This window comes from Saccopteryx leptura, chromosome 3, assembly GCF_036850995.1.
Source record: "Saccopteryx leptura isolate mSacLep1 chromosome 3, mSacLep1_pri_phased_curated, whole genome shotgun sequence".
Taxonomy (NCBI): Eukaryota; Metazoa; Chordata; class Mammalia; order Chiroptera; family Emballonuridae; genus Saccopteryx; species Saccopteryx leptura.
In genome coordinates this window covers 167,695,332-167,983,689 of record NC_089505.1, presented here as the reverse complement: position 1 = coordinate 167,983,689, position 288,358 = coordinate 167,695,332, and the positions used below count along the sequence as shown (strand labels likewise).

Genomic DNA, 288,358 nt, shown 5'->3' with positions numbered 1-288,358 from the left:
GCATATGCCTGGCGTGCAGGAATCCCGGGTTTGTTTCCCGGCCAGGGCACACAGGAGAAGCACCCATCTGCTTCTCCACCCCTCCCCCTCTCCTTCCTCTCTGTCTCTCTCTCCCCTCCCGCAGCCAAGGCTCCATTGGAGCAAAGTTGGCCCGGGCGCTGAGGATGGCTCTGTGGCCTCTGCCTCAGGTGCTAGAATGGCTCTGGTTGCAACAGAGCAACGTCCCAGATGGGCAGTGCATCGCCCCCTGGTGGGCGTGCCAGGTGGATCCCAGTTGGGCACATGTGGGAGTCTGTCTGACTGCCTCCCCGTTTCCAACTTCAGAAAAATACAAAAAATTGCTAACTCTTTGTTTACTTACAATATGATAGAAGCAAGCATAAACAAATCATAGAGAATACATTTTAGTGATCAAAATACAAAAGATTAAAAACATACTTTGCCTGCATTAATAAAACTTTCAAAGGCATCATAACCAATTCTGTGAAAGCCTCAGAAGTTCCTGTTTTGGCAGTTAAAAGAAAAGAACATGAAACATTTTGTGAATTTTTTTTTCTTTGTGGATAATTAAGCGCAAGCCACGGGAAGCACATGTACAGATGCACACCACATTTCTGTCACTCTGAGCACCAGAGCCAGGGCTCGGAGGCTTAATATTAAAAAGCCACACCATTTCAACTATATTTGAGACATGTCACTGACTATTGTTCTGAAGTAATGTTTTGTGCTAATTTTTTCAAGCTTAGCCCCTGTGTTTTCCTTTTTATTTAAAATGATTGTGTTGAATATCATCTTTTTTATTTCAGGGAGGCCAAACACATACTCAAATAACCAGCAGACACTATTAGGTGTGAGTGAGGGGACGGGGTTGGCTCTGTAAGGGGGGCATCACTTTCACTGGGATTTCTCTTCATTCATAAATGACAGCCTCCAAGAAATCTGTCCTGCAGGTTGCCATCACAAAATCAACATTATTTCTCCTGGGCCTGTGAGAATTGCTCTCCTCTCTTTGGAAATTGATGCTCATAAGTGGAAACTGATAAATAACATTATTCTCCTTACTGTGTTCCAGAAATGATCATTCTCCAGGAGGGAAGAATCAGACTTAATATTATTACTAATTGTGCCTGACCAGGTGATGGCGCAGTGGATAGAACATTGGACTGGGACGCGGAGGACCCAGGTTCAAAACCCTGAGGTCACTGGCTTGAGCGCAGGCTCATCCAGAGTGTCGCTAGCTTGAGCATGGGATCATAGACATGACCCCATGGTCGCTGGCTTGAGCCCAAAGGTCACTGGCTTGAGCCCAAAATCACTGGTTTGAGCAAGGGGTCAGTTGCTCTGCTGTAGCCCTGGGTCAAGGCACGTATGAGAAAGCAATCAATGAACAACTAAGGAGCAGCAACAAAGAGCCGCAATGAAGAATTGATGCTTTTCATCTCCCCTTCCTGTCTGTCTGTCCTTATCTGTTCCTCTCCCTGTCTTTCTCTGTCTTTGTCATTAAAAAAAAGCCATTATTGCTAATTACTTTTCAAAACCTAAGGAGCCACATAGAAGTGACCCAGCCTGAGAATTCTTAGAATTCATTTGGTAGCCCAAAAATTAGTGACAATATATGTCCATTGATTTTATCTACTCAGCCAATATATAATGAGACCCCATAACAGGCCAAGGCAACTGGATACAAGGGATGCCACCATGAACAAGAAACCTGCCCTTGTAAAAAGCGGATTGTGGTAGGAGAGACATTAATCAAATACATCCACTTAAATATATATGTATACATATGTAGAGATATATATGTATTTACAGCTATCATAAGGAATAGGCAGAAGAAGTATACAATGCCATAAAGCTGAAAATAGAAGGATTTGGTTATAAGGGGAGGGGGAGGAGTCAGGACAGTGTCCCTGATGAAACGTGTGAGTCTGTGCTGGGAGTGGGCAGATGCAGGAAGGGTTGAAGGAGTAGGGTGGGGGCAAGAAGAACACTCCAGAGCCAGGAAGCAGGAGCTGGAGAAACTGAATGAATGTCAGTCCACCTAGAGATCTCAGAGAGCAAAGCGAGTAAGGATGAAGGATGAGATGAAGCCGAAAATATAGGTAATAGTTAGATTAATAAAAGCTTTATAATTTTTTCATTTTTTTATTATATAAAAATTAAAATTCTTTTTCAATTACAGTTGACATTTAATATTATATAAGTTTTGGCATAGTGGTTAGACCTTTATATAACTTATGAAGTAATGCTCTCATCTCCAACACCATACCTACTATTGACTCTATTCTCCATGCTGTACTTCACATCCCCACAAACTTTATAGTTTTTTTTTTAATTCTTTTTTTTTAAATTTTTTTAAACTTTTATTAATTTTTTAGAGAGGAGAGAGAATGAGAGAGAGAGAGAGAGAGAGAGAGAGAGAAGGGGGAGGGAGGAGCAGGAAGCATCAACTCCCATATGTGCCTTGACCAGGCAAGCCCAGGGTTTTGAACCAGCAACCTCAGCATTCCAGGTCGACACTTTATCCACTGCGCCACCACAGGTCAGGCAACTTTATAGTTTTTTTATCCAAGGAGCAGCAGGAAGACACCAAAGGGCAAGAAGCGTGATTTTATTTTGAAATCCTCACTCTGACAGCAGAGTTCGCAGTATGGTCTGAGGGCAAGTGAAGGGGAGTTGGCAGCCTGGCTGGGAGTCACCATGGGCTGGTATCAGACCGGTGATGGCAGCAATGAGGACAAGAGGGTAACACCCACAAGCCAGCAAAAATAACCATCACCTTAGAAAAAGTAGAGATTTCAGAGAAGCTCTAAAACACGGCACAGTATAATAGATTTCCTCTTGACTATTGTGAAGCCATCTGTTGTATGTCCCTGGTGTTTCTTTCACTTTTCTTCTTGTTCTGAAGAAGGATATGTCAGCATAGAAACTATCAGTGATACACAGAGAATGAGAGGAGAAGTTTACTATTGAGCTCAGACAGTGGCAGGGAAGGAGGAATCTTTCTAGAGCAGGCTTTCCCCTCACACGCAAAGCTGCAGAGCAGATATGGTCAGGCTTCAGGTTCCCACATTTTCACAATTGTCTTTTGCTACTCAGCCTGCCCAACTAATGCCCAAACTTAACACTTGTGTTCTCCCACAATAATCTGTTCTAAAGTATCTGATATACCAACTCTCACTAAGAAGTAAAGGAAAAGATTATGAACAACTTCTCCCAAAGAATATGTAGGCTTCAATGCCTAAAGAAACGAATCTGTAATCGTGGAAGGCCGGCATTGGTCAACAGAAGGAGAAAGTACCTGGGAAGGCAGACTCACATTGTTTTGCCCTGAAATTATGCTACCTGACAAGTTAGCCATGCTCTTCTTATGATTTGCCTCTCTTTCACAATGTGGGCAGCAAAGGTGAGTAAAAGAAAAAAAACCCAGACCGACCAGTTCCCCACAAGTGGACAGAAAAGCATACCCACTATTTACAGATTCTTCACAATTCTACTCTGCACCTTCTTTCTAGGAGATTGCACCCATTTCTGTGGTTTAAGTGTAATCTGCATGCTGACAATTCCCACTTTATATCCCTTCTCCTGACCCGTCTCTGAGCTCTAGACTCCTCCATCCAGCTACTGACTGACCTTCTCTGCTTGGCCATCTCACAAGCATTCCAAACTGAACATGCGCAAACCCCAACTCTTGATCCCTGCCCCCCGCCCAAACCCAGATTTCCCCAATGTGTTGAAGGACAACACCAAACACCCAGAAACCTGGGGCCATCTTGGACTCCTCCCTCTCTGTGTGAGTTTTCTGCACTTGACATAACATATCACCACAAACTGTCTTAAAACAACAGACATTTATTTTCTCATCGTCCAGGAGGCCAGAAATCTGAAAACAAGGATCAGCAGGGCTGTGCTCCCTCTGGAGGCTGTAGGGGAAAGTTCTTCCTCGTTGCATCCAGCTTCTGGGGATGTGAGGAGCTCCTTGTGGCTGCCGGACTCCAGTCTCTGCAGCTGTCTTCACCTGGCCTTCACTTTGCTCGGTGTTTCTCCCCTGTGTCTCTCACAAGGACACTTGTTCTAAAAGTTAGGGTTATGTAGATTATCCAGCATGATCTCATTTGGAGATTCTTAATTACATCTACAAAGACCTTTTTTTTTTTCCAAATAAGGTCACACTCCCAGGCTCCAGAAAATAAAGCATAAACATATCTTTTGGGGGCCCTCATCCAATCCACTATATCCTCCATTACCCCTCACAGCCAGTTCCTCTGTAAGACCTGGAGAATACTTTAAATCATATCTCCTGGTCAGGTCATCCACGTTTATTGTTATGAGGCTGCTATGCATCATTGCTTCATCACTGATTCCAGTTACCTTTGTCTCTCTCGAGAATTTCTGCCACGCCCCTACCAGCAGTCTCCCTACTTGCAGGTTTGTTTCTTCCCTCCACAGTCCATCCCCTATAGTGCAGCCCAGAAGAGTGGCTTTTAAAATGCATGTATATAAGCCCTGGCCGGGTAGTCCGGTTGGTTAGAGCACCCTCCTGATAAACCAAGGTTGCACGTTTGATTCGTGGTCAGGACATATACAAGAGTTAAACAATGGACCTGACCTGAGGTGGTGCAGTGGATAAAGCATCAACCTGGAACGATGAGGTCGCTGGTTCGAAACCCCAGGCTTGCCTGGTCAAGGCACATATGGGAGTTGATGCTTTCTGCTCCTCCCCCACCTTCTCTCCCTCTCTCTCTCTCTCTTCTCTAAAATGAATTTTAAAAAAGGAGTCAAACAATGAATGCATAAATAAGTGGAACAAAAAAGTGATGTTCCTCTGTCTCCCTTCCTTTTTCTCTAAAAATCAATCAATACAAAAAATTAAAATATATATATATATCAGACCATATCACTTACCTGCTTTAAAACCTCCAATGTGTTAAAAGTTGCTCCGCTCTTAGAACACAGTCTGGTGTTATTTATCCCAGCTTCCTTCCCCAGCCTTTCTTCCAGTTCCTCATGCTAACAGTGTTCTAGCCACATGGACCCCTACTAATTCTACAAGAAGTCGTCTGTGGCTGACCTGTATAAGAATGAATTCTCTGCAACTTTCTAACATAGCACCCTGTCCATGACTGTCAAAGCATTTCTCAATATGTAAGTCATTTACCAGTTTATCACCCATCTCACCACACTGACTGAACCCGCCCAGAATAGGGGCAACCCTCTTTGGTTACCACTGCATATCCAGTGCCCACCAAGCACAGCACATAGGAGATGCCCAATGAACCTTTGCTGAACAAATGATTGAATTGATTAATCAATGGTTCCCATTGATTGTAGAATTAAGAAGAGACCTTGCCTGGTATTCCAGGTCCCTAGCCTCTTGTCCTCACTCACCACCTATCCTGCCTCATTGCCATTTCTCTTTGACACAAAGCTTTAACTCCTGTAAATTTGTCTTCTTATCTTCTTGCCCTCTTTGATTTATGCCATTTTCTCATTTTGGAATATCTATTCTCTCTTTTTTCTTACTACATCTTAGTTGCTTTTCTATGCTCAGTTCAAATCTCTTCTCCTCCAGGAAGCCCTCTGTCATCACTCCACCTACAGCATTCTTTCCCACCTCTCTGCTCTCTCCTAAGCTGCTGTGTACCACACTGTCACAGTCTTGGCTGATTCTCACTTACCCCTCCAACTGGACTAAAAGGTATAAGAGTAGCTCTCTGTTTCATACTTCTTTGAATTGATTATTCTAGGAATTGAGACAATTAAATATCCTAGAAACCAGCCACTGGCCATTTTCTAGTCTCAGTTCTGCCCACAATAGTTTGTGACTTCGAGCACTTTATCTCACCTCTGGAGTTTATTTTCTTTATATGCAAAATAAAGTGCTTAGATCATATTATTATTATTGGTATTTTTCTGAAGTTGGAAACGGAGAGGCAGTCAGACAGACTCCCGCATGCGCCCGACCAGGATCCACCCGGCATGCCCACCAGGGGGCGACACTGCCCATCTGGGGCATCGCTCTGTTGCAACCAGAGCCATTCTACCACCTGAGGCAGAGGCCACAGAGCCATCCTCAGTGCCCAGGTCAACTTTGCTCCAATGGAGCCTTGGCTGCGGGAGGGGAAGAGAGAGACAGAGAGGAAGCAGAGGGGGAGGGGTGGAGAAGCAGATGGGTGCCTCTCCTGTGTGCCCTGGCCAGGAATCAAACCTGGGACTCCCGCATGCCAGGCCGATGCTCTACCACTGAGTCAACCAGCCAGGGCCTAGTTCATATTATTTTTAAGGCTCTTATAGCTCTAAAATGCCAAGATTTTAATAATCAATCAATTTTAGCAAATCTACTTCAGACATGGGTATAGAGATTAAGTTAGTTGTTATATAAAGTTAGTTATTATATGAAGAACTAGATCTCTGGCACTTAGAAATACTCAAAAAATGAGTTGCATTTTTTTTTCCCCAGCAAGAAAGCTAAGATTTAGCAATTTGAATCAAGTAAGCCAAGGTCAACAACGAGAATTGACAAAGCCCAGGTCCTCCAAGCTTAAAAAAATCCATGATTTCCTCCTCCCTCTGCGATAATAACAATTGCCTTTCCTACAGGTATTTTAGTTTATAAACTGTTTTCATAATTAATCTCTCATTTCATCTTTATACCAGCTCTGTAAACAAGAAGTATTATACCAATTTTACATAAAAGGAAAGTGAGGTTCAGAGGGGTTAAATGATGTACAGAAGGTCACACAACCAATAAGTGGCTAAACTAAAACCACATCCCATAATTTAGCCTCAAAACCTAAGTTAGTTCAAATATGCCATAAGGCACTAACGCAAGGACAACTAATGAAGTAAACATTGTTAAATTACATTCTGCCAATAGACGCCTGTGCTAAAAATGCACCAATAAGTTGCTTATCATAAACTTAGAAAACCTAAGAGCAGTATTTAATGGATTTGAATGATATTCTTCCACTTCGGTGTTCTTCCATAACCATCCAGGCATCAGAGCAGTTACCAAAATGCTAATGGCAACCCCACACCCCAGTTCTTCACATAGAACACACCCAAAGCACTCAACCATGCAAGAGGCAGAAACTCTTGTTGTCATATGACTAGCCACACTTCTACCCACTGAGACTGTTTGCTGACATAGTAAGTTGCACAACTTAAATGATTTTCTCTCAAAACATATTTTGAAGTTCAAGAAGATCCAAAAGGAGGCACATTTCAGGATTCAACCCAAACCCAAAGGGGAAGTTGAAAAGCTTTTATGGCCTGGGTGTTTGTTTGTTTTTTAATGTAAAGGGAAAACAGATAAAAACACCTGTGTTCCCTACCATGAGATATTGTTTGTGAAACTATTCTGTCTACTAGAAAATACTCTTCAAATGTAAGGGATTAGTATTACTGTTATTGCCAGCTAAAGGTGAACTTGAGATAAATGCCCTCATTTGCGAAGTACATGTGCATATCCTGCCACCTAGTGGCCACACGAATAAGTCATTTTTAACTGTTTTTGGTATTAAAATCAATGAAATGAAACAATATTTTTAGAACTTTGAACCAATTTTCTTTATTGATCCAATTTTTATTATCATTTACTGACTCTATAAATATTATATTACTAATGCAGCAGAGTAGCAGCAGAAACATAATTAGTTAACTGTAATTTACTTGAACTAAAATGTATGACTTGTCTTACCACATTTTTTTCAAGTCAATTTCTTTTCCGGCATATAGTCATTTCTTTTTTTTTTTTTTTTTTTTTTTGCATTTTTCTGAAGCTGGAAACAGGGAGAGACAGTCAGACAGACTCCCGCATGCGCCCAACTGGGATCCACCCAGCACGCCCACCAGGGGCGATGCTCTGCCCACCAGGGGGCGATGCTCTGCCCATCCTGGGCGTCGCCATATTGCGACCAGAGCCACTCTAGCGCCTGAGGGGCGCTTCTCCTGTGTGCCCTGGCCGGGAATCAAACCCGGGTCCTCCGCACGCTAGGCTGACGTTCTACCGCTGAGCCAACCGGCCAGGGCCTTTTTTTTTTTTTTTAAAGAACAGAAATTTATTTTCTCACAGTTCCGGAAGCTGGGAAGTTCAAGATCAAGATGTCCACAGGTTTGGTTTCTTCTGAGGCCTCTATCCTAGGCTGCTTCCTCACTATGCCCTGAAATGGTTGTCCCTCTGTTGTATTAGTATCTTTTTTAAAATATATTTTTATTTAATTAATTGTGTTTACATAGATTCTAGGCATATAGTCTTTTTTTCTGTATTTTTCTGAAGTTGGAAACAGGGAGGCAGTCAGACAGACTCCCGCATGCGCCCGACCAGGATCCACCCGGCACGTCCACCAGGGGGCGATGCTCTGCCCATCTGGGGCATCGCTCTGTTGCGACCAGAGCCACTCTAGCGCCTGAGGCAGAGGCCATGGAGCCATCCCCAGCGCCCGGGCCATCTTTGCTCCAATGGAGCCTTGGCTGCGGGAGGGGAAGAGAGAGACAGAGAGGAAGGAGAGGGGGAGGGGTGGAGAAGCAGATGGGCGCTTCTCCTATGTGCCCTGGCCGGGAATCGAACCCAGGACTCCTGCACACCAATCCAATGCTCTACCACTGAGCCAACAGGCCAGGGTGATTCTAGGCATATAGTCTTTTAACACGAGAGTAATTATTTGGTGCTACTTTGTTTTGAAAATAGAGAACAAACCAAGTAAAGTTCCTATTTTCAGTGGCTCTCACATGGTAGTGGGGGATCAATGAACAGAAACAAAGCAGAGTAGGGTAACTGAGAGTGACTGGCAAAGAGGTGTGTGTTCCCTTCAGACAGGGTTGTCAGGAAAGGCTCCTCAATAAAAGACCTGAAGGAGGTGAAGGGACAGACCATGCTGATATTTGGGGGTCAGGAGTATGTCAGGCCAAGGGAACAAATGCAGGAATATGTTCGACATCCTTGAGGAACAGTAAGGAGGCCAGTGGAGCAGAGAGCAAGGGGTGGCACGGTCAGAGAGGTGATGGGACATCAGGTCAGTACAGGTCATGGCTAGACATTCTCAGTTGGCATTGGGCTCTCTGAGTGAGATGGGAAGGCACTGAAGGATTTTGAGTAGTGGAATGACCTAGCAATTCTGAGTAACTCTCTGTAACAAACAGCATAAAATACAAGTTTAATGGAATACTGGGAGGGAAATAGTCCCCATTAGAACACAACTTTTTAGGTCCTGGCCAGGTGACTCAGTGGATACAGCATCATTCCTGCATGCCAAGGTCATGCGTTTGACCCCTGGTCAGGGCACATACGAGAAACAACCAATGAGTACACAACTAAATGGAATAACTAAGTGGAACAAGTTGATGCTTCTCTCTCTCTCTCTCCCTTTCTTTTTCTGTCTTTCTCAAATCAGTGGAAAAAATTTTTAAAAAACCATACACTTTTCAAAAGGTTTATAAAACAACTCTGTGAAGGGAACTCACAGGGAGGATTGTAAAGGAAGAATGCATAGTATCTTTACTCTGAAACACATTAAGTCAAGCAAGCCAAAGCTATTTTGACTCAGCATTGTGGTTGTTGTTATTTTATTTATTTATTTTTTTAAATAGCTTTTGCCCTGGTCTGATGGCTTGGTTGGAGCATCATCCTGAAGCAGGAGGTTGCCGGTTTGATCCCCAGTCAGGACACATACAGGAATGGATTGATGTTCCTGTCTCTCTCTCTCTCTCTCTCTCTTTCCTCCTCCTCTCTCTAAAATCAATAAAATAAACATTTAAAAGAAATGGTTTCAGGCCTCCCAGTGCTTACCACAGGCTGTGTTCTTACACTGACTGTACAGAAAGAGGAGGCAGAGTAAACCCACTCATCTACACATCAGCCCTGGCTCTTTGCCTGGTCTGTATTGTGAATGGGGGGACATGGGGAAAGAAAGAAAAAAAAATGGTTTCATAAAACAATAATGCATAAATTCTCAAGACACTCTTCAATGAAGAACTTAACATTTGCTAAATGTCCAAGTTACCTGGAAAGGTCAGTATGGGTCACAAGACAGGGTTCTAACCTTAAAATACTTCTGAGGAGATACAACATATGCACATAAAAGATAATACAAATGCTGAAAGAAAGGCCACACAGCATTCAGGAGAAGGGGCTGTGCTCTGTGCTAATGTGTGAGCCGCAGAGGAACACACACACATCACGCAGGAACTGAGCAGGGAGAAAAGGCGCAGGGGCAGGAGAGATGGTGGGTCTAGGACAGTGATTCTCAACCTTTCTAATGCTGTGACCCCGCAATACAGTTCCTCATGTTGCGGTGACCCCAAACCAAAAAATAATTTTGGTGGCTACTTCATAACTGTAATTTTGCTACAGTTATGATTCGGAATGTAAATACCTGATATGCATTATGTATTTTCCGATGGCTTTAGGCGACCCCGCCGGGGTCGCGACCCACAGGTTGAGAACCGCTGGTCTAGGACAAAATCCCAGAGAGTCAAAAGGCTATGCCTGGGATTACATAGTCTCTCAGAATCTTAGAACAAAGGAACTCATCACACACACACACACACACACAAAATGTGCAACTATGTACGGTGATAGCTATTAACTAGACTTATTGAGTGATCATTTTGCAATATATACAAATATTGAATCATTATGTCATATACCTGGAACTAATATAATGTTATATATCAATTATACCTCAATTTTTAAAAAAATTAAAAGAAAAGAACTGAAAGTTAAATTGGAGATGGTTAAATTCAGCACTTTCATTTTATGAAAGAGGAGAATTAGATCAACAAACATTCTACTGGTTAGTGACAGAGTTGGACCTAGAACAAAGGCTCTTGGGTTTCAGCCCATTGTGCACATCACCACAAAAGTGACAGTGAGCCTATGGGATGCTTAGCATCATGAACCAGGTCTGAACGGAGTCTCATGGGTGGAAGAAGGATGTAGACCTCAGAGCTATAGTCGGCACGGTGGAAAGAAGTAGGTGTGAGATACTGGAGATCAGTCTCTGCCCCAGTTCCTAGAAAAAACTCCTGAAACCCTGTCATCTCCTAAGTGCTAAGAGCACCTTTTGTTCTAAAATTATTCTTTATGGCCCTAGCCGGTTGGCTCAGTGGTAGAACGTCGGCCTGGCGTGCAGAAGTCCCGGGTTCGATTCCCGGCCAGGGCACACAGGAGAAGCGCCCATCTGCTTCTCCACTGCTCCCCCTCTCCTTCCTCTCTGTCTCTCTCTTCCCCTCCCACAGCGAGGCTCCATTGGAGCAAAGATGGCCCCGGCGCTGGGGATGGCTCTATGGCCTCTGCCCAGGCACTAGAGTGGCTCTGGTTGCGACAGAGCATCGCCCCCTGGTGGGCAGAGCATCGCCCCCTGGTGGGTGTGCCAGGTGGATCCTGGTCGGGCGCATGCGGGAGTCTGTCTGACTGTCTCTCCCCGTTTCCAGCTTCAGAAAATAAAAAAATAAATAAAATAAAATAAAATAAAATTATTCTTTAACCCTGGTTCCTGATCTAGGGCTCCCAAAGCCCTTTCCTGGGTGACAGGGGTGTCTTTTGTTCCTATGAAGCTCCTGAATGAGGGCTGACCACCAGAAAAACCAAGCCATGCTTAGAAGCTTGGCATTTTCAGCCCCACCCATCATTCCTTTGAGAAGGAAAAAGGGTTAAAAATAGAGTTAATGATCAACAGGCTTATGGATGAAGACTCCATAAAAATCCTAAAAGTTCAGTTAACTCCCAGGCTGGTGAGCACGTGGAGGTGCTGGAAGTGTGGTGTTCCCAAGAGGGCATGGACGCTCCGGGTCTCTCCCCTATGCCTTGCCCTAGGCATCCCTTCCATCCGATGTTCATCTCTGGCCTTGATCATATCCTTTTATAATAAACCAGTAAATGTAAGTAATCCCCCCCCCCCCGAGTTCTGTGAACCACACTAGCAAATTAATTGAACCTAAAGAGGGATTTGGGAAGGTCTGAGGTATAGCCAGCTGGTTCGAAGCACAAGTAACAACCTGGGCTTGCGACTGGTGTCTGAAGTGGGGATTGGAGGACCGAGCCCTCCACCTGGGGAATTCGATGCTAGCTCTGGATAGACAGTGTCCAGAATTGAGTTAAGTTCTCAGACACCTTGCTGGTGTCCAAGAATTGCTTATTAATTGAGAAATGTGGATACAGAATCCTTTCACGAGCTCTCAAGAGAGTAACTCACCAGTAATTTGAGGCAACAATAAAGTGAGCCTAACACTGGACAAAGGTAAGAAATCCTGACCCTGCAAACCTAAGCAGGAGGCTCATAGAGCTGAGACTGAGAATCCCAGTTATCCCAGGAGGCAGGGAGGAGCACAGAAGAGACGGAAGGTAAGGAATCCTAGAGGAGAAGTGATGGCAAGGTCTCTGTGGGCAAAAGGAGTAGAAATTGATATGCTTTGGACTTCATTTTCTCTCTTTTAAGAGATACCCTTTGGGGGGAGGTCAAATACAATTCATACATGGATAGTGCTGGCAAATAAAAGATGCAACTAAACTATTGGGGGCTGTAAAGGCATGCCATCTTTACAGCTAATACCGTATTTCCCATGTATAAGATGCACTCTTTCTCAAAAAATTTGGGGTCTAAAAACTGGGTGCATCTTATAGAGTGGTTGTAGACTCTTTTTTACTTGTATTTCCCCCTTTCTCCTGCTTGTTTTTGCACTCATTGTTGAAGACAGTGATTTGAGGTAATATATGAAGACAGTGATTCGTCATTAGACACAGATGAGGACAAAGTAATGTATGGGAGTTTTGACAGTGATGAGGAGTTGTATGAGTTCCATAACTTTATATAATACATTTTTTTTTTCAAATTTTGGGCCCCAGAATTAAGGTGCGTCTTATACATGGGAGCGTCTTATACATGAGGAAATACAGTAAGTTATACCTGTTAACTTTTGTTCTATTGAATAGGAAGAAATTTTTAAAAATATTCTTCCAGCCTGACCTGTGGTGGCGCAATGGATAAAAGTGTCGACCTGGAACACTGAGGTCGCTGGTTCAAAACCCTGGGCTTGCTGGTCAAGGCATATATGGGAGTTGATGCTTCCTGCTCCTCCCCCATTCTCTCTCTCACTGTCTCTTTCTCTCCACTCTCTAAAATGAATAAATAAAATCTAAAAAATATATATGTAAAAAAATATTCTTGCCTGACCAGGCGGTGGTGCAGTGGATAGAGTGTCGGATTGGGATGCAGAGGACCCGAGTTCGAGACCTCGAGGTTGCCAGCTTGAGTGTGGGCTCATCTGGTTTGAGGAAAAGCCCAGCAGCTTGGACCCAAGGTCGCTGGCTTGAACAAGGGGTTACTCGGTCTGCTGAAGGCCCACGGTCAAGGCACATATGAGAAAGCAATCAATGAACAACTAAGGTGTCACAATGAAAAACTGATGATTGATGCTTCTCATCTCTCTCTGTTCCTGCCTGTCCCTCTCTATCCCTCTCTCTGACTCTCTGTCCCTGTAAAATAAAGTAAAATTAAAATTAAAAAAAAAAAAAGAAACCTAACGGATGTTGTCTTGACGGTAAGTGGAAGCTACCCACGGCACCCATACTCAATTTTTCTTTTTCTTTTTATTTAAGATTTTATTTATTGATTGTATAGAAAAAGGAAGGGGATGTGAAGCAAGAAATATCAACTCATAATTGCTTCACTTTAGTTGTTCATTGATGGTTTGTCGTTTGTGCCTTGACCCCGCAAGCCCAGGGATGCGAACTGGCGACCTCTGCATTCTAGGTCGGCGCTTGCCCACTGCACCACCACAAGCCAGGCCTCAATTTTTCATTTTAAGCACTTTGCAGTTTCAATTTATGCGGGGACTGAGTAAGAGCCATATAGAGCATTATGTGGTATAAAAAATATATAAATATTTGAACTTTCTAGCACAGAGCTTCTAAAACCCTTGGACTTTCCTGAGTGATGGGGGTGATAGGAGTGGTTTCGGCTAAACACAAGCATCCTGCAGCCACACCTGAGTTTAGGCTAACAGGGTAGATGAAGCTGAGGCCCCTTAGATGGCCTAAGAATGAGAGCTTGTCCCCGGAAAGACCAAACACTTGATGAGAGGGTTGGAACTTTCAGCCTCACCTCTACCTCCAGGGAGGGGAGGGGTCACTAGAGATAAATTCCATAAAAACTCATGAAGACAGAGTCCAAGAGCATCTGGGCTGGTGAACATGGAGGTGCTAAGATGGCATCTGCCAGGAGAGGGCGGCAGAGCTCCCCGCTGCCCAATCTCTCCCTGGGTAACTCTTCCACTCGGCTGTTTCTGAGTTGCATATTTTATGATAAACTTTGAAACACCGGTAGAGTGTTTTTCTCAGTTCTGTGAATTGTTATAGCAAATTAAGAACCCAAGGAGTGGGTCATGGGAAACCCAAAGTATGTCATCTGCAGGGCAGAAGTGTGGGTAGTTTGGGCACTCCGTTTGTAGCTGGCATCTAAAGTAGGGGCAGACTTGTGGCACCCCTACTCTGTGGGGCCTGTGTTAACTCCTGGCAGTTAGTGTCAGAACTTAATTAAATTATTGGAAATCCAGTTGGTGTTGGAGAGTTGGTTGTTCATGTCAGAAAAAACACACAGTGTGAAAAAAAATAAAATAAAAAATAAATAAATAAAAAAAAGAAAAAACACACAGTGTGTTATCTATATACTGTATCTAGTTAGACTTTAAAGTTTCCTGCAAAAAGACATTAAAAATAATAAAGCTAGAGTGGTAAACACACAATACAATATACAGACAGTGTATTTATTATAGAATTGCAAATAATAATAATAAGCCCAATAGAAGCTAATAAGGAAATGACAGCACTGACAAAAGCTTTCCATTAGCCAGGTAAAAACAGTGGCAATCTAATAATATATTACAAGCAGTCATCTAATTAATAAAAAAGTATCTGCTTTCTGCCTGACCAGGCAGTGGCTCACTGGATAGAGCATTGGACTGGGATGCGGAAGACCCAGGTTTGAGACCCCGAGGTCGCCAGCTTGAGCGCGGGCTCATCTGGTTTAAGCAAAAGCTCACCAGCTTGAGCCCAAGGTCGCTGGCTTGAGCAAGGGGTCACTCGGTCTGCTGAAGGCCTGCAGTCAAGGCACATGTGAGCACTGAAAAACTAATGATTGATGCTTCTCATCTCTCCATTCCTGTCTGTCTGTCCCTATCTATCCCTCTCTCTGTCCCTGTAAGAAAATAAAAAAAGAAACTCACAAAAGTAAAAATTAAAAATTAAAAAAATAACAAGAAACTCATGCTGTGAAAAGAACATTTTGAAAATTAATGTATGAAATCATTATTTGGGGGGTTTGGTAATTGTGTTCCCCAGAATAATGGAACTTGTTACTTATAAAGTCTCACCTGCATAGTAGAAAGACTTGGAGATATAATTTATCATTTAGAAGTATTAATGGGTTTTTTTGTTTTGTTTTGTTTTGTTTTCATTTTTCTGAAGCTGGAAACGGGGAGAGACAGTCAGACAGACTCCTGCATGCGCCCGACCAGGATCCACCCGGCACGCCCACCATGGGGCGACGCTCTGCCCACCAGGGGGCGATGCTTTGCCCATTCTGGGCGTCGCCATGTTGCGACCAGAGCCACTCTAGCGCCTGAGGCAGAGGCCACAGAGCCATCCCCAGCACCCCGGGCCATCTTTGCTCCAATGGAGCCTTGGCTGCGGGAGGGGAAGAGAGAGAGACAGAGAGGAAAGTGCGGCGGAGGGGTGGAGAAGCAAATGGCGCTTCTCCTGTGTGCCCTGGCCGGGAATCGAACCCGGGTCCTCTGCACGCTAGGCCGACGCTCTACCACTGGGCCAACCGGCCAGGGCTATTAATGGGTTTTGAAACTATTTTGTTAAAAACATTTAAAAACACATAATCTAGGTCGCAAAACATTAACTGACACATCAGGATAAAAAGAAATTTATTAGACAGGTTTTAACAAAAACTTTGGAAAATTGGTGGATTGAATTACCAAATGAGTATCAAGATCTAATCAGTATAACCCTGGCCAGATAGATCAGTTGGTTAGAGTATCATCCCAGAGCACAGAGGTTGCCAATTAGATCTCCATCTCCAATCAGGGCACATACAGGAGCACAGGTTTCTGTCTCCTGCTCTCTCACTTTCTCTCTCTAAAATCAATAAAATAAACATTAAATTTTTTTTTAATTTAGTAAGTATAGACAATGGTGTATTTCCATTTGAATCTGTGTATCTTGGTGAGATATCTTTATTAGCTTCATTAAAACCAAATGCCAAAATAAATAGAATTAGATCTTTAAATTGTCATACCACAAAGTATTAAACAAGATTCTTTTTTTTTTTTTTTTTTTTTTGCATTTTTCTGAAGCTGGAAACAGGGAGAGACAGTCAGACAGACTCCCGCATGCGCCCGACCGGGATCCACCCGGCACGCCCACCATGGGGCTGCGCTCTGCCCACCAGGGGGCGATGCTCTGCCCATCCTGGGCGTCGCTATGTTGCGACCAGAGCCACTCTAGTGCCTGAGGTAGAGGCCACAGAGCCATCCCCAGTGCCCGGGCCATCTTTGCTCCAATGGAGCCTTGGCTGCGGGAGGGGAAGAGAGAGACAGAGAGGAAGGCGCGGCGGAGGGGTGGAGAAGCAAATGGACGCTTCTCCTGTGTGCCCTGGCCGGGAATCGAACCCGGGTCCTCTGCATGCTAGGCCGACGCTCTACCGCTGAGCTAACCGGCCAGGGCCACAAGATTCTTTACTTCTTATTTAACTTATTTATTTTTTTAAATTTTTATTAATTCTTTTTAGAGAGGAGAGAAAGAGAGAGAGAAGAGAGGGAGGAGCAGGAAGCATCAACTCCCATATGTGCCTTGACCAGGTAAGCCCGGGTTTTGAACCAGTGACCTCAGCAATCCAAGGTGATGCCTTATCCACTGTGCCACCACAGGTCAGGCTATTTTACTTATTTATTTTCAAAACAAGATTTTTTTGCATAGTTGAGATTTTTAGGTTGTTTTTATTGCTTTTTAGTGAGAGAGAAAGGGAGATAGAGAGAGAAACATTGATTTGTTGATCCACTTATTTATGCATTCATTGGTTGACTCCTGTATGTGCCCTGACTGGGAATCAAACCTACAACCTTGGCTTAACAGGACGATGCTCCAATCAACTGAGCTATCTTTCCAGGGCCTTGTTTTTTAGTTTTTATTTACTTCGTTTCATTTTACTTTTGAGAGAGAGAGAGACAGGGAGCGAGAGAGTGAGAAGAATCAAATCATAGTTGCTTCACTTTTAGTTGTGCATTGATTTCTTCTTGTACGTGCCTTGACTCTAGATCAGACAGGTGACTTCAGGATCAAGCTGAGCCACTGACCCTTTGCTCAAGCTGCCAATTGTGTTAATGATCCTGTGCTCAAGCTGGTGACCTCAGGTTTCCAACTGGTGACCTCAGGCTATTATTCACTGTGCCACCACCAGTCAGGCTTAAACAAGGTATTGTTTTAAAATAGCAAGTATGTGTAAATGCATTGTTTTTACCATATTACTCATTACATAAATATTGTGGGTGTATGCTAACATTTTTTTACTAATGGGATGGTTGATCAAAATTTTGAATTAGTTTAAGCAACTTAGCCCAAACTGCAGTCTATGGATCTCTACATTAGAATTCTCCAGGGCACCTTTAAATGCTGTTGCCTGAGCCCTTCTGTTCAACATATACGAGTATCAAATTGAGATATTCTCCTGGGTTTAACAAGAGAAACTGAAAGAGAATCAAACACAGAATAATTGTATGACCATGTGATTTTCTGGGGTTTAATGCTGTTGTCTGTGAAATATCTCAAGTCACTGATGAAATAATTTCTGCAAACTGATTCTTTGATTGGAGCAATTTCAACCTAGATTTCATGCTGTGTTGAATTGAGTCTTAATGCCAAGCCTGACTCTATGCCATCAGTTACTTTTATTTAAGTGGTTTTATTTATTTAGTGAACTCAAGGAAGATATAGATACAGAGAAGACATGATGGAAAGAAATGAATTAATATGTCCAGGAGAATCCCGGAGATGAACCTTCTTGCAGGACTCTCTTGCTTCTCAGTTTCTCAATCACCTAAACTCCAGAGACTTTCACTTCCACTGCTTTCTATCCACCAACCTTGGACACCTAGTCCTTCCTCAGAACTGCATGACCTCCAGGATCTCCAAGGAAGCCTGCTTTCTCTGATCACATCCCTCTCCTCCCTCACTCCCTCTAGTTTGTTGAGCTGTTCTTCCCTCTTGTGACTCCTAGTCCCTTGTCTTTCTCAGTTTTAACTTTCAGCTGGGCAACTTCATTTCTACTTTCCCTTTCTCTGACCCTTAGTTTGGAAGGGATCTAATATTGAGAAAAGGTTATAGAGCCCCATTCCAGCTGCTTCGGAGCCCAGAGCCCTTCATTTTCCACAGGAGGCCTTGCAGGTCACTAATAATACTTTAAAAATTTATCTGTGTCAAGCCTGACCGGCAGTGGCACAGTGGATAGAACATCCCAGGTTTGAAACCCCGTGGTCACCATCTTGAGTGCGGGCTCAACTGGCTTGAGCACAGACACCAGCCTAAGCACAGGGTTGCCAGCTTGAATGTGGGCTCATTGACATGATCCCATGGTTGCTGGCCTGAGCCCAAAGGATGCTTGCTTGAAACCCAAGGTTGCTGGCTTGAGCAAGGGGTCATTGGTTTGACTGGAGTCCCCCGGTCAAGGCACATATGAGAAGTAATCAATGAACAAATAAAGTGCTAAAACTATGAGTTTATGTTTCTCACCTCTTTCCCTTCTTGTCTCTCTCTCACGCAGAAAATTAAAAACAAAAATTTATCTGTGTCAATAACTATCTCTCGAAATTGCAATAAAATGAGTTCAAAGGAACACATGCTAAAACAAGTAAGAATTATTTTTCCCTTTTTTGGGCTGTGCTTCAATTTGTCAAAATAAAATTCATCTATTGCTTATATGTATCTTAGGAATCTTTGTGTACACTGTAAAATTTACCTATGTATCAATAACAACTTAAGGGGTAGCTGAGTTACAATGTATAATTTTCTAATAGAAATGTATCTTTAGAATTTATTAGGTCTGACTTCAGAATTCACTGAAATTAATAGGCTCATAAAAAACAAAAGAAGCCCTGATCCAGTAGCTCAGTTGGCTAAGAGCATGTCCCCTGTACACCAAGGTTGCAGGTTTGATCCCCAGACAGGGCGCATACAAGAATCAACCAATGGCCTGACCTGTGGTGGCGCAGTGGATAAAGCGTCAACCTGGAAACGCTGAGGTTGCCGGTTCAAAACCCTGGGCTTACCTGACCAGGCAGTGGCGTGGTGGATAGAGCGTTGGACTGGGATGCAGAAAGACCCAGGTTTGAGACCCCGAGGTCACTAGCTTGAGCGCGGGCTCATCTGGTTTGAGCAAAAGCTCACCAGCGTGGACCCAAGATCGCTGGCTTGAGCAAGGGGTTACTCAGTCTGCTGAAGGTCCATGGTCAAGGCACATATGAGAAAGCAATCAATGAACAACTAAGGCGTTGCAACAAAAAACTGATGATTGATGCTTCTCATCTCCCTCCATTCCTGTCTGTCTGTCCCTATCTATCCCTCTCTCTGACTCTCTCTGTCTCTGTAAAAAAAAAAAAAAAAGAATCAACCAATGAATGCATAAATAAGTGGAACAAGTCAGTGTTTTTCTCTCTCTATGTATCTCTCTCCCCCTTTCTCTCTCTCTCTCTCTCTCAAAATCAATAAATATATTTCAAAAAATAAGAAAAAAACAAAGCAATAAAAGAATTTTATTTTGACAAATTGGTTTGGTTTTCTTTGAATTTGTTTTAAACACTGTAACTAAATTTTCTATCATGGCTCTTTTTTCTGATTCTGTCATAGGGGACTTTCCTTCTTCCCACTTGTTTTAGTTCTTATCAAAGAATTCAGTTATGGAAAAAAACCTACTGGATCTCAGAAGGTATCTTCTTCAGTCCCTGACATATATTAAAATTGTTGAAACTAGCCAAAAGGCCAGGTCCATTTTCCATGTGTGTTTTCCTTTAGTTAGTTTGCTTTCCCAATATATTAGAGAATATACTTGCCAACTTCCAGCCAATTATTAAGGGTTTAGAAACATAGAGTTTTGGTCATTTCAACAATATTTGGAAGCTGGTAGCCTGTTTAAATTGCTTTGCAGGGGAGTCTGAACTGAAGCTGATGGTAGTTCCCCAGGGAATTTACTAGATCTTCATGTTGTCTGCGTCTAGGCGCGTGAGCCATACAGTAAAGTCAATGTTTGGAAGCTTCTACTTTGTCATTGTTGGCTACAATAATAATCCAATTTTTGAAATGGAATTTTTGCCAGCTAGAAAAGCAGAATCCAAAGTCGATCATCATCATCTGAAGCAGTTCATAGCTCACCCTGTTCCCGACCTGGTAGATGAGAACATGTGGCTGTCAAACAGCATGTACCTAAAAACTGTGACCAAGTTCAATGAATGTTTCAGCATTGGTCACTGCAGATCACATGAGATTTATTAAGCTTCATGACATGACAGGAGGCAAAAAAATGGAATAAAGAACTTCCTTACTGGCCCTGGCCGGTTGGCTCAGCGGTAGAGCGTCGGCCTAGCGTGCGGAGGACCCGGGTTCGATTCCCGGCCAGGGCACACAGGAGAAGCGCCCATTTGCTTCTCCACCCCTCCGCCGCGCTTTCCTCTCTGTCTCTCTCTTCCCCTCCCGCAGCCAAGGCTCCATTGGAGCAAAGATGGCCCGGGCGCTGGGGATGGCTCTGTGGCCTCTGCCTCAGGCGCTAGAGTGGCTCTGGTCGCAACATGGCGACGCCCAGGATGGGCAGAGCATCGCCCCCTGGTGGGCAGAGCGTAGCCCCTGGTGGGCGTGCCGGGTGGATCCCGGTCGGGCGCATGCGGGAGTCTGTCTGACTGTCTCTCCCTGTTTCCAGCTTCAGAAAAAAAAAAAAAGAAGAACTTCCTTACTGATGTCAATGATTTATATATAAAGGTTGCAATAACTCCATTTTATGAACCCAATGCTCCTATTTGATCCAGTGCATTTGACAGAAAAGTTCAGTTTCTTGGGAATAAACACCTTTTAAGCTGAATGCAGAAAAATTCAGAAATAAATAATGTTGCTGCCATGGAGTATACTCAGGAATGTGTACATTGTGAATTATTTGATTAAACAGCCTGGAAAAGTTTTACTTGTAGTTTTGATTTATCTAAACATAATGAAATTCCTTTTATAGTTAAAAACAGTAATTTAGTTTGTTAAAATTATCAATGAATCAATATTTACTTATGAAGTTGTTTATAAAGAGTTCTTTATCGGCCCTGGCCGGTTGGCTCAGCGGTAGAGCGTTGGCCTGGCGTGCGGGGGACCCGGGTTTGATTCCCGGCCAGGGCACATAGGAGAAGCGCCCATTTGCTCTCCATCCCCCTCCTTCCTCTCTGTCCCTCTCTTCCTCTCCCGCAGCCAAGGCTCCATTGGAGCAAAGATGGCCCGGGCGCTGGGGATGGCTCCTTGGCCTCTGCCCCAGGCGCTAGAGTGGCTCTGGTCATGGCAGAGCAACGCCCTGGAGGGGCAGAGCATTGCCCCCTGGTGGGCAGAGCGTAGCCCCTGGTGGGCGTGCCGGGTGGATCCCGGTCGGGCGCATGCGGGAGTCTGTCTGACTGTCTCTCCCTGTTTCCAGCTTCAGAAAAATACAAAAAAAAAAAAGAGTTCTTTATCAATAATTTTTAAATACCCGCCTGACCTGTGGTGACACAGTGGATAAAACTCAACCTGGGACTCTGAGGTCACCAGTTCAAAACCCTGGGCTCACCTGGTCAAGACACATATGGGAGCTGATGCTTCCTACTCCTACCCCCTTCTCTCTAAAATGAATATCTTAAAATATTAAAAAAGTTTAAATACCTTTATTCTAGGCCCTGGCTGGTTGGCTCAGCGGTAGAGAGTCAGCACAGCGTGTGGAAGTCCCGGGTTTGATTCCCAGCCAGGGCACACAAGAGAAGCACCCATCTGCTTCTCCACCCTTCCCTTTCTTCTTCCTCTCTATCTCTCTCTTCCCCTCCCACAACCAAGGCTTCATTGGAGCAAAGTTGGCCTGGGCACTGAGGATGGCTCCATGGCCTCCGCCTCAGGCGCTAGAATGGCTCCAGCTGCAATGGAGTAATGTCCCAAATGGGCAGAGCATCGCCCCCTGGTAGGCTTGCCAGGTGGATCCTGGTTGGGTGCATGTGGAAGTCTGTCTGACTGCCTCCCCACTTCTAACTTCGGAATAATACCAAAGCAAACAAACAAACAAAAAACCTTTATTCTACAAATTAAGAATAAGCTTTTGAGTTTCCTCATTCAGATAGCTTGATTTTTATTTATTTATTTTTTAATTTTTTTGAGAGACTGAGACAGGGAGAGAGACATAGGAACATCGAGCTGTTTCTTTATGTGCCCTGACTGGGGAATCTAAGTGGCAACCTCTGCACTCAGGAACAACACTCCAACCAACTGAGCTATCTGGCCAAGGCTTCATTTTTATTGATTTTTTAGAGAGACAGAGAGAGGAAGGGAGAAAGAGGGGAGGAGGAAGGGAAGCATTTGTTGTTCCACTCAGCTGTGCATTTTTTGGTTGCTTCCTATGTGTGCCCTGATTGGGGATCGAATCCTCAACCTTAATGTTTGGGGACGACACTCTTAACCAACTGAACTAACTGGCCAGGGCCAGATAGCTTGATCTTGATGTAATATTCCAGAACCAAACATGGTTGTCAAGATGTAGTAGATTTAAAACTGAATTGTCTTCAGTGGGGTATGGAGTCGCTAGCATGTCCATGGGTTTATCCATACATCTGGAGATATTATAAATATGTATAGGCACTATACATAGCACTACCCAAGAACCTGAAGCAAACCACGTTTGCAGTACCCCATGCCATTTGCATGCCCCTGTCTGAGACTATGGACAGTCATCTTGCTGTCCTTCTAGAATCCAGGGTCCATGGAAGATTAGCTCCAAAATGACAGGCTATGTGTGTGTTTTTGTTTTGTTTTTAGTGAGAAAGAGAGATGAGAAGCATCACAACTGGTAATCAAGGCACTTTAGTTGTTCATGGGCTGCTTCTCATATGTGCCTTGACAGGATGGGGGCTGGGGGGTGCTCCAGCTGTGCCATGGCCCCTTGCTCAAGCCAGAGACCATGGATCATGTTGATGATCCCACACTCAGGTCAAGACCTTGAGCTCAAGCTGGTGAGCCTGCACTAAAGCCAGGTGATGACCTCTGGGTTTTGAACCTGAGATCAGGTCGACTCTCCATCCACTGTGCCACCACTGGTCAAGTCAGATTGGGTTCTTTTATTTTCTTACCCCTTAGACAGTATAATTATGATGAAATGAACCTGTTGATATCTGTTCTAGGAAAAAGTTGTAAGGCAATTTTAGAGCTGCAAACAAAGAAAGCTTGTTTTACATTGACATTTACACTTCTAGCCTTCTAGGCTGCTGTGCAGCAGGGGGGCAGGAGCAGTCTCTCCTGTACTGTAAGAAGAGTGGGATCTTACTGTGAACAAGTAGATGTCAGTTGAAAAGCAAGTAGTATAACTACATATTTTCTGTGCTAACTGTGAGCGCTTGAAGAATCTTGTTCCATTCTGAGTAACTTGAGCAAGTAATTCTAAGTTTGGTCTTATATCTTTGTGTGGAGTTGCTACCATAACTTTTTTCCCTGTCTATTTAATTCTTTTTTAATGGTGTTAAGTTAAAGGTTTTATTTTTAAAGGATGTGCTTAGGTTTATAATGATAATGATATATGTCTAGTGTCTGAAATATAAATAGTAAGGTTTTTAAGCTTTCTCTTGAAAATATGATATACAAAAGCACATAAAATTAACCCACCAGGGTTCCTCTCTGGATTTTATTTGATTTCTTAAATAAAGATGATTGTCCAAAAATAATAAAAATTAAAAATAAAATAAATTACTGGGCAATTCTAAAAAACAAAAACCCCCTCATCCATTTTATTTTAATTGATACAGTTGACCCCTGAACAATGTGGGGGTTAGGAGCACCACACTCTCTGAAAAATCTGAGTATAACTTTTGATTCTCCCAAAACTTAACTACAGTTGTCCCTTAGAATCCATGGGGGATTGTTTCCAGGACACCTTATGGATACTAAAATTCATGAATGTTCAAGACCCTTATATACAATTGTGGGGCCAGTAGGTACAGCCTCCATCAGAGCCGCCTGGCCTATGCAGGTTCACATTTGATTCAGACAGATGGTAATGAAACAATGGAGCCTAGAACTGGTGGGCCATTACCTTTAATCCTAGCTTGCACCTGGCAGGCAAGAAATACACACAGTGGGAAAACACTTCCCTTTCCATTCCGGGCTCCCAAAGCCACTGACTTATCCAAGTATCCTAGAATCAAAGGTTTCTACCTCACCAGCCTTATTTACCTCTGTTCCCCATCTCCTTCTCTCTGCACAAACTCTGCACAAACTGGCTCCTCCTTACGCACTCCATCATCTTGGCTGCCTTTCCTCTCCTCCATGTGGCCTTTCTCTTCTCTCCTTCTGCATGGGCTCCTCTGCCCATTTTAGAGTGTAGAAATCAAAACCTTTAACCCAATATACAAATAAGGAAGTCTCTGATACAAAGTCACTTATCTGAGGCATAAATGGGATTCCTCATAAAAGTGCACCATCCCCTATCATGCAATAGTCAAGGGTGTGGGGAAAAGCTAAGTCTTAAAACTAAGCCTTAGGCTATAATGACCCTGCCTGCTTACAGCCTGTCTCCCACACCCAATGCAAACTATAAGTGAGAAAACATATATATCATATTTACAAACTTATTTGGCCAACAACAATAAAATGCTATAGAAAAAAGAGATTAAAAGAGGGAGACCTGAAGATGGCAGTGAAGTAGGCAGGTGCACAGACTCTCAGCTCACACCACCAAACTGGATTACAAATTAATTTAGGAACAATCAGCATGAAAAACCAACTCTGGACTAGAAGAACAGCTCTCAAAAACCAAGGAGCAAAGAAGAAGCCACACCAAGCCTGGTAGGGAGTGCCGAGGAGCAGTGAGTCTCCCCTGCTTACAGGAACGGAGGGGAGGGGTGAGGCTGAGAGCCCAGAATGGCTCTCACTCCAAGGAAAAGAGCAGAAAATATCGCTCACAGCCATTGCCTGGGAACCTGGAAATGAGGTGTGTTGAAAGGGCCGGCTTGTCTTCCAAAAAGAAAGGGGGGAGAGAGACACAGACAGTGAGGGGCAGAGGAATGAATAGGACGACCTGAGAAGCTGACTTATCCAGTGCTGGAGGCAGCCATAGCTGGGGAAGGGTTGATCCTTCCACATAACACAAGACTAAAGTGCTTCCTGGTCTCACACATCTCCAGATATCTCTCCAACTCCAATCAGCGCAACAAGACACAGCTGAAAACAAGAAGTGGGGAGGAGGGGCAGTAACTCAGGTCTCCATGGAGATCTGAGATACACCTCTCCCTACTGAAGCTGAAAAAACACCTCTCCCCCAGAGAGAGTAACTGGCAGATCAGGCCTTCAGAGTCTCAGATTACACCCAATGCATTCCTGGATACAGTTTCAAATAAGCCCCCTGCTGAGATCAGTAAACAAGACTAGGATGACCTGTTAAGAAAACTGAGAAGAAAACAAACAAATCAAGACTACAAAGCAGCCTAATCCGAAAGTGGATTACAAATAACAGCGGATGCCAACCCAAGAAGACCTAGAAATAACACAGCTGAAAACTGGAGGTAGACAACACCAAGCCTAGACTCAACCAGCTCTACAAACAATACACCCAAACACACAGACATAATGAGAAGATAGAGAAGTGCAATCAAAATGAAACCACAAGAGAAACCTCCAGGAAATGAACTGAGTGATATAGAAATAACCAAACTTCTGGATGCAGTGTTTAAAATAATGATTGTAAGGATGCTTAGGGATCTTAGAACAACAATAGATGGTCATTATGAACACCTAAATAAAGAAATAACAAGTATAAAAAAGAACATTGAAATATTTAAAAAGAATCAGTCGGAGGTGACAAATACAGTATCAGAAATGAAGACCACAATGGGAGGAATTAAAAACAGAATGGATGAGCTGAGGATCAAATGAGCAAGTTGGAGGACAAGTTGAATGAAGGCATAGAAGCAGAGCAGAAAAAAGAAAAGAAACTCAAAAAGTCTGAGGAAACGCTTAGAGCAGGGGTCTCAAACTCAACTCAGCATGTGGGCCACAGAGCAAGATCACAGCCATTCGGCGGGCCGCACTAGGTCTACAAAAGGCAACTGTTACACAACGCTTTTCTCACTGCAGTTGAAAACAAAAAAAAAATCAGTACAACAAGCACAATCGTACATGCAGTTTACTCAGTGTCACAATACGACCAGAAACTGTAGTTCGCATCACAACTGCTGTTAACTAAGCTAATATCTAGCTAGGATGCTAGAGAAATGAAAAATAAAAGTAGGCCCCTAGGCTTACTTAATTTTATCCAAAATATTTTGAACTTCATGGATTAGTCTGCAGGCCGCACAAAATTGTTTGGTGGGCCACATGCGGCCTGTGGGCCGCGAGTTTGAGACCCCTGGCTTAGAGAGTTCTGTGACAACATGAAGAGAAATAACATCCACATCATAGGGATTTCTGAAGAAGAAGAGAAAGAACAATGGATAGAGATTTTGTTCAATCATGTCATAGCTCAAAACTTCCCTAAATTAATGCAGGAAAAACTCTCACAAGTTCAAGAAGCACAGAGAACTCCATTAAAGAGAAACCCAAAGAAATCTACACCAAGACACATCATAATTAAAATACCAAAGCTAAGTGATAAAGAGAAAATATTAAAAGCTGCTAGTGAAAAAAAACCTATCACCTACAAAGGAGCCCGCATAAGGATGACATCCAACTTCTCAACATTAACACTTGAGCCCAGAAGAGAATGGCAAGAAATATTCAAAGTAATGCAGAACAAGAACCTACAAACAAGAATACTTTATCCAGCAAGACTATCATTTAAAATTGAAAGAGAAATAAAAAGCTTCCCAGACAAAAAAATACTCAAGGCCCTGGCCAGTTGGCTCAGTGGTAGAGCGTCGGCCTGGTGTGCAGGAGTACCAGGTTTGATTCCCAGCCAGGGCACAGAGGGAAAGCGCCCATCTGCTTCTCCACCCCTCCCCCTCTTTTTCCTCTCTGTCTCTATTTTCCCCTCCCGCAGCCAAGGCTCCATTGGAGCAAAGTTGGCCCGGGCGCTGGGGATGGCTCCATGGACTCTGCCTCAGGCGCTAGAATGGCCCTGGTTGCAACAGAGCAACGACCTAGATAGGCAGAGCATTACCCCTTGGTGGGCATGCTGGGTAGATCCTGGTCAGGCACATGCGGGAGTCTGTCTGACTGCTTCCCCATTTCCAACTTCAGAAAAATACAAAAACAAAACAAAAAAACTCAAGGAATTCAATACAACCAAACCAATGCTGCAGGAAATGTTAAGGGGCCTGTTGTAAACAGATCAAAGTGGGAAAAATATATAGCAAAAGAGGAATACAGCTTTAAAGAATAAAATGGCAATAAACAACTACATATCAATAATAACCTTAAATGTAAATGTTTTAAATGATCCAATCAAAAGACATAGGGTAGCAGCATGGATAAGAAAACAGGACCCATACATATGCTGACTACAAGAGGCACACCTTAAAACAAAAGATGCACATAGACTGAAGGTAAAAGGATGGAAAAAAATATTTCATGCAAATGGAAATGAAAAAAAAAGCTGGGGTAGCAATACTGATATCAGACAAAATGAACTTTAAAACAAAGGCTATAATAAGAGATAAAGAAGGTCACTACATAATGATAAAGGGAGCAATCCAACACGAAGGTATAACTATTCTAAATATCTACGCACCTAATATAGAAGCACCTAAATATATAAAGCAGACTTTAATGGATATAAAGGGCGAGATCAACAGCAATACTATAATAGTAGGAAATTTTAATACCCCACTAACATCACTAGATAGATCCTCAAGAAAGAAAATTAACAAAGATACAGCAGACTTAAAGGACACACTAGATCAACTGGACTTAATAGATATCTTCAGAACTTTTCACCCTAAAGCAGCAGAATATACATTCTTTTCAAGTGCTCATGGTACATTCTTTAGGATAGACCACATGTTAAGGCACAGAAGTGGTCTCAACAAATTTAAGAAGATTGAAATCATATCAAGCACTTTCTCTGATCACAATGGCATTAAACTATAAATCAACCACAACAGAAAAACTCAAAAATTCTCAAACACATGGAAACTAAATAGCAGGTTGTTAAATAACAAATGGATTAACAATGAGATCAAAGAAGAAATTAAAAATTCCTAGAAAGAATGATAAAGAGCATACAACAACTCAAAATTTATAGGACACAGCAAAAGCATCACTGAGAGGGAAGTTCATAGCTCTATAGGCACACTATAAGAAGTTAGAAAAAGCTCAAATAAATAACTTAACCCTGCATCTAAAAGAACTAGAAAAATAACAGCAAGTAAAGCCCAAATGTAGTAGAAGGAAGGAAATAATAAATATCAGAGTGGAAATATGACATAGAGGCTAAAGAAACAATACAGAGGATGAATGAAACCAGGAACTGGTTCTTTGAAAAGGTAAACAAGATAGATGAACCTTTAATAAGACTCACCAAAAAAAAAAAAAAAAGAAAAAAAAAGAGAGGACTCAAATAAATAAAATTAGAAAGGAGAGTGGAGAAATAACAACTGACAGAACAGAAATACAAAATGTTGTAAGAAAATACTATGAAGAATTGTATGCCAAAAAACTAGACAACCTAGATGAAATGGACAAAGTCCTTGAAACATACGATCTTCCAAAAATCAATCTGGAAGAATCAGAAAATCTAAACAGACCAATTACAACAAATGAGATTAAAACAGTTATCAAAAAACTCTCAACAAAGAAAAGTGCTGGGCCTGATGGCTTCACAAGTGAATTCTACAAAATATTCAAAGAAGAACTAACTCCTATCCTTCTCAAGCTATTTCAAAAAATTCAAGAGGAAGGAAGACTTCCAAGCTCCTTTTATGAGGCGAGCATAATTAATTCTGATTCCAATACCAGGCAAAGACAACACAAAGAAAGAAAATTATAGGCCAATATCCCTGATGAATATAGATGCTAAAATCCTCAACAAAATATTAGCAAACTGGATCCAGCAATATATGAAAAAAATCATGTACCATGATCAAGTGGGATTTATTCTGGGGAGGCAAGGCTGGTACAATAATTGCAAATCAATCAATGTGATTTATCACATAAAAAAAGGAAAGAGAAAAACCACATGATAATTTCAATAGATGCAGAAAAAGCATTTGATAAAATCCAGCACCTATTCATGATCAAAACTCTCAGCAAAGTGGGAATACAAGAAACATACCTCAACATGATAAAGGTCATCTATGACAAACCCACAGCCAACATCATACTCAATGGGCAAAAATTAAAAGCAATCCCCTTAAGATCAGGAAAAAGGCAGGGGTGCCCCCTTTCACCACTCTTATTCAACATAGTACTGGAAGTCCTAGGCACAGCAATCAGACAACAAGAAGAAATAAAAGGCATCCAAATTGGAAAAGAAGAAGTAAAACTATCATTATTTGCAGATGATATAATATTGTATATAGAAAACCCTAAAGTCACAGTCAAAAAACTACTGGACCTGATAAATGAATTCAGTAAGGTGGCAGGATATAAAATTAATACTCAGAAATCAGAGGCATTTTTATACACCAACAATAAATAGTCAGAAAGAGAAATTAAGGAAACAATCCCCTTCACTATTGCAACAACAAAAAATAAAGTACCTAGGAGTATATTTAACCAAGGAGATTAAAGACTTGTACTTGAAAAATTATAAAACATTGATAAAAGAAATCAGGAAAGATACAAACAAGTGGAAGCATATACCGTGCTCATGGTTAGGAAGAATAAACATCATTAAAATGTCTATATTACCCAAAGCAATTTATAAATTCAATGCAATACCAATTAAAATACCAATGACATACTTTAAAGATATAGATCACATATTCCAAAAATTTATATGGAACCAAAAGAGAACACGAATAGCCTCAGCAATCTTGAAAAGGAAGAATAAAGTGGGAGGTATCACACTTCCCAATATCAAGTTATACTACAAGGCCATTGTACTCAAAACAGGCTGGTACTGGCATAAGAACAGGCATATAGATCAGTGGAACAGAATAGAGAACCCAGAAATAAACCCACTGCTCTATGGAAAACCGATATTTGACAAAGGAGGTAAGAGCATACAATGGAGTAAAGACAGCTTCTTTAATAAATGGTGTTGGGGAAGTTGGACATCTACCTGCAAAAGAATAAAACTAGACCACCAACTTATACCATTCACAAAAATAAACTCAAAATGGATAAAAGACTTGAATGTAAGGCGTGAAACCATAAGCATCTTAGAAGAAAACATAGGCAGTAAGCTCTCTGACATCTCTCGCAGCAATATATTTGCTGATTGGTCTCCACAGGCAAGTGAAATAAAAGACAGGATAAACAAATGGGACTATATCAAACTAAGAACCTTTTGCACAGCTGCCTGACCTGTGGTGGCGCAGTGGATAAAGCGTTGACCTGGGAACACTGAGGTTGCCAGTTCAGAGCCCTGCACTTGTCTGGTCAAGGCATATATGGGAGTTGATGCTTCCTGCTCCTCTTTCCTCTCTCTCTCTCTCTCTCTCTCTCTCTCTCTCTCTCCCTCTCTCCTCTCTAAAATGAAGAAAAAAACAAAACAAAAAAGAACCTTTTGCACAGCTAAAAACAATAAGAATAGAATAAAAAAACAAACTACACAATGGGAGAACATATTCAACAATACGTCTGATAAGGGGTTAATAAACAAAATTTATAAAGAACTTGTAAAACTCAACACCAGGAAGACAAACAATCCAATCAAAAAATGGGCAAAAGAAATGAATAGACACTTCTCCAAAGAGGACATATGGATGGCCAATAGGCATATGAGAAAATGCTCAACATCACTAATCATTAGAGAAATACAAATTAAAACCACAATGAGATATCACCTCACACCAGTCAGAATGGCACTCATCAACAAAACAACACAGAATAAGTGCTGGTGAGGATGTGGAGAAAAGGGAACCCTCCTGCACTGCTGGTGAGAATGAAGACTGGTGCAGCCACTGTGGAAAACAGTATGGAGATTCCGCAAAAAATTAAAAATTGAACTGCCTTTTGACCCAGCTATCCCACTTTTAGGAATATACCCTAAGAACACCATAGAACTGTTCCAAAAGGAGAAATACACCCCCATGTTTATGGCAGCATTGTTCACAATAGCAAAGATCTGGAAACAGCCCAAGTGTCTGTCAGTGGACAAGTGGATTAAAGCTTTGGTACATATATACTATAGAATACTACTCAGCCATAAGAAATGATGACATTGGATCATTTACAATAACAGGGATGGACCTTGATAACATTATACTGAGTGAAATAAGTAAATCAGAAAAAACTAAGAACTATAAATCCATTCATAGATGGGACATAAAAATGAGACTCAGAGACATGGACAAGAATGTGATGGTAACGTGGTGGGGAGAGGAGGGGAGAAGGAAAGAGAGAGGGTGGGTGGAGGGGAGGGGCACAAAGAAAACAAGATAGAAGGTGACGGAAGCCTGACCAGGCGGTGGCACAGTGGCTAGAGCGTCGGACTGGGATGTGGAGGGCCTAGGTTCGAGGCTCCAAGGTCACCAGCTTGAGCACAGGCTCATCTGGTTTGAGCAAATCTCACCAGCTTGAACCCAAAGTCGCTGGCTTGAGCAAGGAGTTACTCGGTCTGCTGAAGGCCTGCAATCAAGGCACATATGAGAAAGCAATCAATGAACAGCTAAGGTGTCACAACAAAAAACTGATGATTGATGCTTCTCATCTCTCTCTGTTCCTGTCTGTCTATCCCTCTCTCTGACTCTCTCTATCTCTGAAAAAAAAAAAAAGAAGGTGACAGAAGACAATTTGACTTTGGGTGAGGAGTATGCAACATAATCAAATGTCAAAATAATCTGGAGATTAACCCCTTTTCAGATGTATTGTCAAATATGTTCTCCCATTGTGTAATTTGTCTTTTTATTCTGTTCTTGTTGTCTTTAGCTGTGCAAAAGCTTTTTAGTTTGATATAGTCCCATTTGTTTATCCTGTCTTTTATTTCACTTCCCCGTGGAGATAAATCAGCAAATATATTGCTCTGAGAGATGTCCGAGAGCTTACTGCCTATGTTTTCTTCTAAAATGCTTATGGTTTCACGTCCTACATTTAAGTCTTCTATCCATTTTGAGTTTATTTTTGTGAGTGGTATAAGCTGGTGATCTAGTTTCATTTTTTTGCAGGTAGCTGTCCAATTTTCCCAACACCATTTGTTAAAGAGGCTGTCTTTACTCCATTGTATTTCCTTACCTCCTTTTTTCTCTGAACATATGTACCCTGATTTATCAATGTCACCCCATTAAAATTAATAAATTAAAATTTAAAAAAGGAGATTAAAATAAATAAATAAAACAAATAGCCTGACCAGGTGGTGGCACAATGGATAGAGCATTGGCCTTGGATGCTGAAGATCCAGGTTTTAACCCCAAGGTCTCTGGCTTGAGCATGGGCTCATCTGGCTTGAATGTGGCCTCACCAGCTTGAGTGCAGGGTGGCTGGCTTGAGTGTAGGATCAGAGACATGATCCCATGGTTGCTGGCTTGAGTTCACAGGTCACTTGCTTGAAGCTCAAGGTTGCTGGCTTGAGCTCAAGGTCACTGGCTTGAGCAAGGCATCACCACTGGCTTGGCTCGAGCCTTCTGGTCAAGGCACATATGAGAAAGCAATCAATGAACAACTAAGGTCCTGCAACTATGAGTTGATGCTTCTCATCTCGCTCCCTGTCTGTCTGCCCCTGTCCTTCCCTCTCCCTCTCTTGCAAAAATAAAAAACAAAAAACAAAAAAATGACATAGAACAATGTCCTTTACACCCACAGATTCCCAACAGCAGATCAAAAATATATATTTTTAATTTATTTACTTTTTAGAGAGAGGAGGGGAAAGAGAAAACACTGATTTGTTGTTTCACTCATGTATATACATTCAGTGGTTGATTCTTGTATGTGCCCTGACTGGGAATCAAACCTGCAACCTTGGTGTATTACATCGACACTCTAACCCAGTGGTCCTCAACTTTTTGGGGGCCACGGACCGGTTTAATGTCAGAAAATATTTTCAAGGACCGGCCTTTAGGGTGGGATGGATAAATGCACAAAATAAGATTATGCGACCAGTGTAAAAACTATGGTATTTTTGGCCCTGGCCGGTTGGCTCAGTGGTAGAGCGTCAGCCTGGCGTGCAGAAGTCCCGGGTTTGATTCCCGGCCAGTGCACACAGGAGAGGCGCCCATCTGCTTCTCCACCCCTCCCCCTCTCCTTCCTCTCTGTCTCTCTCTTCCCCTCCCGCAGCAGAGGCTCCATTGGAGCAAAGATGGCCCGGGTGCTGGGGATGGCTCCTTGGCCTCTGCCCCAGGCGCTAGAGTGGCTCTGGTCGTGGCAGAGCGACGCCCTGGAGGGGCAGAGCATCGCCTCCTGGTGGGCAGAACGTCACCCCCTGGTGGGCGTGCCGGGTGGATCCAGGTCGGGCACATGCGGGAGTCTGTCTGACTGTCTCTCCCTGTTTCTAGCTTCGGAAAAATACAAAAAAAAACCAAACAAACAAACAAACAAACAAAAAAAAACAAAAAAAAACTATGGTATTTTTTTTTTTTTGTATTTTTTGTATTTTTCTGAAGTTGGAAACAGGGAGGCAGTCAGACAGACTCCCGCATGCGCCCGACCCGGATCCACCCGGCACGCCCACCAGGGGGTGATGCTCTGCCCATCTGGGGCGTTGCTCTGTTGCAACCAGAGCCATTCTAGCGCCTGAGGCAGAGGCCACAGAGTCATCCTCAGCGCCTGGGCCAACTTTGCTCCAATGGAGCCTTGGCTGCAAGAGGGGAAGAGAGAGACAGAGAGGAAGGAGAGGGGGAGGGGTGGAGAAGCAGATGGGTGTTTCTCCTGTGTGCCCTGGCTGGGGATCGAACCCAGGACTCCTGCACGCCAGGCCGACACTCTACCACTGAGCCAACCGGCCAGGGCAAAACTATGGTATTTTTAAATATAATTGTCGAACTTACGAGACAAGCATCAAGAGTGAGCCTTAGACAGATGTAACAGAGGGAATCTGTTCATTTTTTAAAAATAAAACATCATTCAGACTTAAATATCAATAAAACGGAAATAATGTAAGTTATTTATTCTTTCTCTATGGACCGGTACCGGTCTGCAGCCTGTGGGTTGGGGACCACTGCTCTAACCAATTGAGCTACCTGGTCAGGGCTTATTTATTCATTTTAAAGAGAGAGGAAAGGAGAGAGAGAAAGAAACATTGATTTATTGTTCCATTCATTAGTTGACTCTTATATGTACCCCGACCAGGGATTAAACCTGCAACCTTGGCATATTTAACCAACTGAGCAACTCAGCCAGGGACTAAAATTACTGGTTTTGATTATTGGTTATGCAGTGCACACTGTACATTTATTTTTTTTAAATCCACATATAAGTGGACCCATGTAATTCAAATCCATGTTGTCCAAGGGTCAATCAAATTGAGATATACTTTAGGGCACTGTCTTCTAATTTTATTTTGGCAAGTGGATTTCTCTGTTCCTTTTACCTTTGTCCTCTCCATTCTCATCTTTGGTGGAGAGTAGATCTTTATGTATAAATCAGTTCTTTATTATTAGGCCATTATTAATTGAACACCTATGTGCCATTTACATAGTCCACTAGGTACTGAGGATAAGGGAGTGAATAAAACAAAAATCTATTCAAGAAAGAGAGACACAGTAAATAATTTATCTGTGCTACAAAGAAAAATAAAACAGGGAAATGGACAGGGAGTATGGGGGTGGCAGTGATGGTTGCTCTTTTAAATAGAATGGTGAGAGAAGGTCTCACTGGTGAGGTGAGTGGAAAAGTGATGAATTAAAATATATAGTATAAAAATATAGTATAATGCCTATTTGAGGTTTATAGTCATAAATTTAAGGAAAGACCGACATCACAGTTGAGCATTTTGTTTTAGTCATACCAAGCTACAAGGGCACAGAATAGGTGCAGATTTAAATAGGGTTTAATTTAAGGTTTAATAAGGATTTAATAAAGGTTGTGATCTTGTCAAGTATGAAATAAGGAGAAAACAGGAGGAAGCAGAGGAGTTTGAGGGTGATTGCAAGAAGGGATTATCATGGTTGGCCATAGCACAAAAGCTGGATCAGGGAACAGAGGACAGTAGACGATGAGGGGTAGTAAAACAGCAACAGGGTTAATGAACTACTGATCCCCGTGGAGGTGAGAATTGTTAGGGTCTGTCAGTTCCTGATTTTCTTCTGGAATGGAAATCAGAAGCCCTATTGGGGTTTGAGCTTCCACTTTTATTTTGGGAGTGAGGCTCATCAACAACCCTCTTCAGCCCTTTAGGAATCCAGACATGGGCAAACAGATTCTCCTCCATAGTGGTCCCTCTTCTCAGAGGGTGCCTGGAAATGTAATAAAGGCCAAACAATAGGTATCTTTTGACTCAGGAGGGCTGAGCACTTCTGAATACTTCCACATTAGATTATGGTCATTTCACAGAAACATCTTCTTTAACTTCCTACTGTACCTGATTTTTGTTTTTATTGCTGACAAATCCTTGCGTCATATAGTTTCAGTATTCTAGATGCCAGTTAACTTTCTTTTAGTGCTTTCCGGTGTTATTTTGCTATTTACAAAATCTTGATTTACAGGGTTAATGGGACAGAATTATTTTTTTTAAGTGAGAGGAGGGGAGATGGACAGATTCCCACATGCACCCTGATCGGGATCCACCCAGCAACCCCCATCTAGGGATGATGCTTGAACCAATCTGAAAGAGGAGGAAAGAGAGAAGTGGGAGAGAGGGGAGAAGAGAAGCAGATGGTTGTTTCATGTGTACCCTGACCAGGGATCGAACCTGGGATGTTCACATGCTGGGGCAACGCTCTATCCATTGAGCAACTGGCCAGGGCCCATATTTTCTATTTTGCAAACATTTTAAGTCTTTTTTTAAAAACTCTAATCTGGTTTTGTCACTTTCCCCCTCGCTACCCACCCTCTCCCCCTCCCTACCCACCCACGCCCTTAATTCAAATCTGATTTATCATAGTCCTTGACATCTGGCAGGATTAAAGGAAGGTATACTCAATGATAATATACTTTATAGTCTTTTGATACTTTGAACTCATTATGGAGAAAATAGATGTTAAATATAACCCTGGCTATATAATTACAACTGTAATAAGTGCTACTTAATTAGGCTGTAATGAGTGTGTAACAGAAAGATCTAATCCAGCAGAGGCCTCCTTGAGGGAATGATTTTAGGCTGACACCTGAGTGTGGGAAGGGAGAAAAGAGAGAAGAGCCCAATATAGAAGCCCTGAAAGAGCACGGGGCACTGGGAAGCACTGACTGGTCAGTGTGGCCCAAGATGGGGGTACGGCTGGAGAAGTGCTGGGAACTGAAGATAGATAAATTATGTAGGACCTTGCAGCTCATCTTAAGGGTTTTGATCTTTATCTTAAAGCAATGAAAAATAATTGAACAGCTTTAAGGGTGTTAACAATAATGAGATTTAGCTTTTTAAAGATCACTTGGGCTTCTCTGTGGAGCGTGCCCTTCTCCCTTCCATTGGTTCTTAGGAGAAGAGCCAAAAAGCTGAGCCATTGCTGGCTTTTAATATCTTTGACCTCCCTTAGACCTTTCATGGTGTGAGGGCCACACCTAGGTCTGTATCTAGGTCACACCTTATGGCCTTTTATCCTCTTCATAATAAGATTATAAACAACAAAAACAAGAATATAAATATTAAATTTACTTATTTTTATTCTTTTTTTAATTTTTTTTTTATTTTAAAGATTTTATTTATTCATTATAGAGAGGGGGGAGAGAGAGAGAGAGAGAGAGAGAGAGAGAGAGAGAGAAGGGGGGGAGGAGCTGGAAGCATCAACTCCCATATGTGCCTTGACCAGGCAAGCCCAGGGTTGTTTTTTTGTTTGTTTGTTTGTTTTTGTATTTTTCTGAAGCTGGAAACGGGGAGAGACAGTCAGACAGATAAATATTAAATTTAAACAAAGTAGGTGCTATGGCATTGAGTCTTCCAGAGGGTCTATTTGTTTAAATTTTATTTTTCTATTTTTTTTTAATTTGATATTTCCTGATAATTGAGTTACTTGGAAATGAAAGCCTTCTAATTCTTTGTTTTACTAAAGCAAGCCATTTTTCTTGTTTTGAAGAGCCTTGAGCCTTTCTAATGAAAAGTGCCTGCTGCTCCAGTTATTTATATAACACCTAGTAGAGAACAGTGGGTCCCAAGGACCTCTACTCTCACATAAAGGCGGCTGAATTAGGACATGCCATCGTCTGTATTGACCCCCAGATTTGCGCTTCAGGAAACGAGATTGATTGGCTTTGACAGTTTATCTGGCGGCTCCTCGACTGTTTTTGCCCTCCCGTCTTCATCCATCCTTCCATCCAGTCCTCTATCTAGGAATGACTGTTAAGAATTTAGAAACACTGTTTGCAGTTGGATCCAAAAGGCAAACACATCCGCAAATTATGAGGAGGTAGTCACCAGAACTCTCAAAATCCTAAATCACTCACCTCAGGCAGCTGCTGTGAAACAGCTCGTCAGGGCCCGTTAACACCTAGTGAGCTCCTGTTGGCTCCAATCTCAGCTGCTACCTAATATTAAGCTCTCATTACGTGAAAAAGACGGGAGCTTTGGCAAGAGCTGGAGAAAAGGATGGAAATGAAAATACCGCAAGCCAGAACTCACGAACCTCCAAAATAACATCTCAGGGCTGCCCCTTTAATGGTAAATGCCTCCAGGGCGGCGCTCCTACTCCTAAACCCCCAACTCCCTGCACTGTGCCTGGCACTCAGTAAGCGCTCAGCAAGGGTGAGCTCAAGCCCGGCGCTGCTCAGACCTCGCGCACCTCTCGGGCTTGGGCTCCGGCGAGGCCACGTGACATGCCAGGGCCAATGGGCTGGCCGCCCGCCAAGGGGCTCCTATAAAGGCGCCTGTCGCTGCCCCCTAAGAGCCGCCATTAGGACAAGAGCTGGCGGCAACGGTTGGTGGAGAAGCTGCCCTGTACCATTTCATCTTGTGCAAGCTCAAGGGGACTATCAAAGATCCTTTATTACAAGAGGTAACAGCTTTTGCGGGGGGCACTGTCCTGAGATCCAGGTGCCCGTGGGACCCTGAGTGGGAATAACCGTTTATTTCTCCCCTCCCCCACAACATCGTCTCACCATCGAGGCAGTTGGGGGGCCATGCCGGTGACTGCCAGGGCCTGGGTGAGCTGCTGGTTGCTCTCCTTTGGCCTTACCAAGTGCAAGCTCTTTGCCCAAGACACCCTTTTACCCCTGCCTCCCCTTTTGGCTTTTCTCTTAACCTTTTTGTTGTTGTTTTTGTTTTGCAAGGATGGGATGGGAAGGAGGCTTGGGCAAGGGGTCGGGGGTCCAGTTGTACAACTGCCTCCTCTCCATCTCGAAAAACACTCATGGTGGGTCGCTGTTTGCACTTTAGTCCCGGATGCATGAGAGTACGGAGCTTTGGCTGCAGTTGGCATTTTTGTGTTTATTATGGACATCAACCTTTGAGGCAGGGACATTCCCGTACTTGATTCGTTTATAAATTTGACTAACATTAAATCCTTGGAACATGCTTAACTCTCCGTTGGGTGTTGAAGAATCAGAGGTGGACCTGATCACAAGGTGAAAGCTTGTTACGAATTAAGATGTTTGTACCAAGGTACTTGGGACCTGTGGGAAGGGTTGGGATGGGAGGGAGGGAGGCTTCTGGGTAAAAGCGATAACATCTGTGTCTTGAGAGACAAATAGAAGTTAAATCCAAGAGTGATGAAGGGGGCTCTTGTCGGGATATAGTAGTCAAAGGCAGGGACATGTGGGAGCACAGAGTAGGGTGGAATAGTGGAGAACTGCAAGTATTTTTTTTCAGCGTGGCCAGCACAGTATTGGAGGTTAGGAGAGTAGTAAGGAATGAGTCTAATGAGATAGGGGACCATAAAAAGGTTTGTGTATTTGTATATCATGAGGGGCAGTGGGTTGAACAGAAATCAAACTATTGCATTAATTTAGGTGGGAAGTGACAAGTGACTGAATAAAAGGAATGGTTTTTTTTTGGGGGGGGGGAGAATAGGAACACAGAAAGCATTCAGAATATATAAATTTATATCTAGTCATTTTTGTAGAGGTATTTGATATCTTGCAGTGCCTGATATCTGCATTTGGGGAATTTGTGGATGAAGAAAAAACAAAGAGGGCAAAGGAAGAACAGGGGAAGACTAATGGATTAGCTGAAGATGAGATTAAGAGGGAGATAACATCTGGAATTCCACTCTGACCTTTCTCTGTTCTTATCTCTGGCATAGCAGTAATTACATGTATCATGTTGTAATTGCATATTTATAAGTCTCTAAAGAAAGTGTATCTCCAAATTCTAACTCAGTGCTTGGCATCATTGTAGGTAGTTTATAAATATTTAATAAATCAACAAATAGAATCTGGAGGGGCGGATGTATCCTGGAAACTAGTGAAGAGTTTTAAGAGCATCACAATAGTGATAGATGATGCTGAGAGCTCAAGTAAGATATGATTCAAAAAGAATCTGTTGGATTTAACAACTAAGTATGGTGGTATTAACCTTAGTGCAAGGGAGTTTTAGAGAAATAGTGGGGGGAAATCGAGTGAGGTGGAGAGTAGAGACAGTGTCATTTTATTTATTTATTTATTTATTTATTTATTTATTTATTTATTTATTTATTTACAGAGACAGAGAGAGTCAGAAGGATAGACAGGGACGGACAGACAGGAATGGAGAGATGAGAAGCATCAATCATTAGTTTTTCGTTGCGCATTGCGACTGCTTAGTTGTTCATTGATTGCTTTCTCATATGTGCCTTGACCGCGGGCCTTAAGCAGACTGAGTAACCCCTTGCTGGAGTTACTCAGGGCTCAAACTGGTGAGCTTTTGCTCAAACCAGATGAGCCCATGCTCAAGCTGGTGACCTTGGGGACTCGAACCTGGGTCTTTCCGCATCCCAGTCCAACGCTCTATCCACTGCACCACCGCCTGGTCAGGCAAGGCAGTGTCATTTTAAAGGATGTTTTGGGGTTGAGATACAGAAGAGAGAAGAGTGAGGCTACAAGAAATAGGATTAAGAGAAGAATTTTAGGGACCCCTGAGAAAGTTTATATGGGAGGGTAAGCTAGGATAGAAATGTTGAAGATGCAGTCAGGAGACAACAGGGACCTTCAGGAGAGGGTCATTATCTAGAACAGTGTTTTTCAACTGTTGGTCCCAAGACCAGTTCGCCAGAAACTTAGTGCTGGTCCACAAAAGAGTTAATCACCATGATATTGTATGAAGATTATAGACCCAGCGATCTTAGTCAAATTTACTTATGCTCATAGTGATTTCTGCTTTAGCAGTCTCCAAAATAATTATATTTTCACTGGTCCTCAAGTATAAAAGGTTGAAAACCACTGATCTGGAGTACCTAAGAAGAATTTTAGACAGGAAAGGTACCTCATTATTAGATTGTAGGAAGAATCAGATGAGAAGATGGAATCATTGTGAAGATTATACAGTTTTTAAATTACCTGATTTTATTTTGACTTCAGTTGACTTTAATTGAAACCTGATTTTATTTTGAAGAAACCATTTTCTCCCTTTAATTGGACACAGCTCATTTAATGATGCAGGATTGAAAGTGTTTGAGCTCATCCCAGGGCAGATTACTTTTGATCTTGCTGAGGCCAGGAGCCATCTGACATTCAAAATCTAAATTCTTTAGTTCAATGCTTTGCTGCTTTCTTGCATATACTGTGAAATCCAATCAGAAGTGCCACCACACAGCCGAATAACTTTTCTGCCATTAGTTGAAATGGGTGGAAAACATTTTAAAAAATGGAACTTCAGGCCCTGGCCGGTTGGCTCGGTGGTAGAGCATCGGCCTGGCGTGCGGAAGTCCCGGGTTCGATTCCCAGCCAGGGCACACAGGAGAGGCACCCATCTGCTTCTCCACCCCTCCCCCTCTCCTTCCTCTCTGTCTTTCTCTTCCTCTCCTGCAGCCGAGGCTCCATTGGAGCAAAGTTGGCCCGGGCGCTGGGGATGGCTCCTTGGCCTCTGCCCCAGGCGCTAGAGTGCCTCTGGTCGTGACAGAGCGACTCCCGGGATGGGCAGAGCATCGCTCCTGGTGGGCGTGCCGGGTGGATCCCGGTCGGGCGCATGCGGAAGTCTGTCTGACCGCTTTCCCATTTCCAGCTTCAGAAAAAAAAAAAATGGAACTTCATACATTTAAAAAAAAATTTTTTTTTTTTTTTGTATTTTTCTGAAGTTGGAAACAGGCAGGCATCCCTGACCGGGATCCACCCGGCACGCCCACCAGGGGGCGATGCTCTGCCCATCCGGGCCATCGCTCTGTTGCGACCAGAGCCATTCTAGCGCCTGAGGCAGAGGCCACAGAGCCATCCTCAGCGCCCAGCCAACTTTGCTCCAATAGAGCCTCCGCTGCGGGAGGGGAAGAGGGAGACAGAGAGTAAGGAGAGGGGGAGGGGTGGAGAAGCAGATGGGTGCTTCTCCTGTGTGCCCTAGCCGGAAATCGAACCCAGGACTCCTGCACACCAGGTCGATGCTCCTGCACACTGAGCCAACTGGCCAGGGCCTAAAAATTTTCTTGAATTGATTTTAGAAAAGAAAGAAGTGAGAAACATCCATTTGTCATTCCATTCATTTATGCATTCATTGGTTGATTCTTGTATGTGCCCTGCAACCTTGGCATATTGGGACAATGCTCGAACCAACTGAGTTATGAGGCCAGGACCAAATATTTTTTTATTATTTTTATTTATTATATAGCCCACATCCCCTCTCACTCTTTCCCCCTGGGGCCAAAATATTTTTTAAACAATCTTTATACAAAGCCTCAAAAAATACAACTGTACCTAAAATTGAGCTTCTGAGCTCAAGATATGTTACTTATTTTATTTTTATTTTTTTTGATAGGCTTACTTCGTTGAAATTGTAGTATGCATATAAGGCCACACAATTTAACACCTGCACCACTGAGTTAGTAATAACTGGGGAAGTAAACATTTTTTTCTTGGCAATCCCAAGAAATTGGAACCATTCCAGCATTTGAGGCAGAGGCCATGGAGCCACCCTCAGCGCCCAGGCCTACTTTGCTCCAATGGAACTTTGGCTGTGGGAGGGGAAAAGAGATAAATAGAAAGGAGAGGGGGAAGGGTGGAGAAGCAGATGGGCGCCTCTCCTGTGTGCCCTGGTTGGGAATTGAACCTGGCACTTCCACAGACTGGGCTGATGCTCTACCACTGAGCCAACTGGCCAGGCCCAAGACTATTTTTTTTTTTTGGAAGTTTGAAACTTTACTTTGGTACATTGTTGGTGGGAATAGAAGTTGGAATAACATCAGTAGAACAGTTAAAATATGTAACAAAATTTAAAAACATTGGCTCAGTAATTGCTAATAGAAATATATGCAGTAGGCCAGACCAAAAATAAATATCTAATGGATATATATGCATATATATATATGCATAGATACACTTATGAAGGTATTCTTTGCAACACTGTATATAATATTCATGTGTCCCCACCCATATGGCCATTAAAGGGAAGGTTGGCTTTCCTGGAACAGTTCGTTTTTTTCCTTTTTTTTGAGAGAGGCGCAGGAAGATGGGAACATCAAACTATTCCTGAATGTGCCCTGACCTGGGATTAAACCCACAGCATTGTTGTTTTGGGATGACGCTCTAACCAATTGAGCTAATCAGCCAGTTTTCTAAAATGCATTAATCTCTGATAATGATCAGAGTGCTTGTTCTATATTAAAAAAATCATTTTTAAAAACATAGATAAGAAATTGCTAATAATAAGGAGAGAGTCTGGTTGGTGGGGGACAAGAATGTGAAAGGAAACTTTGTTTACCATTTTCATCAAAACTTTCTATGTGGATGTATAATTCAAATAAACTTATTTTTAAGAAATTTATAAATGATGCATTGTCTTTAAGAATTTCTACAAAATTCTTAAGATTATTTTATAATGAGCTGTTGAATAGCAAAAGAGATCTGATTTTAGGCAACCTAATCATGGAACCATAGAATGGTTTAACAAGGTGATGCTACATTTTTATGTGATTTTCAAAATAAACCAGAACTTTTCCCAATCATTTATGGTACATTGTAACTTATGATTGTTAACATAACATTCAGTTCTTATTTACATTAGATTTACCTGCTCATGCTGTCTTTTCTTTCTATTTTTTTTTAATTTTTTATTTATTCATTTTAGAGAGGAGAGAGAGAGACAGAGAGAGAGAAGGGGGGGAGGAGCTGGAAGCATCAACTCCCATATGTGCCTTGACTAGGCAAGCCCAGGGTTTCGAACCGGCGACCTCAGCATTTCCAGGTCAACGCTTTATCCACTGCGCCACCACAGGTCAGGCATGCTGTCTTTTCTTTTTTTTTTTTTTTTTTTTGCTGCTGTCTTTTCTTTATAGAAATGTATCCATAGGTTTAAAAAACTTTGAAAAAGAAATATCAATAAAATGACAACTCATCATAAGCACTAAAAACAACATTGGGCTTTCATATATACAGGGTAGCCTACAGATTATACAGGGTGGCCAGTATATTTGTAACTCTATTCTTTAGCATGTTGGAGTATAATTGATTTTAGAGAAAATCATGAAATAACCCATCCATTTAACTAAATGACAAATTATTTCTGACACCTTACAACTGATTGTGACTCACCATTATGTCAGCATAAGGTGAAAATCTCTTTTGTTGCTAGGCCATTATGCTGGCATTTTCTGTTTTCTATTAATAATAATAAAGAAAGGCTTTAGAGCCTGCCTGGTGGTGGTGCAATGGATAGAGCATTGGCCTGGGACACTGAAGTCTTAGTTCAGAAGCCTAAGGATGCTGGCTTGAACAAGGGGTCACTGGCTTGGCTCAAGCGCCATGGTCAAGGTGTGTATGAGAAGCAACGAACAATTAAAGTGCAGCCATGGCTGGTTGGCACAGCGGTAGTGTTGGCCCTGTGTGTAAAAGTCCCAGGTTTGATTCCCTGTTAGGGAACGTAGGAGAAGCAACTATCTTCTCCATACCTCCTTCCCTCCCATAGCCATGACTCAAATGATACGAGCATGTTGGCCCTGGGTGCTGAGGATGGCTTTATGGCCTCGCCTGGTGCTGAAATAGTTTGGTTGCCAAGCCAATGGAGTAGCAGTCCCAGATGGGCAGTGCATCCCCCAGTAGGGGGCTTGCTGGGTGGATCCTGGTCAGGGAGCATGCGAGAGTCTGTCTCTGCCTCCCTGCCTCTCACTTCAAAAAAAAAAAAAAAAATGCAACTGCAAGTTGATGCTTCTCAGCTTTCTCCCTTTTGTGTTTCTGTCTCAAATGAAAGAGTTAAAAAAAAAAATGGGGGGGGCTTTAAAGAAAGTAAAAATATTAGTGAAATTTTCAGCTAATACAAAAATTGTGTGGTATCATTAAAAGCCTTATAAGCCCTTTAAAAAAAATTTTTTTTTGTGAATAAACAAAATTAAAATACTTTGAATAGTAAGACTGGGATAATTACATAGAATATTTTGTAAAGGGAATAATATATAGTCTTCTGTTGATAGAGAACTTTACCTTATACTAGAAACCAAGACCTGCAGCCAAGCAATGCAGCTCATTTACTTTAAAAAAAAAAAAAATATTGCCTGTCCAGGCGGTGGCACAGTGAATATAGCATCGGACTGGGATGCAGAGGACCCAGGTTCGAGACCCTGAGGTCGCCAGCTTGAGTGTGGGCTCATCTGGTTTGAGCAAAGCTCACTAGCTTGGACCCAAGGTCGCTGGCTTGAGCAAGGGGTTACTCGGTCTGCTGAAGGCCCTCAATCAAGGCACATATGAGAAAGCAATCAATGAACAACTAAGGCGTCGCAACGAAAAACTGATGATTGATGCTTATCATCTCCCTTCCTGTTTGTCTGTTCCTATCTGTCCCTCTCTCTGACTCTCTCTCTGTCCCTGTAAAAAAAAAAAAAAAAAATTAATAAATTTATTGATTTTAGAGAGAGATAGAAACACTGATCTATTTCTGTATGTGCCTTAACCAGGGAACAAGCCAGCAACCTCTGCATGTCTGGACAATGCTCTAACAACTGAGCTATCTGCCAGGGCCAGATCACTTACTTTTGAAAAGATTCTCAGATTACCAATGTTAGGTATTCTTTTGCCTAATGAAAATTATCAGAGCTGTTGTTCACGGTCAGTCCATCTGTAACCCTCAATCACAGTGCCCTTTAACATATAGAGAAACAAATAGTACAAAGTACAATACAGGGGTGGACAAAGGTAGATTTATAGTTAGGGAAAATAATACAATAATAAATTATAATACAAGAATAAACTTCATTTTGCATACTCACAACTGTAAATCTACTTTTGCCCCACCCGGTATAGATCTACTAATAACTGTCAACATTTTGCCAATGTTTGTTTGTCTATAGAGGTTTTTCCCCCCAAACCACTTAACATATATTTTACAGGTGTGACTATTAACACCAAATATTTTCAGTATACAGTACATTTAAACATTTTTTTAAAGACTTTATTTATTCATTTTAGAAAGGAGAGAGAGAGAGAGAAGGGAGGAGCAGGAAGCTTCAACTCCCATATGTGCCTTGACCAGGCAAGTCCAGGGTTTTGAACCGGTGACCTCAGCATTCCAGGTCAACGCTTTATCCACTGCGCCACCACAAGTCAGGCGAAAACATTTTTTCTACATAATCACCATGCTATTCTCACACCTATGAAAATGAATAATTCCCTAAGTTTCCTTAGTCCCAAAAATATATTTTGTAGCTTATTGGAAAGACTTGATATACAATGATAAGTTGAGTTTGGTTATGTCTTAATTTAGAGTAGTTTTTCCTTAGTTGAACATATATATAACCTGTGACTCAGCAGTTTTACTCCTGTGTTTATACCCAGTGTAATGTATATATACATACATAACATGCATGGTCATAATACACTGTCATAGTCAATTTGTTGGAAACAACACAAAGGTCCCAATGGGAATGGATGAGTTTAATTTTATAGTAGAATACCGTATAGCAATGAAAATGAATGAACAACATAGGCAAATAATGTGGCTAATCTCACAAACAATATTGATGAAAGGAAACCAGATACAATGTAATGAATAGTAAGACTATAAAGTTCAAAAACAGTCATTAAACAATCTATAATGAAAGAAATCATAGTTTGTGGAAGAGGAAGGTTTGTGATTGGGACACTCAAGAAGTAGTCTAGCTTCAAATAATTATAACTCCAGGATAAAACATTCTAAAATATCTGCTTTGTTCTCAATGACTTTTTAAGAGATCTAGTTCATATATGTATAACATAAGAAAAGTGAAGTCATGAGATGAAATAAATTATAAGAATGGTAATCACCTTTAAATTAATTTATTTTAATGTTAGAGGTTCTAAATACTGGCTGCACATTAACAATGCCAAGGAACTTTAAAAAACAAGCAAACAAAACTGATTCCCAAATCCAAACTCCAGAGATTGGGGCCTGGGCGTTGCTATGCTTTAAATCAGGGGTCCCCAAACTTTTTACACAGGGGGCCAGTTCACTGTCATTCAGACCATTGGAGGGCCGGACTATAAAAAAAACTATGAACAAATCCCTATGCACACTGCACATATCTTATTTTAAAGTAAAAAAACAAAACGGGAACAAATACAATATTTAAAATAAAGAACAAGTAAATTTAAATCAACAAACTGACCAGTATTTCAATGGGGACTATGCTCCTCTCACTGACCACCAATGAAAGAGGTGCCCCTTCCGGAAGTGTGGTGGGGGCCGGATAAATGGCCTCAGGGGGCCGCATACGGCCCGCGGGCCGTAGTTTGGGGACCCCTGCTTTAAATGATTAACAAAGTGTCACACTCATTAGGATGGTTACTCTTAAGAAAATCATAACCTGACCAGGCGGTGGTACAGTGGATAGAGCATCGGACTGGGATGCAGAAGACCCAGGTTCAAGACCCCGAAGTCGCCAGCTTGAGTGCAGGCTCATCTGGTTTGAGCAAAATCCCACCAGTTTGAACCCAAGGTCGCTGGGTCCAGCAAGGGGTTACTCAGACTGCTGAATGCCTGCGGTCAAGGCACATATGAGAAAGTAATCAATGAACAACTAAGGTGTTGCAACGCGCAATGAAAAACTAATGATTGATGCTTCTCATCTCTCTCCGTTCCTGTCTCTCTCTCTGACTCACTCTTTGTCTCTGTAAAAAATAAATAAATAAGAAAATCCCAAACGATATGCAGATGTGGAGGAACTCTGGAGCCCTATGGTGCTGCCACAAAGAAAAAGTTTGCAAGTCTCAAAAAAATTAAAAATAGAAGAATTACCATATGATCTAGCAATTCCACTTACACATTTCTGAAAGTAGGATCCTGAAGAAATATTTATATACTAGTACCCATGTTCACAACACTATTTGCAATAGGCAAGAGGTGGACCAAAGTGTCCATCAATGAATGGATAAACAAAATATGGTAAAGACATAGTGGGATATTGTTGAACTTTATAAAATGAAGGCATTCTGACATACACTACAAAATAGATGAACCCTGAGAGCATTATGCTAAAGTAAGATAGTTAACAAAAAGACAAATACTGTATGTTCATCTATGAGATACATGGAGTAGTCAAATTTATAGAATCAGCAAATAATATGTAGTTGCAAGAGTGGGGAGAGGTGAATGAAGAGTTGTTAATAGGTATAAAGCTTGTTTTGCAAATGAAAAAGTTCTGGAAATTACTAAAAAATATGACTAAGTAACACTACTGAAAACTATGCCCTTAAAATGGTTCAGATGGTAACAATTATATGTATTTTACCAGTTTTAAAAATTTTTTTTTATTTTACCAGTTTTTTAAAAAAGTTGAGAACTAGCACTGCTTTAATGCAAATAAAGATATTACATTAAGTATAATTTAATTTAACACTGATCTCTAAAAATGGACAATTTATTTGATAATCATACTTTTCATTTTGCTGGCATACTTGGTGCTGCTACCTTTGCTCTCTGATCCTTAAAAGTAACAATGCCGTCTAGTTATGTTAGATACTGTCTTTGAAATACTCATGAAGTTTTAAAGTATTTTATTTAAATGTAGTAATGTGCACTAAAGACTAGAACTTTACGCCTGACCAGGCGGTGGCACAGTGGATAGAGCGTCAGACTGGGATGCGGAAGACCCAGGTTCGAGACCCTGAGGTCGCCAGCTTGAGCTCGGGCTCATCTGGTTTGAGCAAGAGCTCACCAGCTTGGACCCAAGGTCGCTGGCTCAAGCAAAGGGTTACTTGGTCTGCTGAAGACCTGTGGTCAAGGCACATATGAGAAAGCAATCAATGAACTAAGGTGTCGCAATGCGAAATGGAAAACTAATGATTGATGCTTCTCATCTCTCTCCGTTCCTGTCTGTCTGTTCCTATCTATTCCTCTCTCTGACTCTCTCTCTCTCTGTCAAAAAAAAAAAAAAAAAAAAGACTAGAACTTTAACATTTTTTTCTAATAATTTTTAAAATAAATCACTTCAAATTAGCCAGAAAAATCCTTTAGTTTGCCTTTTTTTTTTTTTAATTATGTTCTTTTATTTTTTTAGCGAGAGAGACAGAGGGACAGATAGGGACAGACAGGCATAAAGGGAGAGAGAAGAGAAGCATCAAATCTTTGTTGTGGCTCTTTAGTTGTTCATTGATTGCTTTCTTATAAGTGCCTTAACCAGGGGGCTCCAGCAGAGCAAGTGACCCCTTGCTTAAGCCAGTGACCTTTGGGCTCAAGCCAGTAACCATGGGATCATGTCTATGATCCTGCGCTCAAGCTGGATGAGCCCACTCTCAAGTCAGTGATCTTGGGGCTTGAACCTGGGTCCTCTGCGTCTGTCTGAAGCTCTATCCACTGCGCCACTGCCTGGTCAGGCAAGCCTTCTTCATTAAACTAATAATTGTTCTTTAACATTTCCTGTTACTTTATTTTTCCAGGAACTTACAGACTTTTCCTGTTAAGACCTCAACTTGTGTTTCAGAAAAACAGAAATACTGTGAAAGATTGAAATAAACTAAATCATTCAAAACTAAGGCATATGTAATGAAGCAACTTTTAGTACTTATAGAGAAAAAGGTTTGTATTTGTTTAAAAATGGATTCATTTATCATTTGGTTATCTTAAGCATGATGTGCTCTGTTTTTTAAAATTATTGATTTGAGAGAGAGTGATCAATTGTTCCACTTATTAAGACATTCCTTGTTTGATTCCTGTGTGTGCCCTGACCGGGAATCAAACTGGTAACATTGACAGATTTGGACGATGGTCTGACCAACTGAGCTACCCAGCCTGGAACATTGTGCTTTAAAATATGATATGTGGCCCTGGCTGGTGACACAATGGTTACAACATTGTTCCAGAGTGTGCCGAGGTCACTGGTTCGAGTCTTGGTGAAGACATATATGAAAAGCAGTGAATGGAACAAGGAATTGATTTTCTCTCTCCCTCTTAAAAAAGAAGATATGGTATTTATTACTCTTGAATAATACTTTTCAGTTCATATAGGACTATTTTATTTTATTTTTTTAAATGTTTATTTTACTGGTTTTAGAGAAAGAGGAAGGGGGAGAGAGAGATACATGAACATCAATTTGTCCCTGTATGTGCCCTGACCAGGGATCGAACTGGCTACCTCTGTGCTCTGTGATGATGCTCTAAACCAGTGGTAGTCAACCTGGTCCCTACCGCCCACTAGTGGGCATTCCAGTTTTCATGGTGGGCAGTAGTGGAGCAACCAAAGTATAAATAAAAAGACAGATTTAACTATAGTAAGTTGTTTTATAAAGATTTATTCTGCCAAACTTAGCAAAAATCTGGCATAAAGTACTTGGTAACTAATTATTATTATATACTTTAACTTGCTGTAACTCTGCTTTATAAATTTTATAAAGTAAAGTTAACTTCCCTACTTTATAAATCACCATTACTGTGGAACTGGTGGGCAGTTAGAAAATTTTACTACTAACAGAGATACAAAAGTGGGTGGTAGGTATAAAACGGTTGACTACCCCTACTCTAAACAACCTAGCTATCTGTCCAGGGCTGTATAGCACCATTTTAAAAGTACTTTGAAGTTAACTCAGTTTTTGTTTTTGTTTTTAGGACATGTACTTGTAGGCATTAGAATATCAGGATTTGAAGCAGTTAAGAATGTCTCTGCCAAGTAGACAAACAGCTATTGTTAACCCTCCGCCACCAGAGTATATAAATATTAAAAAAAATGGGCGATTGACAAATCAACTGCAATATCTACAAAAAGTTGTCTTGAAGGCTTTATGGAAGCATAGTTTTTCCTGGCCTTTTCAGCAACCCGTGAATGCCGTGAAACTAAATTTGCCTGTAAGTGGATCTTATAATGATATTAATTTAAAAAAAAAAGAAAGCCCTGTAAATCTCTGAAAGAAATAAACTAGTCTTTAATATTATAAAATATATTTAATAAACACCTGATTTATTCAGCACCACTGGAAATTATCTCGAGTATTTTTTTCTAAATTAGTAAAACTCTTAGTATTGAAATTTTTATTTTAACTGTTTGTGTTATAATATAGTACATGCTTTCTTGTTGTAGCATATGACTTTTTAATGCAGAGTGTCACCTCCATGAAATCATTCTTGACAGTTCCTGGAAACTTGCATCACACTCAGAATTCAACTTTAGGTCTTATGCTGGAATTTTTAGCAATCTTAAAACAGAATGGCTAAGTAATGTGTAAAACAACTTGTAAGCCATGGAACTAGGATTAGACTCTGGATCTGTCAGATTCAATAAACACTAGTTTATTTTTCTTTGTGCCCTTTACTTTTTATTTCCCAGGATGGTTATACTTTTCCATTCTTTTGTTGGTTATCTTTTATTTATTGGCTTTTCTTTTCCCCTGAAAACTAATGCCATGGCAATGAGCTTTGTTTCTCAGCACTGTTTTGGTTTCCAGATTATGGCTTTTTAAAGGTAGTCAGTTCTCTGTAGTTACTGGTATACAGTTTCTTAAATTCCTTTATGTGCCAGTTGTAGTTCATTCATTCTGTATTTTCTTTTTTTAATTTAGTGATTTTTAGAGAGACAGGAATGGGGTAAGAGAGTGAGAGAAACTTCAATCTGTTTCTGTATGTGCCCTGACGGGATATAACTGGCAGCCTCCGCATATCAGGACAATGCTATAACCCAGGAGTCCCCAAACTTTTTACACAGGGGGCCAGTTAACTGTCCCTCAGACCGTTGGAGGGCCACCACATACAGTGCTCCTCTCACTGACCACCAATGAAAGAGGTGCCCCTTCTGGAAGTGCGGCGAGGGGGTGGTGGTGGGGGTGGGGTGGATAAATGGCCTCAGGGGGCCGTGCAACCCACCGGTCATAGTTAGAGTTTAACCAGTTGAGCTATCCAGCTAGAGCTGTTGATTCATTCTTAATACTAACATTTCTAATGTCTTCTTGAAAACCATAGGATTATTATACCATTATAAAAACCCCGATGGATTTAAGTACAATTAAGAAGCGTTTGGAACATAGATATTATGTGCAGGCTTCAGAATGTATAGAAGACTTCAATATGATGTTCTCGAATTGTTATTTATACAACAAGGTATGTAAACTTTGTTATATTTGCTAATCCTGTGGTGTTATATATAGGAGATGTGTGCCAACAAGCGCACTGATTTCAGATTTCAAGTCTTGATTTGGAGTATTTTACATACTTTTAAGGATGAATTTTTAAACCAGTTTTCATAATTTTTATCTATCAGTATTTATTCAATCTATTCACTATATTTTTGCTTGATTAAGTATAATGACTTATGCTTTAAAAAATGAAATGCAAATGATAACTAGTTTCTGTGAGTAAAGTATTATTTCAAAATATTCTCTACTGCCCTTCTGCCATTTTAGTTATAAGATAAACTTTTTAAAAAATTTTTATTAATTTTAATGGGATGACATCAATAAGTCAGGGTACATATGTTTAAAGAAAACATGTCCAGGTTATCTTGTCATTCAATTATGTTGCATACCCATCACACAAAATAAGATAAACTTTTTATATATTAATCTTGCTAAGATTTTCATGATATGATTCCTTGGCCATAATCTAAGAAGACAAACAAATTACATACTTCTAAGCTTCATGACAAGTTTAAGATCAGACACATTCTCTGTTGTATCCCAGTATTTGCATCCGTGTTAATGCATTAGCCTGTTTGATAATGTATTTGGACATTTTGAAGGTAATCTTCACATTTCCTTTCATCCATAAAATTGGATTTGTGTATTCAATTTTTCCTCCATATAGATTCCTGTTTCCAGGAACATTGTACCCTTTTCAAGCTTTCCTATGATATCTAAAAAATTTTTAAGCCTGTATCCCATTTATTCAGAATCACTATCGATACTGAAATGTAATAGAGATTTTGATTTGCTTCCCAAGGTAACTACCAGTGCCACTTTGTATGTATAAAAGACTTAAGATTGCCCTGGCCATAAGGCTCAGTGATAGAGCATTGGCCTGGCGTGCAGGAGTTCCAGGTTCAATTCCCAGCCAGGGCACACAGGAGAAGCGCCCATCTGCTTCTCCACCCCTCCCTCTCTCCTTCCTCTCTGTCTCTCTCTTCCCCTCCTGCAGCCAAGGCTCCACTGGAGCAAAGTTGGCCTGGGTGCTGGGGATGGCTCTGTGGCCTTTGCCTCAGGTGCTAGAATGGCTCTGGTTGCAACAGAGCGACGCCCCAGATGGGCAGAGCATCGCCCCCTGGTGGGCGTGCCAGGTGGATCCCGGTTGGGCGCATGCGGGAGTCTGTCTGACTGCCAACCCGTTTCCAACTTCAGAAAAAATACAAAAAAAAAAAAAAAAAGACTTAAAACTATTAGCTAAAGTGATTTTTAAAACAATCAGAACCAATAAAACTCTTAAGTACCATTGACAACTTAGTTATTATTTTGATTCTTTATTTTATTTTATTTTTTTATAGAGACAGAGAGAAAGTCAGAGGGATAGACAGGGACAGACGGACAGGAACGGAGAGATGAGAAGCATCAATCATTAGTTTTTTGTTGCGCGTTGCAACACCTTAGTTGTTCATTGATTGCTTTCTCATATGTGCCTTGACTACAGGCCTTCAGCAGACCAAATAACCCCTTGTTCGAGCCAGCGACCTTGGGTTCAAGCTGGTGAACTTTTGCTCAAACCAGATGAGCCCACGCTCAAGCTGGCAACCTCGGGATCTCGAACCTGGGTCCTCTGAATCCCAGTCCAACACTCTATCAACTGCGCCACTGCCTGGTCAGGCTATTTTGATTCTTAATTGAATTTATTGGAGTAACACTGGTTAACATAATGATGCAGTTTTCAGGGAAACTTCATTTTAATTTAACAATTTCAAAGGGACCTTTTACATTGTCTTTGAAAAATAAAGTTCAGCAATTCTCCTGAGCTAACTTAGAAATAAGTGGGGGTTTTTTGATTGTTTGTTTTGTATTTTTCTGAAGCTGGAAACGGGGAGGCAGTCAGACTCCCTCATGCGCCCTACCGGGACTTCCGCACACCAGGCCGACGCTCTACCACTGAGCCAACCAGCCAGGGCCGAAATAAGTGTTTTTTGCTTCAGGCTTTTGTTTTGTAATTTACTTAGTTTTTTTTCTCAATAGTGAAGAAAAGGAAGACTTCTAAGCAGGTAGTTAAGATTTAAAAATAGAGTTCTATAGTGTCATTTTATAATTTAGTCAATTAAAAACTGAATTGAAACATGTCAAATAATGAGGTACTTAGCATAGCCATGAATAAGTTTTGTTTTAACATATTTGAGAGATAAAATTTTTTATTTCTAATACCTTTTGTATTAGTGGTATTGGTTGGATTGTAAGTTTAATGCTCAGAAAGCAGCTTGTATCCTTTTTAGAGGTTAAAGAGGTAAGATGTTAGAATTTAAAATATGAGCTGCTATGCTTTTTTTCTCCCTAAACTTAATTTAGAAGTGGTCATTTCTATTTAATAAATACCATCTAAAAGTGCTGTGTTACTTGGACCCAAGGTTGCTGGCTTCAGCAAGGGGTTACTCGGTCTGCTGAAGGCCCGCAGTCAAGGCACATATGAGAAAGCAATCAATGAACAACTAAAGTGTGGCAATGTGCAACGAAAAAAACTAATGATAGATGCTTCTCATCTCTCCGTTCCTGTCTGTCTGTCCCTATCTATCCCTCTCTCTGTCTCTGTTAAAAAAAAAAAAAAAAGAAGCGCTTGGTAAAATGACCATACTGTGTAACCTTATGGTATATTTTATATATTTTCTAGCCTGGAGATGACATCGTTCTTATGGCACAAGCTCTAGAGAAGTTGTTTAAACAGAAATTATTGCAGATGCCCCAAGAACAGCAAGTTGTGGGTGGTAAAGAAAGAATAAAGAAAGGTAAGCCAGAGAGGTTTATGTTCTCTCTCACTTTCATATATAAGTGGGTGTGGGTATGCACACTCATGGTGTATAGATATAATGGCTAGAACTAAATAGTAAATCATGAGAAGTCCTTCTACATCCTGTTAGTGTACAATGTCCATTTAAACAGTCTGCTAAACCTTGAGCACAAGGATAGCTATCATAATATTAGGGAGGATTGCATTATGACCTTGGAGTCATGTTTTCTATAGCATAGTGCCATTCACATAATAGGTACCCAATAAATTATAACAACTCTAACCATTTTTAGTGGATTTTATAGCCACGCTCTACCAATAAGGGGGTTGAAATTGCCAATGCTTTCTGTACCAAAAGATTCCATAGCTAAGAATGAAATGTTACTGTTGAATCTAAATATTTCATTCATTTTTTTAAATTGATTTTAGAGAGAGGGAATGGGGGGAGAGAGAGAGACATTGATTTATTGTTCCACATATTTATGCATTCATTGGTTGATTCTTGTATGTGCCCTGACAGGATTGAACCCACAACTTGGCGTATCAAGAAGACACTCTAGCCCTGGCCAGTTGGCTCAGCGGTAGAGCGTCGGCCTAGCGTGTGGAGGACCCAGGTTCGATTCCCGGCCAGGGCACACAGGAGAAGTGCCCATTTGCTTCTCCACCCCCTCTGCCGCGCTTTCCTCTCTGTCTCTCTCTTCCCCTCCCGCAGCCAAGGCTCCATTGGAGCAAAGATGGCCCGGGTGCTGGGGATGGCTCTATGGCCTCTGCCTCAGGCGCTAGAGTGGCTCTGGTCGCAACATGGCGACGCCCAGGATGGGCAGAGCATCGCCCCCTGGTGGGCAGAGCGGTCGCCCCATGGTGGGTGTGCCGGATGGATCCTGGCCGGGCGCATGCGGGAGTCTGTCTGACTGTCTCTCCCTGTTTCCAGCTTCAGAAAAATGAAAAAAAAAAAAAAAAAAAAAAAAAAAGAAGAAGAAGACACTCTAACCAACCAGTCAGGGACTTGTTTCTTTTCATTAACTTGGAAAAAAAACTTTATAAGGGAACAGTTTATAGCTAATAATTATAATATTCAAATATGGGATTATAAAATCTTAGGTAGAGGTTAACCAAGATTGTCATAGATCAAATGTTGCTTTATATTTGGATCACTCAAGCTGTGCCACCTTAGTTAAGTTCATTAATCATTCCATGTTAATTTTCTCATCTATCACTGTCATGAAAATATTTAGTCATTGTTGTAAAGTACAGTTAAGTGGCTGGAGTATTGAAGATTTGTGGTGGGGTGACAGTAGAAGTTGTTTTTTTCTTTTTTTTTCTTTCTGAAGTTGGAAACGGAGGCAGTCAGACAGACTCGCACATGCGCCCTACCGGGATCCACCCGGCATGCCCACCATGGGGCGATGCTCTGCCTACCTGGGGCATCGCACTGTTGCAACCAGAGCCATTCTAGCACCTGAGGCAGAGGCCACAGAGCCATCCTCAGCGCTAGGGCCAACTCTGCTCCAATGGAGCCTTGGCTGCGGGAGGGGAAGAGAAAGACAGAGAGGAAGGAGAGGGGGAGGAGTGGAGAAGCAGATGGGCACTTCTCCTGTGTGCCCTGGCCGGGAATCGAACCCGAGACTCCTGCACGCCAGGCTGACTCTACCACTGAGCCAACCGGCCAGGGCTGATTCTTTCTTATATTATGTTCATTAATAAGTCATTTGGATTTAACTTCCAAATTGCTCTTGCAACTGTTCTAGTACAGGCTACCATCTCTTTACTCACAGTGATCCTAATTATTTTTTCTGGTTTGTTCTCTAGATGATAAATCCAGAGCCTGACCAGGTGGTGACACAGTGGATAGAGTGCCAGACTGGGACACAGAGGACCCAGGTTTGAAACTCCAAGGTCACCAGCTTGAGCACAAGGTTATCTGGCTTGAACGTAGGATCATAGACATGACTCTATGGTCACTGGTTTGAAGCCCAAGGTCGCTGGCTTGAGCGCAAGGTCACTGGCTTGAGCAAGGGATCTCTTGCTCTGCTGTAGCCCCCCGGTCAAGGCACATATGAGAAAGCAATCAATAAACAGCTAAGGAGCCACAATGAGAAATTGATGCTTCTCATCTCCTTCCCTCCCTCCCTGTCTGTCTGTCCCTCTCTCTCTGTCTCTCTGCCACAAAAATAAATAAACTAGAATATGCTGTTCACCTGTTTAAATGTCTTTGGCTTCCTGTGGAAAAATGAAGTCTAAATTCCTATCATAGCTCTTTGTGATCTGGTCCTTACCCAGTTCTCTATTCTTATCCTGAACTACTCTAAGTTTTCCCTGCTGATTGACTTGAAATGCCTTTTTACTGCCACCCCAATCCCTGGCTGTCTACTTCTTATCTTTATAGTAAAATCTTAGTTGGTACCTCTTCAGAGAGGCCTTTCTTGGCTATCTTCTCTATAGTAGGACCTAATTTTGTTAGTGCCCTGTTTTCTTCCTAACACCTACCATCACTTATATTCAACTTGACTATTTATTTTTTGTTTGTATTTTACACTAGACATATATGCTCTACAAGGACAGAGACTGTCTGTCTTGTTCATTTTTGTGCCCCAACAACTAGAACGGTGGCCTGACACAAAATAGGCAAGCAGTAAATATTTATTGAGCCCTCTTGTGTTCCAAGTACTGTATTAGGCAAGAGATAAGTTGAAGACCAAAATGAAGTTCCTATCACCTCACAGAGCTTTTTGTTCTAGTTGAGGAAATAGATAAAATTAAGTAAATGTAAATACTCCTCATTATACATATTTGTTTAGCTCCTGAGTTCAAAGATCAACAACTGGGAGGATATCAAAGGATATTAGGTTGTCTGAATCTTGTTGATTCCTAAGCTTCAGTTTAGGGAGTAGTGAGAACTCAGAGATTGAGGAATGGAATACCAACCCCATCTTAAAATATATTCAAATCTATTTGATTCCTGAATTTATCAAGAATTGGGAGAGTCCTAGACACCTATATGTTTTATGTCAGGCATAATAGGTGTGGTAAAAATAAGAATGAGAAAACTAGAGAGTGGTGGGATAGAGTGAGCCATGAGGATATATCCTCCCAGGCAGAGCAAATAGTCTGCTATGATTAACACATTTGAAGACAGCCAAGCCATTAGGTTGGATGAAATAAGTGAGGGGGAAGAGTGATAGGAAATGAGGTTTTAAAGAGGGCAGATGTAGTGGGGAGAAAGCAAATAGATATGCATGTGCTTACAAGTCATTGTAAGGACTTTGACTTGGACAGAAAATTAGAAGTCATTGGACGTTGAGCACAAGTGTCATATCTTTAAAAGTTCACCTTGATTGCTATTTTGAGAAGAGACTATAAGATGTAAACACAGAAGAAGGTTTTCCTTAGGATAGTATTAAAATAATCCAGTTGAGAATTGATGATTGCACCAGGGTGATTACCATTTGTACAGAGTATATAGTTGGAATTTGGATATAAAGATAGAACCAAAAGAGTTTGCTGATGGATTGGATACTGGATATGAGAGAGTGGAGAAAAGATGACTTGACTACAAGGTTTTTGGCCTAAGCACCTAGAAGAATGGAGTTGCCTTGATGGAAGTAATGGACTTATTTTAGCAAGGAGAGAGGGGGGCAGGTACAGATAAGGACAGACAGACAGGAAGGGAGAGAGATGAGAAGCATCAACTGGTAGTTGCGGCACTTTAGTTCACTGATTGTTTTCTCATATGTACCTTGACTGGGGAGCTACAGCAGAGTGAGTGACCCCTTGCTCAAGCCTGCGACCTTGGGCTCAAGTCAGCGACCTTTGGGCTCAAGCCAGTGACCATGGGATCATGTCTATGATCCCACGCTCAAGCCAGCAACCCTGCATGCAAGCTGGTAAACCTGTGCTCAAGCTGGTGACCTCAGGGTTTCGAACCTGGGTCCTCAGCATCCCGGGCCAACTTTCTATCCACTGTGTTACTGCCTGGTCTAGAAAGGATGGACTTTTGAAATAATAAATTTCAGAGTAATATGATCCAAATATCTTAAGTAATAGCATTCTCTGGGAACATACAAGGCAGAAGAACATGCACACTTGTTTCTTTGGCAGAGTCATCATGACAGTTATCAATATATTGATAAGAGGGTCATGTTCACATCTGTGTGATGGATTATCTGTAATGATTTTTAAGTCATTGGATTTTTATGCATAGCATTCTGAAGGTCTCACATAATATTATATAGTTCATCTCCAAGATGTCTAAAGCTTTTGCTTGTGTTTACAACCACCTGTCTGTTAGTCTGAGTTTATGTCAGACATTTTTTTGAGTAAAATTGATAAGCCTACCATAATAACAGGTTTTGAAGTCTTTGATATTATATCTAGATTGTTCTAACACTATCAGCAAATGTTTGTGGGAAGGGCTTCAAAGGGGAATGGAACTATACCCTGCTTATATTGCTAAAAAGCTGAACTAAATGGATTAAAACAGAATACTATGAGAAAAATGTGTTAGTTTTATATTTTACTCAAATACTGACTCTGGTTCACACTTTACTAGGCAGTCAACAGAATATAGCAGTTTCTTCTGTTAAAGAAAAACAGTCTCCTAAACCATCAGAAAAAGTATTTAAGCAGCAAGTGAATTCTTCTGTATTTCCTGAAACATCTATTTCTCCTTTAAATACGGCACAAGGTGCTCCACCCAGCTCTACCTCACAAGCAGTGGCCCAGGTAAGTTCACTGTAACTTTAAAATACACAGTGTAAGTTTGATTATTGTGATGTCTATATGAAAATTTAGTCTACAGCAGTCAATCTTAATATCTGTATACATTTTGTGAACAGAGACCTAGATGTGAGCCAAATTTTGGAGATTTCTTATAGAATTTGAATTGGTTTAGTATCTTTATATTTCCTTCCATTTGTGTGATGGAACTTTTATTGACTCACTATTTGTTGGGCAGATAACTTTCTCTTAAAATTTGTATACCCTAGCTGACTTCAGATATTCAGGAACATTTGGTATAACCATGATGTTTGTTTTCTCTCTTTCACTGATCTAAAAGGTTTACATAAAACAGTTCTTTGGCTGTGGAAAGAAAATATGTCCATTATTTATTTTGCCTGTAAAAGAGAAATTAACTTTTACTAATATTTAATTTGTGCAAGACTTGGTGCTGATAATCTTTTCCTTTGCTTTTTAAGAAAACTGTTGCTCTGAATGTCACCTTAGAGGGTTTCTTTGTTATTGTTGAATTGGTTTGTTTTAGGTTACAAAGGGTGTGAAGAGGAAAGCAGATACTACAACTCCTGCAACTTCAGTAGTCAAAGCAAGCGGGGAATCTTCCCTAGCACTTCCAGAAAGAAAAGCAGCAAAAATGCCACCTGTAAAAGAAACTGGGCAGAAGAACGTTTTGCCAGATTCTCAGCAACAATACAAAGTTGTAAATAGTGTTAGAGTAACCGAACAATTAAGACACTGTAGTGAGATACTTAAAGAAATGCTTGCAAAGAAGCACTTTTCATATGCATGGCCCTTTTATAATCCTGTTGATGTGAATGCTTTGGGACTCCATAACTACTATGATATTGTGAAAAATCCAATGGATCTTGGAACTATCAAGGTAAATTTCTTAATAGGAGGTAATTCTTTTTCTGATTATAAAAATTATTTTTGTCTTTGCCTGATCAGTGATGGTGCAGTGGATAGAATGTCAACCTGGGACACTGAGGTCCCAGGTTTGAAACCCTGAGGTTGCCGGCTTGAACTTGGGCTCATCCAGCTTCAGCATGTGGTCCCTGGCTTGAGCGTGGGATCATCGACATAATCCCATGGTCGCTGGCTTGAAGCCTCAAGTCTCTGGCTTGAGCCCAAGATCACTGGCTTGAGCAAGGGGTCACCGGCTCAGCATGTATGAGAAGCAATAATGAACAACGAAAGTCCCACAACTATGAGTTGATGCTTCTCATCTCTCTTCCTCCCTCTCTTCCTCTCCTTCTCTGTCTCTTTCTCTCAAAATAGTAATTTTTGTCCTTGTAGAGAAATTTAAAATTCAGAAAATGATAAAGTAGAAAATTAAAATCACCAGTAGTCAAACCACCTGGAGTGAATCATAGGAACATTTAAAACTGTATCTTTTTATTTTTCTTCTATCCAAATACATCTATGGTTCTCTACCATAATATTTGAATTAGAGTACATAATTATAGTCTGAATTTTCACTTAGTATATCATGAACATCATCTTATTATATTTTGAAGAATATTTTCAATAAATGCATGATTCTAATGTAAAAAAAGTTTTTGGTAAGCCATTTATATAGTTTCTAACCTGAATTTTTTGTATTCTCCTGGATTGGTACGTTTTCTTTTTTCTTTTTCTTTCTTTCTTTTTCTTTTTCTTTTTTTGGTAAGCTTTCTTTATTGCTGATTGGAAGCTTTAAATTATTAGCAAAATCTATGGATGCTAATTTTAAGGAAAAAACTAAAAGAATAAAACCGTAGCATTTTTTATTATCAGTCTTCCTCATGAATTACTACTTATACTCTATATTTATTGTCTAGAAGTTTGCTCTTTTAAACTTATGTTTTCTTTTTGTTATCAACATTAAGTTTATTAGCATGTTACTAATTTTTGTCCTCACCCTCATTTTTTTCATCTTACTCTTTCTCGGCTGTTTTTCTTTTGCTAAAGTGCAAACTTTGTGGTTCTTCCATGAGTGCTTAGGGTGTGTGTGTATATATATATATATATATATATATATATATTTTTTTTTTTTTTTTTTTTTTTTATTTTTCTGAAGCTAGAAACGGGGAGAGACAGTCAGACAGACTCCCGCATGCGCCTGACCGGGATCCACCCAGCATGCCCACCAGGGGGTGACGCTCTGCCCACCAGGGGGTGATGCTCTGCCCCTCTGGGGTGTCGCTCTGCCGCGACCAGAGCCACTCTAGCGCCTGGGGCAGAGGCCAAGGAGCCATCCCCAGCGCCCGGGCCATCTTTGCTCCAATGGAGCCTTGGCTGCGGGAGGGGAAGAGAGAGACAGAGAGGAAGGGGGGGGGGGTGGAGAAGCAAATGGGCACTTCTCCTATGTGCCCTGGCAGGGAATCGAACCTGGGTCCCCCGCATGCCAGGCCAACGCTCTACCGCTGAGCCAACCGGCCAGGGCCTATATTTTTTTAAAATAAATTTTTATACACAGTATTACAACATTGACTATATCCCTGTCCTGTACTTTATATCCCTATGACTATTCTGTAACTACCAATTTGTACTTCATGATCCTTCACGTTTTTCACCCAGCCCTATCCCACGCCTATCTGGCAACTGTCAAAATGTTCTATCTATGAGTCTGTTTCATATGACATTTGTCTGTCTCTGACTCATTTCACTCAGCATAACCTACTAGGTCCATCCATGTTGTTGCAGATCGTAAGATTTCATTCTTTTTTATGGCTGAGTCATATTTCATTGTATACATATACCACTTTATTCATCTATTGATGGACACTAGGTTGCTTCCAGATCTTGGCTACTATAAACAATGCTTCAGTGAACATATGGATGTGTACATCTTTTTGATTTAGTGTTTGTAGTTTGTTCAGTTAAATACTCAGAAATGTTATTGCTGGATCCTTCTTTGTCTCCTGTTATAGCTTTTGTTTTGTTAAAATTTAATTGATTATTTTTTTAACTCAGTGAGAGGAGGGAAGGCAGAGAGACAGACTCCTGCATGCACACTCACCAGAATCTACATGACAAGCCCACTAGGGGGTGATGCTCTGCCCTTCTGGGACCATTGGGGCCATTGCTCCGTTGCTCCCACCAGGTTTTTCTTAGTGCCTGAAGCAGAGGCCATGGAGCCATACTCAGCACCTGGAGCCAACTGCCTTCAGTTGAGCCATGGCTGCAAGAGGGGGGAGAGAGAAAAGCAAGAGGGGGAGTAGTGGAGAAGCAAGTGGGCACTTCTCCTGTGTGCCCTGACTGGGAATCGAACCCAGGACATCCACACATTGGGCCGATGCTCTACCACTGAGCCAACCAGCCAGGGCCAGCCTTTGTTTTAAAGGTTGTTTTGTCTGGTAGAAGTATTGCTAACCTAGCAGTTTTTTTGTTTTCCATTTTCATGAACTATCTTTTTCTATCCCTTTACTTTCAGTCATTGTTTATCTTTCAATTTGAAGTGAGTCTCTTGTAGACAGCATATGTAGGTGTCTTGTTATCCATTCAGACACCCTATGTCTTTTGATTGGAGCATTTAAACTATTTGCATTTAAAGTCATTATTGATAGAATGTATTTAATACCATTTTTCATATATTCTTCTCTTCCTGCTCCTCCTCTTCCTCCTTTCCCTTACCCTTCTTTTTCTTCTTCTTCTTGAAAACCCTTTAACATTTCTTGTAACACTGGTTTGGTGGTGATGAACTCCTTCTGTTTTTTCTTGTCTGGGAAGCTTCTTTATCTGCTCTTCATTTCTAAATGGTAGCCTTGCTGGGCAGAGTAATTTTGGTTGTAGATCCTTGCTTTTCATCACTTTAAGTACTTCATGGCAGTATCTACTGGCCTGTAAAGTTTCTGTTGAGAAATCAGCTGACAGTCTTATGGGCGCTCCCTTTTCACCAACTGCTTTTCTCTTGCTGTTTTTAAGATTCTCTTTCTTTGACCTTTGACATTTTAATTCTGATGTGAGTGCCTCTCATATGTGCCTTGACTGGGCAAGCCTGGGGTTTCAAACAGCACCCTCATTATCTTTGATTGACTCCCTATCCACTGTGTCACCACAGGTCAGGCACTGCCATTTTTTCAAATAGGTTTTCAATTTTTTATTCTTTCTCATTTCCTTTTGGTATTCTCCTGATGCAAATGATGGTACTCTTTTTTTATTTTTTCTTTTTCTTTTTTCTTTTACTTAAAGGCAGAGAGACAGACTCTTGCATGCACTTCAACCAGAATCCATCCAGCAAGCCCTCTACAGGGTGATACTCTGCCTATCTGGGACTGCTGCTCCATTGCTCAGCAAATGAGCTATTTCAGCACCTGAGGCAAGGCCATGGAGCCATCCTCAGCATCCAAGACCAACTTGCTTGAATCAAGCCATAGTTGTTGGAGGGGAAGAGAATGAAGGGGGAGGCATGTAGAAACAGATGGTCGCTTCTCTTGTGTACCTTGACTGGGAATTGAACCCAGGACTTCCACATGCCAGGTCAATGCTCTTAACCACTCACTGATCCAACTGGTTAGGGCTGAGTGATTTTTTTTTTCTTTTTGCTGTTCTGATTGGGTGTTTTCTGCTTTATTGTCTTTCAAATTGCTGATTTGATCCTTTCCTTCATCTGTTCTACTGTTGATTCCTTGTAATGTATTCTTCATTTTAGTTATTGTATTCTTCATTTCTGACTGTTCCTTGTTTATATTTTGTATCTTCATTTTTATGTTTCCTCTTTGTTAATATTCTAAGTTCATTTACTGGTCCTCTAAGTTCATTGAGCATCCTTATAACCAGTGTTTTGAACTCTGCATCTGGTAGATTGCTTGTCTACATTTTTTTTGTTCTTTTTCTGGAGTTTTGTTCTGTTCTTTCATTTGGGACATGTTTCTTTTTCTCCTCATTTTGGCCGCTCTGCCCTGCTTGCTTTTATATAGTAGGTAGAGCTGCTATGTCTCCTGGCCTTGGTAGAGTAACCGTATAGTAGGTGTCCTATAGTGCTCAGTGGCTTAGCCTGTAACTCATGTTGGGAACTCCAGGTTTATATACCCCCAGTGTGGTCTATGTGCACCCTCCTGTTGTGGTTAAATTTTGATTGCTGTTGGCATATTAGTGGAGGTGATGTATCCCCTGGCTGATCAGCTACAAAGACTGGTTGAGACCACAGTGGAGAATCTGATGTACAGAAGCCAAACTCATGGAGCAGGACTTGATTCAGCAGGGCTGTGGTGCCCACTGAGTCTACCTCCTTGAGTGTTTCACTCATGGAGGAGATTGGATGATGCTTTGGTGTAGTCTGAAGCTGTCTACCAAGTGTGGTGGCTCTGGAGCCTCCTATGAGATGCAGGCCGAGGTCAGCTGCCACCTTGCCCTGCCTAGGAGCCACCCAGAATGAGCTACAAAGTAGTCTGCTGATGGCTGCTCCTTTTACTGGGTTTGGAGGTTTCCTAGAGAGGCCAAGCTGCAAACTAAGCCTGGCTGCCACTAGTGCCAGGCATAGGGCCACTTAACAAGAGGTATGCAGGGGTCCCCAAACTTTTTACACAGGGGGCCAGTTCACTGTCCCTCAGACCATTGGAGGGCCGCCACATACAGTGCTCCTCTCGCTGACCACCAGTGAAAGAGGTGGCCCTTCCAGAAGTGCTGCCGGGGGCTGGATAGATGGCCTCAGGGGACCGCATGCGGCCCGCGGGCCATAGTTTGGGGACGCCTGGGTATAGGGCATGCCCAGGCTAGATGCTGCTTGTTTGAGAGACTTTTAGGAAAATCCAAAGAATGAGCCAAGACAGGCCATTTGTATGGAAAAGCCACTGTGGGCAGACCCCCAAAAGTTGGGTCTCAGGGAATCACCAGGGCAGGGCAAACAGTGTGAGCCAGGTTGATGAAGACTCAGATATGGCAACTACTTGCCCACTCTGTAGGGATGTTCTCAGCAAAGGAACAATGGCCTCTGCCAGCACTTTTGTCTGGAGAAAGGTGCTACTCCAACAGTCATCCTGATACCAGACAATTCAGTGCCTCCCTATATGTCCCTGGTACCTTGCAAGCTCCTGCCCCAGTGCTGGAGCTCAGAGTATGTGAGTCCAGTAAGTTTATGCATAGTCTCTTTCAGAAAAATGCCTGGGACTCTGTTCATTCATTCATTCATTCACAATCCATTTGTTTTCACAGCCAGAAGTTATGGGGACTTCTCTTCCTGGCACTGGAACACTGGGTTGGATGGCCTGTTTGGGGCTGGAACTCCTTGCTGGTCAGTAGGGTACCACTGCAGCCAAGATAAACATCTTGAATTTTAACCACCACACATGGAGGCAGGACCAGCCTGGTTCGTGTCTCTGCCCCTCCTACCAGTCTTGATGTGGCCGCTTCTTTATATCCTTAGTTATGGAACATTTGTTCAGCTAGATTTCATACAGTTCTGAAAGATGGTTGTTTTGTAGTTCAGTTATAATTTTCATGTGTTTGTGTGAGGATGCAAATACTGCATTTACCTACTCTACCATTTTGACCAGAAGTCCTATTTTGTCTTTATTTTTGAATGATTCTTTATGCATTTAATAGAATGACAGTTATTTTCCCTCAGCATTAGGAAGATATCTTCTGCATCTATTGTTGCTGATAAGAGAGAAGTCGGCTGTCAGTCTACTTGTTGTCCCTTTAGAGGTAATCTGTCTTTCCTCTCTCTAGTTGTGTATTTAATTTTATTCATCTTGATTGGAATTTAGCCCTTTTAATCTGAAGCTCATGTTTTATGTTCTGGAAAAATAAATTTAACCATTATTTCTTTAAAATATGCTTCTACTTTTCCATATATATATATAGAGAGAGAGAGAGAGAGAGTACTAACAGTCTGAGATGTCATGAATTGTTACCTGAACTAAGTAAAACTGAGCTGAGTCTTAAAGGATAAATAGGACTTAGTAAATTATAGGACATTCCAGGCACGGGGAGCAACTGGGAAAGCCTTGAGGTGAGGAAAGCTTATCCTGAATACTATATGCAGGCCAACATGGAACATGAAGAATATGAAGCAATGACTAGGGGGAAATGAGACTGGAAAGAAAGGGCTTGACCAGAAAAGACCCTCATTGTAAAGAGGCCCAGAGCTGCCACTAAACATTAGAATTATGCCCTCATATTTGATTCTTAGCATGATTGCTTAAGCGGCATTGTGGAGATTGGTTAGTAGGCTATTACAACATTCCAAAGGTAAGAAGATGGTGACTTTATTTTAGTTCTCTGAAATCATTCCAATCACCAGTGATCTGATTAGTAGAAAATTCTTTCATGTTTTTTAGTTTTGCATTTTTTAAATTACAAATGAGGTCTGGCATGTTGTATTTATTGGCCTTTTATATTTGTTTATGAATTGTTCATTAATACACACATGTATTGCTCACCAGTGTAAAGGACTTTCTTGTCTGTTTGGTTGTTTTTCTCTTTATAGTTCTTTTTAAAGATTTTATTGATTTTAGAGAGAGGAGAGAGAGAAAAAAGAACAGAGGGGTGTGTGTGTGTGTGGGGGGGGACGGACAAGAAGTATCATCTTGCTGCTTGTATGTGCCTTTACTGGGAAAGCCCAGGGTCTTGAACTGGCAACCTCACCATTTCAGGTCAACACTTTACCCACTGTGCCACCACAGATCAGGCTTGCTTTATGGTTTTATGGTGTCTGCTTAATTGGCTACTCCACATCCCTCTTCTATGTACTTTATATGTTGCTATCTAAATGTAACCTGTAGTAGTTCTTTTCCATCCATCTTTAATGTCTCCATTCTAGGACAATTTTAATATACTTCTTACATTCAGATGTTCAGGGTTGGTTTAAGGGTTTATCTTTTCACTGCTTTTTTTATGATCAAATCTGTCTATCCAAAATGATCTGAAAAAAATCCTGTTTCCCTGCTTTTGTTTCTGTTCTTTACTTGGAATGCCCACCTTCCTTATCTCTACTTGTCAAAATTCATTGAATTTTTTAAAGTCTAATGATATAAAGCAGATAAAGCAGAATTTTAACATTTGTCAAATCTAGATGATGGGTATCTGTTTTTGGCATTACCTGTATTATTCAGTATGTTTGAATTCAAAATATAAACACTTAATATAAGTGCTCAAATAATTATTGAACTATGTCACTTGTGAAACCTGTAATTTTTCCTTTATCTAGAAAAAAATGGACAACCAGGAATATAAAGATGCATATGAATTTGCTGCAGATGTTAGATTAGTGTTCATGAATTGCTACAGGTATAATCCTCCAGATCACGAAGTTGTAACAATGGCAAGAATGCTCCAGGTGAGTTGGGTTGTGTGCTCTGAAAGTGAATTTTCTCTGATCAGAGTATAGAGATTTTAGAACCATAACTCAAGAGATAAAGAATAACACTCATCCTGTAAGTAGTAAAGCACAATTTATAAATTATACTATTAATACTATTAAAATTGGCAGGATTGTTTATTTTTTGAGGTATAGCATTCTGTAGTAGTATATCTTTTAATAAAGCTGTCCTACATGTAGAGAATATTGGAGAAAATATTACTGAAGAGGGATCAGGAGATATTTGAGATAGAGTTGATTGGAGCCTATGTCCCACTGAAGGGAAGGCTTAAGGGCTTTTGAGGCTGAACCATTGGGAGGTAAGAAACTGATACACCAACCACAGGGCAGGATAGGTCTGTCTTACCTAGAAAAAGTGAGAAAAGTTGCTAGGGTTGGCAGGCAAGGAAGCATGAGTCTTATATTTATTCTTCTGGTAATTTTTTTCTAGTTTTATAGGAATATCATTGACATATAACATTATGTAAGTTTAAGGTGTACAACATAATGATTTGATAATGTATATTTTTTAAAATGATACCACAAGGAAAATCAGAATTGTCATCAAAATAAGACACTAAAATGTACCTTTTGTTAAAAGGTGATAGTGCTGCGTTAAAAATTGCAGAAAACCTTACCAATCTAATATTACGTTACAGGATGTTTTTGAAATGCATTTTGCAAAGATCCCAGATGAACCTGTTGAGAGTATGCCTGTATATAACAGCAAAACAGATACCACAAAAACCCTTGGTAGAGAAAGCAGTAGTGAAGCTTCCTCTGAAGATAACTCTTCCGGTGATTCTGAAGATGAAAGAGTTCAGTGTCTTGCAAAGCTTCAGGAGCAGGTAGCTAATTGTATTGATACAAGTTTTGTTTTGTTTTAGCACATGCACAAGAGAGAGAGAGAGAGAGAGAGAGAGACAAATAAAGAGAAATGAAAAGCATCAACTCATAGTTGTGTCACTCTAATTGTTCATTGCCTCGCATACGTGCCTTGACCAGAGGACTACATCCAAACTGGTAACCCCTTGCTCAAGCCATAGACCTTGGGCTCAAGCCAGTCACCATGGGATCATGTCTATGATTCTTCATCCAAGTCAGTGACCTCACGCTCAGGTTGGCGAGCCTGCGCTCAAGCCAGTGAACTTGGGGTTTCAAACCTGGGACTTCAGCATCCCAGGTTGATGCTCTACCTACCACCCCATCACCAGGCAGGCTGTTTTGATCCAAGGTTTTTTTTGTTTTGTTTTGTTTTGTTTTTTTGTTTTTTTTTACAGGGACAGAGAGAGAGTCAGAGAGAGAGATGAATAGGGACAGACAGACAGGAAGGGAGAGAGATGAGAAGCATCAATCATCAGATTTTCATTGCGACACCTTAGTTGTTCATTGATTGCTTTCTCATATGTGCCTTGACCGTGGGCCTTCAGCAGACTGAGTAGCTTTTTGCTCAGGCCAGATGAGCCTGCACTGAAGCTAGTGACCTCGGGGTCTCGAACCTGGGTCCTCGGCATCCCAGTCCAACGCTCTATCCACTGCGCCACCGCCTGGTCAGGCTGATCCAAGTTTTTATATTCTTTCTACTAGCTATCTGCTGAGATTTTATAAAATCCTTTCTGTAGATTAAGAGCTGTTATATTTAGATCACTTAGCAACTATAGCTTTATTTACTTATTGGCACATTTGTAATGTTTAATAGTCTTTCCTAATAAAATTCTATATCTTAAAATTCTTGTTTGGTCTGACAGGTGGTGGTGCAGTGGATAAAGTGTTGACTGATGTTGCTGGTTCAAAACCCTGAGGTCGCTGGCTCTGAGCGCAGGCTGTCAGCCTAGGGTCGCTGGCTTGAATGGGGGATTGTCTCCCCAGCTTGAGCCCAAAGATTACTGGCATGAAAAGCCAAGGTCTCTGGCTTGAGCAAGGGGACACTGGCAAGGCCCTGGTCAAGGCACAAACGAGAAGTTCAGTGTACAACTAAAGTGAAAGCAACTACAAGTTGATGCTCTCACCCTCTCTCTTCATTCCTGTCTTTATCTCACCCTCTCTCTCACTCTCTCCCCCCAAAATTCTCATTTGTATTAACCACAGTGAGTTGATTTGTATTACAATGATTTATATGACATAATCTGAGATATTTTATAGTTGACATGTTTATTTAACATTTGCTACCTTTTATGCTAAAATGTTAACCTGTTCTAAGCTGGAGCTTGAAAAATTCACCATTAAAAATAAGACTTCCTGGAAATGTTAATTATTCTTGGTCTGGTTTTAGATGAATATTTAAGTTTATGGGTTGAGCACATGATAGTGTTTGTAATTTAATGTATACCCTTCAAAATAATGAATTTGTGAAATGAAATAAGAACCTGAAGGAAATATAATATAAAATGATTTTAAAATATAATATGAAGGATACTATTGACTTTTGAGTGCATGATTTTTTTTTCTAACGCCTTTAATTATTTATAGCCCCGATGTTTAAAGAATTTTTTCTTTATCAGCTTAAAGCTGTTCATCAACAACTACAGGTTCTATCTCAAGTCCCTTTCCATAAGCTAAAGAAGAAGAATGTGAAGTCTAAAAGGGAAAAGAAAAAAGAAAAGGTTAACAACAGAGATGAAAATCCAAGAAAAAAGTTTAAGCAAGTGAAATTAAAGGAAAAGTCCAAGAGCAGGCAAGTATCTTTTAGGATGCCTTATTTAAACAATATTATCTAAAATAAATTTGACTAAATTTAATTTTTATTGCAGTCAGCCAAAGAAGAGGAAACAACCAGTGTTGGCTCTGAAATCTGAGGATGAATATAATGCTAAACCTATGAGCTATGATGAGAAAAGGCAGTTAAGTCTGGATATGAACAAACTCCCCGGAGATAAACTCGGGAAAATCGTTCATATAATAGAATCAAGAGAGCCTACACTGAGAAATTCCAACCCTGATGAGATAGAGATAGACTTTGAAACATTGAAGGCAACAACACTGAGAGAACTAGAAACATATGTTGCTGCATGTCTAAGAAAAAGACCACCAAAACCTCGTGGTATGTATTTCTGTTATTTTAGTAGATATTAGTCTGGTATTCATTAGTTTGAGTTATGCTTACTCATATTTGTTTTGTCCTAAATCACACAGGCAAGATAATAATGAAGTCCAAAGAGGAACTTCATTTTCAGAAAAAACAGAAGTTAGGAAAGCAATTACTGGATGTCAATAAAAAGTTAAATTCCAGAAAACAGCAAACAAAATGTAGGTGGCTGTTTCCAAATGTTCCTGTGACTATTTAAATCTACTGGCATTTTTAATGTGATTCCCTATTTTCTAGCTGAGAAAACACCATCCACAGCTGTTGTTGGAATTGGTTCCCGACTGAGTGAAAGCAGCAGCAGCAGCAGCTCATCTGAGTCTGAAAGTAGTAGCAGTGATTCCGAATCAGGTTAGCGGTCCCCTTAAGTGCACCTCTGGTGGTGGGGAAAGGTTTTCCTTGTAATATTGAGACATTTGAACAAGCGTTTGTTACTAACCCAGAATATATGGCTTAGATGCCACACTTATTTAATTGCATGTTGATGATCTCACTATTTTCCTTAAGAGATATTGTGTAAAACGAAACTTCATTTCATATTATATGTATATGACTTAATAGGCTTGTAATATTGAAAATAATTATGCTAAGAGTAGGATAGTCTCTTAGTATATAATACCAGGCCAGATCATAATACCTGAAAATAGCAAATAATAAAATGCTGATCTTCTTTTTATAAGATAAAAGATCATTTTAGGATATCTTCCACTCTACTCTTCATAATAGATCACTCTAATGTTGCAAAGTATGTCCTGTTGTGACAATATATTCTGAATCAAATAATCATTTTGAATTAAGAAACCAGTTACCCTAGAAACTGTGTATAACATTTTGCTTCTATATTTTTTTCACCATAGAATATTTCATTTATAGAAACTTATACTTCAAATTCAGACTCTCATTTATGCTTGAGTACTGTATTACCGTTTTAGTTTATTGTCAAGTTGATCAAAACATTCATGTTTTCTTTGTGCTCATTTACTGATGGTTACGTACCTGACGAGTAACCTCTGCTCCGAGGACCTGGCACTGGCATTCCATCATTGTTCACCAAAAGGCAAATTCAAAATATAGAACACATTTGTACCTAAAAGTTTGCTGTGTGTTTTAAATGAGGTATTTGATATGAAATTCAGTTCTCTTAAGAGCAAATTCCCGGCCCTGGCCGGTTGGCTCGGTGGTAGAGCGTCGGCCTGGTGTGCGGAAGTCCGGGGTTCGATTCCCAGCCAGGGCACACAGGAGAGGCGCCCATCTGCTTCTCCACCCCTCCCCCTCTCCTTCCTCTCTGTCTCTTTCTTCCCCTCCCGCAGCCAAGGCTCCATTGGAGCAAAAGATGGCCAGGGCGCTGGGGATGGCTCCTTGGCCTCTGCCCCAGGCGCTAGAGTGGCTCTGGTCGCGACAGAGCGACGCCCCAGAGGGGCAAAGCATTGCCCTCTGGTGGGCGTGCCGGGTGGATCCCGGTCGGGCGCATGCGGGAGTCTGTCTGACTGCCTCCCCGTTTCCAGCTTTGGAAAAATACGAAAAAAAAAAAAAAAAGAGCAAATTCCCACTCAGAATATTGTCACATCAGGTAACCCTGCCATTTGTAAGAATATCCATCCCTCTTATTTCAGTCTGGCAAGAAGGGTCTGCTGGCCTGCGCTCCCTTCTGTTTTCACTTTTGGTTCTGTTTATTTGCATTTTTTTTTAACTTTTATTTGTTTATTTTTTTACAGAGACAGACTGTGAGTCAGAGAGAGGGATAGACAGGGACAGACAGACAGGAACGGAGAGAGATGAGAAGCATCAATCATTAGTCTTCCGTTGCGCACTGCGACACCTTAGTTGTTCATTGATTGCTTTCTCATATGTGCCTTGACCGTGGGCCTTCAGCAGACAGAGTAACCCCTTGCTGGAGCCAGCGACCTTGGGTCCAAGCTGGTGGGCTTTTTGCTCCAACCAGATGAGCCTGCACACAAGCTGGTGACCTCGGGGTCTCGAACCTGGGTCTTCTGCATCCCAGTCCGACGCTCTATCCACTGTGTCACCGCCTGGTCAGGCTAGTTTGCATTTTTATGTTATTCTAATTGTTGCATTTTGTTTTTATTTGTAAGTACATAGTGGTAAATATTTTTGTTAGCGTAAACAGAACTTTAATTTGTTGGAATTTCTCATACCAGAAAATATTTTAATTTAGGGGTCTGATAATATATTATTTCCTTATATTTGACTTTTAAGCATAAAACAATGCTGGAAAAACTCTTAGTATTTTAAACTGTAATTAGCATTTGTAATTTCATCTAATAAAGCATTTGTGTCCTAATAAGTTAGAGCACTTTGTCTTTTATTTGTAGAATAACACTCATGTTAAAACTGTTAGTTTAAATTACCTAATGATGTATTGACTTCTGATGAGTCAATGCTTTAAGTATTAGAGGAGAAGTACTATATATACTGAGTGCTTTAATAAAATACCTTAATTTTAATTTTCAGTTTCTGATAGAATTTGTCAATATATTGCATGAAGAAAATGTTGCTCTAGTTATACATATATTTTTAGTTAAGTTTATTAGCGTGACATTGGTTAATTGTACATTTCATGTGTACAATTCTATGATGCAGCATCTGTATGTTGTGTTGTGTGCCCACCACCCAAAGTCAAGACTTCTTCCATCACCATATATTTCACTCCTGTTACCCTTTACCATCTTCCCACCCCCTTCCCTCTTGTATAATATTTATTATGTTTTTCTAACTTTCTAGCAGAATAACTCTGCCTAAGCCATGAGTTAGTTAAGTACTGAGAATAACTCAGTATTGTATTGAATTTTTATTTTATGACATTCTTGTTTAATGTTATCTTTTTCAAGTAACAGGGACTATTTTAAAAAAGAATCTTAAAAATCAAAGTAGCAAATTTTATATTTCATGCTACATTATGATAGTGTATAGGTTTATGACACAAAAGTCAGTGTGTTTTTTAACACGTTATTTATCTTTAAAATTTTCATTGTTTTATGAACATTGAAACTATGTACTTCATTGGAAAAACAATTATGTTTTTGCCTAATAAATTGATAAATGAAATCAATAGGACCTTCTGTCCTAAATATTAACTTCAGTTGTCCATTAAAATACTATAAGGCTCTTAATTTTTTTTAATTTTAATATTTTAATTTTTAATGTTAATTTTTTGATTTTTGAGAGAGGGGAGAGAGAATGAGAAGCATCATCAAGTAGTTGCTTCACTTTAGTTGTTCATTAATTGCTTCTCGTATGTGCCTTGACTGCATGATTGCAGGGCTCAGGCCAAGTCAGTGACCCCTTGCTCATGCCAGTGACCTTTGGGAATCATTTTGATGATCCTGTGCTCAAGCCAGCAACCCTGCACTCAAGTCAGTGACCTCAGGGTTTTGAACCAGGGTCCTTAGCATCCCAGATCGATGCTCTATCCAATGCACCACCACTAGTCAGGCAAGGCTCTTAATTTCTAGTGTTAAGAACATTTTTTTACTTACCCTGAGAACAAAAACTATAAATAAAGTTTTTTTAAATTAATTGTCAGACGGTATCAATAATAATGCCTATTGTAAAAATACGGTAAGTAAAGCCTCTACCATTCCTAATTACGTACATGACATTTTCAAGGAGTAGATGACAAATCCCAAGTCTGAGTTTAAAGATGGGGGGAAATGAGGCTATATGCATAAGTAAAAATTAACTGAATTACAAAAAGGGGGGGGGGGGGGAGAGACCCTAGCCAGTTGACTCAGTGGTAGAGCATCGGCCCCAGTGTGTGGAAGTCTTGGGTTTGATTTCCTGTCAGGGCACACAAAAGTGCCCATCTGCTTCTCTACCCTTCCCCCTCTCGTTTCTGTTTCTCTCTCTCTCTCTCTCTTTCTTTCTCTCTCTCTCTCTCCTCTTCTCCTTCCCCACAGCAGCCATGAATCAATTAGAACAAGTTGGCCCTGGGTGCTGGGGATGGCTCCATGGCCTCCACCTCAGGTCCTAAAAAAAAAAAAAGGACTCTGGTTGCAATGTAGCAAGGGCCCCAGATGGGCAGAGCATTGCCCCCTAGTGGGCTTGCCAGGTGGATCCTGGTCAGGGCACATGTAGGAGTCTGTCTCTGCCTCCCCTCCTCTCACTAAAAGTAAAAAAAAAAATTTAAAAAAAGAAATAAAAAGGCCCTGGCCCGTTGGCTCAGCGGTAGAGCGTCGGCCAGGCCTGCAGGGGACCTGGGTTTGATTCCCGGCCAGGGCACATAGGAGAAGCGCCCATTTGCTTCGCCACCCCCCCCCTCCTTCCTCTCTCTCTCTCTCTTTCCCTCCCGCAGCCGAGGCTCCATTGGAGCAAAGATGGCCCGGGCGCTGGGGATGGCTCCTTGGCCTCTGCCCCAGGCGCTAGAGTGGCTCTGGTCGCGGCAGAGCGACACCCCGGAGGGGCAGAGCATCGCCCCCTGGTGGGCAGAGCGTCGCCCCCTGGTGGGCGTGCCGGGTGATCCCGGTCGGGCGCATGCGGGAGTCTGTCTGACTGTCTCTCCCTGTTTCCAGCTTAAAAAGAAAAACAAAAGTAAAAAAATTAAAAAAAAAAAAAAGCAGTAAAAAAATTCAAAGTTATGTCATGAATTTACCTGGTTAAGACAGAGTAAATATTAGGTTGGGGAATAAGTTCGTAGCATTTTTACCGAAGACTTTTATTTAAACAAAAAACAATAATTATATCAATAAGTAAATCAATTATATATTCGCCGTTGCTGTTTACAACCTCTTCCCACCTCTCGACCAATTTGTTGATGCCGTTCCGCCAAAAATCGCCTGGTCTGGTGTCAAAGAAGTTGTTGAGCCAGTTTTTAAGGACCTCTTTGTTATCGAAGGTAACGCCCTTCATATGGTTTGACACGGAGCGGAAAAGATGATAATCGGTCGGTGCAAGGTCCGGAGAATACGGCGGATGCTGAAGGACCACCCATTTGAGCTCTTGGTGTGCGGCTTTGACGACTTGTGCAACATGGGGCCTGGCGTTGTGGTGAAGGAGTATGGTTTGACCATGTCGATCAGGTCTTTTCAGTCGAATAGCCTCATTTATGCAGTGTAGTTGGGCAATGTAGAGCTCCTTGTTGACCGTGGCATTCTTTTCGAGCATTTCCCAGTTCTTCATCGAATTCAGAAGGCCTTCCGCTGCGGCACGTGTCATCGACGTCAAAGTCGCCATTTTTGAACTTTGCAAACCATTTCCGTGCTGTAGACTCGCCTATGACACCTTCTCCATACACGTCGCAAATGTCCCGGGCTGCTTCGGCAGCTTTTTGACCTCGATGAAAAGCAAAGAAGAGCAGGTGTCGAAAATGTTGATTTTTGCCTCCTGGGTATTCCATTTCTAAGCCTCAAAACTAATAAAAAATTAAATAACTCAAAAGTACAATTAACACAGTTTTGTAGAGCAGAAAGGGTTTTATCGAATGAATACTTACCCTTTGCCAAACAGCAAACAAATCGTTGTAAAATAAAAGAAGATATTAAAACGCTACGAACTTATTCCCCAACCCATACGTCACTCGATCTGCTGGACTTTTCGCTTTCAGTGGTTTTGGTGTAATGTTCAGAAAACTAAATTTAAGTTCTTTAACAATTGTTTCTTTTGAAAATAACTTTTATAGTTATGGGTGAGAAAATAAAAGAATAAAATAAAATTTCACTTTAGTAATACAACCTAGGTCTTCTATAGAATTGGCAAGGATGTGATTTTTTTTCATATAAGGAGAAAATGGCAAACATTCAAATCTAGATTTTCTTTTACCTTTTGGGGGGGTAGGTTAGTAAATGTTAGAAGCACAAAATGACAGCTTTGGAGGAGTAATCTTTGCATTCAGGCTAGAAAGTTTAAGAGAAATTATTAGAATTCATTTAAATTTTGAATCTTGTATTAGGTTCTCATCGAAGTGTTTTCAAGTACCAAAAGGATAAATTCAAGGACTCAGGCTTGGTTAAAAGTTTGCATACATTGAGTCCCACACTTGAGCTTTTGAGTCTTCTAAATAACTGTAGTGATAAATTTTGTCTTGTGTATTTTAAATTTTTGTTCAAACTGGTCCGTGACTAAATAGGCTTTGTAGAATAGTGTTTCTTGTCCCTTGCAGCACATTCGAAACACCTGTAAAACTTGAAGTGTCCAAATCTGTGTTGAATGGAGGGCGGAGCTAGTTATAGCAGTGTTAAAAGTATCTTGACTCTAATGTTTGTAACTATCAGTCTAGGTTTGTTTGTTTTTTTTTGTTTCCACTATCTAATTCTAGTTAAAATGACTTTGGTAAAAGGAATGGGCAGCTTATAATCAGTTTGGTCTTTATATTAAAATAAGTACCAAAAAATTCAATGAAAATTGCCAAAACATTTTTTTAAAGGGAGCAAATGTTTTCAGTTCAAAAACAGATTGCTTGATTTTGGTCAGTGGAACACAGCTTAGGTGATAAGCATGGGTAAATCATTTAGCATCTCTGGACATGCCTTCTTTTCCTATAAAATAAAGTAGCACATCCAGGTGGTTACTTCTAATCACTTTTTATCCCTGTCATACATGATTAAAGTGTGAGTTGTTTTTCTAATTTAATAACCTTCAGTAATTCTTTTTCTGCTGTATATGGCATTCTGTTCCGGTTTTAAGTCCATACTGGCTGCTGATAATATTTGGTGATTCTGGAGCTTTTATCTCAGTGTTTGATAGGTGACGGGTATTAACAAACCCTTTAAACAGATATCTGATTCCAGCTCTCTTTCTTTTTTATGATTAAATTTTTTCCCTTAATTAAAATGAAAGCTTTCCAATCAGAATTTCATATTGAGATTTTGGGGAGGTGTGAAAACAGAACACATTACGTAATGTGTATGTAATGTAACGTGTTCTGTTTCATGGATCTGTTTAGTAGTTTACATATTTGATCTAATTTGATCCTCATAAAGGCAGGTATGCATGTTATCTCAGTTCCCTGTAGAAATTAGTTGACAATATACCTTCCCTGTTAGTCCTACAGGGCTGCTTCATTTATGGTCACAAAACCTGGTAGGGCTTCTTTGCTAATTGAAATGTGATCTTAAGCTGGAAAGCAAAAATGCGTATGCTTGTCTTTTAATTCCCAAGGCCAGGAACTCATAAATAAACAGAAATATGAAGTTTTACTGTGTTCCTGGAAAGTCAACAATGTGAGAGGAGAATGAGAAGCAAAATGCTGAGTTTTGGACTATCATTCATCAGTCTAGTCTATAAGAATTATAATACATACTATAATAGGTGGCTTTGATTTTTTTTTTTTCTTTTCATTTTTCTGAAGCTGGAAACAGGGAGAGACAGTCAGACAGACTCCCACATGTGCCCGACAGGGATCCACCCGGCACGCCCACCAGGGGGCGACGCTCTGCCCACCAGGGGGCGATGCTCTGCCCTTCCGGGCCGTTGCTCTGTTGCTACCAGAGCCACTCTAGCGCCTGGGGCAGAGGCCAAGGAGCCATCCCCAGTGCCCGGGCCATCTTTGCTCCAATGGAGCCTCACTGCGGGAGGGGAAGAAAGAAACGAGAGGAAGGAGAGGGGGAGGGTTGGAGAAGCAGATGGGCGCTTCTCCTGTGTGCCCTGGCCGGGAATCGAACCCGGGACTTCTACACGCCAGGCCGACGCTCTACCACAGAGCCAACCGGCCAGGGCTGATTTTTTTTTTTTAAGTAAAACTAAATTTACTGAAGCACAGGATAGTAAGGCAAAGGAAGGGCCCTTGGAGACAGGATCAGGGAGTAGGTCCAGGATAAGGTGCCACGGCCACCTTCTCCCCTTGTTGCAAGTCTTGTTGGAATGTCTTCTTAGGGCAGAGGAAGCAAAGGCACATGCCTGAGAAAGGGGCCCAGGTGTGCTCAGAGGAGAGGACGCCTGGCTTTGATTGTGTTTAATTGAAATTCTTTGATGTCTTTTGCTAGTGTCTTTGGATTTTGAGGTGCTAATATTTATAATAATTGAGAGTTTAGTTTTATATGTCAAAACACCATGATAATTCCCTTGAATTTTTAGCAGAACACTAATGTGGTATGTCTTATTATACTTCAGAGTTTATATCATAGAATAATGTAGTTTAACTAACTACGTGTTTGAGCAAATAAGACATAGATGTGCACATATTATGATTAGATTAACAAAGTCTGTTTTTGTTCAGAGATGAAAACATAATTTCTCCCCTAACTGTGAAAGGTACCTGGATCTATAGCCTCAATCTTTGCAGTCTGTCTTCCTTTCTCCTTCCACCTAATCCTCAACACTTAAATAACATTTAGTGGACTAAATCCACTAAGTGTTGAATTCTTTAAATAAAAGCATGTTTTTGCCAGCTCACAGGTTTCAAAGCTCTGGGACAGACCTCATGAACAGCTGGAGGCTCTAGCACAGGGGTCCCCAAACTTTTTACACAGTGGGCCAGTTCACTGTCCCTCAGACCATTGGAGGGGCAGACTATAAAAAAAGCTATGAACAAATCCCTATGCACACTGCACATATCTTATTTTAAAGTAAAAAAACAAAACAGGAACAAATATAACATTTAAAATAAAGAACAAGTAAATTTAAATCAACAAACTGACCAGTATTTCAATGGGAACTATGCTCCTCTCACTGACCACCAATGAAAGAGGTGCCCCTTCCAGAAGTGCGGTAGGGGCTGGATAAATGGCCTCAGGGGGCCGCATGTGGCCCGAGGGCCGTAGTTTGGGGACCCCTGCTCTAGCATGTAAGCTGGCAGCACCAGCTCAGCACAGGAAGTACTTCTGAGGTATGAACAGCAACTGCACACCAGGCCAGGTTCCAGAAGGCAGGCCCTGAGAGGGTGAAAAGCAGGCTGCAGGCCCCACATGTGTCACTCTCCTTCAGGCTTCTGGGGCTGGGACACATGGAGAAAGAGAACTTTCCCAATTGGACTACAAGTTGAGGAATTCTTATGTTTAGTGAAGAGAGAAAAAATCTTTCCTCTTGGAAAAAGAAACGCCTTGCTTGCTTATATATACACGCATACATACTCATTTAACAAACTTTCTATAGCAGTAAGTCACTTATAATCATTTTGATTTGCTTAAGAGCAGCAAAATTGGCTTTTGATAGCACATGTAAAAAATAAAGCCATTTCTTTTCCTTTGGGGTTTTTGCCCCCTTGTCTTAGAATCTTCTCAGTGCCCACACTTTAAGGGCGCACCATACTCTTTCAAAACACGCTCAGCTTTCAATGTTTTAACATCTGTTGCTGGCCACAGGCTTTCCATAATTACAGCCACTGATCTCAGGGATTCCAGATCAGTTTGTACGATTATGCTTTCGGAGAACAAAAGAGAATGTTCCCATCACTCAAAGAGAAGGCCATCAAGCTTTTCAGACATAAGTACACTGATTTTTTTCCTGAGAGCATTCCTTTTGTCCACTGAATTTTTAAAAATAGGCTATCAACCATTATAGGTGTTCATTTACAGAACAATTTTCTTTTTTCTTTTTTTCTAAAATTGATTATTGAAGAACTGAATGAAATGGGATTTATAATAAAGTTACTATCATAATTATTTTGCCTTTCATCTTTACCCTATATATACTGCTCACAAAAATTAGGGGATATTTTATACCTTCATATTTATTTTGAAAAATCCCCGAATTTTTATGAGCATACGTATGTGATGCTGACACTGGAACCAAAGGGTCTTCATATATTTAAATTAAATTGAGCTTTCAGTGATAATTTGTAATAGTCTTTCCTCCAGAGATTCTGACACATATGGCATAAAGAAATCATCGTTGACTTTTTACTTTTTCAGATTATTTTGTGTTAATAAAAAAATAATAAGCAGCCTGACCAGGCGGTGGCGCAGTGAATAGAGCATCTGACTGGGATTTGGAGGACCCAGGTTCGAGACCCCGAGGTTGCCAGCTTGAGTGCGGGCTCATCTGGTTTGAGCAAGGCTCACCAGCTTGGACCCAAGGTTGCTGGCTCATGAATTATTTTTGTTAGAGAAAAATGTAATTCTCATTATAGTGCTCTTTACTTGATATTAAATACTTTCCCCTACTCTGGTAATTTCCACATTTATATACACAAGCAAGTTGAAGACAATATACATTAGTTAAGTAACTATTGCGTTCAATATGCTGTGCTAGGTGCTACTGAGAATAACATGAAGATGATAAGACCAGATCACTAATGAATTTATACAAGATATAAACACAGCCTGACCAGGCGGTGGCGCAATGGATAGAGCGTCGGACTGGGATGCGGAGGACGCAGGTTCGAGACCCTGAGGTTGCCAGCTTGAGTGCGGGCTCATCTGGTTTGAGCAAAGCTCACCAGCTTGGACCCAAGGTTGCTGGCTCGAGCAAGGGGTTACTCGGTCTGCTGAAGGCCCATGGTCAAGGCACATATGAGAAAGCAATCAATGAACAACTAAGGTGCCACAAAAAACAAACAAACTGATGATTGATGCTTCTCATCTCTCCGTTCCTGTCTGTCTGTCCCTGTCTATCCTTCTCTCTGACTCTCTGTCTCTGTAAAAAAAAAAAAAAAAAAAAAGATATAAACACATTAGGAATTATAATAAAGGGCTAGTTTCAAATTTCTGATGTCACAGGAGCAGAGCTAACTGGTAATACGATGCATAGGAGTTATTTTTGGTTTTGGTTTTGTTTTAATTAATTTTAATGGGGTGATATTGATCAATTAGGGTACATAGGTTCAGAGGAAACATCTCTAGGTTATTTTGACATTTGATTATGTTGCATACCTATCACTCAAAGTCAAATTGTCTTCCATCACCTTCTATCTGGTTTTCTTTGTGCCCCTCCCCCCCCATAACCACCACACTCTTGTCCATGTTCCTGAGTCACATTTTTATGTCCCACCTATGTATGGAATCATATAATTCTTAGTGTTTTCTGATTTACTTATTTCACTCAGTATAATGTTTTCAAGGTCCGTCCATGTTGTTGTAAATGATCCGATGTCATCATTTCTTATGGCTGAGTAGTATTCCATAGTATATATGTACCACATCTTCTTTATCCAGTCATCTTTTGAAGGGCTTTTTGATTGTTTCCATGTCTTGGCCACTGTGAACAATGCTGCAATGAACATGGGGCTGCATGTGTCTTTATGTACCAGTGTGTTTGAGTTTTGGGGTAGTTTATACCCAGTAGAGGGATTGCTGGGTCATATGGTAGTTCTATTTTTAATTTTTTGAGGAACTACCATACTTCTTGCATAATGGTTGTACTACTTTACATTCCCACCAACAGTGAATGAGGGTTCCTTTTATTACCTGTCTTGTGGATAATAGCTAATCTAACAGGTGTGAGGTGGTATCTCATTGTAGTTTTGATTTGCATTTCTCTATTAACTAATGAAGATAAGCATCTTTTCATAGTATCTGTTGGCCATTTATATTTCTTCCTGAGAAAAGTGTCTGTTTGTATCCTCTTCCCATTTTTTTATTGGATTGTTTGCTTGTTTGTTGTTGAGTTTTATGAGTTCTTTGTATATTTTGGATATTAGGCCCTTATCTGAGCTGTTGTTTGAAAATATCATTTCCCATTTAGTTGGCTGTCTGTTTGTTTTGTTGTCAGTTTCTCTTGCTGAGCAAAAACTTCTTAGTCTGATGTAGTCCCATATTTATCTTTGCCTTCACTTCCCTTGCCTTTGGAGTCAAATTCATAAAGTGCTCTTTATAACCAAGGTCCATGAGTTTAGTACCCATGTTTTCTTCTATGTAATTTATTGTTTCAGGTCTTGTATTTAGGTCTTTGGTCCATTTTGAATTAATTTTAGTACAGAACATTTTCTAACATAAAATGTGAGTACATTTTATTCCTTTAAGAGAGTTTTTTAATATATAGGCAATTGCTTATTTTTAAGTTCATATATTTTTTTTACTTTTACTCTCTTTTGTACTTAATTGCACGTCACTCAATAAACTTTGTTTCAATAACTAAAAAAATAAATAGCACATTATTTAGTGGCACTTAACAATTTTAACAATGTTCAGCATCAAACATTTTAAGAAAGAAAAGAACATTAACATACCAATGGAAACTGATGGCATTTCAGGAGGCAGAAGGTAATTATTAAAATTAGAATGTTTTAATTTTGATTAAGATTTGGTGGTGACCAGCCTTGGTGACCTGGAGCCTGAAGCAAATAATGATTAGGTTGCTCATGAAAGCTGGCCTGTGGACATGGGTCAAGACACTAATGACCAGTTTGGTGCTTTATCACACTGACCTAGGTTGCAACTGGGGAGGATAACACCAGACTCAATTTCAGAATAAAAAAGGGAACTGTGAGCACCATGTCAGAAAGAGCTCTTTTTACCTACTCTACTGTCAAGAGTCGGCTGTAAAGGTATTTGCAAATGTAAATGAGTTAGTATAAAACCCATTTGTTGCCTCAGGCTGACAAATTGCTTAGATGTAACTAAAGTATTAATTAGATGGGATCTTGATTATAATGTTTAGCAAGCAGAGCAGAACTTACCATGAAATCAAATAGCTTCACTTTTATTTTTATTTTTTATTATTATTATTATTTTTTACAGAGATAGAGTCAGAGAGAGGGATAGACAGGGACAGACAGACAAAAACGGAGAGATGAGAAGCATCAATCATTAGTTTTTCATTGCAACACCTTAGTTGTTCATTGATTGCTTTCTCATATGTGCCTTGACCGCGGGCCTTCAGCAGACCAAGTAACCCCTTGCTTGAGCCAGCAACCCTGAGTCCAAGCTGGTGAGCTTTTGCTCAAACCAGATGAGCCCGCGCTCAAGCTGGCGTCCTCAGGGTCTCGAACCTGGGTCCTTCCGCATCCCATTCCAACGCTCTATCCACTGCGCCACTGCCTGGTCAGGCCAAATAGCTTCATTTTTAATAAAAGACTGTATCCTTGCAGAAAAATAACATACCCTTCTCTTACAGTAAATTCTTACTTGAATTAAACTTCTTATGGCTATATTTATGGCTACTTGGTATTATTGGTACTGCTTGTTTAATTAAAACATTTCTTTTGTTTCTTTTAAACTATCACTGATTCAAAAACTCTTACTATGAAGTAACACTGTTCTTTTTTTATTAAATAATACAATTTATGTTATTTCATAAAATAATGAAATTTATGAGTGGATATTTCTTTCATTATGTGAGAAAGAAAATATCCCTTTTATTTTATTTTTTTTATTTTTTCTTTTTCTTTTTTCTTTTTTCTTTCTGAAGCTGGAAACGGGGAGAGACAGTCAGACAGACTCGCGCATGCGCTCGACCGGGATCCACCCGGCACGCCCACCAGGGGCAACGCTCTGCCACTCTAGCGCCTGGGGCAGAGGCCAAGGAGCCATCCCCAGCGCCCGGGCCATCCTTGCTCCAATGGAGCCTTGGCTGCAGGAGGGGAAGAGAGAGACAGAGAGGAAGGAGGTGGGGGGGGGGGTGTAGAGAAGCAAATGGGCGCTTCTCCTATGTGCCCTAGCTGGGAATCGAACCCGGGTGCCCCACACGCCAGGCCGACGCTCTACCGCTGAGCCAACCGGCCAGGGCGAAAATATCCCTTTTAAAAGCAAGTATCCCTTAAGAAATTTTGACTGAGTCAAAGAGGGCAAAAACCTGGAAACTATAAGAGCCTCTTGATTTAAGAGGTTGGTGTTAAAGGCATTTTTTTTTTTTTTTTAGATCACCATTTTATTTCTAATATGAAAAAATTGTAATTTGGTTGTAATTTTAAGCTGTTAAATATTGAAATATTTATTTAAACTGATTTTCAGAAATGTTACCTAAATTTACTGAAGTGAAACAGAATGATTCTCCTCCTAAAGAGAAAGTAAAGGTAAGTTAATTCTTCATTTTTACCTTAGAATTTAAAAATTATGTGTGGCTCACTAATATTGTGGTAGCTTTCTTTAAAATTGTTTTTGATTTGATTTACATGAGGAGTATCACTCTCCTCAGCTTGTCAATTAAATGTTTCAAAGATTTATTTCTAAAGAATATTAAAGAAAGTATTTGGCTACATTCTTCTAATAGGATAGAAATAACTATTATATAAGTCAAACAGATAAGTAGAACAAATTATAGAATTTTCAGCTTAGTGTTGAGAGTTTGAATACAAAGGACAGCCTTGGTGTCCCCATGCATGCATAGCATGCACAGTAAAGTGGGATTTCTCCAAAAAAAAAAGAAAGAAAGAAAAGAAAGAGTAGGAAGGGAATGGTAGTTAGGTTTCTAAAGATGAAACTGACAATTACCAGCTATTTTAGCACATCTATATTTGCTTAGGTTATCATAAACTTTTCATCTTTAATACCCACCCCAAATACAGAATTACAAGTGTATGCCTTTATTAAATTATAAACTTGTGTAACAGCACCTAATTAGGTTAGGGGAATACAACATAAATCACACTGTCTTGAAGGATCTCTAAGTTGTGAGAAGAGATATAATCAGTTAAGAGGTTGTATGATTAGTGCTATAACCTATATTAATAATTTATTGAGAAAATGAAGGAATATATATAAATATATCTATAATATACATATACATTACCTGAAAAATGGAGTGCTTAAAATGGGTTTTAACTTACAAGGAAAGGGAAGAGATGGTTAGTATATTGACATATAGATCAGGAATTTATTTTGGGGGGAAATTTTTTTTTAAACAGAGCCTCAAAAGAAACAAAAGCACAGGTAGTATGTTCAGGAAAATTGGCAGCAGAGGGTGTTTGTAAGGGAGTATTTGCTTGGGAGATACAATAGGGTGTGGGCTTTGAACCTAGGTGAAGGATTAATATTTAGTTTGGTAGGCAAGAGTCAGCTCACAAAGGCTTTTGAGTAGGAAAAAGATGGGGGTGGCATATGTACTAGTGTAATAAAAAAAATTATGAACAAGCTTTGGAAGCCTTCTCAATTATTCCAGGAAGAGGAATAACAGAAAGGTAGAATGTTACCTTTATGATCTGTTTGTAGTCAAAAGTTTTTTCAATGTCACTGAGGAACACAATGCACATTTATAATAAAAGAGGGAACAACATATTTAGAACCATGAATAAATATATATAGTTGTGTGTTTCAGAAAAGGACTTTTTGCTGACTTAAACCTAAGTGTTGAACTTCAAGCTTTGGGCTTGGGTCTGTATTGTTGAGATAAACGTTCCTGTGGCATTAGTTTTATTTTTCAAGTTAGCATAGGTATTCAAACTCTTGTCTTATCTACCCACTACTTTAACCCCTTTATTAGAGGAGAAAGACTTCTTACTCATCTCTGTACTACTTACAACTCAAAGCTTAGCAGATAAGGTTCTGGGCTCTTTGGTATCATAACTTAGCATGCCACTGAATTAGATGTAATATTTTAGGTAAGTTGCTTTTATTATATCTACATCAAATTGTAAACTGTAAATGAAGAAAATAATTATATGAACTCATAGTACTATTGTGAGAATTAAAGAACTATTAAAGGGCTTAGCCTGGTGCCTTGCACATTGTAAGCATTAAATGAGTGATAACTATTATAATACAGCTTTTACTTAATATTTCAGTGAGTACTGAATCAAAATTTGGTGATAGTCTTATGGATCAACCATCATATGATTTTTTTTTTCTTTTTCTGAAGCTGGAAACGGGGAGAGACAGTCAGACAGACTCCCGCATGCGCCCGACCGGGATCCACCCGGCACGCCCACCAGGGGCGAGGCTCTGCCCACCAGGGGGCGATGCTCTGCCCCTCCGGGGCATTGCTCTGTTGTAACCAGAGCCACTCTAGCACCTGGGGCAGAGGCCAAGGAGCCATCCCCAGCGCCCGGGCCATCTTTGCTCCAATGGAGCCTTGGCTGCGGGAGGGGAAGAGAGAGACAGAGAGGAAGGAGGGGGGGTAGAGAAGCAAATGGGCGCTTCTCCTATGTGCCCTGGCCGGGAATCGAACCCGGGTCCCCCGCACGCCAGGCCGACGTTCTACTGCTGAGCCAACCGGCCAGGGCCCATCATATGATTTTAACTCATCTCTCCCTTTAGGTCTGTAATTCAGTAAAGGAAACGGGATAAAAGGATTTGTCTCTAGATTTAGTATAAAAGCCAAGTTGTTTTCAATAGATTAGTGTTAAATTATACTCTTTCCTCGTGTTTCTATATTCTTAGTTATATTTCTTGTGTGGTTAAAACTCTGAAAGTTAATTTTAACTTTGTCTTAACAGATACAATCTTCCATACAAAATATAATCTCTTGTTCTACAACCCTTGTTCATCAGACTACACATACAAGTGAAATACCACCAAATCACCACCAGTTAGCATTTAATCATCAAGAATTAGAACATAAACAGAGTGTGAAAAACATTTCACCTTTACAAATCCTGCTTTATTCAGGTAATAAATTAGCAAATAAGTGACTGCAAATGAGAAACTGACTTATAAATCTATATATGAAAATGCTATGGTCATATTAATTGTTATAGATCTGAGACACTGAAAATCTTAATTAGTAAATTCAGATTAGAAATAATCACTGAAACATGTTAGAAATTATTAGGGCCTGGTCTGGTTGGAGCAGTATTAGAGTATCGGCCCAGTGTGTGGAAGTCCTGGGTTTGATTCCCGGTCAGCACACAGGAGAAGTGACCATCTGCTTCTCCACTTCCCTTTTCCCTCCCATGGCCATGGCTTGAATGGTTCAAGCAAAGTTGGCCCTGGGCACTGAGGATGGCTCCATGGCCTCACCTCAAGTGCTAAAATAGCTTGGTTGCCAAGCAACAGAGCAGTGGTCCAGATGGGCAGAGATCATCTGTTTGGGGCATACTGGGTGGATCCTGCTTCACACCCAAAGGTACTCTTTATATTTGAATGAATATATACAGTGGTATGTATGCCATATTGAAAAACCTGTCTCTGTAAAGGTCTGCCTTTACAGAGTTCTCTCTACCAAGTTCTGAGCAGGCTTGGGAAATGTTGCTCTTAATATCCATTGACTACTATGCCTATATGGGTGGGAAAGGTAGGGTAGAATAAGGAAAAGATATTTAGAGATTTCATAGATAGAAACTGGGAGAGGTTGGCTTGAGTTTTTGACTCAGATATTTGAAAATGTTTGAAGGTTGGTCAGAAAGTATCAAGAGTAGGGATGTGTTTTCATTATAGTTCATAGAAGATGATAGGTATAGCTTTGAAGAGGAATAAAGAGGATGAAAAACAATGGAAAGAATGCAGTCAAGATGGGTTTTTTTTTTTTCTTTTTCAGAGACAGAGAGAAGGATAGATAGGGACAAACAGACAGGAACAGAGAGATAAGCGTCAATCATCAGTTTTTCGTTGTGACACCTTTGTTGTTCATTGATTGCTTTCTCATATGTGCCTTGACGCGGACCTTCAGCAGACCAAGTAACCCCTTGCTTGAGCCAGCAACCTTGGGTCCAAGCTGGTGAGCCTTGCTCAAACCAGATGAGCCCGCACTCAAGCTGGCGACCTCGGGGTCTCGAACCTGGGTCCTCTGCGTCCCAGTCCAACGCTCTATCCACTGCACCACCGCCTGGTCAGGCTCAAGGTGGTTTTAAAGAAAAGATACTATCTAGGAAAAAAGTTAGGCTTCAAATATCTAAGTCTTCAGTTGGAATCAGTTATTGTATTCAATTTGTTTATATATGATTGTAACCTAGTGAGTAAAGGGAAGGTTTGGATGATGTTGAAGTGGCTGGCTATTCTGTTGCACTTACCAGTCTTTCAGAACCAACTGTAAGTAGTATCATCATGCCCAAGAGAAACTGCAAATGCATATAAGTTATAAAATGTATATAGAATTTTACTTTTCTAGAGTTTAATCTTTTTTTTTGTTTGTTTTTGTGACAGAAACAGAGAGAGGGACAGACAGTCAGGAAGGGAGAGAGATGAGAAACATCAATTCTTTGTTGCAGCACCTTAGTTGTTCATCGATTGCTTTATCATATGTGCCTTGACTCGGGGGGCTACAGCAGACCGATTGACCCCTTCCTCAAGCCAGCGACCTTGGGCTCAAACTGGTGAGCCTTGCTCAAACCAGATGAGCCCGTGCTCAAGCTGGTGACCTCAGGGTTTCAAACCTGGGTCCTATGCATCCCAGCCCGATGTTCTATCCACTGCGCCTCCACCAGGTCAGGCTGGAGTTTGGATGGAAAGAAATTTTGGGTTAAACCTTTAACTTAAACAATGAAAGTAAAACAATTTTTTTACTGAAGTTTTCTTTTTTAAAAAATTTTATTTATTGATTTTAGATAGCAAGGAAGAGAGAGACAGAAGCATCAATCTGTTCCTGTATGTGCCCTAACCTGGGATAGAACCCGCAACCTTGCCATATTGGAATGATGCTCTAACCAACCAAGCTATCTGGCCAGGGCGTTTACTGAAGTTTCCTTACTGAAAAAAAAAACCTTGTCAAAATGTTAAAAGTAAAATATTTGACAAAATGAATTTTAAGTGTTATCAGTTTTTTTCCAAAACTTCTGCCATTATTTCTACATGAGCTAAAAGATGTCTAATATTTTTCCTTAAAATAAGTTGAGGTTTTTCATCAAAAGGGATTATTACTAATTTATCCTGATAATTTAACCTATCTCCAGCTTATAAAAATCTCTCTATTTTTATTAAGAATTTTTTATAAACCTGGTTATGCTGTCATATCAGTGTGGATTAGCATGGCCAATAAAATGATAAATCAAAGAGTTTGCCATCTAATAACAGAAATAAACAACTGGAATATAAACTAAAAACTAATGAGCCATAAGATAAGCAAAAATGAAATTTAAGGAGGTAGGAAGGCAGAATAACATGATCTCTTTGGCAGATGTGTATTTTACAGATTAACTATCATTTGAGCTAGATACTGGAGAAAAAAATAAGATACCTATTTATATCTAGGATTGGAAGGCATTTTGTGTGGTGGGAACAAAATGAATGAAGGTATTTAGGCAACCAATAATTTGATGTGATGAAAGCTTTGGTTGGATAAACAGAAGAAATACAGGAATAAGTTGGGAAATGTAAACTAGCTTCAGATCATAAAGAACCTTGATATCTAGAGACTATGGACATGATGGAAATGGTTATAGTCAGTGAATAGCCAATGAAGGGTTTTTTGAGCAAAAGAGTGTGCTCCAGGGTAATTAATCTGCCAATATTATATAGGTCAGTTGAGGAATGGGGCATAGAGACCAGAGAAGGAGACCAACTGGGCTGTTGCCATAGTAGGGGAAAGTGATGGAAGAAAACAAAATAGGAAAGTTGAAAGAACTTACAAGGGTAGAATGGACAGGTCAGCAAAAGATGAATATATGCTAAATTTTAATAACAGGAATATAGCTTTGGTGGCTCATAGGATACTGTTGTGGTGCAACCACAACAAACCGGAACCGGAGCCCCAAACTGATGCAATCAATTTGGGTTTTACTCATTGGCCAGTGGTCTGCCCACCGTGCCTCTCGCAATGGACAGCCACGAGCTGGAGGGAGGGAGAGAGTGGGAGGGGTATATATAGGCAAAGACCACAAGGTTACAGTTACTTCAGCACGTTTGTACAATATCTTTGCAAAAGCACACAAGCACACACTGTTCTAAGATAATAAACCCTTCCTGCAATATCTGCAGGGCTGATGCACAAGGAACGTATCCTGCCTTTGCTGGCAAGATTAGATTTGATGAGGCTTGAGAGAATTTTCTACTTTAGCTGTAGCTATAAGCTAAATTGGGTCAGGGGTCTTCCCTAGTATGGCTGGCACTCCATAACAGATACTAGCTGAATACTGGTCCAGGTTGATAAGCCTGAAATGCAGTTCAGTTGGGTGAGGAAAGATGAGTTTGTAGTGTCTTATTTTTTTTTATTAATTAATTAATTTATTTATTTTTTACAGAGTCAGAGAGAGGGATAGAAAGACAGGAACGGAGAGAGATGAGAAGCATCAGTCATCAGTTTGTTTTTTTTTTTTGTTTTTTTTTAATTTATTTTTTTAAATAATTTTTTATTAATGGTAATGGGATGACATTAATAAATCAGGGTACATATATTCAAAGAAAACATGTCTAGGTTACCTTGTCATTAAATTATGTTGCATACCCCTCGCCCAAAGTCAGATTGTCCTTCGCCACCCTCTATCTAGTTCTCTGTGCCCCTCCCCCTCCCCCTAACTCTCCCCCTGTCCTCCCTCCCCCCACCCCTGGTAACCACCACACACTTGTCCATGTCTCTTAGTCTCATTTTTATGTTCCACCAATGTATGGAATCATGTAGTTCTTGTTTTTTTCTGATTTACTTATTTCACTCCTTATAATGTTATCAAGATCCCACCATTTTGCTGTAAATGATCTGATGTCATCATTTCTTATGGCTGAGTAGTATTCCATAGTGTATATGTGCCACATCTTCTTTATCCAGTCTTCTATTGAAGGGCTTTTTGGTTGTTTCCATGTCTTGGCCACTGTGAACAGTGCTGCAATGAACATGGGGCTACATGTGTCTTCACGTATCAATGTTTCTGAGGTTTTGGGGTATAAACCCAGTAGAGGGATTGCTGGGTCATAAGGTAGTTCTATTTGCAGTTTTTTGAGGAACCACCATACTTTCCTCCATAATGGTTGTACTACTTTACAGTCCCACCAACAGTGAATGAGGGTTCCTTTTTCTCCACAGCCTCTCCAACATTTGCTATTACCCGTCTTGTTGATAATAGCTAATCTAACAGGGGTGAGGTGGTATCTCATTGTAGTTTTGATTTGCATTTCCCTAATAACTAATGAAGCTGAGCATCTTTTCATATATCTGTTGGCCATTTGTATCTCTTCCTGGGAGAAGTGTCTATTCATGTCCTCTTCCCATTTTTTTATTGGATTGTTTGTTTGTTTGTTGTTGAGTTTTATGAGTTCTTTGTAAATTTTGGAAATTAGGCCCTTATCTGAGCTGTTGTTTGAAAATATCATTTCCCATTTAGTTGGCTGTCTGTTTATTTTTATATCAGTTTCTCTTGCTGAGCAAAAACTTTTTATTCTGATGTAGTCCCATTCATTTATCTTTGCCTTCACTTCTCTTGCCATTGGAGTCAAGTTCATAAAATGTTCTTTAAAACCCAGGTCCATGAGTTTAGTACCTATGTCTTCTTCTATGTACTTTATTGTTTCAGGTCTTATATTTAGGTCTTTGATCCATTTTGAATTAATTTTAGTACACGGGGACAGGCTGTAGTCGAGTTTCATTCTTTTGCATGTGGCTTTCCAGTTTTCCCAACACCATTTGTTGAAGAGGCTTTCTTTTCTCCATTGTGTGTTGTTGGCCCCTTTATCAAAGATTATTTGACCATATATATGTGGTTTTATTTCTGGGCTTTCTATTCTGTTCCATTGGTCTGAGTGTCTATTTTTCTGCCAATACCATGCTGTTTTGATTATCGTGGCCCTATAATATAGTTTAAAGTCAGGTATTGTAATGCCCCCAGCTTCATTCTTTTTCCTTAGGATTGTTTTGGCTATTCGGGTTTTTTTATAGTTCCATATAAATCTGATGATTTTTTGTTCCATTTCTTTAAAAAATCTCATAGGGATTTTGATGGGAATTGCATTAAATTTGTATATTGCTTTGGGTAATATGGCCATTTTGATTATATTTATTCTTCCTATCCAAGAACAAGGAATATTTTTCCATCTCATTGTATCTTTTTCGATTTCCCTTAACAATGCTTTGTAATTTTCATTATATAGGTCCTTTACATTCTTTGTTCTGTTTATTCCTAGGTATTTTATTTTTTTTGTTGCAATCGTGAAGGGGATTATTTTTTTGAGTTCGTTTTCTAATATTTCATTGTTGGCATAGAGAAAGGCTATGGACTTCTGTATGTTAATTTTGTATCCTGCGACCTTACTGTATTGGTTTATTGTTTCTAATAATCTTTTTGTGGAGTCCTTCGGGTTTTCAATGTATAGGATCATATCATCAGCAAAAAGTGATACCTTTACTTCTTCTTTTCCAATATAGATGCCTTTTATTTCTTTGTCTTGTCTGATTGCTCTGGCCAGAACTTCTAGCACCACGTTAAATAAGAGTGGAGAGAGTGGACAACCCTGTCTTGTTCCTGATTTAAGGTAGAAAGTCCTCAGTTTTATGCCGTTTAAAATGATGTTGGCTGATGGTTTATCATATATGGCCTTTATCATGTTGAGATATTTTCCTTCTATACCCATTTTGTTGAGAGTCTTAAACATAAAATTGTGTTGTATTTTATCAAAAGCCTTTTCTGCATCTATTGATAAGATCATGTGGTTTTTGTTCTTTGTTTTGTTGATATGGTGTATTACGTTAACCGTTTTGCGTATGTTGAACCATCCTTGAGATTCTGGGATGAATCCCACTTGATCATGATGTATTATTTTTTTAATATGTTGTTGTATTCGGTTTGCCAGTATTTTGTTTAGAATTTTAGCATCTGTATTCATTAGAGATATTGGTCTGTAGTTTTCTTTCTTTGTGCCATCCTTGCCAGGTTTTGGTATGAGGGTTATGTTGGCCTCATAAAATGTGTTTGGAAGTATTGCTTCTTCTTCAATTTTTTGGAAGACTTTGAGTAGAATAGGAACCAAGTCTTCTTTGAATGTTTGATAGAATTCACTAGTATAACCGTCTGGGCCTGGACTTTTATTTTTGGGGAGGTTTTTAATAGTTTTTTCTATTTCCTCCCTGCTGATTGGTCTGTTTAGGCTTTCTGCTTCTTCATGACTCAGTCTAGGAAGGTTGTATTGTTCTAGGAATTTATCCATTTCTTCTAGATTGTTGTATTTGGTGGCATATAATTTTTCATAGTATTCTACAATAATTCTTTGTATATCTATGATGTCTGTGGTGATCTCTCCTCTTTCATTTTGGATTTTATTTATTTGAGTCCTGTGCCTTTTTTCCTTGGTGAGTCTTGCCAAGGGTTTGTCAATTTTGTTGATCTTTTCAAAGAACCAGCTCCTTGTTTTATTGATTTTTTCTATAGTTTTTCTGTTCTCTATTTCATTTATTTCTGCTCTGATTTTTATTATCTCCTTTCTTCGGCTGGTTTTGGGTTGTCTTTGTTCTTCTTTTTCTAGTTCCTTAAGGTGTGAAGTTAAGTGGTTTACTTCGGCTCTCTCTTGTTTGTTCATATAGGCCTGAAGTGATATGAACTTTCCTCTTATTACTGCTTTTGCTGCATCCCAGAGATTCTGATATGTCGTATTTTCATTTTCATTTGTCTGTATGTATCTTTTGATCTCTGCGCTTATTTCTTCTTTGACCCATTCATTTTTTAGAAGTATGTTGTTTAGTTTCCACATTTTTGTGGGGTTTTCCCCCTCTTTTTTGCAGTTGAATTCTAGTTTCAAGGCTTTATGATCAGAAAATATGCTTGGTACAATTTCAATTTTTCTAAATTTGCTGATATTGTCTTTGTGGCCCAACATATGGTCAATTCTTGAGAATGTTCCATGTACACTAGAGAAAAATGTATACTCTGTCGCTTTGGGATGAAGTGTCCTGTAGATGTCTATCATATCCAGGTGTTCTAGTATTTCGTTTAAGGCCACTATCTCTTTATTGATTCTCTGTTTGGATGACCGATCTAGAGCCGTCAGCGGAGTATTGAGGTCTCCAAGTATGATTGTATTTTTGTTAGTTTTTGTTTTAAGGTCAATAAGTAGCTGTCTTATATATTTTGGTGCTCCTTGGTTTGGTGCATATATATTAAGGATTGTTATGTCTTCTTGATTCAGTGTCCCCTTAATCATTATGAAGTGACCATTTTTGTCTCTGAGTACTTTTTCTGTCTTGTAGTCAGCATTATCAGATATGAGTATTGCTACACCTGCTCTTTTTTGGGTGTTGTTTGCTTGGAGTATTGTTTTCCAGCCTTTCACTTTGAATTTGTTTTTATCCTTGTTGCTTAGATGTGTTTCTTGTAGGCAGCATATAGTTGGATTTTCTTTTTTAATCCATTCTGCTACTCTGTGTCTTTTTATTGGTAAGTTTAATCCATTTACATTTAGTGTAATTATTGACACTTGTGAGTTCCCTACTGCCATTTTATAAATTGCTTTCTGTTAGTTTTGTATCTAGTTTGATTTTTCTCTTTTGTTTTTCTATCATTTGTTTCTGTTTGTTTGTGTTCCATACTTCTTTCCTCTGTTGCTACCTTTTTTAAGTCATGTGTTTTTGTGGTGGTTTTTTCTAGGGTGGTTACCATTAAGTAATGAAAAGGGTACCTACCATATTCATTGTAGTACCCTATCTTATAAGTATTTCTGCACTTCATCGTCCTTTGCTACTGTTAATCTCCATTCTCTCCCCCCTTTTTTTTTCCTTTGTTGTCACAGTTTAAGTTTGGTTTTATTGTGTTCTTGGTGGAGCTGTTACTTGTGGTGTTGTTTTCTTTTGTTCTTTGAATCTGGTTGGAAAACCCCCTTTAGTATTTCCTGGAGTGGGGGCTTTCTCGTGATAAATTCTCTCATCTTTTCTGTATTTGTGAATGTTTTTATATCTCCTTCATACTTGAAGGATAGCTTTGATGGGTATAGTATTCTTGGCTGAAAGTTCCTCTCTTTCAGGGCTTTAAATATTGGGGTCCACTCTCTTCTAGCTTGTAGAGTTTCTGCTGAGAAATCTGATGATAATCTAATAGGCCTTCCTTTATATGTTGTACTCTTCTTTTCCCTGGCTGCCTTGAGAATTTTTTCTTTGTCATTGGTTTGTGTCATCTTTATTATGATGTGCTTTGGAGTGGGTTTGTTGGGGTTAAGAAAACTCGGTGTTCTGTTTGCTTCTTGAATTTGAGGCTTTAGTTCTTTCCACAGGCTTGGGAAGTTCTCGTCTATTATTTGTTTGAGTATATTCTCCATTCCATTTTCTTTCTCTTCTCCCTCTGATATACCTATTATTCTTATGTTATTCTTTCTGATGGAGTCAGATAATTCCTGTAGGGCTTTCTCGTTTTTTATTATTTTTGAGTCTCTTTCTTCTTCTCTCTGTTGTGCCTCAAGTTGTTTGTCTTCTATTTCACTAACCCTATCTTCAATCTGGGTTGTTCTGCTAGCTAAGCTTGTTACCTCGTTTTTCAGCTCGTGAATTGAGTTTTTCATTTCTGTTTGATTTGTTTTTATAGTTTCAATTTCCTTGGTAATATATTCTTTGTGTTCATTGAGTTGTTTTCTGATCTCCCTATATTGCCTTTCTGTGTTTTCTTGTATATCTCTGAGTATTTTTAAGATTTCTATTTTAAATTCTCTGTCATTTAGCTCCAAGGCTTCCAATATGTTAAGTCTTTTCTCCATAGATTTTTCCACATCTATTTGTGTTACCTCTCTTTCTTTTGTATCCATAATATTCGATTTCCTCTTTCTTATTGGCATCTGAGGGTGGTCTTGTTGATAGCACTAATTAGAATTAATAAAGAGTAAAAAGTAAAAAAAAAAAAAAAACAAAAAAAAAAAACAAAGGGTAAAACACCCCACACAAAAAAGCAGTAATAATTTATTATTTCCCCCTTTTTTTTCTTTCTTCTCCTTCCCTCCTCTCCCCTCCTCAGGGAAATATCATGCATATAATGGAGGGCCTGGTTTGTGGTGAAGAGTTCAAGGGGCAAAAAAAAAAAAGGGGAGTAGGGACCTACTAAATGCAAAAAAAAAAAAAAAGGAAGAAAATCTTAGACAAGCATAAGTTGATCTGCCTGCGGGTGATGGTCAACTAAGAGATATAATGAGAGGGATAAGAGGGAACCAGAAAAAAGGACAAAAAAAGGAATAATGAAGAAAAAAATAAAAATAATAAGTAAAAATATGTTGTATTAAGTGGAGCAAAGACCAAATACAATGGAGACCTTGGGTTGGGAGGACCCAAAATGCCACAAAAATAAACTAACAAGAAAAAAACAAAAACAAAAGCGAAAAAGAAAAATAAAGCCAAAAAAAACCTTGAGTCCCAAATTAACTAATTTGTTCGTGATTGAGGATTAAATGGGAGGAAAGTAAAACGAGAAAAGAAAAAACGAATAGAAAGGAAAAAATAAGAAAAAGAGAAAAACGAAGGAAGAAATAAAAAAGGAAGAGAAAAAAAAACAAAATAAAGCAAAAAGCAAACAAACAAACAAACAAAAAAACAAAAGAGGAGAGAGTGAGAGTTAAGTGTCCTGGAGTATAACCCCAAAGGAGGGCGAGGATGAAGAAGAGAAATAAAATGTAACACTTATGGGTAGTGTAGTTCAAGAAAAGGGAAGCATAAGATGGGCAGAGAATAGAAGGACCGAGGTGGAGGAAATAAAGGCAATAAGATAGAAGAAACAAACAACAACAACAACAACAACAACAAAAAATTAGTGGAACAAGTTGTAAAGTCTGTGGATTTTTCTTGATTTTGAGATGTTAACTTCTTCCTTTTTCTTTTCTCTCCCTCTTCCTGGTCGGTGACTCTGTACCCCAGGCTCTGCCCCTGTGTCACATTTAGGTAGGGATTTGCAGTTGATGGGATTCTATGGCAATGTCATATAATTGGCTTTAGTCTTGCTGGTAGTCAAGGCTTGTTAGCGTTTGCAGGGTCCAACGATGAGAGAGTTTGCTTTCGTGGATTCTCTCTCCTAGTCCCCCCTTCCTGAATTAGCAGCCTGGTGATCCAGCTATAAGGCTGCCACTGCTTCTGCCTGGGGAGTAAGAGGCTCAAAGAGCTGGGAAATCCCCACTCTATCCCCAGTCAGTGCAAGGCTTTGGGAAGGGCTCTGACAGTCAGGGCCTCCAGTGTAATCAGGCGGGGGTAGGAGTCAATTGTTGTCAAGGTGACTGTTCAGCGCCTAGCATTCAGTTGGACCTCTCAACCCAGGCTTTCCACACTTTGTAGCCTGTTTTGGCTGGTAAGAAGAGGCACTAGTCTCTGCTTGCGACTAGTGTGGTATAGATCTTATTATCTGCCAAGTCCTTCTTGTTAGCGTTTATCCCTGAATATGGAGGCTCTATCAATCAGAAGTTGCCCCCGCCCCTTTAGCGAGAGGCACTAAAAAATATCACGCCTCTTGTCTTGGGTCGGTGAACTGAGAGAGATCTTATCAATTAGAACCGAGGGTGCGCAGATTTCACGGGTTAAGTTAATTTTAGTAATTGGGTCACAGCTGTGCTCCCGAAGGTATTTCAGGCTGCCTGCGTGCGCCCCTCCCCCAACGCTTGATTGTTAGCTTGAATGGCTGGGTGAGGTGCCCCGCCCGCGGAGAGAATCTCCCAAGTAGGGAATACCGCCCTGGGGCCTCTCCCGCTCCCGTGCGCGGGCTGCTGGGAACGTTAGCGGTGCTCGGTCTGCAATGCTCGGTCTGCAACCAGACCGGGTGCGCACCAGCGGCTGCTCGCCGCTCCGGAGTGTGGGCAGTGCTCGCTCTGCAACTGACCCGGGCGCTGCTCGCGGCAGCGGCTGGCGGCGGCGGCTGGCGGCGGTGGCTGGCAGCTGGCGGCGGCTGCTCGCGGCTCCCGAGTGCGGGATGACTTACCACAGGCGCACTTCCTCGCGGCTTGAATGAACGTCCCTGCGGTAGCTTCCTCCACACCCTCGTCTCTCAGATTCAAGTGATAACAGTCCTTTTGCTTTCAGTTTGTGTGGAACTCCGTAATGCTCCGAAGATAAATTTTCCTGTTTCTAGTTGATAAATTTGTTGTGATTTTGGGGAGATCTGTCGGATGCGCTGCTCATGGCGCCATTTCCGTGACGTCACTCCAGTCATCAGTTTTTCATTGTGACACCTTAGTTCATTGATTGCTTCTCATATGTGCCTTGACTGGGGAACTACAGCAGACCAAGTGACCCCTTGCTTGAGCCAGCAACCCTGGGTCCAAGCTGTGAGCCTTGCTCAAACCAGATGAGCCCGTGCTCAAGCTGGCGACCTCAGGGTCTCGAACCTGTGTTCTCCGCATCCCAGTCCGATGCTCTATCCACTGCGCCGCCACCTGGTCAGGAGAGTTTGTAGTGTTTTAAGGTAACAGAGGGTCATCCAGATAAGAATGTTTCAGAGAGTTGGACCCTTGACAGACTTCCTAGGCTTCTTTGACACTATTCCCTTGACCATCCCACTTCTTTTTAAAAAAAAATATTTAATTTATTGATTTTAGAGATACGAGAGAGAAAGAGCAGATGGGAGGAGACAGAAGCATCAACTAGTAGTAATTGCTTCTCATATGTGCCTTGACTGGGCAAGCCCAGGGTTTTGAACTGGTGGCCTCAGCATTCTAGGTCAATGCTTTATCCACTGTGCCACCACAGGTCAGGCAACCATCCCACTTCTGAGTACACCTTACAGATAACTCTATCTGCTACCTTTAAATGTTGATAATATTCCTTACGTCTCTTTTTATTTTACTGCAGGGCTTTTCAACTCTACCAAACATCTCTTATTAAACATAACATAAACATGTCAAACAGCATTTCAAAACTTAATTTCACATTTTTAATTCTCACATTTAAATCTTTCCTCTTTAATTATTGATAATGGTACTGTGCCACCACTTACTAACTTAGAGTTAACAAATTGAGAGTCATTTACAATTTATTTGACATGTATACTGTTTCTACTTCTTTTTTTTTTTTTTTGTATTTTTCTTTTTTTTTTTTTTTTTGTATTTTTCTGAAGCTGGAAACAGGGAGAGACAGTCAGACAGACTCCCGCATGCGCCCGACCGGGATCCACCCAGCACGCCCACCATGGGGCGACCGCTCTGCCCACCAGGGGGCGATGCTCTGCCCATCCTGGGCGTCGCCATGTTGCGACCAGAGCCACTCTAGCGCCTGAGGCAGTGGCCACAGAGCCATCCCCAGCGCCCGGACCATCCTTGCTCCAATGGAGCCTTGGATGCGGGAGGGGAAGAGAGAGACAGAGAGGAAGGCGCGGCGGAGGGGTGGAGAAGCAAATGGGCGCTTCTCCTGTGTACCCTGGCCGGGAATCGAACCCGGGTCCTCTGCACGCTAGGCCAACGCTCTACCGCTGAGCCAACCGGCCAGGGCCTCTACTTCTTAAATAGTATCTCGCTCCAAGCAGAGAAGGGATGTAGTACTATACTTATAGCTTTTCCTCCTATTTTTCCATTCCTTGTTTTACTGAGAAAACTTAGGTACACTGGGCCATATAGAGACGTATTTAAACTTTATTCCTTCATTCATACATACATCCTTAGTGTTTTGTCTCACCCTCCCACGCTCACCTCTGTCCCTTAATGTTCCTCAGCTCAAAGTGGCTTAAACAATAAAGAATTTTTTTAAACATACATAGCCAGTAGTCTAAATGAAGGTCAGTTGTTTGGGCATGGTTTAACCAAGGCTCAAGCTTTCTGTAGTTATTTTTACCCATAATAAATGAAATATTTTTATGAAAGTTTTTTTTTTTTTCATTTTTCTGAAGCTGGAAATGGGGAGGCAGTCAGACTCCGGCATGCGCATGACCGGGATCCACCCGGCATGTCCACCAGGGGGCGATGTTCTGCCCCTCTGGGGAGTCGCTCTGTTGCATCCAGAGCCATTCTAGCACCTGAGGCAGAGGCCACAGAGCCATCCCCAGTGCCCGGGCCATCTTTGCTCCAATGGAGCCTCGGCTGCGGGAGGGGAAGAGAGAGACAGAGAGGAAAGTGCGGCGGAGGGGTGGAGAAGCAGATGGGCGCCTCTCCTGTTGAAAGTTTAACAGTTAACAGGATTGCATAGTTTGTTCTCTTCAGAGTCAAGCCAATCTTGTGCATTTCTTACTTTCATCCCCTCACTAGCTATTACAGGTGTCGGGTGTCTTATTCCTTCCATTTTTTGTGGGGCTTTTTGTTCTCAGTTTGGCCACCAGGATGCATCTTTCCTTGGAAGCCCTACATTGGCTTAGGCCTTGTTTTTCCTAAATGATTCACTGGTATGGGGGTAGGATTACCAGGACTGGCTTGGCCTCATGGAGATCCAACTGTGGAGCTGAGGTCACTCTACACACTGGAGGGCTGCTGCACTGTTGACACAGATAAAATAGATTTTGGTGGATGAGCAACAATGTTAACTATACTTTATGTTGGACAAAAAAAAAAAAAAAAAAGAGAGAGAGAGAGAAAAAAAAAGAAACAGAAATAGAGGAGGTAAATTTCAAGTGAAAAATGTTTATTTTGCAGTATAATGATTCCCAGCTGGAATACTCCAAAGTAGAGAAGCATCGAAAAAATTAGTCATTTAGTTTTTTTTTTCATAGTTTCTGACTGGGGGGGGGGGGGGGGAGTGTCAAATTCTGGACAAGGAAGATGAAATATCTTGATTATACCATTCTAAAAATGTGCACCTAGGTGATTCTGAAAAACGCTTGAATGGCCTAACAGTGATGCATCAGTCTGATGACAACTCAATGGAGTTAGAATCTGAATGTCAAGTTCCTGTGCAGAAGGTAAGAATAATGTTATTTTTTTCTCACAAATATTGAAAGGATTTAAATTTTAATATGGAAGTAGCACAAGAACTATTTTAAGTCCTAACTAACTTGAGTGAGATTTTGGATCTCTAAACCTAATTTCTGCCCATTTATTTTTTAAAAATTGTTACCTTTGAGCAACAACACTCCTTCCCCACTCTGAGTTCTCGTGATTGTATTTAACTGAAAAATTTATAATGCTGCGGTTTGCCATATATCCTGCTTTTAAAGCATGCTATAAAACTATCTTAGAATCTGTTGTGGGGGATTTCCTGAGTCTTTTGTGCACTTATACTCAAACCACATACTGATCATTCTTTCAATAAATATTCTAGATGTTTGGGGCCCATTAGCTACATCAAGTACTATTCTAGGCATTTGAGTCTAAGTCTCCAAACTGCCTGAAGGGGATCTGTACACACCTCTCTCTTTCCTGCCCTCCTTCCCTTCCTTTTGTATTGCAGGCACTTCAGGGAACAGATCTTAATGTTTTGGGCACACTTAGGACTATCTAACATTTCCCTGGGAGGAACATGCTGCTTTAGAATTTGTGTTTTCTTAATATATTTTATTTTCTTACATAATGCTCTGCTAATAATTATCAAAGATTAACTGTTCAATTTGGGTATATTGTTATTGATAAGAAGCATTTTTAAAGTGCCTTTTCTAATATCTGGCATTAATTTAATTAATTATTTTTTAATAACAGAAGTGTCATCCATCCTCTTTAAGATGGAAAGAATAGTGTCACCAAGTTGAAATTAAATATTTAATTAATATTTAATATACTATAATCTTTGTTTCTAATTTAACAAAACTTTATAATTTTGACTGATCCAAAGTAAAGTTGAAAACAATAAGAAATTTCCAAAAGGTCAAAGATATTATAGCAAAAACAGGCAGCAAAATAAATATATGTCATACCATAAAAGTTTGTGCTATACAGAAAAGTAGACATAAGTCTACTCTCTTTTTACTTCCAATGCCTGGCACATAGTAGGAACTCAAATGTTGAAGCGAAAGTTTAAGGAGAAATGGGATTGTGAAAATTGTTTTCTTCAAAACAAACTGTTTTCATCTTAACATTATCCCTCACCCTCGCTCCCTCACTATCAGCAGTACAGTTACTTTTTTAAAAGAGGGGCTCCAGAATTTTGGTGTTAGAAGGGATCTTTGAGAATTAGCCTTTATGAATAAACCAGTCCAGATGGTTCAAGCATCTTGCCCAAATAAGGGCTGGAATTAAAACAAAACATTTCAACAAACTTTCAACGTCTTATCTTTTTACTCAGAAGTCCTAGCTTTGCCATTCTTTGATTTACTTCTCTTATTTACATCTGCTTTAAGAAAAGGTATCTTTTTTTCCCCAAGGCTAACTTATCTATTTAACAGATCTATTGTGGAGCTCTCCTGCCCTCTCAGTGTTGTGTCTAGCTATTATTTCTTTTTGTCTTGTTTTCTCACTACTTGTTTGCATATTAAATCAGGGTTTCTCAAAGATAGCACTATTGACCTTTAGGGCTGGAAAAGTCTTTGTTGGGGGTAGGCCTATGCGTTGCAAGATGGTTAACAGGAACCCTCGACCCCCCTTTCCCCACCCCTATATGACAACCAAAAATAGTTACTGACATTGCCAGATGTCTTCCCTGGGTAGAGGGCAATCACACTCAGTTGAGAACCAATGCCTTAATTTGACCTAGCATCTAGCCACTCTCCTGTCCTTATAATTTGCTCTGTTAGTGAACAGTGACCTCTAGCAGTTAGTAGAACTGCTGCCTCCCTCTTAAAGCTTTGACAGGATGAGAAACTGGGGTCTCCCACTCCTCTCTCTGCTTGAACATCCACTATGGGGATTTTAGTTATAGTCTCAAATTTATAGCTCCAGACCTTGCCTCCTGTAAGTTTTCCTATTTTTTATGATTCTCAGTCTCCTTCAGCCAAGGAGTGGCTAAATTCTTGGGTTTTACTTCCAAGAAGTCTCCTTTTCCATCTGCACCTCATAAGCCAAGCCTTACTGCCTTTAGTCTGAGCTCTTTAACATTCATAACTTTTTATCTAACTTGAAACCTTCCTTGTTCTAAATCTAATCCGTTTCACTTTAACATTCTTACATTGTTCTTCATGGCTGGCTCTGGTCCTATCACTCTTCATTTTAGTTGTTCACTGATTGCTTGTCATTATGTGCCTTGACTGGGCAAGCCCAGGGCTTTGAACCAGTGATCTCAGCATTCCAGGTCACCACTCTGTCCACTGCACCACCACAGGCCAGGCATATTACTCCTCTATATAAAACCCTTAGTGGTTTCCAACTTTGACTCCAGAGTGAAGTTAAACACCATTACATTGAAACCTCAGTCTAGCTTTTCAGTCTTAACTATATTTCTTGTAATTAATTGAAAATAAACTACTCATTTCTTCCCAGCCCCACCTAATAATGCATTTACAGTAATTATGCTCTTTCCTCAGTAAGGAATGTTCTCCATCCTCATCCTTGCTTATCAACAGTCTTCTTATTCTTCTCTGTGATACCTGAAAAACTTCCCTGTACTACAAATCCACATGTGAACTTCTCTGTTTTAGGATTTGCCAACATTTCATTGCAATTAAACACATTTCTGGTGCAAAGTCTGAGGCCAAGGTTTCATCCTCCCTTTATTTTCTGTTAAATATACTACCAAGTATTAACTGTTCTATTTCAAATCTCTACCTGAAGGTGAGAGTCTTTAACTGACTTGAATAGTCAGATGAACTCTGGGACAAGTATTTAGCCCATTCCATGAGTAGGAACAAAAACAGATTTTATTGACAACATATAGAAGTCTTTATGAGCAAAACTGGGTGACTACTGGTAAAGGTCCTTGTGTGTGTGGCAGAGGTGAGGGAGGGATGCTTTGACTCCTTTTATTACTATAGGACAAAAATTAAAGCCCTGTGGCTATATCTAGTCATAAATTTTCTTTTGCCTTTCCTGGGACCCTTGACCAGCTTCTTCCTAATATTTCATGGACATACAGGGTGAGGCAAAAGTAGGTTTACAGTTATGAGTATGCAAAACAAGAGTCTATTCTTGTATTATTATTTAGTGTGTTAATTTTCATATGAACAACTGTATGCCTACTTTTGCCCCACCCTGTACATGAAAAGAGCAATCAATCATAATTATTAAGGAAATAATCATCAAAAAGAAATTTCAACAGAAGATGATAAGGTACCATATAATCCTCAGGACAGGTAAGACAGTTTTACTTTTTTTTTGAGATATAATTGACACATTACATTAGTTTCAGGTATACAACATACTGATTCGATATTTGTGTATATTGTGAAATGATTACCATAATAGTTAACATCCATCTCCACACATCTACAATTTTTTTTCTTGTGATGAGAACTTTTAAGCTCTACTCTCTTATCAACTTTCAAATCTATAATTCAGTACTATTCATTCCCCAGGGCTTATTTATTTTATAACTTAAAGTTTGTACCTCTTGATGTCCTTCATCCATTTCTCCCACTTCCGGAGCCCTTTTGGAAAACACCAATCTATTCTACTTGTGAGTTTGGTTTTAGGATTTTTGGGGGGGATTTTGTTTGTGTTTTTTAGATTCAGCATATAAGTGAAATCATTTGTCTTTTTCTTTCTGACTCATTTCACTTAGCATAATGCCCCCCCAGATCCATCCATGCTGTCAAAATGGCAAAATTTCCTTTTTTATGGTTGAATAATATTCCATTGTGTATATATGCTACATTTTCTTTATCCATTCATCTATCAATAGATACTTGGGTTGTTTCCAATTTTTGGTTGTTGTGAATTATGCTATAACAAACAGGAGTGCAGATTTCTCTTCAAGATCCTGGTTTTATTTCCTTTGGCCATATACCCAGAAGTGGGATTGCTAGATCTTATAGTAGTCCTATTTTTAATTTTTTGAAGAGTCTTTACACTGTTTTATACTAATTTGCATTGCCCTGATGATTAGTGCGTTGAGCACCTTTTCATGTACCTGTTGCCATCTATGTCTTCTTTGGAAAAAATGTCTATTCAGATCCTCTGCCTATTTTTTTTCAGATTTTTAATTATTTATTTTGCTATTGAGTTATATGAGTTCTTTATATATTTTGGACATTAAGCCCTTACCAGACATTATTTTCTCCCAGTCAGTAGGTTACTTTTCATTTTGTTAATGGTTTCCTTTGCTGTGCAGAAGCTTTTTAGTTTGATGTAGTCCCACTTACTTTTGTTTTTGTTATCTTTGCTTTTGGTATCAAATCCAGAAAATCCATCACCAAGACTGATGTCAGGAGCTTACCATCTATGATTTCTTCTAGGGGTTTTATGGGTTCAGATCTTACTTGCAAGTCTTTAATTCTTTTTGAGTTAATTTTTTGTATGGTGTAAGATAGTCCAGATTCATTGACATGTAGCTATCCAGTTATCCCAACACCATTAATTGAAGAGACTGTTCTTTCCTCTTTGTATATTTGTCACTCCTTGTAAATTAATTAGGCATATTAACATTGAAATTTTACTTTAAAAAAACTTTTTAACATGGTACTGGAAGATTTTAAACATTTCTATTGGGCAGCACTGATGCATGATATATCTCATTTAAGAACGGTGGCCACAATCAGTTAATTATTCTTTGTATTTTTCTGAAGTGAGCAGCAGGGAGGCAGAGAGACAGGCTCCCGCGTGTGCCTGACCTGGAATTACCCAGCATGCCCACTGGGGGCCCATGCTTTGCCCATTTGGGGTGTTGCTCTGTTGCAACCAGAGCCATTCTAGTGTCTGAGGTGGGGCCATGGAGCCATACTTAGTACCAGGGCCAACTTTGCTCCAATGGAGCCTTGGCTGAGGGGGAGGGGAAGAGAGAGACAGAGAGGAAGGAGAGGGGGAGGGGTGGAGACGCAGATGGGTGCTTCTCCTGTGTGCCCTGGCCAAGAATCAAACCCGGGATTTCCACATGCCGGGCCGACGCTTTACAGCTGAGTCAACCAGCCAGTGCCCAGTTAACTATTCTTTATACCAAAAGGAGGAAAAATAGATAAGCCAGAGGGTTTCAAACAAATGTGCCATTCTCTGGAATTGTCTTTGTCTCTTATTAATCATTTGTATATTAGCTTTATTGTCCCTATATAATCATAAATATTATCATTATATTAAATAGTTTATTTCTTGCAGATTATCATACCCTTAATACATATGTTTTATATTAAATTGAATTAGTTGTCACTTGACCAGGCGGTGGCGCAGTTGATAAGAGTGTCAGACTGGGACGTGGAAGACCCAGGTTCGAAACCCTGAGGTTGCTGGCTTGAGCGAGGGGTCACTCACTCTGCTGTAGCCCCCTGGTCAAAGCACATATGAGAAAGCAATCACTGAACAACTAAGATACCTCAACAAAAAATTGATGTTTCTCATCTCTCTCCCTTTCTGTCTGTCTGTTCCTCTCTGACTCTCTCTGCCAAAAAAAAAAAAAAAAAAAAAAAAAGAAATAGTTGTCAAGCACATTATTTTAGATGAATAGTTGCATTTAGCTTATCTGTTTTTGTATTTTTTTCTGACTGTACCCACTTTTTACTTTATAAGTTTATTAAAATTATGTTTATTAAAATTACATGAAGCCTTTTGAATTTTATTTTGTTCTATTTCTGTATAAAAAATATTGTTTTCCTTTCAAAATGTGGTTAAAATCTATAGACACAGACTGAATAAAATATTTGTTTTAGGATATAAAAATCAAGAATGCAGAGTCTTGGAAAAGTTTAGGCAAACCAGTCAAAACTTCAGGAGTACGAAAATCCTCAGATGAGCTCTTCAACCAATTTAGAAAAGCAGCAATAGAAAAGGAAGTCAAAGCTGGAACACATGAACTAGTACAAAAACATCTGGGACAGAACAGAAAGGAACCAAAAGTGTTTCAAGGAAATCAGAGGTCTGTAATTCACTGGACTAAAGGAGGCCTTGGAGATCTAGACATGTATTTAAAATATATTCAACTTCTTTTTTTATCAAGTGACTATGATTCAGCTGTTTAGAACAAGAGAAAATTATAATTCCAAGAGTAAATTGTATTGATTTTTTTATTGATAAGTAGTAGTCTGTGTTGAACAGAATAGAAATAAGTTATTCATTAAGCTATTAAAGATACTAATATTTCTAAATGAAAATATATCACAATTGTCTAGAAATGCCTTAATATTGTTTCCATTCTCTGTGTAAGAAGATAATAGTATACTATGGTCACAGTTTTCCAAAAATTTTCTTAGACATCAAAAATAATGTTATGCTATGTGAAAGGAGGTAACAAGAACATTGCTTTATACTTGTCCACTTAATAACATATATTTGTAATAACTTTTAACTTGAACTTGAAACCTACTTTGAGCTCTGTTGTTTCTTTCAGGGACCCTGATTTCACTCCAGAATCTTCTTCAAATAAGATGCAAAACAAGTGCCTTGGAAAAGAGCAAAAAGAACATCAGCAGTCACTGGAAGCTCAAGAGAAAAGTAAACTCTGCCTTCTCAAAGACCGTACTTTAGCAAGGGAGAAAGAGCAAGAGAGGAGGAGAAGAGAAGCAGTAAGTGAATTTGCTTTACTAAAACCAACTAGTAAAGGAAAGATTTAACAGAGTGTCGGGAGCCGATCCACTAATGCTGGCTAACTAGGTCACAGCAGAAGAAGATCCACAACTGCTGGTTGACAAAGTCACAGCAAAAGAAGATAGAGTCACCGCAGTAAAGACCAACAGCTGCGGGTTGACAAAGTCACCGCAAGGAAAGGCACGATACTTCCCCCTTTAATCTTTTGAATTAATCTGGCCTTATATCCCCCCTTTTTCTGGGTATGTGCTATTATTTGTGGCACAGGGATAATAGTACCGTACTTTCCCTGTAGATTTGTAGTAATTTCTTTGGAAATGAGACAGAAGGTGTAAGTTCCACAGAAAAGCCTGTAAGCCCCTTGAACTGGGCTCATAGACATAAGAGGCTGGCTATGATATCCCTCATAAAGGGTTAAGTTTGTAGGAGAATTCCTTCTTAATCATGTTAGAAAGAATAGATTGTGACTTGTGAATGGGTAGGAGGCAGTGGCTGTGCACAGAGCACCTCTCGGCCTTCACTTAAATCAACATTTTTCCTCCCTAGACTTTTCATGTGATAGAGTAAAGAAACATTCCTTTCTTCTTGCTTATTTGATCTGCAGATAGTGGTACACTCTGAGAGGAATAGAGTTAGAACTTAACTAGTGTTTAAATATAATAAATAAGTAATATTTGACTAGACAATAGTATCTTAGGTAAGGTATAATAAAATGGCCCATTGTGTGGCCTAGGATGAGAGTGCAGTCGGCAAGAAAAGAATGTTTTACTAAGAGAATTGTCTTTTGACTAAAGGCAATTGCTAGGCTTTCTCAATGAGATATTCTCATAAGATTTACATACTTTCCAAAATTCTTTAATGAGAGAAATGTAGGGAAATCCATAGAAGTAATAACAATTAATGTCTTATGTTGCTACTAGGCTATCTTGCAAGTGCACTCTGTATATCTTTGGGTGAAAGCTATTCTTAATGTTATGTCAATTTCTTTATAGGCAAGCCTTTTAGAATCTTGTGAGAAAAAGTAGGACACTGCTTAAACTCAAAGCCATTTACCTGAGCAAATGGTGGTCCATTGTTAGTCCTTAATAATCTCGTCTGCTAATCTCTCTCTGCCCCTTAACTCACAACAGCAGTAAAGTTAGTTAACTTTTAGTACTAATACCTTAAAAGCTTTTACCGATGTTGTTATCACTATTCAAGTTATTTTGTACTTTGAATGATTTGCTACCTGGTTTGTAATTTATAGATATAAATTAACTGTTATCCAGAAACATGTAAACATAGTGAAACAGAAGCAATGATTAACACCATGTAATTGTGACTCAGTGTGTGTGTATAAAAAGGGAGCTATACTAGCATTGAGGAGAGATGCCTAGCAGTAAATGCTAACCGGAGAATAAAGAGAAAGAAAAGAATTCGGCTCTCTCACTCGATTTCGCCGACGCCGTCTCTTCCTGTGGGACCCCTGGATCCCCCCCGGGGCTGGACCCCGGCATTTGGCGCCCGATACAGGGACCTACAGGTAATCCCCCCTCGTTGTCTCGGGACGGCTAGGACTCCACTCAGGGTGCTGCAGACCCCCCTGTAAGAAAGACAGGGTGAGGATAGGTGGAGAATTTCAGAACTTAAGATTTTGAGAAGTCATGGGCCATACTGAGTCTAAAGAAAGAAGACTCTTTATAAAAGTTATTAAGTATACACTTTCCCAAAAAGGAGTTAAGGTCTCCTCTAAACAAGTAGCTCGTTTTATGAAATTCGTACAAAAATGTTCTCCATGGTTTCCAGATGAGGGAACGCTTGATTTTGAGAAATGGGTTAAAGTTGGAGAAGATTTAAAACTTTATTATGAGCTACATGGACCAGAAAAGGTTCCAGTTGATACATTTGCTTTATGGAGCTTGATTAAAGATGCCTTAAATCCAGAACATGAGATGCATAAACTTTCTAAGGCAACTGCTCCTCCAAAAGAAGAGACTCCGTTAATTAGAAGTAAAAGGCAGTCTCAAGATACTACAAATCATGCTATGGCCTCTTTAAAATTAAGTAAACATCAGGATGATAGTGAAAATCTTTTATCTCCAAAAGATGAGGCTGAATTAGAAGATGAGGCAGCTAAAAATAATAGGGATAATGAGGATTGGAAGTCAAAAACAGTCTTGCCCATATTATATCCCTCCAAGACTGACAAAAAGGATGAAAATAAGGCTGTTAAAATGTCTTTGCCTCTACCAGTACAATCACCAGATGTTAATGAAAAGAAAAAATCATTTAGGTTAACAGGGTTGCAGAAGGCAATTCAAGCTTCTTGCGACCAAGGGGAAACTGATTTGGCATTATGTTTCCCTGTGGCTGTGGCTGGTGAATTTGATGAGGAGGATCCTACATGGGAGCCGCTTTCTTATAAATTATTGAAAGAGTTGAAAATGGCTTGCAGTCAATATGGACCCACCTCTCCTTATACTATGTCTTTGGTGGAAACAGTTTCTCATAATTGGATGACTCCTTATGATTGGGAACAAGTGGCTAAAGCTTGTTTATCTGGAGGAAATTATCTCCTTTGGAGAGCTGAATATGAGGAGCAAGCTAAACAACAGGCAGTTAGGAACAGGAGGACACATAATCCTGTGATTAGAGAAATGATTACGGGAGAAGGAGAATTTGCTGATGTTAGTGAACAGTTAAAACTTTCTAAACCAGCTTTGATACAAGTGAATAATTATGCTATATCAGCTTGGAGAAAGTTACCAGCTTTGTCTGGTGGAGATGTTACTGTGGTAGGAGTAAAACAGAAAGGTGATGAACCTTATGAGGAGTTTGTTGCTCGGTTGATTCAAGCAGTAAGAAGAGTTATTTCAAATGAGGCGGCAGGAGATATTATAATTAAACAGTTGGCTTATGAAAATGCTAATTCCACTTGCCAGGCTATGTTGCGGTCAGTGAGGAGAGAAGGAACGATAGGAGATTTCATCAAAGCCTGTCAGGATGTAAATCCTGCTTTTGTTCAGGGAGTAACTATTGCTGCAGCTTTAAAAGGAGAAACATATCCTCAATTTATTAAGACCATGTATCAAGGAAAAATGCCTTCTGTCAATGAAGCTTCCTCTAAGGGAAGTCTTACTTGCTTTACTTGTAATCAAACGGGTCACTTTAGCCGACAATGCCCTAACAAGAGTGGGCAAGCAGGCCCAGGAGTGCAAGGGACAGCTCCCGTAATTAATAATGCTAATAATAATGTCCCATTGCCTAAGACTTTGTGTCCACGCTGTCAAAAAGGATATCATTGGGCAAAGCAGTGCCGTTCTAAATTTCACAAAAACGGACAGCCATTAGAACCAAAGTTAGGGATAGAATGGCAGCCCCCACAAAATCAAAATCTAGCAAGCAATCCAAGTAGTAATCAGGGAAACTGGCAAGGGGGCCAGCCTCAGGCCCCGATAACAATTGGGGCCAGCCTGAATCCATTTGTCAACTCCGGTCTGTCTCAGACTTCACTCGGGCCTCCCGCGTGGCAGGCGGGAGTTCTACCACTGAACCACCCATGCCTCCATGCAAAATATGAGAAGCAAGCCTCTTGTGGGGGTTGAAATGGAATAATGTCCGGAAGCAGGTTGCAGCAGCTATTAGAAGTAAAGAATGATTAGAAGACTGAGATAAATTTTAAAGTTGTGTTATTATCTGATTGTCTTTAGTAAAATAGAAGGACTTAAGAGTTTGGAAAAATTACAGTTTTTTTTGTTCTCCTCTTTCTCTCAACTCATTTTATTTCTTTCCTGTTCTATGCCTGAAAAGAGGGCAAAGGGAACACCTGTTTGGATATGGCTAAACAGAATCTCATAAACGGCCGTTCTTGAAACTTTTCAAGAGAGAGTTCTGTTTAGTTTCTATTCAATATGTTCCAATCAAAACTGCCCTGTGTAAAAATCAAGCAGGCCATATTCTAATCTCTAAAATCCCGGGTTTCTCTCTAATTTGTCTGATTTGTCTACTTTGTCTGATTCTTGTTTGTGTTTGGTTTTTGTTTAATGTTGTCTAAATGTGATTTTTTAAGTTCTTGCATGCAAAAATTGAATATGCCGGCTCTAATATTATAAAAATATCATCCCTACAAATTTATAATTTTAATTGAAACAAGTAAAGCGCGCTCATTTAAATTTAAATAGTATAAAATATAAATCCTAAAAACTTGTTAATTTTGACTAAACTGCTTCAAGCTTCAGGTTCTTGCTGCCACTGCAGAGCATGAAGCAGAGTAGATTTGCCTAACAAAGGTGTAGACTTTTTAATATAGAAAAATAATGAAAGCCACACTAGAATTTTCCAGCTTTAACGTATTCTTTAAATTGCCTGTTAATTAATGAAGTAGAAATGTTTTTATGAATATAGAAAACTCGTATACTGAAACTCCTGCAAATCTTCTTTATCATGCTTTTTACTTTAAAAAATTTCTTTTAAATGCTGATATACAGGATTATTCAACACCTGAGACACTGGAATCTGGATCTGGATAAGCCTAAACCAATGGCAAAGTGGAAAGATTTATTGACAGGTCAATGGAAAGGTCCAGATGTAATTCTAACTCAGGGGAGAGGGTATGCTTGTATATTTCCACAGGACGCTGACTCACCTCTCTGGATCCCAGACCGGCTGATTCGCCATGTGTCACCAGAGGCCTCCACTGCCACTGCTGCCCCCTCCCAGCCAGAAGGAGACTTCTGTGCCACCCGCATCACCAGTGACTTTCCAGCAAAGGCCATCAAGGAGCTCTCTGTATAATCCTGTTACTCGAGTGATGCAGCGATTGTCACTACAGGAAGCTAGACGACCTCCCTATCAACGGATGGCTCGCTCTACTCGAACTGTCAACCCACCAACCTGGGGCCAGTTGAAGGCATTGACTGTGAGGGCTGATTTAATTTGTCATCGACAAAACATACATCGTAACCCTGTTAATATGTTTATTGTTATACTAGCTGTACTTTCAATTCAGGTACTTAATGTTGAGGCTACTGAACAAAACAAATCTTATTGGGCTTATATTCCAAATCCACCATTAGTTAAGCCTGTTACTTGGGGAGGAGATGATATACCTGTGTTTAATAATCATACTAAGTTTTTGGGAGGATCATGTAGTTCTTTTATTATGCATAAAACTAATTCAAATTTCTCATTTCATGGGAAAACGGATAAGGTACCTATATGTTTTATGTTTAATAATACTCACAAGATTTCTGGGTGTTTTCCTACTACACTTAAGACTATTTTGACTGACTCTCCTAAAAGTAATAAACCTGGACACCCAACAAGAGACTTATGGTCTCTCACAATTTTAATGCCTGGAGGCCCTGACACCCATGAGTATAATCCTGTTACATTGCCTCCTAAGGGATTTCACCCATGTGAACTTTATCCACCAAAAAAGGCAACTCAAGAACCTTACTGGTGGTCTGTAGAGAATAGATTTGGTTTTCCCCCATGGCAAGAATGTGCATATTACAATTATATGAATTATACTACATATGCTGTTAATTTCACTATACAAGATTGGTCTAGTCCTTATTCTGAATATGATTATAGAAAATTAGTGCAGAAAATGAAAGACGATTACAGTTGGTCAGATAAATATAATCCTTTAAATAAAATCGTCACACGTTGGCAGTCTGCTGGATGGATACCTGCACAGCTGACTTATCAGGATGAATTAACCACCAGGTATCAAACAAAGCTTTGGCAGCTAATTGCAGCTGCTGCACCAGCATATTTGGTTAGGCCTTACCCTTATCCTGCTCAGAATATTTTTGTTCAGGCTTGTGTACAGGCTCCTTATGTACTCTTGATTGCTACAATAGACAGTAATCTTTCTGTTAGTACTTATAATTCTATATTTAGCATTTCCTGCTCTCGCTGTGTTTTAACAAACTGTCTATCTTATGACACCAAAGCTCAAGTTATGTTTATTTTGCGGCAGCCACCTTATGTGATGTTACCTGTTAGTCTGTCTCAGCCTTGGTATGATGACCCAGGGTTGCATGCACTACAGGCTGCTTCTGAAGCGCTTGCTCACCATCGAGGAAAGCGATTTGTTGCCGAATTGATTTTGGGAATTACTGCTCTTATTGCTATTATAGGATCTGTAGCTGCTTCCACCACTGCTTTAGCTCAATCAGTTCACACTGCAAATCATGTGGATAGTTTATCTCGTAATATATCTCTTGCATTAGCAGTACAGGAGACTATAGATAGAAAGTTAGAATTGAAAGTGAATGCTTTAGAGGAGGCTTTTATTCACATATGTAATGAGTTGTTAGCTATGAAAGCTAGAATGACTCTTAGATGCCATGCAGGATTCAGGTGGATATGTGTGACTCCTTTAGAATACAATCAGTCTATCATAGCATGGAATAATGTACAGAATCATTTGTTAGGTGTATGGAATAATAGTGATATTAGTTTAGATTTGAGGGAATTACATCAGCAGATACAAAACTTAGGACATTCAGGCTCTTTAGTCTCTGCCTCAGAAGTAGCTGATCAATTTGTTGAAAACATTAAAAGTATATTTTCTATGCATAGCCTGACCTCTCTGGCTACTGATATAGGCATAATAATAGCTGTGGCAATTATCACTCTTCTTGTCCTTCCAGTCATGTTCCGACTCTTAAACAGCAATCTCAGAGAAACAACGGTGAAAATACAAAAGCTTTATTTAAATAATAAAAAAGGGGGAGATGTCGGGAGCCGATCCACTAATGCTGGCTAACTAGGTCACAGCAGAAGAAGATCCACAACTGCTGGTTGACAAAGTCACAGCAAAAGAAGATAGAGTCACCGCAGTAAAGACCAACAGCTGCGGGTTGACAAAGTCACCGCAAGGAAAGGCACGATACTTCCCCCTTTAATCTTTTGAATTAATCTGGCCTTATATCCCCCCTTTTTCTGGGTATGTGCTATTATTTGTGGCACAGGGATAATAGTACCGTACTTTCCCTGTAGATTTGTAGTAATTTCTTTGGAAATGAGACAGAAGGTGTAAGTTCCACAGAAAAGCCTGTAAGCCCCTTGAACTGGGCTCATAGACATAAGAGGCTGGCTATGATATCCCTCATAAAGGGTTAAGTTTGTAGGAGAATTCCTTCTTAATCATGTTAGAAAGAATAGATTGTGACTTGTGAATGGGTAGGAGGCAGTGGCTGTGCACAGAGCACCTCTCGGCCTTCACTTAAATCAACATTTTTCCTCCCTAGACTTTTCATGTGATAGAGTAAAGAAACATTCCTTTCTTCTTGCTTATTTGATCTGCAGATAGTGGTACACTCTGAGAGGAATAGAGTTAGAACTTAACTAGTGTTTAAATATAATAAATAAGTAATATTTGACTAGACAATAGTATCTTAGGTAAGGTATAATAAAATGGCCCATTGTGTGGCCTAGGATGAGAGTGCAGTCGGCAAGAAAAGAATGTTTTACTAAGAGAATTGTCTTTTGACTAAAGGCAATTGCTAGGCTTTCTCAATGAGATATTCTCATAAGATTTACATACTTTCCAAAATTCTTTAATGAGAGAAATGTAGGGAAATCCATAGAAGTAATAACAATTAATGTCTTATGTTGCTACTAGGCTATCTTGCAAGTGCACTCTGTATATCTTTGGGTGAAAGCTATTCTTAATGTTATGTCAATTTCTTTATAGGCAAGCCTTTTAGAATCTTGTGAGAAAAAGTAGGACACTGCTTAAACTCAAAGCCATTTACCTGAGCAAATGGTGGTCCATTGTTAGTCCTTAATAATCTCGTCTGCTAATCTCTCTCTGCCCCTTAACTCACAACAGCAGTAAAGTTAGTTAACTTTTAGTACTAATACCTTAAAAGCTTTTACCGATGTTGTTATCACTATTCAAGTTATTTTGTACTTTGAATGATTTGCTACCTGGTTTGTAATTTATAGATATAAATTAACTGTTATCCAGAAACATGTAAACATAGTGAAACAGAAGCAATGATTAACACCATGTAATTGTGACTCAGTGTGTGTGTATAAAAAGGGAGCTATACTAGCATTGAGGAGAGATGCCTAGCAGTAAATGCTAACCGGAGAATAAAGAGAAAGAAAAGAATTCGGCTCTCTCACTCGATTTCGCCGACGCCGTCTCTTCCTGTGGGACCCCTGGATCCCCCCCGGGGCTGGACCCCGGCAACAGAGCAATATTTTCACATGTTCAAAGATGTATTTAAGGTATTTATTCAAAGACAGTGGAGTTACTTCTTTAGTGAGGATCTAAAATCAGGGCCTACAGTAAAATTTTCATGGTCAAAAGGCCTCCTGGAGCTACTATACTACACTGTGGGTTCAAATCCCATTTCTGCCATTTACTAGACTTTTGGGTCTGGGATAGCTATTTAATCTCTCTGTACCTCAATTTCTATAAAGTGATAATAATCTATTGTGGAGATGAAATTAATTTACAGGTATTGAGCACGTAGGAAAATACCTGGCACATAGGTGAAGTGATTTATCACTTACTGTTACTACTCTTGAAAAATTTATAAGCTACCTATGAATTGTGGCTGAAAGATATGCCATCTGTCCCAGGTTCAGTATTTCTTTAGCTGAACAGTAAATGATAAGGTGACTTACATTATGTCGATTATATTTTAATAGGACTAGAAAAAAAGAAAAAATAAGTTGACTTGTGTTTAGGAGTCCAAATATACAGAAAATTAAGTTTTAAAAACTAGAATTTATTCCTTCTTCTGTCTATGGATTACTTAAAACTGTGTTATTTAAATTAAATAGTTCTCAAAAATTTGGGAATTTTTTTGCTAGTGATTTCTATCACTAGTGTTGGCATTATGCTGAATGTTATACTTGCAATCTGGTTTGATCTTTATAAATATTTACATATAAAATAAACTTGGTTAAATTTCCTTAGGTTACATAGTTATTAAATGGCAGAACCAAGGGAAGCCTATACATATTATATAGTTCTCTCTCATAGGTAAGATATTGCATCGTCAGAAAATAATTGGATTTGCCCAGCACTATGTTGGTTACAGAGATACATGAAATCATGTAATCTCATTTTATGTTCTTATTAATACCCACTCTTGTCAACACTGAGAGTTTTCTCTCACTGGGAAAGATTAAATTTAATGTTCTTGTAAGTTTTAATTTTCACATAATATTTTAACAAAAATTAGATAGTATATAAACAGAAATAAAAAATTATATGCAATCTCATGTTAAATAAGTTGCATTCATATTGTATGATCTGTTTTAAATGTTGTACTATCATGTTTACATAGATATAATAAAGTCATACATTTTTGAAATCACATTTAAATTTTTTCTTCTTTTTTATAGATGGCTGGTACCATTGATATGACTCTTCAAAGAGACATTATGACAATGTTTGAAAACAACTTTGATTAAAATTCAGTTTTTAAATTAACCATCAACTGAAAATGAATTATATGAAAGATTAAAATGCATATGGTAAAATGATTGCTTTCAGACACCAGTCTTATGTTGTATTTTGACTGCTCTAAAATGATTAAACAATTTTCACTTACATTTCTTTTTAGGTATATGCTCATTTTTTAATGACATAATTATAGGAAATTTTATAATACTGGCTCTCTAAAAATTGAATAAATTCCCAGATGTTATTCACTTTATAAATAATTGTCTGCTATGTATTATAGGCTTGATCTTAGCAATGAAAATCCAAAAGAGGTAGTCCCTGCTTGTTTAAAAATGAAGAATATATAAAGGTGTATCTAAACATAGTTTTGGTTGAGTTTTTTAACTTTTAAAACAAATACTTGTTTTAAAAAATCTTTAGGATACTTGGTTTCTTTGAGTGTCAGGTTACATAAGACTATTTTGTTTTGCTTATTATATATTCAAAATTATTATTGAAATTCAGTTTAAAGACAATATTACCTATGGTTTAAAAGATGTTTAATTTGAAGCAAATTAACAGTAAATATGAATTATGTATATAAGTCCCTATAGGAACTTATACAGCATTTTTTTTTTTTTTTTTTTTTGTGGCAGAGACAGTCAGAGAAAGGGACAGATAGGGACAGACAGGAAGGGAGAGAGATGAGAAGCATCAATTCTTCATTGCGGTTCCTTAGTTGTTCATTGATTGCTTTCTCATATGTGCCTTGACCGGGGGCTACAGCAGACTGAGTGACCCCTTGCTTGAGCCAGCGACCTTGGGGTCTCAAGCCTGGGTCCTCCACATCCCAGTCTGACGCTCTATCTACTGCGCCACTGCCTGGTCAGGCTACAGCATTTCTTAACATGTATATGTCATAGCAATGAATGTTTAAATCTTTTTTTTTTTTTTTTTTTTGTATTTTTCTGAAGCTGGAAACGGGGAGAGACAGTCAGACAGACTCCCCCATGCGCCCGACCGGGATCCACCCGGCACACCCACCAGGGGCGATGCTCTGCCCACCAGGGGGCGATGCTCTGCCACGACCAGAGCCTCTCTAGCGCCTGGGGCAGAGGCCAAGGAGCCATCCCCAGCGCCCGGGCCATCTTTGCTCCAATGGAGCCTTGGCTGCGGGAGGGGAAGAGAGAGACAGAGAGGAAGGAGGGGGCGGGGTGGAGAAGCAAATGGGCGCTTCCCCTATGTGCCCTGGCCGGGAATCGAACCCGGGTCCCCCGCACGCCAGGCCGACGCTCTACCGGAATGTTTAAATCTTTACTTAATTATAGTAAGGTTTTTAAAAATATTTTTCATAATTCTCAAGTTGTTATTATGTATAAATCATGTGTATCAGCTCCATGTGTTTTAAAATTTTGGATTCTTGAAGTGTAACAATTCAGGTACTATTCTGATAACAGCTAAAGTAAAAATTAAAAATGTATATAAATTATAAAGAGAGAAAATGTATTCATTTTTTTATAATCAATATTTTTTTGTAAACATCTTTAAAACTATCATCCATTTAAAAAACGATTAACTAGTGGCTAAAATGATGGTGATTCTGTCATGAAGCATAGCCAACATGAAAGTAATAGTCATACCTATTCAACTATACCTATTACCCAAGAAATTAGTATGTATATAGTAATAGTATGCATTATATTATTTTCCTAAAAGATCATATAGGGAAAGATGACCTGTATATGTGTGTATGTATTAGAAAGATACATCAGAAATACATGGTGTTTACTTCCAGGTGATAGAATTATAGGTATTTTTTACATTTTTCTTTACATTTCTCAGTATTTCATGGTTCTTATGTAAAACTTTTAAGGTCTGGGAAACTTCCCATTTTGAAGGGAAAAAGTGAGAATAATAAGAATTTATTTCTATTAAATCTTTCCATTGTCCTTAATTAATAAAACTGATCAATCAATGATTTTTTTCCTGTAGGAAAAAGAAAGTTTAGCTTTAGTAACATATACTAGTATGTTAAAAAAATGATGGCTTTCTTGAGGTTTTCACATAAACACTTGTAGCAGCCCTTAGAGAGCTCTGATACGGTTATCAGTGTTTAGTTTAACCAACTTAAACTTTAATCTTTGCTCTATAAGGAGGCTGGCACATTGTAGATGCTCAACAAACTTGTGGTTGGTAGTTGAAGTCAGTTTAGCAAGAAAAATATCAGTTTTAACTTATGCATTATTCAGTTAAATATTGTTTGGCCTCTCTTAACTTCTTACATGGAGTTTACTTTTGTTAATTTCATGCATGAAATACTGTATGTAACTTATTAGCCTTCAACTAAAACCTGATTTTATTTGAGGAGCCCTTTCTGTCCTTAGCTCTCCTCTCCAACTTCTAAGACTTTTTCATTGTCTTTTTTGGATTAGTGATCAGCCATCAGTGACCTTCCCTATATAATAAACCTTTTTGCTTGTTTCTTTCCTTTTTGTTCTTTAGTTCTGGAAGTCTGGACCATCTGTCTCAGCATCATGTGGGAATGTTTTTAAAATGCAAATTCTGAGACTTCCGACTTACTAAATCAGAAACTCTGGGTATGGGGTCCAGCAATCTATATAGTTGAACAAAACCCTTTCAAATTTGAGAGCCACTGCTCCAACTGAATCCTGTTTCTCTCCTGCAGACTCTCAGTGAGTGTCTTGTGTTTTTTTTTTTCAGTAATGCTTTTCTTACCTCTGGAGTGCCACTTGCAGATCATTCTCTCTCCTCCCTAAATACCCCAGTTTTATGTTTTTAATGATAATAAGACTATACCAACCACAGTCACTGCAATCCCTGATTCATTCTTTGTTCCCCAAAGATTTCACTGTCACTTTCCAAACACTTCTGAAACGCAACCTCTTAATGATCTTAATATCTAATTAACCGTAGCTACTCTTTTGTCATTACCAGTAACTAAAACCCTTCCATTGTCTCAATTTCAAGCACCCTCATCTCTCACTAGTGCCTCCTATCTTTTTCTAGCTTACTCCCTTGACACTAGCAATCATTAGACCTCACAAGGACCTACATACAATCCGTTAATCCTAGTGCCTTCTCACAGTAGCTCTCCCCTTCATGCCCTCATTTCTCTTCTTGAGAGAGACAGAAAAAAATGAGGAATAGATTAGTGGTTGCCAGGAGTTCAGGACAAGGTATAGGTGTGGTTATAAAAGGGTAACATGGATCGTTTTGGTTATAGAAATGTTATATATTCTTGAATTTTTTCATGACTACACAAAGTTACATATATGATAAAATTACAGAGAAAATATAAAGTATACTGTGTAAAGTGTATACAAGTTCTCTATTCTCTTATGATTTCATACACATTTGCAATTATTCGTTAAAATTTTCAATTAAAAAGGTACTAGTTGGCCCGACCTGTGGTGGTGCAGTAAATAAAGTGTCAACCTGGTTAACATTGAGGTCGCTGGAAAGAAACCCTGAGCTTGCCTGGTCAAGGCACACACGGGAGTTGAGAGAAAGAGGGACAATGAGAAACATCAACTCTTAATTGCAGCACCTAGGTGCTCATTGATTGCTTTCTCATATGTGCCTTGGCCAGGCAGCTTCAACCAAGCCAGTGAACCCTTGTTCAAGCCAGCAACCTTTGGGCTCAAGCCAGAGACCATAGGGTCATGTCTATGATCCCATGCTCAAGCCACCGACCCCGCGCTCAAGCTGATGAACCCGTGCTCAAGCCAGCAACCTTGGGATTTTGAACCTGGGTCCTTAGGGTCCCAGATCAACACTCTATCCGCTGTGCCACCACCTGGTCAGGCGAAAAGCTAGAATTCAAAGTTACTTTTCTTAAAATAATCTGAGGGCTGAGATTGCTGGGTAACCAAATAACATGAAATCTAAGAAAAGACAAAGACAAACATATCAAAGTAGAAGCAGGACATAAGCACTGACTTACCTGAGGCAGATACTACCAAATGCTATATATATAATAATTTGGTAACAACTACAAAAAACCATCTAAAAGATGTATCAATTGCTAAAGGCTGGGTATGAGCTAGCCTGAGAATATAGAGCCCCTATATTCTATATATGGCACAAGAGAAATTTGCAACCACTTGTAGGCCCTTCTCCACAGATCTCAACAGTACTTTACAAGAAAGATCTGTGTTGCAAGATGAGGATTCTGAGGTCATGATGCAAGCTTGAAAGAGAACAGCAGCAGATATATAAAAAAAGCAAAAAGTCTTCTTCCCTAAATAATAAATACTTCAAGCTTCTGGGGCAAGATTGGCACACCTTATCACCTTTAGGGCACTGTTGAAGCCCCCAGCAGTGGGGGAACGAAATAGATGTGAGCCTTCTAATCCTGGGAAAGTGGCAGGAAACACATTGGGGGTGCAGCCCATCAGAGATACCTTGTCACTAGTGGCAGAGAAGGATCATTGAGAAGGTCCCACCTTGATATCCAAAGATGTACTATCTGCCTGTGAGGCTGAGTTAGGACCGCAGAGAATGACCCTATGCTCTCTGCACTTCCTACCACTAGTAACAGAAGCAGTCAAGAATATATTTGAGTTGCACACAAGTACATAAAGATGTTTAACTTTAGTCACCAGGGAAATGCAAATTATATATAATTTCGATGATACCACTACACATTTCTTAGAACAGCAAAAATTAAAGAGATTTTTTTTGACAATTCTAAGTGCTTACAAGAATATGACCTAACCATAATTCTTACATATTGCCAATGTAAAAATTGTACAGCCACTTTGGAAACCGGTTTGACAGTTTCTCCCTCTCTCTCTCTCTCTCCCTCTCATGCGCGTGCGCGCACACGCACACACACACACACACACACACAACTTTTACATGAATATTTATAGTTGGCTTCATTCATAACCATCAAAACTGGAAGAAACTCAGCTCTCCTTTAACTGGGAAACAGATAAACAATATGGCACATCTATTCAAATGAAACACGAATGAGCAATAAAAGGAAACAATACATGTAACAGCACAGTTGAATTTCAGATGAGTTAAGAAGCCAGAAACAAAAGGTTACATATTCTGATTCCATTTATACAATATTCTTGTTACAGACGGAGAACAAAGGGTTTCCAGACTTGACTCTCTCTCTTTTTTTTTTTTTTGTATTTTTCTGAAGCTGGAAAGGGGGAGAGACAGTCAGACAGACTCCCGCATGCGCCCGACCGGGATCCACCCGGCATGCCCACCAGGGGGCGACGCTCTGCCCCTCCGGGGCATCGCTCTGCGGCGACCAGAGCCACTCTAGTGCCTGGGGCAGAGGCCAAGGAACCATCCCCAGCGCCCCGGCCATCTTTGCTCCAATGGAGCCTTGGCTGCGGGAGGGGAAGAGAAAGACAGAGAGGAAGGGGGGGGGGTGGAGAAGCAAATGGGCGCTTCTCCTATGTGCCCTGGCCGGGAATTGAACCCGGGTCCCCCGCACGCCAGGCCGACGCTCTACCGCTGAGCCAACCGGCCAGGGCCAGACTTGACTCTCTTAATATGACTCTGAACTAGTTGGAGAATATCAACACCTTCAGAAAAGTGTTAGGAACGAATAAAGTCGTAATGACTGCTGGGTAGTATGAAAACCCTTTACTGCCCCCCCCCCCATAGTTCCATGATCCAGAAAAACGCCTAATGAAATTCTAACAATCATCTGAGGAACGAGAGGATTTGAACACCTGTCAAAACAAGAGTGGCGCTCTCCCTACGCGGTACCTGGGATGGTATGGTACTCTCACCTTCATTTCCCCACAGTTTAGCAATTTGGAAATGGGATTTAACCTTCATTTCCCCAGTTGAACAATTTTGAAATGTGATTTCACCTTGCGGATGGAAACCGGGTCTTCACACCGCAGCGCTGGAGGGCTCTGCGACCCTGGGCGCAGCGGTCCCCGAGCGCGCACGGTGAGTGTGGGAGCCCGAGGCTGTGACAAGGACGCCGGCTAGGCGCGGCTGCCTCGGGGCCCGCGGGGAGGTGCGCGCGGAGCCGGCGACCGCGGAGGGACGGGCGGGCCAGACGCGCCGCGGCGCTCGCTGCCTCGCTCCGGGGCCGGATGCTAGCCGCTGCTGCGGGGCCTCTCAAGGGCGGTGGGCCCTGACGCCTCCGCCGCCGCCCGATGGCTAGGCTACGGGATTGCCTGCCCCGCCTGACAGTCATGATCCGGTCCCTGTTCTTCTGGTCCTTCGTCTACTGCTGCTGCGGGCTCTGCGCCTCCATCTACCTGCTCAAACTTTTGTGCAGCATCGGCAAGGGACCCGCGCGTACCTTCCGGCGGGTGGCCCGGGAACACCCTCCCGCATGCTTGAACGACCCCTCCTTGGGTACCCACTGCTACGTGCGGATCAAGGTGAAGGCCTGCGCCGGCTCCGCGGGGGCGGAGGGGAGCGTGACGCCGGTTGAGAGCAGAGGGCGCGGGGCTGCTGCTTCCATGACGCCCGGCCCAGCGTCCCCTAGTGTCTCGGGTCTCGCAGGGCGGGCGGCGGGGACGACCAAGATGCCAAGGGGCGGCGAGGTGTGGCCGGATAGGGGTCTGGACTATTTGTGTGTTTAAAGTTCCTTGTTTCTTGAAGGGGGGGGGGGGGGACGGAAGAAGAGAGAGAGAATAAGTAATGTGGAGTTTCTGTAATCAGGGCCCTATTATATTAGTGTCCTTTCCTCCACCACGTCCCAGAATAATTCGCTCACTGTCCTAATGCAATGAATGGGAAGCTGTATCCTGTCACCTTTTTGCCCTTTAGAGCTCAGATCGGCTGTAGGGGATTGTTCCTGGTGGCGCCCTACTGTTTCAGGAGTCTGTCCTTGCCCAAATTTTAGAGATTGAAAGAGTAAATAGATAAGTCGTTGGAAATCAGGAGTCTATTTAGATCAGTAGAATGAAGCATTCACAGATGACCTAAACAGCACGAAATCAGAAACAAATATGTATGTTTGTGGAGAAGGAAGCCGACTTCGGAAGTTAGAGACCAAAGGAATGGAATAAAAAGTACTCGTCAACCATGCATGCAGTCTCTATTGCCCATGTTTGTCCCAAGCATCCTCATAGCCCTCAGGTATTCTATTTCCTGAGGCTCCAGGTGTTGCCCTTTGTGATGCACCCTACAGTTTGACTCACTGGCCTTTCCAAGCTAGCCTCACATGAGGGGACTTTTATGTCACCAAGTGGAGAATTCCTATGGGAGCTAGATTTTCCAATAGCTGGAGTTCAGAAAATCCACGGGTATGCCTTCCTTACCTTCATTCAACCTAGGATTAATATGAGAATTAAAAGAGTGCATATTGGGGAGGGAGACCAGTGTCTGGCACACAGTAAGTGCAATAAAGTGATTTGTTCATTAAAACCAATCAAGTGTCCACAGGATTTTATCTTGCAAGACTCAACACTAATAAAAGAAGGTATTGAACTAGGAAGGCATTTTGCAGTTGAGGGCAGAGTTGGATTTATTATCTTTATCCAACATGAAAAGAAAAAGCATTTGGAATTTCTTGTAATGCCTTTCTTCTCACTGGTCACCTAAGGAGTTTCCCCAAAGACACAGAACCAAGGAGTGGAAAGGACACTGTCCTGGGAGAAAGGACATAATGGGGGTTCTAGTCATAGCCTGACTCCCAACCAACCTCATCATTGTATTAATATCTTTGGATCTCAATTTCTAAATCTGTAAAAATTATGAAGCTGGATTAGATGACCTTTAAGATTTTTTCACATCTGAAAATCCAGTTGCTTGGGTAACCTGATGTAAAACCCAGTGTCCTTGCTCAGTTTTTGTTCTTGATGTCTTTCCTCCCCTCTTTCTGAGTTTTTGTTTCCCTTTCTTGCTTTTTTCTCCATTTCTGTCTTTTCAGTTTGCTTTGTATGTGCTGTATCCCTGTTCATTCCTATGCTTTTTATTTCCCTTGGGCAGCTTTGTCTCCCACATGCAGTGAAGTCTTGAACTATGAGAGCATTCTGCTGTTACAAATACACTGACATGACATAAAGAGCAGGCAGCAAAGGGAACTGTACATGCAACTCTCACCTTAAAATAATAATGTGGGAAGGAAAAAACTAAAAATAAGGAATGGAGGTGTGAATTATATAACTGATGGCACAGCTCTTGACAGGCAAGCTGAGAAAAGTACATGACTAAGAGGTAAACATGACAAGAATATGAGTTCAGATCAGAATTATTTACAGGTCCTGTACAATTTGAATGAGATGAAATGTGACAGAGTAGGAAGGTGAAAGTCACAAATTGTAACATTGTTTTAGAAGCTCCTAATTCATAAATTGACATTGTAAGTAGAAAAAGGAAAGGTACTATAAAGAGAATGTTGAAAAAAAAGGAAATCTGTCAATTTACCCTGTTGGTAAATCATGAAGTTTTTTTTTTACTTTGAAATGAATAATATTCATTTTAGATATTAAAAATAATGCAAGTGAGTTATCTTTTAATGAAATGCTTTGACAGTCAACACAAATCATCACTAAAATTTCATGCTCTCTTTTATTTACTGCAGGATTCGGGGTTAAGATTTCATTATGTTGCTGCTGGAGAAAGAGGCAAACCACTTATGCTGCTGCTTCATGGATTTCCAGAATTCTGGTAAATGTACCAATTAACTTTTCCTTTTGCATTAAAGAGTCTGCTTATCAGAGTGTCATAGGTACAGGGACTTTATTACTAAATGCATTAAGGACGCTAGTGCAGTAGGCATTGAAGAAAAGAGTGGAGGATGGCAAAAACCCATCTCTCCGTCATTTTTCCAGAGCAATAAATCTATGGATGCCTCTTCCTGAAATTTTCCCTACATAAGATTTTTCTCCACTCTGGATTTACCAGCATAAACAAACATAAGTCATTTTCATATTAAACTTTTATTTTCTTTCTCCTGGAGACAACTTACATAGGTGATAAACAGCCCATGCAAATCAATGTGTGTATGTAGACTCATTGAGTGGAGTGCTTGACATGATTGGCTCACAAAAAATTTAAGTCTGAAGCATTAGACAAATCTACATAAAGTAGCACGGGCAGTGAATTCTGGCCCAGGCATCTTACTTGCTGCAGGACCTGCACAATCATCTGCCCTATTGTTGCAGAGTTGTGAGGATAAAGTGAAAGGCTTTTCACATGGCCCCAGTGAACACTCAAGGAAGAACACTTCATCTTCTTCCTTCATTCCCATTCACTCAGTGTGGAGATTCACATGCTAGTTCTAACATCCTCAGTGCATTTATAATAAAGCCCCTTTTATTCATATAATATTAACTAACATGTATTAAGGTAATACTTCTTTCAGAGCTAAGTGCAGTTTAAATCAGGACTTTGGATGACAGAAAACCTTTAAACCTCTGAAGGAGGTGAATATGTAATTGTGAGAGTTTAGGTGTTAAGATAAATAGCAAGGGAGAAGTTTGGGGACAGGGAATTGCCAGAGACCTTTAAAAAATAATTTCTTATTCTGTCCAGATAGCACGGTTGGCTAGAGCATCATCCCGATATGCAAAGGTTGACGATTTGATCCTGGTCAAGGCACATACAGAAACAGATTGATGTTTCTGTCTCTCTCTCTCTCTTTCTCTCTTCCTTTCTCCCTGAAATCCATAAATAAAATAACATTTAAAAAAATTATAAATTCCTGATTCTGGCTAAAGATGATGATGATAACTAACATTTACCAAGCATTTATTATATGCCAGCTGCTTTTCTAAATGTTTTATTATTATTAATATTATTACTATTATTGATTGATTTGGGGGAGGAGCAGAGAGAAAGAGAGACACTGATTTGTTGTTCCACTTATTTATGCATTCATTGGTTGATTTTTGTACGTGCCCTGACTGGGGATCAAACCCACAGCCTTGACATATTAGAACAACCTGCCAATCAACTGAGCAACCCAGTAAGGGCTAAATGCTCATCTCATTAAACGTTAGAGCTAACCTTCTGAAATTGCCAGGCCTAGAATGTAAGGCACACCTTGTTCTTGAACTTTAGAGCTGCCCTCGGCTGCTTGATCTCAGTATGTAGGAATGATAATGATCTGGTAATATATATGAATTTTTTAAGAGGGCGTGGGCAGGAGAGAGATGAGAAGCATCAACTCATAGTTGTGACACTTTAGTTGTTCATTGATGCTTCTCATATGTGCCTTGGGGGGGGAATAAGAGGGGGCTTCAGCAGAGCCGGTGACCCCTCGCTCAAGCTAGTGGCCTTGGGGTTTCGAACCTGGGACCTCAGCGTCCCAGGTCAATGCTTTGTAGGGCACCACCAGTCAGGCCATACATGGATTTTTACCCTTCAAATTTTACACCTCATAGAGACATTCAAAATGGTATTGAAAGTTGTTCAGCCTGACCAGGCAGTGGTGCAGTGGATAGAGCATCAGACTGGAATGTGGAGGACCCAGGTTCGAGACCCCGAGGTCACTAGCTTGAGTGCGAGCTCATCAGGCTTGAGCAAAAAGCTCACCAGCTTGAACGCAAGGTCGCTGGCTCGAACAAGAGGTTACTTGGTCTGCTGAAGGTCCGCGGTCAAGGCACATATGAGAAAGCAATCAATGAACAACTAAGGTGTCGCAACAAAAAACTGATTGATGCTTCTCATCTCTCTCCATTCCTGTCTGTCTGTCCCTATCTATCCCTCTCTCTGACTCTCTCTCTGTCTCTGTAAAAAAATAAATAAAAAAAGTTATTCAACATGGCTCTGATTGCAGCAGAGCGACTTCCCAGATGGGTAGAGCATTGCCCCCTGGTGGGCGTGCGGGTGGATCCTGGTTGGGCGCATGCGGGAGTCTGTCTGACTGCCTCCCTGTTTCAAACTTCAGAAAAATACAAAAAAAAAAAAAAAAAAAAAAGTTACTCAACAATATAATAATACCTTACTTGAACATTTTATATCATCATTCTAAACAGAATTCATGATCTGAATGGGCAGGTTGATATTTAACTTTCTAGAAAGAAAAGACTTAAAGTTTATTCTCTCTACCTCATACCAACCCTAATTATTTGCCCATCATCTTTTGCTTCTGGGACTTTACTTCTTTACACATGAAACAGTCTACATGAAGATAAAAATAAACCTACAACCACTTGATAATTGTTTCAAGGAGTTCCAGAAAATAGCAGTGATACCCAGTTAATATAAGAACAGTAGACACTGTCACATTTTAAGAAATTATATTTTTACACATTTTTCACAGCGTTGTTCCTTTATGAGAGCACTTTTGCAAAATAGAAATTTCTGATGTTTCTTTTACTTGTCCTCAAATCTTCAGTGAATGGAGCAGTCTAGAAGGGGCCCAGCACTGGGTCTTGGAAATCAATCAGTCCTATTTGCTCCAGCAAAGTCAGATCTTGGATGTTTCCCAAAGGAGTCTAGTTGTTGTGAGAAGTTGTTTAGTTTTTTTTTTGTTTTTTTGTTTTTTGTATTTTTCTGAAGCTGGAAACGGGGAGAGACAGTCAGACAGACTCCCGCATGCGCCCGACCAGGATCCACCCGGCACGCCCACCAGGGGCGAGGCTCTGCCCACCAGGGGGCGATGCTCTGCCACGACCAGAGCCTCTCTAGCGCCTGGGGCAGAGGCCAAGGAGCCATCCCCAGCGCCTGGGCCATCCTTGCTCCAATGGAGCCTTGGCTGCGGGAGGGGAAGAGAGAGACAGAGAGGAAGGAGGGGGGTGGAGAAGCAAATGGGCGCTTCTCCTATGTGCCCTGGTCGGGAATCGAACCTGGGTCCCCTGCACACCAGGCTGACGCTCTACTGCTGAGCCAACCAGCCAGGGCCAGAAGTTGTTTAGTTTTGAGTAAACTCCTAGAGATGTTTTAACTCTGAAGAACATAGATAAAGAAATATAAGCAGATCATAGGAATGACTCCCTTCTAGTCACCAAATTCACCATTTGTTACTCCAGCTAGAAGCTTACTATAATTTAAAACAACCATAACAAATCCCTAATAACTCAGTTACTCAGAGATCATATTGAATTCATTGAACTTTGCTGGCCATTATCTGAAAACTGTCTAATTTTCAGGGAGATTCCAAAAGCAACTATATAGAGATTGCTTGTAATCAAAACCCTCTGACTATGTCATACCCAAACTAAGACTTCTTATTTATTTATTCATTCGTTTTAGAGAGGAAAGAGAGAGAGAGAAGGGGGAAGGAGCAGGAAGCATCAACTTCCACATGTGCCTTGACCAGGCAAGCCCAGGGTTTCAAACCAACGACCTCAGTGTTCCAGGTCAATGTTTTATCCACTGCACGACCACAGGTCAGGCTAAACTAAAACTTCTATGTTGAGGCTTACTCTGTCTTTCTTTCCAATCAAATTCCTACTATGGAGGCTAGTCAATTCCATTCAGGTGCCCCATTCAGGAAAAAGTCAATTCAAAGCAGAGTTTAGAACAAACCTATTTTGGTTTTTGTTGTTTTTTTTTATTTGTTTCTTTATTTTAAGATTTTTGGAGACAGGAGAGATGACAGGAGGGGGAGCAGGAAGCATCAACTGGTATTAGTTGCCTCTCATTGTACCTTGACTGGGCAAGCCCGGGTTTCAAACTGGCAATCTCAGTATCCAGTTTTCAAGCATTCCAGGTCAATGCCTTACCCACTGCATTACTACAGGTCAGGCTGTTTTTTGTTGTTTTTTCTTATTTCAATTTTTTATTGAATTTATTGGGGTGACACTGGTTGTAAAATTATATAGGTTTCAGGTGTACCATTCTAGAATACATTATCTGTATATTATATTGTGTGTTCACCATTCAAAATCAAATCTCCGTCTCCATTTATCCACACTATAGCTTCTTCTACCTCCCCCTACTCCCCTTTCCCTCTGGTAATCACCATACTGCTATCTGTGTCTATGAGGGCTTTTTTCTTAGTGCCTTTACTTTTTTCACCCAGCCCCCTAATCCCCCTTCCCCTTAATAGCTGTCAGTCTGTTTTCTGTATTTATGAGTCTATTTCTATTTTGTTTGTTAACTTTTTTTTTGTATTTAGAAATTAAATATAATGGGGTGACATTGGTCAATAAGAATACATAGGTTGGCCCTGGCCGGTTGGCTCAGCGGTAGAGCGTCGGCCTGGCGTGCGGGGGATCTGGGTTCGATTCCCGGCCAGGGCACATGGGAGAAGCGCCCACTTGCTTCTCCACCTCCCCCCTCCTTCCTCTCTGTCTCTCTCTTCCCCTCCCGCAGCCAAGGCTCCATTGGAGCAAAGATGGCCCGGGCGCTGGGGATGGCTCCTTGGCCTCTGCCCCAGGCGCTAGAGTAGCTCTGGTCGCGGCAGAGCGACGCCCCGGAGGGGCAGAGCATCGCCCCCTGGTGGGCAGAGCATCGCCCCTGGTGGGCGTGCCGGGTGGATCCCGGTTGGGCGCATGCGGGAGTCTGTCTGGCTGTCTCGCCCCCGTTTCCAACTTCAGAAAAAAAAAAAAGAATACATAGGTTTCAGGTAAACATAGCATTTGAACTGTTGACTCTGTTGTGTGCCTATCACCCAAAGTCAGATCATTTTCCATCATGATATATTTGTCCTTCTTTACTCCCCTGGTTAGTTTATTTTGTTTATTAAATTCCACATATACATCCTGGCCGGTGGCTCAGTGGATAGAGCGTGATCCCAGCATATGGATGTTCCATGATTGATTCCTGGTGGGGCACACAGGAGAAACAACCATCTGCTTCTCTCCCCCTCACTCTCTGCCTTCTCTCTCTCTTCCCCTACTGCAGCCAGTGGCTCAACTGGTTTGAGCATGGCCCAGGTGATGAGGATAGCTCGGTTGATTTGTTCATCAGCCTCAGATGCGGTTGCTAGGTAGATCCTGGTTGGGATACATGCAGGAGTCTGTCTCATTATCTTCCCTCCTCCCACTTAAAAAAAAGGTTTCATATATAAGTGAAATCATATGGTATTTGTCTTCCTCTGACTGGCTTATTTCACTTAGCATAGTACTCTCCATGTCCATCCATACTGTTGCAAAAGGTATGATATTCTCCTTTTTTAAAGCCAAGTAGTATTCCATTGTATACCACAGATTTTTTTTTTTTTTTTTTGTATTTTTCTGAAGTTGGAAAGGGGGAGGCAATCAGACAGACTCCCACATGCGCCTGACCGGGATCTACCCGGCATGCCCACCAGGGGGTGATGCTCTGCCCATCTTGGGCATTGCTCTGTTGCAACCAGAGCCATTCTAGCACCTGAGGCAGAGGCCACGGAGCCATCCTCAGTGCCCGGGCCAACTTTGCTCCAATGGAGCCTTGGCTGCGGGAGGGGAAGAGAGAGACAGAGAGGAAGGAGAGGGGGATGGGTGGAGAAGCAGATGAGCGCTTCTCCTGTGTGCCCTGGCCGGGAAAGAACCCGGGACTCCTACATGCCAGGCCGACGCTCTACCACTGAGCCAACTGGCCAGGGCGTGTACCACAGATTTTTTATCCACTCATCTACTCATGGGCACTTGGGCTGCTTTTTTTTTTTTTTTTTTTTTTTGTATTTTTCTGAAGCTAGAAACGGGGAGAGACAGTCAGACAGACTCCCGCATGCGCCCAACCGGGATCCACCGGGCACGCCCACCAGGGGGCGATGCTCTGCCCCTCTGGCCATCGCTCTGTCGCGACCAGAGCCACTCTAGCGCCTGGGGCAGAGGCCAAGGAGCCATCTCCAGCGCCCGGGCAAACCTTGCTCCAATGGAGCCTTGCTGCGGGAGGGGAAGAGAGAGACAGAGAGGAAGGAGAGGGGGAGAGGTGGAGAAGCAGATGGCGCTTCCCCTGTGTGCCCTGGCCGGGAATCGAACCCGGGACCCCTGCATGCCAGGCCGACGCTCTACCACTGAGCCAACCGGCCAGGGCCTACTTGGGCTGCTTTTAAATCTTGGCTACCATAAATAATGCTGCAGTGAACATAGAGGTTTATATATTCCTTCAAACCAGGGTTTTGGGTTTCCTCAGATATATACCTGGAAGTAGAGAAGAAGAATTAACATCATTAAAATGACCATATAACCCAAAGCAATCTATAGATTCAATGCAATTTCTAGCAAGATACCAATGGCATATTTCACAGAACCAGAACAAATATTCCAAAAATTTATATGGAACCAAAAAACACACCGAATACCCACAGTAGCCTTTTTTTTTTTTAATTTTATTTTATTTACAGAGACAGAGAGAGAGTCAGAGAGAGGGATAGATAGACAGGAACAGAGAGAGATGAGAAGCATCAATCATCAGTTTTTCGTTGCAACACCTTAGTTGTTCATTGATTGCTTTCTCACATGTGCCTTGACTGCGGGCCTTCAGCAGACCGAGCAAACCCTTGCTTGAGCCAGCGACCTCAGGTCCAAGCTGCTGAGCTTTGTTCAAACCAGATGAGCTGGTACTCAAGCTGGCGACCTTGGGGTTTTGAACCTGGGTCCTACGCATCCCAGTCCGACGCTCTATCCACTGTGCCACCGCCTGGTCAGGCCACAGTAGTCTTGAGAAAGAACAAGGTTGGAGGAATCATGCTACCTCATATCAAAATACACTACAAGGCCACAGTAATCAAAACAGCATGGTAGATCAGACATATAGATCAATGCAACAGAATAGAATGGCCAGAAATAAACCTATGCCTCTATGGTCAATTAATTTTTCACAAAGGAGGCAAAAACATACAATGGGGTAAAGATAGTCTATTCAATAAATGGTGTTGGGGAAATTAGACAGATATATGCAAAAAAAATGAAATTAGACCACATTCTTATACCATACACAAGAATAAACACAAAATGTCTAAAAAACTAAAATGCAAGACTTAAACCATAAAAATCCTAGAAGAAAACAGGCAGTAAGATCTTAGAAAAAATTAACAAATGAGACTGTATCAAACTAAAAAGTTTTTGCACAACAAGGGAAACCATCAACAAAATGGAAAAACAACCCTCTGAATGGGAGAACATATTCACCAATGATACATCTGATTAGGAGTTAGTATTCAAAATTTATAAAGAACTAATTCAACTAAACACTCCCCAAAAACACAATCCAATTAAAAAATGGGTAAAGGATTTGAATACACACTTCTCCAAAGAAGACATACAGATGGCCAATAGACATGAAGAAATGTTTAATGTTAATAATCATCACAGAAATGCAAATTAAAACCACAATGAGATATCACCTCACACATGTCAACATGGCTATCTTCAATAAATCAGCAAACAAGTATTGGCAAGGGGATGGAGAAAGGGGAAGGAAGCTTTGTGCACAGCAGACTGGTACAGCTGCTGTGAAAAACTGTATGGCGTTTCCTCAAAAATTAAAAATGGAACTGCCTTATGACCCAGCAATTCCACTTTCGAGAACAAAGCTATTTTGATTAAGGAACTTCAAGTCTCTCCCTTGGGCTTTCATTCCTCTTTTTCTAAAAGGCCCTTCTCTTGCATTTCTCTTTACTTTGAAAACCAGAAAAAACTTTGCCTGGCATTTCAAATCAAATTAATTTACATTTTAAATGTGAATATTATTCTGCTATTATCAAGTTTGGCCTAAATATACAAGACATCATGTCATTCAGGGGCAGTCAACCTTTTTATACCTACCGCCCACTTTTGTATCTCTGTTAGTAGTAAAATTTTCTAACCGCCTACTGGTTCCACAGTAATGGTGATTTATAAAGTAGGGAAGTAACTTTACTTTATAAAATTTATAAAGCAGAGTTACAGCAAGTTAAAGCATATAATAATAATTACTTACCAAGTACTTTATGTCGAATTTTCGCTGTTTGGCAGAATAAATATTTATAAAACAAGTTACTATAGTTAAATCTATCTTTTTATTTATACTTTGGTTGCTCCACTACCGCCCACCATGAAAGCTGGAACACCCACTAGTGGGCAGTAGGGACCAGGTTGACTACTTGTAGATCAAGTAGGTCAGACTATTTGACACAATGAAAACAAAGGAATCATAAATTTGTAATGTGTGTAAAAGTGCTTTTTAAACAGAAAAGCATTACCTATATTTACTATCATTACCTAAGAATAGCATTGAGAATTGGTGTCATTTAATATATACTATTAAATGTTACACAGAAACAGTAAAATCCTGCATCTTCTTTTTTTTAAATCTAAAGGAAACTTCAAACAAGATATACATCTTTGAGACCTTTAGCTAAATTAACCCAAAATAGAGCTGTTTGTCAAATGATGATTTTACTCCTCTCTCTCCCCTTCAATTTGCATTGCTTTTAAAAATATTCTGAGCTGATGCAGGCAGTTTCTTTGAGTCGTCTTCATCATCAGCTGTATGGAATGCATTTGTCATTATTCAAGTGCTAAGGCAAATGAGGACTCTTCACACACACATGCAGCTGAGCACAGAGGCTGACGAGGCTTTTACTCTGCTGCGAAGGGGAAAAGGATATTCTCCATCTGAAAATGGCTAGTCTGGAAAACTAGAAGCCTTCCTTACATTAAGAGTAGTAACTAGGAAAGAGGTTTCTTTTTAAAAAGAGTTCTCTGCTATTACCAAAATCTACCAGAAATCAACTGTGAATGAAATTAGCTCATTTTTAAAATTTTAATATTTCCAGGAGTTACTGATTTTGCAATATAGCTCATTCTTGTATCAAAGGGGTTGTTTATGTTTTAATTATATGAATGACATGCCCATTGGTCTACTACTGGTGTGATTTCATTTTCAGTTTAATGTGTAAATCAAATATTCTTTATTTATGAACTCCAGGAAGATTACATTTAAAAATTACTCTTTGGCCTGACCAGGTGGTGCCGCAGGGGATAGAGTGTCGGACTGGGACACAGAGGACCCAGGTTCAATACCCCGAGGTCACTAACTTGAGCATGGGATCATAGACATGACCCCGTGGTCATTGGCTTGAGCCCAAGGTCGCTGGCTTGAGCAAGAGGTCACTCACTCTGTAGTCCCCTGGTCAAGGCACATATGAGAAAGCAATCAATGAACAACTAAAGTGCCCCAATGAAGAACTGATGCTTCTCATCTCTCTCCCTTCCAGTCTGTCTGTCCCTATCTGTCCCTTTGTCTCTCTCTGGCTCATTATTAAGATAACAGTTTCTTTATTTCTTAGAAATGTTTAAGACAGGGGTCCCCAAACTATGGCCGCAGGCTGCATGTGGCCCCCTGAGGCCATTTATCCGGCCCCTGCCACACTTCCGGAAGGGGCACCTCTTTCATTGGTGGTCAGTGAGAGTACTCCTGGAGTACTGTATGTGGCGGCGTGGCTCACTACAGTACTACTTCCGGTAATGCAGGATGCACACATCAGGGCTTCGGAAGCACAGCGCATCATATGACGCACATCCGGTTTGCAGCTGTGGTGCCCCACATCACCGGAAGCAGTGTGAAATAACAGCAGAAGTAGGAAGAAAGGCAAAGCACTATAACCATTACTACACAGTACAATGGCCCCCATACTCCCCCAAATATACAACAACATAATGACCCCTATAACCTCCCTTTGCCCAAAAGTCTCCCCCCACATTACTACACACCATGTTTCCCCTATTATAAGACCCTGTCTTATATTAATTTTACCCCCAAAAGACGGGGGCTGTCTTATTTTTAGGAGGTGTCTTATAATAGGGGAAACATGCAGCAGTGGGCTTCCCACAGAAGAGACCCACCACTGCTGCTGCTGCAGGTGTCCAGGACGCTGTATACACAGTGTTACACCATCCTTGAATACAGCACTGGAGGCGGTGCTGGGCAAGGTGGCATGCTTTCAAATTGCCAAGCTAATAGCATGCACTGGCAGACCATTTGTGGAGGGAGAATTTGTTAAAGAGAAATTGAAGGATTTCATTTCTTCAACAAAGGATTGAAGAAATGGGAGACAATTTGTATCAGCATTTGCAAAACTCCGCAAGAAAACTTTCCTATTTTTCCTTGGCACTCGATGAGAGCAATGATGTTCGTGATTCTGCACAACTTCTAATTTTTATTCGTGGGACGAATGACAATTTTGAAGTCACAGAAGAGCTTGCTGCACTGCAAAGCATCAAAGGAACAACTACAGGAGAGGATATCTATGAAAAGGTTTCCCAAACTGTGAAGGATTTGGAGCTGGACTGGGCTAAACTAGCCAGTGTGACAACTGATGGTGCTCCTAGCATGCTGGGGTCTAAGAAAGGAGCAATTGCTTGCATTAACCAAGAGATGGACAAACGTAACCATTCTCATCCAATAGCCATACACTGCCTCATCCACCAACAAGCGCTATGTAGTAAACCACTGAAGTGGGACTCTGTTATGAAAATGGTGGTATCTTGTGTTAACTTCATTAGAGCTAATGCACTAAACCACAGACAATTTCAGGAATTTCTGTCTGAGCTAAATGTTGCCCATGGAGATGTTCTGTACCACACAGAAGTCCATTGGCTGAGTCGAGGGAGAGTTTTGAGACATTTCTATGACTTACTTCCACAGATTACAGCTTTTATGCTTTCAAAAAACAAAGAAGTACCAGAGCTCAATGATGCAGAATGGAAATGGCACCTCGTCTTTCTGACAGATGTAACAGAGCTACTCAACAGTTTCAATGTGCAATTCAAGGAAAAGGGAAGCTCATCTGTGATATGCAATCACATGTGAGAGCATTTGAAGTAAAATTAGGCCTCCTTATCAAACTAGTGAAGGAGGAAAATTTCTGCCATCTCCCCTTAACTCAAAATCTGTTAGCGGAAAAACCCTTGATTGCATTCCCAAAAGAAACGTGTGGATTCACTGGGAAAGATGCAAAAGGCGTTCCAATTCAGATTTAAAAAGCTTCATCTCCATGAACAGGACATACAGCTTTTCCGTAACCCATTTTCTATTGACATTGAAAATGTGGATACAATTTACCAAATGGAACTGGCTGAACTGCAGAATTGTGACTCTCAGAAAGACACATTCAAGTCAAGCAGTTTGCCTAATTTCTATGCATCTCTCCCCTCTGAGACATATCCTAATCTCAGGAACCATGCACTCAAAATGGCAACCATCTTTGGCAGCACTTATGTCTGTGAACAGACTTTTTCCAGAATGAAACATCTGAAATCTCCAACCAGATCTAGACTAACTGATGCACAGTTTCATCATTTGTTACGGCTAGCAGTGACAAATATGGAACCGGACATTGACCATCTCATTAGCCAAAAGCAGGCCCATAGTTCCCATTGAAATACTGGTCAGTTTGTTGATTCAAATTTACTTGTTCTTTATTTTAAATATTGTATTTGTTCCCGTTTTGTTTTTTTACTTTAAAATAAGATATGTGCAGTGTGCATAGGGATTTGTTCATAGTTTTTTTTTTATAGTCCGGCCCTCCAACGGTCTGAGGGACAGTGAACCGGCCCCTGTGTAAAAAGTTTGGGGACCCCTGGTTTAAGATATTGATTCCATTCATTGATAATGGCAATAGTTAAGTTTATTTATAAGGCAATTGAAATTATTAATAAGATAATGAAATATGCAGGTATTTTGTTTTCATAATATCTAATACAATTTTAAATGTAAAATATTTTGGGGTTGTACACATTATTTTGAATCAAATTTCTATCTTGCAATCTCTAATTGAATTCTGAATGAAGACATTATCAAAACAGTGCACATTTTATTGGGGGGCATGGCTGAAAAAGGTAAAGGGATAACAGAGTACAAACTGATAGGTACAAAATAGATGGGGGTATAAAGTGAAGCATAGGGAATATAGTCAATACTATTGTAATAATTATGTATGGTGCCAGAGGGGCACTGGAAATATTGGAGGGAACACTTTGTAAAGTATTTGATTGTCTAACCACGATACTGTACACTTGAAACCAATACAAAATAATATTGAAAGTAAACTGTAATTGAAAAAGAAAACAATGCACATTTTAATAAAAATTGAATATAAATTCCCCAACAGGAATTTGGGAACTTCAGTTGTCATTGTCACAAGCACTACTATGATTCGGTGCTTTCATTTGTTTGTTGTGTTACTTTTTCAACAAATTTCTGTTGAACACCTATATGGTCTAGATATTCTACCAGGCAACTCAGGGAGCTTACAATTAAATGGAAGCAACAGACACCATCACATCATTATAAAGCACATGTCCAGTATACTGAAGAGTATACATACACGTAGAGAATACAGAAGGGACTCAACCAGCCTGCCTGTGGAGGAGGGAGCCTGGTGAGTCTCCTGGAGGAAAAGACGCCCACTGAGAGGAGTTCAATCAGGGGGGAAGTCGGGAAATGAGGGGAGCAATAATGTTTCAGACAAAGGATATCATATGATCAAAGTCATAAAAGCAAAATAACAATACTGTGTTTATTCCCTACAAATGACTTAGCACCCCAGAGGCAGCAGGATCTGAATCCTGCTCTCTGCTGTCTGCTAATTCTGTGACCTCTGGCACACCAGTTAACCTCTGTGCCTCTGTTTCTTCTGCTCTAAAGTGGGGATGATGTTGCCTGACCTGTGGTGGCGCAGTGGATAAAGCGTCGACCTGGAAATGCTGAGGTCGCCGGTTCGAACCCTGGGCTTGCCTGGTCAAGGCACATATGGGAGTTGATGCTTCCAGCTCCTCCCCCTTTCTCTCTCTCTGTCTCTCCTTCTCCTCTCTAAAATGAATAAATAAATAAAAAACTTTAAATAAATAAATAAATAAATAAAGTGGGGATGATAATAGTACCTACACCATAGTACTGTTTTGAAGATCAACATTACTTTATCTGAAGCACTTAGTATTGTGTCAGGCACATGGTGAGCATGATGTAGGTGCTGGCTCTTTTTATTAAACAGCAAGTAACAGAGTGTAAAGTGATCAAGCTAGAAAATTGGGTAATAGTCAACTCTTGGAGGTTTTGTCTGCCAGATGTAGCTTGGGCTTCACATGATGAGTTAATAGGGTGTCAAGAAAATATTTTAAGACAGGAAATTACATGAAAGAGTTTGTGGGTTGACTACATACATCACTTTGATTTGGTAGAAGATAGAACCAAAAGGAATGAAGTGGACACAGACCAGTCAATAGGCTGCTGCATTACTGGAGGCCTTAATTAAGATAATGATAGTAGGGGTGGCTAGGAAAAGTGATTAAATAAGTATTTAAGAGGTTAAATCTGCAAATTGTTGATCGGGTATGATGGATTAATATAGAGGAAAGAGTTGGACTTCAGTTACAAAGACATAAAAAAATCAATTCAAAAATTTAAGTAAGGCTAATGAGAAAATAATATAATATGTGTAGACAGATGAGTATCTAAGGAAACAAACTGCTTCATTTGTTGCAACAGTATTGCTATGGCCTACCTAACAAAAACGCTTTTGTTAACATTTTCAAATTCATCTTAATTGGTAATGATTTTGCAGATTTTCATGAATCATAGATACAATTCCAAATATGTGTCTGACACCCTTCCTGATAATGTCTGTTGATGAAAAATGGCTGATTTGTTTTATTGATCTTATTGCTTTGTGTCATTTTGCATTGCAGTCCCCTCTCACTATTGGTTTATAATCTCAGATCACTGTGTTCACTTGTTTATGGAACTCCAAAACTCTTTTCAGACAATAATCTCCCATTTGGCTGGTGTCAGACAATTTTACATTGTGTTTCCCTAAACAGATGTGCATGCAAAATTTTTAATGCATATTTTGAGTTTCATAACATAACGAATCACTTTGAAAAAATCCGCGTCTTTTTTTCCTGTTCGTTATTATTCAAAATGATTTTGCTTAATTGAAGAAGAAAATCTCATGGATCTCTGTATTTGAATTAATTCTGCCATTCCAAGATCAAGCACAAAGGGAATACCTGGCCCAGCAGAGGCCTCCAGGAGTTGGCTTGTAGCAATGTGGCCTTTTTTTTTTTTTTGTATTTCTCTGAAGTTGAAAACGGGGAGGCAGTCAGACAGACTCCCGCGTGTGCCCGACAGGGACCCACCCGGCACGCCCACCAGGGGGCGATGTCTGCCCATCTGGGGCGTCGTTCTGTTGCAACCTGAGCCATTTTAGCACCTGAGGCAGAGGCCATGTAGCCATCCTCAGAGCCCGGGCCAACTTTGCTCCAATGGAGCCTTGGCTGCGGGAGGGGAAGAGCGAGACAGAGAGGAAGGAGAGGGGGAGGGGTGGAGAAGCAGATGGGCGCTTCTCCTTTGTGCCCTGGCCGGGAATCGAACCCAGGTCTCCTGCATGCCAGGCCGATGCTCTACCACTGAGCCAACTGCCCAGGGCCTTGGCCTTTTTATTTTATTTTATTTTTTTAATTGATTTTTTTAGAGACAGAGAGAGGAAGGGGTAGAAAGAGAGAGAAAGTAAACATCGACTTGTTGTTCCACTTATTTATGCATTCATTGCTTGATTCTTGTATGTGCCCTGACCAGAGATCCAACCCACAACCTTGGCACATCAGACAATGCTCTAACCAACTGATCTACTTGGCCAAGGTCTAGTAATATGGCCATTTTTAAAAAAATTTTATTTATTTATTTATTTTTTACAGAGACAGAGAGTGAGTCAGAAAGAAGGATAGACAGGGACAGACAGACAGGAACGGAGAGAGATGAGAAGCATCAATCATTAGTTTTTCATTGTGCGTTGTAACACCTTAGTTGTTCATTGATTGCTTTCTCACATGTGCCTTGACCACGGGCCTTCAGCAGACCAAGTAACCCCTTGCTGGAGCCAGCGACCTTGGTCCAAGCTGGTGAGCCTTGCTCAAACCAGATGAGCCTGCACTCAAGCTGGCAACCTTGGGGTCTCGAACCTGGGTCCTTCCGCATCCCAGTCCGATGCTCTATCCACTGCGCCACCGCCTGGTCAGGCAATATGGCCATTTTAATATGTCAACAGCAGTTCCATTTTGATTCTTTAATATTTTTCATAGCACACTTGCTTGTACTGTACTCATGGTGTAGGATTTTTGCCACAGAAGAATTTTGTTTTATTAAGAAGAGGTTTATCTGAACCAGTTGTTTCATTAGATTCTTGTAGTCATAATCTTTCTGTAATCTTCAGACTTTTTCATTCATAAGTAAACTATTAATACTAAAAAATACTAAACCCTATTTGACAGTGGAATAAAGTAAGTAAACTCTAATTTTTAGGGAAATAAATTTTCATCTCATAAATTTGTTCAGAGAATCAAATGGTTCTGCATTACAGAAGCATTTGTAGATATAGATTCCCTGATAGCTGCATACATAAGAAAAGCTTAGAATTTTTTTAAAAGCTTAGAAAATTATTAAATACATATATAAGTATATTGCTTTTAGTATCTGATATTTTGTAGTTTATGTAAATACTATCCCTTTGTTACATCTCACTGGGGCTGGTAAAAAAAATTTTTTTTTAATAAAGAAGGCCAGTGCTTCCTTCTTAGACAGGTCTCTTCCTTCCTGCTCATACCCAGTGCTGCAGCCTTTCTCAAGATAAGGAGTTTCTTACAGTTTTCTGCTTAGGAAACCTGTAATGTTTGTATTCATTTACTATTTGTATTAATTACTGTGGTATTTTTAATGTTTCTTATATCTTGCAGGTATTCCTGGCGTCACCAGCTAAGGGAATTTAAAAGTGAATACCGTGTTGTAGCACTGGATTTGAGAGGCTATGGAGAAACGGATGCTCCCATTCAGCGAGAGAATTATAAATTGGACTGTCTAATTACAGATATAAAGGATATTTTAGACTCTTTAGGTAGGTTACTTTAAAAAAAACTATAATTATTTTAATTAATTAATTTATTTCAAGAAATTATGAATTGATAACCTCATTTCCTGAGAGGATGCATTTTTCACCTACGTGAGTTATTCTCTGGGTCCTGTCACCATGGTTTTGGGTATACAGACCAAAATATTTATACAAGGAATTTAAAATAATACATCCAGAATAATTATTCAGTCCACCAGCCAAGAATGACTTTCAGAATTTGTTTTTAAAAATAGACTTAATGTTACTATTTATTATTTTTAGAATTATTGGAAATTTGAATCTTATACTAAGAAAAATTGTCTTCAAAACTCACACTTAAATATTAATTTTAAAATGTGACAAGATGCAGAAGCACTTGCATTGCCTTTCTTGTATTGATCAGTTAGTTCCACAGGGATACTGTGGAACAAACACCCAAACTCAGTGGCTTACAAACACACACATTTATTCCTGTGCTTGTGAATCTGCAGGTCAGCTGTAGGCTGGACACCTCCAGCGTAGGTCCAGCTGGAACTGGCGTTTCACTGTGATTTGGTCTGGAGCCCAGGCTAAAGGGGAGGAGCTACTGGGGGGAATATTTTCCCAGCAGTGGCAGAAATGGCACAAGAATATTTCAGGTCTCTACTATCAGCCCATTGGCCAAAACATGTCAAATGGCTTGGCGAGCCCAGAGTTAAATCACAGACCCATCTCAAGAGCAATGCAATTCTCACAGTCCAGTCTACCATCAAAGGGGCAGCAAAGTATACTCTTTCTATGGCAGTGGGAAGAGGGAAAGAGTAAATTTTTTTCAACAACAATGTAATTCACTACATCCCTTTTGATTAAAACCCGGCTGTTACTATCAATATGTTAATGGAACCAATTATAGTGAGAAATCCATAAAATCAAATTAAAGGCCTTTTCTACAATAATCTAATGATAGCATAGATCAGGCCAATATTCTTAGAGAAGAAAAAAATGGATGAGTCTGGGAGTGTTGATGCATTGCTGTCATTTAGTTCAATTGCAGTAAAATTGACTCAGAGACACTGATTTCCAACAGCCATATTAATTCATATTTTGTGGTAATTCAGCCAGATCTGGCCTAAATTTGACATCATGCAATTTTATCAAGATGTTTGTGTGTGTGTGTGTGTGTGTGTGTGTGTGTGTGTGTAGTGTGTTAGTATAGTGGTGGGGTGATGGTGAAAAATGCTTACTTGAAAAAAGTAATTTTAAGCACTTTAGGAATAAATAAAAAATTAATTTTCATATGTTTATACAAAGGAAATCTTGTAGGAATTACTACTAATCAATATTTTGACCCAATTTAAATGATCATAATGGTTATGTGAAATGAAATTTGTATATAATTGGTACTATAATTAAGACTTTCCACTAATTCAGTTAGACTTCACAGTTCCAGATTAGTGATATTTTACTGTGTTGAGTTGTGACACTGAATTTGTGAAGTTTGGGAGAAAATACGTGCTTCTTTGAAATAAAGGTTTACCAGTTGGACATAGATGGGACATCTATGATTTTACTGTAACTAGAAATTTTCCAACATTCAAAAATAACTCAAATGATCTTCCTTGTGAACTAATTATGAGCAGTCTTAATCATGATTTCCAAACTATTTCAGATTGAATATATATTATTATAAGTTATAGATATTATATATATATGGTCTACCGGAAAGTTCTGTCTATTAATATCACAACAAGTTCCGACACGTAAGCACATGTTTATTTGGTGCACATGTGCCTCTCTATTTTTATCACTTAATGTATACATACTGACGTAGCAAATTAACTAAAACAAAGTTGATTCACGTTAGTCTTATGTGTGAAGCGATAGTGTACCCATGGCTACTGATAAAGTTCATTTATGCCACTGTATTGTATACAAATTTCAACAAGGAAGAAATGCTACAGAAGCATGTAGAAATTTATTGAAAGTGTTTGGTGAAGGTATAGTTTCTGATAGGACATGCAGAAGATGGTTTGAAAAATTCGAAACAGGTGATTTCGACTTTTCTGATAAGCCACGTTCTGGGCGACCATCTTTGATTGATGACAATGTTGTTAAAACCATGTTGGAGCAAGATCCTTTTCTGACAACATCGGAGATTGCAGAAAGGGTTAATTCAGCTCAACAAACCATTTCAGACCATATTCGGAAGATAGGATTGGTGTGGAAATATATTATTTAATAAAGTTTATTGGCGGTAAGAAAAATTTGTATTTTGTTTTATTCCAAAAACGGACAGAACTTTCCGGTAGATCATATATATATATTCCTGAAAGAGATTCTGAATTTTAGGTCTAGTGTGGAGCCTGGGCATCTGTATTTTCAAAAAAAGCTAGGTGATTTGGACATAAAGGTTTCAGAAATACCAAACTCAGTATCAGCACAAAGTGTGTAATTAGGGTAGAAGAATAATGTTTCAGAATAGATTAGTTCTGAACTAATGGTTTCTGAAGTGTACCTGTTTTATTTTGATGGTGTTAACATTTATTTCTTGATTACAGGGTATAGCAAATGTGTTCTTATTGGCCATGACTGGGGGGGCATGATTGCTTGGCTAATTGCCATCTGTTATCCCGAAATGGTGATGAAGCTTATTGTTATTAACTTCCCTCATCCAAATGTGTTTACAGGTGAGTTTAAATTTTCATTAAAGTATCTTTGCCAATACAACAATTTATTGTTTTCATTGACACTTAAGATTAAAAACAGCAAAATTTGATCAACTTAATATTTGTAAAATTAAATAAGTAAATATGATATTAGCACATGACACTATGCTTTAAATATTAACTATTTAAAGAGTCTTAGAAGCTATACTTTATATTTGCTTGCATAATTTCATTTCTTTTTAGAAAACATTTTACTTCTAACTTGGGAAGGGATAAAGGGGGAAATGCAGTAACATTACTTTGTTGGTATTGGATCTTGGCAGCCTAGAAATAAAGTCTCCTCTTGCCTGACAGCCTTGGCTACCAGGAATGGCAACATTTTTTAGAGCCACAGTTCTCAAATTTTGGGTCTCAGGATTCCTTTATATCTTAAAAATTATTTAATACCCAGTGAGCTTTTGTTTAATGTGGATTACTTCCATAAATATTCATTGTATTTAAAATTTTAAATGAGATATTTAAAAAAATCTGTCTGGATTTGTTTAAAGAATAACCCTAGTATATGTTAACATAAGTAATATTTTAATGAAAACTTGTTACATCTCTCAAAATAAAATTTTAGTGAGAATAGTGTCATTGTTTCACATATCTACAAACCTCTTTATTTGGCAGCTGGATTCTCAGATCTGCTTCTGCATTCAATCTGTTGCAATGTTTTGTTTGAATTGAAGTCTGTGAAAAAATCTGGTCTCATAAAGATTTGTAATTGTGGCCCTGGCCAGTTGGCTCAGTGGTAGAGCGTCGGCCTGGTGTGCAGGAGTCCCAGGTTCGATTCCTGGCTGGGGCACACAGGAGAGGTGCCCATCTGCTTCTCCACCCCTCCCCCTCTCCTTCCTCTCTGTCTTGCTCTTCCCCTCCCGCAGCCAGGGCTCCATTGGAGCCGGGTTGGCCTGGGCGCTGAGGATGGCTCCATGGCCTCTGCCTCAGGTGCTGGAATGGCCCTGGTTGCAGCAGAGCAGTGCCCCAGATGGGCAGAGCATCGCCCCCTGGTGGGCATGCTGGGTGGATCCCTGTCGGGCACATGCGGGAGTCTGTCTGGCTGCCTCCCCATTTTCAACTTCAGAGAAATACAAAAAAAAGATTTGTAATTGAAAAAGGGAGGAGTATTTTAATAGCCTTTTTAGATAACTGGGTTTTTTTTCGTTAATACTATATCAAACTCAAAACTGTTGGCTTCTTAAAGATTAGAAACAATGTAAAATGTGATGTCATACTAATAAACATTTTGTACTCTGTTCTGTTAAAATCCACTAGTCTCTCAAGCATTTTGAATGGATTTTTTTTCTGCCTGTGTATGATTTTGCAGCATTATGCATTGGAAGATATTATTTGAATTATGCAGATTTTTTATAATTTGAAACATTTCATTATAAAATATCAAAGAATCACATTCATGAATATCACCCCTATTTCATTGTTAGAAATGTCATCAAGGGGTCCAAAGCCATTAAACTCATAGTAGCAGGTACAAGTTTCCAAAATTCTAATTTTTAGTTCAAAGCTTGAATTTTATCATTGGCAATAAATACCGTTGACTATTGTCTCTCAAGTGAAAGGGTCGCTTTGTTCATTTTCAAATGTCCACCTGCCAGATATGCAGGTCTGACTGATGATAGTTTGTTAGTCATCCTGTCAAGTAAAATGGTGTTTCATAAAGAAATGCAGCTAATTCAACTTAACTCAAACAATTGCAGAAGTGCTTTTCTTCAAGACAGCCGTTTGTGTGTACTTTCTCTTTCATCACAATGTTTAAAAAATAAGTACTCAAAGATTGATATATAATAAAATGAATAATTTTTGCGATTCCCTCAAGAACATTCTTAAGTGAAACTGGCACTTAGTTTTATGTGTTTGTTTGTTTATTGCAGGTGTGTGGTAGTGAACAATGTGATGACTACTACTATTTAGTATCACTGCTTTAGTGCTCTGGCAGCAAGGGTTCTGTCTACCATTGCTTTTGTACCATCCATGCAAATGTAAGCCAAGGGAGAAAAGCTTATAATGTCTTTGTTTTATTATAAAATAGTTTTGACATCTGGATTCCTTAAAAGGGCATTCGGGACCCCCAGGGATGTACATGGACTATACTTTGAGAACCGCTACTATAAAGGGAATTCATAAAATCTTAAAAGTGGTTAAAGTCTGTAAATAATGGGTAGGAACATTTTATTTGGTTTTGGCAGAAATTATAATTTTGTCCTCTTTAGCCTTGTCTGAGGTTCAGGTATTGCTGCAATCCACAAAAGCCTCTAGGGAATAATAAATTCAGAACAACACGTTTCTGTTTTTTCCTCAAAATTTGAGCAGTGAGGGAGAAAAGGACCATGACTACCTAAATATTGTGTATTACAAGTGTAAGAGTTGAATTTTAGATACATATCCAATTGACCTGTCTCTGCTGAGGCAATAAGATGGATGCTTAGGATTCAGATATCAAACTGAGATACATCATGTTTTTCTCAGTTCCATTAGTCAGTAGGAGTCATGCTACATGCTTGTTAAATTGATCAGGACCCCAGAGTAAATGCTGTTTTGGACAAACTGTATTGGTTGTTTCAGCAAAAATATACTTGGAATATTTCTGAAACTATATATTTTATCAATAATGGGTTCAACCCTAGTCAGGTCAATGTGAGATCTTTAAATAATATGCCTATATTTTACCTTTAATTGTATTGCTATCTCTCAATGCAACGCTGAAAAAAATCTTGTTCAATAATGACAATGCCCCCACTTACCTGAGAATATGCACATTTAATACATATGATTTTATTACTTTCCAGTTTAAAACTTCAGTATCTTCCCAAAGTATTTTAAATCCTTATCATTTTGGCTGTGCCTGGCCAGGCCTCTGCTTTTCTTTCTGACTCATTTCATGCCACCCACCCTCCTCATTTACTATGCAGCAGCCACATCCACTTTCTTTTTTTTTTTTTGTATTTTTCTGAAGCTGGAAACGGGGAGAGACAGTCAGACAGACTCCCGCATGCACCCGACCGGGATCCACCCGGCACGCCCACCAGGGGCGACGCTCTGCCCACCAGGGGGCGATGCTCTGCCCCTCCGGGGTGTCGCTGTGTTGCGACCAGAGCCACTCTAGCGCCTGGGGCAGAGGCCAAGGAGCCATCCCCAGCGCCCGGGCCATCTTTGCTCCAATAGAGCCCTGGCTGCGGGAGGGGAAGAGAGAGACAGAGAGGAAGGAGGGGGTGGGGGGTGGAGAAGCAAATGGGCGCTTCTCCTATGTGCCCTGGCCGGGAATCGAACCCGGGTCCCCCGCACGCCAGGCCAACGCTCTACCGCTGAGCCAACCGGCCAGGGCCCAAATCCACTTTCTTTCTGCTTCTTGATTGTGCCAGGCCCAGGGTCCACTTTCTGTTCCTAGATGCTCTTCTAGATCTTTGCATAGCTGATTGTTTCTTACCATTCAGGACTCAGCTGAGAGAGGCCTATTCTGACAACCTCGACTAAATAATAGTCCCTCCACCACCCCCCCAACTATCACTCTTTTTTTTTTTAAACAAGAAACAGAGAGAAGGATAGACAGGGACAGACAGACAGGAAGGGACAGAGATGAGAAGCATCAACTTATAGTTGTGTCACTTTAGTTGTTCATTCGTTGCTTTCTCATATGTGCCTTGGCCAGGGTGCTCCAGCTGAGCTAGTGACCCCTTGCTCAAGCCAGTAATCTTGGGCTCAAGCCAATGACCTGATGTCATGTCCATGATCCAGTGCTCAAGCCAGCAAACCCATGCTCAAGCTTATGAGCCCGCACTCAAGCCAGATGAGCCTGTGCTCAAGCCAACAACCTCAGGTTTCAAACTTGGGTCCTCAGCATCCCAGGTCAACAATCTACCACCTGGTCAGGCCCAACTATCACTCTTAATCAGATCACCTCATTTTGTTTTCTTTATGATATTATTGCTATCAAAATATTTTAAGTATTCATTACTTATTTATTGTATAAGTTAATGAGAACATCTTTTGTCTTGTTCACTGCTAAATTCTGTCAAACAGTAGATATTCAAATATTCATTGAATGATGAACTTTCTGGATATATGAGTGAATTTATAGGAAACACTTTCTTTTCCTATGAACACGTTCTTTTTTCATTTTTTGAGGCCAAATGGATAGGGTATTAAAATCAACCAATAAGGAAAATCTTTTAAACAATAAAAAATTATCTCCCTATGTGTCCGTAGGAGAAGTGCTAGGTCACTGATAACGACCTTAAAAGAATGGCAGTGTTGTTTGGGTTTCCTGATCCTTTCTGAGTAAAGAATTCATAAAATGGAACTTCCTTTTTATTTAAAGAGCTATAAATTTTCTAAATATCAGAAATATTCATAATAAAATATAAGAACATAAAAATTGTTCTAAAGAGAAATACACAGAAATCTTTATTTGTGGATTCTTTTATGGGATCATCTCAAAGGTGAAACTGCCTTAAAAAGAAGTTCTTTCAATAGTAAGTATGTAATTTATATGCCTTGAATAAGGTCTAACATGACATTTTAATTTCAGAATATATTTTACGACACCCTGCACAGCTGTTCAAGTCCAGCTATTATTACTTCTTCCAAATACCATGGTTCCCAGAATTTATGTTCTCAATAAATGATTTCAAGGTAAGTTGAACATAGTGATGGATGTGAACCAGTACTTATTGTGGTGATTATTTTGTAATGTATACAATATCAAATCATAATGCTGAACACCTGAAACTAATACAAATGTTATGTCAGTTATGCCCCAATTTAAAAAAAAGGACTGGTGCCTCAAATGGATGACAAAATTAGGAAGTTAAAAATAAAGATAGACTAAAGCACTAAAACCAGAAGAAAAAAAAACAAGAGAAAGTCCTGCTTGTGTCGTTTTGCTTAGTTTTAAATAATTATTTATTGTATATCCGTTATATGCTGTGCACACTGGTAGGCATTTCCTGAATCTATCCTTATGAAAGAAAAATAAACAAATACTAAAAGTTAGTAAGTGCTTCTAAGACCTCACCTATATGCTTAATTACTTTAAAAATCTATGTTTGCATGCTTGGCTGCCTGGCTTTTCAGTGTTTTTGAGAGCCTGTGCCACTACGACCATACCTCTTTTTAGAGAACATCCAATAAGAGAGGAGGGAATATTAAGGCCAGGTGAGAGAGTTAAACAGCATCAGCAGTGGAAGCCCTTGGAAACAAAACCTTAAAATAAAGTAAGCATGGTTATTGGTGTATGATAGACACTGTCACCAGGAGTCATAGTTATTACCTATTTCTTGGAAGCTCATTGAATGCTTTTATGTCCAATATGGTGTTAGATATTCAGGGAAGTTAAAAAAAAAAAAAGGACAATGTTATTTTACCAGAAAATACTTCTGCACATATCTCTGACAGATAAAAACTTTTTTTTTCACATAACACTAATGCTATTATCAAACCTACCAAAATGAACAATTCTGCAATATCATTTAATAACCATTTAAATCTCATTACTATCTCAACTGTCTTTATACACTTCATTTGTTTGAATTAGGAACTAAACAAGGTCCCTACATTGTGTTTATTTGTTCTGGCTATTTATTTATTTATTTTTTTATTAACTGAGAAGCAAGGAGGCAGATTGGCAGACAGACAGACTGCCACATGCACCCCAAGCAAGCCCCCTACGAAGTGTGCTCTGCCCATCTGGGGCCACTACTCCATTGTTCAGGCAACTGAGCTATTTTAGTGTCTGAGGCAGGCCATGGAGCCATCCTCAGTGACAGGGGCCAACAAGCTTGAACAACTTGAGCCATGGTTGCAGGAGGGGAAGAGAGAGAGAGAAGGGAAAGGGGTAGGGTTTGAGAAGCACATGGTCACTTCTTCTACGTGCCCTGACCAGAAATCAAACCCGGGACTTTCACACAACTGGCCAATGCTCTACCACTGAGCCAACAAGCCAGAGCCTGTTATGGCTTTTTAAATTATATCAGTTCATTTTCTCTTTTTTTAATTTTGAAAACAAAAAACAACAACAAAACCCCCAGAGGATTAGACTATTTAAGATCTTACTTAAATTTTAAATTTAGATGTACTTGATGTTTCCTCAATGGTTTGTCTCCTCAGTCTTTACCTGTAGGACTCTAAGAAGCCATAGGAGCATACAAGCACAGACTCAAGGGACAGGCTTATTTCCAATGACATGGAACAGGATTAGGCATTATGGGGCAGAGCCTTATGCTCCCCTATGCTTGGAAGAGTAAATTCCCTGAGGCCACCGAGGTTTGTATACCTGAGCAAGTGATCACAGCCCCTCCGTGAAGGAGAGGCAGAAACCACAGCCACAGCCCCAGTGGGCTGGCACCAGCAACCCCCATACCTCAAAGCCATAGGCAGCAGCAGCAGAGGGGGTGGCGAGTCTGCAGACAGACCACACCTAGGGAACACAAAGGCCACACCCAGTGGACTCCAGTAGCCAAAACCTTCTTTTACACAGACAAAATGAGAAAGCAGAGAAATGCAACACAAATGAATCAAGAAATCAAGAGAAATCCCCAGAAAAGGACCTGAATGAGTCAGATATAACCAAATTACCAGATGCAGAGTTTAAAATAATGATTGTTTGGATGCTCAAAGATCTTAGAACAACAATAGATGGTCATTACGAACACCTAAATAAAGAGATAGCAAATATAAATAAGGACATTGAAATAATAAAAAAAGAATCAGTCAGAAATGACAAATACAATATCAGAAATAAAGAACACAATGGGAGGAATGAAAAGCAGGATGGATGAAGCTGAGAACTGAATCAGCGAGTTAGAGGACAAGATAAATGAAGGCACAGAAGCAGAGCAGAAAAAAGAAAAGAGACTCAAAAAGTCTAAGGAAACTCTAAGAGAGCTCTGTGACAATATGAAGAGAAATAACATCCACATCATAGGGGTTCCTAAAGAAGAAGAGAAAAAACAAGGGATAGAGACTTTGTTCAAACATATTATAGCTGAAAACTTCCTTAAATTAAGGCAGGAAAACATCTCACAAGTTCAAGAAGCACCGAGAACTCCATTAAAGAGAAACCCAAGGAAATCTACACCAAGACACGTTATAATTAAAATACCAAAGCTAAGTGATAAAGAGAAAATATTAAAAGCTGCTAGAGAAAAAAAGGCTATCACCTACAAAGGAGCCCCCATAAGGATGACATCAGACTGCTCAACAGAAACACTTGTGGCCAGAAGGGAATGGCAAGAAATATTCAAAGTAATGCAGAACAAGAGCCTACAACCAAGACTACTTTATCCAGCAAGGCTATCATTTAAAATTGAAGGAGAAATAAAAAGCTTTCCAGACAAAAAAAAAAATCAAGGAATTCACTACAACCAAACCAATGCTGCAAGAAATGTTAAGGGGCCTGTTGTAAACAGATCAAAACGGAAAAAGAATATAGCAAAAGAGGAATACAGTTTTAAAGGATAAAATGGCAATAAACAACTACATATCAATAATAACCTTAAATGTAAATGGATTAAATGATCCAATCAAAAGACATAGGGTAGCTGCATGGATAAGAAAACAGGACCCATACATATACTGTCTACAAAAGACACACCTTAAAAAAAAAAGATGCACATGGACTGAAGATAAAAGGATCGAAAAAAATATTTCATGCAAATGGAAATGAAAAAAAAGCTGGGGTAGCAATACTTATATCAGACAAAATGGACTTTAAAACAAAGGCTATAGTAAGAGATAAAGAAGGTCACTACATAATGATAAAGGGAGCAATCCAACAGGAAGATATAACCGTTATAAATATCTATGCACCTAATATAGGAGCACTTAAATATATAAAACAGACTTTGATGGATTTAAAGAGTGAGATCAACAGCAATACTATAATAGTAGGGGATTTTAGTACCCCACTAACATCACTAGATAGAGCCTCAAGAAAGAAAATTAACAAAGAAACAGCAGACTTAAAGGACACTCTAGATCAACTCGATTTAATAAATATCTTCAGAACCTTTAACCCCAAAGCAGCAGAATATACATTCTTTTCAAGTGCTCATGGTACATTCTCTAGGATAGACCACATGTGAGGGCACAAAAGTGATCTCAACAAATTTAAGAAAATGAAATCATATCAAGCACTTTCTCTGATCACAATAGCATGAAACTAGAAATCAACCACAACAGCAAAACTGAAAAATACTCAAACACTTGGAAACTAAATAGCATGTTATTAAATAACAAATGGGTTAACAATGAGATCAAAGAAGAAATGAAAACATTCCTAGAAATGAACGATAACGAGCATACATCAACTCGAAATTTATGGGACACAGCAAAAGCAATCCTGAAAGGGAAGTTCATAGCATTACAGGCATACTTTAAGAAGCTAGAAAAAGTTCAAATAAACAACTTGATCCTGCATCTAAAAGAACTAGAAAAAGAACAGCAAGTAAAGCCCAGAGGTAGTAGAAGGAAGGAAATAATAAAGATCAGAGCAGAAATAAATGACATAGAGGCTAAAGAAACAATACAGAGGATCAATGAAACCAGGAGCTGGTTCTTTGACAAGGTAAACAAGATTGATGAACCTTTAACTAGACTCACCAAGAAAAAAAGAGAGAGTACTCAAATAAATAAAATTAGAAACGAGAATGGAGAAATAACAACTGACACAACAGAAATACAAAATATTGTAAGAAAATATTATGAAGAACGGTATGCCAAAAAAATTAGACAACCTAGATGAAATGGACAAATTCCTTGAAACATATAATCTTCCAAAAATTAATCTGAAAGAATCAGAAAATCTAAACAGACCAATTACAACAAATAAGATCGAAACAGTTATCAAAAAACTGTCAACAAAGAAAAGTGTTGGGCCTGATGGCTTCACAAGTGAATTCTACCAAATATTCAAAGAAGAACTAACTCCTATCCTGCTCAAGCTATTTCAAAAAATTCAAGAGGAAGGAAGACTTCCAAGCTCCTTTTATGAGGTGAGCATAATTCTGATTCCAAAACCAGGTAAAGACAACACAAAGAAAATTATAGGCCAATATCCCTGATAAATTTAGATACTAAAAATCCTCAACAAAATATTAGCGAACTGGATCAAGCAATATATGAAAAAAAATCATACACCATGATCAAGTGGGATTTATTCTTGGGAGGCAAGGCTGGTACAATATTCACAAATCAATCAATGTGATTCATCACATAAACAAAAGGAAAGAGAAAAACCACATGATAATTTCAATAGATGCAGAAAAAGCATTTGATAAAATCTAGCACCCATTCATGTTGAAAACTCTCAGCAAAGTGGGAATACAAGGAACATACCTCAACATGATAAAGACCATCTATGAATAACCCACAGCCAAAATCATACTCAATGGGCAAAAATTAAAGGAATCCCCTTAAGATCAGGAGGAAGGCTGGGGTGCCCCCTTTTACCACTCTTATTCTACAAAGTTCTGGAAGTTCTACCCACATCAATCAGACAAGAAACGAAATAAAAGGCATCCAAATTGGAAAAGAAGAAGTAAAACTATCATTACTTGCAGATGATATAATATTGTATATAGAAAACCCTAAAGTCTCAGTCAAAAAACTACTGGACCTGATAAATGAATTCAGCAAGGTGGCAGGATATAAAATTAATACCCAGAAATCAGAGGCATTTTTATACACTAACAATGAACTGGCAGAAAGAGAAATTAAGGAAGCAATCCCCTTCACCATTGCAACCAAAAAAGTTAAGTACCTAGGAATAAATTTTACTAGGGAGATTAAAGACTTGTACTCGGAAAATTATAAAACATTGATAAAAAAAAATCAGGGAAGATATAAACAAGTGGAAGCTTATACCGTGTTCATAGTTAGGAAGAATAAACATCATTAAAATGTCTATATTACCCATAGCAATCTATAAATTCAATGCAATTCCTATTAAAATACCAATGACATACTTCAAAGATATAGAACACATATTCCAAAAATTTATATGGAACCAAAAGAGAACACGAATAGCCTCAGCAATCTTGAAAAGGAAGAATAAAGTGGGAGGTATCACACTTCCAGATATCAAGTTATACTATAAGGCCATTGGACTCAAAACAGCCTGGTACTGGCATAAGAACAGGCATATAGATCAGTGGAACAGAATAGAGAACCTAGAAATAAACCCACAGCTCTATGGACAACTGATATTTGACAAAGAAGGTAAGAGCATACAGTGGCGTAAAGACAGCCTCTTCAACAAATGGTGTTGGGAAAATTGGACAGCTACCTGCAAATAAATGAAACTAGACCACCAACTTACACCATTCACAAAAATAAACTCAAAATGGGTAAAAGACTTAAATGTAAGCCGCAAAACCATAAACATCTTAGAAGAAAACATAGGCAGTAAGCTCTCTGACATCTCTTGCAGCAATATATTTGCCAATTTATCTCCACGGGCAAGTGAAATAAAAGACAGGATAAACAAATGGGACTATGTCAAACTAAAAAGCTTTTGCACAGCTAAAGACAATAAGAACAGAATAAAAAGACAAACTACACAATGGGAGAACATATTTGACAATACATCTGATAAGGGGTTAATAACCAAAATTTATAAAGAACTTGTAAAACTCAACACCAGGAAGCCAAACAATCCAATCAAAAAATGGGCGAAAGAAATGAATAGACACTTCTCCAAAGAGGACATATGGATGGCCAATAGGCATGTGAAACAATGCTCAACATCACTAATAATTAAAGAAATGCAAATTAAAACCACAATGAAGGCCCTGGCCGGTTGGCTCAGCGGTAGAGCGTCGGCCTAGCGTGCGGAGGACCCGGGTTCGATTCCCGGCCAGGGCACACAGGGGAAGCGCCCATTTGCTTCTCCACCCCTCCGCCGCACTTTCCTCTCTGTCTCTCTCTTCCCCTCCCGCAGCCAAGGCTCCATTGGAGCAAAGATGGCCCGGGCGCTGGGGATGGCTCTATGGCCTCTGCCCCAGGCGCTAGAGTGGCTCTGGTCGCAATATGGCGACGCCCAGGATGGGCAGAGCATCGCCCCCTGGTGGGCAGAGCGTCGCCCCATGGTGGGCGTGCCGGGTGGATCCCGGTCGGGCGCATGCGGGAGTCTGTCTGACTGTCTCTCCCCGTTTCCAGCTTCAGAAAAATGAAAAAAAAAAAAAAAACAAAACAAAAAAAACAAAACAAAAAAAAACAACAATGAGATATCACCTCAAACCAGTCAGAATGGTGCTCATGAACTCAACAACACAGAATAAGTGCTGGCGAGGATGTGGAGAAAAGGGAACCCTCCTGCACTGCTGGTGGGAATGCAGACTGGTGCAGCCACTGTGGAAAACAGTATGGAGATTCCTCAAAAAATTATAAATCGAACTGCCTTTTGACCCAGCTATCCCACTTTTAGGAATATACACCAAGAACACCATAGCAATGTTTCAAAAGGAGAAATGCACCCTCATGTTTATGGCACCATTGTTCACAATAGCGAAGATCTGAAAACAATCCAAGTGTCTGTCAGTGGATGAGTAGATTAAAAAGCTTTGGTACATATATACTATGAAATACTACTCAGCCATAAGAAATGATGACATCGGATCATTTACAACATGGTTGGACCTTGATAACATTATACTGAGCGAAATAAATAAATCAGAAAAAACTAATAACTATATGATTCCATACATAGGTGGGACATAAAAATGAGACTCAGAGACATGGACAAGAGTGTGGCGGTTGGGGAGGGTTGGGGGAGGGGAGGGGCACAAGAAAACCAGTTAGAAGGTGATGGAAGACAATTGGACTTTGGGTGATGGGTATGCAGCATAATCAAATGTCAGAATAACCTAGAGATGTTTTCTCTGAACATATGTACCCTGATTTATCAATGTCACCCCATTAAAATTAATAATAAATAAATAAATGAATAAATAAATAAAATAAAGGCAAATCTGGGCACAGGGGAAGAGAGTTAGCTCTTTCCTATAAAGTCCAGATTGATGAATAAAAAAAAAGAGACAAAGTTAGATAATCAGAGAAAATCTCCTTTGTGAGTTGATGTGGGTTTTCCAGAGAAAGCTAATTTTCACATGTGACAGATATGTAGAATTTTTTGTCACTTATAGAAAAATCAAACTTACAAATCAGGATGGAAACCCCTCTGATATCTTTTTCCCTATTCAGGAAATGGAAAGTTAACTACTTTGCTCACTTATCCTGTGATAATTAGAAGAGAGAGTATATGATTCAAAGCCGAGTGAAATGAGGACTTGTGTCCTCAGAAAAAGTAAGGGTACATGTTGGATGAAAGTGGATGAAGAGAAGAAAACTTTGAATGAGAGGGTGGAGTTTTGAGTAGTGCTTTTTAATTGCTATAGGTTGTCTTTCTTTTTGGGGTAGTTGTATTGGGTAGCACCTTAAGCACAGGACTGCATTTAATCAGTGATTAAAAGCATCCTGTTGCTGATTTAATGGGATTGGATAAGAAAAAAAGAGTAACTTCCTGGGAGTATCTACATTGAATTTCTGTTGTTCATCACAACTTAAAAAAATATTTTAATTGAAGTTATCAGGGTAACATTGATTAATAAAATTATACAGGTTGCATTTGTACAAAACATCATCTGTATATTGATTGCACTGTGTGTTCACCACCCAAGTCAAGTCTCCTTCATCAACATCTATCCCCCTTTATCCTCCTCCACCTCCCCCCATTCACCTTTCCCACCTGCAATCCCCACACTATTGTCTGTCTTTAAGTTTTCTTTGCTTAATCCTTTCTCCTTTTTCACCCAGCCCCCAATCCCTACCCTCTCTGATAGTTGTCAGTCTGTTCTCCACATCTATGAATCTGTTTCTGTTTTGTTTTTTGAAGAAATTTAGTCATTTGTTTTGAGGAGTGATCTACATTTTGAATTTGGCTGACATCTTTATTGTGGTGTTATTTAACTTGTTCTGTTAACCCTTGTTTTACCTATTTCATAGGTGTTACTGATCTAGAGGCTTGATTAGACTGTTTTAATTTGACAAGAATACTTTGTAAGTAGTACTGTATATTTCCTCATGTACCACATCAGGGGAGTATACAGTGTCTAGTTGTCTCCATTTTAATAATGCTAACACTGACCAGTGAGCTCACAAGTTGTCAGCCTATCCAAGTTTCCTAACAACCTTTCATCAAGTAATTTTAGCATAACTTGATTGTCATTGCTTAGGTCTACTATTTCATTAAGGTGTGCAAAATGATGATTTTCTAATTCCATCATTCTTTCTGCTTTTATTGACTGGAATTCTTCTATAAAGAAGAATTATTCACATGTACTATTTGGTTATTCTGAAATACAATTCACACAAGAATGGCAGGATAAATATTTCTTCTTTCCTTTTATTAAACAACTTCCCAGATTAATGAGTTGATGCCTTAGAGACCTCCAGTGGTGACCAATGAGCAGGGGTTTTTTTCCCCATATCATTATGAGCTCTTGAAGTTTTTTTTTTTGTTTTTTTTTAACATTTGATAGGTATCCATCAATTATAGTCATTATTTTTTCTGGTGCCCAGATTATCTCGTGTTAGGGAAATGGAAACTCTTTCAGTTTACTGCTGTGTCCTTTGGTCAGTGATAGTTTGCTTCCTTAATGACCTAGCTTTGTCTTTTGTTTTCTGCCCCTGATCTGGAATGAGTCATTTATCAAAGGAATTCTCATTAGTAGGGAATGGTATTAGAGACCACAATCTGAGTGTCCTAGTGATTACTATTTTACTAGGCTTTTATTGCTTCTAGATCTTTGCGTTGGACCAATTGTGAGTCTTACTCATATTTCCCAAGCAAATTTAAGAAAACAGTATTTTTACTTAACTTCTATGATTTATATAAAACATTTTTTTTTTTTTTGTATTTTTCTGAAGCTGGAAACGGGGAGAGACAGTCAGACAGACTCCTGCATGCGCCCGACTGGGATCCACCCGGCACGCCCACCAGGGGCGACGCTCTGCCCACCAGGGGGCGATGCTCTGCCCCTCCGGGGCATCGCTCTGCCGCAAAGAGCCACTCTAGCGCCGGGGGCAGAGGCCAAGGAGCCATCCCCAGCGCCCGGGACATCCTTGCTCCAATGGATCCTCGGCTGCGGGAGGGGAAGAGAGAGACAGAGAGGAAGGAGGGGGTGGGGGTGGAGAAGCAAATGGGCGCTTCTCCTATGTGCCCTGGCCGGGAATCAAACCCGGGTCCCCCGCACGCCAGGTCGACGCTCTACCGCTGAGCCAACCGGCCAGGGCCTAAAACATTTATTCATATCAAAATTCTAAAACAAGGTACATTCAAAGAAGTCTCATTTATATCTGTTTCCTCTCTTTCTGTTTCCTCCCTCTCTCATAGAAAACCATTTTAATTTGTTTTTATTTAATCTTTTTATTCTTTCTTTTTTAAAAAATATGAACAAATATATATATATATATGTATATTTGTCTCCCCCTCCTTACACAACAGGTAATGTACTATAAACACTATTTTCCAACCTTGCTTTTTTTCTCTTAATATATCCTGGGGATCACTTCATTTCAGCATATAGACTGTCTTTAACTTCTCTTTTAGTATTAAGAACAAATAACACATCATTTTGTGGCTAAACTATAGTTTATTCAACTCATCTCCCACTGATGGACATTTGATTTGTTTCCAGTCTTTTTTTTTTTTATTATTACAAATCAATGGTGAAGTTACTCACCTCATGTGTATGTCATTTCATAGATTTACAAGTGTGTTTTCGGGTTAAGGGATATGCATTTTTTTTTTTTTTTTTTTTTTTTTTTTTTAGAACAAAGCAAGTTTGTCTGACCAGGCGGTGGTGCAGTGGATAAAGCATAGAACTGTGACGCAGAGGACCCAGGTTCGAGACCCTGAGGTTGCCAGCTTGAGTGAGGACTCATCTGGTTTGAGCAAAGCTCAGTAGCTTGAGCCCAAGGTTGCTGGCTTGAGCAAGGGGTCACTCGGTCTGCTGTAGCCCCACAGTCAAGGCACATATGAGAGGGCAGTCAATGAACAACTAAGGAACCACAACGAAGAATTGATGCTTCTCATCTCTCTCCCTTTCTGTCTGTCTGTCCCTATCTGTCCCTCTCTCTGACTGTCTCTGTCTCTGTCACAAAAAAAAGAACTAAGCAAGTTTTATTCAGGTAGAGAAAATGAAAGAGGCCAAGGAGCAGGTGCTGCTGTGAAAGAAGTGAAAAGTACATGTCCCAGAGGACAAGAGCTGACTCATGAGTGAGTTATGCCAAGGGATTAGCATTTTAAACAAGAATCCCAATAATTCTGATGCAGGTAGTGTAGGTCCAGACTTTGAGAAATGCTGGTAGAGAGCAGTGTTTGTCAAGTTGTGGGTGAGGATCCATTAGTAAGTCATGAAATCAATTTAGTGGCCTACAGTTTGAAATTTTTATTTTTTTCTCATCTTTTTATTTATTTCTTTCTTTTGAATTATTTTTTATTTATTTATTCATTTTAGAGAAGAGAGACAGACAGAGAGAGAGAGACGGGGGAGGAGCAGGAAGCATCAACTCCCATATGTGCCTTGACTGGGTTTTGAACTGGCGACCTCAGTGTTCCAGGTCAACACTTTATCCGCTGTGCCACCTCAGGTCAGGCCGTACAGTTTGAAATTTTTAAAAGAAATAGTTTAGTGCACATGATAAGAGTAAGAAATAGTTCTTTAAACTTTTGCTTCAGAAACACATATATGTAAAAATATGAACTGGAACATGATGTAACGTGTTTGTTGCTCTGGATTGTGGTTAAAGAAAGTTCAAACAACTTTGGCAGGAGCGGGGGGGATTTGTTGTCAGTAAACAGATGAACTATTGTTAGCAAGAATATTGGGGAAGACTTTAGGGTTGGGATAGTAGGTGAGTTTGGTCCTGTAGAGTGTGAATCGGCACCAAGATAGGAGGCTTTTCATTAAGATGAGGTGTGCCTGGGGGATTAGAAAGGAATATCAGAAGTAAATCAGAAATGTATAAAATGTGTTTGTAAACAATGAGCTTTCCGATCTCCATAGAGCAGAAATGAGGAGTAATCAACGCACATTGATCATCATTTATCTTTCAAAAGCCAAGGATTTAGTTTATTATTAGGTAGCAGAAAAATTTTAATTATTCTCTTTTCATTTAAATTAGGCTTTGAAACATCTGTTTACTAGTCATAACACAGGCATTGGAAGAAAAGGATGTCGATTAACAATGGAAGATCTTGAAGCTTATGTTTATGTGTTTTCCCAGCCCGGAGCATTAAGTGGTCCAATGAACCATTACCGAAATATCTTCAGGTTAGTATAATTGCTTTTTAGTTAAATAAAACTAAAATTATTTAGTTAAATAATTCCTTAAAGAGACAATACTCTATTTTTACTTTTTTAATTTTATTTTTTTTCTTTCCTTTAGCGAGAGACAGACAGGGACAGACAGACAGTAAGGGAGAAAGACGAGAAGCATCAATTCTTCCTTGTGGCACCCTAGTTGCTTGTTGACTGCTTTCTCATATGTGCCTTGACTGGGGGACTCAAGCTAAGCAAGTGACCCCATGATCAAACCAGCAACCTCGGGATTTCGAACCTGGGTCCTCAGTATCCCAGGCTAATACCCTATCCACTGTGCCACCGCCTGGTCAGGCCCAATACTCTATTTTTAATATTAAGTTCACCACTGTTGAACTCAAATAGTGTTTTGATTTAGTAAATTGAATAATCTTTTTTAAGAAAAATTTCAAACATATGGAAAAGTACAGAGAATAGTATAATGGATCCCAATATAGTTATCACTAGTATTATCTATAACACTATTCACTTAATCTCTCCCTTTAGATTATTTGAAGAGATGTATATTTTTAGTTATATATATATATATATATATATATGTATTTTTTTTTTTTTGTATTTTTGTATTTTTCTGAAGCTGGAAACAGGGAGAGACAGTCAGACAGACTCCCGCATGCGCCCGACCGGGATCCACCCGGCACGCCCACCAGGGGGCGACGCTCTGCCCACCAGGGGGCGATGCTCTGCGCCTCTGGGGCCGTGGCTTCGTTGCGACCAGAGCCACTCTAGTGCCTGGGGCAGAGGCCAAGGAGCCATCCCCAGCGCCCGGCCATCTTTGCTCCAATGGAGCCTCGGCTGCGGGAGGGGAAGAGAGAGACAGAGAGGAAGGAGAGGAGGAGAGGTGGAGAAGCAAATGGGTGCCCCTCCTGTGTGCCCTGGCTGGGAATCGAACCCAGGACTTCTGCACGCCAGGCCAACGCTCTACCACTGAGCCAACTGGCCAGGGCTAGTTATATTATTAACGATCATTCATTCATTCATTCAAGAAATGTTTATTAAGTACGCTTTGTGTTATGGCTCTGCCAGAACTCAGGGTACAGTAATGAACAGAACTAGATAAGATCCTTGATCTCACAAAACTTATAACTGAGTGGGGAAAATAGACACCTAGCAAATATTCACAGTAATGAATATATAGTTATAAACTAATATACAGATTTTGAAAGAAAGAGATGAGAACTGAAGGAGCAATGTTTGAACAAAGAAATAAAAGATGAGTTAAATACTGACTAGAGCAAGTTTGGGGTAGGGGAATTAGAGTTTCTAAAAAACAGATAGCTTGTACCAAAGAAGTGTGGGAGATGGAGGATTGTGGTTTTAAGTCACACAATGCGGGCCAAGGTGGCTGCAGTATAGAGAGTGAGAGTGGGAAGAAGAGAATGGAACGAGACTGGTTCTGAGAGGTGGGCAATGTTGGTCACACAAAGCCAAGTAGAACATATTAAGGATTTAAGATCCATGAATGTGAAGCCGGTAAATGAGAGTTTCAAGCAGAAAAGAGAAACGATCCAATTTGTATTTGGATAAATTCACTCATTGTGGAGAATTTATTGGAGGAATGAATGTGGGGAACCATCAGGCTAAAAATGATGGTAGCCTAAACTAGTCCAAAAGCAGTGGAGATGGGGGAGAGTGGGTAGACGTAAGTGGTATCTAAGAGGTAAGATTGATAGGGGCTTGTGATAGGTTGAGGTGGGGGGTGAGAAAAGAAATGTCAAGAATGGCACCTGAACTTGTGGAATGAAACACTGTAAGAATAGTCATGCCATTCACTAACATAGAAGACAGTAGAAGGGAACTACTTTTGAGGGTAAGGTCATGAACTTTATTGATCTTAAACTAGGAATTTGAGGTGGTACCTTAGATATTCAAATAGGTAATTGAATATGGGGTCTGGAACTCAGGAGAGAATCTGAAATGAAGATATATAAAATCTTGGAGTCCTGAGAGAAACAACTGAAGCTTTCATATCAGAAGATACTATCACAGGAGAAGGTATACAGTGAAAAGTAAGACATGAAGGCTTGTCTGTTCGGGTTTGGACTCTAGATAAAAGAAAAAAAAAATTCCCTTAAGAATTAGAGATTACAGCTAGCCTTGAAAGGTTTAGGGGCTTGAATTTATGTTATCTCCATAATATTTGAATTCTTGGGGAAAAATATATTGTACTGTGTTTGTAGGCTAGTAACATTCCCTTGGAAGCCTGGTGGAAGGAAACAAAAAGTCTCGAGGGAGGGTACATCTCAACTCAGACTCATGCTGTTCCCACAGATAGTCGCCTGAAGATCAGTTCACAATCAAATTACTCAAAGTGCCAATCCACTATTAATGAGTCGGAATCTAATTGTAGCAGAATTCCTACAAATTTCAAATAGTGGAACAGAGACTATAAAGCACATTTAAATCACTAAATACATGAAAGAATAAAAAATACAAGAAAAGAACAATAAAATATCAAGACAGACCAGAAAGAGTTAAACAAAAACCAAAAGAACTTCTAGAACTGAAAAATACAGTTATTGAAATCTAAAATTCCATAAGTGAGTTAAATAGCAGATCAGAGAATTATGAGTTGGAAGATAGATCTTCTAAAAAATTATCTAAAATATAGCTTAAAGAAATAAAGAAGTGAAGATATAAAAGACTGCTTATATTTGATGTGGAGGATAGAATTATAGAAAGAAAGAAAAGAAAAAAGAAAAGGAAAGGAAAGAAAGAGAAAGGAAGAAAGAGAGAGAGGAAATTAAAAATCATTCATATAATATATATGCTAAGAATTTTTTTTTTTAGTAAAATAATAGAAATAAAATATGTTACTTTCAAACTAGTAAGGGGGACAAGAAAACTATCAATTTTAAAAAAAGGAAGAAAGGAGAGAAAAGAAGCAAAGTAGGATAAATAGAAAGCACAGATTAGATTATAACAATTTCAATATCTCAGTATGCTCAATAAATAGTGATGTATTAAACTTGCCAGTTATAAACAGAAAATATCAACTGGATTTAGTCACAATTAAAGCACAAGGACAAAGGTTGAAAGAAAGTGTAGGGAAAAAAGCAGGGTTATTTTAAATAACACATAATCTCTTTAACTTTTTGAATATGGAGCCCAAGGTGAGTCATGAGATTATATGAATGAGGGGAGAAAAGATAAGTCCAAACCTTTTTTATTTTTTTACTAACAACAAGACCTGTACAGCTATATCTATATGTAGATATAGACAGATATATCTTTGGCAAAATAGAGATGTTAATTTCAAAGGTATTTGTAGATAATAATTTATCAACCAAGGCAATGATTAGGAAAGCAGACAAACATTGCAGAAGCTACAGATTACATTTTATAGGATATAGCAACATTGAAGTCCACGGTTCTGTTTTTTTATTTTACAAATAACATTTGTAAAGACAATTATAAGAGAAAATAGAATGACACATTTTCATACAAGACTAAATTTTGGACAGGAGACAGGAATGATACTTTTAAAATGGTCTAGATTTATCCCTTTACCAGAGCGAGCTTTGTGAGGAGAACAGTATGTTTTAAGTAGCTGTGAAGAAGGAGGGAAATTATTTTCAGCATGCTGAGGTTCTTTTATTAACACTGTTAATTAGGAGGTACTGCATTCCCAAGAATAAGCTCTAGAATCCTGTTAATTAGCTTGGGGAAGTGGAGGGGAACCCAGGCCTGTGAAGGTCAAAATTCACAATTTTGTATAAAAGCAAAGACAGTTTTTGCCTAGATTGTTGTAAGTTAAATTTAGCTGGGTGAAGGTCACATCAGATTTTCTAAGAGCTCAAATGTCTCCTTCTGACCATTCTTTATAAAGGGTAGTCAAGAAAAAGTAGGGTTCTATGATATATAATGCCTACATAGTTCATTATACTCAGGCATGAAAATCCCCCTCATTTATCACATTAAGGCTCCACAGGACTATAGCTTCTTCAAAGGACTTTTTGAAATTTGAAGCCAAGGAACCAAAATGAACTGGAAGTTGGACTTGCAATAGGACCTAGCCTCAAAAAAGATAAATAAGGGTAAATGTATAACAAAGCATCAAATAATAAAGCAAAAACTGACAGACTTACAAGGAAAAATGAAAATCCACAATCACTATCAGAGATTTGACTCTATCTCTCTCAGAAGCTGGTTGATGAAACAGGGAAAAGGTAATAAGGGTACAGAAAATTTGAACAACCCAATCAGATCTTTGATCTGATGAACAACTCTAGAGTCCTGCACCCAACAATTAGAAAATACACAGTATATTCAGGCCCTGGCCAGTTGGTTCAGTGGGTAGAGCATTGGCCCAGTGTGTGGAAGTCCTGGGTTTGATTTTCAGTCAGGGCACACATGAGAAGCGACCATCTGCTTCTCTTCCCCTCCCTCTCCCCCTTCTCTCTCTTTTCCCTTCCCTCAGCCAGTGGCTTGATTGGTTTGAGGGTCGGCCCTGGGTGTCAAGGATAGTTCATTTTATTCAAGCATCGGCCCCAGACAGGGGTTGCCAGGTGGATCTTGGTCGGGATGCATGTGGGAGTCTGTTTCACCATCTCTCCTCCTCTCATTGGAAAAAAAGAAGAGAGAGAGAAAAGAAAGAAAGAAAACCTGAATAGACATAGCCATTAAAGAAATTGGTTTATTTTTTTTAAAGCAGTTTAACCACAAAACCACATACACACACAAATATACAGCCACACAGATAGGAATGGTTTTACAGGTAAGTTCTACCAGAGAAAATTCCACTCCTAGAAGAACTTTTTCAGACATTGGAAAAAGAAAGTATATGCTTCAGTTCATTTTATGAGACTGGTATAACTTTGATACCAAAACAAGACAAGGATTATATGGTGGAAGAAAAGAAGTTTGGGAGAACAGTCTCTACCATATCAGGTAAACAGTATTTCACACTCATTTGGTTGGATAAAAGTAAACTTTTGAGAACAAGTGTTGGCAATGCTATGGAACAAAGTGAATTCTTAGATACTGTTTGTGGAGCGTACAATCAGTTTGGAAAACAACTTGACAATATTGAGTAAGGTTGAAGATGTGCATACTCTCTGAGGAAGCAATTCTGTTTCTGGGATATGCTGTAAGTAAACCCTTCCACATGTACACAAGTGGACATGTACAAGAATGAGTTCAATATTATTTAAGTTATCAAAAATAATTGGGAAAATTTAGATGTCCATTAACAGGAGAATAAATCTATTGATATAGTTATATGATAGAATTTTACATGAGTGGAAACGAAGAATGATATGTATCATTAATGTATAAATAATAACATTAAAAAATAATGTTAAGGTACAAAAGAAAGTTATAGAAGGATATGTGGAATATATTATCTAAAATGTTTTGAAAATGCAAAACACATCTACATATTGTTCACAGAAATATATGTACTGTATTTGGGGGGATCTGACAAATGGCACCCCCTTTTCCTGCCTAATTTCTGACCTAGTTGAGAAATCAAACAAGAATCAGTAGATGAAAACCAAAATGTCACCTTTATTACTGACAAAGGATAATTGAAGCCTAATGGCTTAATATGAAAACTGAAATGGTCTTGCTAGCTCCCTACTGCCAGTGTAGACTTGAGAGCAGTTTGCCTGTAGGAAAGTTTGCAGAGCAAACTCAACCTTCCCTGCCCACCGATCAGGTAGAGAGGGGAAGAGAAAGAAGTTAAATCTCTTATCCTCAGGTTTGTGACCCACCTAGCCCATAACCCTGAACCAACAACTGTCATTCACAAGTCAAAGATCCAAGAGGGTTTAAAGAAGATCACTCCCTAAGGAACTGGAGGAATGGGGTAGAGGTATACTAACACATCAAAGTTTTAAAATATTCATGGCGATTGTAAAAACCAAATTCAACCTAGTCGTTACTCCTAAAGCAGTAGTTCCTCCCTCTAGCTTGTCTTAGAATCACCTGGAGGGCTTGTTAAAACATGGATGGCTCAACCCCACCCTTAGAGTTTCCAATGTGGTCAGTTTAAGATAAGGCCCCAAAAATTGGCATTTCTGAGAAGTTCACAGTTGATGTTGATGGTGTTAGTCTGGTGACCACACTTTGAGAACCACTGCCATAGGGTGAGGGGAAGAAAAGAAATAGTATCAAGGAAAGGTAAGCAGAAAGATGTAATTATGTCTTCAGTGTTTTGTTTCTTGAGCTGAGTGGTGGGAGTTATTATTTTCTACATTATCTTTTTAATTAAAGTAATGAAATGTTTCTACATACAAATATAATTATGGAGTATATAACACTCTGGAAAATGCTGCCTTAATACTTACCAATCAGCTGATTACTCAGACTTTGAAGGAGTAACATGTTAAATTCAGACTAATTAGAAATAAGTACGTTAAAAACATTTTTATAGGTTAAGTGACTAACAATATAGAGTAATAATTGTTACTACTTGTTATAGTTTTGTAGGTCTCTCAAATTGTTTCTATATTTACTAAGATTAATCATTTTAATCTAATTATTTTAACAAGTGTTTCCCAATAAGTTCTTTACTTTAACATATTAAACATAATCTATTAAGATATTTTATGTTTTACTCTGTTTTATTTTATTACTTATTTTTATTGACTAACATAACATTATAGATATCTAACATATAACATTATATTAGTTTATGGTATACAATAATATAATTCAATATTTCTATATTTTGCAAAATGATTACCACAATAAGTGGTTAACATTTATCATTATATATAATTATAAAATTTCATTTTCTTATGATGAGAACTTTTAAGATCTACTCTCTTAGCAACTTTCAAATATGCAATACAATATTATTAACTGTAGTAACCAACCTAAACATACTTTGTTTTACATGTAACTTATATTTTAAGTGAAATTTAGCAATTTAAATTCTCAGAACCAGAGAATATGCATTTCTTTTAGTTTTCTGAAGACTCCTCCCTTTTAATTCCAATTTGATTTGGTGAAAAAATTATGTTTCTCTTTGTTTTTTGTTGTTGTTGTCTTACTAATAGCCTTTTAAACTCTCTTTATTTTACTGATTCAATTATAACATACTTAGATACAGTGGTACCTTGAGATATGAGTTTAATTCATTCTGTAACTGAGCTTGTAAGTCAGTCAACTCGTATATCAAACAAATTTCTCCCATTTAAAATAACTGAAATATATTTAATCCGTTCCAGCCCTGTGAAACATCCCCAAACCATCCTAAATTATGAAAAAAGACATGTTTTTAATTAAGAAACACACATGTATACTTTACCAATGCAGAACAAAATATATGAAATAAAAGAAAAAAGTGTTATTTAATACTGTATTCTTACCGTGGAGACAGACGAGTGCAGCTAACGGAGGTGAATGGCGGAGGAGGAGGGAGGGAGGAAGGGATGCAGGCACTGTAGACACGTAAACTAAAATTGCACGTTCTTAACACTAAATGTAAACTAAAACTGCATTTTCTTTACTTTAAACAAAACTAAAACTGCACTTTCTTTACTTAAAATGAAACCACAAAAACTTAATTGTAAAAAAAAAAGCACTTTCTTAACTTTAAACTTAACTGAAGCTTAACATTACATATTTTTCATTTAATCATCACCTGTTTTTGCCTTTTTGGCTGCACTTTTGGCATTTTCACTTGCAGGACTTTTGAATAAAAATCTATCGAAAGAGGTTTGCTTTTGCCTGCCTTTTAAAATGTTATGGAAATGTGACAAACAAGTGTCATTAAAAAGTTCTGAAGCATGCCAGTTGAAACTCTTTCTGGGTGTTTCTTTTCAATGAAACTTGAAAGCTTCTCCCACATTGCCAGCATGTCTTTAATTTCACTTGTAGAAATCAATTCCTCCAACTCTACTTCCTCCTCACTACTAATCTCTTGCAGAAGCTCCATATGTTGCATCATCTGTAGCTCCTTCAACTCCTCAGTTGAGAGTTCCTCCTCATGTTCCTCGACAAGCTCATTTACATCACCCTCATCTACCTCCAGACCCATCGACTTTCCGAGGGACACAATCTCCTCCAACACTTCTACATCGGTCTCAGTCTCTGGTTTAAATCCTTCAAAGTCCCTGTCTGCAACAACATCTGACCATACTTTTTCCATGCCAAGTTCAAGGTTCTTCTTGAAACCTCTTGCCATGCCAAGTCAATAATGTGTAAATATATCACGATGTTGTAGTGATCTTTCCAAAACTCTTGAAGGGTTAGATTTATATTCTCAGTCACCTCAAAGCAGCGGCGGAACAAGTGCTTTGTGTAAAGCTTTTTAAAGTTGGAAATGACCTGCTGATTCACAGGTCGCAAGATTGAAGTTGTGTTGGGCGGGAGATAGAGGACTTTCACGAATTTGAGCTCATCGAGAATGTCATCTTCAAGACCAAGTGGGTGGGCTGGAGCATTTTCAAGGATTAGTAATACTTTCATTGGGAGTTTATTTTCTTGAAAATATTTCTTCACTGCAGGACCAAAGATGAGATTTACCCATTCAATAAAAAAACTGCCACATAACCCATGTCCTAGCATTGGCATGCCGCATAACCTGCAGTTTTTCTTTAAGAATCTTTGAGTCTTAAAGGCTCGAGGATTTTTGGAATGATACACTAGCAGTGGCTTTACTTTACAGTCACCATTAACATTTGCTGCCTCTTTTGAGGTTGGTGGTTCTTTCTTCTTCAAGTCGCCATAAATAATACGTGCCTTTTCGCATATTACAGTCTCTGTCACTGTGTCTCCTGACAGCTCTTTCTCTTTCACCCACAGCAGCAGAAGCTTCTCCATTTCTTCATGGATATTTGTCCTTAATTGGGACAGAATTGTAGTTCCTTTCACTGGATTTGCACTTTTGATGGCATCCTTTTGTTTAAGGATGGTACAAAGTATAGATGTATTGCGGTCATACAGCCTTGCCAGTTCAATCACTCGTACACCACGCTCATGTTTTTCTGTTATTTCTTGCTTCTATCGACATCATCCTCTTCTTCTTCCCATCACTGTCCTTTACACTCACTTTCTTTGGCTTCATGATAGCACACAAAAGAAGTTAGTAAAAAATGCAAAAATGATGCAAGAATAAGTACAGTGCACGAGATTCAACTTGATTCTGCGGGTAACACGTGAGAAAGAATGAGATGTTAGTGTGCTGCCGATACTGGACCCATGCACCAACGTGCCAACTAGTGGCAGCTTCCTGAATCACGACTCGTATCTCAAAATTTTGCTCAGATCTCAAACAAAAATACAGACCGAGTCACAGCTTGTATCTTAAGAAATTGGTCTGCTAATATTTCAAGGTACCACTGTATTGTTAAATATGCACATACCTGTTTAAAATGTTTTACCTTCACCTGACTGGTAGTGGCACAATGGATAGAACATTGACCTGGAACCCTATGGTCCCTGGTTCAAAACCCTAAAGTTGCCAGGTTGAGCACAGGTTTGTCAGCTTGAGCGCAGGGTTGCTGGCTTGAGCGTGAGATCATTGAAATGATCCCAGCATTGCTGTCTTGAAGCCCAAGGTCACTCACGTGAGCCCAAGGTCACTGGCTTAAGCAAGAGATCACTGGCTTGGCTTGAGCCACCCCGACCCCCATCAAGGCACGTATGAGAAGCAGTCAATGAACAACTAAAGTGATGCAACTTTGAGTTGATGCTCCTCGGCTCTCTCCTTTCCTGTTTCTTTCTCTTTCTCTCTCTCCAAAACAAAAAAAATAAATGTTTTACTTTTGAACATTTTATAAGCTCTAGTATTTAAGTAGCTTGCAAGTTTATAAAGCAATTAATATATTAATAATTAAGAATAGAATATATGTTTCTGTCAGTTTAGTCATTCACAAAGAATTTTTAGGAGCATCACAACCAAATGATGGCCACTTGCATGAGAGTCAGAAGGTGAGTCCTGGGAGACTTATGTGATATCCTGCACATTCTAGCAGCATCTATCAGCCCCAAGCAGCCACGCGTCAAACTTCTTGATAAGCATTGAAAATATAAGTCAGTGCTAGAGAGTATCTAGTTAGATATTTATTTTCTTTCTTATCAAGAGGAATGTAATTGACTGACCTGTGGTGGAGCAGTGGATAAAGCATTGACCTGGAATGCTGAGGTCACTGGTTTGAAACCCTGGGCTTGCCTGGTCAAGGCACATATGGGAGTTGATGCTTCCTGCTTTCCCCCCTTCTCTCTCTCTCTCTCTCCCCCCCTCTCTAAAATCAATAAATAAAATATTTTAAAAAAACAAAAGAGGAATGTAATTAATACCATCCCACCTTTCTGTAGCAGAAGGTGTCAAAAGCTTTAAAAATATTTATACTCTTTACCTCAGGAATTCATCTTTCAGGACTACCTAAAGAAATGACCTGGAAGGCCAACAAATACTTGTGCACAAAATGCTAATTATATTATTACTTAAAACAAGTGGTGTTTTAAGTGATGCTATGATCTAAGTGTTCAAGTCATTTATGGGCTATTATGCCATAAAAGAGTATCTTTTATGGTTATTTTTGAAAAACTTTATGAAACCAGAATGTTCTTGTTATAATTTAATATGAAATTTGCATATATGTACTGTGTACATTATTGCATTGTATTTATAGTATGCTTTAAAATATATGCATAGGAAGTGACCAAAAGGTTATCTTTTAATAACAGAATTATGCATGATTTTATTCTTTATACTTTTTGTATTTAAAAAAATATACAATAAAACTTTGTTTTAAAAAGATTTTTGTGCAAGATAAATATAGTATCATGTTGTATTAAGCTCAGTCCATATATATTTTCTGATTTTCCAGTTTCAATTTTCACATAAAATGCATTGCTATCTAACAAACAATTTAAAATATATTTAAACAATAACAGTGTAAAGCTCTGTTTCATCACATTGTTCAGAAATTCTTGTATCCTTTTAAAGTAAATTATTCCTCATAGTGATGAATTCCATAGTTAATTTATAGGCCTCATTATAAATTTTGCTAGCCTCATCCAATTAAAATTTTTATTGGGCTCTTTCTTAAATAGACTTAAATATTTTATTGTCTGGATCGATTGCCTAAAGCAGTGTTTCTCAACCATTTTTTCATCATTACCTCCCTAAGGAACCTTTGTAGACATTTTCCCCTAATTGTCTCCTCCCCATGAAACTTTAATATCTGCTTAGGTACTATATGTATATTCATAGTTTATATATAGAGAGAGAAAGATGTTTTTTCACTCTTCCAAGAACCAATTTTCACCCCTTTGGTGGCAATATTTCAACCCCTTTGAGAATGTGTGGCCTGAAGAAACATTATGAAGAAATGTTATTTTACATTTTAAAATGAGTCTCAAGCCCACGTTTTGTTTTTATAGCTGCCTGCCTCTCAAACATCACATGGTGGCCACTCCAACACTACTACTGTGGGGAGAGAAAGACGCATTTATGGAAGTTGAGATGGCTAAAGTCACAAAGATTTATGTGAAAAACTATTTCAGGCTAACTATTTTGTCAGAAGCCAGTCATTGGCTTCAGCAAGAACAACCTGACATAGTGAACACATTGATATGGACATTTCTAAAAGAAGAAACAAAGAAAAAAGATTGACTTTTCTATATCTTCTATGAGAGGTCTGTAATAAAATCTCAAAATTCTTTTTTTAAAATTGTTCAACTTCTTTAAGCATCACTAGGAAAAAAATTGTTTTAATGTGCTTTATCATAGATAAATATCCTGACAAATGTTACTGAAAAAAATCTGAGAATGTGTGTGAACTTGTAACATAATTATGTTGATTTTCTTCTGTTGTATTTTACACAGAAATTCACCTGCCTTAAAATGTATACACTTTATGAAAGGAAGTTAGGGAAAGTGGCTTAGTTTTGGTTTCTCTCATTCTTTATGCTGTTAATATATGGTGCCTTTTTCATACATACATTAAAGATTATCCATATTAAAAGGCAAACCTTCAATGGTGTAAAATTTCATTTTATTGTTCAAAAGTTCTTTTAATTATTTTTAACCATTTTAAAATTCTATTATCAAATCTCTTGGGTTCATAGTATTTTATTAGTTTGAAGGTAAGTATGACTAAATGAATATTCACTCTTAAATATTTATTAAATGCTACATATAGTGAGATTAACAAGAGGTGATGTGAAGATTCTCACATATACATACATATTTATTAAACATTGCAAAGTAGGGAAGCATATTCATTAAATTACTTGCCTTAATTCTTCAGCTAAGTTGGTGATTTAGAAAAAGGGTCAAAATATCCTTTTCCCCACTCAGTGGAACAAGAATTTAATACTGTATTTCCTATTGCAGAGGCTTTTATTGTTTTACTATCTGACTTATATCCAGCATGCAGAAAAAGGGACTAGCTCATTGTAGGAATTCAAATAATTTCTTACCAAATAATTGCTATATCTGACACACTGCTAGGTTCTGTGGGAGAAATATAAAGGAGAGATGACAGGGTAATAACAGGTAATATAGAACTTTCCTTTAAGAAGCATACACATAATGCAGGTAAATGAAACAAAATTTTAAGAATAGTAATGAAGACACAAATAAGAGTGGGAAGAGTTACAGAATAGAGAACAATACCAGCTCAAGGAACTATTCATTCTCTTGGGTTGCTTTCCTTGGCAAGGAGACAACCAGTAACATTGCCTAACCATGGTTCCTTAGAGGCTACAACTGTGTTCCCTTGGTGAAAGGAATGTTTTCCTCAAGAATAGTTCTGATAGTGACAGAAGAAAGAGGAATATCCCTAAGAATTCTCATTATTGTATGCTAGCAACTTGTATTTATAAATAAAAGTCCAGTTTTCTATATACATTATACTTGTGCCTCATAACAACATTGCAAAATAGAAAGTATTACCATTTTACAGATGTAAAAATGGGATTGGCCAATGTCCACAGTATAAGTGTTGGAACCAGAATCTGACTTAGATCCATCTGGTTGTAAACCCCGTAATCTTTACACTAAATAACATTCCGTTTAAGAGATTCTGGTGTCTACACTGCTCTTCCTGTTTATTGATAACCTGGTATGCTCCAAGAAATAGAAACATCTCTCTCAGTAACCTTCAATTTGATTTTTAATTCTGATAAGAGGAATTTAAATTAGCAATTAGCAAACACAGGAATACTCTATATAGCACTGTCAGAGTTGCAAATGCTACAAAGTACAGAGGATAGCCTAGTTCATACCAACTTTGCTTCCTTTTCTATCATTTCCAAAGGACAAGAGTAAAGGGAAGGGACAGAAGTTTGTTGACTGTGTTTTGATGTAATAGAGTAATCCTGACTTATTTTCATGAAAATGTAAATGATTTTTTTTTTGTTGTTAATTTAAGAGAGGGGCCTGGAGAGAGAGGATGAGGGAGTTAAGCATCAATTCATTGTTCTACTTAATTGTTTCATTTAGTTGTACACTGTTAGTTATTTCTTATATGTACCCTAACCAGAGATTGAACCCACAACCCCTGTGCGCAGGGATCATGCTCTATCCACTGAGCTACAAAGGTGATCTTAAAGTTTGTTGTTGTTATGTCAGTTTGGAATGGTGACTGGTTCATGTGGACTAGTGTTAAGAATGTGGACTAATGTTAAGAATGTGAAGCACCCTGGCTTCATAGCTCAAAGGTCACTGGTCGGACCCCTGGTCAGGGCACCTACAAATATACAACTAAGTGAAACAATGAGTTAATGCTTCTCTCTCTCTCTCTCTCTCTCCCAAATCAGTGGGGAAAAAATTTTTTAAAAAATATGAATCAAACATGCCATGACTAATTCTCTCTATGATAACAGATATATTCTAATTCTCAATGGGTATGGAAAAGTGTTTATAACAGGTATCAATGCTCAAGGGTGCCATCAGTTAAATCTCTTAGCATAAAGAGATATTAATATCACTGTAGAAATCAATCTTTAGGGAGAGAAAATGAATTTGACTTACCAACTGCCAAAGCATTTCACAGCAAGTACACTGTATTAGTAGTAGAATTTAAATTGTTATTAATATTCATATATTTAAATTAATATATCCCTAGTAGCTATATACTATGTACTTAATATAAACATCAGAATTGTTATATGAAAATAATTTATTAAGCATATATATCAAAAGGGAGGCATTTACAAAAAGCCAAAAAGATTGCACTGTTATGATTTTAATTCTGCTGCGTTATTTACCATTTTTAATTTCGGATTTTAAAAGTGATACATCATTTCCTATTAACACACAATTGCCTCTAAGAGTTCTAATTATGTGCGAACAGAAAGCGCACGATGGGGAAGGAGTACGCTCTGGGGGCTGACCCCAGCTTGCAGCTCCCAGTGTCCTGAGACTTCGGAAGAGTCGGCCTCATGGCTCAGGACACCTCCGACTGGGAGTTGGAGGTGTGGGAGTCCGCCCTCCATCTAGAGAAGAGCAAGTCCTTGTACCCACCAGCAGTGGCCAACCCCTTCGTGCAACAGACGCACATCACCGCGTGGCGCTGGGCCTACATCATCCTGGTGGGGGTTGTGCTGGTGCCCGTGCGGGTGTCCTGCATTGCGGTCCTCTTCATCTTCCTCTGGCCGATGGCTGTGCTATCTACCATAGGCTGTTCCGCTCACCCAGCCAAGCCTGCCAGGAGTTGGAGAAGAAAACTGCTGCAACCGGCCCTCAAATTCTTGTTCCAGGTGACTTTCTTTGTAGCAGGGTTCCTGGTTAAAGTGAAAGGGAAAAAGGCAACCCGAGACGAGGCCCCCATCCTGGTTACAGCACCGCACTCTACTTTCTTTGACGCAATCGCCTGTGTCGAGGCAGGGTTACCTTCGGTGGTCTCTGCGAGTCAAAACGCACTGATCCCAGTGGCTGGGAAATTCCTACTGTCAACACAGCCGGTGCTTGTGACTCGAGAGGACCCCAATTCCAGGAAGACTACCCGGAATGAAATACTGAAGCGAGTGACATCCAAAAGAAAGTGGCCACAGATCCTGATTTTCCCAGAAGGAGTGTGTACCAATCGCACGTGTCTGGTTACTTTTAAACTAGGAGCCTTCTCTCCAGGTGTTCCTGTGCAGCCAGTGTTGCTCAGGTACCCAAACACCCTAGACACGGTGACTTGGACCTGGCAGGGGTTTACAGGCTTCCAGGCATGTATGTTGACCCTGAGTCAACTCTTCACCCGGGTAGAAGTAGAGTTTATGCCCGTTTACATCCCAAATGACCAAGAAAAAAAAGACCCCATCCTTTTTGCCAATACAGTGAGGATCAACATGGCAAATGCTCTGGGGGTGCCCGTGACAGACCATACGTACGAAGACTGCAGGTTGATGATTACTGCAGGTAAACTCCAACTACCCATGGAAGCTGGTTTGGTAGAATTTACAAAAATTAGCCAAAAATTGAAGTTAGATTGGGATAGTATTCATCAGCATTTAGATGAATATGCCACAATTGCAGTTGCCTCAAACGGAGGGAAAATAGGACTTGAAGAATTTGCCAATTACTTAAAACTCCCCATTTCAGAACCCTTGCAACAACTTTTTGCCCTTTTTGACAGGAATAATGATGGCAGTATAGACTTCAGAGAGTATGTGATAGGCCTGACTGTCCTATGCAATCCTACCAACACTGAAAAGATTCTGCAAATGTCATTTAAGCTCTTTGATCTCGATGAGGATGGTTTCATAACAGAAGAGGAGTTGGCTGCTGTACTTCGGGCAGCTTTTGGAGTGCCAGATCTTGATGTTTCCAGACTCTTTCAGGAAATAGCTAGACAGAACTCAGAGTACATTTCATATAACAACTTTAAGAAATTTGCCTTGAAGCATCCAGAATATGCCAAATTATTTAAGTCATACTTAGACCTCCAGGCAGCCTATATATACACACTACCACAAGTACAGTTTTAACCTCTGTATTTAAATGTTAAAGTCAGCCCTGAAAATGGTGCAAGTACCTTCCAGGTAGAAACTATGAAATAAAAATATTTCTTTGAGGAAAAATACAATAGTTTTTACTCTCAGTGGTCTGGGGACATAATTATGCTATATAAAATATACTTGAGGAATATATATTTCTTTTTATTTACTTACTGATTATTATTTTTTAGAGAGGAAGAGAGAGGAGTGGGGAGGAGAGGGATGAGAAGCATCAACTCATAGTTGCTTCATTTTAGTTGTTTATTAATTGCTTCTCATACTTGCCTTGACTAGGAAGGCTCAAGTTGAGCCAGTCATCCCTTGCTCAAGCCAGTGACCTTAGGCTCAAGCCAGTGACCTTGGGCTTCAAGCCAGAGACCTTGGGCTCAAGCCAGTGACCTTGGGATTATGTTGATCATCCCACCCTCAAACCAGCAACCCTGTACTCAAGCTGGCAACCTTAGGATTTCAAACCAGGGTCCTCTGTGTCCCAGGTTGATGCTTTATCCCAGGGGACCCCAAACTATGGCCCGTGGGCCGCATGCGGCCCCCTGAGGCCATTTATCCAGCCCTTGCTGCACTTCCGGAAGGAGCACCTCTTTCATTCCTGGAGTGATGTATGTGGCGGCGCCACAAAGCGTGATGTCGCTCACGTACAGTACTACTTCTAGTGACACGGGACGCATGCGTCACGGCTCCGGAAGCGCATCATATCACTTGTTATGGCTAGCAGTGACAAATATGGAACCGGACATTGACCATCTCATTAGCCAAAAGCAGGCCCATAGTTCCCATTGAAATACTGGTCAGTTTGTTGATTTAAATTTACTTGTTCTTTATTTTAAATATTGTATTTGTTCCCATTTTGTTTTTTTACTTTAAAATAAGATATGTGCAGTGTGCATAGGGATTTGTCCAGTTTTTTTTTATAGTCTGGCCCTCCAACAGTCTGAGGGACAGTGAACTGGCCCCCTGTGTAAAAAGTTTGGGGACCCCTGCTTTATCCACTGTGCCACCACCGGTCAGGCAGGAATATATATTTCAATTAGATTTTATAGTACCAGTTTTTTTCTTTTGAGGAATAAAACTTAGTTATGATATTAATGCACTATTAGCAAATATCTCATTTTTTTTTCATTTATAATACTAAGATTAGGGAAAAAAGAAAAATATCCTTAAATGTGTACATCTATTATAAAACAACTGTTGATACATGTCTTTAAAGATATAATTATTTTAGATATGTAAAATGTGAGAAAATGTGTACTTTAGAATCTAAGAAATTCAGAGAAGTGTCATATGTGGCGATGAGAAACAGTAGCTGTTGTGTCTGAGGAGAAAGCTGGTGACCAAAGAGGCAGAACAGCACCTCACACACAGACATAAAGCAGGTTCAGGAGTCATCTGGACACCCTCAACACCCACTGCCGTATTCACAACCCACCCAGCCTTCAACTTGCTTCCCACCTTATATGTTCAGAATGGCTAATAATGCTCATTGATTCTAGATAACAGGGTTCTTCTTTTCTCATGAAAGATATTTTTAATTAGGTGGTTTTGATTCTCCACCATTATGGGTTGTTGACAGTAACTGACAGTCTAACAGATGTACAGGGTGGAAACATATTCTTAGTTATAATGACAGAATAGCCAATAGAATGTTACATATGTGAACTGCTAACCTTTGTTTACTCTGAGCAAATGAGCAGTATGTGGACATTTGAAATGCATGTCTGTTTAAAATTCTGGCATGTGAAGTTAGTTGTTCAATTCTATAGTTCATTTCGTCTTTTTTTTTTTCATATGAAAAGTACCTTACAATGGCATCACCAGATGTTCATCAATCTCCTTTCCATTTTGTAAAGTCCACGTGTGTCTACCCTCTGGCAGTCTGTAAGTTTATTATGACACATTTACATGGAAGGAATGGATTGTTACCCTCTGTGCTTCCTTTTGCATGGGGTTGACATCTCCTTTTGGCACATGGACTCTAATTTGTATCATCTGAATACTTCCTTTCTTGGATCATAGCCTCTAGTTTCTGTTTAATTTGGTTCCTCTCTGGGGCCTTCAGATTTTTATTTATTTTTTTACATATTTATTCAGCTTTTTAAATTATTATCAGTTTGAGTGTTAGTTCAATGGAAGTTACTTTATTGTGCTCCAGCACAACTCTGGGCATCCTGGTCTCAGTGGAGGGCAGAGCAGATCAGAGTCCTGTGAAGAGAGACTGGTGTCTGTGGCTCTGGGAAGAGAGCCATGGTGAAAGCTGCCCAGACCCCTGTGCTGAGTCACTCTCCCACACCTCAGACACCACCTTTCCCAAGTCAATATGCTTGTAACCTAATGGTAGAAAAATAAGAGATCTAGTCATAAACCTTGTTTACCCAGCATGGTTCTAGTTAGTGCCTTTATTTTACTCAAGGCCAGAGGAGCATTATAGCCCATCACCTCTCCCTATTTTTTGCAGAGAAAACATATCATTAAGAACTCCACTGGTGCCCTGCCTGGGTGGCTCAGTGGATGAAGCCTTGACCTGGTGGACCAGAGGTTGTTGGTTCAACCCCCTGGTGAGAACTCAGTGAAACAACGCAACGAGCTGATGCTTCTCTCTCTCTTTGTCTTTTTCTCTCTGTCTCTCTCAATGGAAAAAAAAATTTTTTTAAGAAGAACTCTACTGGCAATAAATAAATACATTAAATTATCGTTCTTATTCTCTTTAAAAAATATTTTCAGGATAAATGCCTTTATACTGTTTCTCAAAGTAGCCCAAGTGTTCTTATTTTACAAGACAAAATAAAGATAAGGAAGAGTAAAATATAGTATTGGGAATACCATTGAAACAGTTATATATGGCATGGCTGCCCTTTATTATTATTTGTAAGTATGAAGGTGATTATTTAGAATGAGAAAAGAAATCACAACAAACCACAATTTCTGGAAAGCTTATATCACAAACACAAGTTATAAATACAGGAATTCTGACAAATTCTATTTTGTATAATTCTCAAAGATAGGGAAAAATTGCATGTTCTGCATTACTGAGAATATTCCTTTTGTTCTGACTAGGCACCACTGAGAACTGAAGCCTCTGCTTACTGTGTATACTTCTCTCACTACCCGTTTATTTCCAGCACCCTTTGCTATAAGACATCTTCACATAATGATGTGACCTTGGGCTCTATTACTTCATGTCACCATGTGAGATGAATCAGCTAAGTATCCCTAGAAGCCATTTCTACACCAGGACAGGGAGCAACTTACTTAGATGTGAAAGTGATTGTGAACCAATAAATATGTCTTGCTAATTCAAACTACCGTATCTCCAACTTAGTTTCATTGTGGCTAAATCCTAAATATGCCTATAGCCACTCAGTGTCACCAGATATGGTGGGACATTTGACTAACAGGAAAAATAGTCTGGATATTTGTGGTCAAAATCTCTCATTTTTGCAAACTTTACAAAAAACATACCCAAGTAGACACATTTCTAGCAACCCTACTAGAGACTTGTGCAAGTGGGACCCCTAAAGCTTAAACTGCAATAGTTAGCTTCCTGGTATTTTGAGTAGAAAGGAAGAGGAGATGAATGGGAGAAAGGTGAGCAGATGGGGAAAGCTTAAAAAAAGGGAAAGAAACATCAAATACTGTTTTCATATTATTTTCATGTAGTTCTCACCTGAGAAAAGGAGATGAATAAGTGATATTTCATAATCCTCATTGTCTCAGTCCATTAGGACTGCCTAAAATACCATAGACTAGATGGTTTAAACATTTATTGTTCACAGTTCTGTAGGCTAGGAAGTTCAATATCAATGCACTGGCAGATTTGGTGTCTGGTGAAAGCGTGTTTCCTGGTCCATAGATGCCTCTCTTCTTGCTGTGTCCTCACCTACTGAAAGGGGCAAGAGAGCTCTCTGCAGTGTCTTTTATAAGGGCACTAATCTTATTCATGAGGCCTACACATTAATGACCTGATCACCTCCCAAAGGCCCCACTTCCAGATATCAATGGGGAATTAGGGTTTCATATATGAACATTTAAAAAACTTTTGATTTTAGAGAGAGAGAGGAAGGAAGACAGAGAAAGAGAGAGATAGGAACATCGATCTGTTCCTGTATATGCCCTGACACCTCTGCACTTCAGGACAATGCTCTAATCAACTAAGCTATTGGCCAGAGCTATAAAAATTTGGGGAGGACACAAATATTCAGTCTATAGCACCCACCCAGCTTGATATTCCCATGATACTAATACATATACATGTCATTCAAATACAATTTTTAAGATACACTGGAAAATAGTCATGTAAATAAGAGATTTTCACTTAAAAGTAGTGGCCAAGGTATATCTTTATTTGAACAATGGTATTTATTATTCAAACATATGTTTAACTTTAAAATTGTTTCTAATTAGAAAATGAAGTACACAAAAAACTCAGGGTCATTTATTCTTATCTTTTATTTTTCATTTTTCCATAAGTCTTTAGTATTAGTTAAGCCGTGATTCAGGATCCCAGGGTGGGATGTACCCAGGTCTCCCTTCACATCCCTGGGATGGAGAGAAGAGGAGACCTGGAGTGCAGCCAGTTCAGATCTTCCCAGGAAAGGTGCATTCTGCCTGGCGGTCATTCCAGGCTGACATTCAAGATATGGTGCAGAGGGACTTGTACACCACTACTATTTCCACAAAGAGACATCACCCATTCTAGTGATCATTGCCTTCTCACGGTAGTGGAAGTCCAGATAGTTCTGCCAACAGTTCCTGTTCTGGTTCTGGTTGGGAAAGTGGCTGTCAAGAGGGGTAGCCTGGTAGTTCTTGATTTCATTCTTGATGTCTTCTGCCATGTTGCTGACTCCTAAAGATGCCACTGAAGACCCTAGCAGCTCTGTATGACCCACCAGCAAAGTCACCGCCATCTGACCATAAGTGGAATTTCAGGTCATTTACTATATTCTACTTTTAAACCTCAAAATGTTTAACATAACTTTATTTAACCCTTTAATACATAACATTAAAAAAAGTTTTTTAAGTGAAAGGAGGGGAGATAGACTCCCACATGTGCTCCAACCAGTATCCACCTGTCAATCCCTGTCTGGGGCTGATGCTTTAATCAACCAAACTATCCTGAGTGCTGGGGCCAAGACTCAAACCAGTCAAGCCACTGGCTGTGAGAGGGGGAAGAGAGAGAGAAGGGGGAAAGGGAAGGTAAGAAAAGCAGATGGTCACTTCCTCTGTGAGCCTGACCAGGGATTGAATCTGAGACAGCCACATGCCCAGCAGATGCTCTAGCCACAGAGCAAACTAGCCAGGGCTTTAAAAAACTTTTTATTGTAAAAAAAATACAGATAAAACCACATCATACAAATCTAATAATTATTATTATAAGTATAGAATATATAGTAAATATTTTTAAGATGAACACTCTTGAAACTAACACTGGAATCATGATGTAAAACTTCCAGCCCTCTCTAAGCCCCCAATCATAATATAACCTCCTTCCTCCCAAAATTAGACCACTTTCCTGACTTTTATATTTTCACTTCCTGTGTTTCTTTACCTTTTCATCATTTAAATGTACATAGTTTCTTATCTGTAAATTGGGCTCATAGCACTACCTACCTAAATGGTGGTTGTGGGGATTTTAATATCAGTGACCAAGGCCAGGCATTGGATTCGGGCAGACAGTAAAGGAACCGTGGAGCCGTGAAGCATTGGGCAATTCCCATTTAATAGATTCTCACAACAGTGGATGTGCAAACAGGCAAAGAAAAACTGCCTCTCAAGGCAGCAGGTGAACAAACAGCAAAACAGCCAGTGGCAGGCAAGCGATCCGCAAGCACCCATAGCCTTACACAGGCGATACACACGTAACTCTACCATGTGCTCACACACAAATCAAAGTGCAAGCGAGCAAGCCTAACAATTGTTTTCCCTACAGGGATTAATTGAATTAATACATATAAAGCAGATAGAGCAGTTTTCTTACTAATAAGCACTCAATAAATAACTCTTATATTATCTCTAACCTCTTTTAAACAGGAATAATTAACAATCAATTATCCAGTGAGGTTTTTTTTTTTTTTTTAATTTATTCATTTTAGAAAGGGGGGTGGAGAGAGAGAGGAGAGAGAGAAGGGGGGGAGGAGCAGGAAGCATCAACTCCCATATGTGCCTTGACCAGGCAAGCCCAGGGTTTCGAACCGGTGACCTCAGCATTTCCAGGTCAATGCTTTATCCACTGCGCCACCACAGGTCAGGCTCCAGTGAGGTTTTAATTAAGGTATTTGAATAACTAAAAAGAGCATAATTTGGAGAAATGGTTACTTCTTGGTCAACCTTAGGGAAAACAGCTGTGTAGGCTTGCTCGCTTATACTTTGCGTGACTAGTGAGGGAGCACATGGCAGCACCACATGTGTATAGTCTACATAATGTTAAGAGTGCCTGACCTCAGGGTGGATGGTGGATTGCCTACCAGCCATTATGAGGGGCCATTTTTGCTGTTTGTTTGCCAGCTACCGTTGAGAAGAGGCTTTTCTCTACTGGTTTGCTCATCCACTATTGCAAGACTTTATTAAACAGGATGGCCCACAACTTTCTGGCTCTGCAGTTCCTCTACCATCTGCCCAAATCTGATGTGAATCTGCCTGGCATTGGCCACCAGCATTACACCAACCTTATTATATAAGGTCCACATATTTTCCAAGCAATTAATATTTCATTTATTACTTCCTACAGGGCTTCTGAATGCAGCAGAATGAATGAACTTTCTTCTTTTGGAGAAAGTATTAAAATAAAATTAAAAACCCAAAAGAATTTTTAAATGATTCCATTCCAACTACCTTCTTCAGGCAAAATATTCAAAGTTCTATACTCATCCATCTTCCCACTTTCCTGCTCAAAGGCTCTGCTCCTACCTACAACCTTCTTCACCGTCATAAATTTTGTGGCTTTATAAACAAAGCTCTGAAACATAACCTTACACTTATCAGCTGAAGTTCAAGAGCAGTTATATGCGTCACTCCAGACATTGCATAAACCCTTTGCAGTGGACTCAGGAGTGTTCTCACCCTTGCTGCTTTCATTTCATTAAAAAAAAATATATCACTGATTGATTTTTAGGGAGGGAAAGACAGAAACATGGATCTATTCTGTATGCCCTGACCCGGAATGGAACCCACAATCTTTGGATCAGGATGAAGCTCTAACCAACTAAAGTATCCAGCCAGGGCCTGGTGATTTTATGTTATCCTCTACATCCTTGCACCCCCAATTTTTCTTGCCCAAAGCCATTAAGTGAAGGAGTGCCACTCGCGGCTGGAAAAGTCTTGTGAACCTGTCTTCTGGGGGTTGGGTGGGAGGGGAGCACTGACATTCCACATAGTGTAGAAAGGCTGAACAGGTCGATTTGAACTGAGTTCTCAATAAAACACCCTTTTTTTTTTTTTTTTTTTTTCATTTTTCCGAAGCTAGAAATGGGTAGGCAGTCAGGCAGACTCCCGCATGCGCCCTACCGAGATCCACCCGGTAGGGATCCACCAGTAGAGAAAAGCCTCTTCTCAACGGTAGCTGGCAAACAAACAGAAAAATGGCCCCTCATAATGGCTGGTAGGCAATCCACCATCCACCCTGAGGTTATGCCCACCAGGGGGTGACGTTCTGCCCCAGGGGGGTCACTCTGTTGCATCCAGAGCCATTCTAGCGCCTGAGGCAGAGGCCACAGAGCCATCCCCAGCGCCCGGGCCATTGGAGCCTCGGCTGCGGGAGGGGAAGAGAGAGACAGAGAGGAAGGAGAGGGGGAGGGATGGAGAAGCAGATGGGCGCTTCTCCTGTGTGCCCTGGCCGGGAATCGAACCCTGGACTTCCGCACTCCAGGCTGACGCTCTACCACTGAGCCAAACGGCCAGGGCAGGTGCTCTTCATTTTAAAAGGTGTTTTGGGGCACGCCCACCAGGGGCGACGCTCTGCCCTTCCGGGTGGATCCTGGTCGGGCGCATGCGGGAGTCTGTCTGGCTGTCTCTCCCCATTTCCAGCTTCAGAAAAATACAAAAAAAAAAAAAAAAAAAATGAAGAGCACCAACTCAAAAATAAAGAGGAACTGGGATAAGGAACACGAGGGATGGGCAAACCCGGGTAGGGTATCCCGCCCCCAGCGCAATGCGGTAGGGTACTTGCCGGCAGAGGTAAACAGAGCTACCACGCCTGCGCACAGCCTGCCCGGGTCAAGTGCCGGCGCGGCCCGGGCCTCCTGGGTTTTCCCAAACTGCAGTTCGTCTAGCTGCTGTAAGGGACCGTCTACAAATTGACCAGACGCATTAGCCTTTTCCCGTAGTGGGCGGTTCCGGGAGGAGCTGACCGTTGTGTCGGAAACGCGGCTTTCCTCTGGAGGCGGGGAGTGAGACTGTGGACTGAGCCTGAAGGGCGCCGCCTACCTCGGTGGGCCGTGGCCCGCTGTGGGCAGGGCGGCCCGAGCCGCGGGTGTGAGCGGTGCCGGCTGAAGGGGTCGGTGTCGGAGCAGTTCAGCCACGAACTGCTCAGGCAGGAGGATGCGGGACTCTGGCCGCTCAGTCGTCCACGCGCCCACCTCCGCCGCTGAAGCTGTGGCTCCGTCTCAGCCCTCTGTCCTCCTCACCTGCTCTCCTCGCCTCAGGCCATGGCGAGGTGTGCCCCAGTCTCCTCCCTAAAAGCGAGTTCGCTCTCCCTGAATAACCAATCCGAGCACCTCGGAGATCGTATACCAGATTCAAAAAGAAAACTAGTATCACTGTCACGGTTCCGTGCAGCGCCGGAGGAGAGAAGGGGGGGAGGAGCAGGAAGCATCAACTCCCAAATGTGCCCTGACCAGGCAAGCCCAGGGATTCGAACTGGCAACCTCAGTGTCCAGGTCTTCTGAGTCCTCTTTAAACAATTTACCAGAAATGCTTATATAGAAATACTTCTCAATTGCAATCCGGCTTCTCCTCTCCACCTAGAACGCATCAGCTCCCAGCACTCCCAGCTCCCATGAAGACCTGAGCAGATGGAGGGTTGTTGTGAAGCTTAGCCCAGGCAATGGTGAATCCAGCTGAAGTAACTCAGTTATTTTTTTAAAAAAAGCTTAGACATATTCTCTGGTTATTTTCCATTTACACCATAACATTGACTCTTGAACTTTTAGTGTGATCAAAATCACCTGGAGGACTTGTTAAAATTTTAGATTTATTGGGTCCCAGACCATGGGTCTGATTCAGTTGGTCTGGGATGGGGCCTGAAGTTTTTGTTTCTAACAAGGTCCCAGGTGATGCTGATATTGCTGGCCTGAGTCACACTTTGAGAACTAGAGTAAACATAGTTACTACTAATAACTAACAGTGATGCAGCTTTCTACATTTAAAAAGCGCTTTCTGTGCTCACACTTAAAAGGCTCCAGCAACTATGTAAAGCCAGTGGCCAGGGCCACCATCATAGCAGCTGCCTGGCCCATGCAGGTTCGCATTGGATTCGGACAGTCAGTAAAGAAACAACGGAGCCACCTGGGTTCGATTCCCAGTCAGGGCACACAGGAGAAGCGCCCATTTGCTTCTCCACCCCTCCGCCGTGCTTTCCTCTCTGTCTCTCTCTTCCCCTCCCGCAGCCAAGGCTCCATTGGAGCAAAGATGGCCCGGGCGCTGAGGATGGCTCTGTGGCCTCTGCCTCAGGTGCTAGAATGACTCTAGTTGCGGCAGAGTGACGCCCAGGATGGGCAGAGCATCGCCCCCTGGTGGGCAGAGCGTCGCCCCATGGTGGGCATGCTGGGTGGATCCTGGTCGGCGCATGCGGGAGTCTGTCTGACTGTCTCTCCCTGTTTCCAGCTTAAGAAAAATGAAAAAAAAAAAAGAAAGAAAGAAACAACGGAGCCAAAAACTGGTGGGCTATTACCTTTAATCCTAGCTTGCACCCAGCGGACAAGTAAAAACACACACTGGGCTCCAAAAGCCACTCACATTCAGTGCTCACAAAGCTACTGACTTATCCGAATTTCCTAGAATCAAAGGTTTCTAGCTCACCAGACTTATTCACCTCTGTTCCCCATCTCCTTCCTTCTCCCTGCACAAACTCTGCACAAACTGGCTTCTCACTCAACACTCCGCCATCTTGGCTGCTTCTCCTGGCTGACTCCATATGGCCTCTTTCTGCTTTCCTCTCTGCTCTCTGTTCTAATGCTAATCTCAGGAACTAAGAGAGAGCAAGCTTCCAGCCTGCCCCACTTTATAGTGCAGAGATCAAAACTTGTAAATCCAATATACAAAATAGGGAAGTCTCTAATACAAAGTCACTTATCTGGGGCATGATGGCATTGCACCACCCCACATCAAAAAGGGTGGGAAAGGCATCCCAGTCTGACGCTCTATCCACTGCGCCACCACCTGGTCAGGCCAGATAAAATATATTATGCTCACTTTGTTAAAGATGGCGCTGCCCACGTGGAGGCCCGTCAGCCAGGTGATATTAATGTGTGTTGGGGGTGGGCTGTGGGCAGGCAGGATCCTTGTAGCCTGGGGCTTGGTTTTAGAACTAAGCCTTTCCCACCCTTTTTGATGTGGGGTGGTGCAATCCCATCATGCCCCAGATAAGTGACTTTGTATTAGAGACTTCCCTATTTTGTATATTGGATTAAAGGTTTTGATTTCTGCACTATAAAATGGAGGTAGACCGGGAGCTTGCTCTCTTGGTTCCTGAGATTAACATTAGAGAGAAGAGCAGAGAAAGGCCACATGGAGGAGACCAGGAGAAGCAGCCAAGATGGCAGAGTGCTGAAGGAAAAGCCAGTTTGTGCAGAGTTTGTGCAGAGAGAAGGAGATGGGGAACAGAGGTGAATAAGGCTGGTGAGCTAGAAACCTTTGATTCTAGGAAACTCGGATAAGTCAGTAGCTTTGTGAGCACTGAATGAGTGGGTTTTAGAGCCCACTGTGTGTTTTTACTTGCCTGCTGGGTGCAAGCTAGGATTAAAGATGATGGCCCACCAGTTTTTGGCTCCGTTGTTTCTTTACCGACTGTCCGAATCCAATGTGAACCTGCATGGGCCGGGCGGCTGTGATGGTGGCCTTGGATGCGGGCTTTACAAAGCAGAATTTTATAAAGTAAAAATATTTCCTTTTAATTTGGGCCTATCTACCAGAAATGCTCCTTTCTCTCCACCAGTCGTGGATTGATGTATGAGATGGAAAAAAATAAGACTGAAGTTGTTCTGTTTTTAGGGTAAAACTCTAAGAATGAGATGCTCCTCTTCAGTGGCTTTATTCTTTTTTTTTTTTTATCTTATTTTTATTAATTTTAATGCAGTGACATTGATAAATCAGGGTACATATATTCCGAGAAAACATCTCCAGATTATTTTGACCTTTGATTATGCTGCATACCCCTCACTCAAAGTCAAATCGTCCTCCATCACCTTCTATCCGGTTTTCTTTGTGCCCCTACCCTCCCCAAACTCCCTCCCTCTCCTTCCTCGCCTTCTTCCCACCCCTCCACCCCACTCCTGTTGCCATCACATTCTTGTCCATGTCTCTGAGTCTCATTTTTATGTCCCATCTCTGCATGGGTTCATATAGTTCTTAGTTTTTTTCTGATTTACTTATTTCACTCTGTATAATGTTATCAAGGTCCATCCATGTTATTGTAAATGATCCGATGTCATCATTTCTTATGGCTGAGTAGTATCCCATAGTATATATGTACCAAAGCTTTTTAATCCACTTGTCCTCTGACGGACACTTGGGCTGTTTCCAGATCTTCGCTATTGTGAACAATGCAGCTATAAACATGGGGGTGCATTTCTCCTCCTGGAACCGTTCTATGGTATCCTTGGGGTATATTCCTAAAAGTGGGATGGCTGGGTCAAAAGGCAGTTCGATTTTCAGTTTTTTGAGGCATCTCCATACTGTTTTCCACAGAGGCTGCACCAGTCTGCATTCCCACCAGCAGTATACGAGGGTTCCCTTTTCTCCACATCCTCGCCAGCACTTATTCTGTGTTGTTTTGTTGATGAGCGCCATTCTGACTGGTGTGAGGTGATATCTCATTGTGGTTTTAATTTGCATTTCTCTAATGATTAGTGATGTTGAGCATTTTTTCATATGCCTATTGGCCATTTGTATATCCTCTTTGGAGAAGTGTCTATTCATTTCTTTAGCCCATTTTTTGATTGGATTGTTTGTCTTCCTGGTATTGAGTTTTACAAGTACTTTATAAATTTTGGTTATTAACCCCTTATCAGACGTACTGTCAAGTATGTTCTCCCATTGTGTAGTTTGTCTTTTATTCTGTTCTTATTGTCTTTGGCTGTGCAAAAGCTTTTTAGTTTGATATAGTCCCATTTGTTTATCCTGTCTTTTATTTCACTTGCCCATGGAGATAAATCAGCAAATATATCACTGCGAGAGATGTCGGAGAGCTTACTGCCTATGTTTTCTTCTAAGATGCTTATGGTTTCACGCCTTACATTTAAGTCTTTAATCCATTTTGAGTTTATTTTTGTGAATGGTGTAAGTTGGTGGTCTAGTTTCATTTTTTTGCAGGTTGCTGTCCAATTTTCCCAACACCATTTGTTGAAGAGGCTGTCTTTACTCCATTGTATTTCCTTACTTCCTTTGTCAAATGTCAGTTGTCCATAGAGCTGTGGGTTTATTTCTGGGTTCTCCGTTCTGTTCCATTGATCTATGTGCCTGTTCTTATGCCAGTACCATGCTGTTTTGAGTACAATGGCCTTGTAGTATAGCTTGATATCAGGAAGTGTGATACCTCCCACTTTTTTCTTCTTTTTCAAGATTGCTGAGGCTATTCGTGTTCTCTTTTGGTTCCATATAAATTTTTGGAATATGTGATCTATATCTTTACAGTATGTCATTGGTATTTTAATTGGTATTGCATTAAATTTATAAATTACTTTGGGTAATATAGACATTTTAATGATGTTTATTCTTCCTAACCATGAGCATGGTATATGCTTCCACTTGTTTGTATCTTCCTTGATTTCTTTTATTAATGTTTTATAATTTTCCGAGTACAAGTCTTTAGTCTCCTTGGTTAAATGTACTCCTAGGTACTTTATTTTTTAGGTTGTAATAGTGAAGGGGATTGTTTCCTTAATTTCTCCTTCTGACTGTTCATTGTTTTTGTATAAAAATGCCTCTAATTTCTGAGTATTAATTTTATATCCTGCCACCTTGCTAAATTCATTTATCAGGTCCAGTAGTTTTTTGACTGAGACTTTAGGGTTTTCTATATATACTATCATATCATCTGCAAATAATGATAGTTTTACTTCTTCTTTTCCAACTTGAATGCCTTTTATTTCTTCTTCTTGTCTGATTGCTGTAGCTAGGACTTCCAGGACTATGTTGAATAAGAGTGGTGAAAGGGGGCACCCCTGCCTTGTTCCTGATCTTAAGGGGATTGCTTTTAATTTTTGCTCATTGAGTATGATGTTGGCTGTGGGTTTGTCATAGATGGCTTTTAGCATGTTGAGGTATGTTCCCTGTATTCCCACTTTGCTGAGAGTTTTGATCATGATTGGATGCTGGATTTTATCAAATGCTTTTTCTGCATCTATTGAAATTATCATGTGGTTTTTCTCTTTCCTTTTGTTTATGTGATGAATAACATTGATAGATTTGCAATAGCCTTGCCTCCCCAGAATAAATCCCACTTGATCATGGTGTATGATTTTTTCCATATATTGTTGGATCTGGTTTGCTAATATTTTGTTGAGGATTTTAGTATCTATATTCATCAGGGATATTGGCCTATAATTTTCTTTCTTTGTGTTGTCTTTACCTGGTTTTGGAATCAGAATTAATTATGCTCGCCTCATAAAAGGAGCTTGGAAGTCTTCCTTCCTCTTGAATTTTTTGAAATAGCTTGAGAAGGATAGGAGTTAGTTCTTCTTTGAATATTTGGTAGAATTCATTTGTGAAGCCATCAGGCCCAACACTTTTCTTTGTTGGGAGTTTTTTGATAACTGTTTCGATCTCATTTGGTGTAATCAGTCTGTTTAGGTTTTCTGATTCTTCCAGATTGATTTTTGGAAGATTGTATGTTTCAAGGAATTTGTCCATTTTATCTAGGTTGTCTAGTTTTTTGGCATACAGTTCTTCATAGTATTTTCTTACAATCCTTTGTATTTCTGTTGTGTCAGTTGTTATTTCTCCCCTCTCATTTCTAATTTTATTTATTTGAGTCCTCTCTCTCTTTTTCTTGGTGAGTCTAGTTAAAGGTTCATCAGTCTTGTTTACCTTTTCAAAAAACCAGCTCCTAGTTTCATTGATCCTCTGTATTGTTTCTTTAGTCTCTATGTTATTTATTTCTGCTCTGATCTTTATTATTTCCTTCCTTCTACTACATTTAGGTTTTACTTGCTGTTCTTTTTCTAGTTCTTTTAGATGCAGGGTTAAGTTGTTTATTTGAGCTTTTTCTAGCTTCTTAAAGTGTGCCTGTAGTGCTATGAACTTCCCTCTCAGGACTGCTTTTGCTGTGTCCCATAAATTTTGAGTTGTTGTATGCTCATTATCATTCGTTTCTAGGAATTTTTTTTATTTCTTCTTTGATCTCATTCTTAATCCATTCGTTATTTAACAACCTGCTATTTAGTTTCCAGGTGTTTGAGAATTTTTGAGGTTTTCTGTTGTGGTTGATTTCTAGTTTCATGCCATTGTGATCAGAGAAAGTGCTTGATATAATTTCAATCCTCTTAAATTTGTTGAGACCACTTTTGTGCCCTAACATGTGGTCTATCCTAGAGAATGTACCATGAGCAGCAGAATATACATTCTGCTGCTTTAGGGTGAAAGGTTCTGTAGATATCTATTAAATCGAGTTGATCCAGTGTGTCCTTTAAGTCTGCTGTTTCTTTGTTAATTTTCTTTCTTGAGGATCTATCTAGTGATGTTAGTGAGGTATTAAAATCCCCTACTATTATAGTATTGCTGTTGATCTCACCCTTTAAATCCATCAAAGTCTGCTTTATGTATTTAGGTGCTCCTATATTAGGTGCGTAGATATTTATAATAGTTATATCTTTCTGTTGGATTGTTCCCTTTATTATTATGTAGTGGCCTTCTTTATCTCTTACTATATTCTTTGTTTTAAAGTCCAATTTGTCTGATATAAGTATTGCTACCCCAGCTTTTTTTTCATTTCCATTTGCATGAAATGTTTTTTTCCATCCTTTTACCTTCAACCTATGTGCATCTTTTGTTTTAAGGTGTGTCTCTTGTAGACAGCATATATACGGGACCTGTTTTCTTATCCATGCAGCTACCCTATGTCTTTTGACTGGATCATTTAATCCATTTACATTTAAGGTTATTATTGACATGTAGTTGTTTATTGCCATTTTATTCTTTAAAGCTGTATTTCTCTTTTGCTATATTCTTTTCCCACTTTGATCTGTTTACACCATGCCCCTTAACATTTCCTGCAGCATTTGGTTTGGTTGTAATGAATTCCTTGAGTTTTTTTTTGTCTGGGAAACTTTTTATTTCTCCTTCAATTTTAAATGATAGCCTTGCTAGATAAAGTAGTCTTGGTTGTAGGTTCTTGTTCTGCATTACTTTGAATATTTCTTGCCATTCCCTTCTGGCTTCAAGTGTTTCTGTTGAGCAGTCTGATGTCATCCTTATGGGGGCTCCTTTGTAGGTGATAGCCTTTTTTTCTCTCGCAGCTTTTAATATTTTCTCTTTATCACTTAGCTTTGGTATTTTAATTATGATGTGTCTTGGTGTAGGTTTCTTTGGGTTTCTTTTTAGTGGAGTTCTCTGTGCTTCTTGAATTTGTGAGAGTTTCTCCTGCATTAATTTAGGGAAGTTTTCAGCTATGATATGATTGAATAAAGCCTCTATCCCTTATTCTTTCTCTTCGTCTTCAGGAACCCCTATGATGTGGATGTTATTTCTCTTTATGTTGTCACAGAGCTCTCTAAGAGTTTCCTCAGACTTTTTGAGTCTCTTTTCTTTTTTCTTCTCTGCTTTCATGCCTTCATTCCAGTTGTCCTCCAACTCGCTGATTCGATCCTCAGCTCCATCCATCCTGTTTTTAATTCCTTCCATTGTGGTCTTCATTTCTGATATTGTATTTGTCATCTCCGACTGATTCTTTTTTAATATTTCAATATCCTTTTTTATACTTGCTATTTCTTTATTTAGGTGTTTGTGATGACCATCCATTGTTGTTCTAAGATCCCTAAGCATCCTTACAATCATTATTTTAAACTCTGAATCCGGAAGTTTGATTATTTCCATATCACTCAGTTCATCTCTTCAAGGTCTTTCTTGTGGTTTCATTTGGATTGCACTCCTTTGTCTTCTCATTGTGTCTGGGTGTCTGGGTGTTTTCTTTGTAGAGCTGGTTGAGTCTAGACTTCGTGTTGTCTGCCTCCAGTTTTTACTTGTATTGTTTCTAGGTCTTCTTGGGTTGGCATCAGCTATTATTTGTAATCCACTTTAGGATTTGGGCCACTTTGAAGTCTTGATTTATTTGTTTTCTTAACAGGTGATTGTCTTGTTTGCTGATCTCAGCAGGGGGCTTATTTGAAACTGTATCCAGGAATGCGATGGTGTGACCTGAGGCTCTGAAGTCCTCTTCTGCCAGTTAATCTCCCTGGGGGCAGGTTGCTTTCTCAGCTTCAGTAGGGGGAGGTGTATCTCAGATCTCCATGGAGACCTGAGTTACTGCCCCTCCTCCCCATTTCTTGTTTTCAGCTGTGTCTTGTTGTGCTGATTGGAGCTGGAGAGATGTCTGTATCTCTGTGACCTGGAAGTACTTTTGTATTTTGCTTTGTGGAAGGATCAGCCCCTCCCCCAGTTATGGCCGCCTCCAGCACTGAGTGAGTCGGCTTTTTATGTCATTACCTATATTCCTCTCCTTTTCACCGTCTGTCTCTCTCTCTCTCCTTTCTTTTTGGAAGACAAGCGGGCCCTTTCAACTCAGCTCATTCCCTGGTCGCCAGGCAAGTGGCTGTGAGCAGTATTTAATGCTCTTTTCCTTGGAGTGAGAGCCCAGCCTCCCCTCCCCTCTGTTCCTGTAAACAGGGGAGATTCAGGCACTCCCTACCAGGTTTGTTGTGGCTTCTTCTTTGCTCCTTGGTTTTTGAAAGCTGTTCTTGTAGTACAGATTTGGTTTTTCACGCTGATTGTTCACAAATTAGTTTATAATCCAGTTCGGTGGTGTGAGCTGGGAGTCTGTGCGTCTGCCTACTCCGCTGCCATCTTCTGGTCTCCTTTATTCTTGTTAGATTCAGGGAGTGCTGATGTGCTGGGGCTGCCAAGAGTGTAACTATTGAAGGAACAGGGACTGCTGATAGGGCCCCTGTGAGGCTGAGAACAAAGAAGGTCAGAGACCCTTATCAGAAGTTTATGTTTGAAATTCGCCACTAAGCTAAAACTTGCCCCTGTTGCTATGCCGGCCCCTGTTGCTATGCTGCGTGCGACCTCCCTAGCCAATAGCTAAACTGCCACATCTGCTTCTGTATAATGCTTGCTCACTTAGGATATATAAGGACCTGGCTGTAAGCGCCAGGCCCGGCTTCTGTTTGCAGCTCCTTGTGAGCACGGTGTCTCCAGACATCTTGGGAGTTCGCCCCTGCGCAGGTTAAACTGGCCAATAAAGTAACATCTAAACTCCTGAAAGTCTCTGACATTTGTTCTCGTACCCGGTGGATGCAACAATTCTCTGGCTGTATTGTGAACATAAAGTGTCATGAATTTAAGGAAGATAATATATCTAATTTATGTAAAGAAAATGAGGCTAAAAGTATAGCAGATGAACAATTTATCCTTATTCTAGTAGCAGTTAAGGATAGAATCCTGAACTCCTGTAAAGCCAGCAGCCACAGCCACCTGGCCTATGCAAGTTTGCATTAGATTCAGACAGACGGTAATGAAACAACAGAGCCAAGAACTGGTGGGCCACCATCTTTAATCCTAGCTTGCACCCGTGGGCAAGAAATACACACACTGGGCTCCAAAACCCACTCATTCAGTGCTCACAAAGCTACTGACTTATCCGAGTTTCCTAGAATCAAAGGTTTCTAGCTCACCAGCCTTATTCACCTTTGTTCCCCATCTCCTTCTCTCTGCACAAATGGGCTTCTTCAGCACTCCTCCATCTTGGCTGCCTCTCCTCTCCTCCATGTGGCCTTACTCTGCTCTCCTTTCTGCTCTCTCCTCTAATGCTAATCTCAGGATCCAAGAGAGAGCAAGCTCCCGGTCTGCCCCACTTTATAGTGTAGAAACCAAAACCTTTAATCCAATATATAAACAAGGAAGTCTCTGATACAAAGTCACTTATCTGAGGCATAATGGGATTCCTCATAAGAGTGCACCACCCCACATCAAAAATGGTGGAAAAGGCTTAGTCCCAAAACCAAACCCCAGGCTACAAGGATCCTGCCTGCCCACAGCCCACCCCAACACACATTAATATAATCACACCCATCCCAAGCAGGAAGGACAACTAATATCATCACCTTTGCGATGGGCTTCCATGGGGGCAGCGCCATCTTTATCAAAGTGAGCATAATATATTTTATCTGGCCTGACCAGGTGGTGGCGCAGTGGATAGAGCATCAGACTGGGATGCGGAAGGACCCAGGTTCGAGACCCTGAGGTCGCCAGCTTGAGCGTGGGCTCATCTGGCTTGAGAAAAAGCTCATCAGCTTGGACCCAAGGTCGCTGGCTCAAGCAAGGGGTTACTTGGTCTGCTGAAGGCCCACAGTCAAGGCACATATGTGAAAGCAATCAATGATCAACTAAGGTATAGCAAAGCACAATGAAAAACTAATGATTGATGCTTCTCATCTCTCCATTCCTGTCTGTCTGTCCCTGTCTATCCCTCTCTCTAACTCTCTCTGTGTTTCTGTTAAGAACAATTTAAAAAAATAATATATTTTATCTGCCCAACAACTCCCAAGTTCTTATTACAAATAAAGAAAAATAGGTGTAGCTTTTCTTTTTTAACTACAAAAAAATTCATATGCCCACCCAGTCACCTTAAATGCTGATATTCTTCAAGCACAGCAACATCATTGCTTTATTCTACAAATATTAATGAAACAGCTAGCATCTACAATGCACCTAGCTCCATACAAGATCCTGAAGAATCAAAGATGAATAAGACATGCTTTGGTGTTTGTACTTAGACTCTAGTGAGAGAGATCATAGCCAAACAAAAGCGATGTTGGGACCCAGGTGAGTTGTGAAAGGCTTTGTAAAGTGACATGAATTATCTCATGGGGGCTAATTAAAATTGATTAGGTAGAGATTAGGAAGGGAGAAGTCAGAGGCTATCTAAACAAGGGTAATGGCTTTTACAAAGGCACAGAGATTTGAAAGAGCTTAGATAGTTTGGGAAAGTAAGTTGTATTGAATTCTTCCAAATAGCAAGGAACAGAGACACCTGTGGGTTACCTGAAGTAATAGGATATATGAAGAAAAGGAAAAACGGGAAACAGTTTCAAAGTCAAAAAGCCAGATCCAGTGTAGACTTGGAAAGTTGCTGGGGATATGACCAGCAACTGTACAGTAAGACCTCATTAACAATGGACAATTGTAGTAAAAATACATAATACTTACTGCTATTCTACCATTAGCTAGACCCTAGGTCCTAGGCTGACATGTAATGGCCTTACTCCCCTGTGAGGTTAAGTCTTGTTATTACTCCCATTTAACATAGATATAAGGAAACTGAGCATTAGAGAAGTAGTGGTGGGATCAGAATAAGAATGTTAGCATTCTGGCTGCAGAGACATTAAAGTAATTTGCCTCAGCTCACATAAACACAACTTGAACCCAACCTGCCTTCTCTATAGTAAGTTATGTAAACCGATCTTCAGTAACTTTGTTTCTTCACCTTTGCTTCTCTCCTTACACATTTCTTTTCCTTAATTCTACCTTCGGTTAGCTTTGCAACTCTCTTAGAGTGCAATCAGTTGGTCTCTGTTTACTATAAACCGTTTCTGCTGGAGTTTACTTTTTAAACTACCACATTGGCCGATGGCTAACCTTGGCTTAGTCCATTGCCTATTTCGATGTGGTTAGGAGCATCAGGGTCATGTGGTACAAAGCAGGGCCATATATAAATAATAGTGAATTTGGTAGCTTTATTTGGTAGGGGATTGTGGGTATGGCAGGCAATGAAAAGGACAGCAGATGAGGGTAAATGGGTAAACTAACACTAAGTCATGGAGGCCTTTTTTCAGTGAAGAGTTAGGAAAGGCATTTGTGTGTGTGTGTGTTTTTAAAATATATTAGTTTTAGGTGTACCCATTATTTTTGTTTTGTTTGAGGATCAATATGAGGATCAACATATTTAGATCTTGAACTGAGGAAAGAGAAACTGTAAACAAGGAAACCAGCCAGAGACAGATGATGGTGGTGGAAATGGAAAAGGTGAAAGGGATTCATGTGTGCAGTTGATGAGCTTGGTGACCAATTACATGTGGAGGAACAGGGAAGACAAAACATAGAAGGTGATGCCAAGACTTAGAGTCATATAAACAAAATCAGAAATGAAAGAGGAGAAATTACCACAGACATCACAGATATACAAAGGTTCATACTAGAATACTATGAAAGACTATATGCCACCAAATTCAATAACCTAGAAGAAATGGGTAACTTCCTAGAATTATATAACCTTCCTATACTGAATCACAAAGAATTGGAAAATCTAAATAGATCAATCAACAGTGAGATAGAAATAACCATCAAAAACCTCCCCCAAAATCAAAATCCAACACTAGATGGCTTCACAAGTGAATTCATCAAGATTTGATACCTGTTCTCCTCAAACTCTTCCCAAAAATTGAAGAAAAGGCAATAAATCTTAGGACATTTGAAAGGGAGAAGCATGGTGAACATTCAGGAAAGCAACATCAAAGAGACAATTGGAAATATGTCTTGAGTTTAGGAGGAAAATTGAAAGAGCAGAGATAAAGTTTGGTGGCATCACCATTAACCAGTTGTCTAACCAAATATTGCAAAGATCCTAGGTTGTTACCTTCCCATCACCTACATCCAGTTACCAACTACTGCCAGTTTTATTACCTAAATATATTTTAATAGTTTTTTTAATTTTTTTTTTATATAGAGACAAAGAGTCAGAGAGAGGGATAGACAGGGACAGACAGACAGGACTGAAGAGATGAGAAGCATCAATCATTAGTTTTTCATTGCGACACCTTAGTTGTTCATTGATTGCTTTCTCCTATGTGCCTTGACCCTGGGCCTTCAGCAGACCAAGTAACCCCTTGCTCGAGCCAGCGACCTTGGGCTTAAGCCAGTGAGCTTTTGCTCCAACCAGATGAGCCTGCGCTCAAGTTGGAGACCTTGGGGTCTCGAACCTGGGTCTTCCGCATCCCAGTCCGATGCTCTATCCACTGCGCCACCGCCTGGTCAGGCACCTAAATATATTTTAATTCCATCCCTATTCTCTGTCACATTCACCTTCTCCTGGTTCAGGCCCCTTACATCATTCATCTGTACTGTATAGCAGCAGTTTTCTCATTCTCATTTCCCCCTAACTCTTCTTCTACACAACTAACAGGTTATATTTTGAAAAAAGAACTTGTTTGTGTTTCAAACCATTTGATGATTCCTGCAAGGTAGAGTTAGCAAGGTAGAGTTCGCTCTTTGCCTCGAATTTTTCTTTATCTTTACAGCTTCATCTTCCACTCCTTATCTCCTCAGTACTCTCTGCTGACCAATTTGTAGCTCCACACTCACACCTTCATAACAAACATGGAGCCAGGGACTCCTTTCTACCTTGCTTTGCTTCCCTAGCCAACTCTTTTATTTTTTTATTTTTTTATTTTTTTTTAGAGAGAGAGAGGAAGGGAGAGAGAAACATCAATTTGATGTTCCACTTATTTATGCATTCACTGGTTGATTCTTGCTTTTTTTTTTTTTTTTTTCATTTTTCTGAAGCTGGAAACAGGGAGAGACAGTCAGACAGACTCCCGCATGCGCCTGACCGGGATCCACCCAGCACGCCCACCGGGGGCGATGCTCTGCCCACCAGGGGGCAATGCTCTGCCCCTCCGGGGCATCGCTATGTTGCGACCAGAGCCACTCTAGCGCCTGGGGCAGAAGCCACAGAGCCATCCCCAGCACCCGGGCCATCTTTGCTCCAATGGAGCCTTGGCTGCGGGAGGGGAAGAGAGAGACAGAGAGGAAAGCGCGGCGGAGGGGTGGAGAAGCAAATGGGCGCTTCTCCTATGTGCCCTGGCCGGGAATCGAACCCGGGTCCTCCGCACGCTAGGCCGACACTCTACCGCTGAGCCAACCGGCCAGGGCTACTGGTTGATTCTTGTATGTGTCCTGACTGGGGATCGAATCCCAACCTTGGCTTATCGAGACAGTGCTCTAACCAACTTAGTTTCCTGGCTAGAGCTAAATGACCAATTCTTATTCAATCCTTAAAATCCCATTTGGTTTTCATGTCCTCTATAAAGTCTTCTCTTATGTCTGTCTCTGAAAAAAATTTATTTGTGCTGTTGAGTATATCATGTTTTTTGATTTTCAGGCCTGGCCTCCCTACTACTATTATTTTATACATTCCTTGAGGGTAGGTACTATGTTTCAGTCATCTTTGTGTCCCCAGTGGTTAGTACATAGTACTTGCTCAATAAATTTTTAGTGATAACTAGGTTTAATCAGCAGTCAAAAGTGCTTTAGCTAGGTTAATACAGCACTTTTGGACAGAGAGATGATATGGAGAAAAGCTGGCCGTAGACATCATTAAGTCTTTGCTCTAACCTGCCCTACCTCTAGATCTCACTATTAGATGAGCCAATAAACCTACCTCAGTGTTTAAGAGGTCTGAGTCATTTGTACTTGTAACTGATACAAATTGTTTTATAAAATAAAAACCACTATATTTTTACATATTAACAATTTTTAGACACTAACTTTTTTATTTCACAAATGCTCCTGAGCATTTATTATGAGCAAGACATTCCCTAGTGAAGGTTGCATGGCTACAGCTATCGCTTCCTTACTCACTTGGGAAGAAGTGGCAGATGGGAAGAATGTGGGTGGGAGGGAAGAACAAATTATTTGTACAATTTGAGCTTTTATTAATGTTTGAGACATCAATACATTTTTGCATAACTTTAAAAATCACTTTTGAAAATAACTTATTGATGAAAATATCGACTAAAATATACCTGTTTGCTTATTGTTTCCAAGGTTCTAAAAGCTTTGCTCGGAAACATTTGTTTTCTTTAGGGTAAAAAATCCACAAAATTTAATAAGCAGGTGTTGAGCTCTTGCTATATACTGAGGATTCACAGTTTTTGCCTTTGGGGAGTTCATTGTCTAATAGGCAGAAGGGCATAAAATGATGATGCAATGACAGAAGTACTGTAATGGAGGTATGTACTGAGTGTGATGGGATCACAGGAAGGAGCCATTAACTTGGTCCTAGGGGAGTGTGTCAGTGGCAACATTCTAAGCCTTTGCTGTAATGGATATCTTTACCCATTATTTGTGCTTCCTGTAGTGAATTGGTGTAATTGCCAATTATATCCTGCAATATACAAGTCCTCTGAGAATACATATCTTGCTGATAATGTTATAGTAATATGAGGTGTTTAATATAGAGAGTAAAAATACATAGTTACCACAGGGATAAAAATTATGACAATTTCTTTAATGTTGATTTCTGTTCTTCCATCACTTTACTATACATGTAAGCAGTGGGCTTATGTCCTGTGTCTGTACATTAGTAAAGGAATTTGAATGGGTTTCAAATCATTTTAATAATAGATTAGAGCATGGCTCGTTGTGTGTGGGGAGAAATTGAAAAGTTTAAATGTCACATTCTTAACAACCAAGCCTGCGTTTCAGACTTGGTATTTAACAATAAACAGAAGAAAGTGTACCAGTTTCTAATCTGTATTGTCTATTGTTATATCTGGTTTGCTGATGATGTTGACTGTTTCCTTTCTTTTACTTCAATTTTAATAAGACTTTAAAAATTGATTCTGTACAGTAGTCAACTATATTACTATATTGTATTCTTTTTTCAAAATAAATCTAAAATAAAAAATCAACATAAATAGCAGAAGATAAATTTTATTATTAGAAGAATAAAACGATATATATATCTTTAAAGTCTTATTCTTGTAGTGAACTTACTTTTTTGTTTGTTTGTTTTCATGTATGACTTTTAGAAAATTAGATTCTGACAGGCCCTGGCCAGTTGGTTCAGCGGTAGACCGTTGGCTTGGCATGTGGATGTACCAGGTTTGATTCCAAGTCAGGGCACACAGGAGAAGCAACCATCTGCTTCTGCACCCCTCCCCTTCTCCCTTCTCTGTATCTCTCTTCCACTCCCACAGCCATGGCTCAGTTGGAACAAGTTGGCCCTCGGGGCGCAGGGTTCAGATGGCTCGATGGCCTCACCTCAGGCACTAAAGTAGCTAAGTTGTGGAGCAATGGAGCCACAGCCCCAGATGGGCAGAGCATTGCCCCATAGTGGGCTTGCTAGGTGGATTGTGGTTGGGGAGCATGTGAGAGTCTGTCTCTCGGTCTCCCCACTTCTCACTTAAGGAAAAAAGAAAGATTCTGGCCTTGACCAGTTGGCTCAGTAGATAAGAGCATTGGTCTAGTGTGTGGACATCCTAGGTTTGATCACTGGTCAGGGCACACATGAGAAGCAACCATCTGTTTCTCACCCCCTCCCTCTCCCCTTCCCTCTCCCCCTCCCTCTCCCCTTCCTTCTCCTTCTCCTTCTCCTTCTCCTTCTCCTTCTCCTTCTCCTTCTCCTTCTCCTTCTTCTTCTCCTTCTTCTTCTCCTTCTCTTTCTCCCTCTCCCTCACCCTTTCCCTCTCTTCCTCTTTTCCTCCTTTTCTCTCTTCTTCCCTCCCTTCCTCCCTTCCTCCCTCTCTCCTCTCTCTCTCTCTTCCCTTCTTACAACCAGTGATTGGTTCAGTTGGTTCCAGCATGGGCTTCAGGCGCTGAGGATAGCTTGGTCAATTCTAGCATTGGCCCTAGATGGGGGTTGTTGCGTGGATCACAGTGGGGGTGGATGTGGGAGTCTGTCTCCCTATCTCCCTTCCTCTCACTTAAAAATCAGATTTTAAGTCAATATTAGTGTTCTTTGGAATGAACTGAGGACAAACTCATCTTATTTTAAATGTTGGAAACATAGTCTTAATGTGGCTTCTTTTGTATATTTTTGGTTATAAGATTATTCTTGAGAAGACAAGATGGCAATGGAGTAGGCGGATGTACCAACTTCCACCTCCCAGAACCAAAGTGGATTACAAACTAATTTTAAGAACCATCATTTGGAAAAATCAATTTTGGACTAAACTAAGAGGACTCTTCAACCAAGGAACACTGAAAAGGCACACTGAGACTGGTAGGAAAAGCAGAAACATGGAGAGGGCTGCCCAGCTCCCCAGAGTGAAAGGCAGCCAGAGAGATTCGCGTGGCAGGAAGTGAGTTTAGCAGAGAGGGGAGGGTCCTGAGTCCCAGGAACAAAGCCCCAGCCTGCAGCCCCAGAGCCTAGAATAGGCGTATGGACAATATTTAGCTGGAAACAAGACAGGATACTGTTTGTAAGAAAGAGACTGATTTCTCAGACCCAGGATTCTTCTTAAAGGGACCCACAGAAAACCTCTCTCACAACCACTCACCCGGGGCTCCGGGGGACCTGGAGAGAGGACCGGAGTAGCAGGAAGAAAGTATAATCTAGGAGGCACAGGGAGAAACATTTTGAGAGACAGCCACCCTAACCTCTGGGATGAGTCCCTCCCCAAATCTGAAGCGAATATTTCCCCTGGAAACAGCAATACCAGCAAAGGGAAACAGGACACCAGCCAAACAAGCTCTCCTGTGGCACTCAGAGCAGAGTCCCTTAGAAGGAGGGAGCTTTCGGAACTAGTGAGTGAGTGTTAGAGTCTGAGCTGCAGCGCCCCCATCCACACGGCTGAGGGCTCACCCGAGGGCGGGCGGCAGCAGGACACGGAAGCGCAGTTCTGTCAGCAAGGGCAGAAGCTGGCTGGCTACCACTGAGGCCAAGGTGTGAGCTCAGTCTTGCCCAGCTGGGGAAGAGGGGACATGCAAACGTGGTCAAGCCCAGCTGAGGACTGCCTGAAATCCAGCCTGCAGGGGAAGAGCAGGAGCCTTGGAAGGGTACAGGAGCACAACCTTGCCCCACTCGCTGAATTGTGGCTTTTGGCCTGACTTGGGAGCTGGCTCTGCCTGCGGAGGTAGAGCCAAAAGCCCAGAACAGGTGGAGTCCCACTACTGATTGTGGGCACGCAGTCCCACCCAGCCTGTGGAGCCAAGGCTTACAGCCATTCCACGAGTGGGCTCCTCCTGCAAGGGCGGGGTGAAAGCCCGGAATCAGGCGGAGGCCTGCAGCTGAGCAAAGGTGCTCACCCCTGCCCTCAGGGCCAAGCATAACACCACCCATGGGGACAGGGCAAAGGGCAAGACCACCAAGGCTTGTACACCCGAGCACATGATCACAGTCACTCTCGTGAAGGAGAGGTGGAAACCACAGCAACAGCCCCAGTGGGCAGGCACCAGCAATGCCCATACCCCAACACCCTAGGCAGCAATAGCAGAGGGGGTGGTGGACCTGCAGACAGACCACACCTAGGGAACACAGAGGCCACACACAGTGGACTCCAGTGGCCAAAACCTTCTTTTACACAGATAAAATGAGAAGGCAGAAAAATGCAACACAAATGAATCAAAAGAAATCCCCAGAAAAGGATCTGAGTCAGATATAACCAAATTTCCAGATGCTGAGTTTAAAATAATGATTGTTAGGATGCTAAAAGTCATTAGAACAACAATAGATAGTCATTATAAACACCTAAATAAAGAGATAGCAAATATAAAAAAGGACATTGATATAATAAAAAAGAATCAGTCAGAAATGACAAATACAATATCAGAAATGAAGAACACAATAGAAAGAATTAAAAGCAGGATGGATGAAGCTGAGAACCAAATTAGTGAGTTAGAGGACAAGATAAATAAAGGCACAGAAGCAGAGCAGAAAAAAAAAAGAGACTCCAAAGGTCTGAGGAAACACTAAGAGAACTCTGTGACAACATAAAGAGAAATAACATCCACATCATAGGGGTTCCTGAAGAAGAAGAAAAAGAACAAGGGATAGAGACTTTGTTCAAATATCATAGCTGAAAACTTCCCTCAATTAAGGCAGGAAAACATCTCACAAGTTCAAGAAGCACAGAGAACTTCATTAAAGAGAAACCCAAAGAAATCTACACCGAGACACATCATAATTAAAATACCAAAGCTAAGTGATAAAGAGAAAATATTAAAAGCTGCTAGAGAATAAAATACTATCACCTACAGAGGAGCCCCCATGAGGATGACTTCCAACTTCTCAACAGAAACACTTGTGGCCAGAAGGGAATGGCAAAAAATATTCAAAGTAATGCAGAACAAGAGCCTACAACCAAGAATACTTTATTCAGCCAGGCTATCATTTAAAATTGAAGCAGAAATAAAAAGTTTTCCAGACAAAAAGAACCTCAAGGAATTCACTAAAACCAAACCAAGGCTGCAAGAAAAGCTAAGGGGCCTGTTGTAAACAGATCAAAACGGAAAAAGAATATAGCAAAAGAGGAATACAGTTTTAAAAAATAAAATGGCAATAAACAACTACATATCAATAATAACCTTAAATGTAAATGGATTAAATGACCTGATCAAAAGACATAAGGTAGCTGTGTGGATAAGAAAACAGGACCCGTACATATGCTGTCTACAAGAGACACACCTTAAAACAAAAGATGCACATGGACTGAAGGTAAAAGGATGGAAAAAAAATATTTCATGCAAATGGAAATGAAAAATAAACTGGGGTAGCAATACTTATATCAGACAAAATGGACTTTAAAACAAAGGCTATAGTAAGAGATAAAGAAGGTCACTACATAATGATAAAGGGGGCAATCCAACAGGAAGATATAACCGTTAAAATATCTATGCACCTAATATAGGAGCACCTAAATATATAAAGCAGACTTTGATGGATTTAAAGGGTGAGATCAACAGCAATACTATAATAGTAGGGGATTTCAATACCCCACTAACATCACTAGATAGATCCTCAAGAAAGAAAATTAACAAAGAAACTGCAGACTTAAAGGACATACTATATTAATTCAATTTAATAGATATCTACAGAACCCTTCACCCTAAAGCAGCAGAATATATAGCCTTTTCAAATGCTCATAGTACATTCTCTAGGATAGACCACATGTTAGGGCACAAAAGTGGTCTCAACAAATTTAAGAAGATGAAATCATATCAAGCACTTTCTCTGATCACAATAGCATGAAACTAGAAATCAACCACAACAGCAAAACTGAAAAATACTAAAACACTTGAAAACTAAATAGCATGTTATTAAATAACAAATGGGTTAACAATGAGATCAAAGAAGAAATGAAATAATTCCTAGAAACAAACAATAACGAGCATACATCAACTCAAAATTTATGGGACACAGCAAAAGCAGTCCTGAGAGGGAAGTTCATAGCAATACAGGCATACTTTAAGAAGCTAGAAAAAGCTCAAATAAACAACTTGATCCTGCATCTAAAAGAACTAGAAAAAGAACAGCAAGTAAAGCCCAGAGGTAGTAGAAGGAAGGAAATAATAAAGATCAGAGCAGAAATAAATGACATAGAGGCTAAAGAAACAATACAAAGGATCAATGAAACCAGGAGCTGGTTCTTTGAAAAAGTAAACAAGATCGATGAACCTTTAACCAGACTCACCAAGAAAAAAAGAGAGAGGACTCAAATAAATAAAATTAGAAATGAGAGGGGAGAAATAACAACTGACACAACAGAAATACAAAATAATGTAAGAAAATACTATGAAGAACTGTGTGCCAAAAAACTAGACAATCTAGATGAAATGGGCAAATTTCTTGAAACATATAATCTTCCAAAAATTAATCTGGAAGAATTAGAAAACCTGAACAGATCGTTTACAACAAATGAGATCGAAAACAGTTATCAAAAAACTCCCAACAAAGAAAAGTGTTGGGCCTGATGGCTTCACAAGTGATTTCTACCAAATATTCAAAGAAGAACTAACTCCTATCCTGCTCAAGCTATTTCAAAAAATTCAAGAGGAAGGAAGACTTCCAAGCTCCTTTTATGAGGCGAGCATAATTAATTCTGATTCCAAAACCAGGTAAAGACAACACAAAGAAAATTATAGGCCAATATCCCTGATAAATTTCGATGCTAAAATCCTCAACAAAATATTAGCAAACCAGATTCAGCAATATATGAAAAAAATCATATACCACGATCAAGTGGGATTTATTCTGGGGAGGCAAGGCTGGTACAATATCTGCAAAGCAATCAATGTGATTCATCACATAAACAAAAGGAAAGAGAAAAACCACATGGTAATTTCAATAGATGCAGGAAAAGCATTTGATAAAATCCAGCACCCATTCATGATCAAAACTCTCAGCAAAGTGGGAATACAGGGAACATACCTCAACCTGATAAAGACCATCTATGACTAACCCACAGCCAACATCATACTCAATGGGCAAAAATTAAAAGCAATCCCCTTAAGATCAGGAACAAGGCAGGGGTGCCCCCTTTCACCACTCGTATTCAACATAGTTCTGGAAGTCCTAGCCACAGCAATCAGACAAGAAGAAGAAATAAAAGGCATCCAAATTGGAAAAGAAGAAGTAAAACTATCATTATTTGCAGATGATATAATATTGTATATAGAAAACCCTAAAGTCTCAGTCAAAAAACTACTGGACTTGATAAATGAATTCAGCAAGGTGACAGGATATAAAATTAATAGTCAGAAAATCAGAGGCATTTTTATACACTGACAATGAACTGTCTGAAAGAGAAATTAAGGAAGCAATCCCCTTCACCATTGCAACCAAAAAAATAAAGTACCTAGGAATAAATTTTACCAGGGAGATTAAAGACTTGTACTCGGAAAATTATAAAACATTGATAAAAGAAATAAGGGAAGATACAAACAAGTGGAAGCTTATACCGTGTTCATGGTTAGGAAGAATAAATATCATTAAAATATCTATATTACCCAAAGCAATTTATAAATTCATTGCAATACCAATTAAAATACCAATGACTTACTTCAAAGATATAGAACACATATTCCAAAAATTTATATGGAACCAAAAGAGAACACGAATAGCCTCAGCAATCTTGAAAAGGAAGAATAAAGTTGGAGGTATCACACTTCCAGATATCAAGTTATATTATAAGGCCATTGTACTCAAAACAGCCTGGTACTGGCATAAGAACAGGCATATAGATCAATGGAACAGAACTGAGAACTCAGAAATAAACCCACACTTTTATGGACAACTGATATTTGACAAAGGAGGTAAGAGCATACATTGGAGTAAAGACAGCCTCTTCAACAAATGGTGTTGGGAAAATTGGACAGCTATCTGCAAAAAAATGAAACTAGACCACCAACTTACACCATTCACAAAAATAAACTCAAAATGGATAAAAGACTTAAGTGTAAGCCGTGAAACCATAAGTATCTTAGAAGAAAACATAGGCAGTAAGCTCTCTGACATCTCTCACAGCAATATATTTGCCAATTTATCTCCACGGGCAAGTGAAATAAAAGACAGGATAAACAAATGGGACTATATCAAACTAAAAAGCTTTTGCACAGCTAAAGACAATAAGAACAGAATAAAAAGACAAACTACGCAATGGGAGAATATATTTGACAATATGTCTGATAAGGGGTTAATAACCAAAATTTATAAAGTACTTGTAAAACTCAATACCAGGAAGACAAACAATCCAATCAAAAAATGGGCAAAAGAAATGAATAGACACTTCTCCAAAGAGGACATATGGATGGCCAATAGGCATGTGAAACAATGCTCAACATCACTAATCATTAGAGAAATGTAAATTAAAACCACAGTGAGATATCACCTCACACCAGTCAGAATGGCGCTCATCAACACAACAACACAGAATAAGTGCTGGCGAAGATGTGGAGAAATGGGAACCCTCCTGCACTGCTGCTGGGAATGCAGACTGATGCAGCCACTGTGGAAAACAGTATGGAGATTCCTCAAGAAATTAAAAATCGAACTGCCTTTTGACCCAGCCATCCCACTTTTAGGAATATACCCCAAGAACACCATAGCATTGTTTGAAAAGAAGAAATGCACCCCCATGTTTATGGCAGCATTGTTCACAATAGCGAAGATCTGAAAACAGCCCAAGTGTCAGTCAGTGGACGAGTGGATTAAAAAGCATTGGTACATATCTACTATGGAATACTACTCAGCCATAAGAAATGATGACATCGGATCATTTACAACAACATGGGTGGACCTTGATAACCTTATACTGAGCGAAATAAGTAAATCAGAAAAAACTAAGAACTATATAATTCCATACATAGGTGGGACATAAAAATGAGACTCAGAGACATGGACAAAAGTGTGAAGGTTACAGGGTGCAGGGGAGGAGAGGAAGGGAGTTGGGGGAGGGTAGGGGCACAAAGAAAACCAGTTAGAAGGTGACGGAAGACAATTGGACTTTGGGTGATGGGAATGCAGTATAATAAAATGTCAAAATTACCTAGAGATGTTTTATCTGAACATATGTACCCTGATTTATCAATGTCACCCCATTAAAATTAATTTTAAAAAAAGAAAAACATTAAAAAAAGAGACTTCTCTTCAGCTAGTCTTCAGTTGGTTATTCAGGTTAATTGCTTTATTTATTTATTTTTGTGACAGAGACAGAGAGAGGGACAGATCGGGACAGGCAGACAGGAAGGGGGAGAAATAAGAAGCATCAATTCTTTGTTGCAGCATCTTAGTTGTTCATTGATTGCGTTCTCATATGTGCCTTGACAGGGGGTTACAGCAGACCAAGTGACCCCTTGCTCAAGCCAATCACCTTGGACTTCAGCTGGTGAGCCTTGCTCAAACCAGATGAGCCTGCACTCAAGCTAGCCACCTCGGGGTTTCAAACCTGGGTCTTCCGTGTCCCAGTCCGATGCTCTATCCACTTTGCCACCACCTGTTCAGGCTGATTGCTTTATATTTTAGTTATAATTCTAGTTTGGTCCTGGGAGGAAGTGAGTATACCCTCCACCTACTCTGCCACCATCTTGGATTGCCCAAACAAACTCATTTTTATATTAACATTTATTTCATGTTACCTCTGCATTTTTTTAGTTTGTGTTATTTTTAAAACTTATTTTATAAAAATGGGTATATTATATATTTATATATTTGTTTATAGCTAATTAAACCATGTTTTCTATTTATTCCTGACAGGCTTCTAAAGGAAGAAATCCATACTGCTGTTACTTTCTCTGTAGGTTGTACTTTGTTTAAAGCACACAGAGCCATCCTTTTAGCAAGGGTTCCTGACTTCTATTTTCATAGTATTGGACAGACATTAAATTATTTAACAAATCAAGAGCCTATTGCTGTGGAGAACTTGGAAACTTCAGAATTCAGAAGCTTTTTACAGTAAGTGCTTTCTTTATTTTTCTCTCTTATATTTAAGTCTAATATGTAATTATTTTAAAATGTATGTGTATGTTTTTATTTCATATATTTATATATCTATTTTATAAACTTCTAAGAAAAAGACATTCATTTAAATTTCAGATTATCTTAAATTATATTAGTAGAGTCTAAGTTATTAGTATTAGAGTATTAGAGACTAGTATTGAAAGAGGCTAGGTACTGACTTGAGATTGATTCTGAGAGAGAAGAAATGAATATTTATTTTCATTCTCACTTCGTGGCCTTGCTTTCTATTTCATTGAGAAAATCAAGGCAATTGGAAGAGAACATGCACATTTCTCCCACATCTACTCACTTGCATCTGCACCATAAGCTTTGTCTTTCCTCTTTTTACTATTGATGAACAGTTTGTCTGAGCTTTAAAAATCAGTTCCTCCACTTGTCCACTAGATCTCATCCTATTCCTTTTCACCTACTCAGAGGCATTGCTCCAGCAATTTTCACTTTACAAAAAGCAGGTTTCTCTTCTTTAGATCTTATCATTAGCATATAAACATGGTATTCCCTTTAATCTAAAACAAACAAAAATCCAGCAAAACTTCTTACCCCACTACCCCCCCAGCTAATACTCTTCCAGCTAATACTCTCTCATCTGCTCCCTTTCACATCAAATCGCAAGGGTTACCTACCATATGCCCCAATTCCATTCCTTTTAAAAATTGAGATATAATCCACATATTATAAAATTTTCTCTTTTAAAGTATATAATTCAGTGGTTTTAGAATACAGTTGACCCTTTAACAACACAGGTTTGAACCACATGGGTCCATGCTGATTTAAATCTGGCAATTCAAAGGTCTATTCACAATGTTATACAACCATTGCCACTATCTAATTCCAGAATATTTTTATTATCCTAAAAAGAAACCCCACACTCCTTAGCAGTCACTTCCCACTCTTTCCTTCCCTTGAGTTCCTGGCAACCAATAATCTACTTTCTGTCTTTATGGTTTTGCCTATTCTTGGCATTTCATATAAATGGCATCATATAGTATATGACCTTTTATGTCTGACTTTTAAAACTTTGTATGATATGTTCAAGGTTCATCCATGTTGTGGTGTTCATCAGTACTTCATTCCTTTTTATGGCTGAATATTTCATTGTATAATGGATCAAGGGTCAACAAGACCATCCTCAGGTTTGATGGTTTTGTGAGGAGGACTCAGGACTTGGCAGGTAGTCATACTCTAGTTTATGACTTATTACAACAGAAATAGAGAAAATGCACAGGAGGTGAATTTCACAGGAAACCAGGCACAAGCTTCCAAGGCTCTTTTCCCAGTGGAGTCTTACAGGACATGCGTAATTCCCCTAGCAGAGTTGTGACATTTCTGAAATGCTGCTAACCATGGAGGCTCATTAAAGGTTCAACACCCAGGATTTTTATTGGGGGTTGGTTACATATGCATTCTTTGCCTAACATATACCCATATTCCCTACTCCTAGAAGGAAAGGATGTGTTTAGCATAAATCAGTTGTGCAGGCATAATGAGCCACCTTTGTCATTTAGAAAATGCTAGGAACAATTCTCCCAACTGAGCTACCTGGGTAGAGCTATCTTTTTTATTATAGCTACCCTAATGGGTATGAAGTGGTATATCATGATTTTGATTTGCATTCCTCTGATGGCTGATTATTTTGAATATCTTTTTGGGTGCATATTGAGTGAATGTATAGCTTGTTTGGAGAATTGTCTATCTTTGCCCATTTTAAATTTGGGTTATTTGTCTTTATTGAGTTGTAGAAATTCTTTGTATAGTCTATAAACAATTCTCTTGTGAGATATATGATTTGCAAAAGTTTTCTCTCATTCTGTGGGTTGTCTTTTAACTTTTTTGGTGGTATCCTTAAAAGCATAAAAAAAATTAAATTTCTATGATCTCTATTTTATCTATCTTTTCTTTTGTTACTTGTGCTTTTGATATGATATTTAAGAAACCATTACCTAGTCCAAGGTCTTGAAGATTTATACCTGAGTATATTTACAAAATTTTATACTTTTAGTTCTTACATTTCATAAAGGCCTTACCTCCTAATACTCTCACACTGAGCATTAACTTTTAACATTTTAATTTTGGGGAAGAGGGACACAGACATTTGTTATAAAGTACCTAATCCACAATTCTGCAGGTTTTCATAGAGGCACCAAGTCCAAATAAGTTTTTGAAGAGTTTTATTAAAGGAGGAAATTTATTAAATATGCTGGCCGCATATATCTTACACGGGACAGCAGTCCCAAATTGTGTGTCTCATTAATATTCTAGGGGCTAGTTATATACTCTGAATTATACATGGGGGGGGGGAGCCTTACATCATGGCATAAGCTTATAACCTTTGTTTTCACCTATACAGGTTTGGAAGAAGGATGAAGGGGGGATGAGACACAATTCATTAGCAAGTTTATAACATTTGTCTATAGGATTCATAAAAAATGTTTCTACACATTAAAACTTACAAGGTAATACAAGAGTAAAAATGATATTTTACTACATATTAAAAGATATTCCTATATTTTCCAGTATTCACCTGCCATTCCTTTGTTCAGAGATATATACATTAACTACACGCTTTCAGGAGGGGAGGGGTAGTTTCCATGGGGACAAATGCCTGTAAATGGCCCATTAAGATAAGAAAAGGTTTAATTTACTCTTTCTCTCCCTGCACCTGGCTAGCTATTCACTAGCTTCCTTCAGGTGTGGGGGAAGGTCAGAGAATCCAAATCTCCTTCCCTCTGCATTTACAATACAATGCTAGCTGCCATCTTAGTTTTGACACTAATTACACAGCATAGAAATCACACTTACAAAATCTTTCTACATGCCTTGCTCAAATTAATAAAATGTTCTTTAAGCTTCCTAAAATATTAATGTTAATTCTGTAATCTTTGATACCTTACAACACATTCAGACCACAAAATATGGTGAATAACATTGGTTTGATTTTCATATGTTCAACTACCCTTGATTTTGTAAGAAAAAGCCCAGTTAGTCAAGGTGTATAATTCTTTTCCTATGCTGCTGAGTTCATTTTGCTATTATTTAGTTAAGAATGTTTTCATCTTTATTAATAAGGAATATTGGTCTGTGGGTTTCTTTTCTTGTTGTAAGGTGGTGGGAATGGGGAAAGGTCATGTGAGAAACCAGACCTGGGAACTTTGGCTAGAACCTCCCACACCCATGTGCGCCAAAAAGAAACTTCCCAGAAGCCCTTTGGAAAAGAGCGACTGTCTACCAGCCAGTGAGATTTCACCATGTCATATTAGCTCGACCACCCTACAGACCCTTTAAATATCCCACGTGGATCACCCCATGTGACTTCCCTGGCCTCTGTCACCGGGACCAGGGAACATCATCTGGGATGTGCTATACTAAATAAAGCTTTTATTATTCCACACTTTGTGGCTACACTCTTTCTTCTTCCTCGGTGGGGAAAAATACCTTACATTTGGTGCCAAAACCTGACAGGAGTTGAAGCCTGCTGGGGCCACTCCTTTCCCTTTCCCTTCTGAGAAAGAACCAGGACCTCTGACTTTCCACAGTCTTTGGCACTCAGTGCAGTAAGACCCCTGCCTCCAGCCTCCCCTCAGTTCTTTCAGCTGAGACTCCCTGTCTGAAACTGCAGCTGTGTCAGGGACCTCTTTTCCAATCCGAGTGCATCTGTGCCCATGGAGATGTCCTGGTCACTCCCACTTTATCTAACCGTCTGGTGGCCAGAGATTGAGTTGTGGGATGCCAATTCTCATCTTTGACCACTCCAAGAACTGAGGGTGACCATAGAGGCACAGGAATCTAAACCTAATCCAAAAACACTCCTGGAGTTGCCTTATCCAAAATCTCTCCCTCCCTAAAGAAGAAGAAACTGTTCTTCTCCACTGTGGCCAGACCACAGAACCCACCGGATAACCAGACCAGGCGATGTCATGAAGGGACTTTCGATTTTAACATCCTCACCAATTTAACTATCACCAAAAAAACTGGGAACTGGTGGGAGATCTCTCACATTCAGGACTTCTAGTATTTGTGCTCCTGTCCTAATCTCTGTGCCACCTGCTACAAGGCACAGGCTCTTTTTGGCCAGAGAAACCTCAACTAAACCCTTTACTCCTGATCTTTCCTCCTTTGCCCAACTCGCAACTCTCTCCCCCTTCTGCCTGATCCCCGGGGGCGCCCCTCTCTTGAGAACCCTCTCTGGTCCCTCTGCGGACCTCTTTCACTCGGGTCTCTACCCTCCAGGAGCCTCCTGCCCTCCCTTCACAGGATCCTGTTTCTCATTCACCTGCAAATACCAGTCCTCCTTTCTCCTCCCCTGCTGGCCAGGGGCCCCTCCCTTCTCTGCTGTGTTCTTAAACCCCTCCTTCATCAGGCCATTCTTCATGGGCCATTGGCCCTTACACCAGTTTGGCCTCTGGCTCCAGTGTTTTCAGCCAGATCTGGGTGCCGAGCTCCCCACAAGACTCCCCCCCTTATTCTCAGCCCCTAAACCCCTATCCAAGACCTGTGAACATGGCATTTAAAGTTTTTAATGGTCACGGCTAGTAGGAAAAGGCCAAGGCTGTTTTCCAGGCTCACATGCAGCAGAAGGTAACTCTCCAAACCCAGACTCTTATGGCAGCCCTGAGGCTGGCAGAGCAACAGGGGCAAGGCACAGGAGGTACCCGACCCAAGTCCAGGCTGCAAAGAGGAATCCCACCAGGAGTTTGCTTTAAATGTGGCAAGCAGGGTCACTGGTCCCGGCAGGGTCCATGGCTGCCCACTGAGCCCTGTCCTGACTGCAAGCACCCCAGTTACTGGAAGAGTGATTGCCCCTTTGGGCAACAGGCTCTTCCTCGACACTTCTACGTGGAGGACAAGCCACCCAAATGGGAGGCCAAGCCAGCCAGGCGGGCCCACCACTCAAACTCCTAGACCTCATGGATGACTGACACAGCCTGTACTCGGAGACCCACATCACCCTCACCAAACCATAGGTAATGCTACAGATAATAGGTAAGTGCATCTCATTTTTCTTGTGGACACGGGAACTACCTTCTCTGTTTTGCCATCACACTCTGGACCTGTAGTTCCCTCACAGGTCTCGGTTATGGGAGTGAATGGGACCCCTTCCTTTTCCCTTCACACGCCACTCCTGACATGCAGTTTTGCCTCAGGCTTGCCGCCATGCAGGACCACTGGCAGTTGGAACCACTGGACCCTACCCATCTCTGGCTCACCAAAAGGCTGGACCCTGCCAATCCTCCTATTGCTCCTCTTTTTTTTTTTAATCTTTACAGAACTGTATCCGTGAAGTTTCTCAAGTCATGGTCAAACAGATGTTCCTCACAACTCCCCTCAAAACCACCACATTCCGATCTTGCCTTCCCCATGATGCCCGTAACCAGCAGGAAGTAGCCAGACGAATAACAACACCCCTATTTAACACAAAAGGTCGGAATGTAAGGTGGTGGGCAATGGGGAGAGGTCACGTGAGAAACCAGACCCGGAAACTTTGGCTGGAGCCGCCCACACCCATGTGCGCCAAAAGAAACTTCCCAGAAGCCCTTTGGAAAAGAGCGACTGTCTACCAGCCAGTGAGATTTCACCACGTCATATTAGCTCGACCACCCTACAGACCCTTTAAACATCCCCCATGTGGATCACCCTATGCGACTTCTCTGGCCTCTGTCCCTGGGACCAGGGAACATCATCCCGGATGTGCTGTACTAAATAAAGCTTTTATTATTCCATACTTCGTGGCTATGCCCTTCCTACTTCCTCCGCGGGGAATAATACCTTACACTTAGAATGTCTGCATCTGCTTTTGTATTAGAATAAGAGTGACTTCACAGAATAAGTTGGGAAATGCTTTTTTCTCTTTGGAAAAGTTTGTGTAGGTCTGGTGTTAATTCTTCTTTAAATTTTGGTGGAATTCACCGGTTAAGGTACCTTGTCCTGAGTTTTCTTTTCCTTTTTTGTGGCAGAGACAAGAGAGAGTCAGAGAGAGGGACTGATAGGGACAGACAGACAGGAAGGTAGAAAGATCTTTGTTGCAGCTCCTTAGTTGTTCATTGATTGATTTCTTATATGTGCCTTGACGGGGGGTGGGGGCTACAGCAGATCAAGTGACCCCTTTCTTGAGCCAGCAACCTTGGGCTCAAGCTGGTGAGTCTTGCTCAAACCAGATGAGCCTGTGCTCAAGATGGCGACCTCAGGGTCTTGAACCTGGGTCCTCCACATCCCAGTCCGATGCTCTATCCACTGCGCCACCACCTGGTCAAGCTGTCCTGAGTTTTCTTTATGGGGCATTTTTTATTACTAATTCAATTTCTTTAACTATCATAGGTCTACTCAGATATTCTGTTTCTTCTTAAATCAGATTTGATAGTGTGTGTCTTTCTGGGAATTGTCTACTTCATCTAGATTGTCTAATTTGTTGGCATTATATATTTATTTATTTATTTTTGTATTTTTCTGAAGCTGGAAACGGGGAGAGACAGTCAGACTCCCGCATGCGCCTGACCGGGATCTACCTGGCACGCCCACCAGGGGGCGACGCTCTGCCCACCAGGGGGTGATGCTCTGCCCCTCCAGGGTGTCTTGCGACCAGAGCCACTCTAGCGCCTGGGGCAGAGGCCAAGGAGCCATCCCCAGTGCCCGGGCCATCTTTGCTTATCTGTCAGACCTCACCCTTATTGGACTATCACCCCTGAGACAGAGGAATTCCAAGAAGCTTGGCAAGCCCCCCAAGGAGGAGCATTCCAGACATACCAGAACTTTTGCCTTAGGCTCTACCCGATAGATATGTAAATTCCGAACTGCCCTTTTGATGTTCTGCTTATCTGTCAGACCTCACCCTTACTGGACTATCGCCCCTGAGACAAAGGAATTCCAAAAAGCTGAGAAGCCGCCCCAAGGAGGGGCTCTGGACACACCAGGATTTTTGATTCAACACCCACATGCTCCAAGCAGCCAAGGAGGAGCATTCCGGACATACCAGGACTTTTGCCTCAGTATCCCCTCAGGCTCTCCCAAACACTATATAACTCGCCCCTAGTCTGTAACCGGCGCTCTTCTCCCCCGGCAGGGTTCCTTTCTTCCTTTCAATAAAGCCTGTTACTCTGGTCTCTTGGACTCCCATGGATTCCAACACTACCAAACACTATATCAGGGGTCCCTAAACTTTTTACACAGGGGGCCAGTTCACTGTCCCTCAGACCGTTGGAGGGCCGGACTATAAAAAAACTAAGAACAAATTCCTATGCACACTGCACATATCTTATTTTAAAGTAAAAAAACAAAACGGGAACAAATACAATATTTAAAATAAAGAACAAGTAAATTTAAATCAACAAACTGACCAATATTTCAATGGGAACTATGCTCCTCTCACTGACCACCAATGAAAGAGGTACCCTTCCAGAAGTGCGGCGGGGGCCAGATAAATGGCCTCAGGGGGCCACATGTGGCCCGTGGGCTGTAGTTTGGGGACCCCTGCACTATATAATTTGCCCTAGTCTGTAACCGGTGCTCTTCTCCCCCAAAGAAATGCTGGCAGGGTTCCTTTCTTCCTTTCAATAAAGCCTGTTACTCTGTTCTTTCAGACTCCCATGGATTCCAACAAATACATGCATTTTTAAAGACCATGTGTAGGGCCAGGGGCCACCACCATTGTGGTCATTTACATGCAGGTTCACATTGGATTCAGGCAGACAGTAAAGAAATAGTGGAGTCAAAAAATGGTGGGCCATTAATTTATTAAAGTCTCGCACCAGCCGACTAGCAAACACACGGGGAAAACACTTCCCTTTCACTCAGGGCTCCCAAAGCCCTGATACATTCTCTGGTTTCTCCTAGAATCAAAGGCCTCACCAGTCTCAGTGGAGCTCACAAAGCCCCTCAGCTCTGGTTCCCCATCTGCACACCTTCTCTTTCCCTGCCAACTTAACTTCTTTCTTAGCATTTTTGCATTCTCTCTGTTCTCACTCTGCAAACATGGCTTCTTTTTGCCTCTTCTCCAAAACTCTCTGGTGCGAAAACCTCTCCTCCAGCAAACATTAGCAAAACAAGCAGGAAGGTAATTTGCAATTTCACAGACAACATTTACCTGGTGCTGCCCAGTCCCCAATGCAAACTATAAGAGAACAAACATAAAAGTCATATTTTACAAACTTATTTGCCCAACACCATGCAATTCAAAATCACTGGTACTTTTTGTCATGACATAAAACATTACTGAAAATTTTGTTGTGACACATTTTAAAAAGATCAGAACATAGTAAAAATTGTAGCTGAGTTTTAAACATGTAAAAAGGTGAATAAATTCATAAATACTACAATAAATATGACATTTGACTGAAAAAGACCTTTACTCTTTTTATAGAAGTAGGTTTTAGAAGGGTTGCAGCTTGTGAATTATTGAGAGGTGGTGGAAGGAGGATGTTAAGAATATAGGTATAGACATCTAGATATATAGATATAGTAAATTCTCTAACAGGAAACCTGAGATCTCTGGATCAGAGAACAAACTGTTTATTACTCACAGAACATCTTAATGCTGGTTCCCAACCTCCAGGCTCCACAAGACTGTGTGGTGCGGGCCAGATGCCCTTCACATGCAATGAGATTGCACCATAGAGAGGAGCACCAAAATTAGGAGACACTTATATATCTTTTTAGGCTAAACAAAAACGTTTTAGCTACTGAGTAGTGGACCTAAATTATAGGAAGGTAAGGGGAGAAAATGTATGGTAAATAGGGTTATTTTGTTACTAGTTGAGTCAAGTGATAAGAGTATCTTCTTCCAAGTAAGAAGATACCTTTACAAATGGAAATGTCTTTTAAAAATGTAAATTTTCTTTACAAAAGAGAAAATTTATACTTTATTTTTAGGCAGTTAAATGGGGAGGTAAAAAGCTTTTCCTGCTTTGCTGGTTCTCAGTTGACTTTACCTCAAAATACTCCTTATGCCAAAGTAGCATATTTTGGAGTGACATATTTACTGCCTACAGTTGTGCCCAGCAACTACAAATTCAGTATTTATTTAAAAAGATACAACTCAGGAAGAAACAGATGGCAAAGATGCGTAGGGTGAGGCATGGGGGAGAAGGGGCATTGTGCAGAACAAATGTCATGCCCTCTCAGGGTGCTCCACCCAGCGAGTCAGTGTGTTGACCAACCTGGCAGCTCTCAGCATCTCATCGTTCAAGAGTTTCTATAATTTAATCTCCAGTCTCCTTTCACTCCTAGGTTGTAGGGGGTGGAGGGGCACTGGAATTGTAAATTTCCCTTTCTAATCAGATGTTTGGTCTTTCTGGTGAAAAGCCCCCTTCATGATATCATCTAAGGTTCATCTAGAAGTCACCTCATTAGCATAAACTGAAAATTGGTTAAAAGGTGCTTATGAATACCAAAACCTCTCCTATCATTTAGGAAATGCAAAGAGTTTTAGGAGCTCTGTGCTAGAAACCAGAGGACAAAGACCAAATACATATTTTTATTAAAGTTCTGTAGGCTATTTGAATACATAATGGGACTTGAGATAGATAACAATCAATCAATTTAACTTGATTTTTCCCTTTGTGTCAAAGACGATCTTTGAACCATCAAAATGAAGGCTATTTCTCCTAGGTATCTCCTATTAATTTATGTGCTTTAATTCTTCTATAGGAATATCTAGAAAGAGTAGGATCTCCCCTGTTTCCTTGCCTAATTCTGGTTTTAGTTTTATGGTTTTCCTTCAAAAATCTTGATTATGTAGTATTTGGTACATTAATTTATTCAACAAATATATACTGACAATCTACTATGTGTTGAGTACTGTTCTAGGTCTGAGGGATACTTCAGTGACTGAAATGGACTTCCAGTCCTTTTGGAACTTACATTCTAATCACAGAAGGTAAGGTGAGGTGGACGTAGACAACAAACATAGTAAACAAGTTAGAAAGTGACATGCTATAATAAATACAACAGAGAAAGTAGGGTTGGGAATTGAGGGATTCAGAGCAGACATCTCCAAGACGTGCCACTTTGGCATGTGGATTATTTTGAGCCGATGGTAATTGAGACCGTGTGGACTCAAGGGAAACTTTTACCTCTCCCTTGAACAATTTAAATTGCAGGTCTTGCTCATAGTAAGAGTTATGTCAGAAGTAACTTTTTATGACCTATCTATATTGCAGGGCAAACATGTAAGTCCTAAACATATGCTGTTTTTTGAGAGAGAGAGAGAGAGAGAGAGAGAGAGGAAGGGAGAAAGCTGAGAAGCATCAACTTGGTTGCTCAAGCTGGTGACCCCACACTCAAGCTGGCAAGCCCATGCTCAAAGCAGATGAGCCCATGCTTAGGCCGATGACATTGGGATTTTGAACCTGGGACCTCAGCATAACAGGTTAATTCTCTATCCACTGTGCCACTACCTGTCAAGTGAATATCTGCTCATCTTATCCTGCAAATTATCACTGGAGAGAGATGAGAAGCATCAATTTGTACCTGTGCTCCTTTAGTTATTTATTGATTGCTTTACATATGTGCTTTGACCCAGGAGTTCAAGCCAAGCCAGTGACCCCTTGCTTAAGCTGGCAGCTGTGGGATCATATTGATGATCCTCTTCTCTAGCCTGTGACCCTGTGCTCAGCTGGTGAGCCTGTGCTCAAGCCAGATGAACCTGCGCTCCAGGCGACAACCTAGGGGTTTTGAACCTGGGTCCTCAGCATCCCAGGTCGACTCTCTATCCACTTTACCACCACTGGTCAGGCAAGAATATCATTTTATACTCATTTTACCTTCCTCTCTCTGACACTCATGTATGTGGGATTTCTGACTCATGTATGTGGTATTCCCATACATATATATGTAATTAAATTTGGTTATTTTTTCTTGTTAGTCTGTCCCATGTTGATGTAATTATTAGTTCAACTGGAAGACCTGGAAGGATAGAGGAAAGTGTTTTCTTTCCAACAGAGTGCTAGTAATGGGAGTTGCAATTATAGATGGTTGGTCAGGGTCAGTCTCATTGAAAAGGTGATATTTAGGCAAAGATTTAAAAACAGGAGATGCTTAATTGGTGGTGGCGCTGTAGATAGGGTGTCAACTGGGAAGCTGCAGTCCCTGGTTCGAAACCCTGATGTTTCTGACGAGTGCAGTTTGTTGGCTTGAGTGCAGGTTTGCCAGCTTGAGTGCAGGGTTGCTGGTTTGAGCACAGGATCATCAAAGTGATCCCCAGGTCGCTGGCTTGAGCAAGGGGTCAAGACACATATGAGAAGCAATCAATGAGCAATTAAAGTGAAGCAACTATGAGTTGATGCTTCTCATCTCTCTCCTGTCTCTCTTCCTTCCTCTCTGTCTCTCTCTCTCTCTAAAAAAATTAAAATAAAAAATAAAAACACACCTGACCAGGCAGTGGTGCAGTGGATAGAGCATTGGAATGGGATGAGAAGGATCCAGGTTTGAAACCCCAAGGTTGCCGGCTTGAGCTTGGGCTCACCAGCTTGAGCACGGGTTGCTGGCTTGAATATGGAATCATAAACATGACCCCATGGTCACTGGCTTGAGCCCAAAGGTCACTAGTTTGAAGCCTAAAGTCACTGGCTTGAGCCCAAGGTCTCTGGATTGAGCAAGGGGTCACTCGCTTTGCTGTAGCCCCCCACCCCCTTCAAGGCACATATGAGAATACAATCAATGAACAACAAAAGGTGCTGTGACGAAGAATTGATGCATCTCATCTTTCTCCCTTCCTGTCTTTCTCCATCTGTCTGTCTCTCTCTGTCTCTGTCACCAAAATAATAAATAAATAAATAAAGTAAGAAACTTAGTCAAATGGTTAGTCAAATGGAGAAGAGTGTTCAGGGCAGAAGAAATGGCAGTGAAAATATCCTAACATGAGAATATAACCAGCTATTTGGAGGAATGAGAAAGAGTTCAGTGTGGAAATAAGTAAAAGAGTAGGCAATAAGGTCAGAGAGGGAATGAGGAGCCAGGTATTGTGGGGCCTGGTAAGTCACTATAGGACTTTGGCTTTTATTTTAAAAGAAATGGAGAGAGCCAGATGGTTTTGAACTGGGATGGGCCATGATCTAAATTACGTTTAAAAACATGCCTCTTGGCCCTGAGCAGGTAGCTCAGTTGGGGAGCATCATCCCTTTATGCCAAGGTTGCAGGTTCAAGCCCAGATCAGGGCATATATACAAGAAGCAACTAATGAATGTATATATTCATTAGTTGTGGTAGCAACAAATCAGTGTTTATTTCTCTGTCTGAAATCAATAATTAAAAATTTTAAACAATAATAATAAAACATGCTTCTGAATGCTTTGTTAAAAATAGACTGTGAGGGTCAAGAGTAGAAATACTATTAGGAAGTTATACAGAAATCTAGGTGAGAGGCAGTGGTGGCTTGAATTAGGGTGGTAGCAGAGGAGATATTGAGCAGAGATCAGATTCTGGATCTCTTTTGATAGTAGAGCCAATATTGACATTCAGGTTTATAAATATTTAATTTGCAAATTTGGTTAGTAGGAATCTGTCCTCCATGACTGACCCTCACCAGATGTACTGATGAAAGTTTTTGATGCCCTGGCCAGTTTGCTCAGTGGATAAAGCATCAGCCTGGCATGTGGACATCTCGGGTTCAATTTCTAGATAGGGCACACATGAGAAGCAACCATCTGCTTCTCCCCACTTCACAACCAGTGGCTCCATTGATTCAAGTGTTGGCTCTGGGCACTGAGGATAGCTTGGTTGGTCCATGTGTCAGCCTCAGGTGCTGAGGATAGCTTGGATGATTCAAGCATCAGCCCCAGATGGGTGTTGCCAGGTGGATCCTGGTCATGGTGCATGCGGGAGTCTGTCTATCTCCCCTCCTCTCACTTAACAAAAGAAAAAAAGAAAGTTTCTGGACTGACAAAGCTATGATACAGTGTAGTATTTTTATTTTTATTTTTTGCATATGTTTTATATTTTACTCCCCACTACCTAAATTGTGAATCATTAGAAGTAGAGATAATTTAGAAAATATTTATTTTCTGTACCTCTCCATACTATGTGTAGTACTAAGCTCATAGTAAGTGTTCTATAAATCCCATTGACTTTAGTTGAATTTCTATTGGTTCACAGATAATTCTAGCCCTAAATCCAGGAATAAGAAGAAACTGAGTAGTGAAAAATACCAAAATTGGAGAATTTTCTAACTTTCATGTAGTGTTTTTAATTTTGGTGTATAATTTTATGATAATATTACCTATATTTAAAGGTGTATCTATAGTTAAAGGACTATCTATGTTTAAATGTAAGTGGAAATATTTATTTCAAAGCAGAAAGTATAGATGATTTTTAAATGTTTCATTTTTTACGTACCACTTAAATATTTTATTCATTGTTGCTCTTTTTCAGTAGCTAATCAAGATAACTATGTGGGAAAACCTTTTGTTAATATTAGAATACAAACTCTAGATATTTATAATAGTAAAGAAACTAATTTTTAGTCTTTTTTTCTTTTAAAGATATTTATGACTTGGAACCTGCATCTGAGTTAGGAGAAGACTTATTGAAACTTTATGTTAATCATTGTTGCCCAAATATTGATATTTATGTTGATGGAATAAGTTTTAAAACTCACAGGTAACTAGGCATATGATTGATTTGGTGGTTTGGTTGTGATAGTATAAAGTGTAAAAGAGTGACTATCTTTTTCTAGCACAGTGGCTTTCAAGCTCTGATTCACATGGGCCCCAGGAGTCTCGGGCTCACTGACAGGAGAGGTCAGCTATCAGGCATGATTTTCTGCCTGCAGGTGCACATAGGCACACAGGTCCCTACGCAGACATGTGCACATTCTTCAGCCAGAGCAGATCTATGTTTTGCTTTGGACATGAACATAAGATAGAAGAAGGTACTCTGTTGCCTAAAATAGGTTTGAAAGCCACTGTCACAGAAAATGTAATTAAATGCAGTTTTTAATCTTACAAGCATTATAGTCATGAGAATGATTATTTCTACATGAATGACATATATTTTCTCTGAGTGCATTTTGGCTGAGTCTTTCATTCAAAATGGAAGATTTATTTCTCTTGAATAGCATTGATTAGGAGGTTTAATATTTCAATGCACTTAAAAAAACATTATTCTGTTTTACAGTTGGGTTGCTTAGACATTCCAGGCTTTTAGATTTTAAATTAAGCCTGCTACCTGTTTTGGTCAGGTTTTCTTTGCAAGTAACTAAAATCTTCTTAGAAAAAAAGTTATAATAAGAAATACGGCTTTTCTTTTGGAACTCAAGGGAGAAAAGTACAGCTGGGCCTCACAGTGGGCTAGAGTCAGAACCACAACACTGAGGAACCCAGACAGGTCTCTTTCCCTCTCTGAGTTTCAGATAGAATGCTGATAAGTTATTCTGGTACTCCTAAAGAAGAAACCAAACTTTTTTTTTTTTTTTTTTTTTTTTTTTACATAGGCAGAGATAGACGGGGACAGACAGACAGAAACAGAGAGAGAGATGAGAAGCATCAATCATTAGTTTTTCATTGCGCGTTGTGACTTCTTAGTTGTTCATTGATTGCTTTCTCATATGTGCCTTGACCGCGGGCCTTCAGCAGACCGAGTAACCCCTTTCTGGAGCCAGCGACCTTGGGTCCAAGCTGGTGAGCTTTTTGCCAGATGAGCCCGTGCTCAAGCTGGTGACCTCGGGGTTTCGAACCTGGGTCCTTCCGCATCCCAGTCCGACGCTCTATCCACTGCGCCACCACCTGGTCAGGCAAAACCAAACTATTTGCAATGGCAAGAAGCAGTCTTCAAAGTTCAAGGGTGCAGAGCCTTAATGATATTAGCGGTGGCTCAGATTTCTGGAATCCACCAAGCCAAACAGTAGTGGTGTTTGTGCTTTCAAAAACCACCCTGGTTTTGCGAGTTACCTGAAAAAAGCACATTACTAACCTCTAGGATTGCCGGTTTCATAAGACAATTTAACATTCAGAATTTGAACTTTTCTCCCTGGGAATGTGTGTGTGTGTGTGTGTATGTGTTTTGTTTTGTTTTTTGGTATTTTTCGAAGTTAGAAGCAGGGAGGCAGTCAAATAGACTACCGCATGAGCCTGACCAGGATTCAGCCAGCATGCCCACCAGGAGGTGATGCTCTGCCCATCTGGGGCACTGCTACGCTACTGCTGGAGCCATTCTAGCACCTGAGACGGAGGCCATGGAGCCATCCTCAGCATCCGGGCCAACTTTGCTCCAATGGAGCCTTGGCTGTGGAGGGGAAGAGAGATAGAGAGAAAGGAGAGGGGGAAGGGTAGAGAAGCAGATGAGCACTTCTTCTGTGTGCCCTGACCGGGAGTTGAACCCGGGACTTCCACATGCCGGGCCAATGCTCTACCACTGAGCCAATCGGCCAGAGCCTGGGAACATATATTTTTAATTACATGTATACACATATACACATTTTAAATTTTTGAATAAAATTTGCATTATGTATAATAAAACACAGAATTAAGATAGATTTTCAATATATTTTCCATATCATGACTATATATTTCCTAGTTCATGGTGTATGTGTTTGTGTTGCTTTTTGGTGGGGAGGGGCAAACACAATTTTATTTTAAAAATTAATTTAATTTAATTTTGTGTCCAGGTTTTTCTTGACACAATATGAGCATCTACCAAAGTTCTACTTATAGAGTCCTAAGGCTATTGCTGTCATAAGGGAAGGCAGGACCCTGTGACTATTTATTTGCAAAATGTCCCCAAACAGCATCTGTGTGCAGCCTGGCAATGGATTGTTTTAGGAGCTGGATCTAAAATATTAGGTTTATACTCTGAGACAGCTCTTGCTCACATTTCTGGTTTATTTTGTTCACTTACCAATAAAAAAAATAAACTTATATTAACTAGAAAGGAAGTTTCCTGAGGATATGTTTCAAGAATATCTGGCTTAAGTTTTCCTACTTCGTTGTTAGTGCCCTTATTTGAGTTCCAATGGCAAATTCTAAATCCTAAGATTACCCTACATAGTCTAAACTCAAACATCTCTCTGTTTAGTACATATATATTACAGTACTTTTATTATTCAGTTCAAGAAATATTATATCAGTAGGTTTGAAAACACATGCTCATGTAATGTAGTCTAAAGTTCAATATAGAACTTTCTGCTAGACCAATATCAGCATTTATCCTAGTAGTATGGCTAAAAATTCATTTATAATGTGGCTGCTTTAATTTTTAAATATATATACTTATGTATTGAAATATCAATGCAAGTACTTACAAAGACCAGAATTTATAATCATAATTACATTCAGTTTAAGACTCAAATTTTAGAACAGTTTAAGTTGCTAGTTTGATATGTCCAAATTGGTATGCTAATAAGGTCATTTCTTCTTTGAGTCATTTGTCTTTCTCTCATGCTCAAGTTCCTTCCTCAACAACATCCCTGATATCCCCATTTTTCCAAGAGTCTCTCTCCAGTTGCTTGTTCCAACCTTTATCTTGATCCCCAGACCAAAGCCTGAGGCCCTTTATATGCTGCTACAAGACATTTTGATGCCAATCACTTGCTTTTGATGACACCATTATGCCAAAGAAGTTCTTTTTTTTTTTTTTTTTGGTATTTTTCTTAAGTTGGAAACAGGGAGGCAGTCAGACAGACTCCTGCATGCGCCCAACCGGGATCCACCCGGCATGCCCACCAGGGGGTGATGCTCTGCCCATCTGAGGCGTCGCTCTGCCACAACCAGAGCCATTCTAGCGCCTGAGGCAGAGGCCATAGAGCCATCCTCAGCACCCGGGGGAAACTTTTGCTCCAATGGAGCCTCTGCTGCGGGAGGGGAAGAGAGAGACAGAGAGAAAGGAGAGGGCCTCCCCTCTGTATGCCCTTTACTTATGTGGGGCAAGCAGAGAAATGTGGTTTGAATGGTTTGCAGTTTCTCCCAATCCACGGAAGCATGGGGTAGCATTATGCCTCCAGGGAAAGTCACATTTATTGCACTCTTCACCTACACAGGTGGAGAAGCAAATGGGCGCTTCTCCTGTGTGCCCTGGCCGGGAATCGAACCCGGGACTCCTGCATGCCAGGCCAACGCTCTACCACTGAGCCAACCGGCCAGGGCCTCAAAGAAGTTCTTTATAGCAGAATGGTTAAGTATGTGGACTATGTGGAGTCTAACTGGGCTTGAATTATAGCTCCACTATCTCCAGGCTGTGTGAATTTCACCAAGTCATTTAACCATTCTGTGCTTCAATGTCCTTATCAAACATGGGGATTATAAAGGGTGATTGTGAAGACTAAATTACTTATCATATCTAAAATGTTTTAAACAGCACCTGGCACATAGTACCATGTAAGTGTTTGCTATCATCATCTAGGTGGTAGGGCTTTGATACATGCTTTTTGTTTAGATAGTAGCAGTAGCCTGTATGCCCTTTACTTATGTGGGGCAAGCAGAGAAATGTGGTTTGAATGGTTTGCAGTTTCTCCCAATCCACGGAAGCATGGGGTAGCATTATGCCTCCAGGGAAAGTCACATTTATTGCACTCTTCACCTACACAGGCCTTTCCCTCTCTGAAGCATAGTTCTCCATTCCTTCCCATGTCTTTGTCCTGGTTTATCTCCAGTACTTCTGCTCAAAGAAGAACTGACGGGAGGGAGTTATAATAATAGGAGGACTTATTAGAGTTTATTGACCTCATTTGTTAATTATCTTACTACTTTTCTGTATTACTTCCTGGGACACTAACACACATTACTCCTTGTTGTGGATCTCTATAACATTACTTTCCTGCCTGAATTGTTATCAATCACCAGATGAATACCATCTGAATGTTGTGCATTTCTCTCTTCTTGTGTTTCCTCCTGTCATCTTCAGCCTACCCCTAAACAACTATCTGACCTACTCGCTCTATTGCTGACTCCCATTTTATACTGCTCACAAAAGTTAGGGGATATTTCAAAATGGATATGTAGCAATAAAATATCCTTTAATTTTTGTGAGCAGTGTATATTGTTATTTACTATTTTAGTGTTTTCTGAGAGGAACCGAATGAATTACATTCCTAAGATAATTTTTTGTTGTGTTTCTGTGTTTCATAGTTAAGATTCTCTTGTATTGCTTTATTGAAAAAGCAGAGCAGTGATTCCTGATTTTAGCTTTTTGACACACCAGATGTGATAACCCTTCCAAAATATGTTTCTTTTCAGTGCCTGATATTATACCATTAGATATTCATTCATTGGGGTTAACACATTGTCAGCTTCCCCTTTAAAATGCAGATTTCTTTGAATATTTAGTAGTACATCATTGCTGAGTCAGAAGATCAATGTTCCAGTCTGGACTGTACCAATAATTAGCTATGTGTTCTTCAGTACATCAGTTGAAAGATTTTTCAGAAGCATATAGTTCAATAATTCATAAGTCAATCTTTCTAGTTTAGATTCTGTTTCTACTATTGATGGAATGGTGGGAAGTTACCTTATCTCTCCAAGTCTTAATTTCTTTATCTATAAAAGAAATAACAACAGCAATTAATACCATAGGGTGTCTGTGAGGACTGAATCAGATAATGTACACAAAACACAATATACTTGGCACATTGTAAACTTTTTTTTTTTGTATTTTTCTGAAGCTGGAAATGGGGAGGCAGTCAGACAGACTCCCGCAGGCGCCCGACCAGGATCCACCCGGCACGCCCACCAGGGGGCGATGCTCTGCCCATCCGGGGCGTCGCTCTGTCGCGACCAGAGCCACTCTAGCGCCTGGGGCAGAGGCCAAGGAGCCATCCCCAGCGCCCGGGCCATCTTTTGCTCCAATGGAGCTTCGGCTGTGGGAGGGGAAGAGAGAGACAGAAAGGAAGGAGAGGGGGAGGGGTGGAGAAGCAGATGGGCGCCTCTCCTGTGTGCCCTGGCTAGGAATCGAACCCGGGACTTCTGCACGCCAGACTGACGCTCTACCACTGAGCCAACCAGCCAGGGCCAAGAAATTCTTTTTTTTTTTTTTTTTTTTTTTTTACAGAGACAGAGAGAGAGTCAGAGGGATAGATAGGGACAGACAGACAGGAACAGAGACAGATGAGAAGCATCAATCATCAGTTTTTTGTTGCGACACCTTAGTTGTTCATTGATTGCTTTCTCATATGTGCCTTGACCATGGGCCTTCCGCAGACCGAGTAATCCCTTGCTCAAGCCAGTGACCTTGAGTCCAAGCTGGCGAGCTTTGCTCAAATCAGATGAGGCATTGTAAACTTTCAATAAAAGTTTACTATTCAGTAAAAATATGTATAAGATATCTGGAAGGGAGACACATTATTGCCTGTTCTTTTCTTTTTTTTTTTTTTTATTGCCTGTTCTAACTTACCTTATAGCAGGAGTTGGAAAACCATGGCTCAAATCCTATCAGTGACCTTATTTAAAAATATAAAACAACAAAAACAAAGAGAATATGCAACAGGTATTTGCATATTTATTTATGTCTGATATTTACTATCTGGCCCTTTAAGGAAAAAGTTTGCTGTTCCCTGTCTTATAAGTTTGCCAGGAAGCTTTAATGAAATAATTATAATAAAATTTCAAGTTACCATACAATAAGCTGAGTTACTAACTATCAGTGATAAATGTTCAACCCTGTCCATTAGAAAGGCTTAAAATAATGATAAATTATATGGGGAAACAATAGAAGGAAAAGAAACAAAATTCTTTGGTGCCACTGGCAGTCGGGGGCAGTTGCAATGGGGAACCAAAGCAAAAGGCACTGAATGCCTAGGGAAACTAACCATCTCTAGTAAATAGACGCCCCTTCACTAAACTTGACTAGACCCGCTCTTTAGAGCCTGCTAACATCATGTTAGGCAGAACTCTCAAGATTTAGGAGGCCATTCTCTAGTACACCTATACATTTCCATTCCTATTATTGAGGCTGTGTTTTCAGAGAGTCACTTGGGTTTGGTACCAACCTGTTTATTGCCATTTGAATTTATTATTTAGATGATATAACTTAATGAAATATCATATAAACCAATGATATATGAAATATGAAAAGAAAGAGTTACTGTTCCAGTGCAAACTAAAGTGAATGCTTTGGAAAGATTTAATAAAGGAGAGGCACTTTAAAAATTGCTGTTGAATTTATCATAGATGAAACAATATAAAAGTTTGAGGGGAACTTATAAAAATCTAAAATGATTATATATTTCAGTTTACTTCTTTAAACTTTTAAATATCCTTCACTTAAGAATAATTTAATTAGAAATCGTAGAGAACATATATGGGTATAGTTTTTGTAAAAAATATGAGATTCCAATCAATGAACCCACATTAAAAAAAAAGAGATTGACATTATGATAAAAGACTTGTAAATTCATGAATATTTATATTTTTAATTAGAATAAAAAGATTACAATATATACAAATCATTTAAATTTTTTTCTCCTGACTTCTTGATTAACCAAGCAACTATCAGTCCTAATTGTGTTGAATAATAGGGCATCCACTACACTTTGCAAATAATTCTTTGACTTAGGAAAGGCTAATCCTATCAAAGCTGTGGATATCAAACTGTCAAGAGACAGCTAACTTTCCTTTTTTAAAGTTTTCGTTCTCCGAAATATTTGCCAAGAAGTAGAGTGGGTAATAGTGATGGCTCCAAAAAGTTTGAATTCACTACTGAATTTAACCCTTATTAAGTTATGTGCAAATAAGAAGGAAAAAGGTATTACAAAGCATGAGTACTTTAGAAAATAGTCCTGGTTTAAAAAAAATCCTTCTTTAGAGCTTCTCTGAGTAATCCAGGCCATTATTCTGCCTGGAGTAGTGAATCTAGTTCAGCTAGAGTCAGGAAGTATTGAATAACATTGTACTAGAGCATCTCAGCAGAGCCAGAAGCAGGCTTGTCAGTTGAAATTAAATTTAATCAAAAGGAGAAAATCGTTTTGGCCATGTTGGAAAATGGAAAATCTGGTGAAGATTTTTAATATACTCTGCCATCTACAACATCATTTTTTAAACTGAGGCTTACCCCTGATTAAATGGTAATGTTTTCTAAAGTTCTGTTTTAAGGTGAGGGTAATTGTTTAGTCTCAGATGGTTTTATTCTTTCTTAGATAAAAATAGCTAGGCTGCTGTGTTAGTTCAAGTCTTCTGAGCAGCAGACACAAAGATGGCATTAAACTTGTAAGAAGTTTTATGAGGTAAATGCATGTGAGAGAACATGGGAAGGACTCCAGAGATGACGAAGAGAGCTATTAAACTGAAATGTTAATTTGACCCTGAATGCAGTGATGAAAGGGAAGGAAAGAAGCTTGGGTAGAAGCATCTTAGACTGCAGTGCAATTATGAGGAAAGATCAACAGGCTGGTGGAAAGTTCCCAAGCCAAAGTCACCTAGCAGAAATGGCCCTATGTCCCAAGAATAGGCCTGCTTTAGGATCCCTGATGTGCTCAGTGACTGGCAAGAAAGAGCCAGTAGAAGGTAGCCTTGGGACCAATGTGGCTAGATTTCAGAGTTACATGGTTGAGGAAAGAACTGTACACTGCTTAATACATATTTTTTATCTGTTTATACAGGGTCATATTCTAAGGTTAATATATTTTTCTTCTTATAGAAAAAAAATTCCATAGCAAACAGTGAATTAAATATTTCACTTGATTGTCAGATTCTATTTCTTTTTCTCTTCCTTCTGCTTATTTAAGGTGTAGTTTATGCTTCTTTTTGTAGTCTCTCAAGGTGGAATCTTGGGTCATTGATTTGGAGCTTTTCTTTTCTAAGATAAGCATTTGAAAGCTAAAATTTTACCTGTAGCTACTGCTTTAACTGCATCCTACAAATTTTAGTACATTGTATTTTTATTTTCATTCTAATAAACATATTTTCTAATTTTCCTCTTTGACCCATGGATTATTTAAATGTGTGCTTAACTTCTAAATAGTTGATAATTTACAGATATTTCTCCATAATTAATTTCTAGTTTAATTCCATTGTGGTCATAGAACATATTTTATATTAGTTCACTTAAATTTGAAACTTGTTTTATGACCCAGAATATCTGTCATACTGAATGTTCCACATGTACTTGAAAAGAATGTGTGTTCTGCTCTCCTGGTGTGGAGTGTATTATAAATGTCAAATTGGATGATAATGGTGTTCAAGTCTTCCATACACTTAACAGGGTTTTTTTGTCTACTTCTTCTGTTAATTACCGAGAATGTTGAAGTCTCCAAATATAATTGCGAATTTGTTTGTTTCTCCTTTCAGTTCTATCAGTCTTTGCTTCATGTATTTTGAAGGTTTGTTATTTGGTACACACACATTTAGGGTTATTATTTCCTCTTACTGAACTGAGTCAGTTTTTCATTATGAAATATCACTCTTTACCATAAATAATATTCTTTGTTATGAAGTGTTTTGTCTGATGGTAATAAAGCCACTCCAGCTTTCTTTTCTCATTTTTTAAATTGAGGTATAAAATTGACATATTAGTTTCAGGTGTACAACATAATGATTCAATACCTGTTTATATTGTGAAATGATCACCACAATAATTCTAATTAGCATTCCACCTCAGCTTTCTTATGGTTAATGTTTATATGACATATTTTTTCCATTCTTTTACTTAAAAAAAAAAGATTTTATTGATTTTTAAAAGAGGAGAGAGAAGGGGGAGGAGCAGGAAGCATCAACCTGTAGTAGTTGCTTCTTTTATGTGCCTTGACTGGGCAAGTCCAGGATTTTGAACCAGCAACCTCAGCATTCCAGGTCAAGGCTTTATTCACTGCACCACTACCGGTCAGGCCATCTTTTTACTTTTAACCTCTTTGTATCTTCATATTTAAAATGGGTTTAAAGTTGACTTCTTGTGGACAGCATATAGTTGTGTCTTGCTTTTATTGTTCAGTCTCATAATCTCTCCTTTTAACTGAAAAATTTAAAACATTTATGATAATGTAATTATTAATATGTTGGGGTTTAAACCTTCTATTTACTATTTTTTTTCTTAGTTCTCTTTTCCATCCTTTCTTTTGTATTAACTCATTACATTTTTTAAAATTTCCACTTTATTTCGCTTTTGTCATTCTAGCTATATTTTGTATGTGTGTGCATGCACTTTTTTTTTTGGTGGTTGCTCTAGGATTAGGGTAATAATATACATCATTAATTTACTACTATTTACTTTCAATTACTGTTATAAGTCTTCATGTATAATGTTAGGACCATTTCCTCTCCTGTCTTTTGTGCTATTGCTGTCATACATTTTATTTCTATATATATTCTAAACCCCACTATAAATTGTAATTATTCTTTTAAATAATTATCTTTAAGTTATTTATTTATTTTTTAATATTTTATTTATTGATTTTTAGAGAGAGAGGAGTGAGAGAGAGAGGAAGAGAGAGAGAGAGAAGGAGGAGGAGCAGGAAGCATCAACTCCCATATGTGCCTTGACCATGGTTTCGAACCGGTGACCTCAGTGTTCCAGGTCAACGCTTTATCCCACTGCACCACCACAGGTCAGGCCTTTAAGTTATTTTTTAAATGTGAAAGAAAATATTTTATATTTCCCCATATATCTAGCACTTTTAGTCATTTATATAGTTTCCAGTTTCTATCTGTTATAATTTTCCTGCTGCCTGAGAAGTTCTTTTAAATTTGCTGTAACGCCAGTCAGCTGGCAGTGACTTTTCTCAGCTTTAAATGTCTATAAAAGTCTTAATTTAGGCTTTATTTTTAGGAGATATTTTTATTGGATATAAATTTACAAGTTGGCAACTTTTTATTTCTTTCAGTGCTTTAAAGATGTGACTTTATTGTTATCTGGCTTGAATTGTCTCTGATGAGAAGTCTGAAATCATGTCTAGTTTTGCTTGTCAGTATGTGATGTGCCTTTTTCTCTGGCTGCTTTTTAATTTTATTTCTCTATAATTAGTTTTAAGTAATTTGATCATTTGTGCTTTTCTTTATGTTTACCCTACATTTGTTTTTTGTTTTGTTTTGTTTTGTTGTGTTTACAGAGACAGAGAGAGGGATAGACAGGGACAGACAGACAGGAACGAAGAGAGATGAGAAGCATCAATCATTAGTTTTTGGGGGTTTTTTTGCGACACCTTAGTTGTTCATTGACTGCCCTCTCATATGTGCCTTGACCGTGGGGCTACCACAGACCAAGTAACCTCTTTTTATTTATTTATTTATTTATTTATTTATTTTGTATTTTTCTGAAGCTGGAAACGGGGAGAGACAGACAGACAGACTCCCGCATGCGCCCGACCGGGATCCACCCGGCATGCCCACCAGGGGCGACGCTCTGCCCACCAGGGGGCGATGCTCTGCCCCTCCGGGGCATCGCTGCCTCGACCAGAGCCACTCCAGCGCCTGGGGCAGAGGCTAAGGAGCCATCCCCAGCGCCTGGGCCATCTTTGCTCCAATGGAGCCTTGGCTGCAGGAGGGGAAGAGAGAGACAGAGAGGAAGGGGGGGGGGGTGGAGAAGCAAATGGGCGCTTCTCCTATGTGCCCTGGCTGGGAATCGAACCCGGGTCCCCCGCACGCCAGGCTGACGCTCTACTGCTGAGCCAATCAGCCAGGGCCGACCAAGTAACCTCTTGCTCAAGCCAGCGACCTTGGGTCCAAGCTGGTGAGCTTTGCTCAAACCAGATGAGCCCACGCTCAAGCTGGCGACCTTGGGGTCTCAAACCTGGGCCTTCCACATCCCAGTCCGACACTCTATCCACTGCACCACCACCTGGTCAGGCTATCCAGCATTTGAATTATTGAGCTTCTTCAAATGGTCTGTCATTTTTATAAGATTTGAAAATTTTACAACCATCATTTTTTTTCAATTTTCTTGCAGTCTCCTTTTTTCTCTCATTTCCACTGGAGTCCACATGGGACTCCAGTTATATGTATATTAGCCCCACAGCTCAGCTAAGCTCCATTTTTTGCAGTTTTTTTCTCCTATGTTTTATTTGTATAATTTATCTTGCTATGTATACAGGTACACTGATCTTTTCTTCTTTTGTATCTATTCTTTTAAGTCCATGCATGAATTTTAAATTTCAGATATTATTTATTTCATCTCAAAGTTCTGTTTTTTATATCTTTTATTTCTCTCTTTATTCTGGTTTTTATTTTAAAAATCCTTGAACAGATCTTTAATAGTTTCTTTTTTTAAAGTGAGAGATATAGAGGGAGGGAGGAAGATAAGGAGTATCAACTTGTAGTTGCATCACTTTAGTTGTTCACTGATTGCTTCTCATGTATGCCTTGATTGGGAGGGGGCAGTCAAGCAAGCCATGCCAGTGATCCCTTGCTCAAGCCAGTAATCATGGGATTGTGTTGATGATCTCATGCTCAAGCCAGCAATTCTGGGCTTAAGCTGGCAAGCCTGTGCTCAAGCCAGCGACCTTGGGTTTTGAACCTGAGACCTCAACATCCCAGGTTGACGCTCTATCCACTGTGCCACCGCTAGTCAGGCTCTATAATAGTTTTTTAAATTCTTTGTCTGCTAATTTCATCATATCTGTCATTTCTGGGTCTGTTTCTATTGACTAATTTTTCTTCTGGTTTACTTCTTCACATACCTAATAATTTTTTATTAGATGTACAATGTTGTAAATACTATGTTAAGTGTTTGACTTTTGTTGCCTTCTTTAAAAAGAGTATTGAACTTTGATTTAGCAGACAAGTTATTGTGGATCAGCTTTATCTTTATGAGATTTGATTTGTTTTGTTTTTGTTTTTGTTTTTTTTTTGTATTTTTCTGAAGCTGGAAATGGGGAGAGACAGTCAGACAGACTCCCGCATGTGCCCGACCGGGATCCACCCGGCATGCCCACCAGGGGGTGATGCTCTGCCCCTCCGGGGCATCATTCTGTTGCGACCAGAGCCACTCTAGCGCCTGGGGCAGAGGTCAAGGAGCCATCCCCAGCGCCCGGGCCATCTTTGCTCCAATGGAGCCTCAGCTGCGGGAGGGGAAGAGAGAGACAGAGAGGAAGGAGAGGGGGAAGGGTAGAGAAGCAGATGGGTGCCTCTCCTGTGTGCCCTGGCCGGGAATCGAACCCGGGACTTCTACACACCAGGCCGATGCTCTACCACTGAGCCAACCGGCCAGGGCGAGATTTGTTTTTTAAACATTGCTCTAAATGTTGTATAGCTCGTCTACTGAGCCATTATATCTCTGGGCTCTTTTCTTTGTACCCCAAGTATCCATTGCTGGCTGAAAGGAACCTGATTATCTGCCAGCCCTGTGTGACCAAGCTTTTAGCTTGCTGGCCTTTATTCTTTGCCTGGCTTCATGGAGTTTTGCTCTGTGCTTAGATAATGTTCAGACAAAAGCTCAAAGGGATGCCTCTAGTAATTATGGAGTTCTTCTTCAAAACTCCCTCTTCTGTAGTGGTATGACCCATAAATTCCAACTGGCTCATTCTCTTGGAACACCTATATTTGTCTTTTCAACTCAGCAAGACAACTGACTATATTTGTGTTTGTCATCCCTGTTCCATGATATAAAAATTGTTTCCAGAAGAAAAGCATCATGATAACAGGACTTACCTAATTTGCTTCCCTTCTTTTAGGGACCAGGCTCTGTACTGCTTTTTTCAGTGTCATATTTTATTCATTTTTCTACTTTTTAATGGAGGTTAGGCATGTTCTATACTTGTCTGTCATGGATGGAAGCAGAATCCCTAATTTTTTTCTTAATATATTAATACATAATTTTTTACAATTTTTTAGTTGTAAATGTACCGAAAAATTCAGAAGAGAATTCCCATACACCCCTACACTCAGTTCCTCTATTTTTCACACACACACACACACACACACACACACACACACACACACACACGTCTTAATATAATATACTGCATTTGTTACAATTAATGAACCAATACTGAGGCATTGTTATTTACTAAAGTCTATTATTTATCTAGAATCCCTAAGCTTTTGCCTAATGTCCTTTTTCTGTTACAAGATCCTATTCTGGGTACCATAATACATTTAGTGGTTATGTCTCCTTAAGACTTTTTTGGCTGTGTGTGTGTGTGTAGTATTTTCTTACTTTCTAACTCTAAAAGATAATCTAGGCTCATTTGTCCTAGAATCAACCATTTCTCTGATTAAACCTGTTCCTTTTATTCTTGTGGTATTAGAAACTAATATCTGGACACTGGCATGCTCGTTGCTATTTCTTTTGCCCTCTTAGCTGACAGAGCTATGTATGTTAGCCTGCATATATGCACATATCTACAAATATTTCTATATGAATCCATCTTTATATTAAGCTAAACATGAATTCATACTGATGTCCCCAAAACTAATCTATTACCACATGGACCATCCTAGTTTCCCCCTTGAAGAGTATATTCTTCCACTATAGTAGTGAGAAACCTGGCTTTCATTATTTAACATGTAGTTCTTAAGTTCAATTCCAGTATGCATGTATGGCAGTTTCAGAATTGTTCATCTGTACCTTCATGGGAAATAGAACACAGTGGCTTGTATAGAGTTCTTGCCTTTTATTCTTACAGTCTCTACTCATTTCCAAAGTTATTTAGACCATCACCCTTCTCTCGCTTTTCCTTCAGTGAGGTTATTTCATGCATTTGCCATAGAGTTAGATTTTTTTTGTCACTGTCTGCATTTCATCTGAGATCCCGATGTTTAATTTGTATACACGGTTTTTGTTTTAATTTATATACACACGGTTCATTTGTGCTATAAAGCTTTATGGGTTGTTATAAATGCATATTGTCCTACCTCTACCAGCATCATAAAGAATAGTATCAACTAAAAATTTCTTGTGATTGACCTATTCACCTTTTCCCCCTCCCAAGCCTCTCACTCTCTTTATATTTGTACCTTTTCCAGAATGTCATATAAATAAAACCACACAGTATGTAGCCTTGTCAGATTGGATTCTTTCACTTAGCAAATTGCATTTACGATTCATCCATGTTTGTGTGGCTTGAAAACTAATCCCTCCTTTTTTTATCACTGAGTAGTATTTCATTGTAATGAATGTATCATGGTCTGTTTATCTGTTCACCTATTGAAGACCATTATGTTTGCCTTAGTTTTGGCGATTATAAATAAAGCTGTTATAAACATTTTTTTGTGCAAGATTTGATGTGGACTTAAGTTTTCAGGTCTGTTGAGTAAGTATCTGTGAGTGTGACTATCGGATCATATGGTAAGCCTACATTTAGCTTTGTAAGAAACTGCCAAGCTGTCTTTGAAAGTGGCTGTATCACTTACATTTCTATTAGCAATGAATGAGAGTTCCTTTGGGCATTATCAGCAATTGATTATGTCAGGTTTTGGATTTTAGTTATTCTAAGAGATGTCTACTGGTATTTCATTATTGTTTGACATTTTATTTCCCTAATGACAAATGATGTTGAAGGTCTTTTCAGGTGCTTGTTTGCAATTAGTAGATTATTGGGAGTTTTTGTTCAAATCTTTTGCTCCTTTAAAAATTGGGTGTTTGTTGCCTGACCAGGTGGTGGCACAGTGGGTAGAGTGTTGGACTGGAATGCAGAGGACCCAGGTTCGAGACCCCAAGATCGCCAGCTTGAGCACAGGCTCATCTGGTTTGAGCAAAGCTCACCAGCTTGAACCCAAGGTCACTGGCTAGAACAAGGAGTTACTCATCTGCTGTAGCCCCCCCTGGTCAAGGCACATATGAGAAAGCAATCAATGAACAACTAAGGTGTTGCAACAAAAAACTAATGATTGATGCTTCTCATCTTTCTCTGTTCCTGTCTGTCTGTCCCTATCTATCCCTCTCTCTGACTCTCTCTCTGTCTCTGTAAAAAAAAAAAAAAAAAAAAAGTTGAGTGTTTGTTGTCTTGTTGTTGAGTTTTAAGAATTCTTTGTAGGCCCTGGCCGGTTGGCTCAGCAGTAGAGCGTTGGCCTGGCGTGCAGGGGACCCGGGTTCGATTCCTGGCCAGGGCACATAGGAGAAGCGCCCATTTGCTTCTCCACTCCCCCCTCCTTCCTCTCTGTCTCTCTCTTCCCCTCCCGCAGCCAAGGCTCCATTGGAGCAAAGATGGCCAGGGCGCTGGGGATGGCTCCTTGGCCTCTGCCCCAGGCACTAGAGTGGCTCTGGTCGCGGCAGAGCAATGCCCCGGAGGGGCAAAGCATCGCCCCCTGGTGGGCGTGCCGGGTGGATCCCGGTCGGGCACATGCGGGAGTCTGTCTGTCTCTCCCCGTTTCCAGCTTCAGAAAAATACAAAAAAAAAAAAAAAAAAAAAGAATTCTTTGTATATTTGGGACAGAAGTCCTTATTCTGATACATAATTTGCAAATACTTTCTTCAAGTTGGTACTTTTCCTTTTCATTCTCTTACCAATGACTTTTACAGAGCAAACGTTTTTAATTTTAGTATGGTTCCTTTTATTAATTTTTTTCTTTTATGCATTGTACTTTTGATATATCTAAACTCATCACCAAACCCAAAAGCCCATGATTTTTATGGTTTTATATTTTAGATTTAGATCTATGACCCATTTTGAGTTAGTAATTTGTGTGAGGTCTGTATCTAGGTTTATTTGTTTGTTTATTCTAGCACCATTTGTTGAAAAGACTATCCTCCATTGAATTGCCACTGTGCTTTTGTCAAAACTCAGTTGACTATATCTTTATAGGTCCATTTCTGGCCTTTCTGTTTTATTCCATTGATAACTGTGTCTCTTGTTTCACCAATACTGTAACTATACTGAGTACTGTAACTGTATAATAACTTTTGGAATTGAGTAGTATGAATCCTCCAACTTTGTTCTTCTTTTTTAGTAGTAGGTTGGCTATTTTAGGTTTTTTGCCTTCCCATATAATTTTTAGAATTACTTTGTAAATATCTACAATATAGCTTTCTAGGATTTTTATTGGAATTGCTTACATTTTTTTTAATTTTTAAAAATTTATTTATTCATTTTAGGGAAGAGAGAGAGAGAGAGAGAAAGGGGAAGGAGCAAGAAGCATCAACTCCCATATGTGCCTTGACTGGGCAAGGCCAGGGTTTTTTTGAACCTGCGATGTCAACATTCCAGGTCTATGCTTGATCCACTGCGCCACCACAGGTCAGGCTGGAGTTGCTTACATTTTTAAAGTCATAAATGGATGTTGAATTTTATCAGGTGCTTTAGTGTATTTTGGTGATTACATGATTTTCTCCTTTGTTTTGTTAATGCATAAATTGCTTGATTTTCAAATATAAAAGCAATTCTGCGTTCCTGTAATAATTTCAACTTGGCTGTGATGTTTTATTCATTGTATTTATTGCTGGATTCAGTTTGCTAATATTTTATTTAAGTTTTTGCATATATATTCATGAGAGAAACAGGCCTACAATTTCTCCTTTTTAAATAATGTCCTTGTAATAGGTCAGGTTTAGGTTTCAAAGGATATACAAGGTAGGGCAAAAATAGTACAATAATAAACTCTATGTTCTATGTACTTACAACTGTAAATCTATGTTTGCCCCATCCTGTATTGACTTTATAAAATTAATTGGAAAGTATTTCTTTTTTTCTACTTTATTGATTGATTGATTTGAGTGAGGTTGATTTTATATCTCCCTTAAATGTTTATTCAAATTAACCAGGGAAGTCATCTTGGCCTGTTCTTTATTAAGTAGGTTTTATTTATTTTTATCTTTTTTTACAGTTTAATTTATTGAGCTAGAATTCACCTATAATCAAATGCACACAATTAAAAATCCAGTATGATGAGCTTTTACTAATATATAAACCTGTGGAATCCCATCACAATCAAGATATAGAAAATTTCATCACCTAAAAAGTTCCTTGTGCCTGTGTGCCATCAGTTCCTCCTTCTCCCCAGCCCCCCAGGCAAAAACTGAGTGTAATATGTTTATTTGCCATCAGTATATATTTGGTAAGTTTTCTGTTTATGTTTTTTGCCTATTTTTTAATGAAGTTGTTTTGTTTTTTTATTATTATATTTTCTAAATTATAGGTTATTTTACCTATCCTAGAATTCATATAAATGGATGCTAACATATTATGTTTGACTTCTGCTTAGCATAATGTCTTTGAGCTTCATCCTTGGATATTATGTATATCAGTATTTCATTCCATTTTTATTGCTGAGTAGAATTGCATCATATGAATATAGCATAGTTTGTTTATCCATTCTCTTGTTGATGAACATAATGTTTGTTTCCAGTATTTAGGTATCATTAATAAAGCTGGTATGAACATTTCTTTGTGTACAAGTCTTTGTGGGAATATATATTTTTATTTCTTTTGGTAAATAACTAGGAGTGGAATTGCTGGGTCATATGGTAAGTGGATGTTAACTCTTTATGAAATTGGGGAACATTTCTCTAAAGAGGTTGTGCCATTTTTCATTCTCACCATATTTCTTTTTTTCTACTTTGTTGATTGATTGATTTGAGTGAGGTTGAATTTATATCTCCCTTATGCTATGATTTTATATTTCCCTTATATCTCCCTTGCATGCTATGAAGAGGTCCAGTTCTCCCATGTCCTCACCACCACTTGACATTGTCAGTCTTTTTCATTTTTGGCTCTCTAGTAGGTGTGTAGTGATATCACATTGTAGTTTAAATTTTAATTCCTCTGATCACTAGTAATGTTGAGTATCATCTCATGTGCTTATTGGCCATTTGCATATCTTGTGATGTTTCTGTTCATATCTTTTGCTCAATTTTTTAAAACATCTTAAAGAGTGCGTTGGGCCTGACCAGGCTGTGGCGCAGTGAATACAGCATCGGACTGGGATGCAGAGAGAACCCAGGGTTGAAACTCTGAGGTTGCTGGCTTGAGCACAGACTCTTCGGCTTGAGCGTGGGCTCACCAGCTTGAGTGCAGGGTCGCTGGCTTGAGCATGGGATCATGGGATCATAGACATGACCCCATGGTTGCTGGCTTGAGCCCGAAGGTTGCCAGCTTAAAGCTTAAGGTCGCTGGCTTGAGCAAGAGGTCACTTGCTCTGCTGTAGCCCGCTGCCCCCTCCCCACCCCCCCCACCCCCTTCAAGGCACATATGAGAAAGCAATCAATGAACAACTAAAGAGCAGCAACAAAGAACTCTCTCCTTTCCTGTTTGTCTGTCCCGATCTGTCTCTCTGTCTCTGTCACACACACACAAAAAGTAATTTGGTACAAACTTTAATGTAAGTAAACTGTTGAGAAACTGACATTTTCCCTCTTAACATAAATCATAAAACAACTTTTCCCTGTTCTTATCTAATGCTCACAACTTGCTGTGAAGTTTTTCTTTATAATTAGCCATAAACTTTGGTTTTGAAGTAAAACTTTCTCAGTTTGGCTCATTTTTTTTAGTTGGGTTGTTATCTTCTTATATTGAGTTATAGTGATTCTTTATATATTGTGGATGCAGTTTGGAAGATAAGTATTTTGCAAATATTTTTCTTCCAACAAGTTGCTTTTCTGTTTCTTAAAAGTTACTTTAAAAGGACTGAGGTTTAAATTATTCTATTTTTTAAAAAGCTGGTTTATGCTTTTATGTCCTAAGAAACTATTGGTTATTCCAAATTGCAAAGATTTTCACCTGCTTTATTTTTTTTATTATTTCCTAGAGATTTTATAGTCTTAACTTTCATATTTAGGTTTTGGTCCATTTTGAGTTGATTATTGTATATGGTGTGAGGTTAACCGTTTAGGTTTGCTTTCTTTCCCTTCAACAATCCAGTTTGTTGATAAGATTGTCTTTTCCCTATTGAATGGTCTTAACACCTTTGTGGAAGAGCAATTGGCCATAGATGTGGGTTTATTTTTGGACTCTCAGTTCTGTTTCAGGAATCTATATGTCTATCATTACATCAGTATTACATTATCTTGATTACTATTGCTTCGCCCCTTCACTCCACCCCCCTTTCCCTCTGGCTATTGCTACCCTGCCATATATATTTTTAAATGATATTACCAATTGCTACTGAATAATCTTGATTAAGATTGTGTGGAATCTAGTAATTAATTTAGGCAGAGTGCACATGTTAACAGTTTTGGGTCTTCAAATCCATGCATTTAGTTTCTCTCGCTCTCTTAGGTCCTTACAATTTTTTTTAAAAATTTTAATTGATTTTAGAGAGAGAGGAAGGGAGAGGAAAAGACTGACAGAAACATCAATCTGTTCCTGTGTGTACCCCAACTGGGGATCAAACTGGCAGCCTTTGTGTATCAGGACCATGCTCAACCCAACCAAGCTATCCGGCCAGGGCAGGTTTTTAAAAATTTATCTCAAAATTGTTACATGGTTTTTAATGTGGAGATGTTACACTTTTTTGTTTATTTGTTCTAAGAATTTGATCTTTTCTATACCAGTGTAAATAAATTTCTTCATTTTCTACTTGTTGATTATTATTCCTAATTATTTTTGGATGATTGCTGGACATTTTATTGAAAATTTATTTTAAAAATTGCATACTCGAAAAGAGACCTTTGGTGGTCAGAGTAATGGCGGGGTAGGAAGCAATACCGATAAATCTCCCCCAAAACTCAACAAGATCTTCAACCAGAAACAGAAAAACCTATACTTGGAGCCTCCAGATGCTTCGCAATACACCTGAAGGTATGGTCGAGTGAAAAATTGGCTAAATATATAACCAAACCCCGAAGGAATTAGGGAGTAAGAAATGCTCCACCTTCCTCACTAACCTAAACAGGGCGGCTTTCTCTGGTAACTGTGAATATAGAAACTGAGGCGGGCAAAGGGGGTGAATAGATCCAGGCCGTGGCACAAACAGCCGAACCAGGCTGTGGCACGGAGATCCAAGCCGAGGAAAAACTGATCCTGTGGCAACCCGGGCAATACAAGCTAACACTCGCGCCAAACCCAAACAAAGAAAGACAAGCGGGGCAGCCATTTTACCCGATCTCCTGGTTGGTGCGCAGTTAGTGGGCGAGAGATTTCTTCCTAAGCCCCGGGAGTGGGTGCCCGTGTTACTCCACAGAGAGGCAGAGTCAGAGGCCTTTCTGTGGGCCGAAAGCAGAATCTCTGGGCAGCCCCAGCGCCCTGGGAAAGCTGTGCACAGGAGGGAGCGAGAACTAATTCCAACAGTGGAAATTTTCCGTGCTGGTGGGGGTTTCACTCAGAGGGAAACACGGTCGGCCTCATATCCTGGTCTGCGCGCGCAGATAGTGAGTGAGAGATTCCTCTGAGTGCCTCGGCAGTGCGCGCCCGTGTTATCGCACAGAGGGGCAGAGTCAGGGGCCTTTGTGTGGGCCAAAGCGGAATCTCGGGCCGCCCCAGCGCCTTGCAAAAGCCACGCACAGGGACGGAACAAGAGCCAATTCCAACGCTGCAACTTTTCCATGCGGTTGGGGGTTTCACTCAGAGCTTGAGACTGCTGGCCGGATATCCTGGTCTGCGCACGCAGATAGTGAGCGAGAGTTTCCTCCAAGCGCCCCAGAAGTGGGCGCCTGCCTGGGTTACCGGACAGAGTGGCAGAGCCAGAGGTCTTTGAGTGGGCGGAAAGCCCGCCTGATTATGCTAGCAGCTCTGACTGACTGAGCCTTACCCAGAGCCCTGTGCTGAGTGGAAATAGAGTGGGGAGTGGCCAGCTCTTTGAGCCTCTTACTATCCAGGCAGAGGCAGCAGCAACCCCATAGCTGGATTATCAGGCTACTAATTGAGGAAGGAAAGACTAGGAGAAAGGCTCCAGGAAGACGGACTCTCTCACTGTCAGAGCCTATAAATGCTAATGAGCCTCAACTGCCAACGAGACTAAAGCACAATACATGACATTGCCATAGAGACTTATCAACTGCAAACCTCTACCTGAGCGTGCCAAAGGGGCAGAACCCGGGGTACAGAGTCACCGACCAGGAAGAGGGAGAGAAAAGAAAAAGCAAGAAGATAACCTCTCAAAATCAAGAATAATCTGCAGACTTTATAACCTATCCCATTTTATTATATTTGTTCGTTTGTTTCTCTTATCTTCATTCTTGATCAATTGACAAACCCTTGGCAAGACTTACCAAGGAAAAAAGAGAAAGAACTCATATAAACAAAATCCAAAATGAAAGATGAGAAATCACCACGGACACCGTAGATATACAAAGAATTATTGTAGAATACTATGAAAAACTTTATGCCACTAAATTCAACAACCTAGAAGAAATGGATAAATTCCTAGAACAATACAACCTTCCTAGACTGAGTCAAGAAGAAGCAGAAAGCCTAAACAGACCTATCAGTAGAGAAGAAATAGAAAAAACCATTAAAAACCTCCCCAAAAATAAAAGTCCAGGCCCTGACGGCTATACCAGCGAATTTTATCAAACATTCAAAGAAGACTTGGTTCCTATTCTACTCAAAGTCTTCCAAAAAATTGAAGAAGAAGCAATACTTTCAAACACATTTTATGAGGCCAACATAACCCTCATACCAAAACCAGGCAAGGATGGCACAAAACCAGAAAACTACAGACCAATATCTCTAATGAATACAGATGCTAAAATACTAAACAAAATACTAGCAAATCGAATACAACAACATATTAAAAAAATAATACATCATGATCAAGTGGGATTCATCCCAGAATCTCAAGGATGGTTCAACATATGTAAAACGGTTAATGTAATACACCATATCAACAAAACAAAGAACAAAAACCACATGATCTTATCAATAGACGCAGAAAAGGCTTTCGATAAAATACAACACAATTTTATGTTTAAGATTCTCAACAAAATGGGTATAGAAGGAAAATATCTCAACATGATAAAGGCCATATATGATAAACCATCAGCTAACATCATATTAAATGGCACTAAACTGATGGCTTTCCCCCTTAAATCAGGAACAAGACAGGGTTGTCCACTCTCTCCACTCTTATTTAATGTGGTACTAGAGGTTCTAGCCAGAGCAATCAGACAAGACAAAGAAATAAAAGGCATCCATATCGGAAAAGAAGAAGTAAAGGTATCACTTTTTGCAGATGATATGATCCTATACATCGAAAACCCCAAAGAATCCACAAAAAGACTACTAGAAACAATAAGCCAATACAGTAAGGTCGCTGGCGTGTGGGGGACCCGGGTTCGATTCCCGGCCAGGGCACATAGGAGAAGCGCCCATTTGCTTCTCCACCCCCCCCTCCTTCCTCTCTGTCTCTCTCTTCCCCTCCCGCAGCCAAGGCTCCATTGGAGCAAAGATGGCCCGGGCGCTGGGGATGGCTCCTTGGCCTCTGCCCCAGGCACTAGAGTGGCTCTGGTCGCGGCAGAGCATCGCCCCCTGGTGGGCAGAGCGTCGCCCCGGGTGGATCCCGGGTGAATCCCGGTCGGGCGCATGCGGGAGTCTGTCTGACTGTCTCTCCCCGTTTCCAGCTTCAGAAAAAAAAAATACAAAAAAAAAAAATTGTGATTTGCATAGTATATAAATGTTTACCTGTGTTTCCCCTTCCCTTCGTTTTAGAGCCGTTTTAAGTGCCAGATCTAGTTACTTTTCTGCGATACTGAGTGGCTGTTGGGCAGAAAGCTCGCAAGAGCACATCACTCTCCACAGGTAAGCATGATTTTTACAAGGCAGCTTGACTGCACAAGATTGCAAATAATACAGAGCACTTTTTGTGAATCTAATTTCCTTGTAAGTTCAATGGAATATATTTCATGTGGTAGAATTCAGCGAAGTACGTTTTCTGAAAACATGAGGGAGTAGAGACATTTAGTAATAATAGAGATTGTCTTCTTAGACTGCTACAACAAAGCACCACAGACTGGGTGTCTTAAACAACAGAAATTTATTTTCTCACAGTTCTGCAAGATCAAAGTGCCAACAAGGTTGGTGTCTGGTAAGAGGTCTTACCTTGGATCCTTTGGGTTGCACAGAGCCCCTTCTCATTGTGAGATCAAATGGCCTTTTCTTAGTGCCTGGGAGAGGGGTGGGAGAGTGCTTTGGTGTTTATGATAAGGATGCTAACCTTATCACCTCAGGGCAGGGCCCCACTTTTATTACCTCTTTTAACCTTAATTACTTGTTTGGAAGCCCCATCTCCAAATATAGCCACGCTAGGGAGTTAGGGTTCAATATATGAATTTGGGTAGGTGGAGGGACACAGATATTCAGTCTATAAGGGGTAGTTTGGGGTTTTTTTTCCTGATTTTTCTTTTCAAAGGAATAAGTTAGGTAGGTACGATTTCAATGATCTGTGATAATACAACGGTGGATCTACACAATTGATGGCAGTTTTTTTAAACTGCAGAGACAATTAAGAGATGAATTACTTCCTTAAATGGTAAATGGAGCACTTTTTTTGTCAGATGAGAACTGAGATTCCACAATGAACAGTACCACTACTGTGGGTACTCAGGGCTTTCTCAGTAGGAAAATGACCTGGAAGTTCTGAGGGAGCTGCTCAGTTCTGCACCATTTCTCTGTAGATGCCTCCTTGATGGATCAGTGTGGGCCAGAGGCTGGACTATGGGCTGGTGGTACCAGCAATCCCATAGCATGCATGGGAAGTATTAATTAATTCTTACTGACCATTTATTTGTTACACGGGCCTATAATGATGAGCCTTCTAGGTTACAGCAGTCTGGTTCCGTTTACTAACTCAGAGTACCATTTGATAACCTCCTGCTTTTGGCAACAAAGCAGTTTCTGAATAGGGAAGATTATATATGCCCCAAATGTGTCTCATTTTGTAATTTCTCACTTTATAAAACATAGAATTTTGAAACATTTATAAGAACATGTAATGTTTTTGTTTTTTTATATTTTATTCACATAATAAAAATGAAACATGAGAGACAAGATGGCGCTGGAGTAGGCGGACGTACCAGCATCTACCTCCCAGAACCAAAGTGCATTACAAACTAATTTTATGAACTATCAGCTGGAAAAGCCAACTTTGGACTAAACTAAAAGGACTCTTCAACCAAGGAACGCTGAAGAAGCCACACAGAGACTGATAGGAAAAGCGGAAACGCAGAGAGGGCTGCCCAGCTTCTCGGAGCGAACGGCAGCAGGGAGAGACTCGCGTGGCAGGAAGTGAGTTTAGCAAAGGGGAAAGGGTCCTGAGCCCCAGGAACAAAGCCCCAGCCTGCAGCCCCAGAGCCCAGAAGAAGCGTAAGGACAGTATTTAGCTGGAAACAAGTCAGGATACTGTTTGTGAGAGAGTCTGATTTCGCAGACCCAGGATCCTTCTTAAAGGGACCACGCAGAACATCTCTCTCACAAACACTCACCCAGGGCTCCTGGGGACGGAGGGAGAGGGGAGAGAACCACAGTAACAGGAAGAGAGTGCAATCTAGGAGGCATAGGGAGAAGCATTTTGGGAGATAGCCACCCTAACCCCCTGGGATGAGTCACTCCCCAAAGCTGAAGTGAATATTTCCCCCAGAAACAGCAATACCAGCAAAGGGAAGCAAGAGAGCAGCCAAACAAGCTCTCCCGCAGCATTCAGAGCAGAGTCGCATAGAAGGAGGGAGCTTTCGGGTCTACAGTAGTGAGTATTAGGGTCCGAGCTGCAACGCCCCCACCCACGCGGCTGAGGGCGTGCTGGAGGACGGGCGGCAGCGGGAGACAAAAGCGCAGTTCTGCTGGCAGGGTTGGAAGCCGGCTGGCCACCACTGGGCTCAGGTGTGAGCTCAATCTTGCCCGGCTAGGGAGAAGGGGGCGTGCAAAAGCGGCCAAGCTCAGCTGCCGGCAGCCTGTAATCCAGCCTCCGGGAGAAGGGCGGGAAACCGGAAACAGTAGAAACCAGCCCTGGAGCAAGGGCAGAGGAGCACATCCCTGCCCCGACCATGCAACCCAGGCTTGCGGTCTGACTTGGTAGCCGGCTCCTCCTGCAGGGGTGGAGCCAAAAGCCCAGAAGAGGCGGAGTTCCGCTACGGAGCTGAGCTTGGGCACACAGCTCTGCCTCGTGGTAGAGCCAAGGCTAGCAGCTGTTCCTTGAGTGGGATCATCCTGCAAAGGCAGGACGAAAGCTCGGAAACAGGCGGAGACCCGCAGCTGAGCAAAGGTGCTCGCCAGTGCCCTCAGGACCGAGCATGACGTCACACACGGGGGCGGGGCAAAGGCCAAGACCACCAACCCTTGTGCACCCGAGCACATGATCACAGCCACTCCCATGAAGAGAAAATGCGGAGGCAGAGAAATACAACACAAATAAACCAAGAGAAATCCCCAGAAAAGGACCTAAGTGAATCAGATATAACCAAATTACCAGATGCAGAGTTTAAAATGATTGTTAGGATGCTCAAAGATATTAGAACGACCATAGATGGCCATTACGAAAACCTAAATAAAGAGATAACAAATATAAAAAAGGACATTGAAATAATAAAAAAGAATCAGACAGAAATGACAAATACAATATCTGAAATAAAGAATACAATGGAAGGAATTAAAAGCAGGATGGACGAAGCAGAGAATCGAATCAGTGAGTTAGAGGACACAATAAATAAAGGCATGGAAGCAGAGCAGAAAAAAAGAAAAGAGACTCAAAAAGTCTGAGGAAACTCTAAGAGATCTCTGTGACAACATGAACAGAAATAACATCCGCATCATAGGGGTTCCTGAAGAAGAAGAGAAAGAACAAGGGATAGAGACTTTGTTCAAACATATTATAGTGGAAAACTTCCCCCAATTAAGGCAGGAAAACGTTTCACATGTTCAGGAAGCACAGAGAACTCCATTAAGGAGAAACCCAAAGAAACCAACACCAAGACACATCATAATTAAATTACCAAAGCTAAATGATAAAGAGAAAATATTAAAAGCTGCTAGAGAAAAAAAGACTATCACCTACAAAGGAGCCCCCATAAGGATGACTTCTGACTTCTCAACAGAAACACTTGAGGCCAGAAGGGAATGGCAAGAAATATTCAAAGTAATGCAGAACAAGAACCTACAACCAAGACTACTTTATCCAGCAAGGCTATCATTTAAAATTGAAGGAGAAATAAAAAGCTTTACAGACAAAAAAGAACTCAAGGATTTCACTGCAACCAAACCAAGGCTGCAAGAAATGCTAAGGGACCTGTTGTAAACAGATCAAAGGAAAAAAAGAATATAGCAAAAGAGAAAAACAGTTTTAAAGAAAAAAAAATGGTGAGCGTCGGCCTAGCGTGCAGAGGACCCGGGTTCGATTCCCGGCCAGGGCACATGGGAGAAGCGCCCATTTGCTTCTCCACCCCTCCGCCGCGCTTTCCTCTCTGTCTCTCTCTTCCCCTCCCGCAGCTGAGGCTCCATTGGAGCAAAGATGGCCCGGGCGCTGGGGATGGCTCCTTGGCCTCTGCCCCAGCGCTAGAGTGGCTCTGGTCGCAATATGGCGACGCCCAGGATGGGCAGAGCATCGCCCCCTGGTGGGCAGAGCGTCGCCCCTGGTGGGCGTGCCGGGTGGATCCCGGTCGGGCGCATGCGGGAGTCTGTCTGACTGTCTCTCCCTGTTTCCAGCTTCAGAAAAAAAAAAAAAAAAAAAAAGAAAGAAAAAAAAATGGTAATAAACAATTACATATCAGTAATAACCTTAAATGTTAATGGATTAAATGATCCGATCAAGAGACATAGGGTAGCTGCGTGGATAAGAAAACAAGACCCATACATATGCTGTCTACAAGAGACACACCTTAAATCAAAAGATGCACACAGAGTGAAGATAAAAGGACGGAAAAAAATATTTCACACAAATGGAAATGAAAAAAAAGCTGGGGTAGCAATACTTATATCAGACAAAATGGACTTTAGAACAAAGACCATAGTTAGAGATAAAGAAGGTCACTACATAATGATAAAGGGAGCAATCCAACAGGAAGATATAACCATTATAAATATCTACGCACCTAATATAGGAGCACCTAAATATATAAAGCAGACTTTGATAGACTTAAAAGGCGAGATCAACAGCAATACTATAATAGTAGGAGATTTCAATACCCCATTAACATCATTAGATAGATCCTCAAGAAAGAAAATTAACAAAGAAACAGCAGACTTAAAGGACATATTAGATCAACTCGATTTAATAGATATCTTCAGAACCTTAACCCTAAAAGAGCAGAATATACATTCTTTTCAAGCGCTCATGGTACATTCTCTAGAATAGACCACATGTTAGGGCACAAAAGCGGGCTCAACAAATTTAAGAAGATTGAAATCATATCGAGCACTTTCTCTGATCACAATGGCATTAAACTAGAAATCAACCACAATAGAAAAATTGAAAAACATTCAAACACTTGGAAACTAAATAGCACGTTATTAAACAATGAATGGGTTAACATTGAGATCAAAGAAGAGATTAAAAAATTCCTAGAAACAAACGATAATGAGCATACATCAACTCAAAATTTATGGGACACAGCAAAAGCAGTCCTGAGAGGGAAGTTTATAGCATTACAGGCATACCTCGAGAAGCTAGAAAAAGCTCAAATAAACAACTTAACCCTGCATCTAAAAGAACTAGAAAAAGAACAGCAAGTAAAGCCCAGAGCTAGTAGAAGGAAGGAAATAATAAAGATCAGAGCAGAAATAAATGACATAGAGGCTAAAGAAACAATACAGAGGATCAATGAAACCAGGAGCTGGTTCTTTGAAAAGGTAAACAAGATCGATGAACCTTTAACAAGACTCACCAAGAAAAAAAGAGAGAGGAATCAAATAAATAAAATTAGAAACTAGAGTGGAGAAATAACAACTGACACAACAGAAATACAAAATATTGTAAGAAAATACTATGAAGAACTGTACACCAAAAAACTAGACAACCTAAATGAAATGGACAAATTCCTTGAATCATATAATCTTCCAAAAATCAATCTGGAAAATCAGAAAACCTAAACAGACCAATTACAACAAATGAGATTGAAACAGCTATCAAAAAACTTCCAAAAAAGAAAAGTCCTGGGCCTGATGGTTTCACAAGTGATTTCTACCAAATATTCAAAGAAGAACTAACTCCTATCCTTCTCAAGCTATTTCAAAAAATTCAAGAGGAAGGAAGACTTCCAAACTCCTTTTATGAGGCGAGCATAATTCTGATTCCAAAACCAGGCAAAGACAACACAAAAAAAGAAAATTATAGGCCAATATCCCTGATGAACTTAGATGCAAAAATCCTCAATAAAATATTAGCAAACCGGATCCAGCAATATATGGAAAAAATCATACACCATGATCAAGTAGGATTTATTCTTGGGAGGCAAGGCTGGTACAATATTCGCAAATCAATCAATGTGATTCATCACATAAACAAAAGAAAGGAGAAAAACCACATGATAATTTTAATAGATGCAGAAAAAGCATTTGATAAAGTCCAGCACCCATTCATGATCAAAACTCTCAGCAAAATGGGAATACAGGGAACATACCTCAACATGATAAAGGCCATCTATAACAAACCCACAGCCAACATCATACTCAATGGGCAAAAATTAAAAGCAATCCCCTTAAGATCAGGAACAAGGCAGGGGTGCCCCCTTTCACCACTCTTATTCAACATAGTTCTGGAAGTCCTCGCCACAGCAATCAGACAAGAAAAAGAAATAAAAGGCATCCAAATTGAAAAAGAAGTAAAACTATCATTATTTGCAGATGACATGATATTGTATATAGAAAACCCTAAAGTCTCAGTCAAAAAACTACTAGACCTGATCAAAGAATTTGGCAAGGTGGCAGGATATAAAATCAATACTCAGAAATCAGAGGCATTTTTATACACTAATAATGAACTGTCAGAAAGAGAAATCAGGGAATCAATCCCCTTTACCATTGCAACCAAAAAAATAAAGTACCTAGGAATAAATCTAACCAAGGAGATTAAAGACTTGTACTCGGAAAATTATAAAACATTGATAAAAGAAATCAGGGAAGATACGAATAAGTGGAGGCATATACCGTGCTCATGGTTAGGAAGAATAAACATCATTAAAATGTCTATATTACCCAAAGCAATTTATAAATTCAATGCAATACCAATGAAAATACCAATGACTTACTTCAAAGACATAGAACACATATTCCAAAAATTTATATGGAACGAAAAAAGAACACGAATAGCCTCAGCAATCCTGAAAAGGAAGAAAAAAGCGGGAGGTATCACACTTCCAGATATCAAGTTATATTATAAGGCCATTGTACTCAAAACAGCATGGTACTGGCATAAGAACAGGCATATAGATCAATGGAACAGAACAGAGAACTCAGAAATAAACCCACAGCTCTATGGACAACTGATATTTGACAAAGGAGGTAAGACAATACAATGGAGTAAAGACAGCCTCTTCAACAAATGGTGTTGGGAAAACTGGACAGCTACCTGCAAAAAAATGAAACTAGACCACCAACTTACACCACTCACAAAAATAAACTCAAAATGGATAAAAGACTTGAATGTAAGCCGTGAAACCATAAGCATCTTAGAAGAAAACATAGGCAGTAAGCTCTCTGACATCTCTTGCAGCAATATATTTGCTGATTTGTCTCCACAGGCAAGTGAAATAAAAGACAGGATAAACAAATGGGACTTTATCAAACTAAAAAGCTTCTGCACAGCTAAAGACAATAAGAACAGAATAAAAAGACAAACTACACAATGGGAGAATATATTTGACATAGCGTCTGACAAGGGGTTAATAACCAAAATTTATAAAGAACTTGTAAAACTTAATACCAGGAAGACAAACAATCCAATCCAAAAATGGGCAAAAGAAATGAATAGACACTTCTCCAAAGAGGACACACATATGGCCAATAGGCATATGAAAAAATGTTCAACATCACTAATGATTAGAGAAATGCAAATTAAAAACACAATGAGATATCACCTCACACCAGTCAGAATGGCACTCATCAATAAAACAACACAGAATAAGTGCTGGCGAGGATGTGGAGAAAAGGGAACCCTCCTGCACTGCTGGTGGGAATGCAGACTGGTGCAGCCACTGTGGAAAACAGTATAGAGATTCCTCAAGAAATTAAAAATCAAACTGCCTTTTGACCCAGCTATACCACTGTTAGGAATATACCCCAAGAACACCATAGCACTGTTTGAAAAGAAGAAATGCACCCCCATGTTTATGGCAGCATTGTTCACAATAGCAAGATTTGGAAACAGCCCAAGTGTCCATCAGAGGACGAGTGGATTAAAAAGCTTTGGTATATATATACTATGGAATACTACTCAGCCATAAGAAATGATGACATAGGATCTTTTACAACAACATGGATGGGCCTTGATAACATTATACTGAGTGAAAGAAGTAAATCAGAAAAAACTAAGAACTATATGTTTCCATACATAGGTGGGACATAAAGATGAGACTCAGAGACATGAACAACAATGTTGGGGTTACAGGGTGGGGGGAAGAGAGGGAGGGGGTTGGGGTAGGGGAGGGGCACAAAGATCATGGCTTTTCAGCATTTGCCATATTCCCCCCTTAATCTATAGACAGACAGCAAATATTTACGTATGGTGTTCCCACTATAAAGACTGCTGTCTTAGGGACAAATGCTGATAAACTATTTCAGCAGTTCCTCCTTCTTCAAAGACTTATATGTAAACATAGAGCTCCATGTTTCATAGGACATACTCAAGCTCACTCCATGCTCCCTGGAGCTTTAGCACAAGGGAATGCCCCCCCTTTCTTTTTTTTTAGTATTTTTTCTTTTATTTATTTATTTTTTGTATATTTCCGAGGATGGGGAGGGGGAGGCAGTCAGACAGACTCCTGCATGCGCCTGACTGGGATCCACCTGGCATGCCTACCTGGGGGGGGAATGCTCTGCCCATCTGGGATGTTGCTCTGTTATAACCGGAGCCATTCTAGCGACTGGGGCGGAGGCCAGGGGGCCATCCTTAGTGCCCAGGGTGGATTTGCTCCGGTGGAGCCTTGGCTGCGGGCAGGAGGAGAGAGACAAAGAGGAAGGAGAGGGGGAGGAGTGGAGAGGTGGTGGGCGCTTCTCCTGTGTGCTCTGGCCAGGAATCGAACCCGGGAATCCTGCACACCAGGCCAATGACTCCGACGGGTCTACCATAGCATGCTTTTTACTTAAAAAAAAAAAAAAAAATTACATTTCTTTTGAATGCTGATGAACAGGAGACACCAAATCTTTTTCGCCTGCAAACTACTACCTTCTTTATTAGATCTAGCTAATAACACTGTTCTGTCTTTTTTCCAAATAGCTCCAGATATATGGAAAAGATTTATATAGGCGAATGGGGATTCTCAAACCCCTCAGCGAGATCTTCTGCGAATGGCTTTTAAGATACCTAGAGGCAGAAAAAGCCCAATAGAGATCAGGGGAACTACCAGCTTTTAGGATACACCCTTAAAGGCTCCAACACCCCAAAGGGGTCTCATAGGATGCCATCTGGGTCCTGCTTCAATAGTGGAAAGGAAGGTCATTGAGCTAAAGCCTGCCAGGCTTACACGCCTCTGCTGTGAGGAAACAGGGACACTGGAAGGTGGGCTTCCCCCTCGCTCCTCTAAGGGAGGGTTCAGTCTCTTCCAGCCCTGCTCCAGCCACCTATGACCTAACCTTGCCCAGAAAGCTGGGGTTTGCCACTGAAGGCTGAAGGTGCCCAGGGCCGTCGGCCCCATCTATGACACTGTGGACGAGCCTAGGGTATTTCTTCCAAGAAGCAGGTAAACTGATCTCATTTGCACAAGGGCCACTTAACTATGTTTTGCCTGAATAGTCAGGTTTTTTATTCTTCCCTCAAAGATCTCTGTTGTGGGTGTTGATAGTCCTATTTTCTGCTGCTTTGCTTAATATATAGTGTTTCCTTTATCCCTCCTACCTCAATGCCCCACTCATATTTCAGGCTGGGACCTACTCCTAATTTAGAGCTCTCTTTCCTCCTTTTGCCAACTTGTATTATGAATTTACCTTTGCCACCCAGCTTAGTGTATCCCAAGGTTCTCTTTACCAGGCCACAGTCGCAGAGCTCCAGGGAAAAGCAACCTGGTCTCAACTCTCCAGGCAGAGGAGAACAGAAGCTCCATATTCACGCATGCTGCAAATGGCTTTTTCCAGTCTACCTGAATCATTACCAACTAGAAGCAGCGGTCATTGGGACTTGGACATGAGCTGCAAAGTATAGAATGGTGACAACAGTTCCAGTGCCATGCGGACTTTTCCTGTGGGGAACTTTCCTGGACTCCTGCTCCCTGTGACAGCTCCTAACAGACTGAACTGTGGTTGGGTTGCATCTTTCAGGGATTTGGCATGGTGATGGGGCCAACTTGGACTTGGGGAACATGTTAAGGACACTACTCTTTTAGGGATTCTTGCTGTATTGGCCAAGAGTTTGCTTAAAGGCTTTTAATCACTGTAAAAAAAATAGAGGACTGGATGAAGAAGATGGGGCACATATACACCATGGTATATTATTCAGCTAGGAGAAATGGTGACATCGGATCACTTATAGAGGAATGGTGGAGTCTTGGTAGCATTGTGCGGGGTGAAATAAGCGAATCAGAAAAAAACAGGAACTGCAGGATTCCATACATTGGTGGGACATAAAAGCGAGACTAAGAGGCATGGACAGGAGTGTGGTGGCTATGGGGGTGGGGGGAGGGAAGGAAAGAGAGGGGGAGGGGGAGGGGTACAGAGAGAACTGGATGGAGGGTGGTGGAGGGTGATCTCTCTTCGGGTGATGGGTATGCAACAGAACTAAATGACAAGATAACCTGGAAATGTTTTCTTTGAATGTATGTACCCTGATTTATTGATGTCACCCCATTAAAATAAAAATTTATTTATAAAAATAAATAAATAAAAATAAAAATAAAAATGAAACACATATATAAATAATAAAAAGAACCTGACCAGGTGGTGGCGCAGTGGATAGAGCGTTGGACTGGGATGCGGAAGGACCAGGTTCGAGACCCCAAGGTCGCCAGCTTGAGCACGGGCCCATCTGGTTTAAGCAAAAGCTCACCAGCTTGGACCCAAGGTTGCTGGCTCGAGAGCAAGGGGTTACTTAATCTGCTGAAGGCCCGTGGTCAAGTCACATATGAGAAAGCAATCATTGAACAACTAAGGTGTCGCAACGCACAACAAAAAATCCATTTTGTCCATTGATGCTTCTTATCTCTCCGTTCCTGTCTGTCTGTCCCTGTCTATCCCTCTCTCTGACTCTCTCTCTGTCTCTGTAAAAAAAAAAAAAAAAAAAAGAGTAAGGAATATAAATTTGATTTGTTAAAAAATAAAAATTTTAAAAAAATAGAAAGAACCCAAGCCATTTTCTTTCATACCAGGGTTACATTTTACATTTTAACTATACTACCATAGTTTCAATACACATATCACAATGTATTCTGCAGCCTAACTTTTGGGTATAGTTTCAGCAGCTGCCACTCTTAGTGATTTCAGTTATGCATCCATGGAATCATGTGTATGCCTTATTACAGTGTTGTTATTTTTTAGGAAAAAAGACTAGACTAATAATATAATAATAAATAAAAATAATGTAGGACATATATCTATGCCTATACATACATGTATTATGTATAATCACCAAGTTTTTACTTGATATTATCATTAAAATAAACTTCCTCCCTAACTAATTTGTCCCCCATGTGCATAAAATGCTTATACATGTAAAGTTTGTTTTTCTTCTTTCTTTTCAGTCTCCCACTAATATAGCATCAAAATATAACATGAATTGTTTAGGCGATGTTAAAAAAAAGTAATGTTTGTGACTAAGTAACACTGTTATCTTTCCATCTAAACTTCTCTTTTATTCTTTTAAAAATACTTTTATTGAGATATCATATAGCATTATATTATTCTTAGGTGTACAACTAATAATTTGATATATGTATACATTGTGAAATGATGGTCAACATTCACCACCAATAGTTAGAAATTTTTTTTCTTGTGCTAAGAACTTCAAGCAACTTTCAAACATACAATACAGTATTATTAACTGTAGTCACCATGCCGTATATTACATACCCAGGATTTATCTTGTAACTGTAAGTTTGTGTCTTTTAACTCCCTTTATCCATTTTGTCCATTCCTTTACCCCCTTCCTCTGGCAATCACATAGTTTCTGATTATGGGAGATTTTAAACACCAAGCTAAAGTGTTTATTATCCTGTTGGTAAAAAGAATATGTAGATAGATGAATTGGTGACATTTTTTCATCACTGTTGAAAAAGAATCTGAAAGATACAGGTTCCCTACTGATAAGGTCTCTTCCTTTATGATGAATTTTAAAATATCCTCTGAATACAAGAAGGATAGTGCTAACAGAGGTCAGTCTAAGTGCGCCAATCCTATGGTAATCACTGTGGTGTAATTTTGCAAACCTGTCTAGGGACAGACAATGTTTCAGATGTTTTAGACATCATTTTTTTAAATGTTGATCTACTCTTATTAGAACTGAATTCAATAAAAATGTAAATGGAGAGAAGACACTAGTTTGACACAGAATGCAACATTTTTGCATTCATTAAATATCATGTGATTATGTATAGTGAGATAAAGATCAAAAAGTATATGATTATGCATCAGAGAACTGCAAATTAAAGCCACAATAAGATATTACCTCACACCTGTTAGAGTTGCTACCATCAATAAATCAACAAACAGTAAGTGTTGGCAAGGGTGATTCTCAAAAAATTAAAAATGGAACTGCCTTATGACCCAGCAGTTCCACTTCTAGGTATATATTTTAAGAAACCTAAAACACTAATTTAAAAGAATATATGCAGCTTCACGTTCATGGCAGTGTGATTTACAATAGCCAAGCTATGAAAACAACCCAAGCACCCATCAATAGACAAGTGGATAAAAAAGCTGTGGTACATACATACAATGAAATATTAACCATAAAAAATAATGAAATCCTGTAGTATGCTAAGGGAAGTAAGTCAGAGAAAGAGAATTGCCGTATGATTTCTTTCATATGTGGAATCTAAAGAACAATATAAATGAACAAACAAAACAGAAACAGACTGGTAGATACAGAGAACAGACTGATGATTGGAGGGGGGGACTTATGAGACTGGATGAAAAAAGTAAAGGAACTAAGAAGTTTGGTAGATACATGGGAATGTAAAGAAAGCATAAGAAATGTAGTCAATAATGTTTTAATAATTATGTATGGTGCCAGATGAGTATTGGAAATATCAGGGGGAATACATTGTAAAATAGATTATTGTCTAGCCACTATGCTATACACCTGAAACTAATATAAAATAGTATTGAAAGTAAATTGTGATTGAAAAATAAAATTTAAGGAAAATTATGCTGGAAGTCAAAAATGGTGGTACTTTCAATCTAGGTAAAAATGTAGTGCATTGTATTAATTATTATTAAAAAGAGTTAAAATTTTATTTGTCACAAGATACATTTTTGAAAATTCTAAAAAAAAAATTGTATGATTATGAGACCTTACTCCACAGAGTGGGAAAGTGATTTACAGAATTTTAGTAAACTAGGTGTATGTTTGCTTTCTGATCTTAGAGTGCTGTCCTTTCATGCATTTTTCTTTTTTTCTGAGTCTATGTAATGTTTTCATCTCCTACAGGCTTTTATTCTGCTTATGTTTAAATGGAAATCATGCTTTAACTCTTTCTGTTTGAACTGTGGACTACTAGGAGTAATTTGTTGTTTTTCTAGGTCAGTTGATCATGTCTTTTTAAACACTTTTAGTAAAAATACAAATAACTTACAACACAATACTGAGACTGAAGTTTAGTAAAACATCTGTCAAGACAGCAGGAAATTGGTTTTTTGCTGTTTTTATAGCTATCATATAGTATACTGATGTATAGGCTCAAATGTCTAGATTTTGCTATTTATGTTAATAAAACTACTTTTGTTTTTATTTACTCATTATTTTTTTCCCTTAAGTATGTCAAGTCTTAAAAGAAACTATTCTTGCAATGTAAATGACGAAGTCTCATTAGCATTGACATGAATGGCTCTTGACATTTGAGGAAAAGTGTATGGAATATTATGCATTTTAGTGATTATGCCAGTGTTTTAGCTTACCAGACTACAGATAATATGTCATAATTATTCTTGTAACATCTGTAGTATACATATGAGAATATTTAGAGATTGACTGTTTTTCTAAGTATTAAAGATTAGAATTTTGAATCACTAGAAACCATTACTTAGTTTTAGTAAGGGCCAGTTAATATTTATAATTGAAAAGTACATACATGTGTGTGTGTGTGTGTGTGTGTGTGTGTGTGTGTGTGTGTGTGTGTGTGTGTGTGTGTGTGTTTAGAGAGAGAGAGAGAGACTGACAGGGAGAGAGATAAGAATTATCAACTTGTAGTTGAATCACATTAGTTGTTCGTTGATGGCTTCTCATATGTGCCTTGACTAGGGGATCCAGCTAACCCAGTGACCCCTTGCTCAAGCCAGAGACCTTGGGATCATGTTTGTGATCCTATGCTCAAGCCAGCAAGCCTGTGCTTGAGCCTGATGAGCCCATGCTCAAGCCTGCAACCTTGGGGTTTTGAACCTGGGCCTCCATTGTGCCCCTACTGGTGAGGCTTTTATTTTTAATTTAATATGTTTCTCTTAAGGTTTGGGAAGATGCTGTAAGTGCCCTAATAAGCCATTCATTTAAACATTCACCGAACATTTAAAGCATGTATTAAGGGCATAGAATCAAAGCTAACACCTTTCTGAGTACTTCCCTATGGGACTCCATTTCTTTTCTTTTTGCCTTCCTCCATTTGTCCCTTAGCAGATTTTTAGGTACTATGCTTAACAAACTATGGGTGTCTTATCCACCGTGTCTCCACTCTGACCCCATTGCATAGCTCCTTTATTTATGAAATGGAATATCTTCTCATCCTGAGTATTGAATCGGTGCTGACATTCTGCTGCTACTAGAACTCAGTCTAGAAGGAAAAACAAAAATGTAAACAAAGATATTACACGTCAGCTTGGTAAATGTGGTAATGGAAATATACATAGCATACTTAAGCGCCCAAGGTTTGGAGTCAGTCTGCCTGGATTTAAATTCCAGTGCCTCGCTAGCCATTTGACCTGGGGCAAGTTACTTAATTTCAGTTTTTTCATCTATAAAATGAGACTAATACTAGTATCTACTACTGAGTTATTATGTTGATTAAAGGCGCTAACGGCATTCAAAATGCTTGATTAGCTCAGCGACTGAATCATAAGTACTTGATATAGATGTTATTACTGTTTAACAGTCAGGATTTTTTTTTTTTCATTAAGGGCATTAAGGAAACAATCAGAGATAAAGAGTCATATGTTGTGTCTGAAAGATGAAGTAAGTAGAGATGGGGATATTTTAAGCCAAGTGAACAGTATGTGCTAAGGCATGCATGTATAAGGAATTATAAGTAAAGTACAGGAAATGAGTAGTTCACTTTTCTGGGAACAGCTGCAAGAGGGAGAACCAGAGGTCAGATAATAAAGAACACTGTACACCAAGCTAAGGAATTTGGACTTTTTTTCTATGGACTATGGAGAATTGTTGAAGCATTGTCAAAGTGTTGGACTATATCAGATTTACATTTTAGCAAAGTCACTCTAATAGCAGTGTGGGAAATGGAATGCAAGGAGATTATTTTAGGCAGGAGACCCATATGAAAGCATACTGCCATAGTACAGATGAGAAAAGTGAGAGGCTGACCCAGGGCAGTGAGAGGAGAAATAGAGTCAAAGGCTGAATTCAAGATATTTGAGGAGGTATAAATGCTGGAATATAATGGGGCGGGGGAGGATTAACATGAATCTCAGGCTCTGATTTAGGTATCTAGATGATAATCTAGATGCTGTTAGAGTCTTGAGGGGACCCAATAATTTACTTTCTTTCTGTTCAAAATAAAATAAAAGAATCAGCAGAGGAGGTATGAAAACTTTTTTTTTTCTTTTCAGTGAGAGAAACACACAGACAGGAAGGGAGAGAGATGAGAAGCATCAACTTGGAGTTCCTTCACTTTAGCTGTTCATTGATTGTTTCTCATATGTGCCTTGACTACAGGGCTCAAGTCAAACCAGTGACTCTGTTCAAGCCACTGACCTTGGGCTCAGGCCAGCAACTATGGGATCATATCTATGATCCCACACTCAAGCTGTCAGCCCCACACTCAGGCTGATGAGCCTACACTCAAGCCAGATGAGCCCGCACTCAAGCTAGCGAACCTCAGGATTTCAAACCTGGGTTCTCAGTGTCCCAGGTTGACACTCTATCCACTGCACCACCACCCATCAGGAAACATTTTCCATTTTTAAAATTAATTAATTGATCGTTTAATTAGGTAATTAATTTTTAATGTGAGAGGAGGGGAGATAGTGAGACAGACTCCTGCATGCTCCCTGTTTGGAATCCACCTGGCAACCCTGTCTGGGGCTAATGCTCCCCTCTCCCTGCCTATTTTTAGTGGCTGAGGCTGATATGCTCAGACCAACCGAGCTATCCTCAGCATCCTGGGCCACACTTGAACCAATCAAGCCACTGACTGTTGGAGGGGAAGAAGAGAAAAAGGGAAGATGAAGGGGGGAAAGAAGCAGATGGTCACTTCTCCTGTGTGCCCTTATTAGGAATTGAACCCAGAATGTCCATACACCAAGCCAACCCTCTATTTACTGAGGCACCACCAGGGCCACAATGTTTTCTTTGTTATTAATAAAAACTGTTAAAACAGTAAAGTGTACTTCAGTGCAAGAGCTGAAGTTGACTTGCTCAACTATTGCCCTTCTAAGACAGCCCACCTAAGAGAAAGTCTGAATTTGGAGAGTGGAAATACTTTCCCCATCACCTGTTTCCACTGGTTGAGCAGAGAAGAAAGGATAAAAGAAATTAAATTGGCCTGACCAGGTAATGGTGCAGTGGATAGAGTGTTGGACTGGGATGCGTAGGACCCAGGTTCAAAACCCCGAGGTCACCGACTTGAGCACAGGCTCATCCAGCTTAAGTGCAGGCTCACCAGCTTGAGTGTGGGGTCGCTGGCTTGAGCGTGGGATCATAGACATGACCCCATGGTCGCTGGCTTGAGCCCAAAATGTTGCTGGCTTGAAGCCCAAGGTCACTGGCATGAGTGAGGGGTCACTCACCCTGCTGTAGCCGCCCCCCCCCTCCCGTCAAGGCCATATGAGAAAGCAATCAATGAACAACTAAGGTGCTACAACAAAGAATTGATGCTTCTGTTGTCCCTATCTGTTCCTCTCTCTGTCTTTGTCAAAAAAAATTTTTTTAATAAATAAATAAAAATAAATGAAATTAAATTGTTTCTTATCTCAAGTTCTATGAACAACCAATGGTGGTTGTCCACAAACCAGAAACTTCCCTCAATTTTGTACAGAAGTAGAGGGTAGTACAAGATACAGAAAGTTCTATAATGAACAAAATAGGAATAACAGAAAGAACAAACTTGGGGTGTTGGAAGAGGCAGGGAAAAGGAAGGAGGTTATGAATTAAAAGTGGGAGATGCAATAGTCAGTGAGACATAAAGATAATCGCCCCTGATGACTTCTTAAATCATAGTTTTACTTTTTGCCTATTAAATGAGGATGTTGGCCAAGCTAGAAACACTGAGTAAGTATTGCTAATTAAGAAGTCTGGCCCTGGCCAGTTGGCTCAGCAGTAGAGCGTCAGCCTGGCGTGCGGGGGACCCAGGTTCGATTCCCGGCCAGGGCACATAGGAGAAGCGCCCATTTGCTTCTCCACCCCGCCCCCTCCTTCCTCTCTGTCTCTCTCTTCCCCTCCCGCAGCCAAGGCTCCATTGGAGCAAAGATGGCCCGGGCTCTTGGGGATGGCTCCTTGGCCTCTGCCCCAGGCACTAGAGTGGCTCTGGTCGCGGCAGAGCGACGCCCCGGAGGGGCAGAGCATCGCCCCCTGGTGGGCAGAGCGTCGCCCCTGTTGGGCGTGCCGGGTGGATCCCGGTCAGGCGCATGCGGGAGTCTGTCTGACTGTCTCTCCCCGTTTCTAGCTTCAGAAAAAAATACAAAAAAAAAAAAAAAAAGAAGTCTGTACAGCATAACAAGAATATTTCTAGTGATTACAACTGTCTATCAGAGGCATGAAGCATGACCAGAGACCATTTTTCAGAGATACTGAGGAGAGGATTTCTTAATGAGCCAGAGGTTGGGCTATGACTTCTGAGGTCCTTTCTAACTCCAAGTCTTTTATAAAAGATGCTCAATAAGTAATCCATGATGTGATTATATACTAATCACATTTTATAACATATGTAATAAAAACATAGCTGCAATCATACTTTATATAGTAAATTAATTGGCATACATGCATGGATGTTATTTGAAGAATGTATTCTTCAGATAAAAGTAAGATTAAAATTTTATCTTGGCTAAAAGCTTGTGGGAAAATAGAGTGTATCATTAACATCAGTTAAACCTTAATTATTTCTGGATTTGAGTTTAGTTTTATTTTTTTAGGGTAAACCATGTAGAAATGAATGTTATGATGTATTTTATATATGGAGGAACTTTGGAATTTCCAGACAAAGCTAATATTGGGTATGTATTACTTTTTAATGATTTTAAATATAAAAGCATTAAAATTTTTTGGCTTCTGCTTTGTTGAGCTATATCTCAAAGTGTCAATGAAGTAGAAGCTTCATTTTTATTACCCCTTTTGCCATATCATATATGTATTTGGGAATACCTAAAAACAGTAGTGTTTTTAGAAGAAAAAGTGTTCTAGCAACTCACAGTAATAAAATTAAGGAAAGTCTTTATTAGATTTAAATTATGTTAGAAAAACCTGTCTTTGTTTTGGAAAATAAATGAGAGGATTTTATAAAATAAAATTGATTAAACCTTTATCAAATTTTTAACAATTATTTTGCTACTTTATTATTTTTTTTACTTTAGTGTATCTCTTTTAAACAGCAAAAGAAAAACCTTAACATTAATTTAAGAATATAGGCATAGGCATCCTAACAACCAGCAATAATGTGATTCTTAAGTGCTCTATAGTAAAATAGAGCTATTTAAGCTGCTGAAATCCTCCTTTAGGGTGAAATCTGCCTGATCTTCTAATTTTCTGGATGTCCTTTCCTTTTATTGCTATTCTAACATTGATGAAGTGAAAGCTGCTCTTTTCATTTTTAATATTTATTGGTTCTTTTATATTACAAACAATTAATATGATTTGGAGGAGAAAGTATCATGAGTCACAAGGATTAAACACTGAAGTTTTCTCCCTGGAAATATATATACATGAGAATCTGAGGGGAATTTGAAACATCTTCAAATTTACTTCTTGTTTTTCTTCACTATTCAAATCATGTGACAGTGCTTTCAACTTTTGGCCTTTTTATAATTCATAAAGATTATTTATTAGGTAAGGCAGAAAGTTAGGAATAAAATAATAGAGATTTTTCCTTTTTCTAAACAGACTATCTATTATTAGGAAATTACTGTGTATTATGCCTTGGTTTTTAAACTGGAGAATTAACACCATATCTATTTTTATTTTAGTAATATACTCAATATGGGTGATATGTATGGACTAGAAGGATTAAAAGAAGTAGCAGTCTATATATTAAGAAGAGATTACTGGAATTTCTTTCTGAAGGTAATTATTGAGTTTCAGAAATCTTTACCCAGTGCTTAAAGTCACCATTATTACCTACTAGATTTTTAACTCTGATAGTAAATAATACTTTAAATCTTTAAAATATTGTTAATTTAACTAATGGGAACTTTTTAACTCATGTACTGTATTTACAAAAAAACCCAGATATTAAAAGCATTTTAAATTAAATAAAATTGAGGTGGGGGTTTATTGAAAGGATGTAGGAGTATCTTCTATAATTCAAAGATGGCATGCACAGCTGGGACTCGGGGTTTGGAACTAGAAAGGAAATCTGGAGCCAAGGTTACCTTCTGCATTTACCAGGTGTGTTTATCACAGTGCTTCAGTAGATTTTCTTCCTTTTTCTACCACTTCTCTTTACAGCATGTACTTGGGATGAAATGTACTTTTCTTCTCCCTCTCCTCCAGGTGGAGTATAAATACTGACTTCTAAATTTTAGTTTATGTAAACATAAATTTATTGTTATCCCATACTATGTATTTGTACAGATGCCATTTTGTACATTGTTTTTAGATTCTTCATTGTTTTAATTTACTCTGTGACTGTAGGTTATTTTTTATTATCTAATTTACACTCTTCTACATTTTATAAGTTTTCTACAATGATGCGTATTACTTTTATAATCAAAAAGCAAATCTTAGAAGAATTGTTTACATCAATATTCCCCTCTTATTGGGCACATAAGGCAACAGTAGACATTGTATGAATTTTAATTTGATAATACTTTAGATTTTTGTATTGTGTAGGACTTTTCCTAGCTTTCTATATGTTATAGCTAAGGAAGAACCCCATGAACTAAAGCAGAACCGGAACAGCTGGGCTCTGCACCACCACCACTACCTCCCTCTCAGGGTTTACTGAGAAACAGTTAAACACTGTGTCCTACCTGGGAGTCCTTGTGCACCAGGGACCACTAGAAGTATCTTTATTCACTGAGAGACCAGGGTGAAAGTTCAATGTGTTCCTTAAAGAGCCACCACATCAGTAAATGCTGTTAATACCTGAATTAGAGCAAAGGCAAGGACATCTCCATACTACCATGTTTTGTTTTTGTTTTGTTTTAATTGAGAGCAGGGGAAGCAAAGAGACAGAATCCTGTGCCCTGACCGGGATCCACTCAGCTACTCCCATCTGGGGCTGATACTCTGCCCACTTGGGGCCATGCTCGCAACCAAGCTATTTTTAGCACCTGAGGCAGGGGCCAGAGAGCCATCCTCAGTGCCCAAATCAATCAAGCCATGGCTTTGGGGGGGGGGGGGTTGGAGAGAGAAGGGAGAGGGAAGGGTGGATAAACCGATGGTCACTTATCCTGTGTGCCCTGACTGGAAATCAAACTGGGACATACACACACCAGACCGACGCTCTACCATTGAGCCAACCAGCTAGGTTCTCCCTACCACCATGTTGGCTCTGGTTACTTACTTAAGAATACCATAGCCACCCATAGCCCTCTTCCACAGGAATTAGACCTAGAAGATGGAGGAGCAGGAGACGGTTCATGCTCTAGTCCCTATTCCATATGTCCCACTGTGAAGGTAGTCAGATAGGAGATAGCTGTTTAACAGTACTGTGCTGAATTTAAAAACCAGAAATAACAAAGTCCTGGAATTTGCCTATAATAGCATCAAGGGGTAGAAAAGGGGGGAATTTGTCACAGAATGGTTGACAGTGCTAGTTGGGAAAAAATTTTATGTTAGTATTTCCTCTGAACTAAGAATCCTTAATAAACCAATTACATCTAACATTTTTAAAATAATCCTTTTTACGGATAGTCTTATGGGTTATATGCAACTTCTTATATTTTACTTTCAAGAATCCACTAAATTTTTAAAACACAGAAGGCATGTTTGTTGCCATTAAAACAACAGAAAAGGAAATTTTAAAAAATTATTAATGTGGTATTTTGTTGAAAACTTTTTTTCACTTTATTTTACTTATTTTAACAAAGTCTATATTACTGTAACAGATATTTAAGAGAATGATTCTGTTTTTCTTAACCTGATCTTTATTTGCTTTACATAATCTGATAATAAATATTTGTTTGAACATATCTGTAAATATATAATTTTAACTTCTAGGTCTCAGTTATGCAGTTTCTTCACAGTGATGTAACTATTGTAAACCTTTAATAGCACATTCCATGTAATACAAGTTTGATGTCATATGAAGGGTGACTGGCTCTGGAACTCCTGGCAAGCTAGCTTCTGTCATTTCATTAACTTTGCAACCTTGCCTTTTACATGATTCTTGCACTTTATTTTATAGGATTATAGTGGGGTTTACATACTTTTTGCAACTGATTTAAATTCTTTTTTAGATAATTATTTAAATATATGTCTTTCTACATTCTACAAGCAGGTTTTGAAAATAACTAAATGTCAATCACTGTTACAAAGACATTTGGGAATCAGTATTTCCATATGAGTAAAATTCTCAGAAAGCTAAAGTTAACTCTTTAAGCCAGGGGTCAGTAAACTTTTTCTGTAAAAGGCTAGATAGTAAATATTCTAGGCTTTGTGGGCCATATAGTCTCTATCGTGACTACTCAGCTCGGCTGTTGTAGAGCAAAAGCAGTACAGACAACATGCAAATAAAGCAGTATAGCAGTGTTCCAATCAAACTTAATTTACAGAAACAGGGATGGGCTAGATTTGGTTCACAAGCTGTAGTTTGCCAGTCTCCGCTTTAAGCAGTAAATTCTTTTGTATTTTAATAATTTTATGAAAATTATTCTTAAGTTATATGTCAATTAGTGGACTTTGTGGTAGAGGCGCTGGCCATTCCTAAATAAAATTAGACTGTTGGATTTTTTAACTCTATGTTTACTTTTAGAATTTTTCAGACTTCTGAGAGCTTTTAAATTGTCAAGTGTATCTGTACCAGTAGTCTGTTCCCTCAAACCAGTTAATACTCTTATCTGAAATGGGTTAGAAAACCAACTTATTTAACTTGATAGAATGATCACTATAAAATCACTTCTGCTTTTAAGACAACTTAGAGTACTCTAGTTATCCAAAGGAAACAACTCAATTGTTAATATACAAAGCAAAATATTTCTATTAAACTTCTTAAACATTAATACAGTCTAACACTTTAAGGAGAAGGGTATTAGATAATCAAATTAATAGTAATTCATAATTTTAAAAGTTGGAAATCACCAACCTTGTAAAGATTATGCTGCAGGCACTTCTGAAGAAATTTTGCTTTTTTCTGAGACTAGGGGATCTTCAGAAGTACACATTTATAAACTCTATACACAAATTGGCTGGTAGCTGGCTTTTATTACATATATAAACCCTAAATCACAGTTAATTAATGTATACAAAGAGAAGTTGAACTCTTACCTGATGGACAATAAATGTGCTTAGAAGCATAGTCCAAAAGCTGAAAATATGTAACATAGGCAACGTGTAGCACAGAGGGTTAAAACCAATAGCACTGAGTTCTTCTCACTACTTGTACCTACATTTATTTATTTTAGTTCAATACTTCTGTATATGTGCTTTTGAAATATGTTATATAATTATGATATAATTAAAGTCTATCATTTTATCTAGGGTCAGTGTAGGATCTTTAATTGTACATGTACTTTAAATTGTATTACTACTTTAGAAAGTTGATTAGATTGATGATTGTATTGCAATGTGATGTGATAGAAATTATTGTACCACTTTTACTTTTAAAAAATTAATCTAAATGAAATTAGAATAGAAATTCTGTGTATTTTGACAACTAAAAGGGCTCAAATGCTATTCTATAAAACTAGAAATTATTAGTAATAACTAGAAGTTATTAGTAACTTGCTTTTAAAAGAATAACAGACTTTTGAATTATATATATTTATTCTGCTATTCAGGTACATATATCAGATTATCTATATAAACCAAATACTTTTAGCTTCTTTAAGTTTAAAAAGAATAAATAGAATGCTTTCTATCAATTTCAGTCTGTCTCTAGAAGTTTGACATCAAAACTAACATGCCTGATTATTGCTCATCCAGTTGGAGTGGAAAATCTTTTTGCTGACTGCATGAAGTAAGTGAGCTGAAGTAATGCTGATTCTATTAATTTAGGGATTTGCTTCTTCTATTCTTCTAAGTTTCTGGGAAATTTTAGACTTGGTGCATTTTCTTGGGCACAATATATATAGTTTAATGCTTAACTAGTTGTAAACATTGAAAAGAAGTATTGATTTAGATATTACTCAGAATGCTTGGGATCAATTTTTTTTTTTTCTTTTTTTTTCCCCCTCCCATTCCCGCCCCCCTCCCGGATCCTGGGGAAGCGGGGCCAGATGCGTCAGCCCCGCCAATTTTGTTTTATCTCAACCATTGTTACTTATGTTAAAGTCCATGCACATTAACCCAAAGCAGATTTAAAATATGTTTATCAAAAAGAGAGCATACTTAAGTCCATTATAGGGCCCACAAAACTAACTATAAGAGTTAATCAGGTTATATATATGTACAAGTTGAAAATGCAAATATTATTGAATATTACAATGAAAAATATGTTCATTTCTATAACTTAGGATTCTTTTATTTATAACAGGTGGATTGCAAAACATTTTGTAAGATTTTGGTCTGAGAGAAGATTTGCAAATGTACCTCCTGAGATTCAGCAACATTGTCTTAACATATTTATTCAGACCTTAGTAAGTATGACCTGAATACCCTTGTTTGTGTTTGTCTTCAAAAAGTTTATTCGGTTTTGTATAGACACTTTCAATATTATAAATATAAATTTAGGTCTGTGTTATAAAAGCAAGATGAGAAAACCCATTCAGAAAACACAGAACCAATTCTGAGAACCTATTCTTTAGATTCTGTTCCTATGTACCAAATTCACTAGTCAAGGTTCATTCAGAAAAGCAGGGAGGTATATATTGGTTCATGAACAAAAGGCCCATGGTACCAGGGATGGAGATTATACATTGGCTTAGCAACATGAACTTCCACTCATATTAGGTAGATTTGCATATAACACTGAAACTTCTCTATGGCAACATTCCTTAAGAAGACCAGCTATCTACTTGGTGACAAGTTCTGTTGGACTGCTTCATCATGGAAAAGGCAGTGCTATGTTCTCAGTGGAATATACATTTGTTCTGGATATGAATTTACCTTCATTGCTCCTAATGTTTCTGCCAAAGCCACTCACTATACATGGACTTACAGAATGCCTTTTCCACCGTCATGGTATTTCACACTTCTTGCTAACTCCACAGTAAATGAAGTATAGCAATGGGCCCATGTTCACAGTTTCCCTAGGCTTATCATATTTCCTGTCATCCTGAAGCAGTTGGCTTGATAAAATGGAGGAATGGTCTTTTGAAGACTCACTTGCAGTGCCAGCAAGGTAACATTGCCGCCTGGGGTCGGGGAAGTGCTCTTCAGGAGGCTGTATATGCTTTAAATTAGTTTTTTATTTATGGTGCTATTTCATCTATAACTAGGATCCATGGGTCCCAGAACTAGGAAATAAGAATTGCTCCATATACAATTATTCCTAGTCACTCACTAGCAAAGTTTTTGCTTACTGCCTCTGAAGCTTTAGTTTCTGCTAATCTTAGAGGTCTTAGTTCCAAAGAGAAAAATAATTTTTTTGAACTAAAAATTGAGACTCTCTCCTTCTGGCCACTTTGTAAAGCAACAGGCAAAGAAGGAGAATTATTGGTAGACTGAACTTGACTATCAAGGGGAAACTGGATTGGTACTGGAGTATACCTGGAATGCTATACTCCCATGTCCTGTGATTAAAATCAATGAAAACTGACAACTCAACTTAGGCAGAAAATGTCCCAGATTCTTTCAGAATGAAAATTTGGGACACCTTCTAAGATAAAGAACTGCAGATAGCTTAGGAACTTGCTGGGGGAAAAGGGAATATTCAATGGTAGTGGGAAAAGATAGTGATAAATACCAGCTATGATCAAGTGACTGGTTATATAAATGAGAACTGTAATAGTTATGATATAAACATAATTCATTTCCCTTTTTTATATGAATGCTTGTGTATAAATTAAACCAAGTATTGTTTTTCAGTTTCATTTCCCTACCAATATAAAACATGTTCATATTAGTTAACTTTATATATTTGTATTTAAGTTATAAGATACCAAAGGGGAGTGTGAGTCAGGTTGAAGAACAACAAACATCACCCAAAGTTGATACAAGAGAATTTTTATCCTCTTAAGGAAAGAGTTAGCATGTTTGTTGAATAAGAGATAGTTATATTATGTTAGGCAGAACCGTGACTTTGTTACTATCTGCATTTGGGAATTACATATGGTTTAAAGAGATGTGAATGGGTGCCAGGTTGACAAGGGGTGGACTGTCATATCTTTGTAATGTGTCAGCTTGACTTGGATGAACAATGCTTCCCAGAATGTCCTTGTTTGTATATTTCTAGTTACAGTGGCTACAAGAGACAATTTGGCATGGGATGTGTAGGGTAGATGTAAAGCAGCAGCCTTTTTTTTTTATAACACCAGAAAGATTGGAGCAGGCACTTTTAGCTTGTACATTTTACTTGTTTACTGGCTCACCTTGTTGGCATGGAACAACATCCAAGCCTGCAACTGCTTGGCCTCTCCCTGTATCCTCTTGGTTTCTCTTGCCCCTGGGCCAAAGGTGTGTTTACCTCCATGATGAAGGTTGTCAACGTTTCCTGTAGGACACCCATTTCATCCAGCTTGGAATCAGTGAGAACTAAAATAAGTCCATCTTTGCAGATTACAGCTAGTGCTCTTGGGTACCAGTGTCCTTGCTATTCTTCACTTTATGTCTATCTTCCCTTCTCAACTGCCTTCCCTGTAGACTTCAAATAACAGCATCATCTACAAAGGTTGTTTAACCATCTCCCACAATTGCATAAGGTCAAATCCTTATACCAAATTTTTTATGTATATAAATACCTCTTAGTGGCCCTGTTTCTCTGATTGAATCAGGCTGGATTATGTAGAAGATACATCTAAATCTAACTGGGAGAATAAGTGTACATCATTAGCTGGTGAGTCACCTTTGCAAAAAATAAATCTAAATCTGTGTGCTAATGAAGGAATTTGCCGTTTTGTGTTGTTTGTACAGGTAGAAAATTGATTGGAAATGGTTAGTGACTAATGAGGAAAGGAGATAAGGGGAGTGAGCCATGTCCTAGAGCTGGGAAATGGCAGAGTGTGCTAGGAACTGAGCGCCTGTGCTTCCTTTAGCAACACCCAGCCTCCAGCATGCTCTAGATTGCCTTTTGGCCTTGCTCCCTGGCAGAAAATAGAGAAGCAAATGTCTGTGTGGGAGGGGTTGTCCCCTGAGGTATGAGGTTGGGCAGGTTGGAATGGCCATGTGGGCTGGAGAACTACCTGGGTCATCCACTCAGTGCCTAGTCGCAAGGATTTGGTTTTCTTGTTGCTCGCTATTTTGCATTTGTTTCTTTGGTTAGTGAGTAGTTATTTCCTGTTCATGAAGGCAAACAAATGGTCCAGCTGTAATTCAACAGAAGTGGAAACATCGTTTACCACAATCACCATGACCACTACAACTACTACTACTACTGCTATGGGAGGAGGAGGAGGAGAAGTAGTAGTAATAGAAGTAGTATTTGTTGGCTTTTTTAGACCTTTACAGTTAAAAAATACTTTTTATTTTTTTGAAATTTTGTGTAAGACAAGTACTGTTATCTCCATTTTACATATGAAAAAGAGGAATCAGAGAGGTAAATGCTTTATCCAAGTTCACAGTGTCAGTAAATGACAAAGCCAGGTCTTAAAACCAATTGCTGCCCTTCTAAAGATAATACAATAGGTACTCAATGTGGGCAAAGATTTATTTTTTTAGACAAGTGTGGGCCTTCATATAGATCAGTGGAACAGAACAGAAAGCCCAGAAATAAACCCACGGCTTTATGGTCAATTAATATTTGACGAAGAAGGCAAGAACATATAATAAGGTAAAGAGAGTCTATTCAATATATGCTGTTGGAAAATATGTGCAAAAAAAAATGAAGTGAGACCACCTTTTTTACACCATACACAATAAATTCAAAATGGATTAAAGACTTAATTGTATGACTTGAAACTACAAAAATCCTAGAAGAAAACATAGATAATAAAATCTTGGACATTTCTTGAGCAATATTTTTTCTGCTATATCTCCTTAAGCAAGAAAAACAAAAGAAAAGATAAACAAATGACACTACATCAAACTGAAAAGTTTTTACAAAACAAAGGAACCATCAACGCAATGGAAAGACAACCCACTGAATGGGAGAACATATTCACCAATGATACGTCTGATATAGGGTTAATACCCAAAATATATAAAGAACTTATAAAACTCAGCACCAAGAACACAAACAATCCAATTTAAAAATCGGCAAAAGAACTGAATAGACACTTCTCCAAAGAGGAAATACAGATAGCCCATAGACATATAAAAAGATGTTCAATGTCACTAATCATCAAAGAAATGCAAATTAAAACCAAATAAGATATCACCTCTCACCTGTCAGAATGGCTATCATCAATAAATAAACAAACAACAAGTGTTAGCAAGGGTGTGGAGAAAAGGGAACCCTAGTGTGGAAAAAAGGGAATCCTTGTGTGTGGTTGGTGGGAACGCAGATTGGTGCAGCCACTGTGCAAAGCATTATGGATTTTCCTCAAAAAATTAAAAATGAACTACCTTATGACCTAGCAATTCTACTTCTGTGAATATATTTGAAGAAACCCCCAACATTAATTTGAAAAAATATTATATATGCACTCCTGTGTTCACTGCAGCATTATTTACAATAGCTAAGATTTGGAAACAGCTGAAGATGAGTGGATAAAAAAGCTGTGGTAGCCTGACCAGGCGGTGGTGCAGTGGATAGAGCATCAGACTGGGATGTGGACAACCCAGGTTCAAAACCCCAAGGTCGCCAGCTTGAGCACGGGCTCATCTGGCTTTAGCATGGCTCACAAACTTGAGTGAGGGGTTGCTGGCTTGAGTGTGGGATCATTTCTATGGTCACTGGCTTGAAGGTCCCACATGGTCACTGGCTTGAAGGCCAAGGTTGCTGGCTTGAGCTCAAGGTTACTGGCTTCAACAAGGAAGCACTTGCTCTGCTGTAGTCCCCCGGTCAAGGCACATAGGAGAAAACAATCACTGAACAACCAAGGAGCTGCAACAAAGAATTGATGATGCTTCTCATCTCTCTGTTCCTGTCTATCTATCCCTGTCTAGCCCTCTCTCTGACTCTCTCTCCATCTCTGTCAGAAAACAAAACAAAACAACAACTGTGGTACATTTACATAGTAGAAAATTACTCAACAGTGAAAAAGAAGGAAATCTTAACTTTTGCATCATGAATGGACCTGGAGAGTATTATGCTAAGTGAAATAAGCCAGTCAGAGAAGGACAAATACCATATGATTTCACTTACATGTGGACTCTAATGAACAGAGTAAACAAAATAGAAACACTTATAAATACAGAGAACAGACTGGCTATCAGAGGGGAAGTGGGTTGAGGGACTGAGTGAAAAAGGTAGAGGGATTAACAAAACAAAACAGAACAAAAAACAAACTAAAACACTTCATACATACAGACAACAGTAGGGATTACCAGAGGGAAAAGTGTGTATGTGGGAGGGGGGGTAAAAGAGGGTAGAAGGGGTAAATGGTGATGGACACAGACTTGACTTTGGGTGGTGAACACACAATACAAGGTACAGATGCTGAACCCCCAATAAATCAATTAAAAATTTTTTTTTTATAAACCACAGTGACATATCATCTGTCAAAAAAAAAAAAAAAAAAAAGAAAGAAAAGAAGTTTGGACCTTTAACTTCAAGTAACTCACTAATTGATGGGAGATTGGAGATTAAGCATTTAACTAAGTAAAATACAAGTTAGACTATGAAGAGTACTAACATTTTCATATCAGTCTTTTTTTGTAGCCTCAGCCTTAGAACAATGCCTAGCATACATTAGACATGTAGTATATATTGTCAAATAAGTAAAAAAAATTAATGAATAAATATAACTTGTATTTCAGGCATGTCCATGGGATCAGAGAGGTTAAAACAATTGATTTTGAATAGAGGGATGAAAGAAGTATAATTTGAGATGAACCTGAAAATACAGTGTGTCCATAAAGTCACGGTGCACTTTTGACCGGTCACAGGAAAGCAACAAAAGAAGATAGAAATGTGAAATCTGCACCAAATAAAAGGAAAACCCTCCCAGTTTCTGTAGGATGATGTGGCAGCATGTGTGCATGTGCAGATGATGACGTAACACCATGTATACAGTGGAGCAGCCCATGGCCATGCCAGTCGAGATGTGGACGGTACAGAGGAAAGTTCAGTGTGTTCTGTGGCTCGCTAAACTCAAATCCATGACCAAAGTGCAACGTGAATATCGGCGCGTTTATAACGAAGCGCCACCATATAGGAATAACATTACTCGGTGGGATAAGCGGTTGAAGGAAACTGGCAGTTTGGTGGAGAAACCCCGTCTGGCAGGCCATCAGTCAGTGATGAGTCTGTAGAGGCTATACGGGATAGCTACCTAAGGAGCCCTAAAAAATCTGTGCGTGAGCCCACATCAAACTGCACTGAATAGGGATGAAACTGGGAGAGTTTCCCTTTTATTTGGTGCAGATTTCACATTTCTATCATCTTTTGTTGCTTTCCTGTGACCAGTCAAAAGTGCACCATGACTTTACAGACACACTGTATAGGACAATTTCAAAATAAAGATCTATTTTAGGGCATTTTGACACACTTCTTTTTTTTAAGATTTTATTTATTTATTTATTTATTTATTTATTTATTTATTTATTTATTTATTTGAGGGAGGGGAGCAGGGGAGGAGCTAGAAGCATCAGCTCATAGTAGTTGCTTCTCATACATGCCTTGACCAGACAAACCCAGTGTTTCAAACCAGCGACCTCAGGATTCTAGGTGGATGCTCTATACACTACACCACCACAGGTCAGATCTTGTAAAACATGTCCAGGGTCCTAGAGACTGAGCAGTTCCAATATTCTGCTGTAACTGGAATGAAAAGAGATAAGTCTCGGTAGAAGGTGAGGCCAGATCAAGAGGAAAATTAACTAAATGTCTTATTAGGAAGTTTGATTTTTTTTAAGTGGTATGTGAATTTAACTGAAGAATAAGCACTCAATACTATACCTTTCCATAATCTACAATATTTTATTTTGATTTTATAGCTCTATTCTGGTCCTTGTAAGCTTTGCGAATGCTTGTTTTTTTTCTTTCAAGAGATAAAGAGATGAACATTAGAAAAGCCAAACGCCCAATTTGATCAGTAGCCTTTTGGCATTATGGTGATTATAATGAAAATTAGAGCCTGACCAGGCAGTGGTGCAGTGCATAGAGTGTGGGCCTGGAATGCTGAGGACCCAGGTTTGAAACCCTGAGGTCGCCAGCTAGAGTGTAGGCTCACCAGCTTGAGTGTGGGATCATAGACATGACTCCATGGTCTCTGGCTTGAACCCAAAGGTCACTGGCTTGAAGCCCAAGATCACTGGATTGAGCCAAAGGTCACCGGCTTGAGCAAAGGGTCACTGGCTTGGCTTGAGCCCCCCAGTCAAGGCACACATGAGAAAGCAATCTTGAACTGAAGTGCTGCAACAACAAGTTGATGCTTCTCATTTCTCTCCCTTCCTATCTGTCTGCCGCTGTCTGGCCTTCCCTCTCAAAAAAAAAAAAATTTTAAAGTACACACACACACTACACACACACACGTGTGTGTGTGTATATAATGTGTGTATAATGAAAATTAGAAATTTTGTCCTTTTTTGTGGGTATTTAAGTTTTAATAAAAGTTAATTTAATATGTCCTATAAATTTTATATAGATAAAATATATATGTTTTGATAAAAATAGAATACTTTTTATTTTAATCAAAATTTGAAATATTTATATATCATCCAAAAAAATGAAAAAACACAGTCTTCTTCGGTCTTCTTTAGTTTTAATTCAGTTCTGCCACATGTACCACAGCAGTCACTTTCCTTCATCAGCAACATGCCCCATGCTGTCTTATACTGCAGAAGATAAGGAAATGCTGTACTAGGCTGTATTTGGAGATTTAAAAATTTTTTTTAGTGAGAAGTGAGGAAGTAGAGACAGACTTCTGCACATGCCCCGACCGGGATCCACCCAGCAAGCCCACTAAGGGGCAATGCTCTGCCTGTCTGAGACTGATCCTCTTGCAACTGGAGCCATTTTTTAGTGCCTGAGGCAGAGGCCATGGAGCCATTCTCAGCTCCCAGGGCCACCTTGCTCAAGCCAATAGAGCTATGGCTGCAGGAGGAGAAGTGAGAAAGACAGAGAGAGAAGGGGGAGAAGTGGAGAAGCAGATGGTCACCTCTCCTGTGTGCCCTCACTGGGAATGGAACCCAGGACATCCTCACGCTGGGCCGGCACTCGACCACTGAGCAAAATGGCCAGGGCTGGAGATTTTTAAACAATTTTAATGTGAGGGAATTTGAGGTTTTTCTCTTTCTTGGTGGCTGTACAGCAGTTCAGTGAGATGTGCCTACTCCCTTGTACCAAGAACAAGCCATTGCTTTTGGAAGAAGAAAGGAAAGTTAGGACTTTATCATGTAATTACTTAAATTATTTCAAAACATGATTATATTTTTCAGTTTCAAAATGCTTGTTAAACCCTTAAAAAGGCAAATTATGAAGAGTTTTTAAATTTAGGGAAGTTAAAACAATATAGGTGTGGGGATGATCACTAGGATAAAACTAAAGTTGTATATATTTATGTGTGTTATGCTATTAGTCTTAAGGCCAGAGGATAGCTGAAGGCCTGTTTGATAAACACAATATCATATGGTTTAAGAAATAGTGTGAGTCATTTGATTTATTCAACATATGTTGTTAGGACAACCAGGAAGCTTGATGTAAAAAAAATTTAAGTTGAATCTGCACCTCACTTCCTGGTATGCCAGGAAGTTTTATTCCAAATGGATCAAAGTTTGAATGTAAGAAAAATTAAGCCATTAAAATACTGCAGTAACCCTGGAAGAAATATTTTATAATCTTGACAGGAAATAAAAATACAAAATTTAGAAGCCATAAAAATTTTGGTTACATAAAAATTCAAAATTTCTATATATTTATAGTAAAAAACAACCATAAGCAAGGTAGAAAGGAAGTTCATATCACACTCATGCTTCTAATTTCCTTAATGTAGGGAGTTCCCACAAGTTGATTTAAAAAAAACAGCTAAACCTCGGATAAGATTAGATAGTTCACAAAGAAAGTACAAACATCTCTTAATTTGATGAACAAATTCTTGATTTTATTTATTTAAGAGAAATGGACATTAAAATTACAATGTCAGATATTTTTTACCTTTTAGACTAAAAAAAATAAGAAAGGTTATATTTCACTATGGAATACTACTCAGTCATAAGAAATGATGACATCAGATCATTTACAGCAAAATGGTGGGATCTTGATAACATTATACGAAGTGAAATAAGTAAATCAGAAAAAAACAGGAACTGCATTATTCCATACGTAGGTGGGACATAAAAGTGAAACTAAGAGACATTGATAAGAGTGTGTTGGTTACGGGGGGAGAGGGGAGAGGGAGAGGGAAAGGAGGAGGGGGAGGGGCACAAAGAAAACTAGATAGAAGGTGACAGAGGACAATTTGACTTTGGGTTATGGGTATGCAACATAAGTGAACAACAAGATAACCTGGGCTTGTTATCTTTGAATATATGTATCCTGATTTATTGATGTCACCCTATTAAAAATAAAATTATTTAAAAAAAAAGAAAGAAAGGTTATATTTGTACTGTGTTGATAATGATGTAGGGAATAAGTAAGTACAGTGGTACCTTGAGATACTAATTTAATTCCTTCTATAACCAAGCTCATAAATCAGTCAACTCATATATGAAACTGCGGATACTGGATCTGTGTGCCAACGCGCCAACAAGCAGCAGCTTCCCAAATCACAACTTGTATCTCGGAATTTTGCTTGGATTTTTTTTCTTTTTTGTTTTTAATGCATTGGTTTCATTAAGATGATTAGATTCTCTAGAGGAAGAAGAGGTCATTTTCCTCAGCTTACTGTTCAGTTTCTTTTTCTTTTTCTTTTTTTTTTTTTTTTTTTTTTGTATTTTTCTGAAGTTGGAAACGGGGAGGCAGTCAGACAGACTCCCGCATGCGACCGACCGAGATCCACCCGGCATACCCACCAGGGGGTGATGCTCTGCCCATCTGGGGGGTCGCTCTGTTGCAACCAGAGCCACTCTAGCACCTGAGGCAGAGGCCATAGAGCCATTCTCAGCGCCCGGGCCAACTTTGCTCCAATGGAGCCTCGATTGCGGGAGGGGAAGAGAGAGACAGAGAGGAAGGAGAGGGGGAGGGGTGGAGAAGCAGATGGGCGCCTCTCCTGTGTGCCCTGGCCGGGAATCGAACCCAGGACTCCTGCACGCTAGGCTGACACTCTACCACTGAGCCAACCGGCCAGGGCCTGTGCTTGGATCTTGAACAGAGATACAGACCGAGTCGCAGCTCGTATCTGAAAAAAATTAGTATGTTGGTCTGTTCGTATCTCAAGGTACCACTGTACTTTTAATCATTTCTGAGAAGGGTATAAATTAGCATACCTTATGCTATGTTTTTCAAACTTTTTTTGACTGTGACTCAAAATAAGTAGTTTTTTTAACATTATAATTCAGTACACTCACACATATAGAATGGAAATAATTTTCATAAAAGAATACTTACCATTTTTACTTATAATGTATTAACATTTTCTATTTTTCTATTCTTCTCTATCTCTTTCCCCTTTCTTTGTAATGCTGATTGTGAATCACTAAAAATATTTCTCTACATCGCTGGGAGCGGAATCAACAGTTTGGAAAAGAGTGTTCCACTGAAGATATGTTGCTAATGTTTTGTGTACCCTGGTACTCTTTCTCAATACCCTCTTGGCCCATGTGTGTACTCCAGCCATTGCGGCAACGTCCAGCTGCACATGGTTATAATCTGACATCCTTTCTTCCAGACACATCACACTTATTTCTCACTTTCTGTCCTGGCGCTCCACTGCTACTCCACATAGAGTATATGCAACTCTCAAGTTCTGACAACTTGCAAACCTGGCAGTAAAGGGGAGTTAACACCTCAACGGGCAAGCCTTGACCACTGAGATATGGGAGACAGTGGTTAAGTGCTTTCCTATTTTGTCCTTTCGGTGAATAATCAAAGTGCAGTCCTTCTGACTCTTCAGAGGGTCCCCAGAAAGATTGAACCCTATATGCCTAAAGTAGTGAATGCTATATCACTGCTTCTCAAAATTTGATTATACATAAAACACCTCAAGATCTTGGTTAAATGTAGATTCTAATTCAGTAAGTCAGAGGTGGGGCCTGAGGTTCAACATTTCTAACAAGCTTTAGGTGGTGTTGCTGCTATAGATCATACTTTGAGTAGCAAGGAGCTAGAAAACTTACCCTTCCATTGGCTTTCCTTCCTTCCCTGTTTCTCTCTCCCAGTGCCTTGGATCCTCTAGGAATCACTTCTCAAAATAAACTGTGCACACAAGCCTGTTTCTCAGGCTCAGTTATTAGGCAGACCCAGTCTAAGACAAGAAATTTTGACCAGATTCTATCTCTAGGAATTTCTCCTATGGATATATTTACATATATGTGAAATAATGTTATCTACAATGTTATTACATTACAATAATAGCAAAAAATTGGAAACAACATAAATGTCTATAAGAGGACTGGTTGAATGACTTGTGGTATATCTGTATTATGGATTGTTGCATAGTTGTTCAAACAATATCAAGGTTCTTTATATTCTGGTAAGAAAAATGTTCCGATGTACACTAAGTGTAAAAGGCAAGGTACAGAGTACTGTGCATATTAATGTATCCATTTGAATAAAAATAAGGGGAACATTACACATATTTGTATGTCCACAACTCTGGAAAGATACAGAAAATAAAATATTGATTGGGACAAGGGAGAATGGGTGGCTTGGGATAGAAAGAAGAGGGAGACTTTTTTTGGTAATGCCCTTTATAATTTTTTGAAATTTGAACCATGTGTCCTGTTAACTATTGAATTTTTGTGTTTGGTCTAGAAATGTTTTATATTTTCTTCTTTGAACCTCAAGCAACTTGGACATTTAATGTTATGGTTCAGATCAGTATGGAATAAGGTCACATACCACCTGTTATCATTTATGTCCGTATTTTAGTTTTTCAAGAAATTTTAAACTAAATTATGACAACTATACTCTGTATTTTGAAAAAGGTATTACTCTCAGGGCACATAACATCTATATATAGTAAACATTTTGTAGATAACTGCCAAGTTTATTTGAATACTCTACATTTGGCACTACTACCAGAAAAATTCTTATAGTAGAGCAAATTGGGCTTATTGCCTAAAACTCTTAGTAATTGCAGTTATTCAGGAAGTCGCCAAAGGGGGAAAGGAGGATGATACTAAAACAGTTTTAAAAGACTTAAATTATAGCAAAGTATGGTTTCGTTTTACTCTAATAAATAAAGCAGGGGAAGTGTGTGTTTTAAAAGAATTCTTGATGAATGGGTGAAAATTTTAGTCTTGATGTTCAAGGATTATACTTAATTTAGCTTAGGAATTCACTTATAGACTCGACGTCTCTTTGGTTATGATAAGAGATCAACAAATATTTGAGTATTTGCTATGACCCATTTCTATACTAAGCCCTTAGGATACAATGGTGAGCCCAAAATAGACATGGTTTCACACTCAATAAACATGCAGCCTAATGATAGAGATGGATATTAATCTAGTAGTTATGTTAATTATTAGATAGTTGCAAATGAATTAAATGATTTAAAGAAAAGGGAAAGATTTTTGATGATGTGCATAAAGGGTGCAGCAATTGGATGTAGGTACAGCAATCAGGGAAGAAATAGTGCTTAAGTTGAAATCTGAAGTCTACAGAGAGTGTGCAAAGTATACATCATGCAGCCTGTGTTAAGGATTTCAGGCTGGCATTTTCCCAGGTTTATCACTTATCTATTGCTGTATAAAAAAACCACCCCCAAACTAAGTGGCTTAAAACTACAATTCATTATTTCTCTCAATTCTGTGGATTGACTTGGTGATTGTTTTGCTGACCTTGCGTGCACTCCATCCTATGGATGCTTTCAACTGATAGCAAAGTTGGAGGCTGGGCCTCCCGCTCCATGTGGGATTTCTTACCAGGCTTCTGTATGACCTCATTGTCCCAAAATTCTAAGACAGAGCTGCAAAAGTTTTAAAGGCCTAGGCTCTGGAACTTGCACAGCACCACTGTTTGTGTGAGCAAGTGAAAGGGCCACTCTAGCTACGAGGGATGAGGACATAGATTCCACCTCTTGATGGATGGAGCTACAAAAAATCTGTGGCTATGTTTTTCAATCTACTACAGTCTGTCAGTAACTATTCAATAGTACTGTTTTGATAACTAGAAGTCAAACATGAGTAAGATATAATAATTTTTTTTTTTTTGTATTTTTCTGAAGTTGGAAATGGGGAGGCAGTCAGACAGACTCCCGCATGCACTCAACAGGGATCCACCAGAAGGCGATGCTCTGCCCATCTGGGGCATTGCTCTGTTGCAACCAGGGCCATTCTAGCACCTGAGGCAAAGGCCATGGAGCCATCCTCAGCGCCCGGGCCAATTTTGCTCCAATGGAGCCTTGGCTGCGGGAGGGGAAGAGAGAGACAGAGAGGAAGGAGAGGGGGAGGGGTGGAGAAGCAGATGGGCGCTTCTCCTGTGTGCCCTGGCCAAGAATTGAACCCGGGACTCCTGCACGCCAGGCCGATGCTCTACCACTGAGCCAACCGGCCAGGGCCAGATATAATAATTTACAAGTTGTTTATTTTCTTCTTCTTGGAGTCCATGGTATTTATGTATTATCATTCCATTTTCCATAGAGATTAGTATTTATGAACATTTTACCTATGGTATAAAAATGAATCATCATTAAAGAAATAAAACATAATAAGAAGGGTCTTAACCTAATTAGAGAGGAAATAAAAAGAATCACTGGAGATTATAAGTAATTTTTGGCCTTCCTAAATTTGTAATAAAGAACATGTATTTTGTAATCATGAAAGAATTAAGTCTATGCTAGTGTAGCCATGCAGTTATAAATGATATGTATAAAAAAAATTAATTCAGTAGTGAAAAAATCTCAAGAAAGTCGAGTTTTTCTTTGTAGTTGTAACTTGCTTTCAGGTTTGCTTTAGCTGTCTTTTAAAGGTGATTCCTTCCAAGCTCACAATTTGCCCTTTTGAATAATTTTGAATGAATGAATAAATAAGTATTACATGCAAAACTAGTGTTAAAGATACTAGCTGCCAGAAACAAAAGTATTTAATTTGCTTAGAAAATATTTTATGAGCAATAATCTAACCTCTTCCCATATTTTTAAAATTATAAGAATGATGAGAATCCTGCTTTTCTTCTGATGGAAAGTGGCAGGCTAATCATCAGTCTCCCCAGAATGAAGCGGCCAGAAGAAGCATGGAAAATGTCATCTCAGCTACAGGAAGAGTGTATTGCATTTATTATCAAAAACTTCTAGCCTGACCAGGCAGTGGCGCAGTGGATAGAGCAATGGACTGGGATGCGGAGGACCCAGATTCAAGTCGCCAGCTTGAACGTGGGCTCATCTGGTTTGAGCAAAAAGCTCACCAGCTTGGACCCAAGGTCGCTGGCTCAAGCAAGGGGTTACTCGGTCTGCTGAAGGCCCGCGGTCAAGGCACATATGAGAAAGCAATCAATGAACAACGAACAACTAAGGTGTCGCAATGCGCAACGAAAAACTAATGATTGATGTTTCTCATCTCTCTGTTCCTGTCTGTCTGTCCCTGTCTATCCCTCTCTCTGACTCTCTCTCTGTCTCTGTTAAAAAAAAAAAACAAAAAAAAAACTTCTCCAAGATCATTCAAAGTGAAAATTTTGCTCTTCTCTTACAGGTACTGTCTAAAATTATATCCTATATTTAGTTTCTTCTTTGTGTTCTGATTATAATTATGTAAGAGTTTTTAAACGCAGGTTGTCTTTGATTAAATTAGTATGGCTTAAATAAATTCCATAGCAGATGGCAGGTTTGCATAGGATTTAGAGTAGTAGTGAACAGGATTTTTGGCTGACAAGATAATGAAGGCAGGAGGGGACGGGTTTGAATACCCTGGCAAGGCCTAATGTAACTCTGGCCAACTCTAGCTCACTATCCACATAAGCCATATTTTAGGAACCAAAGACATAAAGATATTGTTTTGGTCACTAATACAATTACAGTCCATGCAAAATTCTTTGTATTCCTGGGGGCCCACTTTCTCTAAATTCAGTCATTGAATAAAGAACTTTCTTATTTCCAGGCTTTGTTTTTAGGACGATTTTGGCTTTTAAGAAAAGTGTGTGTGTACGTGTGTATGTGTGCAAGCATGTGCACACACGCAGCACAGATATTTTTAACAAAGAAAAAGGATTGTTATAATTATAATTATAGTTGTTATAATAATAATTATTATTAACAGAGGAAATAAGATTTCTGATTGATTTTATATAGCCAGTTATGATTATTGGTCAGCTGTTATGCCAGACTTTCATATTTCTTACATATTTTACATGTATTGTTATTCTGTACAATACTCCTATTCAGTATCAATTTCTGTGTTTTATAGTCATAAGCAATGAGCAGCACAGCTGATCTGTTGAACAAAATTCTAAGAGCAATTGCAGAAGACATTACCACTGAGAATCGTTGCCCTCTTTTTGTGGTTCTGGACATGTTAGTGATCTCTGACAATACAAAAGAAATGGTATGGAATGTAGTAATCAAGTTCATTAAAATGGTATAACATTTTAACTGTTTTAAGATTTTAAAATATATGCACACTTTAAATGTTGTTGGGATCATTGAAACTAGGTCATGGATACCTGGGCATTGATTATATTCTCTACTTTTGTGTGAATTTGGAATTAAAATACAAAATTTTAAAAATTTTCTATTTACTTCCAAATGGTCATATTATAAATTTAGAATTTGGTAATTTTAGTGGCTAATTCTGGACATAGTTTGGCACTTAACAATATTAACTGGTATCGCATAACTCTAGTATTTCTCCCTGGTCACTGCACTAAAATTCCTAACTATAAAACATATACAATAGAATTTAAAATAATTTTATGGAAATTTTAATCATCAGTATCTTTTATTTTTATAATATGTTTTTAATTATTTTTTGTCTTAAAATAATCATATTTAAAATAGGAATGACTGGGGGGAAAGCAAAATTAAAATATTACTTATTTTTAAATGTAGTTAATAATGGTCATTACTAAGCTAATTGCAAATTATTCACATTTTGTATTTGTTCAACAAGAATGATAAAAATATTTCATCATATTTATTACTATTGCAGAGAGTATTTGACCTTGTAATGTCATAGTGGATTTAAAAGGCTGTGGAAGGTATTCATGTGAAGGCCATTGGTGGTTGAAAATAATGTTTGGTTGAAAGGATAAGGATTAGCTTCATGTTCACTGTAAAATTCTGTTGTGAAGAGTAAGCCTTCATAAATAACATGTACCCGACTATCTTAAAAATCTAAGTGATGACATCATTGAGCTAGCTTAGAAATAAGTAGATTCGGAAAGGAATAATGACTGGTTGCTATGACAATGTGGCTCTCACCAGCTGCTGATTTGTTGCTTGAACGCAGGGCTGTACGTGCAAGATCCAGGCTCTGCGTGACAGGCTGTGGGTCTTCCCGGTTCAGTCTTTCTATGCTGTTCGTCACACAGAAAGCTGGACGCTGATGAGCAGAGATGATCAACAGAAAATCCAAGCAGGTACGTTAGTTAGCCTTGAGATTTTTTATTCTTATATTCTAATCTTTGTGACAAGGGATATTTTGAAGGGATTCTAATAAGAGGTAGGATTAATATTTGTTTGCTTCTGTTCAATAATAGCTTGCTGATTGAAACTAGTGATAGTGTGTTTAGGCAGTTTTAATAAATCATGCTTTTTTGCTGTTCTTAGAAAATGAAACTTGTTTCATATATATATTTGTATATATATAAATTTTTAATCTTACTTTATATTAGCAGCACTGTTCCAGCCAAATTTGCTTGGAAGCTTTCTTGTTTTAAAGGATTAGAAGTATAAGAAAATATAATCCATATAGAACAGATTACTGAACATCACACTTTCTTTCCCTTTTAAAATATATTTTTCCATAAAGCTTTTCCATATTTTGCATATGCTACCCTTGCTTGTGGTTTTTGCCTGGACTAGATGGCTTAATTTCACAATTGATTGGTTCAGTGATATGGTGTGTGCTATTGCAGAGTGTCCCTCAGGAGCCAGCTGCACAGTGGCCTCTGATATTTAATAGGTACCATTTGCAACATTAGCATTAAACAAAATATGTATATTGCTCAGAATGTGGTTTCAAAAATATTAAAATTAAATTTTGAGGATATGGAACTAAAAATGGCTTCATGACTATTTTTGGATTAAAGCAGGTGCCTTAAAAAAACACTGGCAGATTCAGCAAGTGTACTTTTAAACATTTTAAGTTAAGAGATTAGAGGCTGTATTTTATGAAGTGAACATTTTTATGTTATATAACATTGAAGCCATAGATGATGTATTTTTGATGGTCCATAGATATGTTAAATTCTTCTAGTGATTAGTCAGAATATGATTTGCTCAGTCTTGTATTATGAGCATAACATAATAGTGTAGCTAGATGTGATTGAGCTCAAGAACACTTTTTTCAAAGAAATTCCAACAAAAAGAAACCCAACAATATCAGAAACAACAAAAATCATGGTCTTCAGAAATTAAAATATTTTTCCCTTGTGACTCTTTTTATACTAATTTTTAAATGACAGTTTAATCTTTACTATAAAATCTGTACAATGAGAAGAAATAAGATCAGCATTCCATGAGTAGATGTCATCCAACTCTCTTCCGATTGGCAGTAAACTTGATTTTTCTCCATTTTAGAGGATTTCATGGTTAAGTCAGGCTTCCAACAATGTTCATCTTAATTCTTCAAAGTTATATTTAAAATTACATGTAAATACATACATATATACATGCAAATATGTAAAACAAAATATTATTAGTAATCCAACTAATTTTCAAAAGACACCAATCTATTTCATTACATCAGTGCAAAAATGTGTTTTGAATCTTAAATGTTTTGAATTATAATGATTCCTGACCTTTGCATAATTATTATATTGGGAAACCCCAGAGAAAGGGGTGATTCTAGGTTGTCTTGTTATAGCATTTCTTCATTCCAGCTTGAGTCACTGATCTTTGGGAGAAATTGTATATTAATTTATTTCTGTATATTATTGTGCAAAGTCATTTGCTAACTGTACATTAGTCCTGATCATGTCATTTCTAGTATCCTGCTTTGTCTTATAGACAAATCCTATAGAATAGAGGTAGTAGAAGATGCAAGGTAGAGTTACAGATAATTTCATGTATTTTTCATCAGTTTTTTTAATAAAAATAAAGTTTTAGAAATTATATATACTTCTTAAAAATACATTTGAGAGCCTGATAACCTTCAAAAGGCAAAAATGCATTAGCTAAACTGTATTTATGGCTCTTATATACCATTATTCCTGTATATTTTCCTGATGTCATTTAAATTCTTATTTGAAGAACATAATCATGAGTTCCCCAGTAATTCCCACCTAAACCTAATCTATGAAATGAAATTTTATGTAATTCTAAAAACGAATATGAGTTTGAGAATTAGTTCTTGTTTTATTTTCAACAGAACCTTATTTTTTTTTCTTTCTTCCTCATGATATACCTGCAAAACTAGAAGATAGTTGTAGTTATTTCAACCATATTTTTACAAATAGAAAAAGCATTTTCTCATATTTAATAGTTTATAATATACTTTTGCCACAATCTGTAATTTTTGAAATTTGGAATACTAAATGAAACCAGTTTTCTTTAAAATTTTAACAGCTTGAGAAAATTTTGTGTTTTATAAATGTATGGATTTTCTCTGTGAGATTTTATAGTTCTTATTTATTAATTTTACTAATACAATTTATAGGGACCAGAAAATAAGATTGAAAATGTGGTTCTTTTAAAAAAAAAAGCTTTTAATATGATAGGGCATTATCTATATGTACCAGATTGGTTTCAACTATTTTAAAGTAATTTTGCATTGAGACGTAACCTTTTCC

The 288,358-nt window shown here is 39.7% G+C and overlaps 4 protein-coding genes, 2 non-coding genes and 1 pseudogene across 8 annotated transcripts in view; 6 read left to right on the top strand and 1 right to left on the bottom strand.

Annotated features, from left to right (window-relative positions):
* Positions 1 to 9,770: 9,770 nt before the first annotated feature.
* Positions 9,771 to 9,901, top strand: LOC136401625 (small nucleolar RNA SNORA51). The gene has a single exon (XR_010750647.1). It is a non-coding gene; the product is annotated as a small nucleolar RNA SNORA51 (small nucleolar RNA).
* A 10,395-nt stretch (positions 9,902 to 20,296) lies between these two features.
* Positions 20,297 to 21,124, top strand: LOC136397733 (trafficking protein particle complex subunit 2-like; annotated as a pseudogene).
* A 29,473-nt stretch (positions 21,125 to 50,597) lies between these two features.
* Positions 50,598 to 117,470, top strand: BRDT (bromodomain testis associated). Its single transcript, XM_066372222.1, has 17 exons — positions 50,598 to 50,786; positions 51,894 to 52,031; positions 54,726 to 54,840; positions 59,392 to 59,564; positions 60,103 to 60,456; positions 67,708 to 67,836; positions 68,517 to 68,705; positions 70,359 to 70,535; positions 70,612 to 70,897; positions 70,990 to 71,103; positions 71,180 to 71,290; positions 84,721 to 84,782; positions 87,141 to 87,312; positions 101,233 to 101,330; positions 107,088 to 107,293; positions 107,765 to 107,939; positions 117,319 to 117,470. The coding sequence occupies exons 1-17, from the start codon at positions 50,598 to 50,600 to the stop codon at positions 117,385 to 117,387; spliced, it is 2,757 nt and encodes a 918-aa protein (XP_066228319.1). The 3' UTR covers positions 117,388 to 117,470.
* On the bottom strand, positions 62,809 to 62,884 carry TRNAI-AAU (transfer RNA isoleucine (anticodon AAU)). The gene has a single exon. It is a non-coding gene; the product is annotated as a tRNA-Ile (tRNA).
* A 5,631-nt stretch (positions 117,471 to 123,101) lies between the features above and the next one.
* On the top strand, positions 123,102 to 173,038 carry EPHX4 (epoxide hydrolase 4). 2 transcript variants are annotated; one of them, XM_066372221.1, is made up of 7 exons: positions 123,102 to 123,304; positions 125,898 to 125,983; positions 141,907 to 142,064; positions 144,596 to 144,724; positions 149,286 to 149,389; positions 160,940 to 161,088; positions 172,477 to 173,038. In XM_066372221.1, exons 1-7 carry the CDS (start codon positions 123,230 to 123,232, stop codon positions 172,706 to 172,708), a joined length of 933 nt encoding a protein of 310 aa, XP_066228318.1. In that variant the 5' UTR covers positions 123,102 to 123,229; the 3' UTR covers positions 172,709 to 173,038. The 2 variants fall into 2 exon arrangements, with proteins under 2 accessions (XP_066228318.1, XP_066228317.1); XM_066372220.1 differs by lacking the exon at positions 123,102 to 123,304 and adding an exon at positions 123,456 to 123,747.
* Positions 173,039 to 175,482: 2,444 nt separating this feature from the next.
* Positions 175,483 to 185,624, top strand: LOC136398353 (lysophosphatidylcholine acyltransferase 2B-like). Its single transcript, XM_066372670.1, is given in 2 exon segments — positions 175,483 to 177,072; positions 185,361 to 185,624. Coding segments are annotated over 2 exon segments (1,854 nt in total).
* Positions 185,625 to 285,901: 100,277 nt separating this feature from the next.
* BTBD8 (BTB domain containing 8) overlaps positions 285,902 to 288,358 on the top strand; it is a 15,044-nt gene continuing 12,587 nt past the window's right edge. For both annotated transcript variants that reach the window (XM_066376791.1, XM_066376792.1), the window contains exon 1: positions 285,902 to 285,985. In XM_066376791.1, the coding sequence (XP_066232888.1) occupies positions 285,952 to 285,985 (34 nt within the window). In that variant the 5' untranslated portion in view covers positions 285,902 to 285,951. The remainder of the gene's footprint in view (positions 285,986 to 288,358) is intronic.

Coding starts and splice junctions, on each gene's coding strand:
- EPHX4 (XM_066372220.1), top strand. CDS start 123,517: ATGGCTAGGCTACGGGATTGCCTGCCCCGCCTGACAGTCATGATCCGG. Junction 125,984..141,906: donor CATGGATTTCCAGAATTCTG/GTAAATGTACCA, acceptor TATATCTTGCAG/GTATTCCTGGCGTCACCAGC. Junction 149,390..160,939: donor TCTCAATAAATGATTTCAAG/GTAAGTTGAACA, acceptor CATTTAAATTAG/GCTTTGAAACATCTGTTTAC.
- BRDT (XM_066372222.1), top strand. CDS start 50,598: ATGTCTCTGCCAAGTAGACAAACAGCTATTGTTAACCCTCCGCCACCA. Junction 84,783..87,140: donor CTCCTAAAGAGAAAGTAAAG/GTAAGTTAATTC, acceptor TTGTCTTAACAG/ATACAATCTTCCATACAAAA. Junction 87,313..101,232: donor ACAAATCCTGCTTTATTCAG/GTAATAAATTAG, acceptor ATGTGCACCTAG/GTGATTCTGAAAAACGCTTG.